At 43.4% G+C, this 234,457-nt stretch overlaps 1 protein-coding gene across 5 annotated transcripts; it reads left to right on the top strand.

The window, feature by feature from the left end:
- Window positions 1-3,167: 3,167 nt before the first annotated feature.
- osbpl1a (oxysterol binding protein-like 1A) lies at window positions 3,168-230,622 on the top strand. Of its 5 annotated transcripts, none has more exons than XM_067977740.1 (29): window positions 3,168-3,263; window positions 24,025-24,171; window positions 25,808-25,893; window positions 26,767-26,841; window positions 33,999-34,110; window positions 34,765-34,850; window positions 37,776-37,920; window positions 42,970-43,037; window positions 48,231-48,275; window positions 50,137-50,210; window positions 50,307-50,370; window positions 54,154-54,255; window positions 57,965-58,087; window positions 79,948-80,029; window positions 84,116-84,222; window positions 141,227-141,389; window positions 154,332-154,491; window positions 180,179-180,254; window positions 189,127-189,261; window positions 194,277-194,374; window positions 195,900-196,082; window positions 199,120-199,227; window positions 199,309-199,398; window positions 202,569-202,695; window positions 209,690-209,815; window positions 210,107-210,230; window positions 213,739-213,826; window positions 215,113-215,136; window positions 228,830-230,622. In XM_067977740.1, exons 2-29 carry the CDS (start codon window positions 24,027-24,029, stop codon window positions 228,930-228,932), a joined length of 2,919 nt encoding a protein of 972 aa, XP_067833841.1. In that variant the 5' UTR covers window positions 3,168-3,263; window positions 24,025-24,026; the 3' UTR covers window positions 228,933-230,622. The 5 variants fall into 5 exon arrangements, with proteins under 5 accessions (XP_067833841.1, XP_067833845.1, XP_067833849.1 ...); XM_067977741.1 differs by having other exon boundaries at window positions 3,181-3,291; XM_067977744.1 differs by lacking the exon at window positions 215,113-215,136.
- Window positions 230,623-234,457: the final 3,835 nt, after the last annotated feature.

Genomic DNA, 234,457 nt, shown 5'->3' with positions numbered 1-234,457 from the left:
TATTCATCCCTCAACCAACATCACTTAAAAAACAAACTATCCGGTCATTGATCACGTTGCAATTTGTGGGATCTTGCTGTGTACAAATTGGCTGCTGCTTTTCCTACGTTACAACAATGACTACATTTCAAAAGTACTTCATTAGCTGTATGACGTCCTGAGGTGGTGAAAGGTGCTATATAAACGCAAGTTCTTTCTTATGCTGCCAACACCCATTAAAGGGAATCTTTTATCAGTTAATTCATAGACAATAAATCTGCCTGATCTACCGTTTGGTACCTAGTGAAAAGAACAGCTTCCATTTTAAACCCTAACTCTTGATATTGTGCAAAACCAACGACACAGTTCCTATTTTGTTACTGATGCTTCTATACACGTTAATGGGTTTGCAAGCTGTTATCACCGACAGTAACTATTGTTATAAAATTACAGCTGGGTTTTATTCCTACGAAGAAATTACGCTGCCTTCCGACATTGTTTCTTGTTGCAGTAACGTCTATTAAGATAACACATCACACACACTGATTATATAAAATCGGTGCGTGTGATATATATGTATAATGCGTTACTAAGGTTGCCAACTCTGGTTGGACGCATTCCTGGAGGTTTCATCACATGACCTCCCGCCTCCCAACAGCCCTGCCCGATCAAACAGTCTTTTTTGCCCCCACCTCCAATATTTTTATAGCTAAGAAATAGGAGCAGGTATAGGACATACGGCCCCTCGAGCCTGCTCCGCCATTCAATCAGATCATGGCTGATCTTCGACCTCAACTCCACTTTCCAGCCTGATCTCCATATCCCTTGTTTCCCTCAGCAGCTTTCAAAAGGGAACTGGATAAGTACTTGAAAGGAAAAAACTTGCAGGGCTACATGGATAGGGCGGGGGAGTGGGACTAGCTGGATTGCTCTTGCGTAGAGCCGGAACGGACTCGATGGGCCCAATGGCCTCCTTCTGTGCTGTAACCGTTCTATGATTTTGTGATTTCAGTATCCAAAAATCTATCGATCTCATTCTTGAACATACTCAACGACTGAGTATCCACAGCCCACTGGGGTAGAGAATTCCAAAGATTCACAACCTTCTGAGTGAAGAAATTCCTCCTCATCTTAGACCTAAATGGCTGACCCCTTATTCTGAGACTATGCCCTCGACTCTCCAGATGGGAGAAACAGCCTTTCAGCATCTAACCTGTCAAGCCCTCTCAGAATCTTATATGTTTCAATGAGATCACTTCTCATTCTTCTAAACTCCAGAGAGTATAGGCCCATTCTACTCAATCTCTCCTCATAGGACAACCCTCTCATCCCAGGAAGCAATCCAGTGAACCTTTGTTGCACCGCCTCTAAGGCAAGTATATCCTTCCTTAGGTAAGGAGACCAAAACTGTACACAGTACTCCAGGTGAGGTCTCACCAAAACCCTGTACAATTGCAGCAAGACTTTGTTACTCTTGTACTCCAACCCCCTTGCAATAAAGGCCAACATGCCATTTGCCTTCCTAATTGCTTGCTGTACCTGCATGTTAATTTTCTGTGCTTTGCATACAAGGATACCCAAATCCGTCTGAACACCAACGTTTAATAGTTTCTCACCATTTAAAAAATATTCAGTTTTTCTATCCTTCCTACCAGAGTGAATAACCTCACATTTCCCCACATAATACTCCATCTGCCACCTTCTTGCCCACTCACTTAACCTGTCTATATCCGTTTGCAGACTCTTTGTGTCCTCCTCACAGCTTACTTTCCCACCTAGCTTTGTATCATCAGCAAACTTGGATACATTAGACTCAGTCCTTTCATCTAAGTCATTAATATAGATTGTAAATAGCTGAGGCCCAAGCACTGATCCTTGCAGCACCCCACTAGTTACAGCCTGCCAACCTGAGAATGACCCATTTATTCCTACTCTCTGTTTTCTGTCCGTTAACTAATCCTCTATCGATGCTAATATGTTACCCCCAATCCACAAGCCCTAATCTTGTGTGACAACCTTTTATGTGGCACCTTATCGAATGCCTTTTGAAAATCCAAATATACTACATCCACTGGTTCCCCTTTATCTACCCGGCTAGTTACACCCTCAAAAAACTCCTGTAGATTTGTCAAACACGATTTCCCTTTCATAAAACCACGTTGACTCTGCCTAATCATATTATGATTTTCTAAGTGCCTCATTACCACGTCCTTAATAATGGATTCCAGCATTTTCCCAACTACTGATCTTAGGCTAACTGGCCTGTGGTCCCCTGTTTTCTCTCTCCCTCCTTTCATGAATAGCGGGGTTACATTTGCTACTTTCCAATCCACTGGGACCGTTCTAAGATCTAGGAAATTTTGGATGATCACAACCAATGCATCCACTATCTCTGTAGTCACCTCTTTTAGAACCCGAGGACGTAGGCCATCAGGTTCTGGGGATTTGTTGGCTTTTAGTCACATTAATTTCTCCAGTACTTTTTCTTTAATAATTAATATTTTAAGTTCCTCACTCTCATTAGACCCATTATGTGTCATATGTTTTTTGTGTCGTGGACTATGAAGACAGATACAAAATATTTGTTCAATGTCTCTGCCATTTCCTGATTTCCCCATTATAATTTCTCCTGTCTCAGCCTCTAAGGGACCAACGTTTACTTTCGGTAATCTCTTCTTTATCACACACTTGTAGAAGCTCTTACAATCTGTTTTTATAATTCTTGCTGGTGTACTCTCATTCTATTTTCTCCCTCTTAACAAACAAAAGTATTCAAAGAAAAAAAAACCCCACATTTTCATATAATGCCCCGGTGATTTTTCTCCCCTGCAGCTGTGCCCAGGGGATTAATCTTTAATTCCTGGAGGATTGCAGCAGCATCAATGCAGGTAAAGGTTTTAATTTTCACCAAGGTGCGAGGTAATAAACATTATTGCCAATAACTGTTCAAAACGCATACACCCCCCTGTTAACAGTCATGGGTTTGCAATGGTCGATGATTTTATTTTTTTTTTGCATGGGGCACGATGATTCTTTTAATGCAGCTTGAGCCCGTCTGCACGGGAGTTTTAGACGCGACTCCGGGTGCGAGAAGCCGCGCCTAACCGAGATTTGTCCTACGCCGGTTTCGGTCCTCCTCTTTTATTTTTGTAAACAGGAACTCGCTGCGGGTTACGGAGTTGCACCGCGGTCACGCGCTCCCGGGACAACATTCCATTGGAACGCGGACCCGGATCCGGACCCGGCGCCTCGTCCGCGAGTTACCTGGGATCTTGCTGTGTAAGGTAAAGGGCGAGCAGACTGTGGTGCAAGGTGTGTTTATAGCACGATTGCAGGCGTGAAATTATTTTATTTGCACGGGGCATAACCGGCCGGTCTGATGTAAGAATTTAGAAGCGAGTGTAGGAAGGAAGCTGTGTATTTTTTTTTTGGGGGGGGGGGGGGGGTGTATAAACTTTAAACTTGCACAGAAGTTTAAACTTGTGTTTATTTTCCATTGGTTGCTGTATTTTTTCCCCCCCAGTGGCCGTGTAGTGAGGGAGCGGGTTTCTGCTTGGCCCATGTTGCAGTCCACGGACAGCTTGCAGAGCCTGACTTGACACCTCTCACTCCCATCGCCTTTTTGTGCCGCAGGTGTTTTTAAAACAAAAAAGGTGACGTTCACAACAAACTATTTCTTTCCTTTTTTAAAAAAAAAACCCTCAAGGGTTATTTTGTTAAATGCTTGAAAAAAAAAATGCTTTCAAAATGAGTCATTTACATAAAACACTGACAATATTATGAACATTAAACTTTTTCCCCCTCACTGGAACTTGACAAAAACTTTAAGTCGTTCCGCAGAATTGCAAAACTGCACGTGACTATGGCAGAATAATTTTGCTCACTCATACTGGACTAGTAAGGCAGAGAGAAAGTTAGTTTAAATCCCACCGTGATAGTTTGAGAATTTGAATTCATTTTTAAAAAAAAATACTAAATAAATCGGTAAAAGTGACCGTGAAACTGTTGGATTGTCATTTCAACTTAACTTCCTTAATGTCCTTTTTTTTTAGGGAAGGAAATCTGCCTTCCTTACCCGGGCACTAAGGGAATCAAGGGGTCGGGCAGGAAAATGGAGTTGAGGTCAAAGATTAGGCTTGAGGTGCCGTATGGCCTACTCCTGCTCCTATTTCTTATGTCTGGCCTATATGTGACTCCAGTCTCCTCCCCCGCCGTGACTCCAGTCCCATACCAACATAGTGAGCTCTTAACAGCCCTCTGAAATGGCCCAGTAAGCCAGAGCCGTATCAAACCACTATAAAGAATAAAACCAATGGATCACTTGGCTGCAACCTAGGTATTGGATCAGGACACAACGAAGGCACACCCAGCCTTGTCAACTCTGCAAAGTCCTCCTCACTAACATCTGGGGACTGGTGCCAAAGTTGGGAGACCTGTCTTAAAGATTAGTTAAGCAACAGCCTGACATAGCCATACTCATCAGCCAATGTCCCAGACTCCTCCATTACCATTGCTGGGTCTGTCCTGTCCCACCAGAGGTGGGGGCACGGTAGTATATAGTCAGGTGGGAGTGGCCCTGGGAATCCTCAACATTGACTCCAAACCCCATGGAGTCTCATAGCTTCAGGCCAAACATGGACAAGGAAACCTCTTGCTGATTACCACTTATTGTCCTCCATCAGCCGATGAATCAGTACTCCTCCATGTTGAATACTACTTGGAGGAAGCACCGAGCAGCAAGGGCACAGAATATACTCTGAGTAGGAGACTTCAATGTCCATCACCAAGAGTGCCTCAGTAGTACCACCACAGACCAAGCTGGCTGAGTCCTGAAGGACAAAGCTGCCAGACTGGGCTTGTAGCAGGTGGTGAGAGAACCAACACGAGGGAATAATCTATTGACCTCGTCCTCACCAGTCCATCTGTGTCAGATGCATCTGTCCATCACAGAATTGATAGGGGTGACCACTGCACAGTCGTGACTGAACACTGAGGACACCGTCCATCGTGTCATGTGGCACCACTACTGTGCTAAGTGGGATAGATTAAGAACAGATCTAGCAGCTCAAAACTGGGCATCTATGAGGTGTTGTGGGCCATCGGCAACAGTAGGATTGTAAACCACCACAATCTGTAAATCTGTAACCTCCTGGCCTGGAATTCTCTACCCCAGAGGGCTGTGGATGCGGAGTCGTTGAGCATCTTCAAGACTGAGATCGATAGGTTTTTGGACACTAAGGGAATCAAGGGATATGGGGATTGGGCGGGAAAGTGGATTGAGGTCGAAGATCAGCCATGATCTTATTGAATGGCGGAGCAGGCTCGAGGGGCCGTATGGCCTATTCCTGCTCCTATTTTTTATGTTCTTAAACCAAGCCCCTGTCAGCCCCCTCAGGTGGATGTATAAGATCCCATGGCCACTATTTCGAAGAAGAGCAGGGGAGTTCTCCCCAGTGTTCTGGCCTGCTATTTATCCCTCGACCAACATCACTTTTTAAAAAAAAAAATTATCTGGCCGTTAACTCATTGCTGTACGTGGGACCTACTTTTCAGAAGTACTTTATTGGCTGTAAAGTGCTTTGGGACATCCTGAGGTTGTGAAAGACGCTATATAAATGCAAGTCTTTCGTTCGAAATGCACAGCAAGCACTCTGAAGTGTAGTCACTGTTGTAATGTAGGAAACGCGGCAGCCAATTTACGCACAGCAAGATCCCACAAACAGCAATGTGATAGTGATCAGATTTTTTAGTGATGTTGGTTGAGGGATAAATATTAGCCAGGACATCGGGGAGAACTCCCCTGTCTCCTTCGAAAGAGTGTCGTGGGATCTTTTGAGAGGGCAGACGGGGGGTCTCGGTGTAACGTCTCATCCGAAAGACAGCGCCTCAGTGCAGCGCTGCCTCAGTACTGGCACTGGGAGTGTCAGCCTCGATTTTTGTGCTCACGTGTCTGGAGTGGGACTTGAACCCATGACCTTCTGACTCAGCGGTGTGAGTTCTACCCACTGAACCACGGCTGACACCAGTATGTTGTGCACGAAATGTTGCCAAATTTCTGGTGAGGTTTACAAACCCGTGCGTGCTTGTGTTCAGTGCTTTGTGACGTTCTCACGGGCACGTTGTGATGTAATAATACCAACGAGTATCGAAGTGGTTCGTACTCTGGGAAGTAAGATTGCGTTTGGAAGAGCCTCTGTAGATTTGCGCCTTCTAACCTGAAGGCTGTTAAACAACATGCTGGATCCCAGGCTTTATAAATAGCGGCCAAGGAAGTGATGCTAAACCTTTATAAATCACCGGTTAGGCCTCAGCTGGAGTTTGGATTCAATTCTGGGCACCGCACTTTAGGAAGGAGCTTGGAGAGGGTGCAGAGGAGATTTACCAGAATGGTAACCGGGGATGAGGGACTTCAGTTATGTGGAGAGACAGGAGAAGCTGGGATTGTTCTCCTTAGAGCAGAGAAGGTTAAGGGGAGATTTGATCGAGGTGTTCAAAATTTTGAAGGATTTTGATAGGGTAAATAATCATACAGCACAGAAGGAGGCCATTGGGCCCATCGTGCCTGTGCCGGCTCTTTGAAAGAGCTATCCATTTAGTCCACTCCCACTCTGCTCTTTCCCCGTAGCCCTGCAAATTTTCAAAAATTTATCCAATTCCCTTTTGAAAGTTGTCATTGAATCTGCTTCCACCGCCCTTTCAGATCATAACAACTCGCTGCGTAAAAAAACACTTCTCATCTCCCCTCTGGTTCTTTTGCCGATTACCTTAAATCTGTGTCCTCTGGTCACCGACCCTCCTGCCAGTGGAAACAGTTTCTCTTAATTTATTCTATCAAAACCCCTCTTAATTTTGAACACCTCTATTAAATCTCCCCTTAACCTTCTCTGCTCTCAGGAGAACAATCCCAGCCTCTCCAGTCTCTCCACACAACTGAAGTCACGAGTATCATAAAGCACTAAACTGAAGCGTTTCTTGTGATATTGTGTAAAATTTCAGGCTACTTTGTCCGTCGGAAGTACAATGTTTGTGGTTTGCTGCGAGATTTCTCTGCAAGGTTGTTAATTGGGAAATAGAGCGGGGGGGGGGGGAAGCCCCAGTGTGAACCACAGCAGAGTTTAATGTAATAAATTATAACTCAAGCATTTGACAATCTTTTTAGGGCGGTAGATATTAAAGGAAAAAGCTGGTCTTTAACGGTATAACCTCTCACTTGAGATATTAACGGGGAGGGTGCGGGGAGCTCAGAGCGGGAGGAGGGAGGGAGGGAGGGGGAAGAACACAGCAAGGCCAGGGACGAGGAGGCCCCTGCCGAGCTCGACGGCAGACTCTTCATTTAAATAACCCGCTGCAGGCTCCCTCTCCTGCCCGACAGCCTGGCCGGTGGGCGGGAGAGTGAACAAGTGGCGGGGGGGAACCGGAGCAGGGGACGCCCCTCGGCAGTTGGTAGAGGCTGAGGGCTCTGGACCGCGATCGGGAGGACGCGGGGCAGCGACCTGGGCTCCTGCCCCTCCTGGAGCGATGAAAGGAGGTGCTGATCTTGTACTTGCCTTAGGCCAGTCAGCACCTCGCTCCTCGGCTCAGCTGCCGGGAACTCCCACCACTCGGGCCTGCCCCTCGTTCGCTGTTGAATTTGAAGTCACGGCACGGACGATACCGTGCTGCGAGTTTTGAATGTTAGTTAGTTCCCCGCCTGCCTTTTGCGGGAGCCGGGTCCGGGGCCTGAAATGTGTTTGTGAAAACTTAAATCGGGCGGGAATGGGGTCGGGCTGCCCGATACCGACATTTGAACCCAACCTCCCGACCCTCTCCCGCCCGTCTGGGGGTCGGAGGGGTTTAACGTTCAGGCCAATGTGTCTGTCCATCTCCACGAGAGTGAGTGCCGCTTGTTTGCAATTAACAACACTGTGGCTGATTGTCTTAAGTTCTATAATCAATTGAGTGGCTTTCCCTAATCAAAGCATTACAGAAAAGCAACTAATATTTAAATGAGTAAAACACGACGCATTAGTGCGGGGTGGGGTGGGGTGGGGCGGGGGGGTGAAGTTATTTGAAGTGTTGTTGACAGTAAGTGTACGGATTCAACAGGAAATGCTGGGACCGCTCAGCGGGTCGGGCAGCATCTGCGGAGAGAGAAACAGAGTTAACGTTTCAGGTCGATGACCTTTCGTCAGAACTGGAAGAAATTAAAGATTTAACAGTATTTAAGCAAGTGAAGAGCCTGGGAAAAAGCTGGGAGGAAGGGGAGGAAAGAACAAAAAGGAAGGTCTGTGATAGGGTGGAGGGCAGGAGTGATTAAATGACAAAAGGGATGATGGTGCAAGGCAAGGAGGGTGGGAATGGGACAAGTAAAGAAACAAAAATTTGTTTTAACTTAATAGCCATTACAGAGACATGGTTGCAAAGTGACCAAGGTTGGAACTAAATATTCCAGAGTACATGACGTTTAGAAATGACAGGCAGAGTGGAACAGGAGGGGGTGTAGCCCTAATAATAAAGGATGATATAAGGACAGGGGTGAGAAAGGATCTTGGCTCAGATCATCAGGAATTAGAATCAATATAGGTGGAAATAAGAAATAACAAGGGGCAGAAAACACTGGTGGGAGTAGTTTATAGGCCCCCTAATAGTAGCAATACTGCTGGACAGAGTATTAATCATGAAATAATGGGAGCTTGTAACAAAAGAAATGCAGTAATCATGGGGGACTTTAATCTTCATATAAACTGGTCAAATCAAATTGGCAAAGGTAGTTTGGAGGATGGGTTCATGGAATGTATTCAAGACGGTTTCCTAGAGCAATACGTCATGGAACCAATCAGGGAACAGACTATTTTAGATCTTATATTATGTAATGAGACAGGGTTAATTAGTAATCTCACAGTGGAAGAACCTCTAGGGAAAAGTGATCATAATATGATACTTTCAAACTCAATGTGAAATACTAACGTACTTAAGTCAGAAACTAGAGTCTTAAACTTAAATAAAGCCAATTACATAGGTATGAGGGCCGAGTTGTCAAAGGTAGATTGGGAAATTAAATTAAAGGGTTTGACAGTTGACAAGCAATGGCGAACATTTAAAGAAATATTTCAATATTCTCGACAAGTATAAATTCCATTTGAGAAATAAAAACTCTATGGGAAAAGTGATCCACCCGTGGCCAATTAAAGAAGTTAAGGATAGTATTATGTTGAAACAAAAGGCTTATAATGTTGCCAAGAAGAGTAGTAAGCCTGGGGATTGGGAGAGTTTTAGAAACCGACAAAGGACGACCAAAAAATTGATGATAAGGGAGAAAATAGAATATGAAAGTAAGCTAGCAAGAAATATAAAAACGTATTGTAAGAGCTTCCACAAGTATATAAAAAGGAAGAGAGTAGCAAAAGTAAACTTTGGCCCCTTAGAGACTGAGACAGGAGAAATTATAATGGGGAATCAGGAAATAGCAGATGAATTAAACAAATATTTTGTATCTGTCTTCACAGTAGAAGACACAAAAAGCAGACCAAAAATAGTAGGGAACCAAGGGTAAATGAGAGTGAGGAACTTAAAATAATTAATATCACTAGAGAAAAGGTACTGGACAAACTAATGGGACACAAAAGCTGATAAATTCCCTGGACCTGATGGCCGACATCCTAGGGTTCTAAAAGAGGTGGCTGCAGAGATAGTGGATGCATTGGTTATGATCTTCCAGAATTCCCTAGATTCTGGAACGGTCACAGTGGACTGGAAGGTAGCAAATGTGACCCCGCTATTCAAGGAGGGAGGGAGAGAGAAAACAGGGAACTACAGGCCAGTTAGCCTGACATCAGTCGTTGGGAAAATGATGGAATCAGTTATTAAGGAAGTTGTAACAGGGCGCTTAGAAAATCATAATATAATTAGGCAGAGTCAACATGGTTTTATGAAAGGGAAATCGTGTTTGACAAACTTATTGTAGTTTTTTGAGGATGTAACTAGCAGGGTAGATAAAGGGGAACCAGTGGATGTAGTATATTTGGATTTTCAAAAAGCATTCGATAAGGTGCCACATAAAAGCTTGTTACACAAGATAAGGGCTCATGGGGTTGAGGGTAATATATTAGCATGGATAGAAGATTGTTTTCTGTCCGTTAACCAGAGAGTAGGGATAAACGAGTCATTCTCAGGTTGTCAGGCTGTAACTAGTGGGGTGCCGCAAGGATCAGTGCTTGGGCCTCAGCTATTTACAATCTATATTAATAACTTTGACGAAGGGGCCGAGTGTTATGTATCCAAGTTTGCTGATGATACAAAGCTAGGTGGGAAAGTAGCTTTGAGGAGGACACACAGTCTTCCAAGGGATATCGACAGGTTTAAGTGAGTGGGCTAGAAGGTGGTAGATGGAGTATAATGTGGGGAAATGTGAGGTTATTCACTTTGGTAGGAGGTATAGAACAGAATATTTTTTAAATGGTGAGAAGCTATTAAATGTTGGTGTTCAGAGAGACTTGGGTGTCCTCGTATAAGAAACACAAAAAGTTAATGTGCAGGTACAGCAAACAACTAGGAAAGCAAATGGCATGTTGGCCTTTATTGCAAGGGGGTTGGTGTACAAGAGTAAGGAAGTCTTACTACAGTTGTACAGGGCTTTAGTGAGACCTCATCTGGAGTACTGCACACAGTTTTGGTCTCCTTATCTAAGGAAGGATATACTTGCCTTGACGGCAGTACATTGAAGGTTCACTAGATTAATTCCTGGGATGAGAGGGTTGTCCTATGAGGAGAGATGGTGTAGAATGGGCCTATACTCTCTGGAGTTTAGAAGAATGAGAGGTGATCTCATTGAAACATATAAGATTCTGAGGGGGCTTGACTGGGTAGGTGCTGAGAGGCTGTTTCCCCTGGCTAGAGAGTCTAGAACTAGGGGGCATAGTTGCAGGATAAGGGGTCAGCCATTCAAGACTGAGATAAGGAGGAAAATCTTAGCTCAGATGGTTGTGAATCTTTGGAATTCTCTACCCCAGAGGACTGTGGATTTTGAGTCATTGAATATGTTCAAGGCTGAGATGGATAGATTTTTGGACTCTAGGGGAATCAAGGGATATGGGGATCGGGCGGGAAAATGGAGTTGAGATCGAAGATCGGCCATGATCTTATTGAATGGCGGAGCAGGCTCAAGGGGCTGGATGGCCTACTCCTGCTCGTATTTCTTTTGCTGTTAAAAGATGGGTCTAGAGGAGGTCAAATGGCAACAGCAGAACCGGCACCGGCACCTGCTCTCCGAAAAAATGGGAGCAGTGGTTATGATCTGAAGTTATATTGAAATCAGTGTTGAGTCCGGAAGGTTGTAAAGTGCCTAATCGAAAGATGAGGTGCTGTTTCTCGAGCTTCCGTTGAGCTTCACTGGAACAGTGTGTGAGGCCGAGGACAGAGGGGGGGAGTGGGACGGAGAATTAAAATGGCAAGCGACCGGCAGCTCAGGGTCACGCTTGCAGACTGAGCGGAAGTGTTCGGCAAAGCGATCACCCAGTCTGCGTTTGGTCTCCCCAACCTAGAGAAGACAGCATAGTGACCCTTTTCCTGGCTCTGCACTTCCTTTTTAAAGACTGTTAAATCTTTAACTGCTTCCAGTTCTGATGAAAGGTCATCGACCTGAAACATTAACTCTTGTTTCTTTCTCCACAGTTGCCGCCCGATTTGAGTATTTCCAGCATTTTCTGTTTATATTTCAGATTTCCAGCATCTGCAGTATTTTGCTTTTGATTTAGTGTATGCGTTCACTTGGGATGCGGAGACTGTTGATCATCAGGAATTAGGTGCTAATTGAATGTTTTGTGTGTTGCGCAGAATGGTACCGTTCCCCTTAATGCCTGGTTCATTTATAAGGCATTAACGTTGCACATTTTAGGCCACTGTGTCTGGGATTTGGCATTTGAAGTGGGAATACCTTGGGGGTTGTTCTCCTTAGAGCAGAAAATGTTAAGGGGAGATTCCCCCTCTGGTTCTTCTGCCAACTATCTTAAATCTGTGTCCTCTGGTTACCGACCCTCCTGCCAGTGGAAGCCGTTTCTCCTCACTTACTCTTGTCAAAACCCTTCATAATTTTGAACGCCTCTGACTAAATCTCCCCTTGAGGTTGGGAAAAATGAGCAAGGGAATGGAAGAGGTAGCTAAAGTCTGAAGTTGCTATAGTCATTGTTCAGATCAGAGTGCCCAGGACAAAACCCCTTGTGATTTTGAACACCTCCATCAAATCTCCCTTTAACCTTCTCTGCTCTAAGAAGAACAATCCCAGCTTCTCCAGTCTCTCCACATAACTGAATTCCTCATCCCCGGCCAGTTGCCCATCCTCGTCCATAAGCCATTGCTTCTTTCACACTGCCCTGTAAATACTGAAGCGAAAAGACATACTTGCTCTCGAGGCAGTACAAAGAAGGTTCACTCGGTTAATCCCGGGGATGAGGGGGCGGACATATGAGGAGAGGTTGAGTAGATTGGGATTCTACTCATTGGAGTTCAGAAGAATGAGAGGCGATCTTATTGAAACATATAAGATTGTGAAGGGGCTTGATCGGGTGGATGCGGTAAGGATGTTCCCAAGGATGGGTGAAACTAGAACTAGGGGGCATAATCTTAGAATAAGTTCTTTCAAAACTGAGATGAGGAGAAACTTCTTCACTCAGAGGGTAGTAGGTCTGTGGAATTTGCTGCCCCAGGAAGCTGTGGAAGCTACATCATTAAATAAATTTAAAACAGAAATAGACAGTTTCCTAGAAGTAAAGGGAATTAGGGGTTACGGGGAGCGGGCAGGAAATTGGACACGAATTTAGATTTGAGGTTAGGATCAGATCAGCCATGATCTTATTGAATGGCGGAGCAGGCTCGAGGGGCCGATTGGCCTGCTCCTGCTCCTATTTCTTATGTTCTTATGTTCTAAATATTCATTGGGCAACTGCTGTTTCGTCACTCACCCTAATAATTTCACCATGTAATATTGAATGGCCACATCCCCTCAATGATAGTCTTTCGTAATGCACTTAGAAACAGCTGCTGCTAGAATCATAGAATCATAGAAGTTACAACATGGAAACAGGCCCTTCGGCCCAACATGTCCATGTCGCCCAGTTTATACCACTAAGCTAGTCCCAATTGCCTGCACTTGGCCCATATCCCTCCATACCCATCTTACCCATGTAACTGTCCAAATGCTTTTTAAAAGACAAAATTGTACCCGCCTCTACTACTGCCTCTGGCAGCTCGTTCCAGACACTCACCACCCTTTGAGTGAAAAAATTGCCCCTCTGGACCCTTTTGTATCTCTCCCCTCTCACCTTAAATCTATGCCCCCTCGTTATAGACTCCCCTACCTTTGGGAAAAGATTTTGACTATCGACCTTATCTATGCCCCTCATTATTTTATAGACTTCGATAAGATCACCCCTTAACCTCCTGCTCTCCAGGGAAAAAAGTCCCAGTCTGTCTAACCTCTCCCTGTAAGTCAAACCATCAAGTCCCGGTAGCATCCTAGTAAATCTTTTCTGCACTCTTTCTAGTTTAATAATATCCTTTCTGTAATAGGGTGACCAGAACTGTACACAGTACTCCAAGTGTGGCCTCACCAATGCCCTGTACAACTTCAACAAGACATCCCAACTCCTGCATTCAATGTTCTGACCAATGAAACCAAGCATGCTGAATGCCTTCTTCACCACCCTATCCACCTGTGACTCCACTTTCAAGGAGCTATGAATCTGTACTCCCAGATCTCTTTGTTCTATAACTCTCCCCAACGCCCTACCATTAACGGAGTAGGTCCTGGCCCGATTCGATCTACCAAAATGCATCACCTCACATTTATCTAAATTAAACTCCATCTGCCATTCATCGGCCCACTGGCCCAATTTATCAAGATCCCGTTGCAATCCTAGATAACCTTCTTCACTGTCCACAATGCCACCAATCTTGGTGTCATCTGCAAACTTACTAACCATGCCTCCTAAATTCTCATCCAAATCATTAATATAAATAACAAATAACAGCGGACCCAGCACCGATCCCTGAGGCACACCGCTGGACACAGGCATCCAGTTTGAAAAACAACCCTCTACAACCACCCTCTGTCTTCTGTCGTCAAGCCAATTTTGTATCCAATTGGCTACCTCACCTTGGATCCCATGAGATTTAACCTTATGTAACAACCTACCATGCGGTACCTTGTCAAATGCTTTGCTGAAGTCCATGTAGACCACGTCTACTGCACAGCCCTCATCTATCTTCTTGGTTACCCCTTCAAAAAACTCAATCAAATTCGTGAGACATGATTTTCCTCTCACAAAACCATGCTGACTGTTCCTAATTAGTCCCTGCCTCTCCAAATGCCTGTAGATCCTGTCCCTCAGAATACCCTCTAACAACTTACCCACTACAGATGTCAGGCTCACTGGTCTGTAATTCCCAGGCTTTTCCTTGCCGCCCTTCTTAAACAAAGGCACAACATTTGCTACCCTCCAATCTTCAGGCACCTCACCTGTAGCGGTGGATGATTCAAATATCTCTGCTAGGGGACCCGCAATTTCCTCCCTAACCTCCCATAACGTCCTGGGATACATTTCATCAGGTCCCGGAGATTTATCTACCTTGATGCGCGTTAAGACTTCCAGCACCTCCCTCTCTGTAATATGTACACTCCACAAGACATCACTATTTATTTCCCCAAGTTCCCTAACATCCATGCCTTTCTCAACCGTAAATACCGATGTGAAATATTCATTCAGGATCTCACCCATCTCTTGTGGTTCCGCACATAGATGACCTTGTTGATCCTTAAGAGGCCCTACTCTCTCCCTAGTTACCCTTTTGCCCTTTATGTATTTGTAGAAGCTCTTTGGATTCACCTTTGCCTGATCTGCCAAAGCAATCTCATATCCCCTTTTTGCCCTCCTGATTTCTCTCTTAACTCTACTCCGGCAATCTCTATACTCTTCAAGGGATCCACTTGATCCCAGCTGCCTATGCATGTCATATGCCTCCTTCTTCTTTTTGACTAGTGCCTCAATCTCCCGAGTCATCCAAGGTTCCCTACTTCTACCAGCCTTGCCCTTCACTTTATAAGGAATGTGCTTACCCTGAACCCTGGTTAACACACTTTTGAAAGCCTCCCACTTACCAGACGTCCCTTTGCCTGCCAACAGACTCTCCCAATCAACTTCTGAAAGTTCCTCTCTAATACCATGAAAATTGGCCTTTCCCCAATTTAGAATTTTAACTTTTGGGCCAGACCTATCCTTCTCCATAGCTATCTTAAAACTAATGGAATTATGATCACTGGTCCCAAAGTGATCCCTCACTAACACTTCTGTCACCTGCCCTTCCTTATTTCCCAAGAGGAGGTCAAGTTTTGCCCCCTCTCTAGTCGGGCCATCCACATACTGAATGAGAAATTCCTCCTGAATACACTCAACAAATTTCTCTCCATCCAAGCCCCTAATGCTATGGCTGTCCCAGTCAATGTTGGGAAAGTTAAAGTCCCCTACTATTACCACCCTATTTTTCTTGCAGCTGTCTGTAATCTCCTTACATATTTGCTCCTCAATTTCCCGTTGACTATTTGGGGGTCTGTAGTACAATCCTATCAAAGTGATCTCTCCCTTCTTATTTTTCAGTTCTACCCATATAGACTCAGTGGGCGAACCCTCGGATATATCCCCTCTCACTACTGCCGTGATGTTCTCCCTAATCAAGAACGCAACTCCCCCTCCTCTCTTACCTCCTGCTCTATCTTTCCTATAGCATCTGTACCCTGGAACATTGAGCTGCCAGTCCTGCCCCTCCCTTAGCCATGTTTCAGTAATAGCTATAACATCCCAGTCCCATGTACCCATCCATGCCCTGAGTTCATCTGCCTTGCCCATCAGACTTCTTGCATTGAAATAAATGCAGTTTAATCTAGACTTCCCTTGGTCTTTGCCCTGCTTTCTCAGACCATCTGTCCGGTCATGTTCTGTACACTCTCCCTTACTGCCTTTTGTTTCTGTCACCACTTTATTTCCCACTGACTTCCTGCATCGGTTCCCATCCCCCTGCCACATTAGTTTAAACCCTCCCCAACAGCACTGGCTAGTTCCCTTTACGTTGGCTGCAAGTTTGTTTAGTACTCCCTTTTGGCTATTTGTGAATTACATCATTTCTTATTCCTTCCTTTCCTGTGACTCGTCTTTCAGCCTAATTTGTTCATCCACGGAACCATAATGACAGCAACTTGCATTTATATAGCGCCTCTAATGCAGTAAAATGTCCCCAGGTGCTTCACAGGAGCGTTACCAAACAAAATTTGACACCGAGCCACACAAGGAGGTATCGGGACAGGTGATCAAAAGCTTGGTCAAAGAGGTGGGCTTTAAGGAGCGTCTTTAAATGAGGTGAGAGAGGCGGAGAGGTTTAAGGGAGGGAATTCCAGAGCTTAGGGCCCAGGCAACTGAAGGCACGGCCGCCAATGGTGGAGCGATAAAAATCGCGGATGGGCAAGAGGCCAGAATTGGAGGAACGCAGAGATCTCAGAGGGTTGTAGGGCTGGAGGAGGTTACAGAGATAGGGAGGGGCCAGACTATGGAAGGAATTGAAAGCAAGGGTGAGAATTTTAAAATTGAGGAGTTGATTGACCGAGAGCCGAGATGACTGTTTGTTTTTAATAATTATTTCCCTCATTTTGTTTTTAACAATGTTAAAAATCATATGGGATTTTGGGCTTTATAAATGGAGGCATGGAAGCGAGGAAGTTATGCTAAACCTTTTATAAATCACTGGTCAGGCGTCAGCTGGAGCACTGTGTCCAATTCTGGGCACGACACTTTTGGAAGGATGTCGAGGCCTTGTCGAGGGTGCAGACTCGAGATTTATCAGAATGGTACCAGGGATGAGGGACTTCAGTTATGTGGAGAGACTGGAGAAGCTGGGATTGTTCTCCTTTTAGAGCAGAGAAGGTTAAGGGGCGATTTAATTGAAGTGTTCAAAATCATGAAGGGTTTTGATAGAGTAAATAAGGAGAAACTGTTTCCACTGGCAGGAGGTTCGGTAACCAGAGGACACAGATTCAAGGTAATTGGCCGAAGAACCAAAGGGGCAATGAGGAGAATTTTTTTATGCAGCAAGTTGTTATGATCTGGAATGCGCTGCCTGAAAAGGCGGTGGAAGCAGATTCAATAGTAACTTTCAAAAGGGAATTGGATAAATATGTGAAGGGAAAAAATTTGCAGGGCTATGAGGAAAGAGCAGGGGGGAGTGGGACTAATTGAATAGCTCTTTCAAAGAGCTGGCACAGGACTCCTGTTCTGTATGATCTCTTATCTTGGCAGCTGGAAGGCAACATACCATTCAGGACTCCCGGTCAGGGTTACAATAATGTCCTTTAGAGAAGGAAACCTGCCATCCTTACCCAGTCTGGCCTATGTGACTCCAGACCCACAGCAATGTAGTTGATTCTTAATTGCCCACTGAAATGGCCTAGCAAGCCACTCAGTTGTAAAATCTCGCTAAAGAAAGTCACGCTAAGAATAAAATCGGACGGACCACCCGGCATCGGACCACTAGGCACCGGACACGACAAAGGCAAATCAAGTCCAGTCGACTCTGCAAAGTCCTCCTCACGAACATCTGGGGACTTGTGCCAAAATTGGGAGAGCTGTCCCACAGACTAGTCAAGCAACAGCCTGACATAGCCATACTCACAGAATCATACCTTTCAGCCAACGTCCCAGACACTTCCATCACCATCCCTGGGTATGTCCTGTCCCACCGGCAGGACAGACCCACCAGAGGTGGCGGTACAGTGATATCCAGTCAGGAGGGAGTGGCCCTGGGAGTCCTCAACATTGACTCTGGACCCCATGAAATCTCATGGCACAGGTCAAACATGGGCAAGGAAACCTCCTGCTGATTACCACCAACCGTCCTCCCTCAGCTGACGAATCAGTCCTCCTCCATGTTGAGCACCACTTGGAGGAAGCACTGAGGGTAGCAAGGGCACAAAATGTACTCTGGGTGGGGGAACCTCAATGTCCATCACCAAGAGTGGCTCAGTAGCACCACTACTGACCGAGCTGGCCGAGTCCTGAAGGACATAGCTGCCAGACTGGGCCTGTGGCAGGCGGTGAGCGAACCAACACGAGGGAAAAACTTACTTGACCTCGTCCTCACCAATCTGCCTGTCGCAGATGCATCTGTCCATGACAGTATTGGTGGGAGTGACCACCGCACAGTCCTCGTGGAGACAAAGTCCCGTCTTCGCACTGAGGACACCATCCAACGTGTTGTGTGGCACTATCACCGTGGTAAATGGGATAGATTCAGAACAGATCTAGCAGCTCAAAACTGGGCATCCATGAGGCACTGTGGGCCATCAGCAACAGCAGAATTGTATTCCAGCACAATCTGTAACTTCATGGCTCGGCATATTCCTCACTCTACCATTACCAACAAGCCAGGGGATCAACCTTGGTTCAATGAGGAGTGTAGAAGAGCACGCCAGGAGCAGCACCAGGCGTACCTAAAAAATGAGGTGCCAACCTGGTGAAGCTACAACTCAGGACTACAAGGATGCTAAACAGCTGAAGCAACATGCTATAGACAGAGCAAAGCGATTCCACAACCAACGGATCAGATCAAAGCTCTGCAGTCCTGCCACATCCAGTCATGAATGGTGGTGGACAATTAAACAACTAACGGGAGCAGGAGGCTCTGTAAACATCCCCATCCTCAATGATGGCGGAGTCCAGCATGTGAGTGCAGAAGACAAGGCTGAAGCGTTCGCAACCATCTTCAGCCAGAAGTGCCGAGTGGATGATCTATCTCGGCCTCCTCCCGATATCCCCACCATCACGGAAGCCAGTCTTCAGCCAATTTGATTCACTCCATGTGATATCAAGAAACGGCTGAGTGCACTGGATACAGCAAAGGCTATGGGCCCCGACAACATCCCGGCTGTAGTGCTGAAGACTTGTGCTCCGGAACTAGCTGCGCCTTTAGCCAAACTGTTTCAATACAGCTACAACACTGGCATCTACCCGACAACGTGGAAAATTGTCCTGTCCACAAAAAGCAGGACAAATCCAATCAGGCCAATTACCGCCCCATCAGTCTACTCTCAATCATCAGCAAAGTGATGGAAGGTGTCGTCGACAGTGCTATCAAGCGGCACTTACTCACCAATACCCTGCTCACCGATGCTCAGTTTGGGTTCCGCCAGGACACTTGGCTCCAGACCTCATTGCAGCCTTGGTCCAAACATGGACAAAAGAGCTGAACTCGAGGTGAGGTGAGAGTGACTGCCCTTGACATCAAGGCAGCATTTGATCGAGTGTGGCACCAAGGAGCCCTAGTAAAATTGAAGTCAATGGGAATCAGGGGGAAAACTCTCCAATGGCTGGAGTCATACCTAGCACAAAGGAAGATGGTAGTGGTTGTTGGAGGCCAATCATCTCAGCCCCAGAGCATTGCTGCAGGAGTTCCTCAGGGCAGTGTCCTGGGCCCAACCATCTTCAGCTGCTTCATCAATGACCTTCCCTCCATCATATGGTCAGAAATGGGGATGTTCGCTGATGATTGCACAGTGTTCAGTTCCATTCGCAACCCCCCAGACAATGAAGCAGTCCGAGCCCGCATGCAGCAAGACCTGGACAACATCCAGGCTTGGGCTCATAAGTGGCAAGTAACATTCGCGCCAGACAAGTGCCAGGCAATGACCATCTCCAACAAGAGAGTCTAAACACCTTCCCTTGACATTCAACGGCATTACCATCGTCGAATCCCCCACCATCAACATCCTGGGGGTCACCATTGACCAGAAACTTAACTGGACCAGCCATATAAATACTGTGGCTACAAGAGCAGGTCAGAGGCTGGGTACTCTGTGGCGAGTGACTCACCTCCTGACTCCCCAAAGCCTTTCCACCATCTACAAGGCACAAGTCAGGAGTGTGATGGAATACTCTCCACTTGTCTGGATGAGGCAGCTCCAACAACACTCAAGAAGCAAATCACCATCCAGGACAAAGCAGCCCGCTTGATTGGCACCCCATCCACCACCCTAAACATTCACTCCCTTCACCACCGCTGCACTGTGGCTGCAGCGTGTACCATCCACAGGATGCACTGCAGCCACTTGCCAAGGGTTCTTCGACAGCACCTCCCAAATCCGTGACCTGTACCACCTAGAAGGACAAGGGCAGCAGGCATGTGGGAACAACACCATCTGCACGTTCCCCTCCAAGTCACACACCATCCCGACTTGGAAATATATCACTGTTCCTTCATCGTCACTGGGTCAAAATCCTGGAACTCCCTTCCTAACAGCACTGTGGGAGAACCTTCACCACATGGACTGCAGCGGTTCAAGAAGGCGGCTCACCACCACATTCTCAAGGGCAATTAGGGATGGCAATAAATGCCGGCCTTGCCAGCAACGCCCACATCCCATGAACAAATTAAAAAAAAACAATAAAAAGTAGCTATCACGCTAATTATGGAATCGCCACAATTACTGTTTGCCTGTTCTTGTTAGGGTTGATCTGTTCGCCCCAGATAAACACTTGCTCCACCGTGTTGTGGTGTTGCTCGTGATGACCTTCCCCTGTGCTGCTATCTTCGTTTAACTCATGGGTATCGAGTCCAGTATATGTATTAGACACATTAAGATGGGGATCCCTTGCACTGATATTCCTGATTACCATCCTTTCCAAGTATATAATCCATCTCCCCTTGTGAATGGTCAGTCATCCGTTCTTCCTCTTCCCAATTCCTGTCAACCCTATGGGATGACCGCTGTCTGGAATGTAAATGCCGGCAATCTTTCCGTCCCCCTGTATGTTGTAGTTTGGTCAGCTGATGCTCAAATTCAGTGTTTCTCATCTCGGCCAATGATGTTTTCAACATATGGACTTTTCCTGGATACTCTTGATCCAGTAAGGAGCACATCACGCTCATATTCCCCTGTTACTGAACTCTGCACCAGTATAATTGTAGAGAAAAATAAGTCCTTGCCTTGTAGCTTCAGGCCGAACATCCCTTCAGTGCCAAATTCTGAATTGGGCTAAAATTTCCTCCGTTAAATGTGTGGCATCATTTTCTTTACTAAAAATAAACTGTACGTAAGGTTTATTGGTTTAATCCAGTGTCATGTCTGGGTCTGTTGTAGACTAATTGATAAAGATTGATTGTCGTGATTAGCCTAAAACTCCTTTAATGTTGTATCAGGCGAACTAGATGGACCTTGGTCTTTTTGCGTCCAGCAATTCCCATATCTCTATCTTTGGCTCGGTGTCAATTTTTGTCTGGTATCGCTCCTGCGAAGCGTCTCGGCACGTCTTACTACGTTTACGGCGCTATATAAATGCAAGTTATTGTTGGTGAACTGGTTGTATTTTTAAAAAAAAAATTCTGCATCAACCATGGCTTTTCGTGCCAAAATAAATTCCGCTGTATTTGGGGTTAAAGTAGGTGAGCGCCCTGGAGCAGGGCTTGTTAGTCACTGTAGTTTATTTTGGTTGCCCCAGAATTGTTCATTTAAAAAAAGTCTCATTTGGATCACTTGATGGAGCACACAGATTGGGAGAAGTGGGAAATCCTCAACTACCTTCTAACTGCAGTCCGCACCGCCCAGACATTGGCATTGTGTAATTCCTTTCATAGTGCAGCGCTGGCTTGAAAGAAAAATAAGTCTCTGCTGCCCGTATCCTAACTCGCACCAAGTCCCGTTCACCCATTGCCCCTGTGCTCGTTGACCTCCATTGGCTCTCGATCCGGGAACGCCTCGATTTTTAAAATTCTCATCCTTGTTTTCAAATCCTTTCCGTTGCCTCGCCCCTCCCTATCACCGATCGGCCCTACAATCCTCCGAGATCTCTGCGCTCCTCCAACTCTGGCCTCTTGCGCATCCCCGATTTCCTTCGCTCCACCATTGGCGGCCGTGCCTTCAGCTGCCTCGGCCCCAAGCTCTGGAATTCCCTCCCTAAACCTCTCCGCCTCTCTACCCCTCTCTCTCTCTCTCTTACTTTAAGACGCTCCTTAAAACCTACCTCTCTAACCAAGCTTTTGGTCACCTGTTCTAGTATCTTCTTATGTGGCTCGGTGTGAAATTTTATCTGATAACGCTCCTGTGAAGTGCCTTGGAACGTCTTCATAGAATGATACAGCACAGAAGGAGGCCATTCGGCCCATTGTGCCTTTTGAAAGAGCTATCGAATTGGTCCCACTCCCAAAGATCGATTTGGGATTAGTTGGCAATTTAAAAGAGCTGGATTGAAAGCTGTTGAGAAGTGGGGTCTAAGGGTTATAGGGACATTTAACCTCCTGAGGAAGATGGAGCAGTGTTATTAGACTTTTATAAAGTAGGGGATCAACAGATGGTGTGGGAGGGAAGTCCGTGATGGAACAGCTGTACATGGGCTCTGGATATAGCACGGCTGAATGGCCGCCTGCTGGTCGGGATTTTCTCACTGTGCTGGGGATGGATTTTGGAAAACGTGTGCTGGCCGGACAGAGTACGTGAGGCAAAGCGGGAGAGCCGCATCCCGTCCTTTCCTCGCAGCGTTGCTGGTGACCACACGGCGGTGGTGTGCCCACACAGCTCTCCTGAATGAGAAAACAAAGTCAGGGAACCCTGACGCGCGCTCCTCCCTGCGAGTGTCGACCTGCCGAAGGAACGCGGGAGACTTGGCGAAATTCCACCTCGTCGACTGCGGAAAAGTTGGTGATTACAGGCCAGGGTGGCGTGCGCCGCATCGCGCCGACTTCCCAAAGTTGCACTGGTGCGCCGGCGGTAACCTGGCAGAAGGGATCGCCGGCTACGTTAAAGGCGCTATATAAATGCAAGTAGTTGTGTATAAATGCAAGTTTACTGTCTGCACCATAGCTTCAATTTTAAAATGATTTAAACATCCTTTTTTAGAACGTAAGAAATAGGAGCAGGAGTAGGCCATCCGGCCCCTCGAGCCTGCTCCACCATTCAACAAGATCATGGCTGATCTTCTACCTCGACGCTATTTTCCAGCACGATCCCCATATCCCTTGATGCCATTAATATCTAGAATTCCATCGATCTGTGTTTTGAATGTACTTAATGACTGCAATGAACAATATTTATGGAGATACCTCCATTAATAGGTTACTTATTGATCTCTGAGGCTTTATCGGATGAGCTTTGTTAATCGTTAATGAAACAATTGGTGCAGAGTCTGGATCACAGGATGCTTGTCTGTGGGTTTTGACTCATTATCTGTACAAAGGATTGCCAGAGGGACTCAATGGGCCAAATCTTGCTGGACAATAACAGTGTGTTAACGACGCTCGCAGTTATTAGTGCGCTAATCGGCCAGCCCAGTTCAGGGGATGAAGAGATACGCCATGAGTTGGGAATCTCCAGATCCTGCTGATCGATTTACGCCGTTCCACTGTCTGCTTCACACAAACGGCATCTCGCCCTCAACCTCCCCGTTCTTTTTAAGAACTTGCCCATTAAACTCGCTGCAGAAAGTTAGGGCTGATGATTAAGAGCGTAAGTACCTTTTAACGATGTGATAATTGTCAATGCAATGCCAGTCAACCTCTCCAGCCCAGAAAGGGAATCACTTAAACTGTTGAGTCTCATTCCTGCAGGTAGTGAATTATTGTTAGAGATTTTAAAAACGTCAAATGTTTTTTTTTTCTTTCTACTCCTTTCTCTCTTTTTCCATCTCGTAATCCAATCTCTCTTTCCCTCTTTATTTCTCTTTCTGTACCTGATGTGACTTGAATTCATCCTATTTCCTTCTCCATCCCTCTGTTCCTTGCTCAAATCCTTAAGTCTCATGGGTTAAGGAGATAGACTGTTGGTCCCTTCGCTCACTAAGGTCCCACCGTTATCAGCTCGCACCTCCAGCAAGTTACTGGGCAAAACCTTTTAGAAGCGTGCTGGAAAAAATCTAACTAACTGGGCCTGCCACAAGATGCCCTACGCCAGCAAGATCTGGGCCATGTGGTTCTGTCAATCGTCGTTCTGTGGGTTTTGGTTTTCAAACGGGATTCATTTTTATTTTGACAACTTTTCTTTAGGGATGAGTTCCGACACTGAGGACCAACTGCTGCGTGAGGCTGAGGATCAGTTGCTTCATTACGCTCGAAATGGCGTCTTGGATGAAGTCCAACAGCTGCTGGATCGTAGGAAAGATGGAAAAACGGCTTTCAATATTAACTGCAAAGGTACTTTGTCTTTAGCAATGATCTTGTTGCGAACTTCGAATATTTCTTCTTTGCTTTGGTGTACCAGTCACTGCCGAATAGTGGAAATCATAGAATGATGCAGCACAGAAGGAGGCCATTCGGCCCATTGTGCCTGTGTCGGCTCTTTGAAACAGCTATCCACTTAGTCCTACTCCCCCTTCTCTTTCCCCACAGCCCTGCAAATTTTCTCCTTTTCAAGAATATATCTAATTCCCTTTTGAAAGTTACTATTGAATCTGCTTCCACCGCCCTTTCAGGCAGCGCATTCCAGATCATCATAACTTTGCAGAGTAAAAATATTTTTCCTCATCTCGCCCTCTGGTTCTTCTGCCGATTATCTTAAATCTGTGTCCTCTGGTTACCGACCCTCCTGCCAGTGGAAACAGTATCTCCCTATTTACTGTATCCAAACTCTTCACTATTTCAAAGTGAACTTGAACTCAAGACACATTTTAAAATAAAAATATCTAATCCTTTCCGTGGTTAATAACCAACGAACCCTGAAATGTGACAGGGGCTCAATCCTGGATTGTCATTCAGAATCTTAAGAAAAAATGCAATCTCAGGGCAATTAAATTAAAATTTCTGTGAGTGATTACAATAGCACAATTCACATTACAGAATCAAAACCCTTCATGATTTTGAACACCTATTAAATCTCCCCTTAACCTTCTCTGCTCTAAGGAGAACAATCCCAGCTTCTCCAGTCTCTCCGCGTAACTGAAGTCCCTCAAGAAATATTTCAGTATGGAGAGCTACACTCATTGAAATGTGCGTTAATGTGGGGAAACGTCGGATGAAGAGGGGAGGGTTGAATCACCATGGTCCGCACTGTCTCCCTACTTTGGTGGCTGGGTCAGGGTAGGAACAAGAGTAGGCCATTTAACCTCTCGAGCCACCATTTGGTGTATCTCAACTCCATTTACCTGCCTTGGTTCCGTAACCCCTAATACCCTTGCCTAACAAAAATCTATCGATCTCAGTTTTGAAATTTTCAATTGACCCCCAGCCTCAACAGCTTTTTGGGGGAGAGAGTTCCAGATTTCCACTCCCCTTTGTGTGAAGAAACGCTTCCTGACATCACCCCTGAACGGCCTAGCTCTAATTTTAAGGTTATGCCCCCCTTGTTCTGGACTCCCCCCACCAGAGGAAATAGTTTCTCTATGCCGAAGGCCAAATGGCCTGCTTCCGTGCTGTAACCATTCTGTGATTCTAACTATCCCATCAACTCCTTTTAATCATCTTAAACACCTCAATTAGGCCATCCCTTAATCTTCTAAACGCGAGGGAATACAAGCCTAGCCTATGCAACCTGTCCTCATAATTTAACCCTTTCAGCCCTGGAATAACTTTGGTGAATCTGCGCTGTACCTCCTGCAAGGCTAATATAGCCTTGGTGCAGTGCCCAGAACTGAACACAGTATCTCCAGATGGGGTCTGACCAGGGTGCCTGGCAGATGCTTGGGAGAAAGCCACTTGTTGTGTTCACAGTTGATGTATGACCTGGGAGAAAAATCATGAGCCTCATCCTCCTAATTTCTTTTAAGTTTTAAATACTTTAAGCGAGAAAGTGTCTTTGGCGTGAAATGATTATTATCAATTTGTTCTGTTTTAGGCCGGAGCAAGTCTAACTTTGGTTGGACTCCTCTGCATCTAGCCTGTTATTTTGGGCATAAAGATGTAGTAGAGGAATTATTAAAGGTACGTTTTGATTTTTAGATGTTGTGCAGTGCGCGATTATCTTTGAAATGTCATGACCAGAAATGCCAAAGATGGTAACAAGTGCAGTCTTATTCCAGTTGTGGGTTGTGTTAGTCCTTTGTTACTGAAATGCTCCAAGAGTTGTTAAAATGTGTATCTCTGCAGAATGAAACTTTTCCTTGTATCTGGTTCTTGATTGTTTAACACCTATACGACAAACGTGGCATTGATATTGTGACTTAATTATCGTGAAGCATTTTGAGATGCTTATTATGTAAACTAATTACAATAATTTCGGTAATTGTAAGTGGAAGTAATTGGCATAGTGAAAATGAATGTTTACATTCTGCGCCGTGCGATTCTAAAATCAGTTTAAAAAAAACACAAGACAATTCTCTGTCTTAATAATAGAGCACAAAAATTTCTAAACAACCCTGAAAGCAAATCAAAATTCAGATCATGCATCTGTAGTTCAAAATACAGATTGTGTGTGTGTTGGTTGCCGTAACTGCACAAGATACACACATTTCTCTTTCTAGAAATTTGAAGTTTAACTTTACACGATAAAAGTGTAAATAAGTTATGCACCCCTAAAAAATTTATATTCGATTCTCCAAGATGGTGTATGGGTACCGCATATTACAATATGATTTGGGTTACCAAGACTTACAAAGTTGATCAAAATTTGGCATTCTACATTCCCAAACTGGATCCCACGAGAGGGCCCACAAAACACGTTTCTAATCTTGAAGTTACTCCAAAGTGTGCCAGTGTCTCTCATCTTACATGATTTAACAACTTAATATTCTAGTCATGATCATGAATCTTGTAGCCCGACAGTGGATTATTTAATGGTCGTGTTATCACTGATAGGCTGATGCGGACGTGAATGTGGTCAATGATATTGGAGACACTCCCCTCCATCGTGCAGCCTTCACCGGAAGAAAGGTGAGGAAGAGGGTTTTGAAGAAATGCAGTAGGAACCTTTTTAAAGTCGCTCAAAGTATCAATAATTTTGTTCAATAGCTGCTAGTTTCTATAAGCTATATTTTGAATATTATTTGCAGTCATCCATCACCCACTGTGCTCACTGACCTACATTGGTTCCCGGTCTGGCAACGCCTCGATTTTAAAATTCTCATCCTTGTTTTCAAATCTCTCCATGGCCTCGCCCCCTCCCTGTCTCTGTAACCCTCCTCCAGCCCTACACCCCTCCGAGATCTCTGCCCTCCTCCGATTCTGGCCGTGTGCGCATCCCCGATTTTAATCGCTCCACCATTGGCGGCCGTGCCTTCAGCTGCCTAGGCCCTAAGCTCTGGAATTCCCTCCCTAACTCTCCCCGTTTCTTCTGCCTCTCTTCCCCTCCTTATTAATACGCTCCTTAAAACCTACCTCTTCGACCAAGCTTTTGGTCACCTGTCCTAATATCTCCTTATGTGGCTCGGGTGTTGAATTTTGCCTTGGGATGTTTTGCCATGTTAAAGGCACTATATAAAGGAGGGTTAGAATAAAGAAGTATTCAGATTCAAATTTTGCTGTTGTAAGTTCTGAGCACATATTGTATTTACCAACTGTCAAATGTAGGGAAATCCTTACTTTGTATGATTCTTGGACACTGGACAAATAGTCAAGCAAAGAAAGTCCCTCTCACTCACGGTAGTTTCGTTAATCAAAAGTAATTATTTAATATCATTCATACAAGCGTTCATGAAGCAAAATCAAACCATACACATGACTTTCCTCCATAAGATTCCATTAGACACTTAATAATTCACAACATTATTATAGAGTCATAGAGTTATACAGCACGGATAGAGGCCCTTCGGCCCATCGTGTCCGCGCCGGCCAAATTATGTAATGACTTATCAATTCATACACACATCAGGCAAATCATTAATACATATACAACCTTTAAACCAAGGCTTTTGCTCATCGGGCCTGAAGGTTGATCAGCTCTTCAGAACTCGATGTCGTCTTCTTACGTGATGTGTGACTGCACTGTGCGTTCCTTGTGACTGGGTGGTGAGGAGAAAGAGCCCCCCCTCTGTTCTTCTCTCCAGATCTTTTTATATTGTTTTTTTTACCAATAGGACATAGGATTGGGGAGGGTCATTCTTTTTGACCAATCGCTCCCCGTTGCTATGCCTCAATCATTAACATTCTTCAATGATTGACAGTTTAGGCTTTGATCATGTGACTGGAGATGTAGAAAAGGCCATGTGTTCGAACAATGGGTTGTAAAAGGCCCCTCACATTTCTACACCTTAATGGTCCTTGCGTCTCCAATTTTGATGCTTCGATGGCGTCAAATCCATTCCTTACACCATTTGCCCATTTGCTGGGTGCAACACTGTTTGATGCTTTACAAATCCCAGTTCTTTTGAACAGATGACCAGATAGGAATGAGAGGCCCGTGCTTTTTTCTCACACCTGTCATTGCTTTCCTGATCCGAAGCCTTTGATGAATGTCCTTGTTGCCTTTTCTTGCATTACCCCCCTGCCGTGTTGAAAAGCTTGTGTTTCCAAAAGCCCGTGTGTTTTGAAAACCTGACGACGCTATAAGCTCAATATTATCCGTCGAGCTTATGTATTTAATAATCGAGATATCGATCCGCAGGACAATCCCGAAACTCAGACTTCGCCAATGCCATCAGCGTCATTGAGGGAAAACCAGGATTTGCAAGAACCACGTTACTGTGTTTGCAGGTTTTTAAATGCCTTTGTTTAAAAGTTAACCCTTCCCTTCACATATCTTTTGTTAAAGGGGTTTTGAACCCAACACAAATGAGGGTTTTGATGGTGCTTAAAACTTATCAAATGTGGTAAGTTGAGACTTAAAGCAGCAAAATGTCAAAGCATTTTTAGTTTGTAAATCTCTGCCAATCTTTTAAATTTGATTCCTTTCCTCCAAACACACTGCTTTTCCACATTGATATCACCTGCAACCTCGAACGTTCTGTTTCTAATACCTATTCCAATATCTTCATTAGGATCATTTGTAAATAGGTGAACAGGCAGAAACTTCATGACTGTTAGGATATCCTGCTCTTCGAGGCTGTCCAATTAGAAACCACGTAATTGACCAACGTGTAAATGATGATCACCGTGTATAATTGGCAAATTAATTTCAGTATAGATATGTGTGAGGCGGTACATTTTGGTGGGGAGAATAAAGAGGCCACATACTCCTTGGAAAATAAGAGTCTAAATTGGGTAGAGGCACAAAGGGCTCTGGGGGTACAAATCATCAAAAGCAGTAATGCAGGTTAATAAGGCCACAACAATTGCAAAGTACTGGGGTTCGTTTCTAGAATTCAAAAGCGGAAAAGTTATGTTAAATTTTTATAGAGCCTTGGTTAGATCACACTTGGAGTACTGTGAACAGTAAGGATGTAGAAGTGCTGGAGAAGGTGCAATAAAAAAGATTTACAAGGATGATATCTGAACTGAGAGATTATACCTATCAGGAAAGATTGAACAGGCTTGGGGCTCTTCTTTTCTCTAGAAGAGAGAAGGCTGAGGGGTGACCTGATAGAGGTCTGTAAAATAATGAAGGGGTTTGATAGGGTAGGCGTAGCAAAAATGTTTCCACTTCTAGGGAGTCCGAAACTAGGGGCCACAAATATAAGATAGTCACTGATAAATCCAATAAGGAATTCAGGAGAAACCTCTTTACCCAGAGAGTGGTTAGAATGTGGAACTTGCTACCACATGGAGCAGTTGAGGCGAACAGCATGGATGCTGGCATCCCTCCCAAAATTTCAAGCAAGCAGCCTCTGCGAACCTCAGTAGCGAGCTTCAGTCAGATGTTGATTTTTGTTTTTTTTATCCCTTCATGGGATGTGGGCATCGCTGGTGAGGCCGGCATTTATTGACCATCCCTAATTGCCCCTGAGAAGGTGGTGGTGAGCCGCCTTCTTGAACCGCTGCAGTCCGTGTGGTGACGGTTCTCCCACATTGCTGTTAGGAAGGGAGTTCCAGGATTTTGACCCAGCGACAATGAAGGAACGGCGATATATTTCCAAGTCGGGATGGTGTGTGACTTGGAGGGGAACGTGCAGGTGGTGTTGTTCCCATGTGCCTGCTGCCCTTGTCCTTCTAGGTGGTAGAAGTCGCGGGTTTGGGAGGTGCTGTCGAAGAAGCCTTGGCGAGTTGCTGCAGTGCGTCCTGTGGATGGTGCACACTGCAGCCACAGTGCGCCGGTGGTGGAGGGAGTGAATGTTTAGGGTGGTGGATGGGGTGCCAATCAAGCGGGCTGCTTTATCTTGGATGGTGTCGAGCTTCTTGAGTGTTGTTGGAGCTGCACTCATCCAGGCAAGTGGAGAGTATTCCATCACACTCCTGACTTGTGCCTTGTAGATGGTGGAAAGGCTTTGGGGAGTCAGGAGGTGAGTCACTCGCCACAGAATACCCAGCCTCTGACCTGCTCCCGTAGCCACAGTATTTATATGGCTGGTCCAGTTAAGTTTCTGGTCAATGGTGACCCCCAGGATGTTGATGGTGGGGGATTCGGCAATGGTAATGCCGTTGAATGACAAGGGGAGGTGGTTAGACTCTCTCTTGTTGGAGATGGTCATTGCCTGGCACTTGTCTGGCACGAATGTTACTTGCCACTTATGAGCCCAAGTCTGGATGTTGTCCAGGTCTTGCTGCATGCGGGCCTGGACTGCTTCATTATCTGAGGGGTTGCGAATGGAACTGAACACTGTGCAGTCATCAGCGAACATCCCCATTTCTGACCTTATGATGGAGGGAAGATCATTGAAGCAGCTGAAGATGGTTGGGCCTAGGACACTGCCCTGAGGAACTCCTGTAGCAATGTCCTGGGGCTGAGATGATTGGCCTCCAACAACCACTACCATCTTCCTTTGTGCTAGGTATGACTCCAGCCACTGGAGAGTTTTCCCCCTGATTCCCATTGACTTCAATTTTACGAGGGCTCCTTGGTGCCACACTCGATCAAATGCTGTCTTGATGTCAAGGGCAGTCACTCTCACCTCACCTCTGTAATTCAGCTCTTTTGTCCATGTTTGGACCAAGGCTGTAATGAGGTCTGGAGCTGAGTGGTCCTGGCGGAACCCAAATTGAGCATCGGTGAGCAGGTTATTGGTGCATAAGTGCTGCTTGATAGCACTGTCGACGACACCTTCCATCACTTTGCTGATAATTGAGAGTGGACTGATGGGGCGGTAATTGGCCTGATTGGATTTGTCCTGCTTTTTGTGGACAGGACATACCTGGGCAATTTTCCACATTGTCGGGTAGATGCCAGTGTTGTAGCTGTACTGGAACAGCTTGGCTGGAGGCGCAGCTAGTTTCGGAGCACAAATCTTCAGCACTACAGCTGGGATGTTGTCTGGGCCCATAGCCTTTGCTGTATCCAGTGCACTCAGCCGTTTCTTGATATCACGTGGGGTGAATCGAATTGGCTGAAGACTGGCTTCTGTGATGGTGGGGATATCGGGAGGAGGCAGAGATGGATCATCCACTCGGCACTTCTGGCGGAAGATGGTTGCAAACGCTTCAGCCTTGACTTTTGCACTCACGTGCTGGACTCCGCCATCATTGAGAATGGGGATGTTTGCAGAGCCTCCTCCTCCCGTTAGTTGTTTAATTGTCCACCACCATTCACGACTGGATGTGGCAGGACTGCAGAGCTTTGATCTGATCTGTTGGTTGTGGAATCGCTTAGCTCTGTCTATAGCATGTTGCTTCCGCTGTTTAGCATGCATGTAGTCCTGAGTTGTAGCTTCACCAGGTTGGCACCTCATTTTTAGGTACGCCTGGTGCTGCTCCTGGCATGCTCTTCTACACTCCTCATTGAACCAGGGTTGATCCCATGGCTTGTTGGTAATGGTAGAGTGAGGAATATGCCGGGCCATGAGGTTACAGATTGTGCTGGAATACAATTCTGTTGCTGCTGATGGCCCACAGCGCCTCATGGATGTCCCAGTATTGAGCTGCTAGATCTGTTCTGAATCTATCCCATTTAGCACGGTGGTAGTGCCACCATGGCACAGGACATACCCAGGGATGGTGATGGAAGAGTCTGGGACGTTGGCTGAAAGGTATGATTCTGTGAGTATGGCTATGTCAGGCTGTTGCTTGACTAGTCTGTGGGACAGCTCTCCCAATTTTGGCACAAGTCCCCAGATGTTAGTAAGGAGGACCTTGCAGGGTCGACTGGGCTTGGTTTGCCGTTGTCGTGTCCGGTGCCTAGTTGTCCGGTGCCCAGTTGTCCGGTGCCGGGTGGTCTGTCCGGTTTTATTCTTATTCTGACTTTTCGTAGCGAGATTTTACAACTGAGTGGCTTGCTAGGCCATTTCAGAGGGCATTTAAGAATCAACCACATTGCTGTGGGTCTGGAGTCACATCTAGGCCAGACCAGGTAAGGACGGCAGGTTTCCTTCCCTAAAGGACATTAGTGAACCAGATGGGTTTTTACAACAATCCGGTAGTTTCATGGCCACCATTACTGATATTTTAATTCCAGATTTTTATTTAATTAATTGAACTTAATTAATTAATTGAATTTAAATTCGCCAGCTGCCGTGGCGGGATTTGAACTCATGACTCTGGATTTTCGTCCAGGCCTCTGGATTACTAGTCCAGTAACATAACCACTATGCTACCATACCCGTAAAAATATGTCAAGAGCTGGATCAGGGCCTTGCATCACCAGCCAGCAACAACTTGCATTTATATAGCACCTTTAACGTAGTAAAATGTCCCAAGGCGCTTCACAGGAGCATTAACAAACAAAATATGACACCGAGCCACATAAGGAGATATTAGGACGGGTAGGTAGGTTTTAAGGAGTATCTTAAAGGAGGAGAGAGGGCTGGAGAGGTTCAGGGAGGGAATTCCAGAGCTTCGGGCCTAGGTAGCTGAAGGCACGGCCACCAGTGGTGGGGCACTGAAAATCGGGGCTGCATGAGAGGCTGGAATTGGAGGAGCGCAGAGATATCAGAAGGTTGTAGGGCTGGAGGAGGTTAGAGATAGGGAGGGACGAGGCCATGGAGGGATTTGGACACGAGGATGACAATTTTAAAATCCAGGCATTGCTGGTCCAGGAGCCAGTGTAGGTCAGCGAGCTCCGGGGGTGATGGGTGAACGGGACTCGGTGCGAGTTAGGATACAGACAGCAGAGTTTTGGATGAGCTCAAGTTTAGAGGTTGCAAGGTGGGAGGCCGGCCAGGAGAGCATTGGAATAATCGAATCTGGAGGTAACAAATCTTTTTAGAAGGGTGTGCTGATAGGGTTAGATGAAGTAGGGAGGAGGCTCCTGTGGACCATAAACACGGCATGGATCTGTTGGGCCGAATGGCCAGTTTCTGTGCAGTAGATTCTATGTAAAAGCCAAACTTGATCTTGTGCTCCCCTGTGCTTGAGGATGTGTAGTTCCAGTAGAGATTACTCAGTAGCCAGAAAGAGCAGGAACCAAAGTTGAAGTTATGCTAAATCTTTATAAATTAGTTAGACCCCAGCTGGAGGATTGTGTCCAATTCTGGGCGCCACAATTTAGGAAGGATGTCAAGGCCTCGGAGAGGGTGCAGAGGAGATTTACTAGAATGGTGCCAGGGATGAGGGACTTCAGTTGTGAGGAGAGATTGGAGAAGCTGGGATTGTTCTCCTTTAGAGATGGGTACGGGCAGATTCAGTAGAGTTGTTCAAAATTATGAAGGGTTTTGATGGAGCAAATAAAGAGAAACTGTTTCCAGTTTCAATAACCAGAAGACACAAATTCAAGGTAATTGGCAAAAGATCCAGAGGGGGGAGATGAGGAGAATTTTTTTACGCAGCGAGTTGTTATGATCTGGAATGCGCTGCCTGAAAGGGCGGTGGAAGCAGATTCAATAGTAACTTTCCAAAGCGATTTGGATAAATACTTGAAAAGGAATAATTTGTATGACTATGGGGGAGGCGGGTGGGGGTGGGGGTGGGGAGAGAGTGGGACTAATTGGATAGCTCTTTCACAGAACCGCACAGGCACGGTGGGCTGAATTGCCTCCTCCTGTGCTGTATGATTCTATGATAACCTGAGTTACATGCCGTAAAAATCTTGAGTCCATGCTGTATTTCCTCTGATTTGTGCTATTTTACAGGAACTAGTTATGCTATTGTTGCAGTATAATGCTGATGCCGCGGTTATAAATGGAGATGGACGAACAGCAAAAGTTGTGACACAAGATAAAGAAATTCGATGCATGCTTGAAGGTAGGAAGAAGTATAAATGTGGCATAATGTAGGATTATCGTTGACTCCCCACCCTTGGAGATATGTTAAACTTGTATAGAACCTTGGTTAGACCACACTTGGAGTACTGAGCACAGTCCTGGTCTCCGTATTACAGAAAGGATATGAGGCACTGGAGAGGGTGCAAAAAAAAGATTCACAAGGATGATACCAGAACCGAGGTTATACCTATCCGGAAAGAATGGACAGGCTGGGGCTCTTTTCTTTCGAGGGGTGACCTGATGGAGGTCTTTTAAGATAATGAACGGGTTTGCTAGGGTGCATGTCGAGAAGATTTCCACTTGTGGGAAGTCCAGTACAACAGGTCATAAATATAAGACAGTCACTAATAAATCCAATAGGGAATTCAGGAGAAACTTCTTTACCCGGAGAGTGGTGAGAATGTGGAACTCGCTGCCACAAGGAGTAGTTAAGGGAAATAGCAGAGATACATTTAAGGGGAAGCTAGATAAGCACACGAGGGATTAAGGAATAGAAGGATACGTTGATGGGGTTTGATGAAGTAGGGAGGGAGGAGGCTCGTGTGGAGCATAGTCACCGGCATGGACTTGTTGGGCCGAATGGCCTGTTTCTGTGCTGTACGTTCCATGTAATTCTGGTTTTTTTTAAAAATAGCTGCTGAAATGACGCAACAGAGAAAATTGGAAGAACTGCTTTTGACCGCTGCACGGGAAGGTGATGCTGCAGGAATAACTGCTTTGGTGAGCTCCGTCAGAGCAACCTCACGATGAAACAAGAAAGATGATTTGACTTTTAATGGATTGGTTTATTGCAATTGTTTTCTCGTTCAGAAGTCCAGAGTAACGGGCAATTTTTAAAACAAGTACAGCACAGAAGGAGGCCATTTGGCCCATCGTGCCTGTGCCGGCACTTTGAAAGAGCTATCCAATTAGTCCCATTCCTGCTCCTTCCCCATCGGCCTGCAAAAAATTATCATTTGCATTAACGTCAATTTTAAAGTTGCCGGTTATAGCGTCTTAATTGCCTCCGTATATTTTGGGGCGTACTGACCAAAGCAAAGAGAGAAACTCTTTTACCTTTGCAGAGAATTTGTGTCTACTGTCCATCAGCTTAAATGAAACAGATTAAATCGTTGCTGTTTGTAATAAAGTTAGTAATGTCCAGATGTCAAGTCATTCGAAACATGAGCCCATCTGTTCCCGTTCAGGTACCGGCAGGTCTGCTGTGGTTTTTTTTTTAGCATTTTTGTTTTTATTGATGTTTTAGCTTATCTTTATCACGTGCACGTGCTGCAGTGTGAATGTTAACTGTCCTCTCTCTCTGGCTGTCTTTATCATAGAATCATAAGGCACAGATGGAGGCCATTTGGCCCATCGTGCCTGTGCCGGCTCTTTGAAAGAACTATCCAATTAGTCCCACTCCCCCTGCTCTTTCCTCGTAGCCCTGCAATTTTCTCCTTTTTCAAGTATTTATCCAATTCCCTTTTGAAAGTTATTATTGAATCTGCTTCCACCGCCCTTTCAGGCAGCGAATTCCAGATCATCATAACTCGCTGCGTAAAAAAAAAATTTCTCCTCATCTCCCCTCTGGTTCTTTTGTGTAAATCGGCTGACTATTCCCTTGAACGGAGACGATCGATTTAAACCAGGTCCCGTTCCTATCTCGTGTCCACATGCAGCTTTCAGCAGGGCCTGGGACGGCTGAGGAGGATGGGGACGGCTGAGGAGGATGGGGACGGCTGAGGAGGATGGGGACGGCTGAGGAGGATGGGGAAGCCTGATTGATTCTCCTCCGTACCCAGCAGTGAAGCCATTAGTCATCACAGCTGCTCCAGGCAGAGATGCACTAACGCAGCACGAACAAGGAATTGATCCTGGAGCTTTCCTGATTTGTGTAGCTCAGTACCACAACCTTAGATTCCCTCAGATACAGGGGTGGTGCCAGAGGACTGGAGAATTGCAAATGTTACACCCTTGTTCAAAAAAGGTGTAAGGATAAACCCAGCAACTATAGGCCAGTCAGTTTAACCTCCGTGGTGGGGAAACGTTAAGAAACGATAATCCGGGACAGAATTAACAGTCACTTGGACGAGTGTGGATTGATTAGGGAAAGCCAGCACGGATTTGTTAAAGGCCAATTGTGTTTAACTGACCTGATAGAGTTTTTTTGATGAGGTAACAGAGAGGGTAGATGAGGGCAACACAGTTGATGTAGTGGATATGGACTTTCAAAAGGTGTTTGATAAAGTGCGGGATGGTAGGCTTGCTACTAAGATTGCAGCCTATGGAATAAGGGGGGCAGTAGCAACATGGATACAGAATTGACTAAGTGACAGGAAACAGAGAGTAATGGTGAACGGTTGTTTTTCGGACAGGAGGGAGGTGTACAGTGGTGTTCCCCAGGGGTCAGTGCTGGGACCACTGCTTTTCTTGATATATTAATGACTTGAACTTTGGTGTACAGAGCACAATTTCAAAATTTGCGGATGACACAAAACATGGAAGGGTAGTGAACAGTGAGGAGGATAGTGATAGACTTCAAGAGGATATAGACAAGGCTGGTGGCATGGGCGGACAGGTGGCAGACGGAATTTATGTGGAAAAATGTGAAGTGATACATTTCGGTAGGAAAAATGAAAGGCAATATGAACTAAAGGCCTCAATTCTAAAAGGGGTGGAGAACAGAGAGATCTGGGGGTATATGTGCACAAATCGTTGAAGGTGGCAGGGCAGGTTGAGAAAGCAGTTTATAAAAGCATACGGGGTCCTGGGCTTTATAAATAGAGGCATAGAGTTCCCATTGACGGAGAGGTCAAGAACCAGAGGGCACAGATTTAAGGTGATTGGCAAAAGAACCAAAGGTAATATGAGGAGAAGCTTTTTTACACAGCGAGTGGTTAGGATCTGGAATGAACTGCCCGAGGGGGTGGTGGAGGCAGATTCAATCATGGCCTTCAAAAGGGAACTGGATAAGTACTTGAAAGGAAAAAAAACATGCAGGGCTATGGGGATAGGGCGGGGGAGTGGGACTAGCTGGATTGCTCTTGCATCGAGCCGGCGCGGACTCGATGGGCCGAATCGCCGCCTTCCGTGCTGTAACCTTTCTATGATTCTATAACCGGTGACGTGTTTAAAGGAAGAAAGAAAAACTTGCATTTATATCATGCTGTTCACGACCTGAGGACGTCCCAAAGCACTTTACAACCAATGAAGTACTTTTTGAAGTGTAGTCACTTGTAATGTAGGGAACGCGGCAGCAATGTGATAAGGACCAGATAATTTGCCTTTTAGCGAAGTTGATTGGGGGATAAATATTGGCCAGAACTTTGGGGAGAACTCTCCCGCTCTGCTTCAAATAGTGCCATGGGATCTTTTGCATCCGCCTTGAAAGGTCAGACAGGGGCCTCGGTTTAAAGTCTCATCCAGAAGACGGCACCTCCGACAGTGCAGCACTCCCTCTGTGTTGCACCGGGAATGTCAACTTGGATTTTGTCGCTCCAGTGGGACTTGAACCCACAACCTTCAGACTCAGCGGTGAGAGTGCTACCCACTGAGGCATGGCTGACACCGTTTACTAAGTTACTAGGGGGTGCCATGGATATTCTGTAAACCAAGAGTTTTAATTGCTGCTACTATTCAATTTAATTGAAGCTTAATTATTTTCAGCTGAACAGACCGAACCCACCTAACGTTAACTGCACTGATAAGTTGGGAAACACACCATTACATTGTGCAGCTTATCGAGGTCAGAAACAATGTGCTGTTAAACTTCTAAAGTGTGGCGCTGATTCCACCATCAAGAACAACAACAGTAAGTAGTAGCTGAAATCGATTTATTTGATATTCAAAATAATGGGCCGGATTTTGCTGGGGTGGGGCATCTCACGGCGTGCCCCGTTAGTTAGTCTTTTTCCCGCACCCTTCGGCTGGAATATATTTGTCCTGTAACTTGCTGGAAGTGCGAGCTGATAACGGGCACAGCGAGGGCAACGGGGCATCTGGGACCTTAGTGAACGACGGGACCAACAGTCTATCTCCTTCACCAACGAGATTTAAGGATTGAGAAAGAAACAGAGGAACGATGGAGATGGCAATAGGGTGAATTAGAGTCAGATCAGGTACAGAAAGAGAAATAAAGAGTGGGAAAGAGAGATTGGATTAAGAGAAAGGAAAAGTAAGAAAAAAAACATTTAAAATGTGAAATTTTCAAAATCTCTAACAATTTGCTACATGGAATGAGATTAAACAGTTTAAATTGTTCCCTTTCTAGGCCAGTGAAATTTATTGACATTGTATTAACAATTATCACGTTGTTAATCACCAGCCCTAACTTTCTGTGGCGAGTTTAATGGACGATTAATGTGCAAATCCAGCAAGTTCGTCTGGAGATTCACAACTCAGGGCGTATCTCTTAATCTCCTGAACTTGCTGACCGAATTGCGCATTAATAACTCTGTGCGACGTTATTAGGCTGTTATTTTTCCGGCAAGATTTTAACTCGATGACTCCTGCAGATGTTTGGGAATGCAATGCACGGTCAAAGTTACTTACTAATATTAGTTGCAATTGTACTTAGTAAATTATAATAAGTTGTTTACTTTTCAGTCTTTTCGGAGCAGGCTCAAGGGGCCGAATGGCCTACTCCTGCTCCTATCTCTTATGGTCTTTTCGTGCAGGTGGAATTTTAGTGAGGAAACATCACATTGTCACATGGCAAAATAGAATTTGTCTTGTATATGTTGTAAAAGTAATAATGCAAGTTTCAAAATTGGAAGTCTAGAGTTGGTTAGGTTATGGAGAAAGACAGTTTCTTGTTGATCAGCAAGTAGTTAAGATAGAACAGCCATGATCTAATTGAATGGCGGAACAAGCTCGAGGGGCTGAATGGCCTCCTCCTATTCCTATGTTCCTACAAAGGTGCTTGATCGAACTATGAATCGAATTGTGTACTGTCGGGGACGGCTGTGAGATGTTGGGTGCTTTCATTCTGGACCCTGTGCGTTTAACTTCTCATTGGAACCTTACGGGATTGTCTTCATTTGGTTCTGAATTTGATGCTGCAAATATTTGAGCGATTTTGTTCCTTTAATCATGGTTGATTGACAGCACCGCCTGGCAAGCAATCGAAAGAAATATGACTTGAGAACTCCTCAGGCTTTGCCAGAGGCCAAAAAGATATTTGGAACAAGTTGGACTCCATGGGAATTTGGGGTTCACGTATTCCACATGTAACATCTCTTCTGAAAGATAGAGGGAATGAGATGACCAAAACATTTTGATATATAATTGGCACAGGATCATCACGTTTTAAATTAAAAACCCTTTTTTTGCCAGTTAAACTAACAACCCTAGTTTAGCATCAATCTCTCTGGAGAGCATCCTTTACACTCCAAACCTGACACTTGGTGCAAATCACAACAAATTCAACAATAATAACTTGCATTTATATAGCGCCTTTAACACACTAACGCGCTTCTTAGGAGCGTTATCGAACAAAATTCAACACCGAGCCACATCAGGAGATATTAGGACAGGTGATCAAAAGCTTGGTCAAAGAGGTAGGTTTTAAGGAACGTCTTAAAGGAGGAGAGAGAGGCGGAGAGGTTTAGGGAGGGAATTCCAGAGCTTAGAGCCTGGGCAGCTGAAGACACGGCCGCCAATGGTGGGGCGATTAAAATCGGGGATGCGCAGAGATCTCGGAGGGTTGTAGGGCTGGAGGAGGTTACAGGGATAGGGAGGGGGTGAGGGCCATGGAGGGATTTGAAAACAAGGATGAGAATTTTAAAATCGAGGCACAACCAATCTCAATGTAAGCAAAAAGAGGAAGAAGCCCCGATATTTCCCGTTAATTCTCCTGATGCGAGAGTGAGATTAAGGGGAGCGAGGGAGCTGCTGATCCAATCTTCCAACAGTAATTAGCTTCTAACGATCTCAAGATCTAGTCAGACCTCTTCCTGAGCAGAGACCTTAAATCAATGGGTCAGGTTGGCGGCTGAATATCACAAGCGTGCTCCAGATCGCAAACTATCCATGTGGAATCATACATCACAGAAGGAGGCCATACGGTCCATCATGCCTGTGCTGGCTCTTTGGAAGAGCTATCCAATTGGTCCCATTCCATCCTGCTCTTTCTCCATAGCCCTGCAAACTTTCACCCCTTCAAGTATTTATTCAATTCCCCTTTGAAAGTTACTATTGAATCTGCTTCCACCGCCCTTTCAGGCAGTGCATTCCAGAACTTGCTGCATTTAAAAAAAAAAAAATCTCCTCATCTCCGCACCCCCCCCCGGCCCCGGTTCTTTTGCCAATTATCTTAAATCTGTGTCCTCTGGTTACCGACCCTCCTGCCAATGGAAACAGTCTCCTTATTTATTCAAAGCCCCTCATGATTTTGAACACCTCTATTCAATCTCTCCTTAAACTTCTCTGCTCTAAGGAGAACAACCCCGGCTTCTCCAGTCTCTCTGCCTAACTGAAGTCCCTCATCCCTGGTACCATTCTAGTAAATCTCCTCTGCGCCCTCTCCAAGGCCTTGACATCCTTCCTAAAGTGCGGTGCCCAGAATTGAACACAATGCTCCAGCTGAGGCCCAACCAGTGTTTTATAAAGGGGTAGCATAACTTCCTTGCTTTTGTAATCTCTGCCTCTAATCGTGAAGCCAATATTTACTAGTATTCTTTAAAGAAATGGCTCAGAAATATTGCCTATGTATTTTTTTAAATTTAGAATTTGATGCTTTATATTTTACTCTGCAAGAGTGAAGAATATGGAGAGGGTGCAGTGTAGATTCACCAGAATTATACCGGGTCTAAAAGGGTGCATGCAGCATAGCGTCTTTGCTTTTATACTCGATGCCTCTGTTTATAAAGCCCAGGATCCTGTATGCTTTTTTAACAGCCGAGTCATTCATTTAATTTTAAAACTTTGCAATCGCATAGAAGGCACAAACTTAAGATTTCAAAAGGAAAGTCCTGAAGATGTAAATAAAACCATAGTAAACGTACTACCAAGTTTAAGAATGCATTACAAGATTCAGATGGTTAAGTCTTATTTATAATACTGAACCATTTACATGGAATTACATAGAATTTTACAGGCCATTCAGCCCAACAGTTCTATGCCGGTGTTTAGGCTCCACACGAACCTCCTCCCACTTTACTTCATCTCATCCTATCAACATATCCTTCTATTCCTTTCTCCCTCGTGTACTCATCCAGTTTCCCCTTAGATGCATCTAATTATGAATGTGGAAAATTGCTCAGGTATGTCCTGTCCACAAAAAGCAGGACAAATCCAATCCGGCCAATTACCGCCCCATCAGTCTACTCTTGATCATCAGCAAAGTGATGGAAGGTGTCGTCGACAGTGCTATCAAGCGGCACTTACTCACCAATAACCTGCTCACCGATGCTCAGTTTGGGTTCCGCCAGGACACTTGGCTCCAGACCTCATTGCAGCCTTGGTCCAAACATGAACAAAACAGCTGAACTCCAGAGGTGAGGTGAGAGTGACTGCCCTTGACGTGAAGGCAGCATTTGACCGAGTGTGGCACCAAGGAGCCCGAGTAAAATTGAAGTCAGTGGGAATCGGGGAAAACTCTCCAATGGCTGGAGTCATACCTGGCACAAAGGAAGATGGTAGTGGTTGTTGGAGGCCAATCATCTCAGCCCCAGGACATTGCTGCAGGAGTTCCTCAGGGCAGTGTCTTAGGCCCAACCATCTTCAGCTGCTTCATCAATGACCTTCCCTACATCATAAGGTCAGAAATGGGGATGTTCGCTGATGATTGCACAGTGTTCAGTTCCATTCGCAACCCCTCAAATAATGAAGCAGTCCATGCCCGCATGCAGCAAGACCTGGACAACATCCAGGCTTGGGCTGATAAGTGGCAAGTAACATTCATGCCAGAGAAGTGCCAGGCAATGACCATCTCCAACAAGAGAGAGTCTAACCACCTTCCCTTGACATTCAACGGCATTACCATCACCGAATTCCCCACCATCAAGATCCTGGAGGTCACCATTGACCAGAAACTTAACTGGACCAGCCACATAAATACTGTGGCTACAAGAGCAGGTCAGAGGCTGGGTATTTTGCAGCGAGTGACTCACCTCCTGACTCCCCAAAGCCTTTGCACCATCTACAAGGCACAAGTAAGGAGTGTGATGGAGTACTCTCCACTTGCCTGGATGAGCTCGACACAATCCAGGACAAAGCAGCCCACTTGATTGGCACCCCATCCACCATCCTAAACATTCACTCCCTCCACCACCGGCGCACGGTGGCTGCAGTGTGTACCATCCACAGGATGCACTGCAGCAACTCGCCAAGGCTTCTTCGACAGCACCTCCCAAACCCACAACCTCTACCACCTAGCAGGACAAGGGCAGCAGGCCCATGGGAACAACACCACCTGCGCGTTCCCCTCCAAGTCACACACCATCCCAACTTGGAAATATATCGCCGTTCCTTCATCGTCGCTGGGTCAAAATCCTGGAACTCCCTTCCTAACAGCACTGTGGGAGAACCGTCACCACACGGACTGCAGCGGTTCAAGAAGGCGGCTCGCCACCACCTTCTCAAGGGCAATTAGGGATGGGCAATAAATGCCGGCCTCGCCAGCGACATCCCATGAACGAATTAAAAAAAAATCTATGCTATTTGCCTCAACTACTCCTTGTGGTAGTGAGTTCCACATTCCAACCGCCCTCTGGGTAAAGAAGTTTCTTCTGAATTCTTTATTGGATTTATTAGTGACTATCTTATATTTATGACCCCTAGTTTTGGACTCCCCCACAAAATCATTCTAACTAATCACTGATACAGAAACTTCTAATCTTTCTTGTATTTTATTCAATAGGCCGAATGCCACTTGATCTGGCTCGAGGCACAGAAATCAAACAAATACTTGGTGGAAAATCAAGCAAGGTTTGTCTATCTCTCACATCCTTTTTGGAGTTTTGTTTTGTTGTTATGAAGCCCTCAACTATTCTCTTGACTGTAGGTGTGAGGACATTAAAGCTGTGTGTGACCCCAATTTTATTCCAGGAAACCTCATTTGGAAATTCCCTGGAAAGGCATGAACTCGGTATCTAAAATGCCGTTGCTAACATTGTGGCCGTCTGCAAGAGGGATCAAAGTCAAAAATTCTGATCACAATGATCGCTACTGCTCGTGGAAAGTCTTTTTGAAATAGCAGTTACTTCAATATCTCCATCATTTGGTGGCCAATTTGGCTACAGTGTAAACCTAACAACTTGTGGGGGGGGGGGCCCTCGGTCTGATGGTCTAGAAGGATGTGAAGGCTTGACTTGAGCACATAACCCAGGCTGACACTCCAGCGCAGGACTGAGGGAGCGCTGCACTGTCGGAGGTGCCGTCTTTCGGGTGAGACGTTAAACCGAGGCCCCAACTGCCCTCTCGGATACCCTTTCTTCTTCCTCTCTCCCCTCCCCCCGTTTTTCCTCCCCATCTCTCTCTTTCCTCCCTCTCTCTCTCTCTCTCCTCTCTCTCTCCTCTCTCTCTCTCTCTCTCTCTCTCTCTCTCTCTCTCTCTCTCTCTCTTTCCTCAAATGTGGGTCCCTTACAGACAGAGATGGAAGAATTTATAATGGGGAATAAGGAAATGCCAGAGAAATTAAACAAATACTTTGTGTCTGTCTTCACGGAAGAAGACACAAAAAACCTCCCAGAAATACTAGAGAGCCAAGGGTCTGGCGAGAATGAGGAACTGAAAGAAATTAGTATTAGTAAAAGAAAAGTACTGGAGAAATTAATGGGACTGAAAGTCGATAAATCCCAAGGACCTGATGATCTACATCCCAGGGTTTTGAAAGAGGTGGCTATAGAGATAGTGGATGCATTGGTTGTCATCTTCCAAAATTCTATAGATTCTGGAACGGTTCCTGCAGATTGGAGGGTAGCAAATGTAATCCCACTATTTAAGAAAGGAGGGAGAGAGAAAACAGGGAACTACAGACCTGTTAGCCTGACATCAGTAGTAGGGAAAATGCAGGAATCCATTATAAAGGATGTGATAACAGGACACTTAGACAATTATAATAGAATTTGGCAGAGTCAACATGGATTTATGAAAGGGAAATCATGTTTGACAAACCTATTGCAGTTCTTTGAGGATGTAACTAGTAGAATAGATAAGGGAGAACCAGTAGATGTGGTGTATTTGGGTTTTCAGAAGGCTTTCGATAAGGTCCCACACAGGAGGTTGGTGAACAAAGTTAGAGCACATGGGATTGGGGGTAATATACTGGCATGGATTGAGAATTGGTTAACAGACGGAAAACAGAGTAGAAATCAACGGTCTTTTTCAGGTTGGCAGACTGTGACTAGTGGGGATCAAGGGATATGGGGAAAAAGCGGGAACAGGGTACTGAGTTAGACGATCAGCCATGATCATTTTGAATGGTGGAGCAGGCCCGAAGGGCCGAATGGCCTACTCTTGCTCCTATTTTCTATGTGTCTGCTGCCGTGCTCCAGCAAGTCGATGCTTTATGGGGAATGAGGAAATTGAGGAATTCTTCAATATCTTTCATTTTGTATGTAGATTGCCTTTCTTGATTTTAGTTTGGTTAGCGTTTTAATCTCTTGCCTGCCAAATATGTAGGAAATAAAATTGCAGCCATGTTGGAATCCCATAACTGCCTGTTTTATTTATGTATTTATTGTGTGTGTATATAAAATAAATTAAGTTATTGATGCTAACTGTGTGTGTACACAATTGGAACACCACGAGTGACTCATAGAATGGTTACAGCACAGAAGGAGGCCATTCGGCCCATCGAGCCTGTGCCGGCTCTTTGTAAGAGCAGTCCTGTTAGTCCCATTCCCCCGCTCTTTCCCTGTCGCCCTGCAAATTTTTTCCCTTCAAGTATTTATCCAATTTCTTTTTGAAAGCCACAACTGAATCTGCTTTCACCACCCTTTCAGGCAGCTCATTCCAGACCATAACTACTCGCTGCGTAGAGAGGTTTTTCCTCATGTCGCCTTTGGTTGTTTTGCCAATCACCTTAAATCTGTGTCCTCTGGTTCTCGACCCTTCCGCCAATGGGAACAGTTTCTCTCTATTTACACTATCTAAACCCTTCGTGATTTTGTTCACTTCTATCAAGTCTCCTCTCAACCTTCTCTGCTTTAAGGAGAACAATCCCAGCTTCTCCATTCTGTCCACATAACTGAAGTCCCTCATCCCTGGAACCATTCTAGTAAATCTTTTCTGCACCCTTTCTAAGGCCTTCACGTCCTTCCTAAAGTGCGGTGCCCAGAACTGGACACAATACTCCAGTTGTGGCCGAACCAGTGTTTTATAAAGGTTCATCATAACATTTTTCCTTTTGTACTCTATGCCTCAATGATAAAGCCCAGGATCCCGTATGCTTTTTTAACCGCTTTCTCAACCTGTCCTGCCACCTTCAAAGATTTGTGCACATAGACCCCCAGGTCTCTCTGTTCCTGCACCTCCTTTAGAATTGTACCGTTTAGTTTATATTGCCGCTCCTCGTTCTTCCTGCCAGAATGTATCACTTCGCACTTCTCTGCATTAAATTTCATCTGCTACGTGTCCGCCCATTCCGCCAGCCTGTCTATATCCTCTTGAAGTCTATCACTATCCTCCTCACTGTTTACTACACTTCCAAGTTTTGTGTCATCTGCAAATTTTGAAATTGTGCCCTGTACACCCAAGTCCAAATCATTAATATATATAAAAAAAAAAGTGGTCCCAGCACTGACCCCTGGGAACACCACTGTACACCTCCCTCCAGTCCGAAAAACAACCGTTCACCACTATTCTGTTTCCTGTCACTTAGCAAGGATGGATATCAAATTGGCTACAAAATATAGATTTTAGAAGCAATAGTCACAACTGTAGAAGCAATATATACAATATTATGTGCAAATCATTTGACCAATACTGGGTCAGCTGAAGAGGGATAGGAGGAGGCTCGTGTGGAGCGTAAACATGGCGTAGACCTGTTGGGCCGAATGGCCTGTTTCTGTGCTGTACATTCTGTGTAATACTGGTTTTATTACTATTTGATTAGCTTCTTAATTTCACGCGAGGCTACACTAGTTATTTTCCCACGCTGATCTTTGTGAATTTAAGTTTTATTGATCCCATTGTAAATTGAACTGTTTTATAAACATCCTGGCAAGAATAGAAAACTACATTTTTGACACTGTAGGATTTGATTCATGGTAAATACACTTGGGCTTAAAATTGGTGCCAAAGGCAGGGTGCCTTCAGCTTTAGGTGTTGTCGGATTGTCCCCGGCAGTGGGATGCGGAGGAAGCTGTCTGACCCTGTGGAGTAAATCTCTGTGTGGAAGCGATGAACTTCAGAATCCATTCTCCAGCTCCCCCCCTCTATATCTTGCGGCTCGTCTAATTTCTCTCTGTTAGCAGATCTGTCCTTCGTGACGTGGAAATAATGACCAATGCACCCATGATAAGAAATTCAAACCATGAATGTTGAGCGCCACTGTCCATAACGTAGATATGCGTATTTTTGTAATCTTGTTACTTTGGTGGGGGGGGGGGGAGGGGAGAAGTTTCCGCTAGTTTTGCGCCCTGATTCCAGGGCAATAGATCGGGGGAATTTTAAACGTAAGCGAGTTACGCCCAAATCCACTTGCCGTTCGTGCCTTCCGCGATCTTTTCCGCTGGTTCAAGATTCAATTCCCCCCCGAATCAGGCCCCATCCCCGGGTCGACATTGCGAGATTCTGCCGATTGCGCTGGTTTGGGAAGGCTCTTCAAATTGCGCTCGTTTCCTTAGGCCAACAGGCGCCAGTCGGCACGGTTTAAAAATATTTACATATCAAAAAATGTAATTTACTAAGAAACTGACCAGTGTGCACCAACAAAACTATTAAATGGTTCGGTATAGTTTTTTTTAAAAGTAATTTTCAGTGATTTTAAATCAGGTTATCATCAGGCAGAGGACTGGACTCCCTTATTTAAAGGGTTATTTTTGGTGATAAACCCAATTTCAGCTGTATTAATAAAACTGCACCAGGTCACCGCTCTTAAATACATTAAGGAATACTCTTTAATGCGAAAAACAATAAAAGAAACAATTACGTCCTATTACGCTGCCCAATTGCGCTGGCTCACGGAAGATTTTCCGTTTGTGATTATGCAAATGAATTTTTAGCAGAAATTTGAAGCCGAACCTAACCAGCACGGTTTCGGGCGCAATTTTCCGATTGTGCCCAAAGTGGAAACTCTACCCCAATATATTTATTTCCCTGAAAGTTCGAAAGTAAGTTTTTTTTTTAAAGAAGGAAAATGTGTCTCGAGCGTGCAGTCGTGGCCGAGTGGTTAAGGCGATGGGCTGGAAGTCCAGGGAGGTCTCCCCTGCGAAGGTTCGAATCTTACTGCGGTTCCAGTGGTTTTTCTTCAAACCACTACCGGTAGTGGTTTGAAAAAGACGGCCCACCACCAACGTCTCGAGGGCGGCTAAGGATGGGCGACGCCCGCAGCCCAAAAATAAAATTTTTTAAAAAATTAAGTGGTTCTTATATTGAGCTGTTACAGCTCACTGCTGAATCAGAAGTGATACCATTAAAAGAACTTGTATTTATATCGCGCCATTCATGACCTCAGGACATCCCAAAGCCAATGAAGTATCTTTGAAGTGTAGTCACTGCTGTAATGTAGGAAACGCGGCAGCCAATTTGCGCACAGCAGGATCCCACAAACAGCAATATGACAATGACCAGATAATGTGTCGTTTAGTGATGTTGGTTGAGGGATAGATACTGGCCCAGGACACCGGGGAGAACTCCCCCGCTCTTCGAAATAGTGGCCATGGGATGTTTTACGCCCACTTGCGAGGGCGGACGGGTCCTCGGTTTAACGTCTCGTCCGAGAGACTGATTTGAACTTGCTTTGGCAAAATACTGTGATGCCGGCACAAATTTTGAATGGGTAGTGATTCTGTGCTGAACTGTTTAAAAATGCAGTTATTATAACTATGAATCACTAAGAATTTCCAAAAGATCAGAAAACCCACGGCAATTGTTTCAACAGGCATTCGGTAATTTCTTTTTGAAATGACTGTAAGTTAAATAGTGCGATTAACATTACATTATCGTTCTTTTTAGGGAATGTGTAAAATGGTGCAAAGATTTGAAGGGCCACTTTTTAAGGTAACTACTTTTCATGTGAATTTGCCGATCAGATACAGATGTCTGACAATTCGTAGATTTAGTTGTAAATGTAATATATCCATTTAAAGAAGCATTCCTAACCCTAAACTTGGCTACAGTCGCCATTTTTAAAAGTAAAGAAAGTCCCCAGGGGTGAGGGGGGGTAATGTGGGTGCAGCAGTGGTGAGAAGCGGGAGTAACGGAGATGTAGCTGGTTGCACGTTACTTTTATTTTTGAGCACTTGGAGGGTGCTCATATCTAACTGAGCTCTTGTCATTAATCTAATCATCCCTCTTCTGTGTAAGAATTAATGATATATATGTTCTAAACTTTTATATATATCCAGGCCATTTAATTCCACAGTGTGTCCAGAAGCATGTTGGGCTAGGTTCTAATTGTTTTTGCCCTGTGACTTGCTGGAGGTGCGAGCTGATAACGAGCGTGACAAGGGTAAAGGGGCATCTGGGACCTTAGTGAACGACGGGACCAACAGTCTATCTCCCTAACCGATGAGATTTAAGGATTGAGAAATAAACCGAGGAACGACAGAGAAGGAAATAGGGTGAATTAGAGTCAAATCAGGTACGGAAAGGGAAATATAGAGAGGGAAAGATCGGATTGAGAGAGAGAAAAAAGAGACAGCAAGGAAAAGGAAGAAAAAAGTATTAAAATTTCACGTTTTTAAAAATCTCCTAGAACAATTCACCACTTGAAGGAATGAGACTCCAAAGTTTTAATTGTTCCCTTTCTGGGCCAGGGAGGTTGATTGGCCGTCATTAACAATTGTCACATTGTTAAAAGGGTGCTTACGCTGCTAATTACTAGACTTAACTTTCTGTGGCGAGTTTAATGGGCAATTGATGTACAAATCACGGGGCAGTTAAGGGTAAGATGCTGTTTTCGCGAGGCTAATGGCAAAGAGGTGTAAATTGGGCAGCAATTTGTGGCGATTCGCAATTCACGGGGTAGCTCTTGCTCGCCACAAGTTGCTGGCCAATTTGCACATTAGTAACGGTGTTATTTTCTCAGCAAAATCTGGCGCACGCGCACACACACACCAAACGATAGAACAGGTGAAAAACACAGACGCTCGCTAGGGTTCACACACTGCTTGATCTGCAGTCGGAAATTTCACCAACACGGTTGGAATGGGAGAGGACAATTTGGGAGGGTGCTAGTACGAGGGAAGGTGAGCAAGAACAGGTGAAGCGTATCTTAGACATTTCAAACTAGGTGTTTTTAGAAATACCTTTTGTTAGGAGTTTTTTTTCCCTAGTGCAGTTGTACATTATTTTGCTGCGTCCTCAGGTGGGGAACATAGGGAACAGGAGGAGGCCATTCAGCCCCTCGAGCCTGTTCCGCCATTCAATTAGATCATGGCTGATCTGTATCTTAACTCCATCTACCCGCCTTGGTTCTGTAACCCTTAATACCCTTACCTAACACACATCTATCAATCTCAGTTTTGAAGTTTCCAATTGACCCCCAGTCTCGACAGCTTTTTGGGGGAAGAGAGTTCCAGATTTCCACTCCCCTTTGTGTGAAGAAGTGCTTCCTGACATCGAACGGCCTAGCTCTAATTTTAAGGTTATGCCCCCTTGTTCTGGACTGTCCCACCAGAGGAAATAGTTTCTCTCTATCTACACTATCAACTGCTTTAATCATCTTAAACACCTCAATTGGATCACCCCTTAATCTTCTATACTTGAGGGAATGCAAGCCTAGTCTATGCAACCTGTCTTCATAATTCAACCCTTTTTAGTCCAGCTATCAGCTCTCTGCTGAACTGCAATATTGGTATCTTGTTTAGACAACTCGGGTCTTTCTGCACAGCTATTCTGACTGATTTTGTTTCTGTAGCGTTCCAGATTCTTTGGATGGAATTTGTTTTGGGTGGTTTTAGAACATGGAGTGCTGTCATGGTTTCGCATCCAGTAAGTGTGAACACATTATTTTTGTGTAACAAAATAAGAAAATTATATTTCTGTACCAATCGATCAAAGGTTCTAATTCTTTTCTCCTTTTTTAAGGTCAGATGCCAAGGCTGATGTTTACCGACAAGGTTGCAAGAACCTAACGCAAGCAGTTTGTACAGTAAGACTCGTCTAATTGTTGCCTTGCTCATGAAAATTGCACATAAACTGATAGCTACAGCCATTCAAGTAAAGCAATAATTGATATCTGCATGCAACAAAAACAACTTGCATTTATATAGCACCTTTAACATAGTGAGACGTCCCAAGGCGCTTCACAGGAGCGATTATCAAACAACATTTGACACTGAGTCACATAAGGAGATATTAGGACAGGTGACCAAAAGCTTGGTCAAGGAGAAGTGGAGAGGTAGAGAGGTGGAGAGGGAGGGAATTTCAGAGCTTAGGGCCCAGGCAGCTGAAGGCACGGCCGCCAATGGTGGAGCGATGAAAATCGGGGATGCACAAGTGGCCAGAATTGGAGGAATGCAGAGATCTCGGAGGGTTGTAGGGCTGGAAGAGGTTACAGAGATAGGGAGGGGGCGAGGCCACGGAGGGATTTGAAAACAAGGATGAGAATTTTAAAATCGAGGCGTTGCCGGACCGGGAGCCAATGTAGGAACTTGGTGCGAGTTGGGATACGGGCAGCAGAGTTTTGGATGAGCTCAAGTTTACGGGAGGGCAGCCAGGAAATTCCGTTACTGGATTGAAGGTTGGGCTCTGTGATTGTACAGGACAGATCTGAATAATTAACAAATGCCATGTGTACTTAATGTTTTATCATTATCCTCGTATTCAAGATAGCCTTAGGCAACTCGGCTGTTATATGACTGGAGAATTGTTTATTCTGTGTGTGGGCGTAAACTTGATCTCCCTTAATTGTAAAATGTAGCATTTGTTCCCTGATAACATAAGAGGCTATAATGGGTACACATATATTAAACATCTATTTTTGCATTGGGATTCAAGAAAGGTCTCCTCTAAGTTTTTGCTGTGTTATGGAACACAGCCAAACACACTGAAGATTCTAGAGGGATAGAATTCAAAAGCAGAGCAGTTAGGCTAAATTGATATCGAACTTTGGTTAGACCACACTTGGAGCACTGTGCACAGTTCTGGTCTCCATATTACAAAAAGGATGCAAGAGGCACTGGACCAAGTGCAAAAAAGATTTACAAGGGTGATACCAGAACTGAGAGGTTATAACCCCTCGGGGAAGACTGAGCAGGCTGGGGTTTTTTTTTTCTCTAGGGAAAGGGAAGGCTGAGAGGTGACCTGATAGAAGTCTTTAAAATTATGCAGGGGCTCATTAGGTAGACGTAGAAAAGATGTTCCCACTTGTAGGGGGAGACCAAAACCAGGGGCTGTAAATACAGGATAGTCACTAATAAATCCAATAGGGAATTCAGGAGAAACTTCTTTACCCAGAGAGTGATGAAAATGTGGAACTCGCTACCACAGGAAGTAGTTGAGGCGAATAGCAGAGATGCATTTAAGAGGAAGTTAAATAAACACGGGGGGGGGGAAAGGAATAGAAGGATATGCTGATCGGGTTCGATGAAGAAGGGAGGGAGGAGGCTGGTGTGGTGCATAAACTCCGTCACAGACCTGTTGGGCTGAATGGCCTCTTTCTGTGCTATAAATTCTATGCAAGATAGTTAATGCAAAGACTGGTAGTATTTGAGCAGCGATATTAGAGAGAGATCCTTTTAATTTGAGCGGTTTTAAGCGTGTGACAAAAGGGGATGTAAAATGCCCTGTCAACCAAGCTCCCGCTGTATTCACGCAAGTATCTAGAACTTAAAATTTTTGTTTCTGGTGTTTTGATTGCGAGCTGTAGGGAAGTGATGAGTCTTCTGTCTGTGGGGCCCAGTAGCATGCTGACTGTTAAAACTTTATGTGAAGCACGCTAATTGGCTCAAATTTCACTGATTAAAAAGCAATTAACCAAAACTTACTATTGCATCCTGATGCTTTGATCTCATGTATAAGGCGTGCTGATTTGTCTCATTTACTAATAAGTAACCGAGTTTAAAAGAAACACGGCAAACACCACAGAGTGAACCAATCATATCCTTGGCGGGGGGTGTGGTGGGTAAAGTCAGACTTCTTTTAGCCACGATGCTGGTTGTATGGCCTGATTCTGACAGTTCCTCTCACTCCTGAGTTCAGACTCAGGATTTCATAGAACCGTAGAATCTTCCAGCACAGAAGGAGGCCATTCGGCCCATTGTGCCTGTGCCGGCTCTTTGAAAGAGCTGTCCAATTAGTCCCACATTCCCCTGCTCTTTCCCCGTAGCCCTGTAAAATTTTTCCTTTTCAAGTATTTATCCAATTCCCTTTTGAAAGTTATTATTGAATCTGCTTCCACCGCCCTTTCAGGCAGCGCATTCCAGATCATAACAATTCGCTGCATGTAAAAAAAAAAAATTCTCCTCATCTCCCCTCTGGTTCTTTTGCCAATTACCTTCAATCTGTGTCCTCTGGTTACCGACCCTCCTGCCACTGGAAACGGTTTCTCCTTATTTACTCTATCAAAACCTTACATGACTTTGAACATCTCTATTAAGTCTCCCTTTTACCTCTTCTGCTCTAACCTTTTTCCTTTCCAATACTACAATGCATTTCCAGAATTTTCTGTTTGTATTTCAAAATTTTCAGCAGTCATTTTTTTTTTCCTCTTTGTTTTTGAGACACGTTCTAAAATTTATGATTTTTAAAACAAAAAGTTCTATTGCCTCAGACGGCACATCGATCTATCAGCCTGACTGAAAGGACTGATCTCGGGCAAGAGACCAGATTAGTTTTGAATTTTACCAAAAAAAAATTTAGGCTTAATAACCCTCTGGGTTGGTAGTCTTGTTACACTTACTACTAGGTGTTAGCCATGGCTCATTGGGCAGTATTCTCACCACCGAGTCAGGAGGTCGTGGATTAGATTGAAGTCCCACTCCCAGAGAGTTGAGCACAAAACCACAGTCCAGACCGGTGCGGTACTGAAGGAGTTCTGCACAGTCGGAGGTGCCGTCTTTCAGATGAGACATAAGAACATAAGAAATAGGAGCAGGGGTAGGCCGTCAGGCCCCTCGAGCCTGCTCCGCCATTCAACAAGACCATGGCTGATCTTCTACCTCAAAGCCATTTTCCTGCACAATCTACCGAGACCCCGTCTGCCCCCTCAGGTGGACGTCAAAGATCCCATAGCACTATTTCAAGGAAGAGCAAGGGAGTTCTCCCCAGTGTCCTGGTCAATATTTGTCAACTGACATTAAAAAAAAAACAGAATGTCTAGTGATTATCACATTGTGGGATCTTGCTGTGCGCAAATTGGCTGCTGCGTTTCCTACATTACAACACTTGGCAAAAGTATTTAATTGGCTGTAAAATGCTTCGGCATGTCCTTTGAGGTCGTGAAAGGTGCTATAAAAATGCAAGTTTTTTTTCTTTAAATTCCAGTACTGTAGAGCCTGTTTTCATTTTTAAGATTGAGGAGTAGGCGCGATTACATTTTCTGAAAGCTTGCAGAAAGATTTAGCAGCATGGACCATTTTCAAAGAACAAAATCTATAACTCAGATTGTCCAATCCTTAGTTTACGGGAGAAAAGTGACAGCAGGGAGAGATTTCTCAACAATTGTTAAGTTTTTCTGTTGGCTTTTATCGAAGTTTATAAATACCATCCATGAGCTACAACCCAATGGAGTATAAATGTGGACATTTTTGGTACCATTTAGATGATCAAAAGCTGGATAAGTACCACTGTTTTTAACATGATATCTAAAAACTCTGAATGTAGAGTTAGATGTACACTGGGAGACGCCAGATGGAGATCACACGTTGAATTTTAGTTGCATATGGATTTCTTCTGTCTATTGTTTTTAAAAAAAAACATTTTCATCACAAAGGTTAAAGGTACTGGCGAGAGGCTCTTTTCAATCAAGTGCTTTGATGACAGTATCCACATCTTTAAAGTTCATCCCAATACTGAACTTGATCACACAAGTCAAGTGAGTAGTTAAATTTAGTACAAAAGCACTTTGATCTCTGTCTGTTTTATAGCACTAATGCAATGATTGAGTTAAGGCTGTAAGCTTATTAATTACATTAAGATTGTCAGGTTTGCAAGCATGGACATAGTGGGCTAGAATTTGCTGGCAAAATAACAGCAAGTTTAATGGCGATTGCCATTATTAATGTGTAAATTGGCCAGCAATTTATGGCAAGGAAGACACCGCGTGAATAGCAAATCGCCACAAGTCGCTGGACGATTTGCACCACTCCGCCCTTAGCCTCGTGTAAATGGGAGCTCGCCCTCAACCTCCCTGTTGCATGAAATTATTGCATTTGCGCATTAATTGCCCATTAAACTCACCACAGAAAGTTAGGGCTTGTACTTAACAGCGTTAGGACCCTTTTAATGAGATTTATGTACCTGAAGTGCCTCTCATCCACTCCAGCCCAGAAAGGGAACAATTTAAACAATGGAGTCTCGTTCCTGCAGGTAGTAAAAAGTTCCTCGAGATTTTTTAAACTTTAAATATTTTTTCTAACTTTTCCTGTCTCAATCCAATCTTTCATAAGAACATAAGAAATAGGAGCAGGAGTAGGCCAATCGGCCCCTCGAGCCTGCTCCGCCATTCAATAAGATCATGGCTGATCTGATCCTAACCTCAAATCTAAATTCATGTCCAATTTCCTGCCCGCTCCCTGTAACCCATAATTCCCTTTACTTCTAGAAAACTGTCGATTTCTGTTTTAAATTTATTTAATGATGTAGCTTCCACAGCTTCCTGGGGCAGCAAATTCCACAGACCTACCACCCTCTGAGTGAAGAAGTTCCTCCTCATCTCAGTTTTGAAAGAGCAGCCCCTTATTCTAAGATTATGCCCCCTCGTTCTAGTTTCACCCATCCTTGGGAACATCCTTACCACATCCACCCGATCAAGCCCCTTCACAATCTTATATGTTTCAATAAGATCGCCTCTCATTCTTCTGAACGCCAATGAGTAGAGTCCCAATCTACTCATCCTTTCCTCATATGTCCGCCCCTTCATCCCCGGGATTAGCCGAGTGAACCTTCTTTGTACTGCCTCGAGAGCAAGTATGTCTTTTCTTAAGTATGGACACCAAAACTGTATGCAGTATTCCAGGTACGGTCTCACCAATACCTTATATAACTGCAGCAATACCTCCCTGCTTTTATATTCTATCCCCCTAGCAATAAAAGCCAACATTCCGTTGGCCGCCTTGATCACCTGCTGCACCTGCATACTAACTTTTTGATTTTCTTGCACTAGGACCCTCAGATCCCTTTGTACTGCAGTACTTTCCAGTTTCTCGACATTAAGATAATAACTTGCTCTCTGATTTTTCCTGCCAAAGTGCATAACCTCACATTTTCCAATATTGTATTGCATCTGCCAAATCTCCGCCCACTCACCCAGCCTGTCTATATCCCCTTGTAGGTTTTTTATGTCCTCCTCACTCTCCACTTTCCCTCCCATCTTTGTATCATCTGCAAACTTTGATATGTTACACTCGGTCCCCTCCTCCAAATCGTTAATATAGATTGTAAAGAGTTGGGGACCCAGCACCGATCCCTGCGGAACACCACTGGCTACTGTTTGCCAGTCCGAGAATGAACCATTTATCCCAACTCTCTGCTTCCTGTTAGATAACCAATCCTCCACCCATGCCAGAATATTACCCCCAATCCAGTGATTCTTTATCTTGAGCAATAATCTTTTATGTGGCACCTTGTCGAATGCCTTCTGGAAGTCCAAATACACTACGTCCACTGGTTCCTCTTTATCCACCCTGTACGTTATGTCCTCAAAGAACTCAAGCAAATTTGTCAGACATGACTTCCCCTTCATAAAGCCATGCTGACTTTGTCCTATTAAATTATGTTTGTCTAAATGTTCCGTTACTGTCTCCTTAATAATAGACTCCAAAATTTTACCCACCACAGATGTTAGGCTAACTGGTCTATAATTTCCAGCCTTCTGCCTACTACCCTTTTTAAATAAGGGTGTTACATTAGCAGTTTTCCAATCTGCCGGGACCTTTGCTGAGTCCAGAGAATTTTGGATCCTTCTCTTTATTTCTCTTTCTGCACCTGATCTGACTCTAATTCACCCTCTTCCCTTCTCCATTGCTCCTCTGTTTCTTTCTCGATCCTTAAATCTCATCGGTTGAGGAGATAGACTGTTGGACCACGCTGTTCACTAGGGTCCCAGATGCCTCGCTGCCCCGTTATCAGCTTGCGCTTCCAGCAACATGTGGTGTAAAAGATTTTTGAACTAAAGGGCGAGGGGATAAAGTCTATCGGGGCATGTTGCGAGATGTCCCACTCCAGCAAAATCTGGCCCATTATCCTCCTGCCACTACCTAACGTGGTTGTGAAATGCACACCTGGAATGTTGGTAACAATTTTTTAATGTAATTCTCATACATGAAGATGGCACTATTCACAAACATGCACTTCAAAACCATATTGGATGGTATGAATGGAATTTATCACTATTTAGCGTATGCAAACTCGGTGTGTAATTCCAGCGTCGTCACCGTCAGCATGCAGTGTGTAGGCCATCAGATAGTTTAGTTAGTTTAAAATTCTCATCCTTGTGTTCAAATCCCTCCATGGCCTCACCCCTCTCGATCTCTGTAACCTCCTCTGAGATCTCTGCCCTCCTCCAATTCTGGCCTCTTGCGCATCCCCGATTTTCATCGCTCCACCATTGGCGGCCGTGCCTTCAGCTGCCTAAGCCCTAATCTCTGGAGCTCTCTCCCTAAACCTCTCCGTCTCTCTACCTCTCCCTCCTTTAAGACGCTCCTGAAAACCTACCACTTTGACCAAGCTTTTGGTCACCCATCCTAATATCTCCTTATGTGGCTCGGTGTCACATTTTGTCTGATAACTGCCTTGGGGCTTCCAATGGACATAGTTTATATAGCGCTACATAAGTTGTTGTTATAGGGAGATGTGGAAGCTGATAAGGTAGGTTAAAGAGAGAGGATGGTTGGTCATCACTAATCTTAATATCAAGAATGAGAACCACGGTGTTACTGTGAAGATTTTAAATAGATAGAAATACTTATTGGAAAGCTACTAATGTCATTGTCTTATGCAATTACATTTTTTTTTAATTGCCTGCCGCAATACTTCTTGTAATATTAAAAAGAGGAATTCCAGGCCAGTGTGACGGCAGTATGTTCGACCTTGGTTCTCCATGTCTTGAGTTTCTAATAGACTCCAAGGCCAAATACTGGAGAGAGGGGAAAAATGGGGAATATCCAGCGAATAGAGAGGGGTGGGGGGAAAGAGGGAGAGAAAGGTACAAAACTGAGAAGGCTTACGTGTGTTTTTTAAAATTATGAATTTGATACTTAGGAAAAGCATAAACATTGGAGAAATTTTTTTTAATGGATTAACAATTGACCAACAATTTCTCAGTTACGTGGATTGCGAAAAGATGCATTGTTTGCAAAAAATACAAGGTGAATTTGTATGATTTTAACCTTTTTCTTCTAAATCAGATTATTTTAGTAAAAAGGATACTTTGTGAAGTTAATAGTCCTTTATAACAGCATATTGTGCAACCTTTTAGTGGTATTGGTTAATTTTCGTGCTAGCCGAGCTGTTGACATTTGTCCATCGTTTCTTTTTATCTCGTGACCTCTCGACTTCTGACATTTTCCCCCCCCTTTTTCTAGAAATGGCTTCATGCAGTCGAAGAACATTCTGCCTATAGCACTCACTACTGCTCCCAGGATCAGTTTAGTGATGATGATGATGAAGATTTTGCATCAGTTGAGACTCTGCAGGATTCATTTCAGGTACTGTTTTAATCGATAAATGTAACACCCAATGGACTTGTACACGCTGTAACCAGAGTACTGATGTGTGCTGTTGACAGATGTACATGCCTGCGCAGTGAATTAGTTTGTAAAGTATGCAACAATGTTTTAAGATAAGATTAATCTAATTCACTAGCCTCAAAGCATTAATTATTGACCGTATTTAAATTCTTGTTTGCCTTTTTGAGTGAGCTACGCACCGAGAATTCTGCGGATTAAACTGCAAGACCTCTAGAGTTAAAATCTCAGGAATCCTCCTGGTGCCACATCCCGGACAAGTTGTGCTCACTGACCTACATTGGCTCCCGGTCCAGCAACGTCTCGATTTAAAAAAAAAATTAAAAATTTCTCATCCCTGTTTTCAAATCCCTCCATGGCCTCGCCCCTTCCCTATCTCCTCCAGCCCTACAACCCTCCGAGATCTCGGCGCTCCTCCAATTCTGGCCTCTTGCGCGTCCCCGATTTCCTTCGCCCCACCGTTGGCGGCCGTGCCTTCAGCTGCCTGGGCCCGAAGCTCTGGAATTCCCTCCCTAAACCTCTCCGCCTCTCTCTCCTCCTTTTTAAGACGCTCCTTTAAAACCTACCTCTTTGGCCAAGCTTTTGGTCACCTTATGTGGCTCGGTGTCAAAGTTTGTCTGATAATCGCTTCTGTGAAGCGCCTTGGGATGTTTTACTACGTTAAAGGCGCGATATAAATGCAAGTTGTTTGCAGGGAGGAAAAGATTAAATGAGTCAATGCATAATTAGAGGGCATCGAAAGAAGGGTTTCAGATTCCTGGGACATTAGGATGAGTTCCATCGTAACCGAGAAAGAAAGGGGGTGAAATTCAAATTTGGTAAGGGCGCCAATTGAGCGGTAGCGGATCAGCTGCCCGTCATACAACCTGGCCCGATTTTTCTTTCCATCGAGATGTATTTGCGCCCTCTCCAAGATTAAATTTCACCCCCTGGTGTCTAGAAGCATAGAAAAGATACAGCACAGAAGGGGGCCATTCGGCCCATCGTGTTCGTGCCAGCTCGAAGAACAATCAGGTGCCCATTCTAATCCCACCTTCCAGCATCCGGTCCGTAGCCCTACAGCTTACAGCACTTTAGGTGCAGGTCCAGGTACTTTTTAAAAAGAGTTGAGGGTCCCTGCCTTTCTGACCAATCTGCCATGTGAGACCTTGTCAAATGCCTTACTAAAATCCATATTGACAACATTCACTGCACTACCCTCATCAATCCTGCTCGTCACTTCCTCAAAGAATTTAATCAGATTTGTAAGGCATGACCTTCCCTGAACAAATCCATGCTGACTATCCCTGATTAAACCATGCCTTTCCAAGTGACAGTTTATCCTATCTCTCAGTATTGATTCTAATAGTTTGCCCACCACCGAGGTAAGACTGACCGGCCTATAATTGTTTGGCCTTTCCCTCCTACCCTTTTTAAACAATGGTACTACGTTTGCAGTCTTCCAGTCCTCTGGTACGTCCCCTGTATCTAGTGAGGATTGGAAAATGATCCTCGGAGCATCCGCTATTTTCTCCCTGGCTTCCTTCAATAGCCTAGGAAACAATCCATCCGGCCCTGGTGACTTATCAACTTTCAAGGATTCCAGTCCCTCTAGTACTTCCTCTCTCGTTATGTTTACCTTATCCAATATTTCACACCTCTCCTCTTTAACTACTACGTCCGGATCATCCCTTTCCTTTGTGAATATGGAGACAAAATATTCATTTAAAACCCTACCCACTTCCTCTGCTTCGACACACAAGTTACACTTACATCCCTGATAGGTCCCACCTTTTCCTTAGCTATCCTCTTGTTCTTAATGTACTGATAAAACATCTTTGGGTTTTCTTTAATCTTACTAGCTAATATTTTTTCCTGCCCTCTCTTTGCTTTCCTTATTTCCTTTTTTACGTCATCCCTGTACTTTCTATACTCCCCTAGGCTTTCTGCAGTATTTAGTTTTCTGTGACAGTCATAAGCTTTTTCTGCTTTATCTTGCCCTGTTATACTTCTGGACAACCAGGGGGCTCTAAATTTGCCAGTGCCACCCTTTTTCTTTGAGGGGACATGTCTGCATTGTACCCGTAGAATTTCACTTTGTAGTGCCTCCCACTGGCTTGCCACTGATTTCTCCTCAATTAGTTGTGTCCAGTCCACTTCTGCCAAATCACCTCTTAGTTCTGTAAAATTTGCCTTCCCCCAATTTAAAACATTTACTCCTGATTTAACTCTCTTTTTCCATAATAATGCTAAAACTAACTGAATTGTGGTCACTATCCCCAATATGGTCACCCACTTGCCCATCTTCATTTCCCAGGACTAAATCTAGAATTGCATCCCCTCTTGTTGGGCTTGTCATGTACTGGCTAAAAAAGTTCTCCTGGACACCGGTCAAGAATTTTGCACCCTCTGTGCCCCTCACACTGTTGGAATCCCAGTTGATGTTAGGGTAGTTGAAATCCCCTACTATTATTGCCCTCTTATTTTTGCGCTCAGAAATTTGCCTACATATTTGTTCTTCTATCTCCCTCTCGCTATTCGGGGGTCTATAGTACACTCCTAGTAGTGTGACTGCCCCTTTTTTATTTCTTAGCTGAACCCATATGGCCTCGATTGATGATCCATTTAGCATATCATCCCTTCTCACAACTGTAATTGATTCTTTAACCAATAATGCTACCCTCCCCCCTCCTTTTTTTAATCACCCACTCTATCCTGCCTGAAAACTCTATATCCAGGGATATTGAGCTGTCAATTATCCCCCTTTTTAAGCCAGGTTTCCGTTATAGCAATGATATCGTGCTGCCATGTGTCTATCTGTGCCCTTAGCTCCTCATCTTTGTTTGTAATACTCCTTACATTGAAGTATATACCCTTTAACCCCGTCAAATTCCTGTGCTGAACACTATTTAACCTTTGCTTCTTTTGCCTTTGAGTCGTTAACTACATCACTAACTGCTTTTCTATTTCCTGTTTCCTGGTCTGAATTTGTCCGATCTGTACCTGCCCCAGGACCAGATGGTTTCCATCCCAGGGTTTTAAAGGAAGTAGGTGAGCAGATTGCAGATGCCCTAACTATAATCTTTCAAAGTTCTCTAGAATCAGGAACTGTCCCTCTAGATTGGAAAATTGCACATTTCACTCCACTTTTTAAGAAAGGAGAGAGAGGGAACCTGGGGAATTATAGACCAGTTAGACTAACATCTGTTGTGGGGAAAATGCTGGAGTCTATAATTAAGGATAGGCTGACTGAACACCTCGAGAATTTTCAGTTAATCAGAGAGAGCCAGCGCGGATTTGTGAAAGGTAGGTCGTGTCTAACAAACCTGATTGAATTGTTTGAAGAGGTGACTAAAGTAGTGGACAGGGGAATGTCAATGGATGTTATTTATATGGACTTCCAGAAGGCATTTGATAAAGTCCCACATAAGAGACTGTTAGCTAAGATAGAAGCCTATGGAATCGAGGGAAAAGTACGGACTTGGTTAGGAAGTTGGCTGAGCGAAAGGCGACAGAGAGTAGGGATAATGGGAAGGTACTCACATTGGCAGGATGTGACTAGTGGAGTCCCGCAGGGATCTGTCTTGGGGCCTCAATTATTCACAATATTTATTAACAACTTAGATGAAGGCATAGAAAGTCTCACATCTAAGTTTGCCGATGACACAAAAATTGGTGGCATTGTAAGCAGTGTAGATGAAAACATAAAATTACAAAGGGATATTGATAGATTAGGTGAATGGGCAAAACTGTGGCAAATGGAATTCAATGTAGGCAAATGTGAGGTCATCCACTTTGGATCAAAAAAAGGATAGAACAGGTACTTTCTAAATGGTAAAAAGTTAAAAACAGTGGATCTCCAAAGGGACTTAGGGGTTCAGGTACATAGATCATTGAAGTGTCATGAACAGGTGCAGAAAATAGTCAGTAAGGCTAATGGAATGCTGGCCTTTATATCTGGAGGACTAGAGTACAAGGGGACAGAAGTTATACGGCAGCCATACAAAACCCTGGTTAGACCGCACCTGGAGTACTGAGAGCAGTTCTGGGCACCGCACCTTCGGAAGGACATACTGGCCTTGGAGGGAGTGCAACGTAGGTTTACTAGAATGATACCCGGATTTCAAGGGTTAAGTTATGAGGAGAGATTACACAAATTGGAGTTGTATTCTCTAGAGTTTAGAAGGTTAAGGAGTGATCTGATCGAAGTTTATAAGATATTAAAGGGAACAGATAGGGTGGATAGAGAGAAACTATTTCCGCTGGTTGGGGATTCCAGGAGTAGGGGGCACAGTCTAACAATTAGAGCCAGACCTTTCAGGAGTGAGATTAGAAAACATTTCTACACACAAAGGGTGGTAGAAGTTTGGAACTCTCTTCAGCAAATGGCAATTGGTGCTCGCTCAATTGCTAAATTTAAATCTGAGATAGATAGCTTTTTGCCAACCAAGGGATATGTATTAAGGGATGTGGGCCAAAGGCAGGTACATGGAGTTACATCACAAATCAGCTATGATCTTGTCAAATGGCGGAGCGGGCTCGAGGGGCTGAATGGCCTACTCCTGTTCCTATGTCCTTATGGTTCCCACCCCCCTGCCGTACTGTGTGTTCTGTAAATACATGTTGGTCCATGAAATGTTAGCTCGGGTGATTTTAATTTAAAAAATGGTATAAGATTTTGAATTGAAGATGACCTCACTGAGGTTTTATATTCATTTGAATGGGATAAATTCTCCTGGACAAGTTTATTTCAAAGGCGAAAGTAACCAGGGCATTTTTTAGTTCACACACAAACAATGGAGCTATTCAGTGGAGCATTTTCTTGGTGAGAAAATATTGAGCAAACTGATTATCGTTTGGGGAGGGAGACAGAAGAGCATTCTATTTTCATCATTGCACACATCACAGGGAATTAGAATTTTACAGCACAAAAATAGGCCATTCGGCTGCGTCGGACTATGCCGATGTTTTTGCTCCACAAGCCTCTTCCCACTCTATTCACTTCAGCTCACCCTATCAACATATCCTTCTATTCCTTGTGGTAGTCAGTTCCACATTCTCACCACTCTTGAATTTTTAAAAAAAAAGTTTCTCCTAAGTTCCTGATTGGATTTATTAGTGACTATCTTCTATTTATGGCCCCTAGTTTTGGACTCGCCCACAAGTGGGAAACATCGTCTCCACGTCTCCCCTCTCGAAGCCCTTCATAATTTTAAAGACCTCTAACAGGTCACCCCTCAGTCTTTTCTAGAGAAAAGAGCCCCAGCCTGTTCAGCCTTTCCTGATGTTTATAATCTCTCAGTTCTGTTATCATCTTTGTAAATCTTTTTTGCACTTTCACCAGTGTTTCTATATTCTTTTTGTAATATGGAGACCAGAACTGTGCACAGTACTCTGTGTAGTTTAACCAAGGTAACCAAACCAACATGATGTGTCCGTGAGATTTATGGCTTTACGTAATGGGCTGGATTTTGCTATGAGCGGTGAACGGACGACACATTAATGACTTGGATATGAATGTAAAAGGTATGATCAGTAAGTTCGCTGATGATACAAAAATTGGTAGGGTGGTAAATAGCGAGGAGGATAGCCTCAGTCTGCAGGACGATATAGATGGGTTGGTCAGATGGGCGGAACAGTGGCAAATGGAATTTAACCCGGAAAAGTGCGAGGTGATGCACTTTGGAGGGACTAACAAGGCAAGGGAATACACAATGAATGGGAGGACCCGAGGCAAGACAGAGGGTCAGAGGGATCTTGGTGTGCAAGTTCACAGATCCCTGAAGGCGGCGGAACAGGTAGATAAGGTGGTAAAGAAGGCATATGGGATACTTGCCTTTATTAGCCGAGGCATAGAATATAAGAGCAAGGAGGTTATGATGGAGCTGTATAAAACACTGGTTAGGCCACAGCTGGAGTACTGTGTGCAGTTCTGGTCGCCACACTACAGGAAGGATGTGATCGCTTTGGAGAGGGTGCAGAGGAGATTCACCAGGATGTTACCAGGGCTGGAGCGCTTCAGCTATGAAGAGAGACTGGGAAGATTGGGTTTGTTTTCCTTGGAGCAGAGGAGGCTGAGGGGGGACATGATTGAGGTGTACAAAATTATGAGGGGCACAGATAGGATGGATACTAAGGAGCTTTTTCCCTTCGTTGAGGGTTCTATAACAAGGGGACATAGATTCAAGGTAAAAGGCGGGAGGTTTAGAGGGGATTTGAGAAAGAACTTTTTCACCCAGAGGGTGGTTGGAGTCTGGAACTCACTGCCTGAAAGGGTTGTGGAGGCAGGAACCCTCACAACATTCAAGAAGCATTTGGATGAGCACTTGAAATGCCATAGCATACAAGGCTACGGACCAAATGCTGGAATATGGGATTAGAGTAGACAGGGCTGATGGCCGGCGCGGACACGATGGGCCGAAGGGCCTCTATCCGTGCTGTATAACTCTATGACTCTATGACCTGCCTGTAGACTTTGTGAGCTATTTTGCACGGCAAGTTCCTGTAAGTTCGAGACCCATTCAGTGCGGCCCCCTCTCCAGGGCATCTGGTTCCTGTGTGAACGGGGCAAGCAGCTGCGAATCTCCGTAACCAATCAGATTGAAGCATCGTTAATGAGCAGCGCAGAGTCTGAACCAGGAAGTGAGAGTTAGAATAATGAATTCAATGTCACATCAGGTACAGAAAGTGAAATAAAGAAAGATTGAATTGAGAGAGAAAAAAGAGACAAAGAAATTTTTTTTAAATCCCAGCAATAATTGAAGCTGACGTATCCACACTTGTAAAAGTTAATTTTCAGTGCCAGAGAGGTAATTAAGACTTCACAAACAGTTTAAAAAGTTACTTAGACTGGAATGGACAAGTGCTAACTTTTTGTGTGGCGAGTTTAGTCGGTATCCATGATATCAGTGCAGGAACTTCATGCCGTTCAGTACATTTCAATGGGGAGCCAGACAGCGCGATGCCGTTTTCACGAAGCTGATGGAGGGGCAGTGCATTCTCGGACGGACAGCAACTTGCGGATTTCCGTGTTTAACTGCGCACGTGCGGTCGCTGGAAGTTGCTGTCCGATTTGTGCATGAATAACAATGAGCGCTGTTAGCCTTTCACAGTAAAATCCAGCCCAATAGGTTTGTCGAATAGTTTTTCACTCTGTGCAGGCGAAATGTTCGAAAGCTTTTTCCTAATTTAATTTTAAAAACTGTCAGCAGTGGACAATCACAGAAAGTCATGTGCGTGCTGGAACTGAAAAATATCAGCATGTTTTCAAAGATTTGGAGCAGTTCAGTGCACAATGGGGTTAAACTGGATAACTAGCTTGTTAACCATTACAAGGCACGCATTGTGCTCTAATCTTATGATACCCCAAATATATTCCAGACCGCAATCTCTACTTCAACAACTCGTTGTATTTAATTAGCTGTCTTCACTTAGAGCAAAGTCTTCAGACAAACGGGAGAGATGAACAGAGGGCAGAAAGTAGGGAAATTGGCGAGGTCGGGTGGGGCGGGGGTTGCCCGCTGTGGTGAGGAAGATGATGATCACAGGTACATTCAGTGAGAGGGGCTTTTGGAGGCAGGGAGAGAGATAGTAAAGTGATCTTGGAAGACGTTTGCAGAAGGCAAAGGCACAGCGGAGCAGAGAACAAGTAGCAATCTGGAGTCACGGGAATGAAGTGGGGGGGGGGGGTGGTGAGGTTTGGGACTTATGGATGGATGAGATTTGGCTGCAGGGTGAGTCTGTAAGGGGATTCCAAAAATGAAGTTAAGATCTCGAAGTTGATATTTACTGGAACGCAGGGAGTTAGTGGAGCTGGGTGAGATCCTGAGGGGACTAGAAGGGGTAGATGCTGAGAGGCTGTTTCTCCTCATGGGAGAGACTCGAACTAGGGGACACAGTTTAAAAATAAGGGGTCTCCCATTTAAGACGGAGATGAGGAGAAATTTTTTCTGAGGGTCGTGAGTCTGTGGAACTCCCTTCCCCAGAGAGCGGTGGAGGCAGGGTCATTGAATATTTTTAAGGCTGAGTTAGATAGATTCCTGATTTAATAAGGGAGTCAAAGGTTATAGCAGGTCGACAGGAAAGTAGGGTTGAGGTCGCAATCAGATCAGCCATGATCTTATCAAACGGCAGTGCAGACTCGAGGGGCCGAATGGCCTACTCCTGCTCTTAATTCGTATGTTCCTAGGAGATGTGGGGAGGAAGTTCAACTGTGGGTCAAGGGAAACACTGACATGACGAATCACTGAGATCAATCTGAGCAAGCAGCTCGGAAGGTTGATGGAGTTGGTGCCAGAGTCATGGAATCGTACAGCACAGTAAGAGGCCATTTGGTCCATCGTGCCTGTGCCGGCTCTTTGAAAGAGCTATCCAATTAGTCCCGCTCCCCCCTGCTCTTTCCCCACAGCCCTGCAAATTTCTCCTTTTCAAGTTTTTATCCAATTCCCTTTTGAAAGTTACTATTGAATCTGCTTTTCCAACCGTTTGAGGCAGCACATGTCAGATCATAACAATTCACCACCACCTTCTCAAGGGCAATTAGGGATGGCCACTAAATGCGACGCCCACATCCCATGAACGAATTTTTTTTTAAAACTCGCTGGTAAATCTCCTCTGCACCCTCTCCAAGGCCTTGACATCCTTCCTAAAGTGTGCTTCCCAGAATTGTACATCATGTAGATGCTGGGAAGAGCTTGACAAGACGGCTGGAGTTTCTGTTGAGTTGCAGAAAGTTTTTGATTCAGGACTTGATGTCTGATGACAACAACAACTTGCATTGATATAGCGCCTTTAATGTAGTAAAATGTCCCAAGGCGCCTCACAGGAGCGATTATCAAACAAAATTTGACACCGAGCTACTTAAAGAGATATTAGGATAGGTGGCCAAAAGCTTGGTCAAAGAAGTGAGTTTTAAGGAGTGTAAGGAGGAGAGAGGTCTTGGGAGGAAATTTCAAAGCTTGGGGTCTAGGCAGCTGAAGGCACAGCCCCCAATGGAGGGGAAATGAAAATCAGGGATGTGCAAGGAAAGCATCCCCAGCCTGTCCAATCTTCTCTCATAGCTGAAATTCTCCAGCCCTGGTAACATCCTCTAAATTTTCTCTGTACCCTCTCTAGTGCAGTCACATCTTTCCTGTAATGTGGTGACCAAAACTGTCTGCAGTACTCAAGCTGTGGCCTAACCAATGATTTATACAGTTCGAGCATAACCTCCCTGCTCTTATATTCTGTGCCCCGGCTAATAAGGGAAAGTATCCCATATGCCTTTTTAACCACCTTATCTACCTGTCTTCAGGGATCTGCGGACATACACTCCAAGGTCCCTCACTTTCTCTACACTCAGTATCCTCCCATTTATTGTGTACTCCCTTACCCTTTTTGCCCTCCCTAAATGCATTACCTCACACTTCTCTGGATTGAATTCCTTTTGCCACTTTTCTGCCCACCTGACCAGTCTTTTCTTATTTCTTTTTTCTTATTGTTACAGCACGGAAGGAGGCCATTCGGCCCATCGGGTCCGCGCTGGCTCTACGCAAGAGCAAGTCAGCTAGTCCCACTCACCAACCCTATCCTCGTAGCCCTGCAAATTTTTTCCTTTCAAGTACTTATCCAGTTCCCTTTTGAAGGCCATGATTGAATCTGCCTCCACCACCTCCTCGGGCAGTTCATTCCAGATCCTAACCACTTGCTGTATAAAAGTTTTTCCTCATGTCACCTTTGGTTCTTTTGCCAATCACCTTAAATCGATGTCCTCTGGTTCTTGACCCTTCCACCAATGGGAACAGTTTCTCTCTATCTACTCTGTCTAGACCCTTCATGATTTTGAATACCTCTATCAAATCTCCTCGCGCCCATCTCTGCTCCAAGGAGAACAACCCCAGCTTCTCCAGTCTATCCAACTAAAGTCCCTCATCCCTGGAATCATTCTAGTAAATCTCTTCTGCACCCTCTCTAAGGCCTTCACATCCTTCCTAAAGTGTGGTGCCCAGAACTGGACACAATACTCCAGTTGTGGACGAACCAGTGTTTTATAAAGGTTCATCATGACTTCCATACTTTTGTACTCTATGCCTCTATTTATAAAGCCCAGAATCCCATATGCTTTTTTAACCGCTTTCTCAACCTGCCCTGCCACCTTCAACAAATTGTGCACATATACCCCCAGATCTCTCTGTTCCTGTACCCCTTTTAGAGTTGTGCCCTGTAGTTTATATTGCCTCTCCTTGTTCTTCCTATCGAAATGCATTTTTCTGCCTTAAATTTCATCTGCCACATGTCCGCCCATGCTACCAGCCTGTCTATATCCTCTTGAAGTCTATCACTATCCTCCTCACTGTTTACCACCCTTCCAAGTTTTGTCTCATCTGTAAATTTTGCCCTGTACACACAAGTCCAAGTCATTAATATATACTTAGCCAATTCTGTATCCATGTTGCTACTCCCCCCTTTGTTGCATGGGCTGCAATCTTGATTATAAAGTGCCTCACGGTAGGCTTATCAAATGTGTTCTGGATTATCGTTTCTAAAAGTTTCCCCACCACCGTGGTTAAACTGACTGGCCTGTAGTTACTGGGTTTATCCTTACACCCTTTTTTGAACAAGGGTGTAACATTTGCAATTCTCCAGTCCTCTGGCACCACCCCCGTATCTACAGATGATTGGAAGATTATGGCCAGTACCAACGCAATTTACACCCTTCCCTCAGCAAACTAGGGTGCATCCCATCCGGACCGGGTGACTTATCTACTTTAAGTACAGCTAGCCTTTCAAGTACCTCTTTTTCAATTTTTAGCCTATCCAGTATCTCAACTATATCTTCCTTTACTGAGTCTCTGGCAGCATCTTCTTCCTTGGTAAAGACAGATGCAAAGTACTCATTTAGTACCTCAGCCATCCCCTCTGCCTCCATGAGTAGATCTCCTTTATGGTCCATGATCGGCCCCACCCCTCCTCTTACTACCTGTTTACTGTTTACATGCCTGTAGAAGACTTTTAGATTCCCTTTTATGTTGGCCGGCAGTCAATTCTCATACTCTCTCTTTGCCCCTCTTATTTCCTTTTTCACTTCCCCTCTGAACTTTCGATATTCAGCCTGATTCTCACTTGTGTTATCAACCTGACATCTGTTATATGCCCCTTTTTTCTGTTCCATCTTACTCTCTATCTCTTTCCTCATCCAGGGAGGTCAGGCTTTGGTTGCCCTACCTTTCTCCCTCGTGGGAATGTACCTAGACTGTACCCGAACCATCTCCTCCTTAAAGGCTGCCCACTGTTCAATTACAGTTTTGCCTGCCAATCTTTGATTCCAATTTACCCGGGCCAGATCTGTTCTCATCTCATTGAAATTGGCCCTCCAACAGTTGAGTATTTTTACTTTAGAATGGTCCGTGTCCTTTTCCATAGCTATTCTAAACCTTATACTATGATCGCTGCTCCCTAAATGGCCCCTCCACAGATACTTGGCCCACCTCATTCCCTGGAACCAAGTCCAGCAATGCCTCCTTCCTCGTTGGGCCGGAAACGTACTTGTTAAGACGTCCATTGATATCTTCCTGCAGTCTACAACTTTCCTCCTCACTATCAACCACACGGCCAATTTTTGTATCATCTGCAAACGTCTTGATCAAGCCCCCCACATTCAAGTCCAAGTCATTAATATATACTACAAGAAGCAAGGGACCTAGTACTGAGCCCTGTGGAGCCCCGCTGGAAACAGCCTTCCAGTCGCAAAAACACCCGTCAACCATTACCCTTTGCTTCCTGCCACTGAGCCAATTTTGGATCCAACTAGCCTCTTTCTCTTGGATCCCATGGGCTTTTACTTTTTTGGCCAGTCTGCCATGTGGGACCTTGTTGAAAGCCTTACTGAAACCCATGTCACCTGGTCAAAAAATTCAATCAAGTTAGTCAGACACGACCTTCCCTTAACAAATCCATGCTGACTGTTCTTGATTAACCCGTGCCTTTCTAAATACTCATTTGGATATACTCAATGACTCAGCATCCACAGCCCTTTGGGTAGAGAATTCCAAACATTCACAGCTCTGTGAAGAAATTCCTCCTGATCTCATTGTTAAATGGCTGACCCCTTATCCTGAAACTATGTCCTCTAGTTCTAGACTCTCCAGCCAGTGGAAACAACTGCTCAGTATCTACCCTGTCAAGCCCCCTTAGAATCTTATCTGTTTCAATGAGATCACCTCTCATTCTTCTCAACTCCAGAGAATATAATCCATTCTATTCAATCTCTCATAGGACAACCCTCTCGTCCCAGAAATTAATCTAGTGAACATACATTGCACCGCCTCTAAGGCAAATATATCCTTCCTTCGATAAGGAGACCAAAACTGCGCACACTACTCCAGGTGTGATCTCACCAAAGCCCAGTACAATTGTAGTAAGACCTGCTTACTCTTGTACTCCAACCCCCTTGCACATGCCATTTGCCTTCCTAATTGCTTGCTGTACCTGTATGCTAACTTCCTGTGTTTCTTGTACCAGGACACCCAAGTCTCTCTGAACACCAACATTTAATAGTTTCTCACCTTTTAAAAAAAATATTCTGTTTTTCTATTCTTCCTACCAAAGCGAATAACCTCACATTTGCCCACGTTATACTCCATCTGCCACCTTCTTGCCCACTCACTTAACCTGTCGCTATCCCTTTGCAGACTCTTTGTGGCCTCCTCACAGCTTACTTTCCCACCTAGCTTTGTATCGTCGGCAAACTTGGATACATTACATTCGGTCTCTTCATCCAAGTCATTAATATAGATTGTAAATAGCTGAGGCCCCAGCACCGATCCTTGCGGCACCCCACTAGTTACAGCCTGACAACCTGAGAGTGTCCTGTTTATCCCTACTCTCTGTTTTCTGTCCGTTAATCAATCCTCTATCCATGCTAATATATTACCTCCAACCCCAGGAGCCCTTATATTGTGGAACAACCTTTTATGTGGCACCTTATCGAATGCCTTTTGGAAATCCAAATATACTACATCCTTTGATTCCCCTTTATCAACCTGCTAGTTACATCCTTGAAAAATTCTATTAGATTTGACAAACACTATTTCCCTTTCATAAAACCATGTTGACTCTGCCTAATCATATTATGATTTTCTAAGTGCCCTGTTACCACTTCCTTAATAATGGATTCCAGCATTTCCCGATGACAGATGTCAGGCAAATTGGCCTGGATTTGAACACGAGAATGAGAATTTTAAAATCGAGATGTTGCTGGACCGAGAGCCAATGTAGGTCAGCGAGCACAGGGCTGACGGGTGAACGAGACTTGGTGCGAGCTGGGATACGGTCAGCAGAAGTAGCATTTGGTCATTACAGCAAAAGACTTGGAGTCGATGATGGTGACAGAGGGATAAACATAAGGAAGGCTTGTATCTAACACTTGTAACCTTATTGCATCTCAAATTTCTCTCTCGCTGCTTCACAGAATGAATTACTCTTTGGAGCGCAGTGACTGATTTGTAAGCAGTTGTGTCCTGTCGACAGATTTGGGTCTCTGCTAGGATTGGGAGAGCCAAATGTCGCACAGCCAATTAAACTGGTGACGCGAAAGGTTGTTATCCATGTGCAATATCTGTCACTGACCTAAATGCCACCAGGACGCTCGTTAATCTTTGTGCTGTTTTTATTGCATCGTGTTGCTGTGATCTGTTTGCACATTGGCTCCCTCTATTGAATAGCTGAAATGCTGCATTTGAAAATAGGTGCTGTGAGCCTCTTCCACCACTCATTAGGCGAGCAGTTTCAAATATTGTCAAGCTCTTCACTTTTTTGCTTTGTTTTCAGAATAGCTGATTTAGTGTTTGTCTGCCGGCAATCGTTTTCTTGCGTTCGTTACCGTATCCGAACTCTCACCAAGTCCCGTTCACCCATCACCCCTGTGCTCGCTGACCTAAGTTGAATCTGCTTCCACCGCCCTTTCAGGCAGTGCATTCCAGATCATCATAACTCGCTGCGTTTTTAAAAAAAAAAATTCTCCGCATGTCGCCTCTGGTTCTTTTGCCAATTACTTTAAATCTGTGTCCTCTGGTTACCGACCCTCCTGCCAGTGGAAACAGTTTCTCCTTATTTACTCTCTCAAAACCCTTCATGATTTTGAACACCTCCTATTAAATCTCCCTTTAACTTTCTCAGTTCTAAAGAGAACAACCCCAGCTTCTTCAGTCTCTCCACGTAACTGAACTCCCTCATCCCTGGTACCATTCTAGTAAATCTCCTCTACAACCTCTCTAAGGCCTTGACATCCTTCCTAAAGTGTGGTGCCCAGAATCCTTGAAGATACAATGGTCTCTTCCCCAATTGCTGAAGCCCTTATTGCTTCAATTTGCTCAAAGGCACACATCTGTGAAGGACTAAACTAAAATAGTTGGACTTTTAAAAAAATCTGCTGAACTGTAATCTTTTGACAAGCCATTGGAAAAGGTAGTTCCCTTTTATTGGGGATGCAGGAACAGAAACACCTGGGCGTGCACATACACACATTTTTGAAGGTGGCAGGACAAGTTGATAAGGGTGTTTTTAAAAAAAAAGCATATGGGATTCTGGGCTTTATAAATAGAGGCATGGAATACAAAAGCAAGGAAGTTATGTTAAACTGGAGACTTTTTTAACGCAGCAAGTTATTATGATCTGGAATGCACTGCCTGAAAGGGCTGAAAGCAGATTCAATAGTAACTTTCAAAAGGGAATTGGATAAATACTTGCAAAGGAAAAATTTGCAGGGCTGTGGGGAAAGAGCAGAGGGAGTGGGACTAATTGGATAGCTCTTTCAAAGAGCCAGCACAGGCACAGTGGGCCGAATGGCTTCCTTCTGTGCTGTATGATTCCACAATAATATGTACCATTTTAAAATCCTTTAAATATGTATCGGAACTAAGGACATAAAAAGAACGAGCTTGCATTTCTATAGAGCCTTTCACGGCCTCAAGACGTCCCAAAGCGCTTTACAGCCAAATGAAGTATTTTAGAAGCGTAATCACTGTTGTAACGTAGGACTGTATCTTTCACAACTACTTTAGGTAGTCTGCCATTCACAGGATTCAAAGCAGTGTTTGCCCACACAAATACAGCTGCCAGTGAACAGATACTTCCACAAGATACTGGTCTTTGAACTGAATGGCTTGACTGCCTTCCTGAGACCAAACTATCCTGTCCCACCCTGTTGCTGCTGTAACAACCCAGTTGTCACCTGTTTTGCAAAAGCACTTTGGAACAACAACTACCACCACCACCTGTATTTATATTTTGCCTTTACAATAGAAAACTGCCATTTTCTTCCTTCCCTCAGGCGAGTGTATAGAAACACTGATAACACGTTTTAAAAAAAAAATTAAGAGTTTCGAATAATATTTGCTAAACTTAGCCGTAAAATCAAGTTATTTAATGTTGGAAATGCCTTCAAGCGGCTATCCCCACATCAATTTGCAGTGCATTCCAGATGATCACAATTCGCTGCGTTAAAAAAAAAATTCTCCTCCTCTTCCGCTCTGGTTCTTTTGGCAATTATCTTAAATCTGTGTCCTCTGGTTGCCGACCCTCCTGCCACTGGAAACCATTTCTCCTTATTTAGTCTATCTAAACCCCTCATTATTTTGAACACCTCTATTCAATCTCTCCATAATCTTCTCTGTTCTAAGGAGAACAATCCCAGCTTCTCCAGTCTCTCCACATAACTGAAGTCCCTCATCCCTGACACCATTCTAGTAAATCTCCTCTGCACCCTCTCTGAGGACTTGACATCCTTCCTAAAGTGTGGTGCCCGGAATTGAACACAATACTCCAGCTGAGGCCCAACCAGTGATTTATAAAGGTTTAGCATAACTTCCTTGCTTTTGTACTTTCTGCCTCTTTATAAAGCCAAGATTTACTGGTATTCTTTAAAGAAATGGCCTTTATTTTTATTTAGAATTTGATGCTTTATATTTTACTCAGCAAGAGTGAAGAATATGGAGGGGGTGCAGTGCAGATTCACCAGAATTATACCGGGGCTAAAAGGGTTAAATTGAGGACAGGTTGCATAGACTAGGCTTGTCTTCCCTTGAGTATAGAAGATTAAGGGGTGATCTAAAATTGAGGTGCTTAAGATAATTAAAGGATGTGGAAGGGTAGATAGAGAGAAACTATTTCCTCTAGTGGGGGGAGTCTAGAACAAGGGAGCATAACCTTAAAATTAGAGCTGGCCGATCAGGGGTGATGTCAGGAAGCCCTTCTTCACACAGGGGAGTGGAAATCTGGAACTCTCTCCCCCCAAAAAGCTGTTGAGGTTGGGGGTCAATTGAAAATTTCAAAACTGAGATTGATCGATTTTAGTTAGGTAAGGGGATTAATGGGTTATGGAACCAGGACGGGTAGATGGAGTTTAAAATACAGATCAGCCATGATCTAATTGAATGGCGGAACAGGCTCGAGGGGCTGAATGGCCTACTCGTTCCTAATATAAAATCTTAACCGCAGTATTGTCTGCTAATGGCTTAATCACCACAAAATATCTGGTGTGAAGGAAATTCTACGTAAACAGTTGCATATTCTTTCACAAAGCTGTGGCAGTGTGAAATTCATTGCAACACGAGCTGCTCTTGCTATATTGCCAGTATAAGAAAAATTAATCCCCTGAAATTGGAGCAAGTACTTAACTGTGTCACCTTGAAACAATGGTGCCTCAGGCAACAAGAGAACTGCTTAAGATGTGGTTTGTGTGGTAATGTATCACAAATATTTAGGTGTTCTGTAGAAAGCTCCTTTAAATCCAGAGCAAATTTAATCTCAATTTAATCGTCACAGAATTTCAGTTTAAACGGTTAGGCCAACTTTCTGTACAGTACTATGGTATCTTTAATAAACATTTAATCACTCCAAAAATATATCTGCTAAAATGTTTACCTAGGCATGTATGTTTCTAACTAATATTGTATTACATACATACGGATGAGTTTTTGTTAATTTTCATATGCGAATTTCCAGTTACAAATTTGTAGATTTATACCATCAAATACAATAGAAAAGGCAAGGTTATGTCTAATTTTAAACAATCAGAAGATTATTAATGTTTTATACTATATGTTGCAGTGAGGGCATTAAAACATTTTCTGCAAGGTTGAACATAGATGACATAAGTTATGTTACACCACCATATTGTGGTATTCATAAAATCTTATAGTTGTGTATTTTGTTTGATCGCTCCTGAGTCGCACCGTGGGACATTTTGCTATGTTTTAGGGGGCATAATCTTAGAATAAGGGGCTGCTCTTTCAAAACTGAGATGAGGAGAAACTTCTTCACTCAGAGGGTAGTAGGTCTGTGGAATTTGCTGCCCCAGGAAGCTGTGGAAGCTACATCATTAAATAAATTTAAAACAGAAATAGACAGTTTCCTAGAAGTAAAGGGAATTAGGGGTTATGGGGAGCGGGCAGGAAATTGGACATGACAGCATCCGTATCTGGTTGGCCTGACTGCTAGGAAGGTTTATAAAAAGCAATTGCCAGCTATTTGTTAATGGCTCTCCTTTCCGCTCCTTTAACCATGCAGTTGACTGGATGCTTATTCTTCCTTTTTGTAGAAATGTTTTTGCATTTCTTATTCCAATGGACATCATTCATCTACATCACCTCATCTGTCCGGTTAGTCCAAATCGCTTTACAAGGTGACTAGTGTCCCTTGTATGACATGGTCCCCTGGTCACTTAGCTTGATGTCATCAGCGTAGTGCTGGTTATGGTAGTGCAGTGGTTATGTTATTGGACTAATAATCCAGACAACATGAGTTCATAGCAGTTTGTTTTTAAACTGAATTCTAATTCTCAATCTGGAAACAAAAAGCTGGGATCAGTAAAAGTGACCATGAAGCTATTGGATTGTCGTTTAAAAACCCATGTGTGACTCCAGTCCCACATCAACGTGGTTGATTCTTAACTGCCTCCTGGAATGGCTCAGCAAGGCACTAAATTGTGTTAAACCGCAACAAAGAATAACCAGTAAAAAACCGATGGATCACTTGGCTGTGATCACTAGGTATTGGATCAGGACATGATGAAGGCAGACCCAGCCCAATCAACCTTGCAAAGTCCTCCTCACTAACACCTGGGGACTGGTGCCAAAGTTGGAAGAGCTGTCCCACAGACTAGTCAAGCAACAGCTTAACATAATAATACTCAGAGAATCATACCTTGAAAAACAGAGGAGTTATGTTAAACTTGTACAGAACTGTGGTTGGACCACACTGGGAGTGCTGTGCATATTTCTGGTCTCCATATTATAAAAAAGATGTAGAGGCATTGGAGAAGATGCAAAAAAGATTTACTAGGACGATACCGGAACTGAGAGGTTATACCTATCGAGAAAGATTGAGCAGGCTGGGGCTCTTTTCTCTAGAAAAGAGAAAGTTGAGGGGTGACCTGATAGAGGTCTTTAGGATTTGATAGAGTAGATGCAGAGAAAATGTTTCCACTTGCGGGGGAGACCAGAACTAGGGGCCATAAATATAAGATAGTCACTAATAAATCCAATAGGGAATTCAGGAGAAACTTCTTTACCCAGAGAGTGGTGAGAATGTGGAACTTGCTACCACAAGGAGTTGAGGCGAATAGTGTAGATGCATTTAAGGGGAAGCTAGATAAACACGTGAGGGAGAAAGGAATTGAGGGATGAGTTGAAAGGGTGAGATGAAGTAGGGAGGGAGGAGGCTTGTGTGGAGCTTAAACACTGGCATGGACCTGATGGGCTGAATGGCCTGTTTCTTTGCTGTACATTCTATGTAATAACCATCAGCCGGTGTCCCAGACTCCTCCTTCGCCATCCCTGGGTATGTCCTGTCCCACCAAGAGGACAGACCCACCAGAGCTGGGGGCACAGTGGTATACTGTCAGGAGGGAGTAGCCCTGGGAGTCCTCATCATTGATTCCGGACCCCATGAAATCTCATGGGATCAGGTCAAACATGGGCAAGGAAACCTCCCGCTGATTACCACCTACCGCCCTCCCTGAATCAGTCCTCCTCCATGTTGAGTACCACTTGGAGGAAGCACTGAGAGTAGCAAGGGCACAGAATATACTCTGGGTGGGGGACTTCAATGTCCATCACAATGAGTGCCTAGGTAGCACCACCACTGATCGAGCTGGCCGAGTCCTGAAGGACGCAGCTGCCAGACTGGGCCTGTGGCAGGTGGTGAGCGAACCAACACGAGAGAAAATCCTACTTGACCTCGTCCTCACCAATCTACCTGTCGCAGACGCATCTGTCCATCACAGTATTGATAGGAGTGATCACCGCACAGTCCTTGTGGAGACGAAACCTGTCTTCAAACGGAGACCATCCTCCTTTGTGCCCTGTGGCACCATCACTGTGCTAAATGGGATAGATTAAGAACAGATCGAGCAGCTTAAACTGGGCATCAATGAGACACTGTGGGCCCTCAGCAGCAGTGGAATTGTATTCCACCACAATCTGTAACCTCATGGCCCGGCATATCCCTCACTCCACCATCAGCCAGATGACCAATCCTGGTTCAATGAGGAGTGTAGAAGAGCATGCTGGGAGTTAGCACCAGGCGTACCTAAAAATGAGGTGCCAACCTGGTGAAGCTACAACACAGGACTACATACGATGCTAAACAGCAGAGGCACCAGGTTATAGACGGAGCTAACCAATCTCACGACCAACGGATCAGATTAAAGCTCTGGAGTCCTGCCACATCCAGTCACGAATGGTGGCGGACAATTAAGCCACTAATGCGGGGGGGAAGGAGGCTCCCCATCCTCATCAATGGTGGAGCCCAGCACGTGACTGTAAAAGACAAGGCTGAAGCGTTTGCAACCACCTGCAGCCAGAAGTGCCGAGTGGATGATCCATCTCTGTCTCCTCCCGATATCCCCACCATCACAGATGCCAGACTTCAGCCAATTCGATTCACTCCACGTGATATCAAGAAAGGACTGAGTGCACTGAACACAGCAAAGGCTACGGTGCAACATCCCAGCTGTAGTGCTGAATACTTATCCTCCAGAACTAGCCGTGCCTCTAGCCAAGCTCTTCCAGTACAGCTACAACACTGGCATCTACCCGACAATGTGGAAAATTGCCCAGGTATGTCCTGTCCACAAAAAGCAGGACAAATCCAACCCGGCCAATTACCGCCCCATCAGTCTACTCTCAATCATCAGCAATGTGATGGAAGGTATCGTCGACAGTGCTATCAAGCGGCACTTACTCACCAATCACCTGCTCACCGATGCTCAGTTTGGGTTCCGCCAGGACCACTTGGCTCCAGACCTCATTACAGCCTTGGTCCAAACATGGACACGAGGCAGATTCCAGAGGTGCATTGACAGTGTGGTAACCCTTGACGTCAAAGCAGCATTTGACCCAAAGTGTGGCATCAAGGTGCCCTAGTAAAACTGGTCAGTGGAATTGGGGGAGGGGGGTTCTTTTCAGTCATACCCAACACAAAGAAAGATGGTTGTGGGTGTTGGAGGCCAGTCATCTCAGCCTCAGGACATTGCTGCAGGAGTTTCACTTCAGTCTTTATGGGCTATTCTCCTGCGTATATGAATGTAGTCTATGGGTGTCCATACTTTTTAAAAAAAAATTAATTCTCGGACTTTCTTAAAAATTAAGTGATTCTTGAGTTGTTACAGCTCACCGGTGAATCAGAAGTGATACCTTTAAAAGAAAGACTTGCAATTATATAGCGCCAGTCACAACCTCAGGACGTCCCATGGCATTTTACAGCCAATGAAGTACTTTCGAAGTGTAGTCACTGTTGAATTGTAGGAAATGCGGCAGCCAATTTGCACACAGATTGGTCCCACAAACAGCAATGTGATAATTATCAGATGATCTGTTTTTAGTGATGTTGGTTAAGAGATAAATATTGACCAGGACACATGGGAGAACTTCCCTGCTCTTCTTTGAAATAGTGCCATGGGATCTTTTACGTTCACCTGAGGGCAGACAGGGCCTGGGTTTAGCGAATCATAGAGTACAAAAGCATGGAAGTCATGATGATCCTTTATAAAACACTGGTTCGGCCACAACTGGAGTATTGTGTCCAGTTCTGGGCACTGCGCTTAGGAAGGATGTGAAGGCCTTGGAGAGGGTGCAGAGGAGATTTACTAGAAAGATTCCAGGGATGAGGGACTTATATTATGGGGATAGACGGGAGAAGCTGGGAATGTTCTCCTTGGAACAGAAGGTTGAGAGGAGATTTGATAGAGGTATTCAAAATCACGACGGGTCTAGACAGAGTGGATAGAGAGAACCTGTTGCCATTGGCAGAAGGGTCAAAAACCAGAGGGTATAGATTTAAGGTGATATGAGGAAAAACTTTTTTTACACAGCAAGTGGTTAGGATCTGAAATGCACTGCCCGAGGGAGTGGTGCAGGCAGATTCAATCATGGCCTTCAAAAGGGAACTGGATAAGTACTTGAAAGGAAAAAATGTGCAGGGCTACGGGGAAAGGGCAGGGCAGTGGGACTAGCTGGATTGCTCATGCATAGAGCCAGCACGGACTCGATGGGCCAAACGGCCTCTTTCCGTGCTGTAACCTTCTATGATTTTATCTGAAAGACTGCACCTCAGACAGTGCAGCACTCCCTCAGTACTGGCACTGGGAGTGTCGGCCCCTAGATTTTGTGATCAGGTCTCTGGAATGGGACTTAAGCCGTCAGACGGTCATGGGTTCAACACCTGTGGGCAGCAGAACCTAAAGCCAATGCTTTGTTTCACAAGAAGCTTGCGATACTGTAGCATTTGAAACGGGTACTAATGTAAACAAAAGTGTAAATCTATTTTGTGTATTCATAATCATTATTTCCATCTTCCACGTATAGACGGTACATACCTGCCAGCAGAAGCTTGAGAAACAAGTTTCTAGTTTATTAACCATGGTTGAAGGCCTTGAGATTGCAAAAGGTAATGATGTCACTGTGGATTATACATAAATAATGTTTTCTTTTGTAGTTACCTCCTAATACTTGAATCATCATTTACAGATTTTAGTTCTGGGGAAAAAGAAATTGGATTTCTTGGACAGTAGGGTGGGCAAGATGTGTTTGTGGCATAAAGGGATTGGGGAAACTGCTTCATATTTGCTATTTCCCCACAGCATAGTTAACTATCTCAGCTCTGTTCGCATAGTTAGTCTAATAGATGCAGGATGCTCACAAATGAAGGAAAGGAATAGCATGAACCTCATACAGTCCAGTGACAGTGGTTGAAACCTGGAAATGGGTTGCCTGCCTCTGTCCCTTGGTCAGTAATCATAGAATCATACAGCCCAGAAGGAGGCCATTCGGCCCATTGTGCCTGTGCCTGCTCTTGCGAAGAGCTATCCAATTAGTCCCATTCCCCCTGCTGTTTCCCCCATAGCCCTGCAAATGTTTCTTTTTTCCTAATTTATATTAATTTCCCTTTTTGAAAGTTCCTATTGAATCTGCTTCCACCTCCCTTTCGGGCAGTCCATTCTAGATCATAACAACTTGCTGTAAAAAGAAAAATCTCATCTCCCCTCTTAATTCTTTTCTGGTTACTGACCTACCTACCAGTGGAAACTGTTTCTCCAGATGATCTCTATCAAAACCTTTCATAATTTTGAACACCTCCTATAAATCTCTGGTCTCGCCACATAACGGAAGTCCCTCATCCCTGTAATACTACAGGCAGACCAAGAGTGGGGAACGTGCGTCTAAATATAAATGTTTCTTCTACACGAGTAGCTTCTATTGAAGTAATTTTCTATTAGCCTTCCATTTGATCTGTCCATATATAAGCTATTTAAAAATATTCAACGCCTTGTCAAAAGCTGCATTTGGGCACTTAAGATGCTCTTAATCAAACTTGGAAACACATTGCTGGTTTATGTTACTATAGGTTTGATCCATTCGCAGTGACTTTCAGATAGAGATTTCATACATATGAAGATATTTGACTTGTAAACCTACAATTAAAGAAAATTTTTATAAAACATAATTCACTTGAGTTGAAGAAGAAAATCACATCTTAGGAAAATTTAGAAGATTAAAGGGTGATTTGATCGAAGTGCTCAAGATGTTAAGGGCAACTGATAGTTTCTCTCTATTTACCCTACTTCCGCTGTTTGGGGAGTCTAGGACTAGGGGACGTAGCTTAAAAATTAGAGCCAGGCCTTTCAGGAGTGAAATTCGGAAACACATCTACAAGCAAAGGGTGGTAGAAGTTTGGAACTCTCTTCCACAAACAGCAGTTGATGCTAGCTCAATTGTTAATTTTAAATATGAGATTGACAGATTTTTATTAACCAAAGGTATATGGGGCTATGGAGTTAGGTCACAGATCAGCCATTATCTCACTGAATGGCGGAACAGGCTCGAGGAGCTAAATGACCGACTGCTGTCCCTATAATTCACATTATTACAAACAATGACAGACAGGAAAAGACCCTCTGGTCCATCCAGCCCGTCCCACACAATTGTGATACCTTCTGCATCACAATGTATATACACTCCCTGTTATAAATTGGATAGCCAAGTGGTGAAGGATAGAATCATAGAATGGTTACAGTGCAGGAGGAGGCAATTCGGTCTATCGAGCCCAAGCCGGCTCTTTGCAAGAGCAAACGTAAGTCCCACTCCCTCACCCTTTCTCTGTAGCTCTGCAAATTTTTTCCCTTTTGAAAGCCACAATTTCATCTGCCTCCACCACCCTTTCAGGTAGTGCATTCCAGATCATAACCACTTTTTATTTTATTCGTTCATGGGATGTGGACGTCGCTGGCGAGGCCGGCATTTATTGCCCTTGAGAAGGTGGTGGTGAGCCGCTTTCTTGAACCGCTGCAGTCCGTGTGGTGAAGGTTCTCCCACAGTGCTGTTAGGAAGGGAGTTCCAGGATTTTGACCCCGTGACGATGAAGGAACGGTGATATATTTCCAAGTAGAATACTAGAGCCTGGTCTTCAGTTGCTTCCAAGCCCTTATTCCGAACTCCACTTCACACACACCCCACACCCTAGATAAGCTCTCGTATAAAAAAGATACAAGAGAGTCCCCAATTGACACACATGACCTGAATACAATGAATACTAATTGATATAAATCACTTGATACAATTAACACTCCCCACCACATCCAAAACCACGTGATCAGCTGGGAAAGGCAAAAAAAAACAGGTTTAAAAACCCAGGCCAATTTTGTGGGGGGGAAACAATCTGGGAAATTGCTCTCCGATCGAAACTAGTCCAGGAGATCGCTCTGGCTCTGATAATTCTATGCAGTGCCTATCTTTCGAACGAGGCGATCTCCACCCCAGTCAGAAACAGGTCCAGATTTCGCTTGAAGGGAATTCAAAATCTCACGAAAAATTTGATTTCTTGATCGTGTATTATCCTACTTTTATCACAGGTAAATCATTATTTTTCTTAAAAGTATTATCAGCTGTTCTAAAAATAACACCAAATGCTGACCTAAAAATCGTAAGCCCCAAGATAGAAATGCTTCTTAATACTGAGAAGGATAAACTAATTACGAATTAATCTTGATGTGAAAACCACGTACTGAACCTCGGCTGCTTAATGCTTCAACATTAGACCTGCTTTGTTAGAAGATATGCAGTAGCCTTTCAGAATGTTTCATTGGGTTTTTTAATTTTGAAGTGTGACAAATCTCATTCCCCACTGGTTTCATAAGAAATAGGAGCAAGAGTGGGCCATATGGCCCCTCGAGCCTGCTCCGCCATTCAGTAAGATAATGGCTGATCTTTGGCCTCAACTCCACTTACCCGCCCTTTCCCATTTACCGTTGAAAACATTTCTCTGAATTAAGCTTATATTCTGTTTCCACCAACGAGAAGTGAGCGTAGTTTAACTAAAACATACAAAGTTTAGTCTTGGACAGTTCCCATTACTATTAGGACAGGTGACCAAAAGCATGGCCAAACGGGTAGGTTTTAAGGAGCATCTTAAAGGAGGAGAGGTAGAGAGGTGCAGAGGTTTAAGGAGAGAATTCCAGAGCTTAGGGCCGAGGCAGCTGAAGGCACGGCCGCCAATGGTGGAGCGATTAAAATCAGTGATGCGTAAGAGACCAGAATTGGAGGAGCGCAGAGATCTCAGGGGGTCGGGTTACTAGTCCATGAAGATCCTTTTTTCCCCCTAAACTATATTTTAAGCGTTGTTTGGGAAATTACTTTGGAAATGGACAATAACTTGCAAATATATAGTGCTCCTCAGATAAAATGAATCTCTCTAGTTACTTTATTGGGGGGAAACTGGACACTCATGGAAAGGATGAAAGTTATGGTGGGAGGAAATCAAAGGCATAGTTGAAAAGATGAGTTTTTTTTGAAGACTTGAGCAATGCCAGAGAGCAGGAGGGCAGTGATTGAAAAATTGGCCCCCTGATTGCTGAGCAGAGGGAGCTAGGAATGAACAGTAAACTAAAGTCAGAAGAAGGTTGGCATTTATGGCTGAATTAGATTGCTCAGGTAAGGTGAAACGAGGCCATGGGACTGGTTCGCCCATCATCCCTGTGCTCACTGACCTACATTGGCTCCCGGTCTGGCAACACCTCAATTTTAAAATCCTCATCCTTGTGTCCAAATCCCCCCTATGGTCTCACCCCTCTCCATCTCTGTAACCCGACCCACTGAGATCTCTGCGCTCCTCCAATTCTGGTCTCTTTTACGCATCACTGATTTTAATCGCTCCACCATTGGCGGCCGTGCCTTCAGCTGCCTCGGCCCTAAGCTCTGGAATTCCCTCCCTAAACCTCTGCACCTCTCCACCTCTCCTCCTTTAAGATGCTCCTTAAATCCTACCTGTTTGGCCGTGCTTTTAGTCACCTGTCCTAATATCTCCTTATGTGGCTCGGTGTCAGATTTTGTCTGATTGCTCCTGAGAAGCACCTGGGACATTTTTACTACGTTAAAGGCGCTGTACAAAATGCAACTTGTTGTTGTTGTATTACAAAGCTGAGTACAGGTAAACTGGATCTCAGAATTATTTTTTCCAATATTATTTGGTTTACTGCAGGATTACCGCCCCGAGTATTAAAGAAGGTGAAAGATGTAACTGAAACATCCAGAATCACATGTGGTGCACTCGGAAACTGCGTTCTATTCATCACTAAGCAGGAAGCGGTTTGTATTTGTATCTCATTTGTTTTGAGAATAACTGTTAGAGAACAATCTATAGGTTTCATAGAATCATACAGCACAGAAGGAGGCCATTCAGCCTGTCATGCTTGTGCCGGCACTTTGAAAGAGCAATCCAATTAGTCCTTGCTCTTTCCCCATAGCCCTGCAAGTATTTATCCAATTCCCTTTTGAAAGTTATTATTGAATCTGCTTCCACCACCCTTTCAGGCAGCGCGTTCCAGATTGTAACAACTCGCTGCATTTTAAAAAAAAAAATTCTCTCTATCTCCCCTCTGGTTCTTTTGCCAATTACCTTAAATTTGCTCCCTCTGGTTAACGACTCTCCCGTCAGTGGAAACAGTTTCTCCTTATTTACTCTATCAAAACCCCTCATGATTTTGAACCACCTCTATTAAATCACCCCTTAACCCTCTCTGCTCTAAGGAGAACAATCCCAGCTTCTCCAGTCTCTCCACATAACTGAAGTCCCTCATCCCTGGTACCATTCTAGTAAATCTCTTCTGCACCCTCTCCAAAGCCTTGACATCCTTCCTAAAGTGTGGTTCCCAGAGTTGAACACAATCCTCCAGCTGAGGCCTAACCAGTGATTTTATAAAGGTTTAGCGTAACTTCCTTGCTTTTGTATTCTGTTAATAGAGCCAAGGATCCCATATGCTTTTTTAACAGTCTTATCAACTTGTCCTGCCACCTTTTGAAGATTTGTGTACATAGACCCCCCCAGGTCTCTCTGTTCCTGTACCCCCTTTAAAATTGTACCATTTAGTTTATATTGCCTCTCCTCATTCTTCCTTCCAGAATGCATCATTTCATACTTCTCTGCATTAAATTGCATCTGCCATTTTTTCTGCTCACTTCACCAATCTGTCTATGTCCTCCTGAAGTCTGTTACTATCCTCCTCACTACATTTCCGAGTTTGGTGTCGTCTGCAAACTTTGAAATTATGCCCTCTATACCCAAGTCCAGGTCATTTAATATATTATCAAAAAGAGCAGTGGTCCTAATACTGACCTCTGGGGAACACCACCGTATACTTCCCTCCAGGCTGAAAAACAACCGTTCACCACTCCTCTCTGCTTTCTCTCCCCTCTGAGAAATTGGACTGCCCTGAACGGTGCCTGCTCAGCTTTTCCTGGCGTGGATGTGGTCACCGAAAAGGTAGGTTTTATTTAAGTGCTTCTCCCGGCTCCACAGCTGCTGACGATGGCCCCTCCCGCTGTCCTCTCTCCTCCCCCACTTGCACTTAACCGAGGGTCTCTGCCGGTAACCATGATTTCAGTTGGTATAAACGGTCCCGTCAGCTCGATCTTTGAGTGATTAATTTAGCGGATGAAACTGTGACTGAACTTCCAGAAGTCAATTGGCAAGGCTCAATTCTGAAGTTTGAGAGTACAGGATGGAAATGAGAGCATGCCGTTAAGCTTCGTTCCGTCGTCTTCAACCAATTCTCATCTCTTCACTGCCTTAGTAACAAACCTGTATCTTGAGTGGACGGAAGATTAGTCAGTTTAGTTCCGCAGTTGAAAATACAGTGAAACCTGTAAATTACGGACACCATGGGGAATGGCATCAGCTGTCTTTTTTTTTTGCAAGTGTCCTTATTTTCAAAATGGTCATTGTATGTACAGCAAAATTTTTTTCCGTAGAATGGGGACTTCTTCACCCAGCGTCCATAACTGCACTATCCCTTGAGATTCAGCCATGCAAGCATTCAATCCCTGAGATAGAGTGGGTTCTGTGCCGCTGTGCACGCTGGGTAAAGAGCTCCCCATTCCGCAAAAGCAGTTTCTTTCACACAACCCCGCGGCTGCCTCGCGCTGACCTGTTTGTCCCGTGTTTTAAGTTGCAAAAGGGCTCGGTGCATTGAAGGCTGCCGTAGTTTGTAATTTGCGAGTGCCCGTGGTTTCAGAGTGCCTCTTGTATATTTTACCATGTAAGTTATTTGGGGGTCTCAATAAGTGTCCGTTTTTTTTTTGGGAGTGTCTGTTTACTGTAGCTACGTCTGGGGAGCAGTTACTCATGAGGTTTCACAGGGGGTCTGTTCTCGTCTGTGCTCCGTAAATAATGTGGAGTTAGGGCACTTCTAGTAGTATAAAATTTGCAGTAGATATTAGGCCAGACGAAGATGCTATTTGGACAAGTTAAAAATGAATGAAAGACATTTAACATGGAAGGATGTAAGTTGATGTCAATGAACTATGTCTACATGATAAGTGTCTCTCACTGACGGAGACTGAATGAAAATATCTCATTATTGACCATTAAAACATCCCTGGTGATGGTGAAAGTGTTGCCAACAAGGTGAAGTAAATGCTGGGGTACTGTGGAAGCTACATCATTAAATAAATTTAAAACCGAAATAGACAGTTTCCTAGAAGTAAAGGGAATTAGGGGTTACGGGGAGCGGGCAGGAAATTGGACATGAATTTAAATTTGAGGTTAGGATCAGATCAGCCATGATCTTATTGAATGGCGGAGCAGGCTCGAGGGGCCGATTGGCCTACTCCTGCTCCTATTTCTTATGTCCTTATGTACATTTCAAGGTCAAATCCTTTGTCATTTGGAATATACTATTTTTGGCAGCTTGGCTTCAAAAGGCTACTTATCGCATTGGAGATATCTTGGAAAGAGCAAATAGAATTATTTTGGAACTCAAAGGCTTGCAACAGAAGTTCATGCTGTGGTGATTGGTTTTAAAAATGAGCTGTACTGATATCAGATTGTGAAAGAGACATGGGTCGAATGCTTTGTGGCTGCTGCCCCATTGCAAGTATTGCTAGTATGGACTGGTTGTTAGATTATATTCAGAGTTTTTCTTTGATTTATCTTTGAGGGTAAAGTAAGGGAGTGTCTATGGATGCTATCTGTATGGAATTCCAGAAGGTATTCGATAAGGCAAGAGAGAAAGATAAAGAAAGAACTTGCATTTATATACCGCCTTTCACGACCTCAGGACTTCCCAAAGCCCTTTAAAGCCAATGTACTTTTTAAATGTCGTCACTGTTGTAATCTCGGGAAATGTGGCAGCCCATTTGAGCACAGCAAGATCCCACGAGCAGGAGCACAGACTTCTTTGGTGCAAAGGCCTGTTTCTGTGCTGTAGATTTGTTATGTTTCCTTTTTCTTTTGACATTTTCTGCTACATGTGCACATTAGGGGCATCCTTCACTTTGCAGATGTTCTCCTGAATTACTGGGGGATATTAGAAGGTAGAAAATGAGTGAACCGATTGCCTCGTTCGATGGTTTAAATTGATTCAGATTTGCTGCTCGTCCTTCCACTGTTAGTGACTCAGACCAGCGGGCCATTACAGGCCGGTTGGTTTAAATTGCATAAGTAGAAGTTGTAGAGCTGAGCTGTCTGAACGACATCGAATGTACAGCACAGAAACAGGCCATTCGGCCCAACAGGTCCATGCTGGCGTATACGCTCTACACAAACCTCCTCCCGCCCTACTTCATCTAATCCTATCAGCATATCCTATTCTTTTTAACTTCATGTGTTTATCTAGCTTCCCTTTAAATGCATCTATGCTATTCGCCTCAGTTCCGCATTCTCACCACTCCCTGGGTAAAGAAGTTTCTCCTGAATTCCCAATTGGATTTACATCGAGTTACATCAAAGCTACAGCACAGAAACAGGCCATTCGGCCCAACTGGTCTGTGCCGGCGTTTATGCTCCACACGAGCCTCCTCCCTCCCTGCTTCACCTAACCCTATTGGGACACCCTTCTATTCCATTCTTCCTCATGTGCTTATCTAGCTTCCCCTTAAATCCATCCATTCTTACGACTCTCTGGGTAAAGAAGTTTCTCCTGAATTCCCTATTGGATTTATTAGCCACTATTTTATATTTATGGCCCCTAGTTTTGGACTCCCCCCACAAGTGGAAACATCTTTCTCTACGTCTACCCTATCGAACCCTTCCATTATCTTAAAGACCTCTATCAGGTCACCCCTCAGCCTTCTCTTTTCGAGAGAACAGAGCCCCCAGCCTGCTCAGCCTTTCCTGATGAGGATATCCTCTCAGTTCTGGTATCATCCTCGTGAATCTTTTTTGCACCCTCTCCAGCGCCTCTGTATCCTTTTTATAATATGGAGACCAGAGCTGTGCACAGTGCTCCAAGTGTGGTCTAGCCAAGGTTCCATACAAGTTTAACATTAACTTATTTTCAATTCTATCCCTCTAGAAATGAACCCCAGTGCTTTGGTTTGTCTTTTTTATGGTCTTATTAACCTGCGTCTCTATTTTAAGCGATTTGTGTATCTGTACCCCAAGATCCCTTTGCTCCTCTATCCTGTTTAGACTTTTATTATCCAAGCAGTATGTGGCCTCCTTATTCCAACTACCAAAATGTAGGCGTCCACAACTATGCAGAAGTACTCTGGGGAAAGATGAAGAGCTGCTTTTTTTTCATATTTTGGGTTTTTAAAAAAAAAGAAAGTGTCAAATTATAATTTTATTACATCGGTCCAGGATGCACTCCAGCCCCTGCGGTGCCCACCGGTCGCGGGAAGCCTCAAGCGTACTGGCAGACACCGCGTGCTCCCTCTCCAGGGCCACCCGGGCGCGGGCAATTCCGCGGAAGAGAGGCAGACAGTCGGAGCGACCGCCCCCGCGGGCCGCGTCTAACCTGGACCTGTGGATAGCCACCTTGGACATGCCCAGGAGCAGGCCCACGAGGACGTCCACCGACCTGCCCGCGCCCCCCCCCGCCCCCCCCCGGGGCGGCCAAATTTCAGGAGCGTGGGACTGAGAAGCAGCCCCCTTAAATAGTGGAACAGGGGCTGCAGCCTCCCACACCCTGTGAACAAATGAAACACGGACTCATCCAGGCCGCAGAAATTGCAGGCGGCCCGGGGAGTCCGTGAAATGGCGTAAACGCCTGTTGGTCGCGACTGCTCCGTGCAACACTCTCCACCCCAGGTCCCCAATGGAAAGAGGAGCTGCTTGTCATGTAGTGATACAAATGGTTACTGTGTGTGTGTGTGTGTGTGTGTAAATAACGTGTAAAAAGCTTTTACAATGCTATACTGGAGAGCTTGCCGGATTTCAACTTTTGCATTAAATCCCTCTTCCCCAAAAATTGCATTAAATATTACCTCTTGCATTAAATGTCAGCTCTTGGATTAATTATATTTTACATTAATTATCTCGCATTAAATATTATATTTTGCATTAAATCTTGCATTAATATTTTACATTACCTCGCATTAAATTTTATCTTTTATATTTTGCATTGAATCTAACCTCTTGCATTGCATTAAATCTAACCTCTTGCATTGCATTAAATCTAACCTCTTGCATTGCATTAAATCTAACCTCTTGCATTGCATTAAATCTAACCTCTTGCATTGCATTAAATCTAACCTCTTGCATTGCATTAAATCTAACCTCTTGCATTGCATTAAATCTAACCTCTTGCATTGCATTAAATCTAACCTCTTGCATTGCATTAAATCTAACCTCTTGCATTAAATCTAATGGTCTCGGGTTGCAACTTGGTTCATTTTTTTTTGGCCGGCGGCGGGTGTGAAGCGGTGCCCGGGCGGGCGGGCGGGCGCGTGCTCTCACGGTACCCTGTCCCGGGGACGCTCGCTGCTCGCTCCCTCGCGCTGTTGTCCTTAGCAACGGAGGAGGAGCCGAGCGGCCCGGCTGTCGGTCGGGTCGGGTCGGGCCGGCCCCCCCCGCCACACACACACCCTCCCTCCCCCCTCCCTCCTTCAGCACTGCCGAGCTCGGCGAATGGGAGATGCCGGCCGGGTTTTAAAATCCTTGTTTGGAAGTCGGTGCTGGAGCTGCGCTGTCAGATTCAACCGGGAGCTGATCAGTGGAGGAGAAGAGGAGGAGGACAGAGCGGAGTGAAGTGAGGAGCTGCCGGGCCCCGGGACAACCTCCGCCCCCCTCCCTCTCCGAGCGTCCCTCAGGTAAAGGTGAGAGTGAGAGAGGGAGAGGCCCAAGAGTCAACACCTGCCCGGCCCGCCCGGCACAGGTTAAAGCACCGAGTGAGGGTGGCTGCACCCAGCGGCTTGTGGGTTCCCCCCCCCCCCCCCCCAGTGGGTTGACTTTACTACCCCCCCCCCCCCCAGTGGGTTGACTTTACTACCCCCCCCCCCCCAGTGGGTTAACTTTACTACCCCCCCCCCCAGTGGGTTAACTTTACTACCCCCCCCCCAGTGGGTTAACTTTACTACCCCCCCCCCCCAGTGGGTTAACTTTACTACCCCCCCCCCCAGTGGGTTAACTTTACTACCCCCCCCCCAGTGGGTTAACTTTACTACCCCCCCCCCCCCAGTGGGTTAACTTTACTACCCCCCCCCCCAGTGGGTTAACTTTACTACCCCCCCCCCCCAGTGGGTTAACTTTACTACCCCCCCCCCCAGTGGGTTAACTTTACTACCCCCCCCCCCCCCCAGTGGGTTAACTTTACTACCCACCCCCCCCCCAGTGGGTTAACTTTACTACCCCCCCCCCCCAGTGGGTTAACTTTACTACCCCCCCCCAGTGGGTTAACTTTACTACCCCCCCCCCCCCAGTGGGTTAACTTTACTACCCCCCCCCCCAGTGGGTTAACTTTACTACCCCCCCCCCAGTGGGTTAACTTTACTACCCCCCCCCCCAGTGGGTTAACTTTACTACCCCCCCCCCAGTGGGTTAACTTTACTACCCCCCCCCCCCCAGTGGGTTAACTTTACTACCCCCCCCCCCCCCAGTGGGTTAACTTTACTACCCCCCCCCCAGTGGGTTAACTTTACTACCCCCCCCCCCCCAGTGGGTTAACTTTACTACCCCCCCCCCCAGTGGGTTAACTTTACTACCCCCCCCCCAGTGGGTTAACTTTACTACCCCCCCCCAGTGGGTTAACTTTACTCCCCCCCCCCCCCCCCCCCCCTAGTGGGTTAACTTTACTACCCCCCCCCCCCCCAGTGGGTTAACTTTACTACCCCCCCCCCCCCAGTGGGTTAACTTTACTACCCCCCCCCCCCCAGTGGGTTAACTTTACTACCCCCCCCCCCCCCCAGTGGGTTAACTTTGCTACCCCCCCCCCAGTGGGTTAACTTTACTACCCCCCCCCCAGTGGGTTAACTTTACTACCCCCCCCCCCCCCCAGTGGGTTAACTTTACTACCCTCCCCCCCAGTGGGTTAACTTTACTACCCCCCCCCCCCAGTGGGTTAACTTTACTACCCCCCCCCCCAGTGGGTTAACATTACTCCCCCCCCCCCCCCCCCCCCCCAGTGGGTTAGCTTTACTACCCCCCCCCAGTGGGTTAACTTTACTACCCCCCCCCCAGTGGGTTAACTTTACTACCCCCCCCCCCAGTGGGTTAACTTTACTACCCACCCCCCCCAGTGGGTTAACTTTACTACCCCCCCCCCCAGTGGGTTAACTTTACTACCCCCCCCCCCCCAGTGGGTTAACTTTACTACCCCCCCCCCCCCAGTGGGTTAACTTTACTACCCCCCCCCCCCCCCCCAGTGGGTTAGCTTTACTACCCCCCCCCCAGTGGGTTAACTTTACTACCCCCCCCCCAGTGGGTTAACTTTACTACCCCCCCCCCAGTGGGTTAACTTTACTACCCCCCCCCCAGTGGGTTAACTTTACTACCCCCCCCCCAGTGGGTTAACTTTACTACCCCCCCCCCCAGTGGGTTAACTTTACTACCCCCCCCCCAGTGGGTTAACTTTACTACCCCCCCCCCAGTGGGTTAACTTTACTACCCCCCCCCCAGTGGGTTAACTTTACTACCCCCCCCCCCAGTGGGTTAACTTTACTACCCCCCCCCCAGTGGGTTAACTTTACTACCCCCCCCCCCCAGTGGGTTAACTTTACTACCCCCCCTCAGTGGGTTAACTTTACTACCCCCCCCCCCCCAGTGAGTTAACTTTACTACCCCCCCCCCCAGTGAGTTAACTTTACTACCCCCCCCCCCCCAGTGGGTTAACTTTACTACCCCCCCCCCCAGTGGGTTAACTTTACTACCCCCCCCCCCCCCCAGTGGGTTAACTTTACTACCCCCCCCCCCCCAGTGGGTTAACTTTACTACCCCCCCCCAGTGGGTTAACTTTACTACCCCCCCCCAGTGGGTTAACTTTACTACCCCCCCCCAGTGGGTTAACTTTACTACCCCCCCCCAGTGGGTTAACTTTACTACCCCCCCCCCCCCCCAGTGGGTTAACTTTACTACCCCCCCCCCCCAGTGGGTTAACTTTACTACCCCCCCCCAGTGGGTTAACTTTACTACCCCCCCCCAGTGGGTTAACTTTACTACCCCCCCCCAGTGGGTTAACTTTACTACCCCCCCCCCCCAGTGGGTTAACTTTACTACCCCCCCCCAGTGGGTTAACTTTTCTACCCCCCCCCCCCAGTGGGTTAACTTTACTACCCCCCCCCCCAGTGGGTTAACTTTACTAACCCCCCCCCCAGTGGGTTAACTTTACTAACCCCCCCCCCCCAGTGGGTTAACTTTACTAACCCCCCCCCCCCCCAGTGGGTTAACTTTACTAACCCCCCCCCCCCCAGTGGGTTAACTTTACTAACCCCCCCCCCCCCCGGTGGGTTAACTTTATCCCTCCCCTCTCCCGGATCCCAAATAGTTCTCCCCCCCCCCCCCCCCCCCCCAAATTGTTTTAACTCCTCCTGCCCCCACCCCAGTGTATTCACCCCCCAAAGTGCAGGCCTCTTGCTTCACCGGCCACCTTGCCGGGCTCGGGTGGAGGAAAACCAAATGTGTAAAGTTGTAATTCGTCTGTTCCAAGCATTTTGTGTTGTGGTAAATGGGATTAGGTGATTTATGTGTTGGTGCAGCTGTCACTCGGTGCCTCTGCGTGTTTGTAGACACACTAATCTGGCACTGTATATTAGGACGGCTTTGCTGACTTTTATCGCTTCACCAGATTAATTACATTTAATATCGTCATTTTTCATCATTCTGCTTTTTTGGTTGATATTGGCATTGTAGTGACTTAACTATAACATTTAATTAATTAAAACTCTCTGCGATTGAGCACCACAGAGAACAAAAAATTAACTTCAAATTTAGAGAATTTGCCTGTTAGTTTGATGGATGTCAGTTGAATGAAGAAGTTGTCATTTTTACGTTTGTGCTTAATCCGGAAATACGAGAGAGTTTTTCAAATGTTAATTGTAACGCGTAAAATCTAATCTGTTGCAACAAGGATTGTTGAATTCCATAAGATGTCGTGGATATAACTATTTTGTTTCTGCCAATTCTCCTCCCCTCCTCCTGAAGGTAAAGACTTCTTAATGATGTATATTTCATGGTTGCTGATTGCCCACTGGCACCTCATTATTCGTGCATGAGTGCTGGTAGGCTATTGGTTATTCCACTACAGAGGCATCACCATTGAGCCAGACCTTGTCCTTGCTCAACATCCTCGTAAGCATACTTTCAGCAGGGATCGCTGGGTAGTGATCAGGAACACAGGCTCTAGCTGATCTCCTCTTTCCTAACCCAGGGTATTGAGGCCAATAGGATAGCAACCTTACTGTCCTGACTGATGCTGGCTAAAAATGCAGACTTGGTGTTTTGAACATTGGACCTTCCTAACCACTCATTGTGTAAACTTGCTCAGCTATTGGAGAGTCTTAGTGACAAGCTAACATCTGTCCCGTTTAATAGGTATTACAAATCCACTGCCTATCTGAACTGGTGTAAATGGTGTAATTTTTCAGGACGCAGATGGAGTGTGAAAGGTAATGGGATAAGTAGATTAAATGCTTGTTCATTCTCTTTATCCATTCTAACGTTCACCTGACGAAGGAGGAAGCCTCCGAAAGCTTGTGAATTTAAAATAAAATTGCTGGACTATAACTTGGTGTTGTAAAATTGTTTACAATTGTCAACCCCAGTCCATCACCGGCATCTCCACATCATAACGTGGAGAAAAGAAGGGGAGATAAATCTACAGGAGCAAGTTGCTAGAACTTTACTTTGATGTGAACTTTAAAAGCTACCGAAGTAAAATATTCTCTTTCCTCCCCCCCCCCCCCCCCCCCTGCCGAAGAGTCAATAAATTCATGATCACCATAATGACTTATATAAGGACTCTGTTCAGTTGTACAAATCCCTTGCATCTTGTGTTTTGTGTGTAATTGAGCCTGATAATCCCAGTATTTGCCATGAAATTTAAATGTAATAATTTGAGGACATTCGAATTTTTTGATTGCAAACAGATTATTCAGAATATTCACTTATGGGTAAATTTGAGCAAAGAAAGACAAATTTTAAATGAACAAGCTTTAAAATCATATCCCTGATAAAAGTATTATAAATCCACAAATAGTACAATGATTTTATTTAGAATTTCTAAATGCAAATTTATTTGCATTTCCTCCCCAAGTTGGAGCTTGTTTCTGGTTGGACCAACTTTCAATTCTGCTGACTTGGCACATCTATGAGTGTGTGTGTGTGTGTGTGTGTGTGTATATATATATATATATATATATATCTGTATATTAGGCCCTGTGAGCACATATTGAATAAATTAATTTCAATAATATTTGTAGCAAGCTTTTTGCCTATGATAAGGTAATTTTAATGTAGCTATATTTTTTTTAAAAAAAGAAACCACCTTGAACCATTGCTAAATCGCCTAAATTTCCCTCATACCAGGAATTTGCGAAACACCAGGGTCAGGATTTTGTCTTCAAAACATTTTCAGGAAAGAGAGTTTTGAACTCTCAAGGCGCAATCCTGTTGTAATTCTGAGTCTTTGCTACTCTTGGACAATTCGCGGACAGGTTTGGAACATTTTTAACTTAATTGCAAAATATAAGTAGTTGTGTGTTTAGATGAAAATTGTTTCTGAATTATTGAAGCAAAACCAAATGTTAAGTTTAAAATTCAACTAGAACTGCTAACGAGCCTAATCAATAATTGAGAGTGTGTTACATTAGAGTTTATCTTTGAAACTGAGTTTTTTAATTGTGCTGTAGAGCATAAACTTTGGTATTCAGTACAGTTCATGGGAAATTTTGAAACTAGTAGATTTTTAATAATTTGAAAAAATTGTCCAAAAATACTTTTAAAAATAGTTTTCAAATTTAAGCAGTTAAATTAGAATCAGTAGGAATTCTTGTTCTCTCTCCTCCAGTGAAACATTTTAGCTTTTATTTGGGATAGATGTAGATGTGACTTGTTCAGTGATGAATTGAGCAATTGTGATCAGAACTCATAAAGCTGCATATTTGCAAGTTACATGAAGTCCATCTTGAGTTAGATGTTGATATGTATTTAAATCTCTGTGACACTTCACAAAAAGTATAACTAAACCAATTATAATAAGGCAATGTACTGAGGGGCGAAAAGTGACTGGTTCAGAGCTGAAGTCAGGAAGAGGGCTTCAATGAGAGGCTTGGCTCATCAGGTGACGCACTGTCTCACGTAGATTTCTAGTGCAGAGTTGTAGTTGTGTCTTGGACTCAGAGCAGCTGATAGTTCTGCCGATTGAGTGTTTCTGTTCAACCTGATGGACTGGGGCATAAGAATTTTCGTATTCAATGCAATCCTCTTCCCCAAATCCCGGTTGCAAAGGACTATCCTTAGCCATGGTTCAGGGTGTTTATGTTTTTTTTAACAATACATCCATGCAGTCAATTTTGTGCGGTAGGGCTCTGAATGAAATATAAATAGATAATCAGATTAAGCTCAAAGCAGCTTTGCTTTGTTGCATTCTTTTTATGCTCTCATGATGGATGGGAATTTCATACATGCCACTTCTGCCCCTTGCTGTTTCTCACAAATGGAAATAGGGTAACGATTCTCAGATGGTCCAGCATCGATTTTAATGAGCCAATTGTTGCTATGGCAGTACATCCATTCCAAGAGTTAAGAACGTAGATTACTGAGATTTTGATGGTCAGATAGCTCCTGGCGCACTCAGTTCATTTGTTTTTTGGTGTTTCATGACGAAAAGTACCTGAAAACGGAAGGCAGATTGCCATCTTGTGTCCTATACTGTGGCACAAGGTGTAGGCACTCTTTTTAAGACGCTCCTTAAAACCCACTTCTTTGACCAAGCTTACGGTCACCTGTCCTAATACCTCCATATGTGGTTCGATGTCAAATTTTGTCTGATCACGCTCCTGTGAAGTGCCTTGGGACGCTTTACTACATTAAAGGCGCTATATAAATGCAAGTTGTTATACAGTGTAGGAGTTTTTTATCCTAATAGAGAAGTAGTGTGAAATTGAGTGAAGAAATCTTCTTCAGGAAATGAGGGATAGTGGCTGAAAACTATTCCATGTTTTCATGGTTTAGTGGAATTTTAATATAAATAAAAGATCTGCTAGTAGTGAAGAGTAGATTCATGCACTCATGGATATTAGAAAATAAAGTATGCTGCTGAATAAAGTTTTGGTTCCAAAAGGGACAAGTTTTCTCATTGACCAGCATTACACTAATTAATTAAGCATATTTTTCTAGTTTAAATCTTGATTTCTGTGGATGTGAGACAGTTCTTAAGATTACCCTTTTTCTACAGTTGGGAAATTGTGTTTCCACTTGTGGGGGAATCCAGAACTAGGGGCCATAAATATAAGATGGTCACTAATAAATGCTGGCCTCGCCAGCGACGCCCACATCCCATGAAAGAAAAAAAAAAATCTTATAGGGAATCCAGGAGAAACCTCTTTACCCAGAGAGTGGTGAGAATGTGGAACTTACTACCACAAGGAGCAGTTGAGGTGAATAGCATAGATATATTTAAGAGGAAGCTAGATAAACATATGAGGGAGAAAGGACTAGAAGGTTATGCTGATAGGATGAGATGAAGAGGGTAGGAGGATGCTCGAGTGGAGCATGGACCAGTTAGGCCAAATGGCCTGTTTCTGTGCTGCATATTCTATGTTATTCGCTTTTATGTAAAGTATTGTTCTATTGCTAAGTTGCAGATTCTTCATTTAGCATTCATGTACATCTTTTTCTATATTTCACTTTCTTTTTAGGCAGTTTGCAGCTTGAAAGTGCAATTGTATGTGTCTTGGGGGAGTGTTTTTTCCAGGGGCCATGCAAAAGGAAATGCGGTTGAAAGGGGGTAGGTAAAGGGATGTGGGTGATGAGGGAGACAAGGAAGTAGTCGGAGATATGCTTGTCTGTGATTGCGACCATGGGAATGGAGAGGCCATGTGAGATGGCAAGGTCATGAGGATGGCCATGAATATGGTAGGAGAGTTTATATGAGGGAGAGGTTTAGGGAGGACAGGGGGCAGTAAAGGCAGAGGAGAGAGGGTGAGGTGAGTTGAGATGGAGATTGGAGGATGTCGTCGCTCAGTGCAGAAACGGAGAGAGGAAAAGAGGAATGCTATCTCGGTGAGAAACTCGGGATTGGGCTTGAGGAGGGGGATAGAGAATGAGAACTTTTTAAAGGAGGGGCGAGGGAGGTGGAACAAACTGAGGTACTCGACTGATGAGAAGATGCCAGAGACCTGGAGGGGCAGGAAAGGAGGAATCATCTGGTGCGATTCGGTAATAAGGGCGACGCCGTCACTGCGGTGATTTGTGCGAGGCAAGTGGAGGAAAGTATAGCCAGGCAGAGAAGCTTCAGTAAGGGGCAAGGTGTTGTGAGCCATAACATCACTTAAAGCCATGATGTCAATGCAATTGCCTACAATAAGGTTGTGGATGGCAAGGGCCTTGTTCATGAGTAAACTGTCATTCTATAGGGAAATGCAGAGAGGGACAGGAATTGTTCATCTGTTGGCAGAGTTTGAGGGGGCGGTAGTGGGTGGGATGGGAAGGGAAGAAGGTTGGCAAGTTCAGTCCCCGGCGGGTATGCTGGGCGGAAGGGTCGGTGAGAGGAGAATGAGGAGAAGGTGCCACAGAAATGAATTCAGGAGAAACTTCTTTACCCAAAGAGTGGTAAGAATGTGGAACGTGCTGCCACAAGGAGTAGTTGAAGTAAATAGCATAGATGCATTCAAAGGGAAGCTAGCTAAGCACATGAGTGAGAAAGGAATAGAGGGTATGCTGATAGGGTTAGATAGGGAGGGAGGAAGCTCATGTGGAGCATAAACGCCGGCATAGACCATTTGGGCCCAAAGGCTTGTTTCTGTGCTGTAGTTTCAATGTAACTTTTTTTCTGGGAAAAGATTAGTTTTCTTTTGTTGATGACATCTAAAATGTTGATTTCATCAGTTAAATCATTAAACAGACCACCATGGTATTTATGATTTGCACAGTGCTGTAATGTTGCAGGTACTGATGTGACACTAATGCCATTTGGTGAACAATGCAGTTTTACTGGCCATTTCCACCAGGCTCTAATCACTGCATACAGCTCTTCATTTGCATTTCTAAGTGCTTGCTGGAAGCTCTCCTCATTGACCTGTGAAAATTTGAAAGTCTTAAAAAAAAATGATTGTCCAGTTCACTCTTTTCCATAATTTCATAAACTTCTAGTTTAAATATCAGTATGATAGCATGGACCAGAAGAAATCATGCAGAAAAGTGGCATTGGTGTAGTTAACTGTTCAACTTATTTTGATGTGATTCAAATAGCTTGTTACTGTCACAGGTGTTTCAAGGTGTTTGTAAGGAACAATTTATTTTACCTACCACCCAATCGAATTTCAATAGCAAGAAACACAGTAATCTAAGTAGGACTGAAAAGAAAACTGCAGTCACTTTGTTGGATTTAGTAGTATTTCTAGACCAAGGTTTTATTTACAAAATATGTACTAAGTATGTTATCAATCTTCTAAAGTTTTTTTTTAAAGAGTAATACCACAAGCATGAATACTCTTATCGGGGGGATCTGGTGCTATTGCTTTTGAGCTTCTTTGTTGCACTCTGTAAGCATAGCAAGACTTAAAAATGTACCTGTTCTACATCCCTGAGCATCACAATGTATATGTTCAAAAATATAGGAAGGCCCCCCCGCCCCGCACAGAGTTCAGCTTCACAAATTGCAACACATCCAAAAATCCTCCACCCCTACTAAGTCCTGCTTCCATTTAACCTCCTCTTCTCGACCTTCACTGCCACCGTATCTCCCAATACATCGAGTTAAAAGTCCATGTTTTCATCTACAAGTTCACCCGTGGGCTTGCTGCATCCAACCGTATAATGTCTTTCAACCCTATGTTCCTGCAAGTTCTCTCGGCTCTTCTAACTCTCGTCTCCACTCCATTCCCTCTCCGTCCACCAAACTTTTGGCCTTCAACCTTCCTCAAAACCAATTTCTTGGATCATGCCTTTGGTTACTGTTCCCAACTGATCTCCCATCACTGCGCAGTGTCTGCTTATTTTCAGATCTTTGAAATGCTTTGGAACATTTTATTATGTAAAAAGGTGTTAGAAAAGTTCAAGTTTACAGTTAGCAGTGAGTGAATTCAGAAAGTTTTTTTGTGGGTGATTGAATTTAATGGATGCATTTCCAGTGTTAGGGTGCGAACAAAAATTCTGTGGTTAACCCACCAAAGGTGGTTGTTCCTTAATAATAACTACTGTGTTTTATTGTGTTTTCACTTCCATGTGTATAGCATATAAAATGAATCTTCCAATGTGAAATATTTTCAGTAATATTTTTTGCAGTACAGTTGAGCACACTATAATTTTCTGAAGCTATAGTACAGGCTGACAGGAGGGCTCTGCTTGCAATGGTTTTCTTTCATCCCCAAAACTGGGTGTTATCTGGGGATTTGGGTGCAGAGTACTAAATTTGTATTGTGCAAGATTAAACAATACAGTTAACAATATAGTTCAATGCGAAATGTTGGTTTTGTAACTTTACATTACTTTGAGTGGATGAATAATAAAAAAGAATGCTACTTTTGTGAATGTAGATTTGCTTATGACTGCAGTTGGTTTTGATTACATTGTGTTATATCCATTCATTGCTAGAATTATCTCCCTCATACAATGGACAAATATACTGCAGTGCATTTGTGTACTGAAACTAATTAGTATGCTTTCCCTTGACTGAGCATATCATATCGTTAGTGTCAAATTAATAACTTGTTTAAATCCGCATTTAGTAAATTAAAATTGTGTCCAAATACAACTATACCTTTTAATTGCAGGAAAAATTGACTGGAAAACATCAGTCTCTTAAAGGAAATGTTGCTTTTAGATGTACAGGTCTTCCATTTGATAATTGTTGATTAATACTGGCCGATCTGTGAAAATGCAATGTATTGGTATTATAATGGAAAGAAATGAGGTCAAAGGCATATTTATAGCATTTAAAGAGGGTAGTCACCCCACTGGTAAAGGAAGGAGGAGGTGACAATCCACAGATCAGCGAAAGTGAGGAGAGACTGGCTAGAGTAGGAACACCCAGAGCAAATTACCCTCCCTAACAAGTTTGAAGCACTGGCTTTCTGCTGGGAGGATGAGGGTCTGGGAAGACCATAAAATGGATTACATTGGCACCAAAAAACATAAGATAGCTCAAGGTGGGGGAAGGAAGGAGGTTAGCAATTCAGTTAGGAATGCAGTAGTAATAGACTTGTGAGTTGGAGGGTTAGACAATATCTTTTGTCATCCAGACTGAGCGTCCCGGATGCTTTGTTACCTCCCAGGTGCTAGGGTAAAAGATATTTCGGAAAGGCTGGAAAAGATTATGGAAGGGAAAGGAGAGTAACCAGTCATCTTGGGAACCAACCAAATCGGAAGGGAGCTGTTTGAAGTCCTGCAAAAGCGGGCTTGGGAGCAGGATTTCAAGGGTGGTAATCTCGATTATTTCCTCCAGCCACGTGCAAGAATTGGGAAGGATAGGAAGATAAGGGTGTTCAATGCGTGTGGTGTTACGAGGGTTTCTGTTTTGAGGCATTGGCGCCATTTTTTTAAAAAGGCTTCCAGAATGTTGTGGATAAATAACAATACTGGAAACAAATGAAAATTAAAGAAGAGGGCATAAGGGGCCTATAGGCATGATGATGAGAAAATAAGAGGTTAAGTGGATAAGGAAAGCAAGGAAGGAGTATGAGGAGAGAATCACAGAATTTACAGCACAGAAACAGGCCATTCGGCCCAACAGGTCCATGCCGGCGTTTAGGCTCCACACAATACTCTTCCCTCCCTACTTCATCTAACCCTATCAACGTATCCTTCTATTCCATTCTACCTCGTGTTTATCGAGCTTCCCCTTAAATGCATCTATGCTATTCGCCTCAACTACTACTTGTGGTAGCGAGTTCCACATTGTAACCACTCTCTGGGTGAAGAAGTCTCTCCTGAATTCCCTATTGGATTTATTAGTGACTGTCTGTCTTATATTTATGGCCCCTAGTTCTGGTATCCTTCACAAGTGGAAACATCTTCTCTATGTCGACCCTATGAAACCCTTTCATAATCTTAAAGACTTCTATCAGGTCACCTGTATGTCTTGTCTTTTTTCTAGAGAAAAGAGCTCCAGCCTGGTCAATCTTTCCTGATAGGTATAACCTCAGTTCTGGTATCATCCTATTAAGTCTTTTTTGCATCTTCTCCAGTGCCTCTATATCCTTTATATAATATGCACACCGGAACTGTTCATAGTACTCCAGGGTGTGATCCAACCAAGGTTCTATATAAGTTTAATATAATGTCTCTGCTTTTTAATTCTATCCCTCTAAATATGAACCCAGTGGTTGGTTTGCTTTTTTTTATGGCTTTATTAACCTGCGTCATTACTTTTAGTGATTTGTATCTGTACCCCCAGATCTCGCTGCTCTTCTACCCCATTTAGACTCTAATTACCCAAGTAATATGTGGCCCCCTTAATCTTCCTACCAAAATGTAATACCTCACACGTATCTATATTAAAATTCATTTGCCAATTACATGGCCATTCAGTAAGTTTATTAATGTCTTCTTGTATTTTGTCACAGTCCTCCTCTGTATTAACTATACCTCCCAATTTGTTGTCCACAAATTTTGAATTTGTACTTCCGATTCCCGAGTCCAAATTGTTTATGAAAATCGTGAAGAGTGTTCCCAGCACCGATCCTTGTGGAACACCCAATTCCCAACTTTTGCCAGTCTGAGTAACTACCTTTAACCTTTACTCTCTGTTTTCTGTTTTGTAGCTAGCTTGCTTTTCATTCTGCTACTTGTCCCTTGACTTGCATTTATATAGCACCTTTTAACATAGTCAAACGTCCCAAGGTGCTTCACAGGAGCGTTATCAGACAAAATCTAAAATATGTTTCTGAAGAACTGAAGTATTCTCCAAAAATGTCCATAGAGAGATGTTAATGTGAGGTAGGGCACCCGAGAGGAGAGGATAGTAAATTAGTAGAGGATGAGCGGAAATTAGTGAGGATACTTAAATGTTTTTAAGTATACTGGGAACTAGTTGGGCAGCTCTTCAAGGAAGAAGTGGAGGGCCCGCAGGCTCCCCCACTGAGTGCTGGAGGGTAAGAGGGACTGTGCGTCCATAGTGAAAAGATGATTGGGGTCGGAGAATCTGAAATAATTCCCAACCAGGATACTTTGTGTTTTACAAAAGAGAAGGGTATTGGGGAGAAGATAAATCCTGAATTGCTTAAAAGCAAGATGATGTATTATAATAAAATAAAAATATTAAAGTTAGTTAAGCTAAAGGAGAACAAAGTGACGAGATGAGATACATCCAAGGATCCTGAGGGAATAAATAGTGGAGGCCCTTGAATTTATATGTTGAGATTCTGTTGAGAATGAATTTGTGCCATAGCACTGTAAATGGCCAATTAATGTAATGCCCATTCTCTAAAAGGGAGATCGAGATAACCCAGGTTGTTACAGGCCAGTTAGTTTAACTTTTGTGGCAGGAAACGTTTTGGAATCTTTAAACATGAAATTACTAAGAATCTAGATGAAAAGAAAATAATGAGGAGCAGCCGGCATGGATTGCCGAACATGAGGTTGTGTTCGGCAAACCTGTTGGATAGAGTTCTTTGAAGACGTGACTGATATGGTGGATGGGAGAAATGTAGTTTCTCTTTTTTTTTCATTTCAAACAGAGCGGGAAGATATGATTAGGACTGCTGCTGGTGTGGAGGATAAACACAAATAGGGACTTGTTAGACTGAATGGCCTGTTTCTGTGGTGTTGTTTATATGTAAATCCATGTAAATGTGATTATGTATAGTCATGCAGAGCCTATAGGATGTGAGAGAAATTATAAAAGAGGATATGGTGTGAAGCAACCCTGCGTGCCATCTCCTCCAGTGTTGCCAGTCGCCATGGCCATTACTCTCTTCCTCCCCCTTTTCTCGTGATGGCCAGCATGTTATCTTCTGGGGGGTGTGCAGATGGGCTCTACTTCACTGGCAGCTTCCAGCACAGGTTGAACACCACCTTCTCCTGCAAGAAAGAAAGGAGTGTGTTAGCGACAGGGCCTGTCATTGTGGAATAACTGGTATGCAGTATGTCAGATGTGAGTTGTGGGTAAGTGGGAGTTGGAATAGTGGTGATTGTGAGAGTTTGAGGAGGAGATGTAGTGAAATGTGGTGCAGTGATTATAGGAGACTGAAGGGAAGCGGGGGAGGGGAGTATTTTGATTCGTGAGAGCAGTACTCTTGCCTTGACAACTCAAGTGAGGTCATTGAACTTCTTACAGCATTGCAGCCATGTCCTGGGTTCTAATCTGCTAGCATTCACATGCTCTGCGACTGTCGAAACTTAACACTATACCAATGCACTAACAGCCAGACCAGTATTATAAGGAGAAAATTTTATTTTAACTTGTATACAAGGGAAGAGCACCTCCAAGCAATGGTTGAAGGTACAGCTTCCTCGAGTCAGTGAAACAGCTCATGTTTATACAGTTCAATAAGAATGCCCATCTGCTACAGAATATGGGCGTACACATACATTCTTTATTGGCTCAGGTAGTTGGTCAATCAAGTAGTGAGCCTGCCCCTCCAAACGTCCATAGCCCTTTTTTATCTTGGCACGTAGGCCTCGTAGGCCTGAGCATTCTCATCCTCCCCACATTTCTGTCCTGGTTATCAGTAGGGCTGAAGTCAGTCTCAAGGCCACATGGCCTTTCAAGAAACTGTATTCTCATTATATTTTTGTAGTCAGCAATACCCTTATCTGCTAGGGGGGCCAGACGGTACTAAGCACCTGCTCAGCTAACTTAATTATCAACATACCAAGGCTTAAACGTAATTACACAATTGTGCTTTTCTGTGTGTGCTGTAGCTACTCCATTATGTGAGCTAACAAAGAGTTAATATGGTCAAGTATCTCTTTATGCATTTCTACATTAATATGGTCAAGTATCTCTTTATGCATTTCCACAGACATGCCGATGAGTATTGCGGAAAGCGCTGGCTGTGATTATAATCAGCAGGTAGCACGATTATTATGTGCTGCCCGAGTCAACACTAACAGGCGCGTGCAGAATGCGCTGCACTCCGATTTCCAGGCGCAGTTGAATTTCTAGGCCTTAGTGTGTGCTGTACCCACTTAAGCAACTTGTATTTACTGGGAGAAAGTTGTGAATATTGAAATTTAAGCTGGGAAACAAAGTACATGCATTATTTCAACCATTGAATTGCAGTAATCTGTAGCAAGGTGGGCAACTGGTTAAAGTTATTAATTCATTGTGTTGGGCAGGTTGTGGATTCAAATCTCAATCTTGCCAATAGGGCAAAATCTGTTCAAAATGTTAATTGACAGTTCAAATAACATTTGGGACAAAATCTTGCATATAAGCTTGCTGGTCTGTTGCTGGCATTTTAACATGAGTAGGTGCAGTATGATGTTCACTTTTTATTTTTCTTGGCTAATAGTGTAAAAGTTTAGCATGTGGGACAAAAACTTGTATATAGACTTGCTGGTCTGTTGCTGAGATTTGTTTTGAAGTTCATCATTGTAGTGTTGCTCATTAATGGAGGAACGCATCTTCAAGTTAACATTCTAGCAGTTGATATTTTAGACCATGAATTGAGAGGGAATTAAACATTTTGGACAATATTCGAATAAACTGCAGCCTTTATGGATATTTTTTAAATGACTAAACTTTGGCCTGGGTTAATGTTGTGGATAACTGATTTAATACTATGGGTGCCAGTTGTAGAATCAGTTTTCGATCACTAGATTTTACAGGCACTTATTTCAATATGAATTTGATTCAAGAACATGTTTGATCAATATGCTGCAGGAATCTTTCAGTTTCTGTTCTAAATTTTTGCTTTTGCTGTTTCAGCTTGCAGCTTTTTGTTTTGCAACTTGACCCATTAATCCTCATCCTGCCTCCTTGTAAAAAGCCTGTTATCTTGATGACTAGTCTTTTAAATGCCCAATAATCAAATGTATTTGATATGAATATACCTACATTCATACAGAGGTTTTTAAATGTATTTTTTATTAAGATATTGCACACTTAATTCAGCTGTTCCCATTAGTTTCTAAGTGTGTTCTAAGGATCAGATAGAGTAAAGCGTACTATAGTGAGCTTGTTGTGCCCTGCTGGGAACTTGGGTTATATTATAACTGGGTGGAAACATGCACAGGTACTTGGGCCACTTATGGAATGTGACTGCCCTGGCAGAGTTTTAGCAGTGTTTGGCTTTTTCAAAAGTTGTGTCTGTTCTTTCAAAGGAATGAGAAAACTGCTGGTAGCTTGTTACTGACTGAGGTTCAGTTAAAGAAGTTATTACTCTTATTGAAAGCAAAATTAAGATTGATTTGGACATGGTTATAAGGTTGATATTTGCTGATACCAAGTTGAAGATGCAGATTTTATAATTGTTTTGGCGGGGGGTGGGTGGTGGAAGAAGATTACCATCTTGAAATGGGTTGGAGTGGCAGTTCGAGGAGGTTGAAGAGCGAGTGTCTCTGCAAAAGGGTTGGGGTGAGGAGTTGGATGGGGAATAGTGTTTCTTTAAAAACTAAGTCCAGGGGAGGTAGAGTAGATCTATTCACTAGGGAGGGGTGGATTTAGGAGAGTGACTGTTTAATTAACTTGTAGATGGCCTTCATTTTTCATTTCCTTAAAAAGAAACCTGTGAATTTTAGAAATAAAAGACTTGCATTTAAGTAGTCCCTTTGATGTCCTCAGGGCGTCCTAAAGTGCTTCACAGCCAATGAATTGTGTTTGAAGTGTACTCGCTGTGTTTTTGTGGCAGCTAATTTGCACACAGCAAGGTTCCACGAAAAGCAATGAGAAATGACCAGACAAACTTCTTTTTGTAAGTGTTGGTTGAGGGATAAATGTTGGCCAGCACACTGGGAGAACTTTCCTGCTTTTCTTCGAATAATGGAATCTTTTACATCCACCTGACAGGGCAGAGGGGGCCTTGGTTGAACGTCTCGTCTGAAAGGCAGATAGTGCAGCATTCACTTCAGTATTGCACTGAAGTGTCAGCCTAGATATGTGCTCAAGTCTCTGGAGTGGTGCTTGAACCTACGACTTCCTGTTTCATGCAAAGTGCTTAAAATTAACTAGAATGTATCATTTTTACTGTTAAAATTCAAAATTTTCCAGATGACCATAAGAATTCCTTCTCATCGCAGTCTTAAATGGCCAACCCCTTATCCTGCGACTATGTCCTCTAGTTCTAGACTTTCCAGCCATGGGAAACAACCTCTCAGTTTCTACCCTGTCAAGCCCCCTCAGAATCTTATGACCATGTCTGGGATTCCCTAGAAATGCACTACCAGTTTTAGTCCCTTCAGCATTTTGATTTAATATACTTTTCCCCCAGAACAAGAGAGGGAATGTTTGCATAGCAACGGTTTAAGTTACACTTGCTTTCACATATCACAAGCTTATAAAAAGGGCTGTTCTAGAGATGTCAGCTTTTTGGGGGCTGTGCCAGTTTTTTTTTTAAAACTATTATTCAGCTTTTGCTAGTTTGTAAATCAGTGAGACTGAATCTGCACCAGGTGTTCGTTAGGCCACACCAAGAAGTACACTCCACTGTAGCAACCACAAGAGCGTAAGAAATAGGAGCAAGAGTAGACCATACGGACTCTTGAACCTGCTCCACCACACAATAAGATCATGGCTGATCTTCGACCTTGATTCCATTTTCTTGCTCAATCCCCATATTCCTTGATTTCCCCTAGAGTCCAAAAATCTATCAATCTCAGCCTTGAATATAGTCAACCACTCAGCATCCAGAGCCTTTGGGGTAGAAAATTCCAAAGATTCACAACCGTCTGAGTGAAGAAATCTTTCCTCATCTCTGTCCTAAATGGCCGACCTCTTCTCTTGAGACTATGCCCCCTAGTTCTAGACTCTCCAGCCAGAGGAAACAGCCACTCAGCATCTACCCTGTCAAGCCCTCTAAGAATGTTATACGTTTCAATGAGATCACCTCTCATTCTTCTAAACTCCAGAGAACATAAGCCCATTTTACTCGATCTCTCCTCATGGGACAACCCTGTCATCCCAGGAATCAATCTAGTGAACCTTTTGTTGCACTGCCTCCAAGGCAAGCAAATCCTTCCTTCGGTAAGGAGACCAAAACTGTACACAGTACTCGAGGTGTGGGCTCACCAAAGCCCTATGTAATTGCAGCAAGACCTCCTTACTCTTATACTCCAACCCCTTTGCAATAAAGGTTAACATACCATTTGGCTTCCTAATTGCTTGCTGTACCTGCATGTTAACTTTCTGTGATTCGAGTACAAGGACACCCAAATCCCTCTGAATACCAACATTTCTTAGTTTCTCACCTTTTTAAAAAATATTTTGCTTCTCTGTTCTTCCTATCAAAGTGGGTAATTTCACATTTCCCCATGTTATACTCCATCTGCCACCATCTCGCCCACTCACTTAATCTGTCCATATCTCTTTGCAGCCTCTTTGCGTCCTCCTCACAGCTTACTTTCCCACCTAGCTTTGTATCGTTAGCAAACTTGGATACATTACACTCGGTCCCCTCATCTAAGTCATTGATATATATTGTAAATAGCTGAGGTCCAAACACTGATCCTTGCAGCACCCCACTAATTACAACCTACTAACCCGAAAATGACCTGTTTATTCCTACTCTCTGTTTTCTGTCTGTTAACCAATCCTCAATCCATAATATATTACCCCCAATCCCATGAGCCCTAATCTTGTGTGACAATCTTGTGTGGAACCTTATCGAAATGCTTTTGAAAATCCAAATATATGACGTCCATTGGTTTCCCCCTTATCTACCCTGCTAGTTACACCCTCAAGAAATTCTAATAGATTTGCCAAACATGATTTCCCTTTCATAAAACAAGGTTGACTCTGCCTAATCATGTTATAATTTAACAAATGCCCTGTTACTATGTCCTTAATAATAGATTCTAGCATTGTCTTAGGTCCCTGCCACAAACTCCGTTCCCTAGCCACCGACTCCAATCCTTTCCCTGGCCACTGTCTGAGGCTGAACCAGACCGTTCGCAACCTTGGCGTCCTATTTAACCCTGAGATGAGCTTCCGACTATATATCTGCTCCATCACCCAGACTGCCTACTTGCACCTCCGTAACGTCGCCCGTCGCTGCCCCTGCCTCAGCTCATCTGAAACCCTCATCCATGCCTTTGTTACCTACAGACTGGACTATTCCAATGCTTTCCTGGCCAGCTTCCAATCTTACACCCTCCATAAACTTGAGCTCATCCAAAACTCTGCTGCTCGTATCCTAACTCGCACCAAGTCCCGTTCTCCCATCACTCCTGTGCTCGCTGACCTACATTGGCTCCCGGTCCGGGAACACCTCGATTTTTAAAATTCTCATCCTTGTTTTCAAATCCATCCATGGCCTCACCCCTCCATATCTCTAACCTCCTTCAGCCCTAGAACCCTCCGAGATCTCTGCGCTCCTCCAATTCTTGCCTCTTGCGCATCCCCAATTTTAATCACTCAACCATTGGTGGCCGTGCCTTCAGCTGCCTAGGCCCTAAGCTCTAGAATTCCCTCCCGAAACCTCTCTGCCTCTCTACCTCTCTCTCCTCCTTTTAGACACTCCTCTTAAAACCTACCTCTTTGACCAAGCTTTTCGTCGCCTGTCCTAATATCTCCTTATGTGGCACAGTGTTAAATTTTGTTTGATAACGCTCCTGTGAAGCACCTTGGGATGTTTTACTATGTTAAAGGCGCTATATTAATGCAAGTTGTTGATGTTTTCCCTACTGTTGATGCTAGGCTAACTGCCCTCCAGTTCCCTGTTTTCTCTCTCCCTCCTTTCTTAAATAGCGGGATTACATTTGCCACCTTCCAATCCACGGGGACCGTTCTGGAATCTAGGGAATTCTGGAAGATTAAAACAAATGCATCCACTATCTCTGCAGCCACCTCTTTTAAAACTCTAGGTTGCAGGCCATCACGTCCAGGGGATTTGTTGGCCTTTAGTCCCATTAATTTCTCCGGTACTTTTTATTTACTAATCCTAATTACTTTCATAGAATCATGGAAAATTTACGGCACAGAAGGAGGCCATTCGGCCCATCGTGTCCGCGCCAGCTGAGAAACGAGGCACCCAGCCTAATCCCATTTTCCCGCGTTTGGTCCGTAGCCCTGCAGGTCACTGCTCTTCAGGTGCACATCCAGGTTTATGTTAAATGAGTTCAAGGTTTCTGCCTCTACCACCCTCTCAGGCAGTGAGTTCCAGATCCCCACCATCCTCTGGGTGAAAAAAAATTTCCTCATTTCCGCTCTAATCCTTCTACCAATCACTTTAAATCCATGCACCTGGTTATTGACCTCTCCGCTAAAGGAAATAGGTCCTTCCTATCCACTCTATCTAGGCCCCTCATAATTTTGTACACCTCAATTAAATCACCCCTCGGCCTCCTCTGTTCCAAGGAAAACAACCACAGCCTATCTGATCTGTCATAAGAACATAAGAACATAAGAAATTGGAGCAGGAGTAGGCCAATCGGCCCCTCGAGCCTGCTCCGCCATTCAATAAGATCATGGCTGATCTGATCCCAACCACAAATCTAAAGAACACAAGAAGTCGGAGCAGGACCCGGCCACATAGCCCCTGGGCCCTCTCCGCCACCCACAGGGCATTGACCGATCCGAACTCAGCTTCATGTCCAATTTCCTGCCCGCTCCCCATAACCCCTAATTCCCTTTACTTCTAGGAAACTGTCTATTTCTGTTTTAAATTTATCTAATGATGTAGCTTCCACAGCTTCCTGGGGCAGCAAATTCCACAGACCCACCACCCTCTGAGTGAAGAAGTTTCTCCTCATCTCAGTTTTGAAAGAGCAGCCCCTTATTCTAAGATTATGCCCCCTAGTTCTAGTTTCACCCATCTTTGGGAACATCCTTACCGCATCCACCCGATCAAGACCCTTCACAATCTTATATGTTTCAATAAGATCGCCTCTCATTCTTCTGAACTCCAATGAGTAGAGTCCCAATCTACTCAACCTCTCCTCATATGTCCGCCCCCTCATCCCCGGGATTAACCGAGTGAACCTTCTTTGTACTGCCTCGAGAGCAAGTATGTCTTTTCCTAAGTATGGAGACCAAAACTGTATGCAGTATTCCAGGTGCGGTCTCACCAATACCTTATATAACTGCAGCAATACCTCCTTGTTTTTATATTCTATCCCCCTAGCAATAAAAGCCAACATTCCGTTGGCTTTCTTGATCACCTGCTGCACCTGCATACTAACTTTTTGATCTTCTTGCACTAGGACCCCCAGATCCCTTTGTACTGCAGTACTTTCCAGTTTCTCGACATTAAGACAATAACTTGCTCTCTGATTTCTCCTGCCAAAGTGCATAACCTCACATTTTCCAATATTGTATTGCATCTGCCAAATCTCCGCCCACTCACCCAGCCTGTCTATATCCCCTTGTAGGTTTTTTATGTCCTCCTCACTCTCCACTTTCCCTCCCATCTTTGTATCATCTGCAAACTTTGATATGTTACACTCGGTCCCCTCCTCCAAATCGTTAATATAGATTGTAAAGAGTTGGGGACCCAGCACCGACCCCTGCGGAACACCACTGGCTACTGGTTGCCAGTCCGAGAATGAACCATTTATCCCAACTCTCTGCTTCCTGTTAGATAACCAATCCTCCACCCATGCCAGAATATTACCCCCAATCCAGTGATTCTTTATCTTGAGCAATAATCTTTTATGTGGCACCTTGTCGAATGCCTTCTGGAAGTCTAAATACACTACATCCACTGGTTCCCCTTTATCCACCCTGTACGTTATGTCCTCAAAGAACTCAAGCAAATTTGTCAGACATGACTTCCCCTTCGTAAAGCCATGCTGACTTTGTCCTATTAAATTATGTTTATCCAAATGTTCCGCTACTGTCTCCTTAATAATAGATTCCAAAATTTTACCCACCACAGATGTTAGGCTAACTGGTCTATAATTTCCAGCCTTCTGCCTACTACCCTTTTTAAATAAGGGTGTTACATTAGCAGTTTTCCAATCTGCCGGGACCTTTGCCGAGTCCAGAGAATTTTGGAAAATTATTACCAAAGCATCCACAATCCCTACTGCCACTTCCCTCAAGACCCTCGGATGTAAGACATCAGGTCCAGGGGATTTATCCGCCTTGAGTCCTATTATTTTACTGAGTACCAATTCCTTAGTGATTTTAATTGTATTTAGCTCCTCCCCCCCCCCTAGAGCCCCTGTTTGTCCAGTGTTGGGATATTCTTAGTGTCCTCTACCGAGTAATTACAGGCCAGTCAGTCTAACCTCAGTGGTGGGCAAATTATTGGAAGCATTTCTGAGGGACAGGATAAACAGTCACTTAGAAAGGTACGGAGTAATCAAGAACAGTCAGCATGGATTTGTTAAGGGAAGGTCGTGTCTGACTAACTTGATTGATTGACTTTTTTGAGGCGGTAACAAGGAGGGTCAATGAGGGTAGTGCCTTTGATGTAGTCTACATGGATTTTAGCAAGGCTTTTGACAAGGTCCCAAATGGCAGACTGGTCAAAAAAGTACAAGCCCATGGGATCCAAGGGAAAGTGGCAAGTTGGATCCAAAATTGGCTCAGTGGCAGGAAGCAAAGGGTAATGGTTGATGGGTGTTTTTGTGACTGGAAGGCTGTTTCCAGTGGGGTTCTGCAAGGCTCATTACTAGGTCCCTTGCTTTTTGTGGTATATATTAATGATTTGGACATAAATGTAGGGAGCATGATTAAGAAGTTTGCAGATGATACAAAAATTGGCCATCTGGTTGACAGTGAGGAGGAAAGCTGTAGACTGCAGGAAGATATCAATGGACTGGTCTAGTGCAGAAAAGAGGCAATTGGAATTCAATCCTGAGGTAATGCATTTGGGGAGGGCAAACAAGGCAAGAGAGTACACAATAAAGGGGAGGATACTGAGAGGTACAGAGGAAGTGCGGGAACTTGGAGTGCATGTCCATAGATTTCTGAAGGTAGCAGGGGAGGTAGATAAGGTGGTTGGTTAAGAAGGCACATAGGATACTTTCCTTTATTAGCCGAGGCATAGAATAGAAGAGCAGGGAGGTTATGCTAGAATTGTATAAAACACAAGTTAGGCCACAGCTTGAGTACTGTGTATAGTTCTGGTCACCACATAACAGGAAGGATGTAATTGCACTAGAGATGGTACAGAAGAGATTTATGAGGACATTGCCAGGACTGAAAAATTTTAGCTATGAGGAAAGATTGGATAGGCTGGGGTTATTTTCTTTGGAACAGAGGAGGCTGAGGGGTGATTTAATTGAGGGGTACAAAATTATGAAGGGCCTAGATAGAGTGGACAGGAAGGACCTATTTCCCTTAGCAGTGAGGTCAACAACCAGGGGGCATAGATTTAAAGTGATTGGTCGAAGGATTAGAGGGGAGTCGAGGAGGAATTTTTTCACCCAGCGGGTAGTGGGGGTCTGGAACTCACTGCCTAAAAGGGCGGTAGAGGCAGAAACCCTCAGCGCATTTAAAAAGTACTTGGATATGCACGTGAGTGCCATAACCTACAAGGCTACGGACCAAATGCTGGAAAGTTGGATTAGGCTGGGTGGCTCATTTTCGGGCAGCGCGGACACGATGGGCCGAATGGCCTCCTTCTGTGCCGTAAATTTTCAATGATTACTAATATTGGAGATATGGAAAAAAATCAATGTAGATTCACTAAGATGGTATTGAAGTGAGGGGATATAGTTATGAGGAGAAACTTGAAAAACGAGGGCTGCATTTGCTGTAGCAGAGAAATTTAAAGAATCGTTCAGTCATTAACAGGTTCCATCGATTGGTAAATTGGTAATGAGAGCAGAGACTGAAGATTAGTGTTAGAGGCATTAAGGGGAGGTTAGAAGACACTTTTAATGCAATGGATTATTAGAATATGGAATGATTTATCATGAGTGGTACAGAAGTAACATTGGAGAATTGGATAGCTACTTGAAGAATCGGAAAAGAATAGGGAAACAGCATTGCAGTAGTTAGCTCCTATGTGGAGCTAAGCAAGATGGGACAAATGATCGCCTCTTGGGCTGAAATTTCTGATGCTGTGAAATTGTACTGAATTATTGACAGCTTTGTACTGTTTCACCCAGTTGCTGTATTATCTTCTGATTTCAGTGTAAAGGTCAGGAGATGATGTGAAACAAAAAGAAAAATACTTGAGGGTCAAGCTTTCTGAAATTGATTTTTTTTTAAATAGGCAGAAAAATGGCAGGTGGTTGAGAGGAGAGAAAGATATTCAAATAGAAAATGGTTAAAGCCTACTTCAAAGAATAGGAACAGATAATAATGGTCAGAGTACAATCACTTAGAAACAAAAGCTGGATCTTATTGAATAAAATTTAATTTGCAAGATTCCCATACTAAATTGAATCTTCTGAGTTTTTATTAAAGTTGTACTGCTATGAATAAAAATAATTGAAATTGCCCTTTAAATTAATAAGGAGCACCTTGATTTTTGCTCTTTTCCTAACAATTTTAGCGTAGATTTGATCTGAAATAAGGTAATTGATCATGTCTTATTTCATGTGTTTGGGTTTGAGGAAAACCTTTAAAGCCTGATTTGTTATGCTACCAAAGTTGCAACACATTAAAATCTTTTTAAAACGATAGCAAAAAGTCACCTGCCTGTTTTATTTTTTTGGTGTGGAAGGATTACAATTAAACTGCTACAGTGTCATTATCAAATGAAATGCACTTATCAGAATTTCTTTTTGAAAAGGAGCTTTCTGATTTTATAATTTTTAGCAAAGCTGTTATTTGCATGATGACAATTCTGTTTGGCTGGTACTGTTTTTTTTTTAAAAAGGTACTAATTGCATGGTGTTTTAGTGCTATAACCCATTTACCTAATTGAAATGGGCTGTTCTTGAATGCACCTGCTTGTATTTTCCAGTTCTGCCCTCTGGCACTTCTTGTGTAGAAACATGACAAGGGGATAAACAGCATAACGTTGGAAAGTTGCTGAAGCTTAGTTGTTTGGTGTTTACTTGGGAGAGGTAGGATAACAGTTGGGTCGGGGATATTCAAAATATACTAAGAAGGATTATTTGATGGCAGCAAGTTAGTGATTCAAAATGAGATGCAGCTTATTTGTGATAACTTTTTTCCCGTAAGCTGCGCTAAGGCTCTGAAGCGCTACAATCTCACACGTTTGGCTTTTACCAGAGACAGTATTTACTGCTAATGTGTTGCTGTAGCCTTCAGGTTTTCATGATATCTGTTTACTTATCAGGATACAAAACTACATCCTGTGAAGGTTTACAGAAGATTCTGTACAATTAAGACCTATGAATGAAACCTTAACAGTAAGTATTGAGATGTCTAATGATATGGGTGCAGAATCTATTGTGTGCAAAAAAGGAAAGGTGTACAATTTTGTTTGGACATGAATTCTATAATGTAGTTTAACATCAAAGGGTTTTAAGGTAAAAGATCTGAAAGCTCAATGTAATCCTATCTGAAATTTTGAAGTGTGGAATAGTCAAGGCCTTGACTTTTTTTTAAACACACAGGTGAACTCTATACTGTATGAAGTGTTGAATTACTTGAAATATTTTGGAAGCACAGGAATATATCTCGAGCCAGAAGAGACCATTGAATTTCATTTGACTCATGCCAAAGTTTGAAAAATACCATATACTGTGTTTCTCTATCTCCTCATACCCCTTAGTTGCATCTGTCAAGTGCATTTACCATGCTGGCTCTTGAATTTGCTGAGACTATGGGGGTAATTTTAATCCCCACGATTGGGTGGGTTGGGGCGGGTGGGAGGTTAAAATAACAGCTTTTCGGAGCGGGACTGCATCCCGGCTCCAACGTGCCCACATCTGGGTTTGACCCAGGTGTGTTGGGATGCAAGCGTACAACAGAAACCTGCTAGACCCGTCCCCACTTAAAGTCGGTGGGCCGATGCTAAAAGGGGCAATGTACCTCATTGAAATAGTTGAGGTACTTAATTTTTTGTGTATTGCAAAAGTTAAATGAATTTAACTGTACCTGTTCGAGTTTTCCATCGCTTCTGATTCAGGTTAGGTGAAAGCACATTAGGTGGGAAGGGCCGGATCCCCCTCTGATTCTCCGTTCCTTTCCCTTCCGACAATCAGGCTGCCTGGCATGTGAGGACCCTGGAACCACAAATACTCACCTTCAATTGAGTTGCGATCACAGATTGCGACGCACACATTTGGCTTCCGGGTTCCCCACAAGAATATCTAGGGATATGGACTGTGTTTCCAGCTCCAAGTTAAAATCATGCCCCTATGCCTCCCCAGGCCATCTTTCATATTTTAACCACCCTCCGTGTAAAGCCAGTCACTGATGATCCAGAAATTGCTTAAGTTGGACATGGGAAAACTCGGCACTAAAAGCTCTATGTGCTTACTGTGTAGCAGGTACAGCATAGGAGGAGGCCATTTGACCCATCATGCCTGTGCTGGCTCTTTTGAAAGAGCTATCCAATTAGTCCCATTCCTCTACTCCTTCCCTGTAGCCCTGTAAAATTTTTCCCTTCAAGTATTTATCCAATTCCTGTTTGAAAATTACTATTGAATCTGCTTCCACCACCCTTTTGGTCAATGCATTCCAGATCATCACAACTCGTGGCATTAAAAAAAAGGTTCCTTATGTCGCCTCTGGCTCTTTTACCGATCACCTTAATCTGTGTCCTCTGGTTACTTCTGCAAGTGGAAACAGCTTCTCCTTACTTACTCTGTCAAAACAGTCCATGATTTTGACACCTCTATCAAATCTCCCTTTAACCATCTAGTACCATTCTAGTAAATCTCTTCTGCACCCTCTTGACATCACAAGTGTGGTGCCCAGAATTGAACTGAATGTAAAGTTATAGCATAACTACCTTGCTTTTGTACTCTATGCCCCAGTTAACAAAGCCCAGCATCCCATATGATTTTTTAACCAGCTGTCTCAACTTGTCCTGCCAGCTTCAAAGATTTATGTACCTACACCACCACTACCACCAACTCCCCACCACCCCCCCCCCCCCCAGGTTTATCTGTTCCTGCACCCCTTTAAAATTGCACCATTTGGCTTATATTACCTCTCCATGTTCTTCCTACCAAAATGTATCTCTTTGCACTTCTGAGTTAAATTTCATCTACCATGTGTCTGCCCATTTCACCAATCTATGTCCTCCTGAAGTCTGTTACTATGCTTCACGTTGTTCACTACATTTCCAAGTTTCGTGTCATCTGCAAACCTTGAAATTATAGCCTCTATACCCAAGTCCAGGCCATTAATATATATTAGAAAGAGCAGTGGTCCTAATACTGACCACTGGGGAATACCACTGTATACTTCTCTACAGTCTGAAAAACAACCATTCGCCACTACTCTGCTTTCTATCCCTTAGCCAATTTTGTATCCACGCTGCCACTTTTAATCCCATGGGCTTTAATTTTGCTAACAAGTCTACCATGTGGTACTTTACCAAATACCTTTTGAAAGTCCATATACACAACATCAACCCTCTCTGTTACTTCATCGAAGAAGTCACTCTTGACTCTGTACTCTACCAAGCTGCTAACTTGGGTGGAATTAGATTGTATGCAATATTGCTATCCTTTTCGATCTTCAGTTGAGCTTGCAACCCCATGTTCTGTTCATCACCGACCCATTGCCCAAGACCTCGCTTAGCTCCAATGGCACTAATCCGATCACAGGCTCACACCACCCTCCCTTTGGTACCTCCTCCAGCCTTATCATCCAACCATGCACTATGGCCGTCCAACCCTAGGCTACTGTGGCTCTCCCCCACTTTCCAGTGTTCTCCAGTTGATGGTAGAGCTATCACTGTCTTTGCTCCTTCCTTGAATCTTTTCCCCATCCTAAATCATTCCCTAATTTTAAACCTTGTCTCATCAGCCAGCTCCCTAAATCTTCTAACCCGCAATGTGTCTCTGTTGCAGGAAACACCTTGGGCTATTGTATTACATTGAAGAGCAGTGTACAAATGCAAGTAATTAAATCTAAACTTTTTTTTTCCTTTTTTTTCTTCTACATTTGAGTCAATGCCCCCTTATTGGGTTTGTGACTATCAAACATCATGGGTTCAGTTGATCTATAACTCAGATTCTTGAAAACTTCAGTGAGATTACCCTGAGTACCTTTTCTCCAGTGTAGACATATCTAGTTTACATTGATTTTTCTTGTAGCTCAGGTAGCAATTCTGAGATATTAATTAAGTTGCCTTTTGCTGTACCCTCCCCAATGCCAGGATGTCCCACTGCATTATAGGAACAGGAGTAGGCCATTCAGCCCCTCGTACCTGCTCCGCCATTTGATAAGATCATGGCTGATCTGTGATCTAACTCCATGTACCTGCCTTTGGCCCATATCCCTTAATACCTTTGATTGCCAAAAAGCTATCTATCTCACATTTAAATTTAGCAATTGAGCTAGTATCAATTGCCGTTTGCGGAAGAGAGTTCCAAACTTCTACCACCCTTTGTGTGTAGAAATGTTTTCTAATCTCGCTCCTGAAAGGTCTGGCTCTAATTTTTAGACTGTGCCCCCTACTCCTAGAATCCCCAACCAGCGGAAATAGTTTCTCTCTATCCACCCTATCCGTTCCCTTTACCAGTTGAAAAGCAGTGCTTTTCAGTTACATGCTATGCATGAAATTCTAATAATACAATCAGAACTTCACTCTTGTATGGACTGAAAACTAAACATGATGCTGCATGTAAAGGATGTACTGTAGAAGTAGAGAATGCCACAAGGTACAATACAACACTTATACAGCCAATTGCATCATGCACAGGGTATCTAAATTGTAATTCTTTGTATGTATTTCCATGTTACTTAAATGCCATAGTATCAGTATATGTGTGGTGGCCTATTTAGATTAAAAAGTAGAATAGGAAGGAGGAAGAGAACAATATTCTAATATTCCCACATCCTTTCCAAGACAGTTTACATTTTTTTTTACATTTACCCCGCAGCATCGTCTGCCTCAACGCCACCTCACTCTCCTATCCACAGCACAAAGTCCCCTGCCGAAGCCAAAACCATTATCCATAGTTCTTAACTTTTTAACTTTTTTTCAGTAGCCTCCCATTTTCGACCCTCCATAGTCTCCAATTTATTCAAAACCTATCCTACACAAAAAGACCCATTCATCCATCATTCCTGTTTTTGTCGATCTACACCAACTTGTTTCCAATGCATTGAATTTAAAATCCTTTCTGTATCTTCAAATCCCTCAATGGCCTCACTCCAATCTAACTGCAAACTTACTCTTCTTAAACGATGCATTTAAAGGGAAGCTAGGTGAGTGCATGAGGGAGAAAGGAATAGAAGGATATGCTGATAGGATGAGATGAAGTAGGGTGGGCGGAGGCAAGTGTGGAGCATAAAAACACCGGCATAGACTAATTGGGCTGAATGGCCTGTTTCTGTGCTGTTAATTCTATGCAAATCCCCTCCAGCCCTCTTTCTCCGGCCACGCACCACATTTCCTTCGCCCCACCATTGGTGGTAACGTATTCAGCTGCCTTTACCTTTCTGGAACTCGCGCTCTGAACCTCCACCTCTTTTTAACCTTTTTAGCAACTCTCTCAAAATCCATAATTTCAACCAAGCTTTTGGTCACCTTCTACCTTGATGTTCCTATATTCCTTTTTTTTTTCTTCCCATCGGTAAAAAGTCTTGGAATGCTTTTCCAATAAATGCAAGCTGTTGTTTTTGGGTGGTCTCATCACAAATGTGTATTTGCCTCACACCATTTGCAATAACAGGAAAAAAAGTGTATCAGATCAGCCTGGTTTGCTACTCCATGCTTAGATCACTTTTCCCCTTGAGATCTTGGAGAGTACATATGAAGCTGCTCTGCAAACTGTGCTTCATATGTCTCTCGTGAGGGCACCTGTGGAACCTCTGGGGGAAAATGGGCAGATTTTGTAAACATTTTGAATCAAATCTTTTTTCAAGCACCTGCCAGTCATAATATACACTGATATCCACTTCACGGACGAGTGAGTTTATTATAATACAGCTGTACGCTTTTAAATGGTCCTAATCAGAGCACTGAAATGGTCCTAACCAAAATCAGAAATTACATCCTCTGTGACATGGAACACCTATAATGAAGCAGTCCGTGCCCGCATGCAGCAAGATCTGGACACCATCCAGACTTGGGCTGATAAGTGGCAAGTAACATTTTTGCCAGACAAGTGCCAGGCAATGACCATCTCCAACAAGAGAGAATCTAACCACCTCCCCTTGACATTCAACGGCATTACCATCGCCGAATCCCCCACCACCAACATCCTGGGGGTCACCATTGACCAGAAACTTAACTAGAACAGCCATATAAATACTGTGGCTACAAGAGCAGGTCAGAGGCTGGGTATTCTGCGGCGAGTGATTCACCTCCTGACTCCCCAAAGCCTTTCCACCATCTACAAGGCACAAGTCAGGAGTGTGATGGAATACTCTCCACTTGCCTGGATGAGTGCAGCTCCAACAACACTCAAGAAGCTCGACAGCATCCAAGACAAAGCAGCCCGCTTGATTGGCACCCCATCCACCACCCTAAACATTCACTCCCTCCACCACCGGTGCACCGTGGCTGCAGTGTGTACCATCCACAGGGTGCACTGCAGCAACTCGCCAAGGCTTCTTCGATAGCACCTCCCAAACCCGCGATCTCTACCACCTGGAAGGACAAGGGCAGCAGGCACATGGGAACACCACCACCTGCACATTCCCCTCCAAGTCCTACGCACCATCCCGACTTGGAAATATATCGCACTTCCTTCATCGTCGCTGGGTCAAAATCCTGAAACTCCCTACCTAACACCACTGTGGGAGAACTTTCACCACACGGACTGCAGCAGTTCAAGAAGGCGGCTCACCACCACCTTATCAAGGGCAATTAGGGATGGGCAATAAATGCTGGCCTTGCCAGCGATGCCCACATCCCATGAACGAATTTAAAAAAAACTATATCCCTCCTTTTCCTTCTTGAGCTCTCTGTGTCCTTTGACATGGTTAACCATATCATCCTCCTCCAGCGCATCTCCTCCATTGTCCAGCTCAGTGGGACTGCCCCTGTTTGATTCCACATTTACTTATCCAATCGTAGCCAGATCATCTGCAGCAGTGGCTTCTCTTTCTTCCGCTGCACTGTTATCTGTCTTAATACTTTACCTATTCAATTAGGTGATGCACAACAATCTTTGCTTTTTATTCCCAGGTTGGGGAAAGAGTAAAGAAGAAACACAAAGGAATCTGTAAACTAACAGAGGTTTCTGTTGAAGTTGGCTCATATCCTTATGACCTGTTTAATACACTATTGAAACCAAACAATACTGCATGCAATGTAACTACATAGCTTTATTTAAATCATTTACTTATGATTGTTCTTGCTTCAGTGCACCTAAATGAGGTGCTAATGTGAATAAGCACAGCTGTTTCTGCCTGAAAAAATAAACTCAGCATTTAAGAAGTTATAACCGACAACTTTGAAATTGACGTTAGTGCAAATGGGTTAATGGTTTTTGTTTTTTGGTCGATTTAAGCGACTGCTCATTTTAAACGAGATGGGGACTGTACTATCCTGGCTCCCTTTGCAGCAAAGTACAGCTTCATGGTCATTTCCTTTAGCTCAGCGTCGATTTTTGTCTAATTACGCTTCTGCGGAGTGCTTTGAAATGTTTTCCTACATTAACAGCAATATATAGATAAAAGCTTTTTTTAAAATAACTTGCTGTTACTGCACTTCTCTATTCTCTGCTTTTATTCAGTTCTCCGTTATCTCAAATAGCTTTTTGTTTGAAATTGATTCTTTTCATCTGAGTTTCAAAAATCCATTCTATCTTTAGGACCAAAAACTTCTGGGTAGAATTTCCACTGGGATTCCCTGATGTTCCACTTCTCTAGACCCCTTCAGCAGAAGCGGCTGTTTATGCTGTTTTTCAGGGGTTTCCCCCAAACATTTGGCAGGAGATAGAGAGAACCCCTGTGGAAATTACTGTTGTCAATCTTTAGTGTCATTCTGGCTCAGTTTGTAGTACATTTGCCTCTCAGTCAGAAAGTCATGGGTTCAAGCCCCACTCCAGGATCTGAGCACCTAGTCCAGGCTGCCACTTCAGTGCTGAGGGAATGCTGCATTGTTGGAGATGCCCTCTTTCGGATGAGATGTTAAACTGAGGGCCAGTCTGCTTGGTTAGGCAAACATAAAAGATTCCTAGGCAGAGTTCAAATACAGAGGGTTTTCTTCTGTGTTGGTTAATATTCCTCCCTCAACCAACACCATCAAAAATAGATTAATTGGTCACATCTCATTTCTGTTTGTGGGACTTTGCTATGTGCACAGCAATACATAAACGTTACAATTCGGAAACAGGCCATTTAGCCCAACCAGCTCGTGTTGGCTTTTACCTCCAACCCAAGTAAATAGTTCTAATCACATTTATCCACCCTGTTCCTATATCCCTTCAACCCTTTTTCCTTCAAACACCTATCCAATCTAACCTTTAGTGTTGACAGTTTCTGCCTCAACCACTAACCCTGGAAGTGGATTCATAGCCTCACAACTCTGTAAAGAAGTTTTTCCTGCCCTCTTCTAAATTTTACATTTAATCTTGTAGCATTGCCCTCCATTTTTGACCCCTCAACAATTGGAAACAGTCTGCAACTATCTACCCGGTTGCATCCTTTCATAATTTTAAACACGTCTATTGTATCTTCCCCGTAAACTCTGTCGTCCCAATGAAAGAAGGCCCAATTTCTCAAGTCTTTCTTTGTATTTGTATTTCATCAAAGCATGCGGTATCCCGGTGAATCTGCGTTGTACCTTCGCTAAAGCATCAATATCGCTCCTGTAGTGTGGAGCCCAGTACTGTGCACACTATGCTAACTGAGGACTTGAGGTGCAAGTTGCCTGTTGCATTTGCCTATGTAACTAGGACTAAACTTCAAAAGTAATTAATTGGCAGTGAATTAATTTTTTCTTTCTTTCCTTTCTTCCTTTTCTTGCTCTTTCTCTTGTGCATATACTCTCTCGCTCGCACATACACGAATACACACACTTACTGATTTTATTTTAACCAATCCACTATTCCAAGACACACATCCAGTAGACTCCATAGGTACAGACTATGTGTAACTGAGCCATATAGAATCATAGAATCTTACAGTACAGAAGGATGCCATTCGGCCCGTTATGCCTGTGCCAGTACTTTGAAACAGTGATCCAATTAGTCCCACCACTCCCTCGCTCTTTCCCGTAGCCCTGCAAATTTTCAAGTATATACCCAGTTTCCTTTTGAAAGTTAACATTGAATCTGCATCCACCACCCTTTCAGGCAGTGCATTCCAAACAAGAAAGATTCTCTGGTTCAAATTAGCTTATTTCAGCCACGCCAGCAGTAAAATGCTGTAATTTGGCTCCTAGTTCCTGGGCTAGGAAGGGGAACAAGCAGGATTTCTATTCCTGATCATTCTTATCCTCCTGTTCAAATCGCTCCATGACTTTGCTCCTTCCTATCTCTGTAACTTCCTCCAGTCTGGGGGTGGGGGAGGGGGGGAAATCATAGCTGCGCCAAGTTACATAAAGTCAAGGTTGGGAAGGGACTACAGGTGGAAGATAATTGTGGGGAGAGCTATGTGCTGATTGGGAATTGTCATGGTGGTTGTATCCCGGGAGAATTTTATTTTTTTTAAAAACGACTGGACAGAGTTTTGGATGGAATGAAACTGGGGAGAAAGTTAGTATAATGAAAGTAGGCAATCGTCAAAATAATCTGTTTGATTGAAGAAGAGAAGTAACTGAAGGGGAAGAAGAAAATTGACATTCTCAACAATCATTATCTCATTTTCTCAAACTTTTTTTTCCTCTCTTGCTCCCATTGTTTATTTCATTGAACCCAACATGAAATCGTACTGAAGATTCAGGGTACGAGTCTCTAGTGGTTGGAGCCCTGTGCTTAAAGTCACTTTTATCTACTTGCATGTATAGGTTCCCCAAACCTTCAGTATAATTTCATGTTGAGTTGAATTTAATTGATTCTCCTTCCAAGCCACTAGATGGAGTTCATTTCATAGTATTTTGTGCAAGGACTGTACTATAGTGGTCTGTAGTAGCTAATGAGAGGAAGTTGCAATTTACTTGTGTGTAATACGCTGAATGACTTCTGTTACATCTATAATCTATTGAAATGTAGAAAAACTATTAGCCACAAAATTAAATCATTTTAAGTTTGGGAAGTATTGTTTTACATTGTGAGAAATCTGAATTCCGAAAAATTGGGAAGTTGTGAAATTGAGATCAGTAAAGCATAATTTATGGACTAGCCTCAGGAACATAACCATGAAAGCTTCTGGATTGTTTAAAAAAACGTGTTCACTAATGTCCTTCAGGGACCGGAGCCTGCCACCCTTACCCGTTCTGGCCTACGAGGTCAAGGAAGCCTCCTGCTGATCAATTACACGTCTGTCCTTTTCAACTGATGAACCAATACTGCTCTATATTAAATCTTACTTGGAAGTTCTGAGGGAAGCAAGTGCCCAGTGTATACTCTGGGTGGGAAAACTTCAGTGTCCACCATCAAGAGTAGCTTGGTAGTGCCACTGCTGACTGGCAGAGACCTGAAAGACCACCTTCTTTATTCTGTTGTCTCTGTTACTGTGCCATCAAGTGGAGGAAATAGCATACTGCACTACCAGTACAAGGCCTGTTGTTTTGTTTCTCAGTAATGTTTCCTGCTGATCTGAAATTTGTAGTTCTAATACTTGGGACTAGTTGAATTATTAATGGTAGGAAACAACCAATAGAGAGGTCCATATGCAACATTGGTCCCAGGCTCAACACATTGTAATGGGGAATAAGTAAATGGCAGAGACGTTAAGACAGATACAAAATATTTGTTTAACAGTAGAAAACACAAAAAGAATAGCAGAAATAGTGGGGAACCAAGGGGCTAATGAGAGTGAGGAACTTAAAGTTATCAGTAGAGAAAAAGTACTGGAGAAACTAATGGGACTAAAAGCCAACAAATCTCCTGGACCTGATGATCTACATCCGAGGGTTCTAAAAGAGGTGGATGCATTGGTTGTGATCGTCCAAAATTTCTTAGATTCTGGAAAGGATCCAGTGGATTACAAGGTAGCAGATGTAACCCCGCTATTCAAGAAAGGAGGGAGAGAGTCAGGCTAACTGGCCTGTAAGTCCCTGTTTTCTCATCATTCGTTGGGAAAATGCTGGAAACCATTATTAAGGAAGTGGTAACAGGGCATTTAAATCATGATATGATTAGGCAGAGTCAACATTTGGATTTTGAAGAGGCATTCGATAAGGTGCCACATAAAAGGTTGTTGCACAAGATAAGGGTACGGGGTAATATATAGAGGATTGGTTAAAGGACAGAAAACAGAGTAGAGATAAATGGGCCATTCTCGGGTTGGCAGGCTATAACTAGTACAAGGATCGGTGCTTGGACCTCAGCTATTTACAATCTGTATTGATGATTTGGATGAAGGGACTGAGTGTAATGTATCCAAGTTTACAGATGATACAAAGCTAGGTGGGAAAATAAGCTGTGAGGAGGATGCAAAGAGTCTGCAAAGGGATATAGACAGGTTTAAGTGAGTGGGCAAGAAAGTGGCAGGTGGAGTATAATGTGGGGAAATGCAAGGTTATTTACTTTGGTAGGAAGAATAGAAAAACAGTATTTTTTAAATGGTGAGCAACTATTAAATGTTGGTGTTCAGAAAGACTTGGGTGTCCTCGTACAAGAAACACAAAAGGTTAGTATGCAGGTACAGCAGGCAATTAGGAAGGCAAATGGTATGTTGGTCTTTATTGCAAGGGGGTTGGAGTGCAAGAGTAAGAAAGTCTTAATGCAATTGCACAGGGCTTTGGTGAGACCACACCTGGAGTACTACATACAATTTTGGTCGCCTTGTCTAAGGAAGGATATATATGCCTTTATAAGCAGTGCAACGAAGGTTCACTCGATTAATTCCTGGGATGAGAGGGTTGTCCTTTGAGGAGAGGTTCAGTAGAATGGGCCTATACTCGAGTTTAGAAGAATGAGAGGTGATCTCATTGAAACATATAAGATTCTGAGGGGGCTTGACAGGGTAGATGCTGAGAGCTTATTTCCTCTGGCTGGCAAGTCTAGAACTAGGGGGTGTAGTCTCAGGATAAGGGGTTGGCCATTTAAGACCTAATTCCATGAGGAGGAATTTCTTCACTCAGAAGGTTGTGAATCTTTGGAATTCTCTACCCCAGAGGACTGTAGATGCTGAGTTGTTGAGTATATTCAAGGGTGAAATGGACAGATTTTTGGACTCTAGAGGAATCAAGGGATATGAGGATCGGGCAGAAAAGTTGAGTTGAGGTAGAAGATCAGCCATGATCATATTGAATGGCAGAATAGGCTCGAGGGGTCATTTGGCCTACTCCTTTTTCTTATGTTCTTATATCTTTGTTGCTGAGCCCCAATATTTACTGGCACTAACTAGTTCTATCTGTTGCTGTTATTGGCACCTTATCGAATGCCTTTTGAAAATCCAAATATACTGCATCCGCTGGTTTCCCCTAATCTGCCCTGCTAGTTAGACCCTCAAAAAATTCTATTAGATTTGTCAAACCTGATTTCCCTTTCATAAAACTCTGCCTAAGGACATGGACTACTCTAAAGTAAAAGTACTCAATTGGAGGAGGGCCAATTTCAATGGGATGAGAACAGATCTGGACCGGGTAAATTGCAATCAAGGATAGGCAGGCAAAATCGTAATTGGACAATGAACGGCCTTTAAAGAGGAGATGGTTCCGGTATAGTCTAGGTACATTCTCATGAGTGAGAAAGGTAGGGCAACTAAAGCCGGAGCTCCCTGGATGACAAAGGAGATAGAGAGTAAGCTGAAGCAGAAAAAAGGGGCGTATGACAGATGTTAGGTTGATAACAGAAGTGAGAGCCAGGCAGAATATAGGAAATTCAGAGGGGAAGTGAAAAAGGAAATAAGAGGAGCAAAGAGAGAGTATGAGAATAGACTGGTGGCCAACATAAAAGGGAATTCAAAATTCTTCTGCAGGCATGTAAACGGGTAGTTAGGGGAAGGGTGGGGCTGATTAGGGACCAAAAAGGAGATCTACTGATGGAGGCAGAGGGCATGGCCGAGGTGCTTTGCATCTGTCTTTACCAAGGAAGAAGATGCTGTCAGAGTGTCAGTAAAGGAAGATATAGTTGAGATACTGGATGGGCTAAAAATTGATGGAGGAGATACTAGAAAAGCTAGCTGTACTTAAAGTAGATATGTCACTCGGTTTGGATGGGATGCACCCTAGGTTGCTGAGGGAAGTAAGGGTGGAAATTGGGGCGGTACTGCCCATAATCTTCCAAAAATCCTTAGATAAGGGGATGCTGCAAAAGGACTAGAGAATTGCAAATGTTACACCCTTGTTCAAAAAAAGGTGTCAGGATAAACCCAGCAACTATAGGCCAATCAGTTTAACCTCGGTGTTGGGGAAACTTTTAGAAACGATAATCCGGGACAGAATTAACAGTCACATGGACAAGTGTGGATTGATTAGGGAAAGCCAGCACGGATTTGTTCAAGGCAAATCATGTTTAACTAACTTGGTTGAGTTTTTTGATGAGGTAACAGGGAGGGTAGATGAAGGCAATGCAGTTGATGAGGTGCATATGGACTTTCAAAAGGTGTTTGATAAAGTGCCACATAATCGACTTGTCATCAAGATTGAAGCCCGTGGAATAAAAGGGGCAGTGGCAGCATGGATACAGAATTGGCTAAGTAACAGGAAACCGAGTAGTGGTGAACGGTTGTTTTTCGGACTGGGTGAAGATGTACAGTGGTGTTCTCCAGGGGTTGGTACTGGAACCACTGATTTTCATGACATATATATTAACGACTTGGACTTGGGTGTACAGAGCACAATTTCCTAATTTGCAGATGACATAAAACTTGGAAGTGTAGTGAACAATGAGGAGGATAGTGTCTAGACTTCAAGAGGATATAGACAGGCTGGTGGCATGGACGGACACGTGGCAGATGAAATTTAACGCAGAAAAATGCGAGGTGATACATTTCGGTAGGAAGAATGAGGAGAGCCAATATAAACTAAAGGGCACAATTCTAAAAGGGGAACAGGATGAGAGGGATCTGGGGGTATATGTAAACAAATCATTGAAGGTGGCAGGGCAGGGCAGGTTGAGAAAGCAGTTAAACAAGCATACAGGATCCTGGACTTTATAAATAGAGGCATAGAGTACAAAAGTATGGAAGTCATGATGAACCTTTATAAAACACTGGTTTGGCCACAACTGGAGTATTGTGTCTGGTTCTGGGCACCGCACTTTAGAAAAGATGTAAAGGCCTTAGAGAAGGTGCAGAAGAGATTTACTAGAATGATTCCAGGGATGAGGGACTTTAGTTCCATGGATAGACTGGAGAAGCTGGGGTTGTTCTCCTTGGAACAGAGAAGGTTAAGAGGAGATTTGATAGAGGTATTCAAAATCATGAGGGGCCTAGACGGAGTAGATAGAGAGAAACTGTTTGAGTAGATAGAGAGAACTTGGCGGAAGGGTCAAGAACCAGAGGGCATAGATTTAAGATGACTGGCAAAAAAAAAAGTGACATGAGGAAAAACGTTTTTACACAGCGAGTTTGTTAGGATCTGGAATGCACTGCCTGAGGGGGTGGTGGAGGCAGATTCAATCATGACCTTCAAAAGGGAACTGGATAAGTACTTGAAAAGAAAAAAATTAAAGGGCCACCGGGATTATGGGGGGGAGGGGGGGGAAGCGTGGGACTAGCTGGATTGCTTTTGCATAGAGCTGGCACGGACTCAATGGGCCGAATGGCCTCCTTCCCTGTTGTAACCTTTATGATTCTAATCATATTATAATTTTTCTAAGTGCCCTGTTACTACGTCTTTGATAATAGATTCTAGCATTTTACCTACTACTATTGTCAGGTTAACTGGCCTATAGTTCCCTGTTTTCTCGCACCCTCTTAGAATCCTAGAAAGTTATGATGTGGAGATGCCGGTGATGGACTGGGGTGGACAAATGTAAGGAATCTTACGACACCAGGTTATAGTCCAACAATTTTATTTTAAAACCACAAGCTTTCGGAGATTATCCCCCTTCGTCAGGTGAGTGACGAGGATTAAATCTAATCACTCACCTGACGAAGGGGGATAATCTCCGAAAGCTTGTGATTTTAAAATAAAATTGTTGGACTATAACCTGGTGTTGTAAGATTCACTAGAAAGTTATGGCACAGACAACGGAGGCCATTCGGCCCATCATGTCCGTGCCGGCCGATAAAGAGCTATCCTGCTTAACCCCACTTTCCAGCACTTGGTCTGTAGCCCTGTAGGTTACGGCACTTCAAGTGCTCATCCAAGTACTTTTCAAATGAGTTGAGGGTTTCTGCCTTACCACCCTTTCAGGCAGTGAGTTCCACCCTCTGGGTGAAAAAATTTCTCCTCAGCTCCCCTCTAATCCTTCTACCAATTACTTTAAATCTATGCCTCCTGGTCACCGACTGCTCTGCTTAGGGAAATAGGTCCTCCCTATCCACTCTATCTAGTCCTGTCATAATTTTATACACCTCAATTAAATCTCCCCTCAGCCTCCTTTGTTCCAAGGAAAACAGTCCCAGCCTATCCATTCTTTTCTCATAGCTAAAATTCTCCTGCCCTGGCAACATCCTTGTAAACCTCCTCTGTACCCTCTCTAGTACAATCATATCTTTCCTGTAATGTGGTGACCAGCTCTTCTTGAATAGTGGGGTTACATTTGCTACCTTCCAATCCATGGGGACCATTCTAGAATCTAGGGAATTCTGGAAGATCAAAATGCATCCACTATCTCTGCAGCCACCTCTTTTAAAACCCTCAGATGTAGGCCATCAGGTCCAGGGAATTTATCGGCTTTTAGTCCCATTAATTTCTCCAGTACTTTTTTTGTACTAATCTTAATTACTTTTAAGTTCCTCACTCTCATTAGACCCTTGGTTCCCCACTATTTCTGGTTTATTTTTTGTGTCTTCTACTGTGAAGACAGATACAAAATATTTGTTTAAGGTCTCTGCCATTTCCTTTCTGCCTATTATAATTTATCCTATCTCTGCCTCTAAGGGACCCATGTTTACCTTCTCTAATCTCTTCCTTTTTACTTGCTTGTAGAAGCTCCTGCAATGTGTATTTTATGTTTCTTGCTAGTTTACTCTCATTCTATTTTCTCTCCCTTTATCAATTTCTTGGTCACCTTTTGCTGATTTCTAAGCACCCACCCCCCCACCAACCTCCCAATCCTCAGGCTTACTATTCTTTTTGGTAACATTGTAAGCTTCTTTTAATCTAATACTATCCTTAACTTCTGCAGTTGGCCATAGTTGGACCACTTTTCTGTGGCATTTTTATTCCTCAAGGGAATGTATACTCGTTAAGAATTATGAATTATTTCTCTAAATGATCGCCATTGCTTATCTACCGTCCTATCTTTTAATCTTATTTCCCAATTTGTCTTAGCCAACTCACCCCTCATGCCTACATAATTGGCTTTGTTTAAATTTAAGACCCTAATTTCGGACTTAACTACATCACTCTCATCATACACCTGCACATACCTTTATCTCATCTGCAACATGTACAGTTTCCTTGACGCTTTCACCCAGTTTATGCAGGGCTATGGGGAGAGAGCAGGGGAGTGGGACTAATTGGATAGCATTTTCAAGGAGCAGGCACAGGCACAATGGGCCGAATGGCCTTCTGTGTTGTATGATTCTATAAAGATGGTGAAGAGCAGTTGGGGTGAGAGATTTCCTCCCTATATTCTGATATTCTGATTATCCTTGCATATTTGGAATTACTATTTTGAGCTGGATACATACTAATTCAGATGCTTGAACTTAGCTGATGGAAAAGAGAAGACTGAGAGGTGACCGAATAAGAGGTCTTTTAAATTATGACTGGTCTCGATAGGGTGGACGTAGAGAAGATCTTTCCACTTGTGGGGGAGACCAAAACTCGGGGCTATAAATATAAGATAGTTGCTAATAAATCCAATAAGCAATTCAGGAGAAACTTTTTTACTCAGTCTGGTGACAATGTGGAAGTCCCTGCCACGTGCAGTAGTTGAGGCGATTAGCATAGATGCATTTAAGGGGAAGCTGGATAAGTACGTGAGGGAGAAAGGAATAGAAGAATACGCCGATAGGGTTAGATGAAGTAAGTAGAGTGGGAGGCGGCTCGGCTGGAGTATAAACAGTGGCCAATAAAAGAGGCAGCAAGAGCGGACCTGAGCGGTAAATAAGAGGCGGTGAGAGCGGGCTTGAGCGGTGAATAAAAGAGGCAGGGGGAGTGGACCTGAGTGGTGAAATCAAAAGAAAAAGAAAAAGACAAAAAGTGATGTCACAGAGGAGCACGAGGGTAGGTCAGTGTAAGTATTTAGTTTATTAGTAAGTGTTTTTAGTAGTTAGTGACTTTAGTGGTGGTTTGTGTTTTTAGTGGTTAGTGTTAGTTTAAAAAGCCTTAAAGCTAAACCGTTAGAGTGGGAAACCAGAGCAGTTAAACATACCCAGGGTAATATCTCAAACGGTGGCTTGGTAGTCAGCACAGAGCGGGGAGCGTGGAACCCGAGGAAATTAAACTAAGTCTTTCATTTATTAGACGCACTGTGAATAAATAGTTAAATAAATATTCAGAATAATTAATTCAAAATTAAGTTAAAATCCATCTACTAAATATTGTCTAGACCGTAAGTTTTTGCACTCTAAGCTAGAGGAGTGGTTTAAACTAGGAACCTATAACTTGCGAATATCTTATTCATTTATCTAGTTTAAATTATTAATTTAATTAGTTTTTTAAAAAAAACTAAAAATAAACCAGTGGATTAGTTATATAAAAACCTTGATTAAATAAATAAAACATGGCAGTGCAGGTGGTGTGCCATAACTGCAGCATGTGGGAGTTTGTGGAGAGCAGTGTGATCCCAGGCAACCACATCTGCAGTAAGTGTCTGTAGATCAAGGAACTTCAGCTCAGAGTTGTTGAGCTGGAATTCGAGGTGCAGACATTGAGATGCATCAGGGAAGGGGAGAGTTAACTGGATGCTTTGGCCCAGGAGGCAGGCACAACCCTTGGGTTAGGTAGTGGTTTAGGTTTGGTTAGTGGTCAGGGACAGGAGGATGTGACTGCGACTCAGGCAGGTAAGGAGACCCCAGATGCAGTGGTGGAGGAGCCTCAGACTTTGCCCTTGTCCAACATATACGAGTTACTGTGTGGATGAGAACAAAGACTGCAGGGAGGATGGGCAAATTGACCACGGCATTGTGGTACAGGAGGCCATTCAAGTGGGGGAGCAAAAAGGATTGTATGTGGTAAGGATTGTATAGTCAGGGGGGATAGCTACTGTACTCTGCAGACGCGACGGGGAGTCCCGAAGGCTGTGTTGCCTGCCCGGTGCAAGGGTTAGGGACATCTCACGGCTGGAGAAGAACTTGGGGGAGGATCCAGTTGTCGTGGTCCATGTAGGAACCAACAACATAGGTAGAACTAAGAATGCAGTTCTGCTGAGGGAGTTTGAGAAGCTAGGGTCCAAATTAAATAGCAGAACCTCAAAGGTAATAATCTTTGGATTCCTACCTGAGCTACACACATTGGCATTGGGACAAACAGAATATAGGGTTAAATATGTGGCTGAAAGAGTGGTATGGGAGGCAGAGGTTTCAATCCACGGGGCACTGGCATCGGTACTGGGGAAAGAGGGAGCTGTTCTGTTGGGATAGGCTCCACTTAAACTGGGCTGGGACAAGTGTACTGGCGAATTGAATAACTAGGGTGGTAGATAGTGCTTTAAACTAATAAGGTGGAGGAAGGGTGGTGGGGAAGGTTCAAGTAAGAGTAAATTTATGAGTAAAAAGAGAAAGGTCAAAGCTATAGAGCAGAGTACGATTTGGGTAAAAACCAGCACTGTGTGTCAGGAAGGGACAGAGTTTAACAAATGCAATAGGGCATTAGTGTCTAAGGTCACATCAGGGAAAAGTAGTAAAAAGTTAAAATTAAAGGCGCTATATCTGAATGCACAAAGCATTCATAACAAGATAGATGAATTAATGGCACAGAGATGAACGGGTTTGATCTAATAGCCATTACTGAGATATGGTTGCTGGGTGACCAAGGTTGGGAACTAAAAATTCCAGGGTACTTGATATTTAGAAAAGATAGGCAAAATGGAAAAGGTGGTGGGGGTTAGTCCTGAGATGAGGTAAAGACAGTAGTGAGAAAAGACCTTAGCTCAGAAAATCAGGATGCGAAACAGTATGGGTGGAGCTAAGAAATAACAAGGGGCAGAAAACACTGGTGGGAATAGTTTATCGGCCCCCTAACAGTAGTTGTAGTGTTGGACAGAGTATAAATCAGGAAATTAGAGGAGCATGTAACAAGGGTAATGCAATAATCGTGGGGGACATAATGTTCATATAGACTGGGCAAACCAAATTGGCAAAAGTAGTTTGGAGGATGAGTTCATGGAATGCATTTGAGACAATTTTCGAGAACAATATGATGAGGAACCTACTAGGGAACAGGCTATTTTAGATCTAGTATTGTATAATGAGACAGGCTCATTATACAATACTTATACTGTAATTTTATAGTAAAGGATCATCTGGGGTAGAGTGATCATAATATGATAGAAATTCATATTGAGTTTGAGAGTGATATAGTTAAATTTAAACACAGCCAATTATGTAGGTATGAGGAGTGAGTTGGCTAAGGTAGATTGAGAAATTAGATTAAAAGATATGACTGTGGATAAGCAATGGTGGACATTTAAATAAATCATAATTCTCAACAAACATACATTCCATTGAGGAATAAAAACGCCATGGGAAAAGTTGTCCAAACGTGGCTAACTAGAGAAGTTAAGGATAGCATTAGATTAAGAGAAGAGGCTTACAATGTTGCCAAAAAGAATAGCAAGCCTAAGGATTGGGAGGGTTTTAGAAATCAGCAAAGAAATGACCAAGAAATTGATAAAGGGCAAGAAATATAAAAACAGATTGTAAGAGCTTCTACAAGTATGTAAAAGGAAGAGATTAGAGAAAGTAAACGTGGGTCCTTTAGAGGCAGAGACAGGAGAAATTATAATGGAGGATAAGGAAATGGCAGAGACCTTAAAGTATTTGTCTTCACAGTAGAAGACACAAAAAACATACCGGAAATAGTGGGGAGCCAAGGGCCTAATGAGAGTGAGGAACTTAAAACAATTAAAATTAGTAAAGAAAAAGCACTGGACAAATTAATGGAACTAAAAGCCGATAAATCCCCTGGACCTGATGGCCCACATCCTAGGGTTTTAAAAGAGGTGGCTGCAGAGATATGCATTGGCTTTGATCTTCCAGAATTCCCGAGATTTTACAATAGTCCCTGTGGATTGGAAGGTAGCAAATTTTGCCCCGCTATTCAAGAAAAGAAGGGAGAGAGAAAACAGGGAACTATAGGCCAGTTAGCCTGACATCAGTAGTAGGGGAAATGCTAGAATCTATTAATAAGGACGTAGTAACAGGGCAGTTAGAAAATCATAATATGATTAGGGAGAGTCAACATGGTTTTATGAAAGGGAAATTGTGTTTGACAAATGTAATAGAATTTTCTGAGGGTGTAACTAGCAGGGTAGATAAGGGGGAACCAGTGTATGTAGTATATTTGGATTTTCAAAAGACATTTGATAAGATGCTATACAAGAGGTAGTTACACAAGATTATGGAATTGGGGGTAATATATTAGCATGGATTGAAGATTGGTTAACGGACAGAAAATAGAGTAGTAATGAACGGTTCATTTTCGTGTTGGTAGGATGTAACTAGTGGGGTGCCGCAAGGATCAGTGTTTGGGCCTCAGCTATTTATAATCTATATTAATCATAGAATCATAAAGGTTACAACACAGAAGGAGGTCATTCGGCCCATCGAGTCCACGCCGGCTCCATGCAAGAGCAATCCAGCTAGTCCCACACCCCTGCTTTATCCCCATAATCCTGCAACTTTTTTCCTTTCAAGTACTTATCCAGTTCCCTTTTGAAGGCCATGATTGAGTCTGCCTCCACCACCTCCTCGGGCAGTTCATTCCAGATCCTAATCACTTGCTGTGTGTAAAAAAAAAAGTTTTCCCTCATGTCACCTTTGGTTCTTTTGCCAATCACCTTAAATCTATGTCCTCTGATTCTTGACCCTTCTGCCAATGGGAACAGTTTCTCTACTCTGTCTAGACCCTTCGTGATTTTGAATACCTCTATCAAATCTCCTCGCAACCGTCTCTGTTCCAAGAAGAGCAACCCCAGCTTCTCCAGTCTATCCATGTAACTAAAGTCCCTCATCCCAGGAACCATTCTAGTAAATCTCTTCTGCACCCTCTCTAAGGCCTTCACATCTTTCCTAAAGTGCGGTGCCCAGGACTGAACACAATACTCCAGTTGTGGCCGAACCAGTGTTTTATAAAGGTTCATCATAACTTCGATACTTTTGTACTCAATACCTCTATTTATAAAGTCCAGGATCCTGTATGCTTTTTTAACCACTTTCTCAACCTGCCCTGCCACCTTCAACGATTTGTGCACATATACCCCCAGATCTCTCTGTTCCTTTACCCCTTTTAGAGTTGTGTCCTCTAGTTTATATTGCCTCTCCTTGTTCTTCCTATCGAAATGTATCACTTCGCATTTTTCTGCGTTAAATTTCATCTGCCTCGTGTCTGCCCATTCCACCAGCCTGTCTATATCCTCTTGAAGTCTATCACTATCCTCCTCACTGTTTACTACCCTTCCAAGTTTGTGTAATCTGCAAATTTTGAAATTGTGCCCTGTACGTCCAAGTCATTAATATATATCAAGAAAAGCAGTGGTCCCAACACCAACCCCTGGGGAACACCACTGTACACCTCCCTCCAGTCCGAAAAACAACTGTTCACCACTACTCTGTTTCCTGTCACTTAGCCAATTCTGTATCCATGTTGTTGCTGCCTCTTTTATTCCATGGGCCGCAATCTTGATGATAAGTCTACCATGCGGCACTTTATCAAACGCCTTTTGAAAGTCCATATGCACCACAACAACTACATTGCCCTCACCTACCCTCTCTGTTACCTCACCAAAAAACTCTATCAGGTTAGTTAACCATGATTTGCCTTTAACAAATCCGTGCTGGCTTCCCTTAATCAATCCTCACTCGTCCAAGTTACTGCTAATTCTGTCCCGGATTATCATTTCTAATAGTTTCCCCACCACCGAGGTTAAACTGACTGGCCTATAGATGCTGGTTTTATCCTTACACCCTTTTTTGAACAAGGGTGTAACATTTGAGATGACTTTGTAATGACTTAGATGAGGGGACTGAGTTTGCTGACGATACAAAGCTAGGTGAGGAAATAAGTTGTGAGGAGGATGCAAAGAAGCTACAAAGGGATATAGACAGGTTAAGTGAGTGGGCGAGAAGGTGGCAGATGGAGTATAATGTGGGCAAATGTGAAATTATCCACGTTGGTAGGAAGAAAAGAAAAGCAGAATATTTTTTAAAAGGTGAGAGACTAAGAAATGTTGGTATTCAAAGGGATTTGTGTGTCGTTGTACACGAATCACAATGTTAACATGCATGTAGAGCAAGCAATTAAGACAGCAAATGGTATGTTAGCCTTAGTGCAAGGGGGTTGAAGTATAAGGAGGTCTTGCTGCAATTGTACAGGGCTTTGGTGAGACCACACTTGGAAAACTGTGTACAGTTTTGTTCTCCTTACCTAAGGAAGGATATACTTGCCTTAGAGGGGGTGCAACGAAGGTTCATTAGATTGATTCCTGGGATGAAAGAGTTGTCCTATGAGGAGAGATTGAGTAGAATAGGCCGATATTCTCGAGTTCAGAAGAATGAGAGGTGATCGCATTGAAACGTATAAAGTTCTTAGAGCGCCTGACAGGTTAGTAGCTGAGAGGCTGTTTCCCCTGGCTGGAGAGTCTAGAACTAGGGGTCGTAGTCTCAGGATAAGGGGTCCGCCATTTAGGACGGTCTTGAGGAAAAATGTCTTCACTCAGAAGGTTGTGAATCTTCGGAATTTTATACCCCAGAGGGCTGTGGATGCTCAGTTGTTGTGTATATTCAAAACTGAGATCGATAGATTTTTGCACTCTAGGGGAATCGAGAGATATGGGGATCGGGTGGCAGAGTGGAGTTGAGGTCTAAGATCAGCCATGATCTTATTGAATGGCGGAGCAGGCTCGAGGGGCCGTATGGCCTACTCCTCCTATTTCTTATGTTCTTATAGACGAGTTGGGCATTATGGCATGTTTCTGTGCTGTAAATTCTATGTAAGGTCTACTGCCCAGTACATTGAGAATTCATGTGGCAGCCACTAGAGCAGCCTGTCATTTGCCTCTAGTAAGGAATTCAGTTCAAGAGCTTTGAATGGCATTTGGGCTCAGAAAAGGCACCTGGAAAATTAAACTACTGGTACAGCGAGTGATGCCTACCTAGAAATTGAATCTTGGTTTACAGACGCTCATGCTCAGTCCATTTGAAACCATGGTTTCATTTGATCTTCAAGTCGCTTGCTTTAAAAATTGTTCCACTGCTTGCTCTTGTTTCAGATGACTGGTGGATCCACTTTATATTTAAAGTTTGGATTGCGCAGTTCTAAGATCACATCTGAACTTTGTTTTTAAATTGTATTTGAGTTTCATTCTTGGGAAATTACTATATCGAAATTTGGATCACTTTGATGTTTGTAGGATCTCCTATATTGATAGAATTAAAAACATTGTCCATTGTGACAATTTAATTTGGTTGTTATAAAAGTGATTTGCTGCAGTTGCTGGAAATCAAACAAAAATACTGGAAACACTCCAAGTCAGGCAGCATCTGTGGAGAGAGGAATAAAAGTTAACGTTTCATGTATAGCCCTTTTGTGAGAGCTGGAAGCTATTGCAGGTGAACAGCTTATAAGTAGGAACAGAGCAAAGTAGAGCAGGTTCCAGTGATCCAGGAGTCTGTGGAAGTACAAGGCAGATCAACACCGGAGATGCGGACCATCCGACTGGCAGTATCCTGTTTTCCCCCTTTCCCCCCAATCTACTTTGTTTTTCATGCTTCCCTCTTCACTTGGGTGCCCCGCTTTAACTATTCATATATTCTCCAGGTCTCACATATGTCTTTTATTTCTCTAATTTCTCTTATCGTGCCTACTTTTGTCTTCCGCTATCATCACTTCTGCCATTGAAAATATCCCATGGTACTATTTCGAAGAAGAGCAAGGGAGTTCTCTCCGGTGTCCTGACCAATATATATCCCTCAATCAACATCACTAAAAAACAGATTGTCTGGTCATTATCACATTACTGTTTGTGGGAGCTTACTGTGCGCAAATTGGCTGCCGCGGTTCCTACATTGACTACACTTCAAAAGTACTGCTTTGGCTGCAAAGCTTTTTTTTATTCGTTCATGGGATATGCATGTCGCAGGCAAGGCCGGCATTTATTGCCCATCCCTAAATGCCCTTGAGAAGGTGGTGGTGAGCCGCCTTCTTGAACCGCTGCAATCCGTGTGGTGAAGGTTCTCCCACAGTGCTTTTAGGTAGGGAGTTCCAGGATTTTGACCCAGCAACGGCGATATATTTCCAAGTCGGGATGGTGTGTGACTTGGAGGAGAATGTGCAGATGTTCTTGTTCCCATCGTGTGCCTGCTGCCCTTATCCTTCTAGGTGGTAGAGGTTGCGGGTTTGGGAGGTGCTGTCAAAGAAGCCTTGGCGAGTTGTTGCAGTCCATCTTGTAGATGGTACATACTGCAGCTACGTTGCGCCGGTGGTGAAGGGAGTGAATGTTTAGGGTGGTGGATGGGGTGTCAATTAAGTGACCTGCTCTTGTAGCCACAGTATTTATGTGGCTGGTCCAGTTAAGTTTCTGGTCAATGGTGACCCCCCAGGATGTTGATGGTGGGGGATTCGGTGATGGTAATGCTGTTGAATGCCAAGGGAGGTGGTTAGACTCTCTCCTGTTGGAGATGGTCATTGCCTGGCATTTGTCTGGCACGAATGTTACTTGCCACTTATGAGCCCAAGCCTGGATGTTGTCCAGGTCTTGCTGCATGCGGGCACGGACTGCTTCATTATATGAGGGGTTGTGAATGGAACTGAACACTGTGCCATCATCAGCGAACATCCCAATTTCTGACCTTATGATGGAGGGAAGATCATTGAAGCAGCTGAAGATGGTTGGGCCTAGGACTCTGCACTGAGGAACACCTGTAGCAATGTCCTGGGGCTGAGATGATTGGCCTCCAACAACCACTACCATCTTCCTTTGTGCTAGGTATGAATCCAGCCACTGGAGAGTTTTCCCCCTGATTCCCATTGACTTCAATTTTACTAGGGCTCCTTGATGTCAAGGACAGTAACTCTCACCTCACCACCTGGAATTCAGCTCTTTTTTGTCCATGTTTGGACCAAGGTTGTAATGAGATCTGGAGCCGAGTGGTCCTGGCGGAACCCAAACTGAGCATCGGTGAGCAGGTTATTGGTGAGTAAGTGGCGCTTGATAGCACTGTCGACGACACCTTCCATCACTTTGCTGATGATTGAGAGTAGACTGATGGGGCGGTAATTGGCCAGATTGGATTTGTCCTGCTTTTTGTTGACAGGACATACCTGGGCAATTTTCCACTTTGTCAGGTAGATGCCAGTGTTGTAGCTGTGCTGGAACAGCTTGGCTAGAGGTGTGGCTAGTTCTGGAGGACAAGTATTCAGCACTACAGCTGGGATGTTGTCGGGGCCCATAGCCGTTGCTGTATTCGGTGCACTCAGCCATTTCTTGATATCATGTGGAGTGAATTAAATTGGCTGAAGACTGGCTTCTGTGATGGTGGGGATATCGGGAGGAGGCCGAGATGGATCATCCACTCGGCACTTCTGGCTGAAGATGGTTGCAAGCGCTTCAGCCTTGTCTTTTGCACTCACGTGCTGAACTCTGCCATCATTGAGGATGAGGATATTCATGGAGCCTCCTCCTCCCGTTAGTTGTTTAATTGTCCACCACCATTCACGACTGGATGTGGCAGGACTGCAGAGCTTTGATCTGATCCGTTGGTTGTGGAATCGCTTCGCTCTGTCTATAACCTGTTGCTTCTGCTGTTTAGCATGCATGTAGTCCTGTGTTGTAGCTTCACCAGGTTGGCACCTCATTTTCAGGTACACCTGGTGCAGCTCCTGGCATGCTCTTCCACAATCCTCATTGAACCAAGGTTGATCCCCTGGCTTGTTGGTAATGGTAGAGTGAGGAATATGCCAGGCCATGAGGTTATAGATTGTGCTGGAGTACAATTCTGCTGCTGCTCATGGCCCACAGCACCTCATGGATGTCCAGTTTTGAGCTGCTAGATCTGTTCTGAATCTATCCATTTAGCACAATGGTAGTGCCACACAACACGTTGGACGGTGTCTTCATTGTGAAGAAGCGACTTCGTGTCCACAAGGACTGTGCGGTGGTCACTCCTATCAATACTGTCATGGACAGATGCATCTGCGACAGGTAGATTGGTGAGGATGAAGTCAAGTAGGTTTTTCCCTCGTTGGTTCGCTCACCACCTGCCGCAGGCCCAGTCTGGCAGCTATGTCTTTCAGGACTCGACCAGCTCGGTCAGTCGTGGTGCTACCGAGCCACTGTTGGTGATGGACATTGAAGTCCCCCACCCAGAGTACATTCTATTCCTGAGACGTCCTGAGGTCGTGAAAGGCACGATATAAATGCAAGTTTTTTTTTTCTTTCTTTCACCACCTCCTGTTCTCCCCCTAATCACTTTACAGGTCACTCTTTATCTTTGGCATATGTCTGGTTGAATGGGTAGTGGAATGTGCATTTACATAACTTCAACTGATTGTGATCCACTGAAAACAGTTGAGGTTCATTCTGCTCATGCTATGACCACATCATGGGTTTATTTTCATTATTACATGTTGCTACCTTGCAGGTAACATGCTTTTTACATGCTTCATGAAACATCATTTTGCGCTCTTATGAAGCTTAATGGAAATTGACACTTCTCCATTCCAAGCTGGCCTCATCTCTGTTTCTTTGTTCCATCTTGGCTACCTTTGTCTCTAAATGAACTGGGGTGTGTTGTGCCTTTGAGGGCTTGTTTGCAATGGGGACTGGGATAAGACCACTTTTCTAGTATGTGGAGGCCTATAATGAAATTTATTTTTTTGACCTGGACTTGGACGTAATTTTTTAATTGGGGTATTGGCTAGCTCACTGAACCTTCGGGAAGTTTTCTTTCTTTATGGATATTAAGCCTGTGCAGATTGTGTATCATGGTTAGCCATGTAATAGAGTTGATTTTTCTCTTTGAGCACCAAGCTCTTGGATTGCTCCCCTGTTGATTTTGATTCACCATCATTTGTATGTGGAAGTTAAAATATGTTTAATTATCTCTCTTGCTCTCCTTACTCACTCTTCTCTCTTCTCACTTGATCTCTCTCTCCTTTGTTCGCTTTTCTTTCCCATTCTGTCTTTTCTCTCTCTCTCTCTCTCTCTCTCTCTCTCTCTCTCCTGCCTCGCGTGCTCTTTCTCTCCTCTCTCTCCCGTTCTCACTTTCTCTCTCCCTTCCCTCCCCAGGTGCGTAATCTACGATTAGAGCAGGAACAAGAGAAAAACAAAATACTTTCAGAAGCTCTACAGACTCTGGCCTGTGAACATCATGAACTTGAACAATCTTTAGTCAAAGGGTCCCCACCCCAAAGTGTGCTGAGTGATGATGAGTTCTATGATGCTTTTTCAGGTGAGTGAATAAAGGATTTATTGTGGTCAGCAATGTCATTGGACTTATAGTTACACAAGTGAAGCAGACCAAAATATTATCTGCATAAGTGGAAATACCGATTCCGTTATGTAATTGGTCATGACATTATACTATCTATGTGTAATATTTTTAAAGTAAAAAGATTGTTTACTCATGTTAAGTGATATGAGAAGGCTGTCCTATGAAATCTCAGAAGAGGAAAATGGTACTTGGCTCACAAAACCGTTTGATAGACCATAAGCAATATTATGGACTCTACTCCATCCATTTAATCACTAGGAAAAATTCACTGTTAGCCCCCCCCCCCCCTCTTATTTATAAGTAAGAGAGTCAAGTTATAGGATTTTCTGACCATTTTTCCACAGAAGGAATTTGGAAAGAGTTAGTTTTAATGTTGCACTTTTAAAAGCATAGTGTATTAAGACAACATTTTAAGACGACTGGGATAATCGGCAGTTAAGATGCTAATATGCTAGCCTTGATCTGTTCCCATGCAAACTGCAAATAAGCAATTTGTTAATCCGCCTCTGCTATCGAAAAACAGCTCACATCTATTGTATTGGAAAGTCTTTGATTCTTAGTTGTGAACAGAGATAAAATAAAGGCTGGGCACATGCTGCCAGAGAGAGAAGGAATGGGATTTTCAAATGGGATGCTGTGCAGATTGAGGTATTTGGAAAAAGGTTGTGGGAAGGATACAGTGAAGAGGGAGTTAGAAAAGGTAGGAAAAAGTAACTATTCATTATTTTTATATTAAGATGCAAAGGCGTATTGTACTGATTGAGCTAAATGTAAGTTTGGTCCAAACTGTTGCTCTGTCTGTTGACTCACTGTAAAATAAGGCAACTTATTGATTTGTATTGGGGCTTGTCTAGTCAAGTGTTTGCTTGACCTGTCTTTAGAAAGACTGAAGAAATATTTGTGTGAAAGACACAAATATTCGGGCCTGATCACAATACAATGCTATTGATACGCCCCTGGGTTACGCTATCGTACTAGTGGGTAAAGGGCAGTGTGAGTCCAATCCCATAAAAGTAAGATACTTATACCACTTGCGGGACTGACTGATGCCACTGAATCCTGAATTTGTAACCGGGGTACAGAGTACAAAAGCAAAGAGACATTGCTAAAGCTATACAAATCATTGGTTAGGCTGAAGTTAGAATATCGTGTCCAATTTTGGGTGCATTACTTTAGGAAAGATGTTCAGGCCATGGAAAGGGTATGGAGGAGGTTCACTAAGATGATACCACAGATGAGAGGCTTTAGTTAGGAAGAAAGACTAGAGAAACTGGTGGTCTTTTCATTGGGACAAAGACAATTTAAGAGACCTAATGAGGGGTGTTCGAAATTGAGATGTTATGATTAAATAAATTAGGAAAAATTGTTTCCACTGGTTGGTAATTTGGTAATCAGAGGGCATAAATAAAATGCAAAGTGAGAGGCGGTGAGAAATTTTTTCCCAGAGCAATTTACCGGGTGGGCAGGGGAAATGGATACAAGTTAGATGATACAAGCTGGTGAATGAAGATGTGTCCAAAGAGATGTTTTTGAAGGTAGGGGAGATGTAGCGAGACTGGGAGGGATTGAGGAAGAGAATGCGACAGTGCATTGATATGATGCAGATAGTGACATTGTGCAGCACTGATATATTAGCCTAGATTATGCGATCAAGTTCTGGAGTGGAGCTTGAATTCATAATCCAGCCATGTCCCATAAAGAATTTAAAAGCAGCTTCTGTCAAAATCATGTCCGTACCCTAACCCGATACAAATGTTGCAAAGTTTTGTTTGGTTATCTCCAGGGAAACTTGTTTGCGGGAAGAACCAAGCCGCACGTTTCGAATATAAATCTGATGTGTGATTGTTCCAGTTGTGTGCATGCCTGGCAGCTCCTTTTAAATTGAGCTGACAGTTATTTAAAATCCAACAAGCCCTAGCAGCTGTTTGAAGCATATTTAAATAGATTAAATTATTCAAACATTGCGTTTGTTTGGAATTTTCAGAGAGATGGATCGAACCAGTTAGCTCCAGCAGTTGGAAAGTATAAAAAGAAAAGATTAGAGAGCAGGAGTAGGCCATTCGACCCTTGACTGCACATGTAAAGGTTAACTACAAAATAATAGTATAGAGACTCCTTTATTGTTTTCATATGGAGTTGGCTAGTATATCTACTGTGAATATATAATAACAACTTGCATTTATTTAGCGCCTTTAATGTAGTAAAACGTCCCAAGGTGCTTCACAGGAGCGATTTTCAAACAAAATTTGACACCGAGCCACATAAGCAGATATTAGGACAGATGACCAAAAGCTTAGTCAAAGAGGTAGGTTTTAAGGAGCATTTTAAAGGAGGAGAGAGAGGTAGATATAGATTGTTACTATTGTATATTTGTTTCACTTATTGATTATTAAAAATGGTGAATGATCCATTCCAAAAGTATTGCTCCTGTAGGTGGCATTTTGAGCATGATGTTACATGACCTAATATTACGTGGCATGTCCACATAAAGGAATGATTACAAACCCAGCTTTAGAAAACACAGGATGAACAAAAATCTGAAATTGTTCGTTTTTAAAAACCACAACTAAGAAAGTTAAAAATGTTGGAACTGGATAAAGGAATGATTATATCAATTTTTTTTTATTCGTTCATGGGATATGGGTGTCACTGGTGAGGCCAGCATTTATTGCCCATCCCGATTTGCCCTTGAGAAGGTGGTGGTGAGCTGCCTTCTTGAACCACTGCAGTCTGTGTGGTGAAGGTTCTCCCACAGTGCTGTTAGTAAGTGAGTTCCAGGATTTTCACCCAGCGACAATGACGAAACGGCGATATATTTCCAAGTCGGGATGGTGTGTGACTTGGAGGGGAACGTGCAGGTGGTGTTGTTCCCATGTACCTGCTGCTCTTGTCCTTCTAGGTGGTAATGGTCGTGGGTTTGGGAGGTGCTGTCGAAGAAGCCTTGGCGAGTTGCTGCAGTGCATCCTGTGGATGGTACACACTGCAGCCACGGTGCTCCGGTGGTGAAGGGAGTGAATGTTTAGGGTGGTGGATGGGGTGCCAATCAAACGGGCTGCTTTGTCCTGGATGGTGTCGAGTTTCTTGAGTGTTGTTGGAGCTGCAATCATCCAGGTAAGTGGAGAGTATTCCATCACACTCCTGACTTGTCTTGTAGATGGTGGAAAGGCTTTGGGGAGTCAGGAGGTGAGTCACCCGCCGCAGAATACCCTGCCTCTGACATGATCTTGTAGCCACAGTATTTATGTGGCTGGTCTAGTTAAGTTTTTGGTCAATGGTGACCCCCCCCCCCAGGATGTTGATTGTGGGGGATTCGGCGATGGTAATGCCATTGAATGTCAAGGGGAGGTGGTTAGACTCTCTCTTGTTGGAGATGGTCATTGCCTGGCACTTGTCTGGCACGAATGTTACTTGCCACTTATCAGCCAGAGCCTGGATGTTGTCCAGGTCTTGTTGCATGCGGGCATGGACTGCTTCATTATCTGAGGGGTTGCAAATGGAACTGAACACTGTGCAATCATCAGCGGACATCCCCATTTCTGACCTTATGATGGAGGGAAGGTCATTGATGAAGCAGCTGAAGATGGTTGGGCCTAGGACACTGCCCTGAGGAACTCCTGCAGCAATGTCCTGGGGTGAGATGATTGGCCTCCAACAATCACTACCATCTTCCTTTGTTCTAGGTATGACTCCAGCCACTGGAGAGTTTTCCCCTTGATTCCCATTGACTTCAATTTTACTAGGGCTCCTTGGTGCCACACTCGGTCAAATGCTGCCTTGATGTCAAGGGCAGTCACTCTCAGCTCACCTCTGGAATTCAGCTCTTTTGTCCATGTTTGGACCAAGGCTGTAATGAGGTCTGGAGCCGAGTGGCCCTGGCGGAACCCAAACTGAGCATCGGTGAGCAGGTTATTTGTGAGTAAGTGCAGCTTGATAGCACTGTCGACGACACCGTCCATCACTTTGCTGATTGAGAGTAGACTGATGGGGCGGTAATTGGCCGGATTGGATTCAAGGAACAAACGTAAAGAACAAGCACAGAGCAGAAGGTGGCTGGAATGCGATTTAATTGTGAAATGTTCCACAGAACAGAGGAGAAAACCATGGAGCACAAGTTTAAAAACTGACGAATGGAAAGCGGGAATAAGCCATCCTCCCCAGAGGCACCAGCTGCCTGAGCCCGTCTCCCCACTGAGGAACAATTCGTCAGTCTGTGTTGCAGAGATAGAAATTGGTAGCCACACACACACCCTCCTCAAACAACAGAAGTAAAGTACCACCTGTTGACGCTGAAGTAGCATTCAGAAACCCCAGAGATACGGTTCTATTCGCAACCCCTCAGATAATGAAGCAGTCCGAGCCCGCGTGCAACAAGACCTGGACAACATCCAGGCTTGGGCTGATAAGTGACAAGTAACATTTGCGCCAGACCTTCCCTTTCCTTTTACTTCAGTTACTTATCGACAGTAACTGAAGTAAAAGGAAAGGGAAGGTCTGCTGGTCTTATAGGAAGTAGCGTTTATTTTTTAGTGAATCAAGGTCCCTAGTGTAGTTAACATTCTCTAAATTGAGAACAATTTAAAGGAGTAAACTCCTTAAAGGGAGTGGTAAGTAGTTTTTCTTTCCTTTTTTTTCTCTTGACATTGCAGTTGTTGTTAAGCTAACTTAAGGGTTAAGTCATGGCAGGAGATCCCAGAGCCGTGTCATGTTCCTCTTGTGAGATGTGGGAATTCAGGGCTCCTTCCTGTATCCCTGATTCCTTCACCTGCGGTAAGTGTGTCCAGCTGCAGCTATTGTTTGACCGCTTGACGGCTCTGGAGCTGCGGATGGACTCACTTTGGAGCATCCGCGATGCTGAGAAAGTCGTGGATAGCACGTTCAGTGAGTTGGTCACACCGCAGATAAAAATTACTGAGGGAGATAGTGAATGGGTGACCAACAGACAGAGGAAGAGTAGGAAGGCAGTGCAGGGGTCCCCTGCGGTCATCTCCCTCCAAAACAGGTATACCGTTTTGGATACTGTTGGGGGAGATGGCTCACCAGGGGAAGGTGGCAGTGGCCAGGTTCATGGCACCGTGGCTGGCTCTGCTGCACAGGAGGGCAGGAAAAAGAGTGGCAGAGCTATAGTGATAGGGGACTCGATTGTAAGGGGAATAGACAGGCGTTTCTGCGGACGCAACCGAGACTCCAGGATGGTATGTTGCCTCCCTGGTGCAAGGGTCAAGGATGTCTCGGAGCGGCTGCAGGACATTCTGGAGGGGGAGGGTGAACAGCCAGTTGTCGTGGTGCATATAGGCACCAACGATATAGGTAAAAAAACAGGATGAGGTCCTACAAGCTGAATTTAGGGAGTTAGGAGTTAAACTAAAGAGTAGGACCTCAAAGGTAGTAATCTCAGGATTGCTACCAGTGCCACGGGCAAGTCAGAGTAGGAATGACAGGATAGCTAAGATGAATACAGACAGCTGCAAGAAAAATAGGGTGGTAATAGTAGGGGACTTTAACTTTCCCAACATTGACTGGGACAGCCATAGCATTAGGGGCTTGGATGGAGAGAAATTTGTTGAGTGTATTCAGGAGGAATTTCTCATTCAGTATGTGGATGGCCCGACTAGAGAGGGGGCAAAACTTGACCTCCTCTTGGGAAATAAGGAAGGGCAGGTGACAGAAGTGTTGGTGAGGGATCACTTTGGGACAAGTGATCATAATTCCATTAGTTTTAAGATAGCTATGGAGAAGGATAGGTCTGGCCCAAAAGTTAAAATTCTAAATTGGGGAAAGGCCAATTTTGATGGTATTAGACAGGAACTTTCAGAAGTTGATTGGGAGAGTCTGTTGGCAGGCAAAGGGACGTCTGGTAAGTGGGAGGCTTTCAAAAGTGTGTTAACCAGGGTTCAGGGTAAGCACATTCCTTATAAAGTGAAGGGCAAGGCTGGTAGAAGTAGGGAACCTTGGATGACTCGGGAGATTGAGGCACTAGTCAGAAAGAAGGAGGCATATGACATGCATGGACAGCTGGGATCAAGTGGATCCCTTGAAGAGTATAGAGATTGCCGGAGTAGAGTTAAGAGAGAAATCAGGAGGGCAAAAAGGGGATATGAGATTGCTTTGGCAGATGAGGCAAAGGTGAATCCAAAGAGCTTCTACAAATACATAAAGGGCAAAAGGGTAACTAGGGAGAGAGTAGGGCCTCTTAAGGATCAACAAGGTCATCTATGTGCGGAACCACAAGAAATGGGTGAGATCCTGACTGAATATGTCACATCGGTATTTACGGTTGAGAAAGGCATGGATGTTAGGGAACTTGGGGAAATAAATAGTGATGTCTTGAGGAGTGTACATATTACAGAGAGGGAGGTGCTGGAAGTCTTAACGCGCATCAAGGTAGATAAATCTCCGGGACCTGATGAAATGTATCCCAGGACGTTATGGGAGGTTAGGGAGGAAATTGCGGGTCCCCTAGCAGAGATATTTGAATCAACCACCGCTACAGGTGAGGTGCCTGAAGATTGGAGGGTAGCAAATGTTGTGCCTTTGTTTAAGAAGGGCGGCAGGGAAAAGCCTGGGAACTACAGACCAGTGAGCCTGACATCTGTAGTGGGTAAGTTGTTAGAGGGTATTCTGAGGGACAGGATCAACAGGCATTTGGAGAGGCAGGGACTAATTAGGAACAGTCAGCATGGTTTTGTGAGAGGAAAATCATGTCTCACGAATTTGATTGAGTTTTTTGAAGGGGTAACCAAGAAGATAGATGAGGGCTGTGCAATAGACGTGGTCTACATGGACTTCAGCAAAGCATTTGACAAGGTACCGCATGGTAGGTTGTTACATAAGGTTAAATCTCATGGGATCCAAGGTGAGGTAGCCAATTGGATACAAAATTGGCTTGACGACAGAAGACAGAGGGTGGTTATAGAGGGTTGTTTTTCAAACTGGATGCCTGTGTCCAGCGGTGTGCCTCAGGGATCGGTGCTGGGTCTGCTGTTATTTGTTATTTATATTAATGATTTGGATGAGAATTTAGGAGGCATGGTTAGTAAGTTTGCAGATGACACCAAGATTGGTGGCATTGTGGACAGTGAAGAAGGTTATCTGGGATTGCAACGGGATCTTGATCAATTGGGCCAGTGGGCCGATGAATGGCAGATGGAGTTTAATTTAGATAAATGTGAGGTGATGCATTTTGGTAGATCGAATCGGGCCAGGACCTACTCCGTTAATGGTAGGGCGTTGGGGAGAGTTATAGAACAAAGAGATCTGGGAGTACAGATTCATAGCTCCTTGAAAGTGGAGTCACAGGTGGATAGGGTGGTGAAGAAGGCATTCGGCATGCTTGGTTTCATTGGTCAGAACATTGAATGCAGGAGTTGGGATGTCTTGTTGAAGTTGTACAGGGCATTGGTGAGGCCACACTTGGAGTACTGTGTACAGTTCTGGTCACCCTATTATAGAAAGGATATTATTAAACTAGAAAGAGTGCAGAAAAGATTTACTAGGATGCTACCGGGACTTGATGGTTTGACTTACAGGGAGAGGTTAGACAGACTGGGACTTTTTTCCCTGGAGAGTAGGAGGTTAAGGGGTGATCTTATAGAAGTCTATAAAATAATGAGGGGCATAGATAAGGTAGATAGTCAAAATCTTTTCCCAAAGGTAGGGGAGTCTATAACGAGGGGGCATAGATTTAAGGTGAGAGGGGAGAGATACAAAAGGGTCCAGAGGGGCAATTTTTTCACTCAAAGGGTGGTGAGTGTCTGGAACGAGCTGCCAGAGGCAGTAGGAGAGGCGGGTACAATTTTGTCTTTTAAAAAGCATTTGGACAGTTACATGGGTAAGATGGGTATAGAGGGATATGGGCCAAGTGCAGGCAATTGGGACTAGCTTAGTGGTATAAACTGGGCGACATGGACATGTTGGGCCGAAGGGCCTGTTTCCATGTTGTAACTTCTATGATTCTATAAGTGCCAGGCAATGACCATCTCCAACAAGAGAGAGTCTAACCATCTCCCCTTGACATTCAACGGCATTACCATCGCCGAATCCCCACCATCAACATCCTGCGGGTCAGCATTGACCAGAAACTGAATTGGACCAGCCATATAAATACTGTGGCTACGAGAGCAGGTCAGAGGCTGGGTATTCTGCGGTGAGTGACTCACCTCTTGACTCCCCAAAGCCTTTCCACCATCTACAAGGCACAAGTCAGGAGTGTGATGGAATACTCTCCACTTGCCTGGATGAGTGCAGCTCCAACAACACTCAAGAAGCTCGACACCATCCAGGACAAAGCATCCCGCTTGATTGGCACCCCATCCACCACCCTAAACATTCACTCCCTTCACCACCACTGCACTGTGGCTGCAGTGTGTACCATCCACAGGATGCACTGTAGCAACTCGCCAAGGCTTCTTCGACAGCACCTCCCAAACCCGTGACCTGTATCAGATAGAAGGACAAGAGCAGTAGGCACATGGGAACAACACCACCTGCATGTTTCCCTCCAAGTCACACACCATCCCGACTTGGAAATATATTGCTGTTCCTTCATCGTCGCTGGGTCAAACTCCTGGAACTCCCTTCCTAACAACACTGTGGGAGAACCTTTACCACGTGGACTGCAGCGGTTCAAGAAGGTGGCTCACCACCACCTTCTCAAGGGCAATTAGGGATGGGCAATAATTGCTGGCCTCACCAGCAACGCCCACATCCCAATAACGAATTAAAAAAAAAATCCCCACTGAGGCAAATATCCCTTTGCCTCTCCCCATGCCCTCCCCAACATGTTGAGGTGCAAATCAGAGGCATCCCCTCCCCACGAGAGTGAAATCAACTACTAACGCATCCCTCCCCCAACGGAAGTAAAATCAGTCCGTTCCCCCCTCCCCCTTCCGGTTGACGTAAAAGTAGCACTCAGAAACCCCAGGTGCCACTGCCACTGAGGAAAACGCCCCATGTTCTCTCCCCTCCCCCTTGTTCTCTCCCCTCCTCCTCCCTTGCTCTCAGTAGTTTTCTGCATGATGAGGTGTGGGTTGGGGGGTGGAGGGGGGAGCAATTAGAGCACAAGTCAGTTCTGGCAGCAGAGGAACAGTTATTGTGGCTGACTTGAAATGGATTGACTGTGTTCTTGACCAGGGAATGGTGCATGCCACAAGGAAATTTAAAATGGTGATAGTGTCACAAATGTGCTTAACTTTTTGTTTAAAGGAAGATGAAGGCAAATTAACCAACTGGATTTAAAACCATCTTAACAATGGGAAAGAAAGGTAATAAGTGGAAAAGCTCGGACAAGGAAAGCAGCGATGAGCAGAATTCCTTGTTAGTCTGTTCGAGCAGCTTTGCTAATCACAATATTCATAAATGGTTTTGAGAGTACTACTTCCAATTTTATAAAATGTGCTGATAATACCAAGATATGTGGCTAAATGACACGTTTGGTGAAAAACATTTGAAAAGATCTGGATCAATTAAACAAATGGGCTAAGAAATGTCAAATGGATTTCAATATAGATACAAATATAAGATAATGCACATTGGAACAGGAAACAATAAACACAGTGCAAGGGGTTTACTTTGATTAAAAAAATGGAGACGAAAGGAATCCAGTGTGATTATTTGCAGTCAATGTGAGGTCATTACCAATAAAGCAAACCAAATACAAGTGCTTTTGACTCTCAAATGAAAAGTGTCATTCTAATCTTGTATAGCTTACTGGTGCAGTCACTTTTGGAATATTTTGATTTTGTTTAAGTGGGGATATGATCCAGGTCTTCAAAATGCTGGGGGCATGGATAATATGTGAAATGTGATAAATCCCAACACTTTTGTGCAATTTCATTATTTAGTAGACCAGGAAAGTAATTGATTATATATAATGGGTGGCTGGTGTGCTTTACTTGATCTCTTTCATTCCTTATGCTGCTATTTTAGTTTAAGTGGTTATGCATTATTTAGCACAAATTCCATGGTCAGTGAGGATAGTAATGGTTTAACATGTATCACATCTTGAAAAGTGTATAGAGCAACTATTAAGATAAGCATAATACAGACGTCCCTGCTTTATAGATGTATATTAAATATGAACACTGATTCTGAAATAAATTGTAAGCTGCTACTTGTTTAACTCAACATGTAAGAAAAATGTTTTTTTTGGCCATAGAGCTATTGGTGCAGGGAAAAGGAAATCCAGATCTGAGAAAAATAGTGTAGCTTTGCCATAACAAACTCCGTTGCAGTGTACAATCAATCCAGTGTAACAAATGCAAGTCAAGTCCCCGATTGTGCATGCAGTAGTTTTGGTGCTGAAACCCTCATCCATGCCTTTGTTATCTCTAGACTCGACTATTCCGGTGCTCTCCTGGCCGGCCTCACCTTGCATTCTCAGTAAACTTGAGCTTGTCCAAAACTCTGCTGCCCGTATCCTAAGTCTCACCCATCATCCTTGTGCTCTCTGACCTACGTTGGCTCCTGGTCCAGCGATGCCTCGATTTTAAAATTCTCATCCTTTTTTTCAAATCCCTCTATGGCCTCGCCCTTCCCTATCTCTGTAACTGCCTCCAGCCATACAGCCCTCCGAGATCTCTGCACTCCTCCAGTTTTGGTCTCGTGTGCATCCCCGATTTTAATCGCTCCACCATTGGTGACCATGCCTTCAGCTGCCTCGGCCCCAAGCTCTGGAATTCCTTCCCTAAATCTCTCTGTCTCTCCACCTCTCTCTCCTCCTTTAAGACGCTCCTTAAAACCTACCTCTTTGACGAAGCTTTTGGATACCTGTTCTAATATCTCCTTATGTGGCTTGGTGTCAAATTTTGTTTGATAATGCTCCTGTGAAGCGCCTTGGGATGTTTTACTACGTTATAAGCACTATATAAATGCAAATGTTCTGGCTCCTTCTCATCATTGTACTTGATGACCATGTATTTTTTCATTTGGATTACAAAACAACTGACTCATGAAATAATAGGTTGAAATTAATAAGAAAAAAACTTGCTAAAGGTTTAATTCTAAAATCTATAAAAATGTACATCCGATAAAGCAATTAACAGGATAAGAAGGGGAACTCACGAATTGGATTGAAATATTTTATGAAAATATGCTTTCAGATGTCATCTTGCTTTGTCACTAACTGAGGATATGTTGCTAAAATCCTCACGTAGTAAACACATAGAAACTTAAATAATTCACAAAAGCATCTTTGATCATTTAATGTTAGAAATCACTGCAAAAAGCTTTCTAGGCAGATCTCTCGCGAGGGAAGGACAAATAGACACGAGGGAGAAACAAATAGAAGGATATGCTGATAGGGTTATATGAAGAGGGGTGGGAGGAATCTTGTGTGGAGCATAAATGCCGGCATAGACCAGTTGGGCCGAATGGCCTGTTTCTGTGCTGTAGACTCTACGTATTTCTATGTCTCAACCTCACTCTCGCGTGCTCTCAATTACTCCAATCCCATAGTTGGAAATTTCACCTGGCCCTTTGGTGATGAGGATTTCCAGCTCCCATCGACACATTCTGTACATGTATGAGAGACACAGGCATCATGGGAGTTGTTTTCATCCTGCTCCTGTAAACTACAATACCTAAAGTACACCATGACAACCAGAAAAGGATCCCTCAACCTGGCTGGGTTCCCAGCTCCTGTTGATGTATTCTGTGCGAGCGAGATGCTTTGTCGAGATTGTAGATTCCATCCTGCTCTGGTGGTGCTAAGATACCCAGAGTGCACTTTGACAACCCATGTCACATGACAACCAGGCAGAATATTTGGAAGTAAGACTGATGTATGAATGGCGGGGTGGAAAAATCAAATAGATTATACTTTTATTTTCAGGGTTTTGTCGCCATTTGAGCCAAGTATTTGGAATGAACTTTTTTGTGTTGAAGGGGACTTGGTCGCACTGGGGTTCGGAAGGAGATGTTTGAGCCGCTCAGACATTGTGGCCAGGGTTACTGAGCCAGGCAGCCAGACCACGCCAATGACGCACCTATTCATTATATACTGATTGTCATTATTGTAGTTGGCTGATTGAATCCATTCTTCTCAGATTAGTTTTCAATCATAAGGTTAATATCGTTTTACATCCCTTGACCTATTTACACATTAAAAAGCAATAGTAATGCACCAAAAAGGTTGTAGATTTTCTGTTTCCTAATACCGCCTTTCTAACTTTTAAGCGAACAGTTTGGAAATGAATTTCTTTAATCTATATCAAATTATTTTTCTTCGTACATAAAAAGGAATTTAAAATACCTTTTTTATTACATCAAAATTGTAGGCCTGACCTACAAGTAAATAAAATCATTAGACGGGCATTGGAAGCTCCATTGCAAAGCTAGCTCAGCTGAAGTAGTTGACATTGGATTCCATTGACGTCAAACCATGCTCACTTAAAATTCATGAGCAAGAACATGTTTTGTATTCTGCAGTAAATGTGCGACTTTAACGACCTGGTTCTGTGATGAAAATCATTATTGAAAACTGACTATGCAAAAATTTGCTTGTAATTACTTTTTAATGTTTTTTAACATAAAACTTATTTGACAAATATTTAGAGTTTATTGCATTGCCAGCATAGGTGTTTATTTCTGTGAAACACATTGAAAAATAGGTTTTAAAACAGATTTGTAAATAGTCTTCCATGTAATTTCAAGGGAAAAGGGCAAGATAAAATATGCTGCTCATTGTGGTTTAGTTACATTTGAATGAATGTTCAGCACTGGTTTTGAAAGTAGTATGCAAGTAAGGATCATTTATATTTGGACAGTTACCAGAAGGAGTCTGTAAACCATACTGTACAGGGTCAGGTTTCAGAGTTTGGTACAGAGTGAATGCTATCAGTTGTTACAACTGTACGGTCTTGCTTTGAAAAGTAGTGTATTAACATGGCTTGTTTTTGAATGCAGATTCTGACTCTGTGGACTCTTTGAGTGGATTTGAAACTATAACAAGCCATTCAGCTGAGGAAGTACCTTTGAACTGTAGCAATACCGAAAGGTCAAATATGTCTAAGGAGGAAAATCATGGCAGCAAGCAGCCTCAGGCCAATGGCATCAAAAAATACAGGTGAGCCAAGGAGCCAAATATTGAAGAACATAGCTTGTTAGATATAACTGTAATTGTACCTAGAGCTCCCACATGGTTTAAGATGCCCTCCAGCCGAGCCATGCAAGGTTTAGTACAGAGAATTTGAATAAAAATGTTGAGAAAATTGTACTTTATAATCTGCTTCAGATATGTTAACATCTATGGAAGCAAAAGACTTGGTCCCTCATTACTTTTTCAGTTTTAAAAGCACATGCCTCTACTTTTATAGACTATGGTAAACATGTTATGCAAACGTGTATTAATAAGCTATCCCAGAAAAATAGGCAGAGCTATATTTTTTTTTAAAAAAGCTCTGAACTGTAGCAATGCCGAAAGGTCAGATGTGTCTGAGGATGAAAAGTGTTTCGAGGATCATTTTTTTTTAAACTTGTGAAATGTTTGATGTCAAGGTACCACTGCAGTATAGAGGGCTGAAATAATCTTTATTTCATCCCAAGCGTGTATTCTTAATTTCTCCCATCATTTGATTTTGCATTTTAAAAAAAAATTGCAGTCATTTAATCTATCTGATGTTGAAGATATGAATGTTTAATACATAAGCCAATGGGCCAAATAGACAAGTTGAGTTGAGAATATTTTCTGCAATATGTTGGCCAAGAAAAAATGTTTAAATATAATGGATTTAAATAGTGCAAATGCATTTTCTTTTATCTTGTAGCGTATTTGAAAGACTAAATTTGATCACAGGGCCTAAATTTTAATGAACTGTAAGGGATACTCAGTTCTCTAGTATCATCAACAGTGTTCATTCTCTTGGTGATCTGATTACCTCACAATTGCTTGGTACGGTGTGATTTTTGATTATAGTACGTAGATGTTTAACTTTAATAGTTGTAAACATTTATTGCACTTTCAATGGATAAATCATTACATTAAGATGTTCTGTCTCTCCCTTGCTCTTGGTCACCATAGAATATTTTAGATAAGTGACATGGTTTTACTGGTATGGATTGATTTCAAAATGATACAATATAATTAATCCAAGTTATTTTCTGTATTGGCAAAATTGATTGCTTACATTGTTAATTAGGAAAGTGTATAGTACAGAGCAGACTCCACCAGTATTGTTATGTGGCGCACACAAATCATTAATCAAATTAGAATACTGGAAATTGATTTTTTAAATGTATATTGATGAATTTTTACACTGAACAAGGTGTGGGTTGTCACTGCTAGAATATGGAGCACTTCTACTTCTAGTACCTACTTTCCGTCTCAACTGCTACTGGGTCATGTATACCTTGAGCATATGCATAATAAAACTCCTTGTTCGCTCCTTACACAATATATTTTACCTCACACTAAGAAGAGGACCCCCTTCTGTACTAATGTGAACTTCTGCACCATTTTACCAGCCATCTATATGGCTTCTGGGTAAACGTTGCTAATTTGTGTCAAACTTTGGGCAGATTGCTGGTGTGTGGGCACATTCAGTGCAAGTTGGGTTGAGACTCACTTCATGTAGAGCCCTTACAATTAGCTGAGACAAGAGATCTTTATCCCATCTGTGTGAGCTGATTTTGACTCCAGGTCCCAAATGTAGAAGGACAATGTGCTAACCCCTCTGTGACTCCTATTCTCAAATTCTTGTCCTTGTTTTCAAATCCCTCCATGGCCTCGCCCCCTCCCTATCTCTGCCAGCCCTACAACCCTCTGAGATCTCTGCACTCCTCCAATTCTGGCCTCTTGTGCATCACCAATTTTCATCGCTCCATCATTGGCGGCCTTGCCTTCAGCTGCCTAGACCCTAAGCTCTGGAATTCCCTCCCTAAATCTCTACCTCTCCTTCTTAAAGCTTACCTTTTTGACCAAGCTTGACCTGTCCTAATATCTCATGTGGCTCAGTGTCAAATTTTGTTTGATAATGCACCTGTGAAGTGTCTTGAGACGTTTTACTATGTTAATGGTGCTGTATAAATGCAAGTTGCTGCTGTAACATGTTGCATTTTTATGAATTTGTAACTATAGAAGACTGCCAAACATGAGAGCAGAATTATGTTACACGTTTAATAAGGTAGATTACAGAATTCAAGAAAGAATGAATGTTCATTGCTACAAGTACAACAGTTTGCAATTAAATAAGATGTTTTAATGTCCTGAAATACCCCAAAGCTCACCACAAGTTGGATCAGACATCAAGCAGGAGTTGGGAGAAGAGTTGGGTGAGTCGACTGAAGATGACATTAAAGATGTAGGTTTTGGGGAAAGATGTAGCAGGGCACGGGTTGATAGAGCGAGTTCAAGGGCAGAATGGCTGAAGGCTGTGCTGCGATGATAGAGCAGATGGTAATGGAGGGAGGGAGTAAAAATGTAGAGTGGGTCAGGATAAGGAGAGTTTAGGGTGTGAGCTGGGACACGAGGCTGGAGGAGATTGCAGTGATATAGTGGAGTAAGGCCATAGAGGGATTTGTAAAAGAGGATGAGGATTTTGTAATTTGTGCGCTTAGGGCAACAGAGCCAGTGAAGGTCAGTAAGGACAGGGTGATGGGCAGACAAGACTTTAGTATGGGATAGGATGGCAGAGTTCAGGAAGATTTGGAGTTTGTATAGGGTTCATCTTAGGAAGTTGGTGAGGAGAAAATTCAAGACGTTGAACCTGGGGAAGGGATGGATGAGGCTGTGCAGAGATGAAGGCAACTGATATCAGGAGGTGGAAGTAAGCAGTCTTGGTAACTGGATATAATGTGTTGTGCTCAACTCTAAGGTCACACAGGATGCCAAGGCTTTGCACCATCTGCTCCTGCCTGGGCGTGTAGCTAGGAAGTGGGATGGAAGGTAGTAAGTTTCTGATGGGAGCCAAAGGTGGCGGCGGCTTTGGTGTTGGCAGTCGTAAGTTGGAAAAAGTTGTGACTTGATGCTGCATTGGCAGTTGGGCAGCACCAAGTATAAACCTGGATTAAATGCTCAAGTCCTGAACTCTGGCTTGAACCCACAACTGTGAGACTCATGCAAGAGTGCTAGGAACTGCGCCAAGCTAACACTTCATGATGGAGCATGCTAGTAAACAGCACAATATTTTAGGCTTCTGGGCTAAAGTGGCCAAAAAATGTTCATCCTCAAATGAGATTATTCATTCTCACAATGGGAATGGAAGGGATAGAGTCCATTGTGGCCCCCCTTCCCCCCCCCCCCCGCCCCACCCTGGAATTTTGGCCTTTTTGTGTGGAAAGGACCCCAGATGTTTAGGACACAAGTATGAGCAATATGTGCTGTGGCAGGTAAAAGATGTGGAGCTGACCCTTTTGGAGAAGTAACTTATGAACATACGAATTAAGAGCAGGAGTAGGCCATTCGGCCCCTTGAGCCTGCTCTGCCATTTGATAAGATCATGGCTGATCTGATTGCGACCTCAACCCTACTTTCCCGTCTACCCACTATATCCTTTGACTCCCTTGTTAATCAGGAATCGATCTAACTCCGCCTTAAAAATATTCAATGACCCTGCCTCTAGCGCTCTCTGGGGAAGGGATTCCACAGACTCACGACCCTCAGAGAAAAAATTTCTCCTCATCTCCGTCTTAAATGGGAGGCCGCTTATTTTTAAACTGTGGCCTCTAGTTCTAGTCTCTTCCACAAGGGGTAACATCCTCTCAGCATCTACCCCTTCTCGTCCCCTTTGGATCTTATATGTTTCAATAACATCACCTCTCATTCTTCTAAACTCCAGTGTATACAGGCCCAACTTGTCCAACCTTTCCTCATAAGATAACCCCCTCATCCCAGGAATCAGTTGAGTGAACCTTATCTGAAGGAGACCAAAACTGCACACAGTATTCTAGATGTGGTCTCACCAATGCCCTGTACAACTGTAGCAAAACATCTCTACTTTTATATTCCATTCCCCTTGCAATAAATGACAACATTCCATTTGCCTTCCTAATCACTTGCTGTACCTGCATACTAACTTTTTGTGATTCATGTACTAGGACACCCAGATCCCTCTGTACCTTAGAGTTCTGCAATCTCTCTCCATTTAAATAATATACTGCTTTTTTTATTCCTCCTGCCAAAATGGACAAGTTCACACTTTCTCACATTATACTCCATCTGCCAAATTTTTGCCACTCACTTAACTATCTATATCCCTTTGCAGACTCCTTGGGCTCGATTTTGGTGGCGGGTTTCCAGCGGGGGGGCCCGGAAAAATCCTGATATCCGGTCACGTGACCGGATCGCGACGAAATCCCGGCCACTTCCGGGTACCGCGCTGACGTGCGGGGCTGCGCGCGCAAGCCCCGCTGGTGGGAATCCCGCAGGCAATTAAAGCCAGCGGGGTTCCACTTGAGAGTACTTACCTTGCTTGTTGAGGTCAGTTAATGAGCTGAATCAGCTGTCAAAAGAGGAAGTGTGGGATTTTAGGTTCAAGGCAGTGAGCTTCACACACTGGGGGAAACAGTCTCTCTCCAACCAGGCGTGTTGCAGCCAGCAGCCTGTGGCAGGTGCCAAGGTGCACTCCACGGGGGACAGCCCTCACCCACGCAGGAGGCCACCGCGTCACATAGGGCAACCCCTGCCCCCCACCACCCCCCGCCAAGCCAGAGGACAGACCGACACGAAACCGCAGCCCCAGTCCGAGGAACCACCCACCTACCCTGCACAACCCCTCAGACCAACACCTGCCAGATGGGTGGTGTGTGGACACCCTCGGAGGACGAAGAGCATGACCAGCCCCAGCAGCCTCGCAGTCCACGCCGTCCGCCGCAGAGACGTGGATCCCCCCAACACAGTGTTGTTGCACGCCCACCTGCACAGCAGGAGGGAGGGCTACCGCAGAGAGAGACGCATCGCAGAGGGCACTACCCTCGCCACAGGGTCCACAGACCGAGGCGCAGCTCCCCGGACCTCTCCGAGCAGCAGTGCACAGGGAGGCGCAAATTCGCTCGACATGTAGTCGTGGAGTTCTGCAGGCTCTTTCATGCCGAGCTGCTCCTGGCTGGCCCCAGCACCAACTGCTTACCTGTCGCTGTCAAAGTCACCACTGCCCTCCACACCTTCTCCTCCGCATCCGTCCAGGGTGCAGCCGGCTACACCGCCGATGTCTCTCAGTCGTCTGCGCGGACGAGCCCTGCAAATACACCTGCACCTACTCTGCAGTAACACGATGGGTGGCATCAGTGGTGGGTCCTCATAGTGATACCCAGGAGCGGGCATTATTGGACACAACGGACAGGATTTGCGGAGACATGGCAGTGGTGGTGTCAATATAATGTGTGCTGTTTGTTGCTCTGAAATTCAATATAGGTAACACCCATGACAAACCCTCAGACACCCTTGTGCACCCCCTTCATGCTCACGACACGTTTGCCTTACGCTGCCTACTGCACATATGTGATGCATGCCCTGTGGCTGCAGCACAGGTGGTGGCAGGTTGAGTGAGGCTGGCCATGAGGGAGATGCACGAGAGGGTGAGTATGGGATGGAGCAATGAGATTGTATGAGGATTGGGTTGCGTGTTAGTGGCAGGATGAGTACTGGCGAGGTGAGTAGGTGGAGGTAAGATGAGGATGGGGTTTGAGTGGGTATGAAGGGTGATATTACAGAATAGTGTTGGCGGTGCCGAAGGAGATGTGGGGTGGGGGCAGTGTTGTGGCAGACGGAGTGTAGGGGAAAGACTTCGTGTTCTCACTGCGGCTGACCTACTGCGGTCATTGCAGCGCCTCCTGCACTGTAAGCAGGTGGGCCATATGTTGGTGGCGCAGGTGACCCCCTCTGCCACCTCGAGCCAGGCCTTCTTGGTGGCAGAGGCAGGCCGCTTCCTCCCGCCCGCCGGGTGGAAGATCTGTATCCTCCCCCTCCTCCTCACCCCATCTGATACCTGGGGTGAGGCATCATTAAACTGGGAGCTGCCTTCCCCCTGGGCTGCTCCATGCTGCAATTTGTTCCATTGGTTGCAGCATCTGTCAGTGGAGGACTGCCCCTTTAACTAGAGAGCCTCCAGCTGACAGATTGTACTGCGCATGCGCAGCCCGCCCGACGCGCAGGCCAGCGCCGTGGACCCCGGAGGAGCAGGTAATTGATTCCTATTAGTGGGTTGCCTGCTACGATCGCGCGGGCAACCCACTAATTTCGCCGAGCGTGTTGACCACGCTCCCGGAGGACCACGCGCTGGGAACCCGCAGGCCTGCTAAATTCGAGCCCCTTGTGTTCGCTTCACGACTTACTTTCCTACCTACCTTTGTGTCATCAGCAAATTTAGCAACCATACATTCGGTCCCTTCATCCAAGTCATTGACATAGATTGTAAATAGTTGAGGCCCAAGCACTGACCCCTGTGGCGTGGCACTCCACTCCTTACATCTTGCCAACCTGAAAATGACCCATTTATGCCTACTCTCTGTTTCCTGTTAGCTTTCCAATCCTTTATCCATGCTAATATGTTACCCCCTACACCATGAGCTCTTATTTTGTGTAGTAGCCTTTGATGTGGCACCTTGTCAAAAGCCTTCTGGAAATCCAAGTACACCACATCCACAGGATCCCCTTTATCCACATTGCTTGTTACTTCCTCAAAGAACTCTAATAAATTAGTCAAGCACGATTTCCCTTTCACAAAGCCCTGTTGACTCTGCCTGATTGCATTGAGATTTTCTAAGTGTCCTGCTATAACCTCCTTAATAATAGATTCTAGCATTTTCCCTATGACAGATGTTAAGCTAACTGGCCTGTAGTTTCCTGCTTTCTGTCTCCCTCCTTTCTTGAATAGAGGCGTTACATTTGCTATTTTCCAATCTGATGGGACGCTTCCAGAATCTAGGGAATTTTGGAGAATTAATACCAATGCATCTATTATCTCTGCAGCCACTTCTTTTAAGACCCTAGGATGAAGTCCGTCAGGACCTGGGGACTTGTCAGCTTTTCGTTCTAATTTTTTTCAGAACCCTTTCCCTGGTGATTGTAAATATTTTAAGTTCCTCCCTCCCTTTCACCTCTTGATTCACAATTATTTCTGGCATGTTATTTGTATCCTCTACAGTGAAGACAGACGCAAAATATCTGTTCAATTCATCCGCCGTTTCCTTGTTCTCCCTTATTAATTCCCCAGACTCATTATCCAGAGGACCAACGCTCACTTTACTTACTCTTTTCCTTTTTAAATACCTGTAGAAACTCTTACACTGTTACTCTTAAACTGTTTTTATATTTCTAGCTAGCTTTCTCTCGTACTCTAATTTCTCCCTCCTTATTATTCTTTTAGCCATTCTTCGCTGTTTTTTATATTCTGTCCAATCTTCTGACCTGCCACTAATCTTTGCTGATCATTTGGGTTATCTGAATTACTGGGACCTGGGGAAGAATGCGTCTTGCAGAAAGTGATCCCTTATTGAGAAAATACTATTCCTCACCTAATGAGGAGAAAAACCATCCTTCCTGCTATCTTAATACTGGAATTTCTCCATAAAAGAATATTCAAAAAAAAGTTTAGTGTTTTGTTTTCTCCTTATTATAGTTGTGGCTTTGATTATTTCAACCAGAGACTTCAGAAATGACTGCCACCAGCCACCCCAGTGGTCTCAATAGATTCTGTGAGCCATCCTTGGGACTCTTTTTGCACTGGGTGCATCTGAAATATGCTCTGTGACAAAATAGAATGTTTCTTAGTTACCTCATTTAAAATGGAGGCAGTTCCCATCCTAGGCTTAAAATGGAGGACTGCAGATGGCCAGCCTCCAAGGATAGACAGATTATTTTTGATATAAAGGCTCACCTTTGGCAATGGCGTGTTTAAAATACTAATTAATTGCAAGGTGTGGGTAGCCGAGCATACACTCTTTAGACCATTGATTTTTCTGAGATCCTACTTTAATGATTTACAGCAATTAGCTCTTGTAATACTATATTTTAATCTCCAGAAAAATATTTTGAATGTGCTGCTGTCGCTGTACAAAACAGTATTGACACCTTGATATTCAGTTTAATTCAACTTGATGAGCAATCCTATCTTCAAAGAGAAAAATATGCTTTAAAAATAGCACTTTCCACAATTCAACTTTTTTTTCATTCTGAACATCTCAAAAGAAAAATGTACATTTAAATAACTCCCTTCAATTCGTTGTGCCATCCCAAAGCACGTCACAGTCAATGAAGTACTTTTGAATATTGCTACTGTTGTAACATAGGCTACTTGAGGGTCAATTTGCACACCACAATTATCTTTTTTTAGTGGTGTTGGCTGAGGAATATACGTTGGCCTGGATACCAAGAGAACACTCTTGCTCTTCGAATAGTGTCATGAGATATGATTTAATATCTCATCGAAAAACAGCACCTCTGACAGTGTAGCACTCCTTATGGGTGTCATGTGTGCCTCTGAGTCAGAAGGTTGTGGGTCCCACTCCAGAGACGTGAGCACAAAATCGAAGGTGACACTCCCAGCGCAGTACTGAGGGAGTGCTGCACTGTTGGAGGTGGCGTCTTTTTCGATGAGATGTTAAACCATGGCTCCGCTTTGTCTGCCCTCTCAGGTGGACTTAAAAATTCCCATGGCACTATTTCGAAGAGGAGCAGGGGAGTTCTCCCCAGTGTGCTGGGAGAGAGTTCCATACTTCTACCACCTTTTGCGGAAGAAGTGTTTCCTAACTTCTCTCCTGAATGGCCTGGTTCTGATTTTTGCGGTTATGTCCCCCTGTCCTAGACTCCCCCTACCAGCGGTCAAGGTTTCTCTTAAAAAAATAAAAAAAAATTCTTTTAAAATCCTCAATTAAATCACTCCTAAACCTTCTCTATTCTAGGGAATACAAGCTTAGTTTATGTAATCCGTCCTCATATTTTAACCCTTGGATCCCTGGTAACATTCTGGTGAATCTGCGCTGCACTCCTTCCAAGGCCAATATATCCTTTCTGAGGTGTGGTGCCCAGAACTGTACACGTCCTCCAACTGTGGTCTAACCAGGACTTTGTATAGTTGTAGCAAAACTTCCTCCCCTTTATATTCTAACCCTCTAGTCGTAAAGGCTAACATTCCATTAGCCTTTTTGATTAATTTTTGTACCTGACAATTACATTTTAGTGATCTGTGTACATGGACCCCTAAATCTCTTTGGACCTCCGCTGTTCCTAGCTTTTCACCATTTTAAAAAAAAACTCGGATCTATCCTTTTTTGGACCAAGATCGATGACCTCACATTTACCCACGTTGAAATCCGTCTGCTACAGTTTTGCCCACTCACTTAATCTATCAATGTCTGCTTATAATTTTATGCTTCTGTCTACACTACTTATTATGCGACCAGTCTTTGTGTCATTGGCAAACTTGGATATATGACTCTCTATTGTGTTATCTAAGTCATTAATAAATATAGTGAATAGTTGAGGTCCCAGCACAGCTCCTTGTGGGACACCACTAGTCACTTCCTTCCAATTTGAGGACATACATAAATCTTTGAAGGCGGCAGGACAAGTTGAGAAGGCGGTTAAAAAAGCATATGGGATTTTGGGCTTTATTAATCGAGGTATAGAGTACAAAAGCAAGGAAATTATGCTAAACCTTTATAAAACACTGGTTAGGCCTCAGCTGGAGTATTGTGTCCAATTCTGGGCACCACACTTTAGGAAGAATGACAAGGGCTTAGCGTGCAGAAGAGATTTACTAGAATGGTATCAGGAATGAGGGACTTTAGTTATGTGGAGAGATTGGAAAAGCTGGGTTGTTCTCCTTAGAACAGAGAAGGTTAAGGGGAAATTTAATAGAGGTGTTCAAAATCACGAAGGGTTTTGATAGAGTAAATAAGGAGAAACCGTTTCCACTGGCAGAAGGTGATCGGCAAAAGAACCAGAGGTGACACAAGGAAACATTTTTTTACGCAGTGAGTTGTAGTGATCTGGAATGCACTACCTGAAAGGATGGTGGAAGCAAATTCAATAGTAACTTTCAAAAGGAAATTAGATAACTACTTGAAGTGAAAAAATTTACAGGGCTATGGGGAAAGAGCATGGGAATGGGACTAATTGGATAGCTGTTTCAAAGAGCCAACACAGGCATGATGGGCCGAATGACGATCTCCTGTGTTGTACCTAATATGATACCTATTATCCCTTCTCTCTGTCTTCTACTGCCTAACCAATCTCCTGGTAAAAGGTGCTACATAAATGCAAATCTTTTTTCCCTCAGTGCTGTACTGAAATGTTAGCCTAGATTAATTAGACAAATAATAATATTGAGTAATGAGGGCTGGAATCTAGCAGACCTTCAGGAGATGCAGCATTCATCTGCACAAATTACAGTTTTATATCCATAGTCACTCTCCCGAATGTGGAGGAAGCCCAAATTGTTTTTGCCATTGGCTCTCGTATAACAAGGCGGAAGGATGGGGACTTTCCCCATTTGACATTTTTCCTAAAGCTGAAGGACCAGGAGAGAAGTCTGTCTGGAAGAATTTCTATGACGAAACACCGACCAAATAATCTGATTTGTTGTACAAAAGGTCTACCAAACTCTGATTTCCCCAACGGTCTGTTTTAAAAATTCCTACTCTATCCTGTCTTTCTGTATTCAGGGGGATTTGTTGTAGCTGAGGGATACGTAACAGTACCTTGTGGGCATAAACCTGCTCCTCCTGAAGGCCACAAAACATTTGAATAGGTTCAAAAATAAATGTTTTTAACAAAAACAGGAAATGTTGGAAACACTCGGCAGCTTAGTCAGCATCTGAGAAGAGAGCAGGCAAATTAAAATTTCGGGTGTAACCCTTTATCAGAACTGGGGAAAAATACAGACCAGCAGATTTTAAAAGAGAATCGGGAGGAGAAAATACATGCACGCAAATGAGGAAGTAAAATGCTTAAGGAAAACAGGAGATGGTTAAATGGCTGAAATAATATCAGTATGAGATGATAAGAAATATTAAAAAGAAGTTAGACATTTAACAGATGCAGAACAGTTGAATAATTGTGGCAGTTGCCTCCAGCTTCTATAACTGTTGTACCAGCAATATGCCTACTTTTGTAGCTGTGAAACGTTGCGGGACGTTTTACTATGTTAAAGGTGCTATATAAATGCAAGTTATTGTTTTGTCTCCTTGCATATACTTGCTTGTGATATGTTTCAGTGGCAAAGCTGGATGCAAATATTTTTTGTGGTAAAATTGAACTTTATTGCGTGTGTACCATATCTTTATTTAGGTGGCTGGCGCTTTCTCTAGTGGTGTCTATTCCTCCTTAATAGAGCATTTTTATGCTGGAAATATTCTTTCTTATAAATTGCCAATTCTAAATTCTGGGCCCCATTAAGATAGGTTTTGCTGTCTGCCACAAAAACGTGGAGGATATTTCAGGAATGAATTCTTGCTAAGTAACTAACACTTGCTTGACAATCTTGATCATATTTTGATAACAAGATGTGTAAAATCTCTAGCACTTTAAAACGTCATAGCAGGAACATAAGAAATCTCTTCTAGTGCGAACCATCCGAAACTCCCTGCAAAAGAGAAGTCTGCACAGTTATATGGTCCACACTGGCATGATCCCTGTATGGTGGGAAGTGCTATAGCTATTTTCCTGGAGAATGGCCAGATGCCATATGTCCAAGCAAGCCTGTGTAACTAAAAGCATAGACCCAATAACTTTTTTTTGTTGATTCATTCCTGTTGTCAAGCAATTCCTATGGAATTGAAATCCTCACCAGTGTTGCCATCCAGAAAATCCCAAGAAATGGGCCTAACACTGATACCACTTCTGTGAAAGTTGGAGCATGCAAATAATGACTGTTCCCTGATGGTTCAGTGGGTGAATGTATTAAGCCTAAGTTGAATCCTTGGCCTGTAGCATGATAGCTGATCTCACCTTGAGCCGTAGTGAGCTGCAGCAATTGCCACAATACCCAGATGTTGAGGAAAGGGAAACAGACGAGTCTGCTGCTACTAATTGCTTTCAATGTATAGATGTTCTGACCACAGGATTGGGCCCCATTATTATGAGGCCCATTGTTGAATAGACTGCTGATGCCCACTGTCGAGGTAGCTTATGAGGCATGGCCATTGGAAAAGGTGCTTGAGGGTCACTGGCACTTAGAGGAGGAATGCAGAGAATTGGAGGAGGAAAGTAGATTAGATTATATATTTTGACAGTATTAAAATTATGCAAACCAGTTTTCATAGGCAGACATAGGTATGAGGACAGATGTAGGTTATCTCAGTTCACATTTGACAGTTTCTCTTTTAATTTGAGAGATCAGATATTCAAAATGTGGGAGTCCCAGTAACACTCTTTCCAGATACACTAGTATGTTTCTGTCCAAAAATGAGCTGTTGGAAAAATGTCATGTGAAGCTTAAAAATCTGAGGAGCTAAGGGACTGAAATCTCAGAAGGGACAGGTTGATATTCCTGAAAGAAGAGAAACACTATGTATTTAAAAGTTATCTACAGAACCTTACTTTAGCTCTTAGAGTTGCAATGTTTTCTTTTATCAAAAGGCATTCCACAGTAAATATATAACTATTATCACTTGGATCATACTTTGCATGATAAATTTGCCTCATTTTTTAAACTTTAAACCAGGCCTTCTGTGGTGCTCTGCAACTTTCAAAATCTGAAGTGAGATCTTATGGAGGCATAAGATAGCCAATATCTCAAAGCATTTACCAAACAGGGTTTGCTGTTTGTTACCTGGGTGCGTTCCCAAAAGCTTACGTAGACTTCAAGGCAAGGATAGATATTATTGATGGCTTTGGAAATTGACACTCAAGGTTAGGAAAGGCCAGAAATGCAACATAAATCATGAACAAAAAATAGCTTAGTGAAATGCTGGAGTGTTTGATACACTGCATTTGCTTATCATTTGTTTAGTCATGTGACCTCCCTAGAAGATTTACTGGGATCAAGTCTAATACACTAAACTTAACAGTAGTGAATGCAACTTTACAATATAGTAGCAGTGTTAATTAATCACTTGCATGCTGTTTAGCTCATCTGTGCAAAATAAGTTATATGGAAAAGTTATTTTATTTGATTCTTGTCAGTTTTGGTTTATTACCCTTCAATTAGGACAAGTTGATTTTAATTTCTTTTAATCAATATTGGATTGGTTTCTACGGTAAAAGTGATAATACGGGCCCATTTCTCAAAAATGATATTAAAAGGACCACAACGAACAAAATGCCTATTTCATAGAATCATAGAATTGTTACAGTACAGAGGGAAGCCATTCGACCCATCGAGCCCATGCCGGCTCTTTGTAAGAACAATCCAGTTAGTCCCATTGCCCCGCGCTTTCCCCGTAGCCCTGCAAATTTTTTCCCTTCAAGTATTTAGCCAGTTCCTTTTTGAAAGCTATGATCGAATTACTCACTGCGTTAAAAAAAAGTTTCTCCTCATGTTGCCTTTGGTTCTTTTCCTAATCACCTTAAATCTGTGTCCTCTGGTTCTCGACCCTTCTGCCAATGGGAACAGTTTCTCTTTATTTACTTTATCTAAACCCTTCATGATTTTGAACATTTCTGTCAAATCTCCTCTTAACATTCTCTGCTCTAAGAAGAACAACCCCAGCTTCACCAGTTTATACACGTAACCGAAGTTCCTTATCCTTAGAACCATTTCTAAATCTTTTCTGCACCCTCTCTTAAGGTCTTCGCATCCTTTCTAAAGTGTAGTGCCCAGAATTGGACACACTATTCCAGCTGTGACCGAACCAGTGTTTTATCAAGGTTCAACATAACTTTCTTGCTTTTGTACTCTGTCTCTATTAATAAAGTCCAAGGTCCCGTATGCTTTTTTAACCGCTTTCTTAACCTGTCCTGCCACCGTCAAAGATTGGTGCACATATACCCGCAGGTTTCTCTGTTCCTGCACCCCCTTTAGAATTTTACCATTTAGTTTATATTGACTCTCCTCATTCTTCCTGCCAAAATGTATCACTTCGCACTTCTCTGCATTAAATTTCATCTGCCATGTTGTCCACCCATTCCACCAGCCCATCTATGTCCTCTTGAAGTCTATTACTATCCTCCTCACTGTTTACTACACTTCCAAGTTTTGTCATCTGCAGATTTTGAAATTGTGCCTTGTACACCCAAGTCCAAGTCATTAAAATATACATATATTTAAAAAAAAGCAATGGTCCTAGTATCGACCCCTGGGGAACACCACTTTATACCTTCCTCAAGTCTGAAAAACAACCGGTCACCACTACTCTCTGTTTCTTGTCACATAGCCAATTAGTATCCATGCTGCCACTGTCCCTTTTATTCCATAGGCTTCAATTTTGCTGACAAGCCTATTATGTGGCACTTTATCAACTGCTTTGCCTTCATCAACCCTCTCTGTTACCTCATGAAAAAAACTCAATCAAGTTAGTTAAACATGATTTGCCTTTAACAAATCTGTGCTGTCTTTTATTAATCCATACTTGTCCAAGTGACTACTAATTTTGTCCCAGATTATCATTTCTAAAAGCTTCCCCACCACCGTTTATTTTGCAAATACTAGCCAACATCTGTTAGCAGAAAACTGTCACTCGAAGAATTTTCCATTAATGTACTTCCAGAATAAATGAGCATTTTCTTTACTGTGTTGTTTTTCATTGTTGACACATGGATCTAGTATTGTCATTTTTAGACCAAACAGCTTTGATTGAAAGACTGATGCATTATATAAAAAAAACTTAATGGGTTCTACAAAGGTACAGTTGCTTTTTCTAAATGAGGAGTTCTTATAGAACAGGCACATTACTACTTTAGACAGAAGTTGGTAATCCAGTGGTCTGTCTCCAATACAAGTCTCAAATTGAAATAACTGGCAAATCTGGTGGACCAATATAAGTGGCTTCCAAGTCTGAACCATTCCAATTTCTTAACTTTGTCTTCCCAAGTCTTGTTTTGGATTGTCTTGGGTTACTCTGGTGTTAGTCTTGACTTTTTTTTAATCAGCTATTTCATTGCCCAGCTTTTACTTTCCAAGTTGTTTGTGCACTTCCAAATCCTTCCACTTCCTCTGTAGGTCTTTTTAATTGAGCTATGGTCAGAAGGCTACCTTGGTTCAAACTATTGCAGCAAAATATTGCCTAAAATGATGAGGAAAACCTGCTATTATATTTTAATTAAAATAAAAACTTTTTTATTTTAAATTGGTCTGTGCTACATAACACAATACAGAACCCAACTTACACAATTTAAAATGAGCTATGTTCTAATATTTACAGAATATCAATGTGTTCATTATATTGGATCTAAAGCCTTTTTTAGTGAATATATAGATGCTAATGACTTTAGGGTTCAGACTAATGATGTGGACAGTACAAAAATGCCACAAACTATCTGAATTTAGTGATCTCTGACTAAAAGGTTGGTGTAATAAACTGTTGCTGCTGTACTTGAAACTTCACATGTTTCAACCAGGTTTAGTGTTTACACCTCATGGGAAAAATCAGCATTCTCAATGCTCTATTGAATATTCTGTTGAGCAGAAAGTACAATTCTGCTGCTGCAAAGCTCGATTTCTTTTTGTTAGAAATTTTAAGAAAAATTATTTTCAGAATCCATTTCACCCTTTGAAGATTGCATCATGGCTTTTCTTCCAAGATGCGATTTTTTTAAAAGTACAGTATAAATTAAGATTTAAACCGTTTAAGGCAATCTTCAATTCTGCTTGGTGACATTTAGTCTCTGTCAGGGTAGCAATTGCAGCATTAGAGTGGACCTAGAGTAGGGAGGGGAAAACCAGCCAGGACTCCTGCTCTTAAAGGCATCCTAGTGACCGATGCAGGAAAGTGTACATTAAGCAAAGGCAGAATTAGACTGGATGTGGTATGGCACATGGTTGAATATCCTATGATGCTCGTTATTAAGGCTCACATATGAAGGATTGGATAGTTGGCTGAAGTACGAAAAGGCTGCCAGCACCTGTGGGACTGTGTCCACCTTGAGAGAGTATCTAATGAGAGAAAATTGGAGGAAGAAAAGAGAAAGATTAGTATTAGACATTTACAGCAATTGAATACAAAGACTCTACGCATTTTAAAATCTGTATAATTTGTTCAAATATCGAAAGATTAAGCCATGGTACTTAGCAGATTAACCACATTTAGAATTTTTAAGGTCAGTCTGAAAGTATCTGGGAGGTGAAATGGCCGAGTGCTTTTAGGGTTGAGTGAAGCTCTTAAACTTCGGCTTTGTAGCCTCAGTCTTCAATGTATCTTTGAATGTGTTGTGTCCTCTAGATGCTGTTTCACCACAGCAATGTAGGTAAGGTTGCAATTCAACGATATGCAGAAATTGAGCCTACAGCACCCCCCGAAACGAGAATTATTCTTCCCTTTCTGGTTAACAAGACGGTGTTAATAAATTTGCAGATTGGGTGTGTAAATGGCAAATGAATTTCAATATAGATAAGTGTGAGGTGATGCATTTTCATGTCAGGAATAAGGAGGCCACATACTCCCTGGAAAATAAGAGTCTAAATGGGGTAGAGGATCAAAGGGATCTAGGGGTACACATTTGCAAATCATTGGAAGTAGCAACACAGGTTAACAAGGCCATAAAAATGCAAACAAAGCACTGTGGTTCATTTAGAGAGGAATAGAATGGAAAAGCAGAGACGTTATGTCAAACTTATATAGAACCTTGCTTAAACCACACTTAAGAGCATTGTGCACAGTGCTAGTCTCCATTTTACAAAAAGGATATACATTGAGTTACGTCAAATCTACAGCACAAAAGCAGGCCCAACTGGCCTATGCCGGCATTTATGCTCCACGTGAGCCTCCTCCCTCCTTACTTCATCTCAACCTATCAGCATACCCTTCTATTCCTTTGTTCTTCATGTGCTTATCTAGCTTCCCCTTTAATGCATCTATGCTATTTGCCTCAAATGCTCCTTGTGGCAGCGTGTTCCACATTCTTACCACTCTTTGGGTAAAGAAGTTTCTCCAGAATTCCCAATTGGATTTATTAGTGACTATCTTTTATATTTATGACCTCTAGTTTTGGACTCCCCCACACATGGAAATATTTGTTCTACGTCGACCCTATCATAATTTTAAACACCTCCATCAGGTCACCCCTCAGCCTTCTCTTTTCTAGGGAAAAGAGCCCCAGCCTTTCCTGATAAGTATATCCTCTCAGTTCTGGTATCATCCTTGTGAATCTTTTTTGCACCTTCTTCAATGCCTCTATATCCTTTTTATAATATGGAGACCAGAACTGTGCACAGCACTCCGTGTGATAGAGGCACTGGAGAAGGTGCAAAGAAAGATTTTTTAGGATGGTACCAGAACGGAGAGGTGCTAACTTTCAGGAAAGACTGAATTGGCCTAGAAAAGAGAAGGCTGAGGGGTGACCTAATTGAGGTCTTTAAAATTATGAAGGGGTTTGATAGAATAGATGTAGAGAAGATGTTTCCACTTGTAGGGGAGTCCAAAACTAGGAGTCATAAATGTAAGATAGTCGCTAATAAATCCAATAAGGAATTCAGGAGAGTGATTTTAAAATGTGAAACTTTAGTTGAGGCGAATAGCATAAAGGGAATCTAGATTAGTACATGAGGGAGAAAGGAATAGAAGGATATGCAGATAGGTTTAAATGAAGTAGAGTGGGAGGAGGCTTGTGCGGAACATAAACATAGACATAGACAATCGGCATAGACTAGTTGGGCCGAATGGCCTGTTTCTGTGCTCTAAATTCTATGTAATATTCTGTAGTTTGAATAAGAGAACAGTGAAAGCTTTTTGATAAGTTTTTTTTGATGAATGCATTTTGGTCACTGCAGTGACCAAGTGCTGGAGATCAGTTGAGAAACAAAGTTCAAGTGCCAAAGTGGACTGCTTGTGAAGCCCAGCCCTCTCAGTGAGTAAGTTCTGTTAAGTCTAAGCTGGGCCTTTTTGCAAAGTTACCAGATGTGTGAGGCAGCAACGAGAAAGGGGCTATTTAACATCTTCAGTACTTTCATTGCTAGGATAATTTTTTTTTATGCTGATTTAAAGGAAACTCATGGTTTGACCACCTTGCTCTGTAGACCTTCAGAGATTGAGGCTCTTTGGCATAGTATCAAGGAAAAAATGGAAACCCGACCTCTGGAATATCTGTAATTTGAAACTGACTGTGTTGAAGAACAATCTGAAAATGAACTTGAAACCGATGTGCATTGTCCATGCTATAAATAATACAGGTGATGTGATGACAATTCCTGTATATTTGCAGGACAACTCTCCTGAAGTTAGCTGTTTAATATTCATCCCTATTTATTTGTGTGTATTGTTACAAATTCTAATTTATATTTATAAGCTTAAATAAATTTGTCTTGTAATAAAATACATTAAAATTAACTCAGTACCAAAATGGTTTTGTTATATATTTGTTACCCAATTTGAGTTAATTCAATATATGATTTATATAATTGAGTTTATAGTCTTTTTACAAATGTATGTCAGCGTCACATTAATATTTGAGTGCATTTATATTTGAAATACTCTTTATTTTATTAAATCTATGGTTTGTGAATCGTATTAGTTTGTGAGAACAAAGGACACGCAATATATAAACACTATTATTGTAGACTCTTTCTGTAAGGGTATCAAGGGATATGGAGCAACAGCAGGTAAATGGAGCTGAGGTACAGATCAGCCATCTAATTGAACGGTGGAACAGGCTCGAGAGGCTGAATGGCCTACGCCTAATACAGTATTTGAGTCATCTTTAAATGTCAAACTTGGCTCAGTGGTCGTACTCTCGTCCCTGAGTCAGGTGGTTATGGGTTCAAGCCCCACTCCACAACTTAAGCATATAATCTCGGCTGACAATCCAGTGCCGTACTAAGGGAGTATTGCACTGTCGGAAAATGCTGTCTTTCAGATGAAAGAAGTACATAAAAACATTAGAAATAAGAACAGGAGTATGCCACACAGCCCCTCGAACCTGCTGCTCCATTCATTAAGAACATGGCTGATGTTCTACCTGAACTCCGGTTTCCTGCCCTATCCCCATATCCCTTGATTCCCTTAGAGCCCAAAAATCTATCGATCTCAATCTTGAATATACTCAATGACTGAGCATTCACAGTGTCTGGGGGAGAGAATTCCAAAGATTCACAACCCTCTGAGTGAAGAAATTTTTCCAAATCTCGGTCCTAAATGGCCGACCCCTTATCTTGAGACTATGACCCCTAGTTCTCGACTCTCCGGCCTGGAGAAACAGTATTGCAGCATCTACCCTGTTAAGCCCCCTCAGAATTTTATACATTTCAATGAGATCACCTCTCACTCTTCTAAGCTCCAGAGAATATAGGCCCATTCTACATAATGCCTCCTCAAAGGACAACCCTCTCATCCCAGGAATCAATCTAGAGAACCTTTGTTGCACCCCCTCTAAGGCAAGTGTAACCTTAGGTAAGGAGACCAAAACTGTGCACAGTAGTCTAGGTGTGCTCTCATCAGAGCCCTTTATAATTGCAGCAAGACCTCCTTACTCTTATACTCCAACACCCTTGCAATAAATCCAATCCAGCCAATTAGCGCCCCATCTCCCTACTCTCAATCATCAGCAAAGTGACGGAAGGTGTCGTCGACAGTGCTATCAAGCGGCACTTACTCACCAATAACCTGCTCACCGATGCTCAGTTTGGGTTCCGCCAGGACCACTCGGCTCCAGACCTCATTACAGCCTTGGTCCAAACATGGATAAAAGAGCTGAATTCCAGAGGTGAGGTGAGAGTGACTGCCCTTGACATCAAGGCAGCATTTGACCGAGTGTGGCACCAAGGAGCCCTAGTAAAATTGAAGTCAATGGGAATCGGGGAAAACTCTCCAGTGGCTGGAGTCATACCTAGCACAAAGGAAGATGGTAGTGGTTGTTGGAGGTCAATCATCTCACCCCAGGACATTGCTGCAGGAGTTCCTCAGGGCAGTGTCCTGTGCCCAACCATCTTCAGCTGCTTCATCATTGACCTTCCCTCCGTCATAAGGTCAGAAATGGGGATGTTCGCTGATGATTGCACAGTGTTCAGTTCCATTCGCAACCCCTCAGATAATGAAGCAGTCCGAGCCCGTATGCAGCAAGACCTGGACAACATCCAGGCTTGGGCTGATAAGTGGCAAGTAACATTCGTGCCAGGCAATGACCATCTCCAACAAGAGAGAGTCTAACCACCTCCCCTTGACACTCAACAGCATTACCATCGCCGAATCCCCCACCATCAACATCCTGGGGGTCATCATTGACCAGAAACCTAACTGGACCAGCCACATAAATACTGTGGCTACAAGAGCAGGTCAGAGGCTGGGTATTCTGCGGCGTGTGACTCACCTCCTGACTCCCCAAAGCCTTTCCACCATCTACAAGGCACATGTCAGGAATGTGATGGAATACTATCCACTTGCCTGGATGAGTGCAGCTCCAAAAACACTCAAGAAGCTCGACACCATCCAGGACAAAGCAGTCCACTTGATTGGCACCCCATCCACCACCCTAAATATTCACTCCCTTCACCACCGGCGCACCATGGCTGCAATTTGTACCATCCATAGGATGCACTGCAGCAACTTGCCAAGGCTTCTTCGACAGCACCTCCCAAACCCGCGACCTGTACCACCTAGAAGGACAAGAGCAGCAGGCACATGGGAACAACACCACCTGCACGTTCCCGTCCAAGTCACACACCATCCTGACTTGGAAATATATCGCCGTTCCTTCATCGTCGCTGGGTCAAAATCCTAGAACTCCCTTCCTAACAGCACTGTGGGAGAACCTTCACCACACGGACTGCAGCGGTTCAAGAAGGTGGCTCTCCACCACCTTCTCAAGGGCAAATAGGTATGGGTAATAAATGCCGGCCTTGCCAGCACCGCCCACATCCCATGAACGAATTTTTAAAAAAAGGCTAACATACCATTTGCGTTCATAATTGTACCTGCATGTTAACTTTTTGTGATGTGTGCAAGGACACCCAAATTCTTCTGACTACCAACATTTCTTAGTCTCTCACCTTTTATAAAATATTCTGCTTTTCTATTCCTACTAAAGTGGATAATTTCACATTTCCCCACATTATATTCCATCTGCCACCATCTCGCCACTCAAGTAACCTGAAAATGACCCATTTATTCCTACTCTGTTTTCTGTCTGTTAACCAATCCTCAATCCATGCTAATATATTGCCCCTAACCTTGTGTGGCAACTTATTGAATACCTTTTGAAAATCCAAATATACGACATCCACTGGTTTCCCCCCTTATCCACCCTGCTAGTTACACGCTCAAAAAATTCTTGTGAAACACTATTTCCCTTTCATAAAGCCATGTTGACTCTGCCTAATCATATTATGATTTTCTAAGTGCCTTGTTACTATGTCCTTAATTATAGATTCTAGCATTTCTCCCTCTACTGATGTCAAGCTAACTAGCCTATAATTCCCTGTTTTTCCCTCATTTCTTGAATAGCAGGGTTACATTTGCTGCCTTCCAATCCACTGGGTCCATTCTAGAATCTAGGGAATTCTAGAAGATCAACACCAGTGCATCCACTATCTGCAGCCACTTCTTTTAAAACCCTAGGATGTAGGCCATCAGGTCCAGGGGACTTGTCAGCTTTTAGTCCCATGAATTTCTCCAGTACTACTTCTTTACTAATCTTAATTACTTTAAGTTTCTCACTCTTATTCGACCTTCGGTTCCCCACTATTTCAGGGGAGTTCTCCTGGTGTCCTGGCTGATATTTATTCCTTAACCAGCAGCACTCTAATAGTTTGGTTGTTTATCTCATTACTATTTGTGGGACCTAGTGCGCAAATTTGCCGCTGTGTTTCCCTACAACAGTGACTACACTTCAGAAGTAATTCATTGGTTGTAAAGCGCTTTGGGATGCCCTGAGGTTGTGAAAGGTGCTTTGTGAATGCAAGTTCTTTCTTTATCTAAATTGCATCCAATTGTACCAAATCTCAGCTTGGCTCAGTTGGTAGTCCGCTCGCTTCCAAGTTGGAAGTTGTGAGTTTAAGCCCTGCTCCAGAATTGGAGCCCATAATTTAGGTTGACAGTTCAATGCAACATTGAGGGAGTGCTGCATTGTTGGAGGTGCAGTCTTTAGGATTAGATGTTAAACACTGCTCAGGTGAATGTTAAAGATCATGTTGCACTATTTAAGTAAGAGCAGGGGGTTCATGAGGATGAGAATTCTTAAGGTGAAGGTGCACCCACAAGGCTGTTAGGTAGGGAGTTCCAGGATTTTGACCCAGCAACAATGAAGGAACGGCAAAGTATTTCTAAGTCAAGATGGTGTGTGACTTGGAGGGGGACTTGGAGGTGATGGTGTTCCCGTGCATCTGCTGCCTTTATCCTTCTGGATGGTGGAGGTCACTGGTTTGAGAGGTGCTGCTGAAGAAGCCTTGGCGAGTTGCTGCAGTGCATCCTGTCGATAGTAAGCACTGCAGCTGTGGTGCGCCAGTGGTGGAGGGACTGGATGTTTAGGCTAGTGGATGAAGTGCCGATCAAGCGGACTGCTTTGTCCTGGATGGTGTTGAGGTTCATGACTCTTGTAGATGTACTCATACAGGCAAGTGGATAGTATTCCATCACACTCCTGACTTGTGCCTTATAGTTGGTGGAGAGCTTTTGGGGAGTCGGGAGGTGAGCCACTCTCAACAGAATACCCAGCCTTTGACTTTAGTAGCCACGGCATTTATATGGCTGGTCCAGTTGAGCTTCTGGTCAGTGGTGATCCCCAAGATGTTTGATGGTGGGCGACTCGTCGATGGTAATGCTGTTGGATGTCAATGGCAGGTGGTTAGGCTCGCTTGTTGGACATGGTCATTGCCTGGCACTTGTGTAGTGTGACTGTTACCTGCCACTTATCAGCTCAAGCCTGGATGTTGTCCAGGTCTTGCTACATGCGGGCACAGACTGCTTCATTATCTGAGGAATTGCAAATGGACCTGAACACTGTTCAATCATCAGTGAACTGCCCCACTTTTGGAAGGTCATTGATGAAGCAGGTGAACATAGTTGGGCCTAGGACTTTGCCTTGAGGAACTACTGCAGTGATGTCCTGGAGCTGAGACCATGTTCGTTAGTGCCAGGTATGACTGCAGTGACTGGAGATTTTTCTCGCTGATCCCCATTGACTTCAGTTTTTTAATTACTTTTTGGTGGCACACTCGGCCAAATACTGGATAATGTCATGGGCAGCCACTCTCATCTCACCTCTGGAATTCAGCTCTTATGTCCATGGTGTAACATACCAAGGATGTAATGAGTTCAGGAGTGGAGTGGTCCTGGCAGAACCCAAACTGAGCAGCGGTGAGCAGGTTATTGGTGAGTAATTTCCGCTTGATAGTGCTGTTGATGACTCCTTCCATCACTTCGCTGATAATTGGTTATTGGCTGATAAGGTAGTAATTGGCTGGGTTGGATTTGTCCTTTTTGTGGACAGGTCACACCTGGACAATTTTGCACAATGTTGGTTAGATGTCAGTGTTGTAGCTAGGCATCTAGGGGCGCAGCTAGTTCTGGAACAGCTTAGCTCGGGCCGCAGCTAGTTCTGGAGCATAGGTCTTCAACACTACGGTAGGGGTGTTGTCGGGACCTGTAGCTTTTGCTGTGTCCAGTGCACTGTCATTTCTTGATGTCATGTGGAGTGAATCGAGTTGGCTGAATACCGGCATCTATAATGGTGGGTACCTCAGGAGGAGACGCAAAGGAATATCCACTTGCAACCTCCGGCTGAAGATGGTTGCAAATGCCTTGTCTTTTGCACTTGCATGCTGGACTCCGCCATCATTGAGGTTGTGGATGCTCGTGAAGCCTCCTCCTCCTCCCAATAGTTGCTTAATTGTCCTCCACCATTCACAACTGGATGTGGCAGGGTTGTGGAGCTTTGACTTGATCCATTGGTTATGGGATCGCTTAGCTATGTCTATAGCATGCTGCTTTTGCTGTTTGCATGCATGTAGCCCGGTGTTGTAGCTTCACTAGGTTGATATCTCATTTTCAGCTACGCTTGGTGCTGCTCCCAGCATGATCTTTTAAACTCCTTATTAAACTAGGGTTTGTTATGTGGCTTGATGGTGATGGAGAAGTGAGAGATATGCCATGATGTTACAGTTTGTTAATACAATTCTGCCACTGCTGATGGCCCACAGTGCCTCATGGATGCCCAGTTTCAAGCTGCTGGACCTCTTAATCGATACCACTTAGCACGGTGGTAGTGCCACAAAACACAATGGAAGGTGTCCTCGGTGTCAAGTCTCTACAAGGACTGTATGGTGGTCACTCTTACACCTCCTGTCATGGACAGACTTGTTAACACGCATGCATTGTACAGCAGAACCTAAACGAATATCGTTGATATGTTTGCCTGTATAAACATAATGTTTATCCCCCTTTTGTTTTAACTCTCAATGTTCATTTAATATTCATTTCAATGTATTTAGGCTTATTGACACAAATACATTATACAACAAAACGTCATGTACCTTTTAAGCCATTTAAATGCAAATTAGATTTCTTCAGAAAATAACATTTTGGGATACAGTATATGAGTAATTTGAGATGTGATCTGTGGTGAGTGTGACAGGCTTGGGAGGATAAAGGTGACTTTGGACCTATGGTTCCCAAAGCTCACCACTATTGGGGGTTTTTCTATTGTCATTTCTGGGTCTGTTTTGGACTAATTGATAGAGATTGATTGTTATGATTAGTCAGCAATTCTATTGTCATCATATCAAGCGATTACCAGGATGGCAGAAGGCGAACTAGATGGACCGTGGTCTTTTATCGTCCAGCAATTCGTATGTTCCTAATAAAAGTTGTGGTATTCCCTTCCCCCCACTCCTCCCCTTTTAACCACCTCCTCATACTCTCAAGTTCTCTAAGATTCTGGTACTTCAGACTAATTTATTCCTTGCTACTTAGTTTTCCAGCAAAATGATCCAGCATTTTTATTGGTAGACTGGTGCAAATAGATATTGGACTAGATCGAGATACATCGAAACTACAGCACAGAAACAGGCCATCTGGCCCAACTGGTCTATGCTGGTGTTTATGCTCCACATGAGCCTCCTCCCTCCCTGCTTCATCTTATCCTATCAGCATAACCTTCTGTTCCTTTCTCCCTCGTGCTTATATCTAGCTTCCCCTTAAATGCATCTGTGCTATTTGCCTCAACTACTCCTTGTGGTAGCAGGTTCCACATTCTTACCACTGTTTGGGTAAAGAAGTTTCACCTGAATTCCCTATTGGATTTATTAGCAACTATTTTATATTTATGATCTCTAGTTTTGGATTCCCCTACAAATGGAATCATTTTCTCTACATCTACCCTATCAAACCCTTTTGTTATCTTAAAGACCTCTATCAAGTCACCCCTCAGCCTTTTCTGGAGAAAAGAGCCCCAGCCTGTTCAGCCTTTCCTGATAAGGATAGCCTCTCATTTCTGGTATCATCCTTGTGAACCTTTTTTGTACCCTCTCCAATGTCTCTATCAATATATATTCATTGTGTTGAAATGCAGTATTTGTAAACAATTAATTACTAATTATTGTACTTATAATTGTAAATAAATTTGATAAACAATTAATGATCACACATTACAAAAGCAGCCTGCTTCATCTGTATAATAACCAGAATGACCTGTTCTGAGGAGAAGACTATTGATTTTCTGAGTTATAAAATAACTCCATTCTAGAATGATCATAAAAGCTAAAAATTTTCTTTGCTTTTCTTATTTACTTTAGAACAAGTTTGCCAGCTCCAATGTTTTCAAGAAATGATTTTAGTATTTGGAGTATACTACGTAAATGCATTGGAATGGTGAGTAAATTGGGTACTCTTGTGTTTCATTTCTAGATATGTGAATAGACATTCCCATTATCCTAGAGAGAGGGACAATCATTATCAAGGAAATTCTCACTTTTAGAATTTTTCTTTACTATTACATTGTCGGGTTGGTAGCAGAATTGCATTATAAGGCTTCATTCTGAATCACACCCATAGTTCTATTTCTCCTTTCACAATTGCCTGCACACATCAATAACGTTTGCTATTTTACATTTTGCTCACTACAATTTTAAATAGTCTTGTGAACAGATGTAATTCTGTGATTGGTGTCTTGGAAGAAAACTTCTGGTAAAACTTCCACAGTTTAGTCATAAATGCTATATTCCCCAGCCAGTACTTCCTGAGTCACTATCAGCTAACCAAGGTCTTTTACAGTTGATACATGTTTGGCAGACTGATTCTCTGCTTTCAAGTGATAACAGCTCCAGGTGTTAAAATTTCCATCTAATATTGTGGATTTTGTCTGAGAGCAATATCTGCTCACCTGTCTTCTAACCTTGAATGAATTTCACAAATGCTAAACTTAGAAAAAGGGATTGACATAAGCACCTTGTCATTTGGAAGGAATTCCAATGAACAACGGTGCCCGGTATCGAGCCTGCAACTGTCCAGAAGCAGAATTACAGAATCAGGTCCACTGAAAATCAAATGTTAGCACTGAGGAACATTCCAGGTATTGGACAAGCAGAATCCTACACCAACTTGCATAGATGGAAAGCAACTTGGGGGTCCTTTGGAACTTGAGTTCTGCTGGAGAAAGTTACACAAGGCTGGTTGTCACCCCAGTACTGCCTGCCATCAGTTCTAAGCAAGCAACTGGAGCCTTGATCCGAAGAATTGAATGAGGAACATAAAAGGTTGTTACAAAGGTACGGGCTCATGGGATTGGGGGTAATATATTAGCATGGATAGAGGATTGGTTAAAGGACAGAAAACAGAGAGGAGGGATAAACGAGTCATTCTCAGGTTGGCAGGCTGTAACTAGTGGGGTGCCACAAGGATCAGTGCTTGGGCCTCAGATATTTACAATCTATATTAATGACTTAGATGAAGGGACCGAGTGTAATGTATCCAAGTTTGCTGACGATACAAAGGTAGGTGGTAAAGTAAGCTGTGAGGTCACAGAGTCTGCACAGGGATATAGACAGGTTAAGTGAGTGGGCAAGAAGGTGGCAGATGAAGTATAATGTGGGGAAATGTGAGGTTATTCACTTTGGTAGGAAGAATAGAAAATCAGAATATTTTTTAAATGGTGAGAAACTATTAAACGTTGTTGTTCAGAGAGACTTGGGTGTCCTCGTACAAGAAACACAAAAAGTTAGTAAGCAGGTACAGCAAGCAATTAGGAAAGCAAATGGCACTTTGGCCTTTATTGCAAGGGGGTTGGAGTACAAGAGTAAGGAAGTCTTACTACAATTGTACAGAGTATTGGTGAGACCTGACCTGGAGTACTGCGTACAGTTTTGGTCTGCTTATCTAAGGAAGGATATACTTGCCTTAGAGACTGTGCAGCGAAGGTTCACTAGATTAATTCCTGAGATGAGAGGTTGAGTAGAATGGGCCTATACTCTCTGGAGTTGAGAAGAATGAGAGGTGATCTCATTGAAACATATAAGATTCTGAGGGGGGCTTGACAGGGTAGATGCTGAGAGATTGTTTCCCCTGGCTGGAGAGTCTAGAACTAGGGAGCATAATCGCAGGATAAGGGGTCAGCCATTCAAGACAGAGATGAGGAGGAATTTCTTCACGCAGAGGGTTGTGAATCTTTGGAATTCTCTACCCCTTAGGGCTGTGGATGCTGAGTTATTGAATATGTTCAAGGCTGAGATGGATAGATTTTTGGACTCTAGGGGATCGGGCAGGAGTTGAGGTTGAAGATCAGCCATGATCTGATTGAATGGCGGAGCAGGCTTGAGGGGCCGTATGGCCTGTTCCTGTATCTTATGTTATTGTTTACCCCGCCCCCGCCCCCCCACCCTGAAAAAAAACAAGACTCTATGTTCCATGTGCCAAATCTGGGATGTTTCCCATCCTAAATAAAGCTCAGGATAAATTTGAAAGAAAAATAATAAAAACAGTTTGGCTCAGGTTTAAAAGTTGTAGGTGCAGGGCACTCCAGATCTGTGCAGGTCCTACCAGGCTCAATGACCATCCAAACTGGCTATGCTACTTGCTGGACCCACACTATTCCCCAGGATAAGGTGCAGGCAAACATGAATAGCTTTGCAGGGGTGGCAAAACTGCTTGATAAAATAGAGTCAAAAACAGAAAATGCTGGAAACTCAGCAGATCAATCAGCATCTGTGGAAGGGACAAATGAGTTAACTTTTCAGTTATAGGCTGGAAGAATTTACAGATGAACAATATTTAAAAAAGGGACCGAACAAAGGGAAGGGGGAGGAAAAAAGACATGCAAGAAGAAATAGATTCACCTGTAATGGAAAACAGAAGATTAAATGGCTGAAGTGATATTGACATGAGATAGAGATATAATGGGCCCGAAATTGCTTTTGAAATAACGGTGAGCCTAACAGCGCTCACCATCATTAATGGCGAAATCGAAGAGCAAGTTCTGGCAACCGCACATGCGCAGATCTGAAAGCTTCGCGCTAAAGGGACCTCGCCGGCTGCAATCAATGGAACAGCAGCAACTTGCTCTCCTGCGCAGCTGGAAACTAACTAATTTTGCCACAAAACAGGTACCCTGAATTTTTTTAGGTTTAAACTAAGTTTCAACAACATGGTAAGTATTAATGACTGCCAAACAACCTCTCTGGCACTAAAAAATCAACTTTAAAAATCGTAGTGTCTCAATTACTCCTGATTTTAATGGTTTTTGGATTTTTTTTCAAAAGAAATTAAATTAAAAACTTTTTCTTTATCTTTTTTATCTCAGTCTTTTAATCTTGTCCCCTCTTTATTTTGTTTTCTCTATCTGATGTTATAGTGCAATTACTAATCTTCTCTGGCACTTCCTGGTTGTTAGTTTGTGAATGAGCTTCACTCCCTGGTTCTCAGTGTGGCTTGCTTCAAGATGATTGGTGGAGGGGACATAGCAATCCTTTCCTCCTCTCAATGCTCCGAGTAGCCCGGGGATAGCTTCTTGCAGCTCTCAAGTAAAAACAAGTTGATGCCCAGAAGAGTCCGAAAAGTTTGTGGGTGAGTTAGTTACTTACCGGCGGCGGGCGATGTGTTTTTGCTGCTCAGACCAATTTCTGGCCCGAAGATACTTACAAGACACACAGAAGTATAGTAACTGTTTGAGTAGAGGGGGTGGGGCAGGTCGAAATGGTCCTTGGAAAAGGAAAAACCTGGCAACATGGAGCTGAGTCCACGAGCCTGGCCGAAGAAAAAAAGGTGAGCACCAAGAGTGCAAACCGCCCAATCAGCCTAATTTCCGTAACCAAACCGAGAAAATAGAGTTGACTTTATGAACTGGGCCGTGTATATGCCATGTTCTACTCCAAGCTAAAGTTAGTAGTGAAGAAAAGAATATTAATTAGCCTAACATCTGTCATTGGGAAAATGCTAGAATCCATTATTAAGGAAGTAGTAGCAGGACATTTGGAGACTCCATACAATCAAGGAGAGTCAACATGGTTTTATGAAGGGGAAATCATGTCTGACAAATTTATTAGAGTTCTTTGAGGAAGTAACGGGCAGGGTGGATAAAGGGGAACCAATGGATGCAGTATATTTGGATTTCCAAAAGGCATTCGATAAGGTGCCACATAAAAGATTACTGCACAAGATAAGAGCTCATGGTGTTGGGGGTAATATTCTGGCATGGATAGAGGATTGGCGAGCTAACAGAAAACAAAGAGTCGGGATAAATGGGTCATTTTCAAAATGGCAATCTGTAACTAGTGGGTGCCGCAGGGTTCATTGCTGGGGCCTCAACTATTTACAATATATATCAATGACTTGGATGAAGGAACAGTGTGTCTTGTGGCCAAATTTGCTGATGATACAAAGATAGGTGGAAAAGCAAGTTGCGATGAGGACACAGTCTCTGCAAAGGGCTATTGACAGGTTAAGCGAATGGGCAAAAATTTGACAGATTGGAATATAATGTGGGAAAATGTGAAGTCATCAACTTTGGGGGGAAAAATAAAAAAGCAAAATATTATTTGAATGGAGAAATACTACAAAATGCTGCGGTACAGAGGGATCTGGGTGTTCTCGTACATGAAACACAAAAAGTCAACATACAGGTGCTGCAGGTAATCCTGAAGGCAAAAGGAATATTGGCCTTTATTTCTCGGGGAATGGAGTATAAAAGCAGGGAAGTCATGCCACAACCGTACAGGGTGCTGGTGAGACCACACCTGGAGTATTGCGTATAGTTCTGGTGCCCTTATTTAAGGAAGGACATACTTGCATTGGAGACAGTTCAGAGAAGGTTCACGAGGTTGATTCCAGGTATGGAAGGGTTGTCTTATGAGGAAAGATTGAACAGGTTGGGTCTATACTCATTGGAGTTTAGAAGAATGAGAGGAGATCTTGTTAAAACATACAAGATTCTGAGGGGACTCGATAGTGTAGATGCTGAGAGGATGATCCATCTCGGCCTCCTCCCTATATCCCCACCACCACAGAAACCAGTCTTCAGCCAATTCGATTCACTCCACGTGATATCAAGAAACGGCTGAGTGCACTGGATACACCAACGGCTATGGGCCCCGACAACATCCCGGCTGTAGTGCTGAAGACTTGTGCTTCAGAACTAGCTGCGCCTCTAGCCAAGCTGTTCAGTAGAGCTACAACACTGGCGTCTACCTGACAATGTGGAAAATTAGCCAGGTATGTCCTGTCCACAAAAAGCAGGACAAATCCAATCCGGCCAATTACTGCCCCATCAGTCTCCTCTCAATCATCAGCAAAGTGATGGAAGGTGTTGTCGACAGTGCTATCAAGCGGCACTTACTCATCAATAACCTGCTTACTGATGCTCAGTTTGGGTTCCGCCAGGGCCACTCGGCTCCAGACCTCATTACAGCCTTGGTCCAAACATGGACAAAAGAGCTGAATTCCAGAGGTGAGGTGAGAGTGACTGCCCTTGACATCAAGGCAGCATTTGACCGAGTGTGGCACCAAGGAGCCATAGTAAAGTTGAAATCAATGGGAATCAGGGGAAAACTCTCCAGTGGCTGGATTCATACCGAGCACAAAGGAAGATGGTAGTGGTTGTTGGAGGCCAATCATCTCAGCCCCAGGACATTGCTGCAGGAGTTCCTCAGGGCAGTGTCCTTGGCCCAACCATCTTCAGCTGCTTCATCAATGACCTTCCCTCCATCATAAGGTCAGAAATGGGGATGTTCGCTGATGATTGCACAGTGTTCAGTTCCATTCCCAACCCCTCAAATAATGAAGCAGTCCGAGCCCGTATGCAGCAAGACCTGAACAACATCCAGGGTTGGGCCCATAAGTGGCAAGTAACATTTGTGCCAGACAAGTGCCAGGCAATGACCATCTCCAACAAGAGAGAGTCTAACCACCTCCCCTTGACATTCAACGGCATTACCATCGCCGAATCCCCCACCATCAACATCCTGGGAGTCACCATTGACCAAAAACTTAGCTGGACCAGCCATATAAATACTGTGGCTATGAGAGCAGGTCAGAGGCTGGGTATTCTGCGGCGAGTGACTCACTTCCTGACTCCCCAAAGCCTTTCCACCATCTACAAGGCACAGGTCAGGAGTGTGATGGAATACTATCCACTTTCCTGGATGAGTGCAGCTCCAACAACACTCAAGAAGCTCGACACCATCCAGGACAAAGCAGCCTGCTTGATTGGCACCCCATCCACCACCCTAAACATTCACTTCCTTCACCACCGGCGCACTGTGGCTGCAATGTGTATTATCCACAGGATGCACAGCAGCAATTCGCCAAGGCTTTTTCGACAGCACCTCCCAAACCCGCGACCTCTACCACCTAGAAGGACAAGAGCAGCAGGCACATGGGAACAACACCACCTGCACGTTCCCCTCCAAGTCACACACCATCCCGACTTGGAAATATATCGCCGTTCCTTCATCGTCGCTGGGTCAAAATCCTGGAACTCCCTTCCTAACAGCACTGTGGGCGAACCTTCACCATGCAGACTGCAGCGGTTCAAGAAGGCGGCTCACCACCACCTTCTCAAGGGCAATTAGGGATGGGCAATAAATGTTGGCCTCACTAGCGACGCCCACATCCCATGAACGAATAAAAAAAATGTTACCCCTCATGGGGGAATCTAAAACTAGGAGGCATAGTCTCAGAATAAGGGGTCGCCCATTTAAGTCGGAAATGCATAGGAATTTCTTCTCCCAGAGGGTCGTGAATCTTTGGAATTCTTTGCCCCAAAAAGCTGTGGAGGCTGAGTCATTGAATACATTCAAGGCTGAGTTAGACAAATTTTTGATCAGCAAGGGAGTCAAAGGATATGGGGAAAGGAGGGGAAAATGGAGTTGAGGTAAAAATCAGATCAGCCATGATCTCATTGAATGGCGGAGCAGGCTTGAGGGGCCGAATGGCCTACTCCTGGTCCTATCTCATGGTCTTATAACATTTCTGGAACAAAGCCATGTGATCTAATGATATACAAGATCTTTTTGGAATGAGCAAGGATTGAGATATTTGTGGGTCTTGAAAGTTAGACTCGTGATCCTATTGAATGACCCTTTTGCATTGAGCAGGGATTCACTAAAATGAGTGACTGACTAACTCAGTTTACTTTGATGTTGATAAAGTTGTATGCTGTGTGTTCTGTTGATATAGAATTGTGATGGAATAACAGTAGTCCTAGACATGGAAGCAACTGGTCTATGTCTATACCTTTGATTCAGACAAGCTATTTTCTACGGCTTTCAGGACTGGAAGATGAGAGACTAAGAAATGTTGATATTCAGAGGGACTTGGGTGTCCTTGTACACAAATCACAGAAAGTTAACATGCAGGTACAGCAAGCAATTAGAAGGCAAATGGTATGTTGGCCTTTATTGCAAGGGGATTGGAGTATAAGAGTAAGGAGGACTTGCAGCAATTATATAGGGCTCTAGTGAGACCACACCTGGAGTACTGTGTATAGTTTTGGTCTCCTTACCTAAGGAAGGATGTACTTGTCTTGGAGGGGGTGCAATGAAGGTTCACTAGATTGATTTCTGGAATAAGAGAATTGTCCTATGAGGAGAGATTGAGTAGAAATGGTCAGGATTTTTCTCCCATCCTCCACTGGGCTACTTGCTGTTCTGATGAGTCAAACCTGAACTATTAACTTGGCCTTTCCCTCTGAGATTGTGAATTTCTAGTATTGCTTTTGCTTTTATTTTGGATTTCCAGCATTCTTGTTTTTTTCTTTGTTTTCTACAATTTGTTACTTATCAGATTGCTGCACCAACTTGTAAATATATTGCACTCACAGGGACACATTGTGCGAAGTCAGGGGCTGCATGCCTGGGCTTTCCTGCGATATGCTGCCTGTGAGCGTCACTGGCTGCACTAGATCATGGAATCATCCCTATATTACATAGAATTACATTTAGAGTCTAAATGGGATAGAGGCATAAAGGGATCTAGGGGTACAGATTCACGAATTATTAAATGTAGCAACGCAGGTTAAAGCCATAAAAAATGCAAACAAAGCATGAGTTCATTTTTAGAGGAATAAAATTCAAAAGCAGAGAAGTTATGTTAACCTTATATAGAACCTTGGTTAGACCACGCTTAAGAGCACTGTACACAGTTCTGGTCTCCGTATTACAAAAAGGATATAGAAGCACTGGAGACAGTACAAAAAACAATTTACAAGGGTGATACCAAAACTGAGGGGTACAACTACCAGGAAAGACTGACTAGGCTGGGCTCTATTATCTGGAAAAAAGACTGACATGATCGAGGTCTTTAAAATTATGAAGGGGTTGGATCGAGTAGATGTTGAGATGTTTAAACTTGTGGGGGACGTCCAAAACTAGAGGCCATAAATGTAAGATAGTCACTAAGAAATCCAACAATTCAGGAGAAACTTCTTTACTCATTGAGTGATGAGAACCTGCTACCATGTGGAGTGGTTGAGGCGAATCGCATAGACGCATTTCAGGGGAAGCTAGATGAACACATAAGGGAGAAAGGAATAGAAGGATATGCTGATAGGGTTAAATGAAGTAACGTGGAAGGAGTCTCGTGGAGCATTAACACTGGCATAAACCAGTTGGGTCAAATAGCCTGTTTCTGTTCTGTAAATTCTATGTAATCCTTATATTGTATCAAAAAGGATCCTTTGTACACTTCATCTTTGAAATTTTGTATAAGAATGTTTTGACGTTGACTTTGAAATGTTGAATCACTATTAAGTAGTAAGTTTTTTAAAAAAACGTGTAATAGACAATTACAGCGTTTACATTGATAGATGATATGTGACTCTAAGCAGTGAAATATTTTCCAAATTAATAGGTTAGAATTCCTATATTTTCATTGTATGAAACTATTACAAAATGAGAATACATTCACCCTTATTTGTTTTGTTCTTTTCATGGGTATTGCCGCAGAAGCTATACCTCCAGGAAAGGGTGGTGCATTTATGCTTGAATGGTTACTACCACCAAATAGTTACAAACCATTGCTGGAATCTGCAGTTATGATCCAACTGGCTACATGCAATAATGTGGATGTAGAGGATTACTTTTGTGATATTGTAAATACATCTTTCTCTGTTTATCTATGTTCTTGCAGGGACTTGAACGGCACTTGGTTCAACTGTTGCACTTTTTAATTCATCGTTTATAATAGTGCCGTTATGAATGTGCCATTTTATTTCATAAAAGTAACTGCATGGACATCTCTAAATTCTTTGTTCCAGGAGCTATCCAAGATTGCCATGCCTGTTATATTTAATGAGCCACTTAGCTTCCTCCAGCGACTTACAGAATACATGGAACACACTTATCTCATCCATGAAGCTAATAGTTGCCGTGATTCATTGGAGCGAATGCAGGTATAGTATAGTCATTGCCTTCTGAGTGTGTGCTGTTGCGTATTTTGGATCTAGGTTGTTGTACAGTTAAGACTAAATAGTGCATGATCAGTAGGAAAGATTTTTTTTCACTGGATAAAACTTAGCGGTCAATTTTTATATTAAAAATGAAGCTCTCTTGAGCACTAAATGGCACTTACAATATCTGAAATGTATATTCTTACTTTTGTCATCCACATCTCCAAAATGCTGCTCAGTTGCTTCGCAAAAGCCATATGATCTTCCATTGATGTACGAGTTCTGCAGTCATAAACTGATCATTAAGGTGTCCTCCCAATGGCAGCAGGAATGTCTCACCTTTCTTCTCCCAGCACTAAAAGCTCTCAAAATATTTTTCTCATTTCTCAATCAATTCTATTTGGCCATAATTTTTGTTGTTCTGAACATCTTTGATCCTCCCAAATTAATTTTGCAGTCAGTACGAGGTTAGGTTTCATGCCCCCTTATAGCTGGGGTAAAAATGTGCTTTTCTGCAACCTGTCAGTCTCCCCTTAAGCTCACTCTGTAAGTCTTTGGTCTAGGCAGATGTACAAGCAACTCTAGTACCTATTCTCTCCCTCCACCCCCACCTCCACCCAAAATACCTTTTGCATTAGTTCTCAAAAGGCATTCCCAAGAATGCCCAAACCAATTTTAGTCAGAAAGGTGTCTGATATTACTTCTGATGAAATGTGGTTTTGAATCATGCCTAAGTTAATGCTTCTCTGTCTGATGCCGTTATCCTTAAGGTACCAGACACCACTCCTCTGGAGAGAGGTTTTAGCAACATGTCACCTGAAGCTGAAATTTTGTGAGAAGAGCTGGAATAGTTCTGAGAATATCATTAGATGAGCATGCATCCATGTAAAAGAACGATTATAGCACCCTGGTGCTTTAATGGGTAAAAGAACTATCTGATGTAGCACAGTCATACAGGGGAAGGCCAATGGTTCACTTTCTGGTCTCTGCTAAGTTAGCTACTCTCAGTTGAGACAGTATAGTTGGCCTCTGCCTTTAGGCTAGCAATTGGAACTAATCAGCCAGAGTCTGTGCTCTTGATCATCCAGTTGCTGGAAAGGACACATTTTGGTTGTTGAGAACAAAATCAGATTCAACTATGATGTCCTCCATCCCATTTCTCAAAGCCTTGCTGGCATGTACAAGGCTCAAGTCAGGAGTGAGATGGCATACACGGCACTCAACTGGACGGGTGCTACCTCAACAACACTGGGGAAGCTCGACACCATCCAGGGCAGAGTATCTCACTTGAGAGAAGTCCCTGCCACCAGATTCAATACCCACCTCCACCATTATTGGTGCACTGTGACTGCAGTATGTACGATACATAGGATCACTGTAGCAGCTCATCCAGGTTACTTCGACAGCACCTCCCTCCCCTGCAATCTCCACCGAGAAGGACAAGAGGAGCAATGTCATCAGAACACCACCATCTCCAAGTTCTCATCCCAACTTGGACATATATCGCTGTTCCTTCATCATTGCTAGGTCAATATTCTGGAATTCCTTATATAAACGTTATTGTACACGGACGGTACAATACAGAAAAGGGCTGTTTGGCCCAACCGATTTGTATTGGTGATTATCTGCCATGTGAGCAGTAATCCTAATCCCATATGTAGTATGGGACTAAATTTACATGGAGGCTCCCTTCCCTCAAGGACATTAGTGAACAAGTTTTTTTTTAAACAGCAAACACCATTGTGGGATCGCCACCACCTTAAGGACTGCAGTGATTGAAGGACAAGGCCCAGCACCACCACCTCGGGGCAAAATGCCAGCGTTGCTCACATCCCGAGAACAAAAATAAAATAAAAGAATGTTTGATTAACCCGCAGGCACCCAGCCCTGGATATGCCAATCCTGCACATATCCGGCCAGGTCAATAGTTTGCAGCCTTTACACATGGCCATCTCTCAGACCTCTAACCTTGCAGGCCAGCAAAAGTCAGCAAAAAATGCACTGTAGAAAGCTTTGCCTTATGTTGGTAGCTGTGAAAGGACTTAGTTTTGACACAACCAGTATAGTTCTTGGCATTGGCACTCTAGCTGTTCTTCACAGGCAAAATGTTACTTCCAGTGATCAGGGCTAGTACATTTCTTCCAATTGTTGGTTGGTTCTTGAGAGAAGTTATTTATACATCACATCTAGAAATTCCTACATTCTGAAAACATATATTGCAGAGTGGAACAGTTTCTGCCCCATTTAAGAAAAATGGTTACTTATGGGCTATGGTCACTGCACATTCCTTCTGGAAATCTTTGACTCATATTGGTAGATGTGAAAGCCTCATCTTCTCGGCCAATGTAGTTCTTGGTATTAGCACTCACCTGTTCTTCACAGGGCAAATAGTTGTCTGAGAATGTGGATCCACTAGTTTGTTTTTAAAAACGGGTATGAATTGAGATACTCGAACCTCATAGTCCATCCAGAGCTTTTAACCTAATGCTGGTTACATGTTTTCTCCCCCATAAGAGGTCACAGTGCTAAAGTTCTAACAAAGTCCACATCCATCAGAAATCAAATCCATGCTGCTCAGTCTCATTGTTTTCAAAGCCACTACAGAGTGGAGTGGAGGAGGTGGAAGTGTTTAGTCATGATGCCACCATGAGTGTGTGGGGCAGGCTTGATGGACCAGCTGGTCTTTTCCTGCCCGTCAGTTTCGTATATTCGCATATCCGAGCAAAAGGATCTGCGTATTTCTAGGAAAGCTTATGTATAAAACTTGAACCTGCTTCTGGGCAATACTTTGCCGAATGAGAAAATGTTCTATTGTCATTGGTAAATCAGGAACCATGAAATGAAAGCTGTTTTCACGTGTGCCTGTGCCAGTGCCAAGGTTTTTTGTACAACCAGTTTTTAAAGCAGTGGCCGAGACTACTCCTCATGCTTGCCTTCATTTGAGCCTGTTAAGATTTAGATTTCAGAGCTTTTTGGTGCTATTTTTTTTTCAGGCAACTCTTAATATAGAATCGTAAATTGCCTATCTCCCATTTTCGGTACTGCTGTTGCAGTGTCAAAACTCCAGGTTCCATATTGGCTCAGTGAGGTGGGTGTATTGGGTGAGGTTAGGATTAGTTTGGCTGTGATGCCCTGCAGTCCTATCCTGCTGATGGCCAGCATCAAAGGTGAAATATAAATAATGGCTGCGATACAGTAGTGTAACCATTGCTCGTGGAACTATAACCCAGCAAGTAGTTAACACCTTCATGAGGAAAGGGGAAGAAAATTAGCGAGGGAAAAGAAAAACTTGAATTTCTTCCCTGCCTCACCTTTTCCTTCCTACAATTTACTGGCTTTTAAACCCAATGTTGGCATCTGCTTCTTGATTTTGACCATTCTTCTCTCCTACTCCTGATCATGTCTTGCATTGTGAATTTAACCTTGGTTTCTCAACAAAAAAAAACCCCAGAGAGCTATTGCCATTTGTGAAACTATATCTGACGTAAGTTTTTTGCAGGAGGGAGGAAAGAAAAGGTTGGAGGGGAAAATGTGTCCTTGGTGGTGCACTTTAGCATTCTCAATCTATTTCTCTCATTTGGAATGCTTGTATCTTTGACAAACTATTTCTTGCTGGGCGGTTAGTCCATTTTGCAAGCTGTCTCTATTGAAAAGAACTGAGTATTGATTTGTGCTTGGGTTACTTGCAGAGTACAAAAAGGAAGATCTGTGAACAAACACTGTTAACTACCACTGCTGCTGATATCCTCACCCATGTTTTTATCATCTGTCAGCTTGACTCAGTCATAGTACTCCTGCCTCTGAATCAGAAGGTAGTGGGTTCAAATCCCATTCCAGGACTGGAGCACATAATCTAGACTGACGCTTTAGTACAGTACTGTGGGAATATATTGTCTAAGGTATCGTCTTTTGGATGAGACCTTAAACCGAAGCACTGTTCCAGGTGGATGTAAAAGATTGCATGACACTATTTAAAGGACAGCAAGGAGTTCTCAAGTCCTGGCCAGCATTCCTTCCCCAAGCAAAATCGTTTGCTGTTTGTGAGATCTTGCTATGTGAAAATTGGCTGCTGTGTTTACCTGCAAAGCAACAATGGCTGTACTTCATACAAGTAATTCATTGGCTGCAAAGCAATTTGAGATAGCCAAAGGACATAAAGGCACTTTATAAATACAAGTTTGTTCTTTATTTTCGACTTCTACAGGTTCAACTTTTCCAACTCTCTTCTTGCTGGCCTCTTGAATTGTAACCTACATAAACTCCAACTGATCCAGAAATGTGCTGGCAGAATTCTGTCCTGTGTTAAGATCCACTCGTCTTATTACCCTTATCCTCACCAAACTTCACTCTCTCCCTGTCAGTGCATTGTTTACAAAATACTTTCAGTTGTTTACAAATCCTGCCATGGTCTAGCTTCACCGTAGCTAGGCAACTGCTCCAGCCCTCTTTCCACTTGGTTCTATTTTTTTAAAAACAGCAGTTTTATTACCTTTTGTGGAGAGTTGGCTGCCATGTCTTTGGTCCATCCTGGTTGTAGTTCTGGAGGTATCTGAACCTCGGAAACCATACTGTTGACTAGAAATGCAGAGTTCCCTGCTGGTACCATGGTCTCCTGGGTTTAAGCAGCTCAAGATCAACTATCAGGTTGGTCCTTAATTGCTGTTCCCGTTATTTCCAGTGGAAACACTCTATAAATCAAGGAGCCAAACCCTAATGGTGATGTGATAGAAACCCAACTCTAGAGTGTTCATAGTAAAAGTGACATTTTTGTTAGTCAAATTAGATTTTCATTCAATTATAGTAATTTCATTATAACGAAGTGGGCAAGTACTTTGGACAAAACATACTCCCCATAGACGTCGCTTCCCTTTAACAAAGTTTTGTATAAATAACTAGTTTCATTTTGACTGTTTAATGACTTAAAGTAATGACAAAGCTTTGTAATGATTAATTATAATCCTAATAATATTTATTTTATTTGGAAGTAATCATGTTTTGAATTTATATTCCTAAAACAGTGTGTAGCAGCATTTGCCGTTTCAGCTGTCGCCTCACAATGGGAAAGAACAGGAAAGCCATTTAACCCACTCCTTGGTGAGACATATGAGCTTGTTAGGTGAGAAACTTGAATGGATTGATCTGCTCATTAAATTATTTATTTCAACTAGTTAAAATTGACTAGGATTTTTGTGACATAGTTACTCTTCAGTTGTGTTGTATTGCTTTGTGAGAAAATGGTAAGCTAGTATTTAGTTGTGTTCTTTCAGTTGGGAAGACTTTTTTTCAGTATCCCAGTTTTTAAGTGTGTGATTCTATTATATGTTCCTTGTGCTGGTAGAAATGGGAAAATTTATTATGGCACTCTTCCTCTATTTAAAAACACTAACTTGTCATCAGTATTTGGAGAAGGAAGAATAAACTAAACAAAAAAAAAAGCAGAGGACTACTAATGCATATTGTGGAGGAAAAATGGAAATTATGAAAAATCCTCGCACTCTGTATTTAGTAGCATTTAAACCATAGCATGCCTACATGCTGGAGCTGAGAGGAAGAGGGTTGCTGGTTTCTGAGCAGCAATATTCTCACGTCACTCTGCATCTGGATTTGCCAGGTTAAACACTTTTGAGATATTTTGAGTGGCCCAATGAAGCAGTATTTTGGGCTGGTGGTGTCGGCTTTGATGCATTCCCTGTTTTTTTTTCCCGGAAGACTCTGCAGGGATGGTCCCTGGGGAGCATCCTGACAAAAGTATACTGCCTTTTACCATTCATTAGTGCCATACAAGATATTGATTTTAGATCCCTTGTTCTCAGCAGTTTAAATTTTAATTGATGTCTGAATGTTTTATTGGATGTGTCAGCTTGACTCACTTGACATTACACTTGCTTATGAGACAAGACATTGTGGGTTCAAGAACCATTCCCAGGATTTGTGCACATAATCTGGGCTGACACTCCAGTTTAGCACTGAGGAAGCATTGTATTGTCGAAACTGCCGCATCTTGGGATAAGAAGTTAAACTGGAGCCCAGTGATTCAGGTGAATGTTAATGATCCCATGGTGCTATTTGAAAAGCAAACCCTGGCCAGCATTTCTCCTTTAACCAAAATCATCAGAATTAATCAGAACGGCGCCAGTTCTGACGAAAGGTCATCGACCTGAAACGTTAACTCTGTTTTGATTTCAGATTTCCAGCATCTGCAGTATTTTGCTTTTGACTTAAATATAAGTCTGCCTTCTTTACAGCCAGTTCCATGCAGTGTAATTGGGCATTACTATGAAGAAAGGCTAAGAGGTGTATGAATGAGGTTCAAATGAGCTGCTTAGTTTTCCCCTTGCCTGTGAGGTGTGCATTTGGCATGTCCCTTTGACAGTACGGCTGAGGCCAAGAACTTGCTTCGTCAGAAAATGGCAGACATCAACCTCACCAAACCATGCACAGCATCTTGAACCCTACATTTTGCGCAAAGTACTGTATAGTCCACAGCAAATGTGAACACTAAGACTAAAATTGGAGTGTGTGACACTAAATTCCGTTGCATAAGGTTAGTGTTAGTTCTGCTTGTACCTTTCTGAGGGAGTTCTGCTTGTACCTTTCATTGATTAGTAGGTTAAGATAGTGAACAACCTGTTTATTCACAGGCAGGATCTAGGATTCAAGCTTATATCGGAGCAAGTTAGCCACCATCCTCCAATCAGTGCATTCCATGCTGAAGGACTCGTTCAAAACTTTGTTTTCCATGGATCAATATATCCCAAACTCAAATTTTGGGGGAAGAGTGTGGAAGCAGAGCCAAAAGGAATTATAACACTAGAACTTTTCAAGTAAGTGCAGTAACAGCTTCAGACTTTCTCAGGCACCAACCTGCTTTAAATTAAATATGCAGTTTCATTAGCTGCTATGGAAACCACTGAAGTCGATAATTGTTCTCCAGACATACTGATTATTTTGGTTGTATTATTTGTAAACAGTGATCAAGAACATTTGATAGTTTGTTTTAAGAGAAACTTGTTAAGAATGTTGAAATTGAACTAACATAAAGCTTCATTGTCAGTTGCAAATCTTGAGTTTCTAAGCAGAAGTGTTATTACAAGATAGCGGTTTCATTCAAAGATTCCGATGAGTTTGAGCAGGTTACAACCAATCGCTTGAGCCCAGGCAATGCCTTGATATCACTCACATGTATCTCGTGTGGCATTACTCGTGGTTGATGAGACCTGCTGCAGTGTTGGCTGAGAGTGCAAGAAACACAATTGTTGAGTTGGGAGGAAGTGGGGAGGCTGAAGAGTTACATAAGAACATAAGAACATAAGAAATGAGTTGGGTGAGGGTGGATACTGAATGTACTCACTGCCAGCAAAGATGGTGAGTCTGATAATCAGATGATAATGGCTGTTTTATTTTTGTTATAGTTCTGGGATCTGGTTAGCCATAGAATCATACAGCACCAGAGGCCATGTGCCAGCTCTCTGAAAAAGCTATCAATTAGTCCCACTCCCCTGCTCTTTCCCCATAGCCCTGCAAATTTTCCTTTTAAAGTATTTATCCAATTCCCTTTTGAATGTTACAATTGGATCTGCTCCCACCACATGATTTGACATGCACTGTCTGAAAAGAACAATTCACTGAGTTTAAAAAAAACTCATCTCCCCCTGGCTTTTTTGACCATAAGCTTAAATCTGTGTCCTCTGGTTACCAACCCTCCTGCCAGTGGAAACAGTTTCTCCACATCTATCAAAAAACCCATAGAATTTTGAACGCCTATTAAATCTCCCCGTAACCTTTTCTGCTCTAAGCAGAATAATCCCAGCCTCTCTCGTGTCTCCACATAAATGAAGGCCCTCATCTGGTGCCATTGTGGTAAATCTCCTCCGTACCCTTGTTAAGTATGTGACAGATAAAACCACACCTTTAACACATACTTATCGGAAAGCCAAGAGGAACACTACATTCAGTACAAAGGAAAAAATTTGCAGGGCTGCGCGGATACAGCGGGGGATTGGGACTAGCTGGATTGCTCTTGCATAGAGCCGGCACGGACTCGAAGGGCCGAATGGCCTCCTTCTATGCTGTTACCATTCTATGATTCAGTTATACAGACACACAACTTTTTTTTAACTATAGATCTCCCTGCTCTTTGCCCCAGAATGATGCCCTATTAGGTCTGTGCAATCACTAAGTCTGTTGAATGATCTGCATTTGGGAAATAACCATATGCTTCCTTATCACCGAATATGAGATAATTTGTCATTGGTTCCATTTTTAAAAAGATTTTTAAACGATGTGAAAAAACTATAGTATCAAGTACCAGATTGTGCATTGGATCAGCACACTGCGTCCCGCTGCAAGACCTGGCTTTGAATTCACATCACATTAATTGGCAGGAGACATCCTCTCTGATGGTTGAGAGGACTCTTAAATGAAATAAATTCAGGCTATCTCGCTCCCTTTTTTAGTCTACAGTACAAAACTGTGGGTAATTTGATGGAGTAAATTGAGGATTTCACTCAAATAATCCAGAATCAAGGAAAACCTCAGAAGCTGAGCTGCGACACATTGATAGTGCAGAGTACCAGGAGCTTTACTCTGTATTTGGCCATGATGTGCCGAATCTGGCAGTGCAGATACTGGGTGTCAAAATGTTCCATTTCTCAGCAGTAACCTCCCTCATCTTAATCATAGAATCATAGAAAATTACGGCACAGAAGGAGGCCATTCGGCCTATCGTGTCGGTGCCAGCCGAAAAAGAGCTAGCCAGCTTAATCCCACTTTCCAGCACTTGGTCCGTAGCCCTGTAGGTTACGGCACTTCAAGTGTACATCCAAGTACCTTTTAAATGAGTTGAGGGTTTCTGCCTCTTCCACCCTTTCAGACAGTGAACTCCAGACCCCCACCACCCTCTGGGTGAAAAAAATTCTCCTCACTTCCCCTCTAATCCTTCTACCAATTACTTTAAATCTATGCAACCTGGTCACTGACCCCTCTGCTAAGGGAAATAGATCCTCTCTATCCACTTTTTTTATATTCGTTCATGGGATGTGGGCGTCGCTGGCAAGGCCCATTTATTGCCCTTGAGAAGGTGGTGGTGAGCTGCCGCCTTGAACCGCTGCAGTCCATGTGGTGAAGGTTCTCCCACAGTGCTGTTAGGAAGGGAGTTCCATGATTTTGACCCAGCGACGATGAAGGAATGACGATATGTTTCCAAGTCGGGATGGTGTGTGACTTGGAGGGGAACGTGTAGGTGGTGGTGTTCCCATGTGCCTGCTGCCCTTGTCCTTCTAGGCGGTAGAGGTCGCAGGTTTGGGAGGTGCTGTCGAAGAAGCCTTGGCGAGTTTTCCAGCATCCGAAGTCCGTGCCGGCTCTATGCAAGAGCAATCCAGCTAGTCCCCTCATGAATTTTATATACCTCAATTAAATCTCCCCTCAGCCTCCTTTGTTCCAAAGAAAACAATTCCAGCCTATCCAATCTTTTTTCATAGCTAAAATTCTCCGGCCCTGGCAACATCCTCGTAAATCACCTCTGTACCCTCTCTAGTGCAATCACATCTTTCCTGTAATACCACATCTCTCCTGTTAATGAGCATAAACACATTTAAAAAAAAACATGCTAAATTGGGACATGTAATGAAAGGTCAGAGTATTTAGAAATAAAACAGAAACTGCTGGTAATTTGAAGAAGACAGGTTAACATCTACCCAAAGCAACCTGTCTCTTGTCTCTTCAGACGTTGATGAAACTGCTGTGTACTTTCAGCATTTTAGATTAATATTTTATTTTTAGCATTTGCAATTTATTTTCCTGTTAACTGCCCAAGTATTGAAAATGCCATAAGATGTATAATTTTGTTTATTTTATTTGCAGGCACAATGAAGCTTACACTTGGTCAAATCCAACTTGCTGTGTCCATAACATTATAGTTGGCCAGCTTTGGATTGAGCAGTATGGAAATGTTGAAATAACTAATCACAAGTAAGGGGGTACATATGACGTTCTAAATAATCTTTAATTTTGAAAATTCATAATGTATTAATTAAGCTCATCTGTCCACAGAACTGGGGAGAAATGCATTCTGAACTTTAAGCCATGTGGCCTTTTTGGTAAAGAATTGCACAAAGTTGAAGGCTATATTCAGGACAAAAGGTAAGCTTATTCTTTCCACCAATTGTGTTTAAATGTAATCCTTTGCCCTTAATGCTGCAATTATACTTTAAGCTTGACATTGGTGCCATGTCATCTAAAACATCTCACTGATGCTATAAAACGGTGCTGATTTCATAACGATCCTAAAAATGAGGCAGCAGAATGATGTAGTTTTTGTATGACTAGCTTCTTTTATTATCACTTTAGCTGTAGTTGTAATGATTTTAATGTAATTATGCAAGTTGCCTTTTTTGAGTTACAAAAGAAATGGGAAGTAAAATATGCTGGTACGAATGCACATAGACCAGAGTTAGTGGAGAGAAGGGTTTGAGCTGGGCTATATATGGCTGAAGGAGGTTGTTGGCGGTGCAAGACCATGAAGGGATTTGTAATTGAGAATGAGGATTTTGAAATCAGTGTGCTGCGGATGGGAAACAAATGGAAGTCAGCGAACACAGAGACGATAGGTGAGCGACTCAGTAAAGGACAGGATGAAAACATTGGTGTTTGTTTATGTTAGAGCTGGGGAGGCCAGAGAAGGGAGCATTAAAGAAGTCAAACCTGGTGGTAACAAAAGACATGGATGAAGGTTTCTGCAGTGGTATGTTTGAGGTAGGGAGGGAGATTCGAAATACAGTTTAAGTAATGGCGTAGATGTTTGATTTGAACTCAGCAGAGAGTTGAACAGGATGTCAGGGATGCAGATCATCTGGTTTGGCCTAAGTGAGGAGTGGGGTGGAATCGAGGACTAAGGTGAAAAGTTTCTGGTCGGAGCTGAACAGGGTGGCTTTGGCCGAGTTAATGTTGTGCTGGAAAAAGTTCTGCCTCATCCAGACTTGATGCTGAATAGGCATTGGACAGCGCAATAACAATCGTGCAATATTTTTTTAAGGCGCTGCCCAATACAATGGGCACTGCCATTGCACTACTTAATCAAGGCATCAATCAAGGCACAGTACCCATCAGTGCGAAGATCTTCAGGCATACCTAATATCCACCTTGAATACTGCTGAAAGTTTTCAGCACTGTCCAAATACGACTATACCTTTACTATAACCAATGGATTCAACTGTCTTTGCTGCATTTCCACCAAACATGATGTTGAAGTGTTAAGTTTGCCTGAGCTTCTTAGCTCGTGCCCATCAGGACCAGCTGTAGTATAGTTCTCGCCACCAATATGATTCCCCCCCCCCCTTCCTATTCCTGGCCCATCATGGAAGGCAAGAACAACCAAAGGCTCCATTTTTCCATCATTAGCTGCCTCCTCCCTCACCTCCAGTATAAAATGTGAAGAGTTTATGGGTTTCTTCTATCTGCAAGACTGAGCGCACCAATGGAACTGCCCTTCCACTCCCACCCACTCTACTTCTTATCCCCATCACAATATGGTTTCTCTTCCATCTCCATCCCCAGGTCACCTCCCCCATTAATCCCCCATCTCACTCAAATCCTGACAACTCAACATCATGCTTGGTCCCTTGCTGGCACATTGTTAACGGCTCCCTTTGCTCAGGCATTGTCCTCCTTCCTTGCGAAACTATTCTCATCAGGCTCACCACTCCCTCCCTAAAAAGCCCACTTTTGCCGTACCTGTCCTCTCAAATTACTGCTCCATCCCTGACCCTTCTTTCCACTCTAAGGTCTTCAAAAATGTCATCACTCCCAACCCCATGCCCATCACTCTCAAAATTCCCTTTGAATTCCCTCAGCATTGTGAGCAGCTTCCACCCTGCTCACAATGCTGAGACTGCCATTGCCAAAGTCGTAAGTGACGACCTCTGTACTGTGATCATACTGTGTTTTCCCTTTGTGATTCCTCAACTTCTCCAGTGTGATTGATATGGTTAACCATGCCATCCTCCTCTGCTGTCTCGCTCGTTGGAGCTGGCCTTGCCTGGTTCCATTCCTACTTGTCTGAATGTGGAAATGCCGGTGATGGACTGGGGTTGACAATTGTAAACAATTTTACAACACCAAGTTATAGTCCAACAAATTTATTTTAAATTCCACAAGCTTTCGGAGGCTTCCTCCTTCGTGAGGTGGACAGAGTGTCTGTGGGCGATTGATCCCAATACATTTGATGCTTACAAAAAAAATGACAAGCCTCCGAAAGCTTGTCCCACTTAGCTTGGGGTTGAGTAGGATGCTGAGGTTGCGAACAGCATGGTTTAGCCTAAGTCGCCGGCCGAGGGGGTGGGTGGGTGAAGGAATTGGTGGCAAGTAGACGGATGGCTTCGATTTTCCTCAATGTTCAGCTGGAGGAAATTATGGCTTATCTAGGACTGGATGTCAGCCAAGCAGTCCGGGATTAAGAGACACAGTGGCGAGGTAGAGCTGAGCGCCGTCAGCTTACGTGTGGAAGCAGACCCCCGTCTGCCGTCAAAGGGGCAGCAAGTGGAAGAGGAGGGGGCCGATGATAGATTCTTGGAGAACTCGGGAGGTAATTGTGTGATCGCAGGAAGAGAAGCCATTGCTGAAGATACCCTTGCTACGATTGGGTACATATGAGTAAAACCCAGTGAGGGCAATCACACTGAGCTGGACAACGGAAGAGGATGGAGTGGTCGGTCGGCCGTGTCAGCGGTCGCAGAGAAGACGAGAAGGGATAACGCTTCACAGTCACAGAGGATGTCATTCAGAGAATGCCAAGAGAGGCACGGAGGGTAGCTTTGGGCTTATTCAAGGAAGAATTCAGGCCTGTAACATAGCTTTACTGCTGTTTGATTTGAGAGATCATTTGAATAAAAGGAACAGTTTGCATGGCACTGACATTAGTATCCCTGTAGTTTTCCCCTTGTACATAAAATATCATTTCAGTGCATTCATGTAATAATCCCCAAATATATGCACTGCTAGCTATGCATTGATTGCTTGCGGGAGTTGGAAAGGAATTTCCCAAAGTATTTTTCCCTAAATTTTCTCAAGATTTTTTCTCTTTGCCTCTCCCAGGACATTGTATGGCGGTGGGATGGGATGAGATGGTTTTAATGCTATGTGTAGTTGGAACATATCTTGATGGGACAAGATTGATGGACCAGCTAGTCTTTTCCTCTCCTTTATTGTACGTTTCTATGCTCGTCCAGAGTGAGCTCTACCCTTTGTCGAGATAAATTAAAGGTATTATATGGAAGTGAGGAATTAATAACCTACTTTTCTGTGGTCTATCACAGTAAGAAGAAGCTCTGTGCGATATATGGAAAATGGACAGAGTGTCTGTGGGCGATTGATCCCAATACATTTGATGCTTACAAAAAAAATGACAAGAAAAATACAGAAGAGAAGAAGCTGAGCAAATCGGTACGCACAGAATTATTTTAAATCGTACCGTTCCAAAGGTTTGGCTGATTGGTTAATGTTATTCTTTTGTCAGTCTCTGAAACATCTGTAGCTGTAGTGCAGATCTGTGCAATAAATGAACCAATTGGGTCCTTACTTGATTGCCCAACAGCCCATCCTCGCTGTCTTACATTGGGTTCTGGTCCCCCAGCGACTGAATTTAAAATTCTATTTTTGGGTGTATATCCCTTTATGTCCTTGTTCCTCGCTATCACTGTAGCTCGACAGCTCTGCAAACCTCCCCTTCCCCCAAAGTCTCCATTCATCTGACTCTGACCTCTTGTCCAAGCCCCCCCCCCCCGCCCTCCTTTTGCCCCATCATTAGGGTCCATGCCTTCAGCCTTCTAGGCCCATAGAATCATGGAAAGGTTACAGCACAGAAGGAGGCCATTCGGTCCATCGAATCCATGCCGGTTCTATGCAAGAGCAATCCAGCTAGTTCCACTACCCCGCCTTATCCTTGTAGTCCTGCAAATTTTTTCCTTTCAAGTACTTATCCAGTTCCCTTTTGAAGACCTCCACCACCCCCTCAGGCAGTGCATTCCAGATCCTAACCACTTACTGTGTAAAAGTTTTTCCTCATGTCACCTTTGGTTCTTTTGTCAATCTCCTTAAATCTATGCTCTCTGGTTCTTGACTCTTCCACCAATGGGAACAGTTTCTCTCTATCTACTCTGTCCAGACCCTTCATGATTTTGAATACCTCTATCAAATCTCCTCGCAACTGTCTCTGTTCCAAGGAGAACAACCCCAGCTTCTCCAGTCTATCCACGTAACTGAAGTCCCTCATCCCTGGAATCATTCTAGTAAATCTCTTCTGCACCCTCTCTAAGGCCTTCACATCTTTCCTAAAGTGCAGTGCTCAGAACTGGACACAATACTCCAGCTGCAGCTGAACCAGTGTTTTATAAAGGTTCATCATGACTTCCTTACTTTTGTACTCTATGCCTTTATTTATAAAGCCCAGGATCCCGTAAGCTTATAGAATCATAGACGTTTACAACATGGAAACAGGCCCTTCGGCCCAACATGTCCATGTCGCCCAGTTTATACCACTAAGCGAGTTCCAATTGCCTGCATTTGACCCATATCTCTCTATACCCATCTTACCCATGTAACTGTCCAAATGCTTTTTAAAGACAAAATTGTACCCGCCTCTACTACTGCCTCTGGCAGCTCGTTCCAGACACTCACCACCCTTTGAGTGAAAAAATTGCCCCTCTGGACCCTTTTGTATCTCTCCCCTCTCACCTTAAATCTATGCCCCCTCGTTATAGACTCCCCTACCTTTGGGAAAAGATTTTGACTATCTACCTTATCTATGCCCCTCATTATTTTATAGACTTCTATAAGATCACCCCTTAACCTCCTACTCTCCAGGGAAAAAAGTCTCAGTCTATCCAACCTCTCCCTATAAGTCAAACCATCAAGTCCCGGTAGCATCCTAGTAAATCTTTTCTGCACTCTTTCTAGTTTAATAATATCCTTTCTATAATAGGGTGACCAGAACTGTACACAATATTCCAAGTGTGGCCGTACTAATGTCTTGTACAACTTCAACAAGACATCCCAACTCCTGTATTCAATGTTCTGACCAATGAAACCAAGCATGCTGAATGCCTTCTTCACCACCCTGTCCACCTGTGACTCCACTTTCAAGGAGCTATGAACCTGTACTCCTAGATCTCTTTGTTCTATAACTCTCCCCAACGCCCTACCATTAACGGAGTAGGTCCTGGCCCGATTCGATCTACCAAAATGCATCATCTCACATTTATCTAAATTAAACTCCATCTGCCATTCATCGGCCCACTGGCCCAATTTATCAAGATCCCGTTGCAATCCTAGATAACCTTCTTCACTGTCCACAATGCCACCAATCTTGGTGTCATCTGCAAACTTACTAACCATGCCTCCTAAATTCTCATCCAAATCATTAATATAAATAACAAATAACAGCGGACCCAGCACCGATCCCTGAGGCACACCGCTGGTCACAGGCCTCCAGTTTGAAAAACAACCCTCTGTCTTCTGTCGTCAATCCAATTTTGTATCCAATTGGCTACCTCACCTTGGATCCCGTGAGATTTAACCTTATGTAACAACCTACCATGCGGTACCTTGTCAAAGGCTTTGCTGAAGTCCATGTAGACCACGTCTACTGCACAGCCCTCATCTATCTTCTTGGTTACCCCTTCAAAAAACTCAATCAAATTCGTGAGACATGATTTTCCACTCACAAAACCATGCTGACTGTTCCTAATCTGTCCCTGCCTCTCCAAATGCCTGTAGATCCTGTCTTTCAGAATACCCTCTAACAACTTTTTTAACTGCTTTCTCAACCTGCCCTGCCACCTTCGACGATTTGTGCACGTATACCCCCAGATCTTTCTGTTCCTGCACCCCTTTTAGAGTTGTGCCCTCTAGTTTATATTGCCTCTCCTCATTCTTCCTACCAAAATGCATCACCCCGCATTTTTCTGCTTCAAATTTCATCTGCCGTGTGTCCGCCCATGCCCACAGCCTGTCTCTATCCTCTTGAAGTCTGTCACTGTCCTCCTCACTGTTCACCACCCTTCCACGTTTCGTGTCATCTGCAAGTTTTGCAGTTGTGCCCTGTTCACCCAAGTCCAAGTCATCAATGTATATAAATAAAAGCAGTGGTCCCAGCACCGACTCCTAGGGAACACCACCTTACACCTCCCTGCAGTCCGACAAACAACCGTTCACCACTACTCTCTGTTTCTTGATACTTAGCCAATCCTGTATCCATGTTGCTACTGCCCCTTTTATTCCATGGGCCGAAATCTTGATGACATGCCTACTATGTGGCACTTTATCAAATACCTTTTGAAAGTCCATTTACATCACATCAACTGCATTGCCCTCATCTGCCCTCTCTGTTACCTCATCAAAAAACTCTATCAGGTTAGTTAAACATGATTTGCCTTTAACAAATCCATGCTGGCTTTCCCTAATCAATCCACACTTGTCCAAGTGACTGTTAATTCTGTCCCGGATTATCGTTTCTAAAAGATTCCCCACCACTGAGGTTAAACTGACTGGCCTGTAGTTGCTGGGTTTATCCTTACACCCTTTTTTGAACAAGGGTGTAACATTTGCAATTCTCTAGTCCTCAGGCACCATCCCTGTATCTAAGGATGTTTGAAAGATTACGGCCAATACCTCCTCAATTTCCACCCTTACTTCCCTCAGCAACCTAGGATGCATCCCATTCGGACCTGGTGAATTATCTACTTTAAGTACAGCTAGCCTTTCAAGTACCTCTTCTTTGTCAATTTTTAGCCCATCCAGTGTGTCAACTACATCTTCCTTTACAGAGACTCTGGCAGCATCTTCTTCCTTGGTAAAGACAGATGCAAAGTACTCATTAGTACCTCGGCCATGTCCTCTGCCTCCAAGAGTAGATCTCCTTTTTGGTCCCTAATCGGCCCCACCCCTCTTACCACCCGTTTACTGTTTACATGCCTATGGAAGACTTTTGGATTCCCTTTTATGTTGCTGCCAGTCTATTCTCATACTCTCTCTTTGCCCCTCTTATTTCCTTTTTCACTTCCCCTCTGAACTTTCTATATTCTGCCTGGTTCTCACTTGTGTTATCAACCTGACATCTGTCATACACCCCTTTTTCCACTTCAGCTTACTCTCTATCTCTTGTCATCCAGGGAGCTCTGGCTTTAGTTGCCCTACGTTTCTGCCTCATGGGAATGTGCATACCAATCTTCAATTCCAATTTACCCGGGCCAGATCGGTTCTCATCCCTCTGAAATTATCTCTCCCCTAAATGGGAACAGTTTCTCTCTATATACTCTGTCTAGACCCTTCATGATTTTGAATACCTCTATTAAATCTCCTCTCAACCTTCTCTGTTCCAAGGAGAACAACCCCAGCTTCTCCAGTCTGTCCACATAATGTAGAACTCCCTCCGTAAGCTCCTCTTCCTCTCCATCTCCTTCTCCTCCTTTAATATCCTCCCTAAAACCCATCTCTGACCAAACTTTTGGTCAGCCCTCCTAATCTCTCCTCCTTTGCCTTGGCGTCCATGTGTTTCCTGTGATGCACCATGGGACATTTTTCTGCATTAAAGGTGCTATATAAATACAAGTTGTTAAAGGTCATCCCTGAACTAACCATCTCTCTAGTAATGGAGCTGGAGCTTTCCTAAATTTTCCTTATTACTCATCGAGTTATGATCTGGAATGCGCTGCCTGAGGAAGCGGATTCAATAAGAACTTTCAAAAGGGAATTGGATGAATAGTTGAAAGGGAAAAATGTGCAGGGCTGTGGGGAAAGGGCAGTGCCAAATGGCCGCCTCCTGTATCATTGTATGATTCTATAATCCCCTCTCCCCTTGGGATAATCTTGTTGCCTTCTCTGCACCTTTTCTAATTCATGTCTGTCCCTTTTGAAGCATGAAGCCCAGAATCGCATACGGCATTCTAAGTCAAAAGTCTGAACATTGCATTATAAACAACAACAACTTGCATTCATACAGCACCTGTAATGGAGTAAAACGCCCCAAGGTGCTTCACAGGAGCGATTTTCAAACAAAATTTGACACTGAACCACGTGAGATATTAGGACAGGTGACCAAAAGCTTGGTCGAAGAGGTAGGTTTTAAGGGAGTGTCTTAAAAGAGGAGAGAGAGGTAGAGAAGCGGAGAGGTTTAGGGAGGGCATTCCAGAGATTAGGGCCCAGGCAGCTGAAGGCACGGCCGCCAATGGTGGAGCGATTAAAATCGGGGATGCGCAAGAGGCAAGAGTTGAAGGAACGCAGAGATATCAGAGGGTTGTAGGGCTGGAGGAGGATACAGAGATAGGGAGGGGCGAGGCCATGGAGGGATTTGAAAACGAGGATGAGAATTTTAAAATCGAGTCGTTCCCGGACTGGGAGCCAATGTAGGTCAGTGAGCACTGGGGTGATGGGTGAACAGTGCGAGTTAGGATACGGGCAGCAGAGTTACAACATTACATTTCCCACATTACAACAGTGACTACACATATTTAAACTCCACTGTTGTGGTTATGCATCCCAATATTCTGTTTGCTTTTTAATTGCTTCTCCACATCGTCTCAGCAGTGAAAGTGACGAGCAAACTGTAATTCCTAAGTCCCTTTCAAAGTATCCCCGTGCTAATTCTGTTTCATCGTATACCCGTGTTGCTCCTTCCATATCCCAATATGCAATATATTTGCCAATGTTAAATTTTATTTGCCGTTTGTCTCCTCAATTGCATGGCAGATCTAAATCCTTCCGAAAAACCTTAAATGCATCCTCCGTCAGTACTGCATTCCCTATTTTAGTCTGTCTGCAAATGTAACAGCCTTTCAATTTGTTTCTATATTCAGCTCATTTATGAAGATTAAAAAATAGCATGATTCGAGCACTTACTGATGTACTCCATTCAGCACCCACCCATCCCCTCTGATTTGACGACATGCCTTTCTTTATCTGATTCCTTATCCAGTCCCACATTCTACTCTGGTTTCCTATTTATTTTAGTTTAATTAGCCTTTGTCAAAGCGCATAATTGGTGTGTCAGCAAATAGAAACTATCTAATGGTGCAATTAAGCAGAATGTATTGTACACTAAAAATGGGGGAAATTATCAGAAACAACTTTCTTAAATTGTGGGTGTTGTAAGTGGATCTGCTTTCTCCTTGTACAATGGAGGCTGAAGAATGAGGGGAAAATAGAAGTTAGTTCACAAGTCACGATAAAGAATTTACCCCAGCATAACTGGAAAGCTTTCCTAATTTTTTTCTGTTATTTCTTGATACACTCTTCACTAAACTTCAGTGTTAAGATACCCTTCCTGCTCTCCTGAGGTCAAGACATTGAGGTTGAAGTAATTCTGAAGATGCAGTGAGGGAAGATTGTGTCGGTTTTCTCAGAAATAACTTAAAGGGACAGGCATCCATCTCCTCTTCCCAGTCCCATTATCTTTCCTTTACCCATGGTACGTGAAGTGTAACTGTTCATCAGAAATGGTATACTTAAAAGATGATTTTTCCATACTAAATGGGCGGACACATGGCAGATGAAATTTAACACAGAAAAATGCGAAGTGATACATTTCGGTAGGAAGAACAAGGAGAGGCAATATAAACTAGAGGGCACAACTCTAAAAGGGGTACAGGAACAGAAAGATCTGGGGGTATATGTGCACAAATTGTTGAAGGTGGCAGGGCAGGTTGAGAAAGCGTTTAAAAATGCATACAGGATCCTGGGCTTTATAAATAGAGGCATAGAGTACAAAAGTATGGAAGTCATGATGAACCTTTACAAAACATTGGTTTGGCCATAACTGGAATATTGTGTCCAGTTCTGGGCACTGCACTTTAGGAAAGATGTGAAGGCCTTAGAAAGGGTGCAGAAGAGATTTACTAGAATGATTCCAGGGACGAGGGAGTTCAGTTATGTGGATAGACTGGAGAAGCTGGGGTTGTTCTCCTTGGAACAGAGACGGTTGTGAGGAGATTTGATAGAGGTACTCAAAATCATGAAGGGTCTAGACAGAGTAGATAGAGAGAAACTGTTCCCATTGGCGGAAGGGTCAAGAACCAGAGGACATAGATTTAAGGTGATTGGCAAAAGAACCAAAGGTGACATGAGGAAAAACTTTTTTACACAGCAAGTGGTTAGGATCTGGAATGCACTGCCCGAGGGGGTGATGGAGGCAGATTCAATCATGGCCTTCAAAAGGAAACTGGATAAGTATTTGAAAGGAAAAGACTTGCAGGGCTACGGGGAAAGGGCGGGGGAGTGGGACTATCTGGATTGCTCTTGCAGAGAGCCGGCGTGGACTTGATGGGCCAAATGGCCTCCTTCTGTGCTGTAACCTTTCTATGATTCTAAATGTATTATTGGTGACATTTTCCTGGTTTCATTCAGTGGATAATAACATGCATCTTTTATGGCATGACTATGCTAGTCAGTAGCTTCAGAGAAAGCGGACCTAGATGATATGCCACTGCCAGATACCTCCGAAAGTGTCCAGGTTATACCAGGAAGTCATCTGCTGTGGAAGATACCACCTAGACCACCAAACTCCGTACAGGTTGGTCTCTTACTTTCCTTGGATATGATTAGGATTACAGTTTATTTCTCCAAATGGAGTTTTGTTAATGCATGTGATTGCTGCCTTTGTAATACTAAAGACGAATTACATACTAGCAACTGTTTAGTTCTGCACTTTCAACTAAAATCTCTTTCTTCTCGCTGAGGGCTCTTTCTTCCACATAGCCTCAACCCTGTAGGGCCCATGTGTTAAATGTCAATGTTTTTCATCCTATAGCGTTTCATCCTGTGCCTAATTATTTTTGTAGAATGTTTTTGGAATATTTTCCAGATGTACAATTTCACCAACTTTACCATGTCACTGAATGAACTCGATAAAGAAATGGAGGGTGTTATTGCACCTACTGACTGTCGATTGCGACCTGACATTAAAGCAATGGAAAATGGAGATATAGGTATGATCAAATATTAATAATGTTGTATAATACTTGGATGGGAAAATGGAACAAAATTTTTTCTTTGGCGTTTTCATTATCTTCTGCATACCATGAGTGGAAGTGGCAGCATAATCTACAGGGATTTCTTTCAGTGAAATTTGAGTGTCTGCAGTAACGCTGATAATTACAATGCATTTGAAAACAAATTTTCACTTGTATAGCACATTTAATGTTGCAAAAACCTCCCCAAGATGCTCACCCACCGCCCGCCCCCATTCCCCCAGTGAACGGACTCCGAATAGGAGGTAGGAGAATTGCCGAAGGTGATTGAAGGTCTCATGAGGCCCCTCCACATCTGAAGTCTTGAGATCTCCCCCCAAGAATCTATGAACGGGAGACCTGGGAAGCCGGCAGACGCTGGTGTACAAATTATCTCAATCTTAAAAGCTTGAAGAAATCCACAAGCTCTTTTCACTTGCAGTCGGAAGTGTGGGTGAAGGAGGCCAGGGAGAAGTGGGTCAGGGAAGGGACTTAAGGAGGGAGTTTATCATGGACAGAAGGAGCTGTGGCATCTCATTGCACTCCAGGATAATCTTGGACTAATAGGAAGATTTGGCTGAGGAACAGGAAGTATAGTGGGACTCAATATGGTTGAGCGAGATCTGGCAATGATTGACTAGATTAGTTACGTGCCAGTTGTGCTCAAGTTTGCAGCTCTTTGACTCAAGGGTGAAAAGATGGGAACAGTACCAGGATCCCATTTCCCCATACCCTCCTTGAACTCTTCTACCCTCACACATACCCCTGGAAAAAACTCTGCTGCCCAACCCAAATTCTCTCACATTCACACTAAAACTAACAACACTCTCTTTGACCCTGCATCCACCATGGCTCCATGCTGATATTGGCCTTCTCAGTTGCTCCCATGCTTGTATTTTCAACCACCACCAAATGACTTGCCATCTCGCACCCCTGCCCTCACCTGGTACTGTTCCCATCTTTTCACCCTTGAGTCAAAGAGCTGCAAACTTGAGCACAACTGGCACGTAACTAATCTAGTCAATCATTGCCAGATCTAGCTCAACCATATTGAGTCCCACTATACTTCCTGTTCCTCAGCCAAATCTTCCTATTAGTCCAAGATTATCCTGGAGTTCAATGAGATGCCACAGCTCCTTCTGTCCATGATGAACTCCCTCCTTAAGTCCCTTTCCTGACCCACTTCTCCCTGGCCTCCTTCACCCACACTTCCGACTGCAAGTGAAAAGAGCTTGTGGATTTCTTCAAGCTTTTAAGATTGAGATAATTTGTACACCAGCGTCTGCCGGCTTCCCAGGTCTCCCGTTCATAGATTCTTGGGGGGAGAAAAAACTGCTCCCCAACCCAAATTCACAATCAAACTCAACTCTCTTTTCTCTGGCCTTGCCTCTATCATGACTCCATGCCAATATTGACCATCTTAATTACTGATCTGTTGGGTTTAGGTTCTACAGCTATACCGATTTCCAGGGTAAAATCCACGTGGTCCAGCAATTTAAAAATTGCATTGATGGTCTGTCCTGCTGGGAGCTCAGCCCATCTGATCATAACAAAATAGTTGGCTCAAATGGCAATTGATGACCGCAACAGCCATTTACTTTTGGCACTAGTATATTGCTGCTTGAGGTAGGGAATGAAATCCCATCTGGAGACAGTACTGCAATGTAAATAAGAGTGTATTAGTGAAAAGTAGTGTTGTTCAGTCTCTTGCGCCAATACTTCACAAAATTGGTCTTGGTGCCAGTTACTCACCTGCACACCAGTTACACATAACTAATCAAATGACTGGCTTCTCTTGGCATACACTAAACAAATCTGTCGTGCAAATATTGAATCAACTGAGCTCGATGGTGAACCTCAATCAACTCCAGTTCTGCCAGGATATCCTGTTGGAGGATCAAATTTTGTACCTTTCAGGCAGTGCTCTCGCCAGTGAACAGATTTGTTGACATTCCACACCACCAGATGTTGTAGAACCTAATGTCCTACATTTACAACAGTGACTACACTTCAAAAGTACTTCATTGGTTGTAAGGCACGTTGGGATGTCCAGACGTCCTGAGGTCATGAAAGGCATGATATAAATGCAAGTCCGTTCGTTCTTGATGAGGTTTCAGCAGAACATTTACCTATTGGTGTTGGGACAGATGTTGATTGCCGTCACTATAGTCCCAGATGTAGGATTCTTGGATCACTAATGTCACTACTGGTAAAGTGGTACCATGAACATATAAACCAGCTTGTGATGAGGGGCCCCACCTCTGCGTCAGAAGTTGAATAAATTTCATCAATTTCAGTATTTGTGCTCGTTAAATCCTTCTCTGATTCAGTACTACTACATGGCTGCCAGATGGCACTCTGGTACTATTGTCTGGAATAAAGATGTATATCATATGCAACCAGAGCCATGTCGACACAAAATCTAAGACTGAGTGGTTATTTGAATTATCTGATGTATAGTAAAGCAACAACAACTTGCATTTATATAGCACCTTTTAATGTAGTAAAACGTCCCAAAGCGCTTCACAGCAGCGGGATCAGACAAAATCTGACATCGAACCACGAGATATTAGGACAGGTGACCAAAAGCTTGGTCAAAGAGGTAGGTTTTAAGGAGCGTCTTAAGGAGGAGAGAGAGATGGATAGGTTTAGGGAGGGAATTCCAGAGCTTAGGGCCTAGGCAGTTGAAGGCACAGCTGTCAATAATGGAGCAATGAAAATCGGGGATGTGCAAGATGCCAGAATTGGAGGAGCGCAGAGATCTCGGAGGGTTGTAGGGTTGGAGGAGGTTGCAGAGACAGGGAGGGGCGAGGTCATGGAGGGATTGAAAACAAGGATAAAATTTTTTTAAATGGAGGCGTTCCCGGACCGATGTAGGTCAACGAGCACAGGGGTGATGGGTGAACGGGATTTGGTGCGAGGATAAGGAAAATAATAGCGCAGAAAAATTGGAGGACACTAAGATTAATGAAATTCCTCTGCTAATACATGCTGGTTGCCTTTGGTTCAGGTGGAGTGCAAGATTAGATACAAATGCTATAATATCTGGCACAGGCTCGATGGGCCGAATGTCTTCCTTCTGTGGTATAACCATTCTATGATTCTATGCCTGTGTCTGGGGGGAGAAAAAAGCACAGGTGTGATTTCATGGCATGGGTCTGTTGGGCTCATCCACATGCAGAGTGGTGCTAATTTAGGGGAAACAAGAGCATTGATCTATTTTTAACACTTTCTTATTTCGTGAAAAGTGATTGTCATTAATGCCAAATTAAGCCATGCAGGAACTTTAAAGGAGCAAATTGCTGTTCCGATTTTTCTATTTGCTTGGCATGTTCATGAAATATGTTGAAAATAAATTTGTTGAAAGGTTGAATACCAAACATGAATGCAAGTAATTACGTATACCTGATATGAAAATCTATTTACAATTTTCAGTTTAGTTACTATAAAAGTACAGGTGAACAAAACCTGTTTGATCCTTTCGTAGATTTAGCCAGTGAAGAAAAGAAGCGGCTAGAAGAAAAACAAAGAGCTGCTCGCAAACAAGCCAAGACTGATGATGACTGGAAAAACAAGTTAGTATTGAATTTTCTCAGTGTATGATTTAGTGACATACAATTTAAGTTTTAAAGGACAGTTATGTTGAGGTATTCTCTCCATCAGCCCCCCCCCCCAATTAAAGAATTTAAACTTTGTGTACAGCAGAACAATTTAATACCGGATGTTAAAATTGACAACTTAAAATTGGGAGAGTCACTCCTTCATATGTTTGAATTCAAATGCTGTTTGGCTTGTTTAGATTAGTGTTAATGATATTGAATAATAAACCAAAATGTAGAATAGTTTTTTTTTTCGTTAACTATACACAGACTTTCCATTAGCAGATACAGCCCGAAACTACATTTATTTTTGCTTTAAATTCAGAAATTGTAAAGCTAAAAATAGGTAATGTACTGATGCTCTGCTATGCAAAATTAAATAATATTTCAAAATTCAATTTATTTTTAGAAAGGTAGACGTCTTTAAAAATTCTGTTACCTTGTTTGTAAAATTCTCCATTTATAGTTTCAACTTGCACATTTTTTGTTTTTGTTTTTGTTTTCAAACAAATGACCCACCCAAGGCCCTGCAAGAGGTTGGGTTAGTCCCCTTTGAGACTTTGATTTGAGTTTAGACCACACTGATGAATGTTTCCTTCACCTGCCCATTGCACAGACCCATGTGAAATGAGTTTGGGCAGTCCTAACCCAATCCTAGTGGGTCCTAATTTGGCTTCGAGAGCATAACAATGACTGGTGGAATAAGGAATGCTCTTTTGAAACTTAGGCTGAGACAAAGTCGAGGGAGCTTTACTCTGCATCTAACTCCTGATTGTCTGGAATGTTGGCCCGCACTGGATGCCCAAAATAAGAATGTATTCATTTCTCAGCAGTAACTTCCCGTCACTTTAATTAGTACAAAAAATTACAAACAAAAAGGCTTGGTTCAGGAAACCATCCTGTTATGTTTTAACAATGTCACTTTTATCATAAAAATTTGGGATGCTTTAGTGGAAACTGTGTATGAAAATGTAATTTTAATATCTCTGTGCCCTGTGTCACGTTAGTCTGATGGGCTGCCTAGAATTTGGAACTGAAATATGCAATCAGTTGACTCGAGTTCAGTTCTGAGTGCTTCACTGCAAATTAAACACCCACTACAGAAGGTTTGATTTTTACACGTTTAATGCTGGAAGTAAAGGCTTTCTGCTTCCCTAGATTTGAAAAGTTTGCACTTTTATTGATTGCCTCTGTTTAGTAGACATTTGACCAATATTTAATTCTAATAATCTGTGCTTCTCTCTATTGTTTCCCCCACAAAGGAACCAATTTGCAGAGTGTCCCAGGTTTGTCTTGTTTATACTTTATTGTTGGTTTGCTGACTCTGTGTGTCAAATGTTTGGAATGGAATTTTTTCTCTTTGAAAGGAACATTTAATTATAAAACAAAACCCACATGCAGTATGGTGAAATGCAGGGGCCACACTTCTTTAAAACAGATTATGACTAAAGCCAATATCCGATCCTTTATTGGAAAACAGTAAAAAGTTCACTGATGCTATCCCCATTTTGTCTTATCCTAAAGAGATATTTTAGATTTCAAAATATTCTCTGATTTACCTAACCTTGTTTTGATGCACACAGTTCACTAGGTATTATTGTGACAGTTAAAGAAATGGTCGTGGGAAGGTTCTCAATAGTGTTTCTCAGCCAATTTGTCAGTTTCTTGGCTCAAAAAATGTAAAACCTGCAGCCTGTTTTGTGGACGTCTGCAGGTGCTGATCCGACTTATAAGACTGTCTTGTTTACATAGGAATTACATCACAGAAACAGGCCATTCGGCCCAACAGGTCTATGCCGGTGTTTATGCTCCCCATGAGCCTCCCTCCTCCCTATTTCATCTCACCCTATCAGCATATCCTTCTATTCTTTTCTCCCTCATGTGTTTATCTAGCTTCCCCTTAAATGCATCTATGTTAGTCGCCTCAACTACTCCATGTGGTAGCAAGTTCCACATTCTCACCACTCTGTGGGTAAAGAAGTTTCTCCTGAATTCCCTATTGGATTTATAACTCTCTTATATTTGGGCTCCCCCACAGGGGAAATATCATCTCTACAGCTACCCTATCAAACCTCTTCATAATTTTAAAGACCTCTATTGGGTCATCCCTCGGTCTTTCTTCTAGAGAAAAGAGCCCCATCCTGTTCAATCTTACCTGATAGGTATAACCTCAGTTCTGGTATCATCCTTATGAATCTTTTTTGCACCTTCTTCAATGCCTCTATATCCTTTTTATAATATGGAGACCAGAACTGTGCACAGCACTCCAAGCATGGCCTAATCAAGGTTCGATACAAGTTTCTGCAGTACAAAGCTAGAAGGTTAGTGAGTTGACTAGTTTTCCCTCTCCTGACCTGGACACTAACCCAAAATAAAACGTAACAATATGCTCCCCTCCAGAACACAGGCCTTTTTAATACATTTCAGGACATCGCATTTATTGAAAGGAATGCCTGCTGGAAGGGCAGTGTATTATTTCAGATCAGCACTGAACTTGGGAGTTATTAGTTTGACTATTCTGAAAACAGACATGGAAGAGTTCAAAGGCCCAGCTGCCCTCGAGCTCGTGTCAAGCTGTTTGCAAACACAAAGGGAATCTGATGGATTTCAATTTATTTTACAGCTAAGGAAATTGCAGTTGTTAGAAACAGCTTAAAATTCTTTTGAGTCTGCCGTCGAGTAATTCTTTAAAATTACATTTTTGCGAAAGCATCATTGTCCTCGGAATTTGTGAATATTTTTTCCAAACTCCAATTAACAAAACAAGTACCCAGATGTAGAATTCTAAAATCAGATTTTTTTAAACAGAAATTCGAGGTCTAAAAGTAAGAATTGCTACTTGCTATTAACGCTTTAGGGATATATTTGTGCAAGCTACTTTCCCAGAGACATTTGTTGCTCTGTTGAAGACTACAGACCGCATTTATTCTAGTCTACATTTGTTCTCCAGAAGATTGTGCAGTAACATAAAACCGATGTCACCTGTGAGTTAAGCTGACAGAAATTGTTTTGGCCACAAACTGTCAAAGGACTGCAATGCTGGTGGTCCATTTCTAAAGCTATTGGAAGACAAGGCGATTTCACAAGGCCATACATTGAGTTCATTAGTTTTCATAAACATTTTGACTTCGTGCCTTGTGGCCCTCATGAAGAAGCTGGAAGCAATAACAGTACATGGCCAAGTCTTAAATTTAATCTGTGATGTTTATTCCAGTTTACAAGATCAGTGTATGTGGGAAACTCACTAAACACATTCCTCTCAAAACAAGAGTACGGTAATGTTAAGCACTATCACACACTCTATTCAGTACCTTCGTGAAGGATGTTGGATGGCATCATAAGAGATGGTATTGGAGTGTCTGTTCTGGGCATTTTTGAAACAGATAATATTTTGTTAGTGATCTTACCTGTGAGATTTTATATACTGGACTCATCATGTTGAATATTGGGTTAACCAGTGTGATATAAGGCCTCCCCAGTTGTGGTATAATGCCTTTTGTACAGCTCAAGAAGGAATCTTGATGTATTGATTTGAAGATACAAAGACTATCCCATTTCATTCTGATGGATACCAACTTTAGACTGGTTACAGTACTTTGGGACTACAGTGAGAGGGCGCAAAGGGAACTTTGGTCATTCTTGTCTTCAGTGGCAAGGTCCCAATGCAGGTTAAGCCTGTGGTGTGTAAGACAAGCCTAAGCAGTTCTTCGTGGTTCATAGAGTCATAGAGTTATACAGCACGGATAGAGGCCCTTCGGCCCATCGTGTCCGCGCCGGCCATCAGCCCTGTCTACTCTAATCCCATATTCCAGCATTTGGTCCGTAGCCTTGTATGCTATGGCATTTCAAGTGCTCATCCAAATGCTTCTTGAATGTTGTGAGGGTTCCTGCCTCCACAACCCTTTCAGACAGTGAGTTCCAGACTCCAACCACCCTCTGGGTGAAAAAGTTCTTTCTCAAATCCCCTCTAAACCTCCCGCCTTTTACCTTGAATCTATGTCCCCTTGTTATAGAACACTCAACGAAGGGAAAGAGCTCCTTAGTATCCATCCTATCTGTGCCCCTCATAATTTTGTACACCTCAATCATGTCCCCCCTCAGCCTCCTCTGCTCCAAGGAAAACAAACCCAATCTTCCCAGTCTCTCTTCATAGCTGAAGCGCTCCAGCCCTGGTAACATCCTGGTGAATCTCCTCTGCACCCTCTCCAAAGCGATCACATCCTTCCTGTAGTGTGGCGACCAGAACTGCACACAGTACTCCAGCTGTGGCCTAACCAGTGTTTTATACAGCTCCATCATAACCTCCTTGCTCTTATATTCTATGCCTCGGCTAATAAAGGCAAGTATCCCATATGCCTTCTTTACCACCTTATCTACCTGTTCCGCCGCCTTCAGGGATCTGTGAACTTGCACACCAAGATCCCTCTGACCCTCTGTCTTGCCTAGGGTCCTCCCATTCATTGTGTATTCCCTTGCCTTGTTAGTCCCTCCAAAGTGCATCACCTCGCACTTTTCCGGGTTAAATTCCATTTGCCACTGTTCCGCCCATCTGACCAACCCATCTATATCGTCCTGCAGACTGAGGCTATCCTCCTCGCTATTTACCACCCTACCAATTTTTGTATCAGCGAACTTACTGATCATACCTTTTACATTCATATCCAAACACCTGTTCAGAACACCTGGATATGCAATGGAAGAAATGTCTCGTATATGAAGTGGATTTGTGGCAAAAAAGGAGGAACAGCTGTTACTGTTGGCGACGAGCAAGTCTGATATGCAGCATTGGCCTTGACCATCTCAAGTATCAAAGCGGCTGACAAGTCAGAAACTGTCCTTGCAAAGGTCCTTCCACCAAACTGAAGGTAGATGTCCATGGAATAGCTGATGAGGAAATTCTGGGACTTGGGAACATGCAATCATATATTCAGGTTTAGTACCTACTGTGTGTAGCTGGGTTGTAGAGAGGCAAGTAGGTGCTGTTTTTATTTATTCTTTCATGGGATGTGGGCGTCGCTGGTGAGGCCGGCATTTATTGCCCATCCCTAATTGCCCTTGAGAAGGTGGTGGTGAGCCGCCTTCTTGAACCGCTGCAGTACGTGTGGTGACGGTTCTCCCACAGTGCTGTTAGGAAGGGAGTTCCAGGATTTTGACCCAGCGACGAAGGAACGGCGATATATTTCCAAGTCGGGATGGTGTGTGACTTGGGGAACGTGCAGGTGGTGTTGTTCCCATGTGCCTGCTGCTCTTGACCTTCCAGGTGGTAGAGGTCGTGGGTTTGGGAGGTGCTGTCGAAGAAGCCTTGGCGAGTTGTTGCAGTGCATCCTGAGGATGGTACACACTGTAGCCACTGTGCGCCGGTGGTGAAGGGAGTGAATGTTTAGGGTGATGGATGGGGTGCTAATCAAGCGGGCTGCTTTATCTTGGATGGTGTCGAGCTTCTTGAGTGTTGTTGGAGCTGCACTCATCCAAGCAAGTGGAGAGTATTCCATCACACTCCTGACTTGTGCCTTGTAGATGGTGGAAAGGCTTTGGGGAGTCAGGAGGTGAGTCATTCGCCGCAGAATACCCAGCCTCTGACCTGCTCTCGTAGCCACAGTATTTATGTGGCTGGTCCAGTTAAGTTTCTGGTCAATGGTGACCCCCAGGATGTTGATGGTGGGGGATTCGGTGATGGTAATGCCGTTGAATGTCAAGGGGCGGTGGTTAGACTCTCTCTTGTTGGAGATGGTCATTGCCTGGCACTTATCTGGTGCGAATGTTACTTGCCACTTATCAGCCCAAGCCTGGATGTTGTCCAGGTCTTGCTGCATGCGGGCTCGGACTGCTTCATTATCTGAGGGGTTGCGAATGGAAGTGAACACTGTGCAGTCATCAGCGAACATCCCCACTTCTGACTTTATGATGGAGGGAAGGTCATTGATGAAGCAGCTGAAGATGGTTGGGCCTTGGACACTGCCTTGAGGAACTCCTGCAGCAACGTCCTGGGGCTGAGATGATTGGCCTCCAACAACCACTACCATCTTCCTTTGCGCTAGGTATGACTCCAGCCATTGGAGAGTTTTCCCCCGATTCCCATTGACTTCAATTTTATAGGGCTCCTTGGTGCCACACTTGGTCAAATGCTGCCTTGATGTCAAGGGCAGTCACTCTCAGCTCACCTCTGGAATTCAGTTTAGGGCGGTAGATGGGGTGCCAATCAAGCGGGCTGCTTATTCCTGCATGGTGTCGAGCTTTGAGTGTTGTTGGAGCTGCACTCATCCAGGCAAGTGGAGAGTATTCCATCACACTCCTGACTTGTGTCTTGTCGATGGTGGAAAGGCTTTGGAGAGTCAGGAGGTGAGTCACTCGCTGCAGAATACCCAGCCTCTGACTTGCTCTTGTAGTCACAGTATTTATGTGGCTGGTCCAGTTAAGTTTCTGGTCAATGGTGGGGGATTCGGCGATGGTAATGCCATTGAATGTCAAGGGGAGGTGGTTAGACTCTCTCGTTGGAGATGGTCATTGCCTGGCACTTGTCTGGCCCTTATCCTGAAACTATGCCCTCTAGTTCTGGACTCTCCAGCCAGGGGAAACAACCTCTCAGCAACTATCCTGTCAAGCCCCCTCAGAATCTTATGTTTCAATGAGATACCTCTCATTCTTCTAAACTCATAGGACAACCCTCTTATTCCAGGAATCAATCTAGTGAAGCTTTGTTGCACCGCCTCGAAGGCAAGTATATCCTTCCTTAGATAAGGAGACCAAAACTGAACACAGTATTCCCAGGTGTGGTCTCACCAAAGCCTTGTACAATTGTAGTAAGACTTCCTTACTCTTGTTCTCCAACCCCCTTACAATAAAGGCCAACATGTCATTTGCTTTCCTAATTGCTTGCTGTACCTGCATGCTAACTTTTTGTGTTTCTTGTACGAGCTAAGTGATTTCAGCTGGTTAAATTCAGCAGTACTCTCCTGTACACTTGGGAACTGCTAAACCTTGACTCTTGCCCAGCACTCTGGAGTTAGTTAAGCGGAGTAAACAGAAACTCTACGTGTGTGGACTCATTTTTAACGACTTGTTAACATTATAGTATTGAAATAGGAGAAAAAAAAGTTACCAGATTCCACGGAACCCTGGTGAGCTTCTCGCTGCTTGTCCAGCCAAGACCACCATACCTATTGGCTTGCAGGGTTATTTAGAGCTGAGTAGCAAAAGTCCTAGCCTGCATTGACAGGTCTGCACCATGGTTGGCTGGTCAACAATACCCTGGCGTTCTTCAGAAATGCCCGACTCAGTTCTCCCTTAGTTGTAGAATTGATGATGGTTCTTTGTTATGAAAGATTGAATTCATAGAATGATGCAAGGAAACATGCATTTGTAGTTTCTCTAGAACTATATCTGTGTGCTTTGCAAAAGCCATTCAGCATTATGCTTGGGTTATTATCTCTAGGTCACAGACGTTCTTCAAAGCATTCTGTTCAGTCCTATCTATGGCCACATATTCCTTTTGAAGAAGTGGATAGATAACTAATTAAAACAGCAGTCCTGGTGAAAAATGCCTGAGATGCACCCGATCTTAACTAATTACAGTTAGGGCTGGTGATTTGTTGTACTAATGCTGAAAATTATGGGTTCGTTGCCGAGATCCCACATCGCAGAAATGAATGGGAGGTTCTGATATAAATACGTTGAAGTAATCCAAAATAGCCCAAGTTAAAACTAGATGGGGAAGGAAAGGATCTCATTGAAACATACAAGATTCTGAGGAAAGGGTGACTGACGATTTGTCATGTTTGCACCATCTAAGTAATTATATTTCTGATTTTTTTTTTTGCTTTGGCACTATTCCATATTTGCAATAATACCAGATATATATTCTTCTTTGGCTGGCTTGGGAAATCCTGATAATTGAATTCTGGGAGAGTAAGAAGAAATTATAATAGTGGCTTCAAGCCAATATGTTCCTTTATTCCTGGGTCCAGTTACTGAATGATCTGAACCTGGAGAGCTGTTGGGGGAGGAGGAGGATTTTACACAATTTTTTTAAAAAAAAATTGCCGTCAGGATGTGGGCAAAATGACAGCCACATTTTTATTGGCCGTGCTTAGTTGCTGTGAGAAGACGATGGTGGGTCTTCTCCTTCACTGTTGTGCTGATGGCACTCCCACAGTGGTGGTATGTGAGGAATTCATTTTGTATTCATTCATGGGATGTCGGCGTCGCTGGCAAGGCCGGCATTTATTGCCCATCCCTAATTGCCCTTGAGAAGGTGGTGGTGAGCCGCCGCCTTGAACTGCTGCAGTCCGTGTGAAGGTTTTAACCCAGCAATAATGAAGGAATGGCAGTATATGTCCAAGTCAGGATGGTGGATGATTTGGAGCCAGTGGTGTTCCCATGATCTTGTGCTTCTTGATGGTAGAGGTTGCAGCAATGGTGCTGTCAAAATAGTGAATTTCTTGAGTGCATTGAAGATAGTTTTTCTGGAACAAGGGGGCAGGCCATACTAGATTTAGTAATGAGCCAGACTTGTTAATCTAACTGTAAGGTACTCTAACAGTGATCATAATATAATCGAATTCAATGTTAGGTTTGAAAAGGAGAAATGTAAGTCACTTAAGATTCTAGATTTTGGTAAGGCTAACTTTTAATAGGATGAGACAGAGACTGATGACAGCAAACTGGTCAAAACTGTTATCGGGTAAAACTGCAGAATAAAAGCGCTCTCGATTCAGGAATTGTCCCTTTAGATTGGAAAATTGCAAATGTAACTCCATTATTTAAGAAATGTGGGAGAGAGAAACCAGGAAATTATAGACCTGTTAGTCTAACCTCTGTTGTGGGGAAGTTACTGGAATCTATAATTAAGGACTAGAGTGACTGAGCACTTGGAGAAATTTGAGCTGATTAGAGAGAATCAACATGGATTTGTAATGGTTAGGTCATGTATAATGAACCTAACTGAATTTTTTGAGGAAGTTACTAAAGTGGTAGACAGGGGAATGTCTATGGATGTAGTTTATATGGACTTCCAGAAGGCATTATTGAATTAGGTTCCACATAAGAAACTATTAGCTAAAATGAAAGCTCATGGAATTGAAAGCGAATTATTGAACTGGTAAGGAGATTGGTTAGGCGGTAGAAGACAGAGAGTAGGGATAATGTGTATGTCCTCGAATTGGAAGGAAGTGACTAGTGGTGTCCTACAAGGATCTGTGTTGGGACCTCAACTATTCACTATATTTATTAATGACTTGGTTAACACAATAGAGAGTCATATATCTAAGTTTGCCAATGACACAAAGATTGGTGGCATAGTTAAGTCATGTAGATAGGAGCATAAAATTACAAAGTGAGTGGGCAAAACTGAGGCAGATGGATTTCTACGCAGGTAAGTGTGAGGTCATCCATTTTGAACCAAAAAATGATAGATCCGAGTATTTTTTAAATGGTGAAAAGCTAGGAACAGTGGAGGTCCAAAGAGATTTAGGGGTCCATGTACACAGATGACTAAAGTGTAGTAGTCAGGTACAAAACATAATCAAAAAGGCTAATGAAATGTTAGCCTTTATAACTAGAGGGCTAGAATATAAAGGGGAGGAAGTTTTACTACAAAGCCCTGGTTAGACCACATCTGGAGTACTGTGTACAGTTCTAGGCACTGTACCTTAGAAAGGATATCTTGGCCTTGGGAGGAATGCAGTGCAGATTCACCAGAATGTTACCCGGGTTAGATTATGAGGAGCGATTACATAAACTAGGCTTGTATTCCCTGGAATAGAGAAAGTGATTTGATTGAGATTTTAGGATTTTGAAAGGAGTTGATAAGGTCGATAGCGAATGTTTTTCCGCTGGTGGGGGAATCTAGAACAAGGGGGACATAATCTTAAAATCAGAACCAGGCTGTTCAGGAGAGAAGTTAGGAAACATTTCTTCATGCAAAGGGTGGTAGAAGTGTGGAACAATCTCCCACAAAGGAGGGGATTAGCATCTTTGAAAGTGGATAAATCACCAGGGCTGGATGAAATGTATCCCAGGCTGTTAAAAGAAACCAGGGAAGAAGTAGCGGAGGCTTTAACAATCATTTTCCAAACTTCATTGGAAACAGGCATAGTGCCGGAGGATTGGAGGGCTGCTAACGTCTTATCATTGTTTAAAAAGGGAGCGAAGGATAGACCTAGTAATTACAGGCCAGTCAGCCTAACCTCGGTGGTGGGCAAATTATTGGAATCAATTCTGGAGACAGGATAAACTGTCACGGACTAATCAAAGACGGTCAGCACGGATTTGTTAAGGGGAGGTCGTGTCTGACTAATTTGATTGAATTTTTCGAGGAGGTGAGAAGGAGGATCGATGAGGGTAGCACAATTGATGTAGTCTACATGAATTTTAGAAAGGCTTTTGACTAGGTCCCACATGGCAGATTGGTCAAAAAAGTGGCAATTTTTTGCGACTGTAAGGCTGTTTCCAGTGGGGTGCCGCAGGGCTCGGTACTAGGTCCTTTGCTTTTGTGGTATACGTTAACGATGTGGTCTTAAACGTAGGGGGCTTGATTAAGAAATTTGCAGATGACACAAAGATAGTGATTGATAGTGAGGAGGAAAGCTGTAGACTGCAGGAAGATATCAATGGACTGGTCAGATGGGCAGAAAAGTGGCAAATGGAGTTCAATCCGGAGAAGTGTGAGGTAATGCATTTGGGGAGAACAAACAAGGCAAGGGAATACACAATAAATGGGAGGATACTGAGAGGTGTAGAGGAAGTGAGGGACCTTGGAGTGCATGTCCACAGATCCCTGAAGACAGCAGAACAAGTAGATAAGGTGGTTAAGAAGGCATATGGAATGCTTTCCTTTATTAGCCGAGGCATAGAATATAAAAGCAGGGATGTTATGCTTGAACTGTATAAAACACTAGTTAGGCCACAGCTTGAATACTGCACACAATTCTGGTCACCACATTACAGGAAGGATGTAATTGCACTAGAGAGGATGCAGAGGAGATTTACAAGGATGTTGTCAGGACTGGAGAATTTTAGCTATGATGACAGATCGGATAGGCTAGGGTTGTTTTCCTTGGAACAGAGGAGGCTGAGGGGTGATTTGATTGAGGTGTACAAAATTATGAGGGGCCTAGAAAGAGTGGATAGAAAGGACCTATTTCCCTTAGCGGAGGAGTCAATAACCAGGGGGCATAGATTTAAAATGATTGGTAGAAGGATTAGAGCGGAAATGAGGAAATTTTTTTTCACCCAATGGGTGGTGGGGTCTGGAACTCACTGCCTGAGAGGGTGGTAGAGGCAGAAACCCTGAACTCATTTTAAAAAAAAATACCTGGCTGTGCTCCTGAAGAGCCGTGACCTGCAGGGCTATGGACCAAATGCGGGAAAGTGGGATTAGGCTGGGTGGCTCGTTTCTCAGCTGGCGTGGACACGATGGGCCGAATGGCCTCCTTCTGTGCCGTAAATTTTCTATGAATCTATAAAGCAGCAGATGCTAGCTCAATTAATTTTAAATCTGAGATAGATAGATGTTTGCTAGCCAAGGGTATTAAGGGATATGGAGACAAGGCAGGTGGATGGGAGTTAGAATACAAATCAGCCATGATCCATTGAATGGCAGAACAGGCTCAAGGAGCTGGATGGCCTACTCCTGTTCCTATGTTCCTCACTTTGAAGATAAAGCTTTGTCTTCACAAGAACTGTGTGGTGGTCCCTCCTACAATTGCTACCTGTATAAGATAAATCAAATCAAGTAGGTTGCCCCCTTGTGTTCAGAACTCAGCCAGTTTGGTCAGTGGTTGTACTACCAAACCACACTTGGAGGTCATTGAAGCCCTCCACCCAAACTACATTGTGCCCCTTTGCTGCTTCCTTCAAAACAGAGATCGATAGATTTCTAGATGTTAAAGGCATCAAGGGATATGGGGATAGTGCAGGAAAATGTCGCTGAGGTAGAAGATCAGTCATGATCTGATTGAATGGAAGAGCAGGCTCGAGGGGCCGGATGGCCCACTCCTACTCCTATTTCTTATGTTCTAAGTGGTGTTCAGCATGGCAGAGATTGATTCATCAGTTGAGGTGGGGAGGATGATGGTAGGTGAACAGCAGGAACTCTCATTGGGCTTGTCTGACTTGAAGCCATGACACTTCATGTGGTCTGGAGTCAATTTTGAGGACTCCCAGGTCCAAGCCCGCCTAGCCATATATCGCTACAACCACATCTCTGGTTGCTTTGTCCCGCTGGTGGGACAGGACCTACCCAGGGATGGTGATGGAGGAATCTGGGATGTTGGGATATGCTGTTATGCTGTTGCTTGACTAGTCTGTGGGACAGTTCTCCCAACTTGTACCAGTCCCCAAATGTTACTGATGAGACCTTTGCAGGGTCAATTCATGTTTTTTTAAATGTAAAACTTGAAAGAGATACTGAGGTTTTTTTTTGAAGTCAACAGAAGTATATTTTTTAAGGAACAAGGGAGAAAAAAATAACCATTTTCATTTTTCCAGTACTGCAATGTACAATTCTTAATTGTTGACAAAGTAATAGTAAAATAATAGTGATGCCCACCCCTCTCCTTTACCATGCTGATTTTTTTAAAAGGAAACTATTGTTAGCACAACAAATGCAGTAAGGTGCAGTAAGCTAACTTCAGAGCTGATGAGGCCTCTAATGATTCCAGAATGTTCCTCTAACAAAAAACACCAGCAGTAATGCTTCATAACAGCTGTGACAGTCAGTCCTCCTTCTGAGGTGGGATGTTTTTTTATCACATACCGTAACCAACAGATCTACCAAGAATCAGCAATCATGGCAATTGGATTTGGGCTGTTAAACATCCCTGAAATTCAAACTATCAAAAATCAGACTGAGAAGCCACTTCTGTAACTATTAGAATACTAGCTGCCTTCAATATAAGTGGTGACTTTATTGCAGCCAGGTACATAATCCTTTAAGTTGGCAATGAGTATGTTTGCCTTTACTGGGTGCATTCTCTCTAACTGTATGTGGGGGCCTCATTTCCCTAGTTTGAAAGTCTGAGTGGTATTCCTAGATTCCGAGTCCTGTGTTAAATCTCCCATGATGCATTCTTTAAGACAAAATTGCAATGGATTCATTATTAGGTGGTTTTGCAAAATAAATTTTACTTTCATCAAATGTTTAGTTTGCTAAGTAGCAATACATGAGTACATAGTTGACTTGAAGAATGCAGCATTTCTTGTTACTTAAATAGTAAGTGTCTATCAAATTTTTGGTGTGTACATACAGTCCCTTAGGACAGGAATGTCCAACCTTTTGGAGCTGGGGCCATATAGACATGTAAAACCAGCGAGTGGGCTGCAAACAATTGCACACAAATTTGAGGAACTTTAACACTGCCCATGCACACAAAATGCGGGACCACCCATATATACACACATGAAAAGTAAGACTGCCCATAAACACATGAAAAGTAAGAACAACCATATACACACGAAAAACAAGCTGCCCATATACACACATGAAAAGCAAGGCCACCCACATACACATGAAAGGTTAGACTTCCCATATACGCACATGTGTATATGGGCGGCCTTGCTTCACGTGAAAAATAGGAGCAGGAGTGGGCCCTACAGCCCCTCGAGCCTGCTGTGCCATTCAATCAGATCATGGCTGATCTTCGACCTCAACTCCACTTTCCTGCCTGATCCCCATATTCCTTGATTCCTCTAGAGTCCAAAAATTTATCCATCTCAGCCTTGAATATACTCAACGAGCATCCAGAGCCCTCTGGGGTAGAGAATTCCAAAGATTCACCACCCTCTGAGTGAAGAAATTCCTCCTCATCTCAGTCTTAAATGGCCGACCCCTTATCCTGTGACTATGTCTTCTAGTTCTAGACTCTTCAGCCAGGGGAAACAACCTCAGCCTCTACCCTGTTAAGACCCCTCAGAATCTTATATGTTTCAATGAGATCACCTTTCATTCTTCTAAACTCCAGAGAGTATAGGCCCATTCTACTCAACCTCTCATCATAGGACAACCCTCCCATCCTGGGAATTAATCTAGTGAACCTTCGTTGCACCCCCTGTAAGACAAGTATATTCTTTGATAAGGAGAGCAAAACAGTACGTACTACTCCAGGTGTGGTCTCACCAAAGCCCAGTACAATTGTAGTAAGATTTCCTTACTCTTGTATTCCAACCCCCATGAATAAAGGCCAATATGCTTGACAATAAACACATGAAAACTAATTCCGACCATATATACACAAGACCGCCCATGCATGCACACATAAGTAAAACGGCCCATATACACACATGAAAAGTAAGACTGCCCACATACACACGTTAAAAGTAGAACAGCCCATACGCACACGCATGAACAGCAAGTCCGTCCATATATAACAGTCCCTCCCACACAAAGCAAGACCCCCTTTTATATAAAAAAAACTTTGCGATCCTGATACACACAATAGTCACATTCCTCTTGCCCACCTCTTCTCAAATTTCTTAAGTGACCTGCATCTAGAGGGTTGGTAAAAGCTGATTGGTGTAAAAAGACTACTCCCTAATTGGTGCAAATCCACCAATCATGGAGCAGCCTTTTCTAATCATTCAGACCTGGGAAATTTAAAGGGCCAAAGCTGATATGAAGTTAAAATTGCTTTGCGCACAAGCTCACAAAGATGTAAAGAACTGGCAGGGGTTTGGTGGGTCACATTTGTCTAATGAGACACATGTTGGACACTCCTACTTTAGGATATATTCTTTTCATACTACTCTCTTCTAAAATTAATACTGTGCTGTTATATAATCATAAAACTGCAAATCTATTAAAGGTGTGTGAATGTTTGTGTATTGCATAGTGGTGAATGTATTCTGAATTTGAATGATCAGAAAAAAGGTTTTGACGCATGAAATATATGGTCCGAGTCCCAAGATGCAACTCCTCTTTCACAGCTAACATCAGCAAATGCTGCAATAAGTTATTAAATATTTTTGAATGTGATTTGTTAACAGGTGGTTCCATCAAGGTCCCAACCCCTACATTGGTGCATCAGACTGGCTATACTCGGGAGGCTACTGGGACAGGAATTACTCTCACTGCTGTGATATTTATTAAGTCAACACAGGAGAATATGTCAGCCAGCATCTCTGACTACTATGAGCAAGTTATAGGGCAGATATTATTTTGAGACTTTTTTACAGTACAACCTCAACCAATGCAAATTTACTTGTGTTTTGTCTCTTCTGATAAGAACGTTCTCTGAGAGCTTTTTTTTAAGTACTGCCAAGTATGTACAATAGAATTCTCACTGTGGTAAACATGTGTCTCTTTTCTCCAGCTGTCACACAATTGTTGAAACTTATTCTGTATGTGCCCAAGAATGGAACTCTTACCGGGTTTCTTGTAAGGCAATAAGTGGGAGTCAAATTGGCCCATTGAGTCCCTTAAGACAGTTTAATGTTTGGTAATAAGTTGCTATTTCTACTCAATCATGCTAGCTTTACTTAATCACCACTGTTACAGTATTTTAACTCTTTGCAAGTTGGACTGAAAATATTGCTTTTGTTTAGATCCATTATAGAGCTAGATAAGGATTGTGCGTATAAAATAGCAACCTTTATCGAAACTGTTTTATAAACAGTATTTGTCCCCTTTTAGATCCACAACGATTGGGTACGGTATCGATTAATTGGCATATGCTTCAGTGGACTTTGTTTCCATCAGTTCCGTTTTAATATCTGTTTATCACTAAACAACGTTATCTCATTACTTCAGAAATGTGGGTGGAAGGAACGCTTTGCCTCCTAGTGCATGTTTTCAATGTGTGCAACATGTTACATCATATTATCGAGTCATTGGTCATCTTAACACTTCATTTGCAGTTTTTTTTGTCTATTTAATGTGTGTTTTTGTGTTGAACTTGACTTGTCATGTAGTGATTTTTTCTTTAAGTAATTTGTTTTATTCAGGATTTTTCAAAGCCACGACAAGCTTTGCAAACCTAGTTTGAAAAAACTGTATAGCTAAAAGTGTAAAGAAAATTCTGTAATTATTTGTACAGTACATCAAAACTTAAGTTCCTGAAATCTTAAAGGTCAGAAAAACTAAGGTTGAATATATTAAAGCTGCAATGTTTGAAATTAAATTATGATCAGTTTGTACTCAGAGTTTATCAATTGTGGAAAACACTCCCATTTCAATAAACTGAATTCCCAATACTTTAGGTTTGCAATTCATCTGGCCGTTGTAAAATTAGATTAATTGTGGTTTACTCCAGGAATGAAGCTTGTACCTCAGTAGCAGTTGGTACTGGTGAAGGGAGTTCAATGTTGCACATCACCCAATTTGTTCATATACTTAAGTTTTAAATGTGAAATAACGGGAATTCATTATGTTAAAACAAATTTCTCATAAATCTCATACCAAATGCATTTAAATCACATTTTACAATTGTGCATCGCAGTTTGAAATGATGTTGGATCCAGTTAAACTCCTGACTGGATTGGATTGTTAGCACATTTGATATTTTACTGTTTGTTTTCAGTTAGAACATCTTCACCTCTCATTCCTCCAAAGCTTTAATAGTGGAAAATATGCAAACAGACTTGGGATCATTCTCTGTATCTCTGGTAGTGTGTGTGTGTTGGATTGAACTTAAAAGGAAACGTGTATTTCTAGGCATATAGTACATATCTTAGAAGTAATGGAAGAGCAACACTATATTTCAGATTTTTAACCACTTTTTGTCATTTAATGTAAGAATATCAAATGTTATATTGCTGCTAAATAAAGGCTTTACAAAATGTGTAGATATAAAACTATTGTCTTTGTTAAATATTTAAGTGCCACAGGGGAAAGGGAGAATGACATTTTCTGTAGTGACATAACTTATAGTCAGCTGCTTTACTCCTCAGACACTTATATTGGCCAGTGCTGCAAACTTCTTATGATATGGTGAAAGTTGGTCATTTCAGAGTGTACAAAAGCCTCCTAGCCAACCGAGACCTAAGACAAATATTATTCCTAAGCTCTGTCTTCCCTTTGCTGCCAAATATTTGATATTGAAGCTTGATTCTTCCGGAGATGCCACCAAAATTCACCTTGGTACAGGAACATTCTTCCACTCTTGCGTCATATAGAGAATTGAGCTTAGAAATTTGACAGGACCATTCCCTTAGAGATTTATGTACCAGCCATGGTTCACATTAGGTCCCAAGGAGAGGATCCTGGAGGCCTCGGAGCCTGATGTCAGTCGTAAATTGGCTGAATCTGTGGTTTGGCATCAGCCAACGTCAAGAGACATCAGTGTTCCAATCTTGGCAGTCACTTGATTATATTACCTCTACCAGTATAACTACTGGCACTGCCCTAAACTTTAAAAGCTTAGAAGGACCATTATTAGAAATGGCTGGTTTCCAGGTGAAACTCGGCAGTAAAAGCTTCTGATGCTAAGTGGCATAGTATCCACTGGTGTCGGTCACAAAAGAGTCTGCAAAGGGATATAGACAGGTTAGGTGAGTGGGCAAGAAGGTGGCAGATAGAGTATAATGTGGGGAAATGTGAGGTTATTCACTTTGGCAGGAAGAATATAAAAACAGAATATTTTTTAATGGTGAGAAACTATTAACTGTTGGTGTTGAGAGATTTGGGTGTGCTCATACAAGAAACACAAAAAGTTAACATGCAGGTACAGCAAGCAGTTAGGAAAGCAAATGGCATATTGGCCTTTATTGCAAAGGGGTTGGAGTACAAGAGTAAGGAAGTCTTACTACAATCGTGCAGGGCTTTGGTGAGACCTCACCTGGAGTACTGCATACAGTTTTGGTTTTGTTATCTAAGGAAGGATATACTTGCCTTAGAGGCGGTGCAACGAAGGTTCACTGGATTGATTCCTGGGATGAGAGGACTGTCCAATGAGGAGAGATTGAGTAGAATGGGCCTATACTCTCTGGAGTTTAGAAGAATGAGAAGTGATCTCACTGAAACATATAAGATTCTGAGGGGGCTTAACAGGGTAGGTGCTGAACGGTTGTTTCCCCTGGCTGGAGAGTCTAGAACGAGGGGGCATAGTCTCAGGATAAGGGGTTGGCCATTTAAGACTGAGATGAAGAGGAATTTCTTCACTCAGAAGGTTGTGAATCTTTGGAATTCTCTACCCCAGACGGCTGTGGATGCTCAGTCGTTCAGTATATTCAAGGCTGAGATCAACAGATTTTTGGACTCTAAAGGATTCAAGGGATATGGAGATCGGGCAGGAAAGTGGAGTTGAGGTTGAAGATCAGCCATGATCTTATTGAATGGCGGGGCAGTCTCAAGGGGCCGTATGGCCTACTCCTGCTCCTATTTCTTATGTTCTACCCCTTGGAGTGATTCTTTTGTACCTTCAAACGGTGCTGGACAAGGGTCTTTTCCAAATTCTGAAAATCCACGTGGCCATTATTACCACCCACCCATTGTAGGCATTTTAGTGCTAATGGGACATCAAATGGTGGGCCTGATGTATTGGATGTCTTGAAGTAGTATCTCATTCCTCAGGTGGTCCCTACATCAAATTAAAATTTTGGTTCTAAGCAAGCTAATGTCAACACTTTTTGACGCTATGGGGGCAATTTTAACCTAACCCACCCATCGGGAAACTGACTGGATCGGGTGCAATGCTAGAGATTGGGGGATAATCACTTGATCCATTTTGCATGATTTTTTTTAAGAAACCACTGCTCCAAATGCCTTTTGGGTTACTTTTTCCCCCCTCACCCCACAAATCCCTCAAAATGCTTTTGGAAAATTTTTCATGTATAAAGTGCAATCCACTTTTTTCATAGAAAACTTACGTCACAGAAGAAGGCCATTCGGCCCATCATGTCCGCACTGGCTGAGAAACGAGCCATCCAGCCTAATCCCACTTTCCCGCATGGTCCGTAGCCCTGCAGGTCACGGCTCTTCAGGTGCACATCCAGGTATTTTTTTAATGAGTTGAGTGTTTCTGCCTCTACCACCCTCTCAGGCAGTGAGTTCCAGACCCCACCACCCTCAGGGTGAAAAATTTTTCCTCATTTCCGCTCTAATCCTTCTACCAATCACTTTAAATCTACGCCCCCTGGTTATTGACCCCTCTGCTAAGGGAAATAGGTCCTTCCTATCCACTCTATCTAGGCCCCTCATAATTTTGTACACCTTAACCAAATCACCCCTCAGCCTCCTCTGTTCCAAGGAAAACGACCCCAGCCTATCCAATCTGTCATAGCTAAAACTCTCCCGTCCTGGCAACACCTTCGTAAATCTCCACTGCAACCTCTCTAGCACAATTACATCCTTCCTGTAATGTGGTGACCAGAACTGTGCGCAGTACTCAAGCTGTGGCCTAACTAGTGTTTTATACAGTTCAAGTATAACATCCCTGCTTTTATATTCGATGCCTCAGCTAATAAAGGAAAGCATTCCATATGCCTTCTTAACCACCTTATCTACCTGTCCTGCTATCTCCAAGGTCCCTCACTTACATAAGAACATAAGAAATAGGAGCAGGAGTAGGCCAATCGGCCCCTCGAGCCTGCTCCGCCATTCAATAAGATCATGGCTGATCTGATCCTAACCTCAAATTTAAATTCACGTCCAATTTCCTGCCCGCTCCCCGTAACCCCTAATTCCCTTTTACTTCGAGGAAACTCTTTCTGTTTTAAATTTATTTAATGATGTAGCTTCCACAGCTTCCTGGGGCAGCAAATTCCACAGACCTACCACCCTCTGAGTGAAGAAGTTTCTCCTCATCTCAGTTTTGAAAGAGCAGCCCCTTATTCTAAGATTATGCCCCCTAGTTCTAGTTTCACCCATCCTTGGGAACATCCTTACCGCATCCACCCGATCAAGCCCCTTCACAATCTTATATGTTTCAATACGATCGCCTCTCATTCTTCTGAACTCCAATGAGTAGAGTCCCAGTCTACTCAACCTCTCCTCATATGTCCACCCCTTCATCCCCGGGATTAACCGAGTGAACCTTCTTTGTACTGCCTCGAGAACAAGTATGTCTTTTCTTAAGTATGGACACCAAAACTGTATGCAGTATTCCAGGTGCGGTCTCACCAATACCTTATATAACTGCAGCAATACCTCCTCTACACCTCTCAGTATCCTCCCATTTATTGTGTATTCCCTTGCCTTGCTTGTTCTCCCCAAATGCATTACCTCACACTTCTCCGGATTGAACTCCATTTGCCACTTTTCTGCCCATCTGACCAGTCCATTGATATCTTCCTGCAGTCTACAGCTTTCCTCCTCACTATTAACCACCCGGCCTATCTTTGTGTCATCCGCAAATTTCTTAATCATGCCCCCTACATTTAAGTCCAAATCGCTTATGTATACCACAAAAAGGAAAGGACCTAGTACCGAGCCCTGCCGCACCCCACTGGAAACAGCCTTCCAGTTGCAAAAACACCCGTCGACCATTACCCTTTGCTTCCTGCCACTGAGCCAATTTTGGATCCAATTTGCCACATTCCCCCTGATCCCATGGGCCTTTACTTTTTTGACCAATCTCCCAGTTGGGACCTTGTCAAAAGCCTTGCTTAAATCCATGTGGACTACATCAATTGCGCTAGCCTCATCGATCCTCCTTGTCACCCCCTTGACAAATTCAA

The sequence above is a fragment of the Heptranchias perlo genome, chromosome 3 (genome assembly GCF_035084215.1).
Source record: "Heptranchias perlo isolate sHepPer1 chromosome 3, sHepPer1.hap1, whole genome shotgun sequence".
Taxonomy (NCBI): domain Eukaryota; kingdom Metazoa; phylum Chordata; class Chondrichthyes; order Hexanchiformes; family Hexanchidae; genus Heptranchias; species Heptranchias perlo.
Note: the sequence above shows the minus strand (reverse complement) of the source record. Positions and strands in the feature narration are given on the sequence as shown.

Coding starts and splice junctions, on each gene's coding strand:
- osbpl1a (XM_067977740.1), top strand. CDS start 24,027: ATGAGTTCCGACACTGAGGACCAACTGCTGCGTGAGGCTGAGGATCAG. Junction 34,851..37,775: donor CTGCAGGAATAACTGCTTTG/GTGAGCTCCGTC, acceptor AATTATTTTCAG/CTGAACAGACCGAACCCACC. Junction 154,492..180,178: donor AATGGCATCAAAAAATACAG/GTGAGCCAAGGA, acceptor TATTTACTTTAG/AACAAGTTTGCCAGCTCCAA.